This window comes from Hydractinia symbiolongicarpus, chromosome 3 (genome assembly GCF_029227915.1).
Source record: "Hydractinia symbiolongicarpus strain clone_291-10 chromosome 3, HSymV2.1, whole genome shotgun sequence".
Lineage (NCBI taxonomy): Eukaryota > Metazoa > Cnidaria > Hydrozoa > Anthoathecata > Hydractiniidae > Hydractinia > Hydractinia symbiolongicarpus.
In genome coordinates, this window is record NC_079877.1 from 11,591,969 (window position 1) to 11,880,326 (window position 288,358).

Below are 288,358 nucleotides of genomic sequence, written 5' to 3' on the forward strand. Positions count from 1 at the left end.
AACTGTCTCAGTTAAGCTTGTCTTTGCATGTCCTATCTAACCCCACAACAGATCACGCTGAAGTTAAAGTCATTCTCCATAAATTTAGTACACACCAATTCTCATAGGTACAGGCCCCTTTTAGTTATAGTTCAAAATTATCTCATTTTAACAACAGGCGTTATTTAGGCGAATATGTTTTGGGGTCCTATTTTGCCCGGTATTACGCCCATAGTTATACCTGAATTTTAAAAACAAAATTATAGACAAAATTGGGTGGTGTATGTCGGCCGTGAATATGCGACGTTGATAATGTACATTTCGTTTACAATGTTTGATAAAATAAAATAATAGAAGATAACATTAGAAAACCTTGCGCAATGCATGAAAAATCTCAAATTTGATATCAACAACCTAAAAACTTATTAGGCTGTATAAATATTGAAAGTTATTCATCATAATGTAATAGAACGTGTAAAAGAACTTATGCGTCGAACCTAAGAGACAAAACAGCAATATACAGTTTAGCTTTTTGTTGGTGACTCGTATCAGTTTTCAGTTATGTTAGTAAATACAATTTTTTATTTGTACCTGTTTTGTAACAGACCCTCCTATGAATTTAAAATAACCATTCAACAGAATTTATAGAAAGCGCTGTTTAGAAATAATTAGTTATAAGAAAACCGCGAGCTTTCAGTGAAAAAGTCACATTGTGCAAACTACATCCGTCGAAACATTCGTATTATGTGATATATATATATGCCAAACGAAACTGATGACTTTATCACCTATCAAATCGAATATCCACAACAAAAGCGAAAACAAAACAACGAACAATATAAACAAGGTTATATCACGCCAAGTTAAAATCACCCAACTACACAATCATCACTGTACAATCCTTTTCCAAGAAATGTTGGCAATAGAGCAATTAAGTACAACGATCTATCTAATTACCAATCAAATGACGAATATTTCCTGCCAACTTCTCTCGATACAGTCAATTGCTTTGTCATTGAGTTTCTTGAATGCCTACATCTAAGTCGTCTATTTGACCATATTGCATCTGAGGGTTTGTAAACCAAAAAAGAAACAAGAGACGAATGTGCAAAAGTTATTTTTTACTGTAGCAGTATGTTGTTGTTAAACAACACACTATTCTGATTTCAAGAAAAAACATGGAATAGACGTAGTTAGCTGTAAAGAACACAAAAAAGCCTTTAACGGATTATACTGTGCTTAGCATCTAATTAACCTGCATGGGCTAACTATAGACCTTTTTGAATGTTTACATTTTACGCAGTAAGCCCTTTCGGCTTTAACAATTGTGTGGTAGATTAAAAGATGCGGGCGCTAGGTGAAATGAGGTCCTTTTTAGTCATCATATATCAGGTATCATTACGACTTTATATAAATATGTGTCAATCAGAAGTTATCCATCTACACTCGATAATAGTTTAAAGACTCAAAAATGTTTCCGTAGAAAGAAATGGGCTGAAAAGGACGTTTCTTCAGGAAGCGTCTGCATCTTTCTGCCTGCCATGTTGTTGTTAGAGCCAAAAGGGTATACGGCGGGAAAATGTAAATATCAAAAAGGTCTATATATTCTGTTACAGGCTAACAGTTCACCCTGACTGTTCGGTGCAAAGAAAAATCGACAACTTTTCTGCGAAAAATATAAAAAAACCTGTGCGAATATATATATATATATATCTTTTTATCTGATTGAAGCCCCCACAACGTGTCGTTTGGAAGTTATTTTTAGCACCCTTTTTACCATAAGAACAGGATTTGGGTGTCCAGCCATGGAAAAAATACGCAAAGCAGGACAAAGATTCCTTGTTGCTGACTTTTAAGAAAAAAAGGCGCTCTAAATAAAGCACTATTTTGTGTAGCTAAACTATTAAAAGGAGATCCAACTCAGCACTAAAAATTGAGATAGCTAGCTAGCAAGCAAACTTTTCACACTTATATGTAAAATAATTCTTACCTGATAAAATACACGAATTTAAGAAGTAGTGCTTAGCTCCCCAGCTACATCAATAAAGCTAGTACGACCAAACCAGACCACCAAGGGGCGACTAACAAAGGGTAAGCGATTTTAGTCATGGCCATACACGGAATGTTCTGGCTACACGAAGAGTATAAAATCTCTCCTCCGATTGGTCATTAAATTGACAGAGATCAAAATAAAGCATCTTCATTGCCTTTCGAGAAGACGGAAATTTTCCGAAGTTTTAGCCTGGATACAAATTTAGCAGCCTCCGGGCCTGTGCTGACTCTATCTAGATATCTATCTATCTTCCATCAGGCGATTTTAAAGATTCCGTCCCGCGTAGCGTTGACGGAAATAAAAAAATAGCTATCAAAAGTTTCAGGAGTATTGGGTGTCAGATAAGTGAATTGGATTGAGACAGATGCAAAACCTTTATTAGATGTTATACATACAATGTAAAGTGAAATATAAAAGATACATGGGTAATGCTAGTTACGTATATATTTGCCATTTTACTAATAAAAGAATGAATTTTCGTTAACGCTCTAAATTGGCGTACATTGTCAGTTGAAACATCATTTCCCAATTGGTAATGGAATAGGATTAAGACATTTTCTTGGACTACCTTGCACTCCACCTGATACGCAACACAACTTGGGTGGTGTACAATCTTGATTAGAATTGCATTCGTCTGCTGGGCAAGGTATATCCAAACCGCATAATTTCAATGATTTGTCTGGGGGAGGGGCTGGAAAAAGGGGACAGGTCCCGGCGGCTAAAGCAGAAACAAAGAGTCTATGTACCGATCATATCTATGTGAATATATTACAAAAGTAACGTGACTGCATTCATTCAATATACTTACGTTTAGGTTGGCATTGGCACAATTTACAACCATATTTGTCCACGACATTTCCATATAAGCATAGCTTTTCGCAAACGGGAGGACAAACTAAAGTAGAGTTGAAAATAATTAGCATGAGTAATTTCGCGTCTGTGCATCTACGCATCTAATTTTGTTAACAATTCACTATCAATGAGATGAAAGGAAAGTAACATTTCTTTCATCTTATTATAGTGAATTGTTAACAAAATTAGTTTTAAAAGTTCACAAGAAACTTGTTAAATAACTTACTTCGACATTTGCATTGCCTGCAGCCATTCTGATCATAGTATGGAATCGAGCCATGCGCGCATTTAATGAATAAACAGGAGGAGATACCACAGGCTAGGAAGTAGAAAAAATTAAGATTTGAGAAACATTATGCCTAATAATAATGCTTGCGAGCATTCTACCACTACTTTTTATAATTAATTTCAAATGATTTCTAATTGTGGATACTTACGTTTGGGTTTGCATTGGCACAATTTGCAACCATATTTGTCCACGACATTCCCATACAAGCATAGCTTTTTACAGACTGGAGGACAAACTAAAATAAAGTTTTACACGACTTAAAATAATCAAATATTCTTCAGCCTTGAACGCGCCGCAACTGTGCCATAAGTTGGCTAGCATCGAGAATAAACATTGATTTCTTAAAAATAACAAGTGCGTCCAAATGGTTTAAAACGTTATAAAAAATAATTGGAATATCCTACCTCGACAGTTGCATTGCTTACACCCATTTTTGTCTATGTATGGAATCGAACCATGTGTACATTTAATGAATAAACAGGATGATATACCACAGGCTAGATGAAAGAAAGTAATTTTTATTTCCCTATCATCGCGCCAGATTTTATTACCAGTTAAATTAAAACCTTGTCTTTCGACATTCGAGATACTTACGTTTAGGATTGCATTGGCACAATTTGCAACCATACTTGTCCACGACATTTCCATATAAGCACAGCTTTTTACAGACAGGAGGACAAGCTACAATAAATTTAAAGACGATTTAGAATACAACAAATGTCACTGTATTTCAAGATGTACATCCTACAGGCTATAAAAAATAATTAAAATATCTTACCTCGACATTTGCATTGCTTACACCCATTCTTATCAACATATGAAATCGAACCATGTGCACATTTAATGAACAAGCAGGAAGAGATACCGTAGGCTAGATAAAAAAGTAATTTTTGTTCCCTTAAATTAAATTGAAAGTTGAATTCGTGTCTTTCGACATGGTAGACTTTTGCAGACTTTCCCATTATGCAAACATTGTAAAAAGGGCAGCTGGCGCATTTTCGACTTTGGATATTAGGCCTAAGCCCCTGCAAAAGTACAACTGTACTCTTGCAAAAAATATTACGTCCAAAATTCTAGCCATGTTTGTAACTGTAAAATCAAATTAATTATTCTTTTTATCTTGTGATCCAATACGCATGTGAACAATTTAACTGTCATAAGTTTAAATGAGTTTTGAAATCTTTACCTTTACAACGCCATTGCTTACAACCGTTTTTATCAATGTATGAGATTACGCCATATGCACACTTGATTAACGAGCAAGAAGATATGCCACATGCTATAAATAAGGAAAAAGTTGTTCATATTTAAAAACTGGATTTATAAGTCAGTTTTAATATTTTGTTGTTCTACACAACATCATACGTAACTTAGATTCTGTAAAACACCAAACTTTACCAAACATAATAAAGGAGATTCGACAGGGAATTGAGAGAGGGACGTGGCTAAAAAGCCCCTCATTGGCTAACTGGTGATCAGGAGAAAAATATGACAAAAGAATCCCGGTTTGATCATCTGTATTTTGAATAGGACATAGTGTTTATTTCGAGTCATATTGGAAGTAACTTACGAAATGGACAACAAAATGTTTATCAGTTGGCGAATACTCTCTTCAAAAAATAATTTTATCCAACGTTTTTTGGCAAACGAACAAGTTATTAGAAGATTAGCGTTTACCAATACAGCTTGCGTGTACCATTAAGCATGACCTATATGTAAGTTACCTTACCTTTGGGCTTACAGATGCATGTTTGACATCCGTTTGGTCCTATTACATGACCATTTGGACAGGCTGCACATTTGAACAGTGGACAAGCTGTTAAAAAAAGTAAATATTATCAGCCGGGATTATCAGAATGAAATATGAAAAAGTACTGGGGTTGATGTAAGATCACGAAAAATATTCTCATATCAATTATTACAGATGATTTACTGTGTTTATTTATTTTCTCTTCTAACAAAATTTTTTAGAAAAACTAGGTGCAAATCAAACACGTACATTCAAGTTATTTATTACAAAGATAGACAAAAAAGGGCGGGAAGAATAAGAGAACATTATAATCATAAAGAAAACTGAAAAATAAAGAAAGCCTCGTGACACGGTTTCTAGTCAGTTTCATTAAAAGGGCGAACTAAAAAAAACATTAAAGAAAATATACATAACAATAAAAATGCTAATTGCTGTTCGTTGATATTGATTCGGCTCATTAACTCAACGAACAATGAGCATAACGCTACTAATTGCAGGAATTGTCAAACTTTATGTGAATTTAATCAGTGCGCATATAAGTATTAGAACAACTTTTTTTCCGAGTACGCCATTATTAAGCGTGTTAGAATATACAGACTGTACACACTGTCAACAATTATTAAGATTAAAGCAAAATAGAATAAGAATACTATATCCATAATATCCATGTCATATTTTGGAATAAGGCGCGAGCAAACAACCAATTTTAACTTTTGTGCCCTTAAAGGTTATGTTTTTGTTTTTAACTGTAAGATGACTTACCACATACTCCTACAGAAGTATAAACACTGGTTTTACAGTATAGTCCCTTGTCACATATACCATGAACGTTTGATAAACGGCCACAGGCTTCTCCTTTTTGTTTAAGGCAGATATCGCAGCATCCACCAGGTGATGTGGCAGTACCTCCTATATTGGAAATGAAACAATCTTTGTGAAAGTGGCAATAAAAAAGGTATACAGTTTAATATAAAAAAAACATGTTTTACAACGGCTATGTTACAAAATTTTTTAAAATTCTGTTTTGTTACTTATTTGTGTGACAATTGAAATATAAATTCTACCTTTGCAACCAACTGGTCGAGCACATCTCACCAACGAACAATCAATCTTCGCTTCAAGAGCGTGTAAAAACGTTGCTCCAACCACAAGGAAAAAGAGCTTTTTCAGATGTAACATATTTATTGATCTACAAAAACAATCAATATTTGTGTTTATCTCCTCTCACGTCGATGTATATAGCTAAACAGCACTCGTGAGCGACTTCTATATTAGCTATTACAGGAGATAAATCACTCACGCATGTCCGTTGTTAAGCTAATTACCACCTACACCTATCATTACAGATGTGATATTAAGCAGAATATTACAAAAGTACGAGGAAGTAACAATTAGATTTTTCGCATTGTGATACAGAGATGATGCAAGGTGATTTGCTAAAAATATATAACATTAACAAATAGTTGTAAGGGCAAGAGGTGAACAAGCGATGTTTTAGATAAAATAGATTGATCCCATGTTTATAAAATTTTAAAATATTTTAGATTAATTCATTTACTTTTTATTTGAAGTTGCAGGAGCTGTACACATCATAAACATGAAAATCGCTTACGCTCACTTTTTTTTTTATAAAAACACGTGTTACAGATTTTGCCGCTCCCAATGTTTTCATAAAACACCTTCATTTTGGATAAGAACAGAATCATAAATAAGACAAAATGAGAATAAAATGCAAAGCCCATATCTGAAAAAAAAATAACAAATCAGACTAAAAAATAACAGCAGCGGGCCTCAAGTCGAACTTTTTTGGTTTCTATAATATAAAACAAGAGAGTCAGATGAAATTTTATCAACTTGAACCTTTTCAGACTCCCTTGTAGGTTCAAGTAAAGCAGCCGTTACTAAACTTGCAATAATATAATTTCAAAATAATTATAAGTCAATAGGTTTCAAAATTATAACTTCTGAGTAATTACCTTTTTGAAATCGCCAGTACAATATAAGTCTCAGGAAGTTTAAATTCTCATTTCTGCTACAACAATCATGATTTATATAACTTACAACGTGTAATTACGATAGGAAACATTACTTTTGAGTATACCAATATCTCTAGCCACCACTAAACATGAATGCGTTCTTTATATTAATTAAAATTTATTATGTAAAAGTGCATTAAAAAAATAATTTAATGTAATGAACCGATCGCTTTTTTTTGTTCAAAGCGGGTTTCCACTTAACAACCGCGGGTGCTGGTTCTTCCTCCTTCCCCACAAAGCTTTTCCAAATGGAATTAAACTTGGCACACTTATAGCACGTCATGAAACGGAAAAAATGGCAGCAAAAATCTCCCAAAATCCTGATTTTTTAATGATTTTGCGGTAAAATTAAAAAAAATAGGAAATCGGGTTAATCACGCGTACAAACTTCATTGAAGGATTCCTCTTAATGAAATAAAGTTGTGTTGTGAGTTTCAATTGTTAAAGATATTCCTAAACAAAGTTATCCTATTTTCTTGTTTATAAGGATTTCAGTGAAATTTTAGGGGTAGGTACCAGTACTAGCTAATATCTAAAGATCTGAGAGATATGATACCTAAAAATGTCAAATAGATAAAAAATGAAAACTTAGTTAGCATCATATCCATGGAACATATCGCAAAAAGAGTTATTCAAAAAAGCTGACCGCGACGTGCTGTCCACAACACACAACCAACCTTTTGACATCAAGGCCGTGGCGAAAAAAGCCCTGAGACAGGCTGGTGAGTTCTGTAATGCGATTGGTTCACAACCGACATAGATAATTTATTCGCGAGCCATTGACGGAATTTGTTACGAAAACATAAGAGATAAGAGGATTCCTGACCATGAGAAATGTTAAAAAGGATTGACTAAAAACGGGGAGCTAAATAGTAAATATTTTTATGAAAGGTAATATTTTGGTAGATTATCATTGTGGAGATTTTGAATAAGAACAAGAAGATATGCGTCTTTAACATCTGCACTGCCAGAGAAACCAAATGGTCATACGTACGCAGACCGTTTTGCATTTAGGATGCGCAATAATTTATGAACGAACGTAAATGGATCAAACCAGTCTTCTTGCCTAAGCCGAAATGAAATTCTAAATATGACGGCGGGACGCAAGAAGGATAAAGAAAGGCCGCCATAATCATCACCCCAACGGTCTTGTTGGGACGGAACCTGAGCCGCCACCGCTACACGTTCTTTTTTATAAGAAACCAGTCTATAAGAAATCTTAGGCTCAGAAAGTCAAAATTTTGAGAGAGCAGGCTGAGAAAATCTCCAACAATAAGAAAATTATGCATATAACAGAAAAAGGGAGGGCAACAGAATTAATTTTTTTAAAAAAAATTGGATGTTTAAACATGCATCTATTTATAACAAACTAATGTAATGTCAGAAATAAGAAACGAATGAATGAACTTTCATATGATACTGTGCAAACTTAGCATATCATAGCCCATACCATTGTAAATAAAAGATTTTTTTAAGAAACCTTTCAGACTCAAATAAGGAAAACTAGGAAACATTCCAGGCTCAAGAAATTGAAATTTAGGAAATTCCAGGTTCAATCAAATGCTTATGTTTCTTATAAAAAAACCTTGTATAAAAATTGATCAAAGATGTGGAGTGCGTCTGGTCTAGAGGTTGTTTAAAAAACAAATACACTATTCCATAACGCTCCTGCTACCCTATCTTTGTGAACCGCAGAAAGGGACCATGAACGATGTTATACAGTCAATATTATTTCGGCTCAAAAGGAATGCTGTATATAAACTGTACATGTTAACGAAACTTTCACTTTTTAACCAGAGGTAGCTCAAGAGCTAGCTAGTTAACTGAATAAAAACTTTAAAAGAATGGAGATGGCTAGGTATTAGCTAGCCATCTTTAGAAAAATGCTGCCTCGAAATCGAAGTTCCTAGTTAAAATCTTAAAATTGGTTTGTTTTTTATACATAGCTAGATAACGTGATAATATATTTAGCATACTCCTAGCTATAGAGCTATGCGATGAGCAGCTATCATGAGAATGTGTTGACCTTTGCATTCTTTTGCAAGGATTAAAGAATATGAAGGGGTGAACCGTTAAGGTGTAGATAAGTGCCTCAAAGAAAATGAGAAAAGATTGGGAAAAGATTAAGTTAATAAAAGCAATGTAAAACCAGTCCGTCCTCGTGGCCTTGTGTTGTGGTTGCGTATGTGGATACCCCGGCATAAAAATGAACTCCAGGTTGCGTAAACACATGAAACGAATAAGGTTTCTGATTGTCTAAGTCTGGCGCAAAGCAGGCTCACTACTCCGGAACTCTGCTAACTTCAAATGGTAGTTAAAAACTTCATTTTCATAGGTCAAACATATGCGGGCAAACACGCAGATGAATAAACATTCCTTTGGCAAATTTTTATCTGGATGAAAAAAGACATGTAACTAGCCAGCACACGTTTCTTAGTTGGTTGTTTTTTTTAGCACATAGTACCTTTATTTTACCAACACAGTTAGGAAAATGTGAACCAGACCTTGACCCTTCGTAGCATGTTCATCAGCCGCAGTATATGTTGCTTCTAGAATAACCTTTGCCATAATTGGACTGGGAAAGTTGCAAGCTAAGGGGATCGTAGCGTTGATATAATTTTGACTCAATTTTACACCTAGTATTATTAACTGGGTTGCTTTTAAAAAATTATTCAGCCAGCATTTATGAGAGATTAAAAACATATTATACACATAGCTAGCCAAATATCTAAGCTAACTTTGGTTTTCTTTCCTTATTGAATATATATATAACTAGCTAAATGCCACAATCTAAGCTAGCCAGCTAAATTGATCTGTTATCATATGTATCAGAGTATTCCAACTAAATCAGCCGCACGTAACAACCATTTGTGGATATTTAAAGCTTCTTAAAAGATTTCATTACTATAAAATATACTTTCAGGTGAACAAATAAAACTTAATTGAAAAAAAAAACTTTTTAAAGCCAAAAGTTCAAAAACATCAGCTACTAAAAAACATTGTCTTCGCCATGGGAATAACGAGGACTTGATCAAGTTACTTTTACTAGCCGCAGAAACTATAACAGCGAGACAAATCTTTAATTATTTGTAGTAACCATTATACTGGTTATAAAAAGCAGTCTGCGCCATGGTTTTGTAAGCTGCTAAGTAAGCGCTAGCGGCTTTGACATAAGTAACGAACGCGTGGACGAGGATGTACATGTAATATTTCGTCAGCAGTACAAGCCGTGATTAACGCCACTGTGAACAACGCAGCTTCGTCTGATTAGTAGTGCAAAATATGAAGCGTAGCGATGATGCAAGCCGCGATGATAGGAATATAAATCGAAAAATTTAAATAATGTAGCTAACCCGTTCAAAGTTGAAATTATTTTAGAACACTAATTCCTTTTACGTTTCTGTGTAAAAGTGCTTGTAGCTAAATCAAAAAAAATGAAAATAAAAAATAAATAGAAATATACATTTTCTGAGAAAAAAAATGCTACGCCGTTTATGAAATTTGTTGATTATAAAAATTCTGTACAATATGTTTTCGATTTATTTTTAGTTAACTTGTAATTCTGTTGTTTTTTTCTAGTCCCTGATAATGACCTCTGTGTATCTAACCTTCTTTGCTTCCTTTACCAAAAAAGCTGTTTATTGCTTTCGTGGTATGTTTGTGCTTTCACAACTCTGTAGAAGGTTGTGTTTAAGACTTGCTTTCTAAGTCATCTCTTACCTAATACTTTAAAAAATACATATTTCTTTACAATCATAGACAAAAATATAGACATAAAGAAAATTATTTTTCCATTTTCAAATATGGACATTGGTCCATATTGGTTTTTATTAGTCTAGGCTACCCATTGTAACCAACTTAAAATAAAGAATACATACATACATACACATACATAACTTTCACACAGTGAATGCTCCGCATCCAGCAGGCTGCATAGTTGCTGCTTTTGCACGCACGTAGGACAAGAAAACAGTGTTCACAAAAATGACCAACAATTTCAACTTATCGCAAAATGTTTTGTTTGTGGTTTAGCCTTGTTGTGCTGGCGCAGTTCTACCTCTGTCTCAGACCTACCTCTGTGTCAGCAACTGACATATTCATATGACGACAGATAGTTGCCTTGAAGATATTCTGGATATAATATTGATATTCTGGTCTGCTGTGTATTTCGCGCCATGTAGAACTTAAATCTTGGCGATGGTAACGTTAGTGTTAAGATACTTGAAGTGGAACTCTGTTTACATGTTTATACTTGCTGGAAGTCATAGAACTCAATTTTTCGTTTCGGTTACATATTTACTTTATGTTGAAAATTGATGTTGAGAAGTCTTCTGTGCAAACAAACAATATTGTCGATAGCGTATGCGTGCAATTTGACGGGTATGTGCACAAAGCTCGGTTTCTTTGTTTGCAAATAAAATGCTCTTTCCATAACAATCCTCTCCAATTCTCACCATGAAAAATTTGACATTTGTTGCCAAACAATCAGAATGTGCGACAGTACAGTTTGTTTACACGTACAACCAACTTGCACACACGTACATTAAAAAGTTTCCAACCGTCCTGAAAGCACTCTTACCGCACTTAATCAACATGTCGTAATGACCGCTCGCAAAATCTGCAACGTTTAGTGGAGCACCCGCCACAGGCACAACTTACTCCATTACTTCACATGCCAGAATTACTACATGCAAAAATTCGTATGGCTCATGTCAAGTCGCATATATATTTTTTTCCCGGACACTGAGTAAACAAGACTTCGTTTGTTCCTAAAGTTTGGATATGAAAGATCTATTTTACTTCTCATGTGCCAGCTTGATTCTAATATATGGCCAACTTGGAGCAAACATGCTGCTCCAAAAATAGAATGAAATAACGGTCTGTTAAATTCACCTAGTTGTTATAAGCACGTCTAACTATTTTTTAAAAAACACTGTTTGAAAAATACTTATAATAAGTCTTACTATTTTTAAGACAATCACTGACAAAGATTACTACGACTGCAATTATTATCATGAGGCTTGTCTCTTTCCCGCACATCAAATATTTGCGCAGCAAAATTCGAGCAAAATCAGTGTTTTTAAGCCACGTTTCTGTAGAACGTTCATTTTACAAACTCGTATCCATATTTGATATTCAGTTTTGATGTATTCCCGCAAGATGTTGGTGTTATGTAATATGTCGAAGAGAAGCGCTAGAAAAAAATATTGGCTGGTTTAAATTTTTCTTCACAAATCTTAGTTTATTTTCTAGTTTAATGCATGAATCCTCCCCCCTCCCAACAATGAATATTTTAGTAACTCTTTTCTCCTAATCTGCGTCGTTGTAATACTTTACGAGCTTTTATATTTATCTATTAAAAGCCTGAATACCATTTATTAGGACCATAGTTCTCAGATCCTTCCATATTGGCCATTAATCTAAAATCCTGATAATCAGGAAGATATAATAACTTTCGTTAGGATTATCCAACCAATTTTATTTTAGCACGCAATGAAACTGACTTCGTGACTCTTTACACTTTAGACAAATTTTGTCATTTTCACAAGCGAATTATGTAAAAAGCGGGAAAAACAAACAAACAAAAAATAACTTTTATTTGGCTTATAGAAATTTTGAACAGAATTTTAGAATTCCCTAGAGAACCCATTCTAGGTTATTATGCTTAAAGGACAAAAAACAAGTTGTTTCATTTTATTTATGTTAGTCTTTTGTCGCGGAACGAAATGTTAGAAATTACTGCTGCGTAGTACGTTTTTTCATTCAAGAATATTGTTTGCCTCTTAATTTGTGAAATTCTCCCACACTGTCTAAGGGCTGTACGTCTCAATGTATTGCATATCTTTCACAAAATAAGAGTTTTTATGTTATTGAAGTATAATTTTGCATGGATTATTGCCTCCCAAAAAGCTTTATCAATGTTGGAATTAGGTTTATGGACACTAACAATATTTTCATTATTAACAATCTTTAATTTTAAAATACTGTGAAAACATTTTTATTCACTGTTGCGTTTTTTGTCATCTTCGCGTTACTAACGGAATAAAACTAGTTCATAATTTGTCATCAAATGTATTTCCATGTTTGCATCATCAAGATTGGGGAAATGCGAAGAAGAACGGGGAAGCTATTTTCGGCAGAGACATTAAAGTGTAAATTTTCCAACTTGTTGCAACAGATTTCGTCTCAGAAATCTAACGACCCCAAGCAACTGTCCCACATAAGACTTTTAGTGTCCACTTCACCTCAAATAGCGTGGTGAGGCTTGCAAGAAGTAAAAAAAAATTGTAGTGGATTTGTAAACATGATTATGCTTGAAAAATTTTTGTTTTGGTTCAATTTGGTCAACATATTGAACAGAGTCAGTTTTTGAGACTTTAAAGCAGCAAAATTTAAAAAAAAATTAATTTCTCCTCGTGTTACCATTAATGTCCTCTCTTTGTTATTCTGTCTAGTTTCTGCTGTCCCTGCGAGCTTGTTTTGTCCATGCACATAATATTCCCCGTTGGAGCGTAGACATATATGGGTTTAATGAGATTTTGATAATTCTTATGCGTTCCTTAACATAACTGTTTTAAAAGTTCGCCGTTTGTTATAGAACATTTGTGATGCGAAACAAAGACAATAAATTTTAATGGGAAAAGCATGTTCTTGCACTTGTATGAAACTACAGTACACTGGAAAAATTTCAAAAACTTTAAACCTGAAGAAACAAACGCTGTGGCAGCAATGTTACAGAACTAGGTAATTTTAAACTTTTCTGGAAAATAATATTGCAAACAATGTACAAAGATGTATGAGTTATTACTAATATTACAGAGATAAAACAACTGCAGCTAAATAAAGTAAATTCACTTCATTTTTTTTCCTTTCAAAGTACAAAAGCGTCATCCAATAGTACTTTTTAGAAAAAAAAGCAAGTGGATTGGCATTGAGGACTGTTGTGCTTCTTTATGTAGTATTCACAGTCTTTAGCATATGTGCAACTCAATCGACGGTTGGCCCATTTGTCTGGCCTGATATAGCACCATGCACTGCCAGTCTAAATCAAACAAAGCTCTTTAATAATTTTCTATTAGATAGTTCCCAGAAATATACATTAAATAATTCACCTACCCACGATAATCCACAATAGCTCCAACATTGTTTTTTATAACATCCATATACAACTTTATGTCCGCCTAGGTATGTGGTTCTTGTATAGCCAACATCACACAAGCAGAACAAGATCAACACAATTACAACTGATCTCATCTTTATGGAGGCCTAAAAAACAAATACAGATAATTTTTTCAGAATATTAAAGGTAATCACAGACTTTAATGATAAATAAACAACATCTACCTAACAGTTCTTTACTCTTCACAATTTTATTCTCTGTTTTCACAGCCTTTTTACTAAGAAATGACATCTGCTGTTATATTTATACTTTTACTGAGCATCTGTTTATAATCTGATTATGATATCTTGGACAATACTAAGACAAGATACCCTTTGTTAGGGAATGCCTTAACAGGTTTAACATTCTGTCAGATGGTGGCCTGCAATCTGTTAATAAACGGACTGTGAAGAAGGTGGAATGTTTTCTTTTGTTGAAATTAACTTGAAATTAAACTCTCAATTAGTAGGGATAACATGCCCACACTAATTTCAGAGGCCAGTCAAATGTAACCATTTGACAAACATTTGACAAAAAAAATGTCAAAAATAAGACTCAAAATCTAAAATGTTCTAGAACTTCATAGAATTTGTACTGTACTCTACCTTTAAGAACAATTTGTCAAGGAATAAACATATAAGGGTAAAGGAAATTTTTGATGAGTGCGGTAAGTATTTTAGAGCAATTTCAAAAGCAATGTGGATAGCTCACCCACATTTTTGTTTTGTGAATTAAGAAACATATATTCAAAGTTTGATGAAAGATATTTGTTTTGGAAAAATATTACAGTATATCTAAAGGGCGGGGAATCTTTATTAAAAATTGTGAAATTATGACCCGGGTAAGAAAGTGGTATTGATATTTGCAACATTCGTGCAACGTTATTGCCTTACAATATTCTTGGAAGTGAGTTTAAATCTGGTAGCATGAAACATAAACAAAAATTGAAAAAATTTTGCATTTATTCAATAGTGATTTTATTAACATTGTTTCTCGGACATTCGGCATATCAAATAAACTGGAATAAGTTAATTCTTTTTATCACCGCAATGTTTATATCATATCAGCTACTAGTATAGCTTTGAGGCTCTTCTGCCTGCAACAATAAATTATCAAACACTAGCGAATTAAAATCAATCCCTGCTAAAAGAGGAATGTTCTCACTTTCACTATAAATAAAACTTTTGTTGTTAAATTTTGGTAAATGCAATTAGATGAGCTTTACATGTAGCATTTACTCTTAATATTTGGCTATGTTCGAATTTCTTTAGGTATCATATCAATCCTTGCTGGACAGTTTTTGCCTATGATGAGTTTGATATGTTCTATATATACCTACTAAACAGTCAGATTCTCTCTATGGCAACATTGACACTGAAAAATGCCCATTCACCCTATTTAGCTTGAATTATAAAGTAGTGCTAACTTTAGTGTGTAGTAGTTAAGCTCATGAACTGTCAGCGCAATTTCATTTGTATCAGCACAATTCGTAAAATATTTCTTCCTCAACTATCTAGTGGTTTCAGCAATCATACTGTTTCTTAAACTTACCCAAAACATTATTAACCTTAATTACAAGAAACTAAAACCAAGCTGCAAACATACTCTGAATATCTTCCTTCATATTCAAAACATAAACATTATATCTGTTAAAAACTTTTGTATCGTTTAAATATTAATACTTTTTTCGTCCTTTTATGTAACGAGACTACGAATATGTTACATAAAGTAACAAACATTGCAGTCGCCATATTTGCGTTTTTGTAACACAAAACTTGTTTTTAAAATATCGTTAATTTTAACCGCTGCATTTTTTAAATATTTTTGTTTCAATTATCTTCCTCTTTTTGACCACATCCGCTTAACTTCAAAAGCAGTTTTACATTTTTACATTTTTACATTTTTACATCGATGTTACAGTCAACGCACAATGTTTTCAATATTGTGGGTTAGGTTACGCATTACAAGTAAATGGTCAGCAACGAAATTTGCTGCCTATTTCAAAATCTCTTACCTTGTTTCGCAGTATGACTAAAGAAATTTGATACACGGTATTTCAGCCCTAAATTTTAAACTAACATAGCGTCCTTAGATACACAGGAAAGAGTTGCAGTGACGCAAAATCACGAAGAAGATGTATCAGAACATCACACTTAATCAGATTAGCTTTTATTAGGCTCTACTTAAGATTATAACTAACTAATTAATCCGTTAATTATAATTAAGTTATGAAGAAGAAGACACCTTGAGACTGGAATGCAATTTTTTTTATTATATAAATACAACAACCAACGATAAAAGGATTTTGTTTACTGACGATATCTGTGTATTACCAACTTTTAGGCGGTTTCTTATGTACTCAGTGCCAACTATAATCGCATAAACCTGTAATCATTCTATAGCTATACTTTAATTATTCAGTTCTTTGTCGGAGAACTTCTAATCCTATTCAGGAGGGTAAAACAACAAACTACTGTGGAAATCAGGGGATACATTTTAAGTTAGAAAAATATTCATAAATTTCTAAATCTTCACATCTGCTAAAACTGCTACCATTATACCGAATAAATTTCAAAATATTTTTATTTCCAAGGTAGAAATTTAATATCGTAACCTTCGTCAACACTTTTTCGAACTTTAAAGAAATGTCGCAGCCGTCGCCACTTTTTTGTGATGTGATTGGCTATTTTAGGTCATTAGTGCCGTAAGGCTCGATTTTAAGGCGTTAATCACCTAAAATTGCCATGGATAGATCCTGTCATTTGTTCCAAGACGGGCTAAGGTGGCGTTCCTAGAGGGTTGAAAGAACCCAGTAGGATACAAATATAACTGAAATTGACACACGTGATCTTTCGGACGTAGAAAGAGGTTCTATCGACTGTCGGTCTCAAACATATCCTTTTACGTGTTGCAAACTTGAACTTACAAAAAAAGTGAAGCCATTCGGGGGTGTACAAACAACGTCGGGTACCCAATTTTGGATGGCATGGGTTATCCGACGTAAAATTTGAGGAGCAGGTATAAACGTTTCATCACAAGCGACTTCTTTTTTCAGTTCAAACTATACACGTATTATGTTGAGAGGGGAAATGAACTTTCATTACATTTTTTGTTTTACTTTTTTTACTAAAGTGAAAACGTCAATGAACACAATGGTGTATACAAAAAAATTCATCTCTTTGTTTGACGGTGACGATAAACAAAACTAATAAATATATTACAGGCAAATAAATCTTTACAACTAACGTATGAATAATTTGAGAGTGCTGCACGTTTACTAGGATTAAAATCTAAATAAGAAGATTATCAACAGGTTCCTCAAAAGATTTCTTGACATACGTCTGTCGAAGTTCTTATTCTCGAGTAACTGAAATTTGTTTTTCGATTGGATTTCCCTATTCTCCAGTATCGTATGTAAAAAAGGATGTTATGTAGGTAATAAGATGACCTAAGAAACAAGGGCTTCATTAGACACAAAGGCCTTGTTTCTTACACCACTTTCTGCTTGGTTAGTTAAATTGATTCTAGATAGAAATAAATCAACCCACTCTTAAAGCGGTTGCGGTCAATGTTTGCTTACACTGTACCCTTCTTTGCCATCAACAAGAAGATAACTCAGAGCAACAGGCGCTTCACATTTTGAGATGCATCAAAGAATCGAGCTTAACAGGAAAATGCTACGCTCTCCAAGATTACAATGGTTAGAAGCAGGAAAAAAGTCCGAATTTAAGTAACACGTTGGAATATAACAGTGATTCGAATGTATCAAAAACATGGCAACAGAATTCTGACACAGGATATATAATTTTTCATGTAATAGTCTATTTCTTGAAGTGACCTATCATCCGATGTATATGAAGGTTCATACCTTTCATCACCACTCTCTGCGTAGCACCAGCAATTCTTCTTTGTTTTTACCTTAAATGCTAGTGACTTGATGTTTCTTTCTAAGAATTTCTCCTAAAAACGATGCCTTTTGTATTCCAAAAAGGTACTTTAAAATGTCATAAGCAGCTTTAGGATGATGTATGTCGCCATTTAATATAGATTTTAAAGCAACACACGTGCTATGAACTTTGAATATGGGACTGTAGATTTTGCATTTGCACGATGATTTACTTTTGAAACATGCTCTCGTGCAAATGAACATTAGTTTATGGACATCATATTATAATTAAGGATTATCAATATCAGCATTGATCTTCTTAACTATCATCGGATCTGTTCTTGAAAAGTCAATTCATAAAAGTGATAGTTTTCGTACAACTTTTTTTAAACATCTTCGGTCAAGCTATATTATATCTTACCGGTGTCACTTTGACTTTAAGACCATAAATAATAAGAATAATATATTTTCTGGATGTTTTAAAACATCAAAGGCATTATGCTTATTTACGTGATAATAAATTTGAGCAGGATGTCTCCATGTTTAGAAAGAATGGTACTACTTTAATATTACTGGGACTATAAACCGCAGTTTTTTTAATAAGTTTGTGGTATTTTATGCCATTTTTCGAAAGGCTGCGAGATATCTGCTTTGACAATATGTAGGGCGGGTGATGAACGTTAAAAATGCGCTAGTCGAAGTTTCTGTAATGTCTATATTGTAGAACAATAAACGTCACGGTCTGCGAAAATCCAGGAAATAGAGAAAATAAACCATGATGACGTCAGTAGGTATTATCACCGTTTTTTTATGTTCTATGTCCGTTGTGAACATTGACAATTGAGACAAGTTCAAAATGCGTGGATGTAATATGGAAACGCCATAACTTATTGCTTGTGAGTATAATGTTCAAAATTAAGCTTCAATTCCAATATTGATAAAAAATATCTGTTAATTTTTTTACATCAGGGTAGCCAATACTTTTATTTCATTAATAATCTTACATTTAAGCAAATTTTGATACTTATTTGAATCTAGCATAAATACTGACATGTGAAAACTGAAGAATATTTTAAGTGGTATCAATTTGGAAATCTGGTATTTTAAAAGAGGAGTGAAATGTATTGACCGGATAGATTGATAGATTCTAGTATTGGTTAAGTATAAAATTATTAGTGAAATAAAATATAATTATAATATCAAGCAAACGTACAGTTAGTAACATATATATGGCTAAAGAAGGAATTGTGTTAATAGTGTTGTTATTTTTGTTAAATGAAAAAGGAAGAATCATGAACAATGTCATTATAAGCTCTTATTCGTCAGGTAATGTTGATCTCGTTTTCATTTAAGTACATAAAATTTTATGATTATTAAAACACATCTTTCATCACTCGCGAAATTAGATGCTAAAACATAACGCATTTGTTTACCGCAAAAATTCTTTTCCCCATATAATCTGAAGAAAGACGATTCACCCAATATCGTCTGTGATATACGGATCTATGTTTGTCGGCTAAGTGCCCTTTTGTAATATTTATTTACATTAAGTCGGATAACGGCAGATTATGATCTGTCGAGAGAACGAATATGAAGAATGTAAATATGGCTACTGTCACATTATAGCTAAGATCTAGAACCCAATTATAACTTTGGTACAATTGCGTTTAAAAATGTTTAGGGAAGAATGCCTCATTTTAAAGATAATACCAACAATTTTACAAGTAATGATTTACGTCCTTATTAGACTCACGCGCTTTGAACTTTTCAAAGTGCACTAGCCAATGTTTGCACAGAACTTTGATCTTAGCATATTTGGTTTGAGCCGATACCTTAAACTTTGATAATTCCTGCTGACATTAACATGGCCTATTTTCTCGATTTTGCAGACCTTCGCAGTGCATCGCGTTAAGTTTTTCACACGGATAGTCCACAGACATTGCGGCTAGCGTATTTTCACCGCTTTTCATCGGTCCTACACATCTGCCAAGGTAGAACTCTTGCAGTCCTTTAGCTGTAAAGCATTTGACACACGATGCTATTTTGTTATTTCAATAGATGACCAAAAAACTAAAATTTATGCACATTATTGTAGCCTCCAAGAAGGAAAGACGGAAATGTCTATTATTCTACTAAAACATACATTCTTAAAAAAGTTGATGATTGAAGTATTACGGTATTTGGTGAAGAATATTTTTATCCTAAACCATTGCCACCGTATTATAGCTAATGGCTGCGTATTCTAGAAATAAGAGATGTTCAATATATAATATGGTATGAAAGAGACAGGGGAGGTAAGGAATTCGTTTTGTTAAAGCAAGTTAATTACAAACTAAAATACATCTCTCCTTTTTTCTTCAAATCACAGATCGCTATTGTATAAAACTTACTTCAAGAGCAGCTAATAAAACAGACAATACTGATAAACTTTATAATAATTATTTTTTTTGTTATCCTTGGTAAATGACTGCTGTTGTTAATTTCATTCGTAATACCTTTGATTTTTCTCGCCAAACAAGACGAACTCGCTCCAATTGCATTTACTCTATTATTTCCGCATCTCTACTTTTTCTGCCTCTCTAGTAAACACACTTTTTTGCACAAATTGAAAAAATAATCTGACCCCACCAATACGACCAATAATAAGACATAAGAGATTGCTGTAATTGTACAACACTTTGGTATCCTTTGCACAGATTCAACGAGACATTCATATTCAACAAGTAAGCCAATTCTAGAACATGCTGAATTATTATATAACAATACTTTTGTCCTATATACATCTACTTACAATTTTGAATGCATGAAAGTTAAAATTTCAAATAATAGTTGCATTTCTCATGGCGTGAAAAAAAATTGTCCTAAATTTCTTTGTGTTTTATGTGTTTTACGCATCATAATTCTGGCACTATTTTAAAAGTTGCTAAATTGTGGTAATGAGAAAATACCAATCAATTACCAAAAAATATTTTAACATAAGTTTTAAGAAAACAATAACTAAATCAAAACGATGCATACACTATACCGGACTATCCAGCCACTTGATTCATTCACAGTAACCGGTCAAAAACTTCATCGTGGACGACCCGGTGTAAGTAAGTCTTTTGTCTGCATTATGTAACCCAACATTCTTTTCGCATTATGCTTGAAAATAACGTACATGCAGTCTATTCGCAGAATCTCTATTTTGGAACTATTTTCTATATATAATTAAAATAAACACTAATTTATTTATAATTTTTTTTGAAGAAAAACTATTATCATTATTCAAACGTAAAATCTATTCCTTTGCAAGCTTTTAGTCTTTCTTCCTTAAAAATAAAAAAAATATCTCCTTGCTGACACTTTCTCAGGAGAATATATATTATGCGTTCAAAATCATGCATATTCTCCCGGGTATCATAAATAAGGGTTAGAGTTTTTGTTTTTATGCGTAATAGCCAGTTAAATATGTATAATTCCTGATTTCAACACAATCCCTATAACATGGAAAGGAATAAACATGGGAAAGTGATGATACCATTTTTGGCCATTGACAATACCCATGCTATTTTGTTTCTGCAAGCTAACTACACAAATGAGCTGTGTTTTTTACGATTTTTCTAACATTTTGTGCTGTTAAAGAATACATAATGTAAACTAATAAATATTGCATAAAAATTAAATAATACATAGGGTAATATTTACAACTTGTCTACTAGCACGTAGAAACTAAGATGTTGAAGGTGCGAGCAATATCATTGGAATTGCTGTTGATTTTTCAACATCTTACGGTTAGTGGTTACCTATATAATACTGTAAAGTTTCACTACAAGTTCGCTAATATGCTTTAGATTTCATAGAAAGAGAAGAAGATGGTTAAGTTATAATTGATAAGCAATAAAATAAAAGTATTCAAAATTAAACACGACTTCCATAAATGTCTTAACATAATAAATCAACCGCTGCGTGCATATTTTACAATGCAATTTTTTGGAGATACCCAATTGTTTTTTAAAAAAAAAGCATCCAACTCAACTCGCTCAAATGTCAGGCTATTTTAAACTTTTTTTTTTGAAAATTACATCAAAATCATGTCACCCAAATTTCGTACAAGTCGTTTGCCATATAATCTCCTGGCTTGTCAAGACATCCAAAAATTCCATCACCAGCGCTGAATGTTAAATTTCCGCCTGGTCCAAAATTTATAATTTCTCTGTAGTTTCGGGATTCATATGGCACCGTGGTAGATGACAATGTCTTATTAACGACACTTTGACACGAAACTGGGATACTGTCTTTGTATTTAATTGAATGGCAGGATGATGGTAATTCATTTGTTTCACCGATCAAATATTTCAGCATTTCGATTGACGGACTCTTATGGTTCCCCTCAATATCTTTCACATTGCTATTGTTTCTTTGGCAAACCCAACGAAACTTTTTGAAGCCAATTAGTTTGTAGAGCATGTTTAACACCGTCGTTGTAACTCTGAAGTTGGTTGCACGCAGATTTTCCAACTTAGTGACAGTATGATGGTTTGCAGAACCATTTTGTGGCGATGCAATGTTGAGGATTCTCATCCATCCACCTGACAAAAAGACAAATTTCATATATGTGGCAGTGGAAGGTTGAAACTTTTATAAATTAAATTATAACATACCCTGACAGGCAACTTTAAGCTTTCTCATATCCCTCCAAGGGTATATGTCGTAATAGCTGATGTTTTCATCGGAAATTTTAAAATTTTCTTTCAAAGTCTCACAGGAAGCCCTTTTACCTTGCGAAATTTCTAAAAATATAGATCAAATTAAAGAAGAAACAGCTTAAAAATGTATCCGAAACAAGATTTTCTTTTTTGGTTATCTTGTGAGCATCTAAACTTGTTTAGAATGACCTATCAGCAAAAAAGAATAATTCTTCTCTTGATCAAAAGTATTGAAAAATAAAGCATAGTAAGGCAATCATAGTAAAGTTTACCAGTTGGTATTGGCGTCTTGGCCACATCTGCATCTATATGAATGAATAAAAGTTTATTAGAAGTCAAGTAAAATCTGGACTTAACACCATTTATTTATGTTCTAAATATTGTAGAATTGCCTTACTTATTGAAAATGTGTTCAGTGTAAAATCATACGTTTGTAATTGTTACATCTAACCCTTTTTGGACTCATTCTTGAAGGTCATACCATTCAGCAGATAATTTATATGTGTAGTGGTAGCTAGGTATATCTGTTGCTAGGAAATGCTATTAATTATTAATTTCTTTTTTGTTCTAACTAATAAAAAATTATGTTGCGTACATATCGCTTTTAAGATGTGTAGGTGATATGCTTTTGTTGCTACGGAAGAAATACATGTTTTTAATTTCTAGAGAGAATCGATTTTTTATGATATTTCTTTCAATGTTTATGTTTATATCCTTGGTAACTGAAAGGGTATAGCTAAGACATGTATAGAGATATAAAAGTCTATAAAGTATTTAGAGGTCTATTTAAAATGAAGAAATTATAAATTAGTGATGTGTTTTGCTGTCAGTGAAGTAGACAGAATATTATCAATAAAATCCTGAGAATTTGTCAATAATATGGATAAGGTGTTTAAATTATTGTAATCATTACGTTTAAACTTACCAGTGAGGTTGCAGTGAGCGCCATAGTAAGGTGGAAAGCACCAATCACAATAGTAGGTGTTTTTATCAAAGTTTGGAAAGCACACACTTCCATGCTCACAAATAAACGGATTCAATGTACACATATTCTAAATATAAAAGGAACTGTCATTTTAAGACTAAAACACACACATGCTGCCAAGAAAACGTACTCTATAGGGGTGGGGAAAACAATCGAAGAACGTTTTAGTTGCCATTAGTTAATAACCGTGTTCGAACTAATAGTACGTATGCTATTTTTGTTTATGTACGTATGCTAACTTTTATTTAAGAAATTTTTTTTACTTATTAAAATGTTGTTTAAATATCACATGATAACTGTTTTAAAGCTGCTTCTCACTTACCTGCATTTCATAATTGTCGTAGAAATAATTTTTATGTATATAATAATGGTTGGTAGCCAGAGTTCCATCTAAAAGGCCACAATTTACATTTCCGGTCTTCTGTGCGGAGAAACTTTTACATCTCCAATTTTTCATACATTTAGCTGCGCATGCCAAAACACTCTCCACTGTGTATATCCTAATATGGAAATACGAGTGGAAATTTGGAATTTTCTTAAAGTTGGCCGTTCTTGTGATTATTGCACCACTGTTTGGAAGTTGCGTTACACTAACATCCACGTGAGCGTTAATTACGCACTTCACAAAAAGTAAATATCCAATTAATATCGAGAACATTTTAGTGAAACGTCCACTGTCCGTGAATTTCTGAGCGAAATGAGAAAAAAGTAAAATACTCATGAACTTAATAAAGGCTGTGTTGATAAATTTCAATATACAACTGAAATGAAATTAGCCACAATAACCGCTGTATGTATTAGCAAACTTGTCAAACCTGTTTGCATTAATAAAATTCAAAATTGTAAATTCATCATTCAATGTGTTCTTTCACATAATCAATAATATATCGTAAGGTTTTTAATGAATTGTACAAATTGTATTGATGATTTGCTTCGAAGGTTGTTTAGGGTTATGACTTCCTACCTGTGAAAGTATTGGTCAAGTGACCTTTTCGTTATTTTTCTTACATAAATTGTATTAAATTTAAATATTCAGAAAAACTCTCACAGCTGTGCAAGTTAAACCTTATGAAAGCTGATTGTGTCACACGCGAATTTAATTGACTACCTTAACGGAATAAATTTTAGCGGAATTTTTGTGCTTTTCTCCAAATGTCTTAATTACCACTTCTTGCAAATTTTTATCAATTCCGTCATTTGCGAAATTTTCTTTTTAAAAGCTTGCTTAGCAAAGTTTGTGGATAACAAGTCGTTGTTTTCATAAATTTACCAATGTTAACGACGGTCACATTTTTTATATACCTTATTTTTTTCTTTTGCTGACATTGCATCAGCTGTAGAAGTTAGAAATCTATCACCAAGTGACTTCCTGCCCATGCCCGAAAACTCATTGACATTGACAAACAATACTCCTAGAAAGAAAAGCGTGCTGTTAAAGCAGAACGTAAATCACGCGAGCACAGGCCGTTTGTAAAACTAAATTATCACGACCTTTATTTGAGCAGTTATATCCGGATTCAAAGAAAGTATCCGGATTTAAAGAAAATATATGGATTCAAAGAAAGTGTCCGGATTTAAGGAAAGTATCCGGATTCAAAGAAAGTTTCCGGATTCTAAGAAAGTAACCGGATTGAAAGAAAGTATCTGGATTCAAGGAAAGTGTCCGGATTAAAAGAAAGTATCCGGATTAAAAGAAAAAATCCGGATTCAACGAAAGTATCCGGATTCAAACAAAACGTAATAGTTTTAAAGCGAAAAACTCGTATATAAAAACGCATAAGTTTTTATGGTGTTTACACTTGCAGAGTTTTAGCAGGTTGATATTTATTCGACATGTTATACTATGCTGAACAACAATTAATAAAAACTATCCTTAAACATGCGGAAATTTTCCATCCAATCTGAACAGGTACTTTATTGTAAACAAACTGTATCCACCAGTTACTAGCTCTCCCCTCTTTACCCAGCAAGATGGGATTCCGTGTTTTCTTTGCATTGCTATTATTTGGTAATATTTTTCAAGTTGTTCTTTTCGTTGATTCACCAATAGTGTGACCATTAGAAATTGCAGCTGAATAAAGAAGCAAGCAATAACTATCACGGTGTAAATACATCTAAAATTGTCACTCATGCTTGCTTGTAAAATCTTTTTGATCATCTCTCGTGGAAAGTTTTTTGCTTGCCAAATCACCTTTGTATTATATGCTGAAGTTAATCGGATTTGACTTATTGCCAATTTACGCTAGAAAATTTAGACAGATTTATTCAATTATTGCGGATTCACACTAATCCAAAAAAAAATTTTCGGAAACTTTTGCGTTTTTATTTTTTACAGCTTTTATGCTAAATTCGTGAAAATTAAATCCGTATAAATTGCTATTTTTAGTAACTTGACTCATAAATGCGGATAAATTTGCTTAAGTGCAAACGCAGTACTAGAACCGTCCATTTACGAAGTGAAAATTTCCGTTTTGCGAAATCTACTTTGTAAATAGCAATAAAATGATAAAATTAGAGCAGAAATTCAAAAATGAGCTCCTCTAAGAGTCCTTAGCGCCCTTCTAAGTGTAATTAGCTCCTCTAAGCGTCGAAATTCGACGTTGCAAACGTTCTGAAGTAAACAAGAGAAACTGATTGTATGAAACTATTCTCAAAATAAAGATGGACTTGTTTTTTACATTGTGTTTTTTTAATTTCCCTATTCGCGTTATCTGAATGCTTAAATAATGTTTTCAGTGACTTAATATTCATGGGATAGATGCAATACTTTTTTAATGTTTTTGGTGATCTTTTTTCCTGATTTACTTTTTGCAAGGTCAAAACAACAAATTTCATCCTCCTCATCAGGGTCTCTTGGCCCCTGAGACTCTATTACGGCGTGGCCAACAATGACCCTTGGATAGATTGGTCATGGGATACAAAGATGCGCATATATAAAGTGCACTTTTAAATTTTTAGCTGATATGATGCAAATTTGGCTTAAAAGCAAAGTCTAGATATCGCGGACAAAAAAAAGACATAAAGTTGAAGAAACATTTATATTCTTATAGATAAAGCAGAATTGACACAATGTTACTACTTTCACTCTATTCCTGGCTTTGACAAGCTGAAGCTAGCTAACTAGCTGTTATGCACTAACCAACGAGATATCTGAGCCAACTTTACTTCACCACATCCTTACAAACCCCATATTCAATAGCTAATATTTTTTCAGGTGTGATTTTTAAGTACATAGTAGAGGATATTGTAGAATTTGTATGCAAAGATCTTGGTACTATTAAGCCACAAAGCACAAATCCCCATCTTTAAATCGTAACTCACGATAACCTGCATTGTGCCTTATGCACGAAATAACGATTCGGCAATATATACGATGAGTGATGACCCGTGAAATGTTTCACGGACTAAGAACTAGTTTGTTATAAAAATCTTACTTGTGTGTTCTTGTTTAGTCAAGATTTAGAATTTTTTATGACACATTCTTTATACTCCTCATTTATACTCAGTAGGTATAGGCTAGTACAAAATTATTCTATATGTTTGACTGATCTGAAAACACTTCATGATAAATTCTTAGTCAGTAACTCTTTTCTTACTTAGGTATGTATTTTCTTTTGTTTCTCACAAAAGAGGCATGTGGGACAAGGAAACGACTTCCAAGGTCAAAGCAATTGGCTTTTTATATTAGCGTTTTGTTTTGTTACTTAACTAATAACTCATTTCAAAATTAATTAGTTCTGCTGAATGGTCTACGTGCTTGCAAAATTGTATAGAAGAAAATGACGTAATTATTAAAGGGAAACGTTAATAACATCAAAGATGGCGCATTATAAGACGACCTTCATTATGCTACGCTGCACGAGCTTTAACTTTCGATAGTATATAAATTTTAAAACAAAGTATTGTTCATTGGATAATAACAAAATTTGTTGCACTGTTAGGATTCTTATTGGCTTAAAACTCATTTCAGCCTCGTTCTCAAAAAGAAATCTGTCAAACGGATGATTTAGGCTTTAGCCTGGATAAGTTTCGGGCGTCCAGCCTAGCTGCGCTGTCTCTATTTATCTCTCTATTTTTCTATCTATCTCCTCAAGCGATTTTAAAGATTCCGCTTTCGCTGGCGGAAATCAATAAAAAAAACCTATTCTTATAAACAAAAGCGTTAGATTAAGACGATATTCTTTTCTGTTTGCAAACAGACTCAGTAACGTGTTTTGAATTGGAATGGTATATGCGCAAGGACAGTCTTATGTGTAGAAAGGCTTCTTTTGACGTTGACCAGACCGGTTGATAAAGGGGAAACCCCTGTTACATTCATTTAATATTGTTTTTCTTGCTCGTGCGCTAACATTTCTGTAGATATAAAATATAAACAACAGATCATAGTATTCACAGAAATCCATCCAAAAAGGAAATATTCGCTTAAAATTAATGAAAGTTTTTAAGAAAGATTTGAAGAATATACATATTTTAAATAGTTCCAGTTTCTCTTCTTATGCTAACAAAGAAATTTTTAATCTTCACTAATAGCTACTTTTCCCTTTGTGAGACCTGCTTTTTTACCTACACAAAAGTGGGTGCATGCCCATTGTTCTCAAAATGGGCATGCGCATGCTGGTTTTTTGTATCTGTGTAGCGTTTCAAAAGCGTCATTGGGAAAAAAGCAGCAGAATTTATCAGTGAATAGGTGGATTTATTAGGATGTGAAGGCCACAAAATGTAAAAGCTGAACTGAACTGAACTGAGCTGAACTTTTTATATTGCAGTGAGTTCACAAAATATGAATCCCATTTTCAGTTAACTCTTGTTTAAAAAATTCATTCTTTTGTTATGATGCTGTTCCTGAGAGTTAAGGTAAAGAAAAAAACTGTTATAAATTAAGAAGGCAGATTATCATTTTAAGTTAAAAGGTAGTAACAAAACAATGTGTTATGATAAATTATATTCATGATAAAGTTCTTTTATCCAAATGTCGGAACAGTGGTTTTTTACTTGCAGTAACGCAGTGAGAAACTGAATCAAGAGACGCGTTTGACAAAGACGACCTGTAGGAAACGCAAAGGTAAAACTGTGAATTTATTTAGAGCAGCACAATGAAAAGCGATGAAATTTTGTATTTTTGTTGCTGGAACATCTGTGCGGTTTTATTTGATTTCTCTCTACTTATTTTGTTTCTGCAATGTGGCCAGAAAAACCATGACGAGGTGGGTGTTAAAGAATGGAAAGAGCAAGAGAATAGAATGAAAAGACGAAGAGGCATTCATGTTGATTGAAATTTGGGTATGCTACGAGTATAATATGAACTCATCTTTTGCTATTCGTGTGTCTTAAGTTTTACCTGTGTTGAATCACAAGAAGTGTATTATATTAACCCTTTTCCTTTGAAATATATTTTCCGGTTTTACACAGATCACTTAAATAAAGGTCAAAAATTGCCTAAAAATCCGATTTCTCGGTTTCCAGGTAAAATCCGAAAAAAAAGGTAATCAGATTAATCATACGAAAAAAATTCTTAGAAAGATTCCCCTCGATGAAATAAAGTTTTCTTGTAAGTATCAAGTCCTAGGGATAATCCTAACAAACGTTATATATTCCTGATTAAAAGTTTTTCATAAAGATTCTTAAGGGTAGTTTCGAGTAATAGCAATTATCGAAAGCTCTAACAAATATGGGACCTAAAGATTTGGCATACACGTGCCTCTAAGATATATATATCAAAAGTAAGCATCATAACCATCATAACCAAAAGTAAGTATCACAACCATGCAGCATAGCAAAAACGAATTATTAACAACCCATCCCTTGGACCAAATCGGGTTAATATTTCGCTTATACAAATGTCACAAAAAAATTATTTTGTACTTTGGCATGAGTCTGCTGAAATCGCTAAAATATTTAATACCTTTTATCTCCCTAACCGCTCGTCAAAAACACATGGGTACTTGCTGACGTCATCAAAATTGCAATACTTATGATGTGCATAATCTTATATACTAGTTCGATTAGCATTTCAGGCTCTATACAATAAGGCAAAATTTGGGTAAAGAATCTCTTTAATTGGTACTCTGCATAAGTGGATTTTTCCACAAGCTTAAACGAATAGTACTAATTATTACATAACAAACGGGAGCCAATGTTGTGCTAAATTGGGGATTGAATCCTTTTTTAGAAATTGTCAATTGAATAGTTAAAACAAATGAGAAGGGAAAGAGGATAAAAACAGAAATAGTTAGAAAAAAACCTTTATATTTGCTTCATTCACTTAAATGTCATGTCACTGCATTGTAGCATGTCTTCAAAATAGTTTAATACTAATCCAACTAGTTCACAACGAATAAATCCATTAACAATTGTCGGAGAGGAAGAAATGATCATTCGCTCCTTTAGAGAAAGCGATTTGATTTGAAGATGCAAAAGTCAAAATTGTTGATTCACATTTCTATTTTAGCTTTTAATAACAGATATGCATTTCACAAATGGGTTTGTTGTTCTTACCTTCTTTTACTGATGCGGTAACGGGGGAAACGTTTTATTATTTTATAATATATTGATAATATTTTTAAACTAAATCCACGCTATGACTGCATTACATTCTCAAGCTGTTTTTTCAGAGTCTAGTTAAAGCTAATTGAATTAGATTAGATAGTCGATATACCCCACATGATTTTTTTTGCGTCACTAAAACTCTTGCCTGTCTGATTTCTAAAAATGTTACGTTAGTCCGACATGCAGGCTGAAAAAAAGCAAGTTTTACCCATTTATTAGAGTAAATTCATAAAGGCATTATTTATGTAAAAAAATTAGATTTATTCATCGGTTAATAGATGGTCAGAAAATAAACTGGAAATGATTTTACCAAATATTTGTATTAATAATACTAATAATAAGTTTTATTTTATCATTTTTTATGTAATTTTCGAGGAGTCTTATACCAATAAGTTGTTTCTCAAACTTTTGAAAAGGCTCAACCTTTATTGCTTAGTAATCGAAAAAGGTTAAAGGTTTTGCACAAGATTGATGAAAGTAAAGAATAAAACTCATTTAAAAAAGGGAAAAAAAGAAAAAAAATATTTAGAACAAAATTGAGAAATTTACATTCTTTACGGATACACTTGAAGCTAAAGTTATAAGCTATTTCGTGTTAATGTTTTACATTAATACGAAATAGCTAACAAAAATCATCAATTTTCGTTAGGTGGCTTGCTTTGCTACTTAAGCAAGCTATTCTGGTAGCTGTTATGAACATTGAGGCTTTCAGAGAGCTTTAATTAATAATTCAAATTCTAGTTTAAAAACATATTCAAAACATAAACATTATATCTGTAAAAAACTTTTGTATCGTTTAAATATTAATACTTTTTCTTCCTTTTATGTAACGAGACTACGAATATGTTACATAAAGTAACAAACATTGCAGTCGCCATATTTGCGTTTTTGTAACACAAAACTTGTTTTTATAATACCGTTAATTTTAACCGCTGCATTTTTTTAGTAATTTGTGTCTCAATTATCTTCCTCTCTGTGGGCACATCCGCTTAACTTCAAAAGCAGTTTTACATTTTTACATCGATGTTACAGTTAATGCACAATGTTTTTAATATTGTGGGTTAGGTTACGCATTACAAGTAAATGGTCAGCAACGAAATTTGCTGCCTAAATCAAAATCTCATACCTTGTTTCGCAGTATGACTAAATAAATCATAGAAATTTGATACACGGTATTTCAGCCCTAAATTTTAAGCTAACATACGGTCCTTAGATACACAGGAAAGAGTTGCAGTGACGCAAAATCACGAAGAAGACGTATCTGACCATAGCACTTAATCAGATTAGCTTTTATTAGGCTCTACTTAAGATTATAACTAACTAATTAATCCGTTAATTATAATTAAGTTATGAAGAAGAAGACACCTTGAGACTGGAATGCAATTTTTTTTTTATTATATAAATACAACAACCAACGATAAAAGGATTATTTTTACTGACGATATCTGTTTATTACCAACTATTAAGCGGTTTCTTATGTACTCAGTGCCAACTATAATCGCATAAACCTGTAATCATTCTATAGCTATACTTTAATTATTCAGTTCTTTGTCGGAGAACTTCTAATCCTATTAAGGAGGGTAAAACAACAAACTACTGTTTTTAATTGGTACTCTGCATAAGTGGATTTTTCCACAAGCTTAAACGAATAGTACTATTATTACATAACAAACGGGAGCCAATGTTGTGCTAAATTGGGGATTGAATCCTTTTTTAGAAATTGTCAATTGAATAGTTAAAACAAATGAGAAGGGAAAGAGGATAAAAACAGAAATAGTTAGAAAAAAACTTTTATATTTGCTTCATTCACTTAAATGTCATGTCACTGCATTGTAGCATGTCTTCAAAATAGTTTAATACTAATCCAACTTGTTCACAACGAATAAACCCATTACCAACTGTCGGAGAGGAAGAAATGATCATTCGCTCCTGTAGAGAAAGCGATTTGATTTGAAGATGCAAAAGTCAAAATTGTTGATTCACATTTCTATTTTAGCTTTTAATAACAGATATGCATTTCACAAATGGGTTTGTTGTTCTTATCTTCTTTTACTGATGCGGTAACGGGGGAAACGTTTTATTATTTTATAATATATTGATAATATTTGTAAACTAAATCCCGTCACTAAAACTCTTGCCTGTCTGATATCTAAAAATGTTACGTTAATTCGACATGCAGGCTGAAAAAAAAACAAGTTTTACTGATTTATTAGAGTAAATTCATAAAGGCATTATTTATGTAAAAAAACTTAGATTTATTCATCGGTTAATAGATGGTCAGAAAATAAACTGGAAATGATTTTACCAAATATTTGTCTTAATAATTCCAAAGTTTTATTTTATCATTTTTTATGTAATTTTCGAGGAATCTTATACCACTAAGTTGCAGATTTTGTTCGACGATAACGTCATCATGCTTTTCCGGACTTGAAAAGGATCAACCTAAATTGCTTATTAATGGAAAAGGGTTAAAGGTTTTGCACCAGATTGATGAAAGTAAAGAATAAAACTCATTCAAGGAAAATAAAAAAAAAGAAACAAAAATATTTAGAACAAAAGTGAGAAATTTACATTGTTTACGGATACACTTGAAGCTAAAGTTATAAGCTATTTCGTGAAGTTAATGTTTTACAAAAATCATCAATTCTTGTTAGCAGGCTTGCTTGCTTCTTAAGCAAGCTATTATAATAGTTGTTATGAACATTGAGGCTTTCAGTGAGCTTTAATTAATAATTCACATTCTAGTTTAAAGCGAGGTTGACAATTACCTGCAAAGAACCTTTTAGAGTTCAGCATCACTTCAGTTATCTCACAATCCTAAATATACATTTACTAATATTATTATAAGTTACCAGGAAATTTTAAAAACTTATTCAGAGAAATTCACACATTAAAAATTTCTGAGTGAAATTCCAAAAAAATGAAATAACTGGTCTTTCAATAAATATGACGAAAGTAAAGAAAGTTTTTCGAACTAATTTAAAGATTTATTTTACTTTTTTCCGTATCATCATGTCAAATCTTATGACGCAAAATCGAATCACTGAGTTAAATCCAACGTAAGTTTTTTTTCAACAAGGTAGAAAATTTAACAGACCAGAAATTAGAGTTAGCGTGCCATTCAGTATGATATTTTTGAAGTGTGTAAAAAAAACTAAAATTTTTAATCCACGTAATTTCTGTCATGACCTAATCTAACGCCACAAAAACTATAGGATACTTTTTCCCTGCTGCAAATCACTACCGCATACAAATGAGTTTATAGGAAAAATTGAAGTCGTTATAAGCAGGCTGTCGTTATAGAGAGGTGGCTGTTAAAACAGGTTTGGCTGAAAAGTTTGTTTCACTGAGTTAAATCCAACGTAAGTTTTGTTTCAACAAGGTAGAAAATTTAACAGAGCAGAAGTTAGAGTTAGCGTGCCATTCAGTATGATATTTTTGAAGTGTGTAATAAAAACTAAAATTTTTAATCCACGTAATTTCTGTCATGACCTAAAATGAAATCGTGGAATATTTTCCCTTACTTTTTTTTCCTTACTTCTTGTCCAATTATATAGGTACAGCAATGTCAAGTACATTATTTTTATTGCACAACTATAAAGTCCCACAAACTAGTCAAATCTGCATTTCTTTTGATCATGTGTGAGCACGCTAGCACGCTAGCCACTCAATTTGTCTTGATTTTGACACCCATAATGAATGCGTACTTGAAAAGTAAAGTAAATATCAGGACAAATATACCCAAGTTTTGGTAAATGATTCAGTCTATGATATGCAAAATGACCTGCTATTGTTACTGAAAAGCTTGTGCCTAATTTAGCTTGCAGTTTTTATTTATTCTCTAACCAATATGACCTAATTTTTTTTTTAAAAAAGTTTGTTAAGTGCGTCATTTGGCATGCTTATAAGCAAGAACATTTAGTTTTCCTTTAAAGCTATGCGCATGACTTTGTTTGTAGGAAAACATCATGCACACAGTTGTGATTTTTCGAACAACGATAAATTGTTTTGACTTTCGGCATGGATAATTGGTAAAAGCTGTAATTCCTTATTCGTTATTTTAAGCAGGTAGTGCACATCTCGATGTCATATTTTGTTAATATATTTACGGGTATGAAACTATTTGTATATCCTTGTGAATAGTTGCCAAATTTCGGAAAAAAACATCGAAAGAATTCAGTGTAGGCATGGGCTACTGTCAGAAAAAATTTTAATCCTTGCGTAGGTTCTTCTTACAAAATATATTTTTTGGTATCTTAGAGATCATAACAAGATTAAAATCCGATGCTTATTAAAGGTATAAATATAACCGCAAATGGCATTTTTTAATTAGAAGGCTACCAGGGTAGAGAACAGAAGTGTGAAGTGTCAATGCCTGCTAGGTAGATATTGTTTATTTACCATCTACAATTTTGAATTTCTGCAAGATGTATCTGTATTTATTTTCTTAGGTTTTAAAATGATAAGATCAGTGTTATTTGTGATAACTTTGATGTGCATGTGTGATGTTGCCTTCGGGCATACCAGGTACAAATGGATGCGCGGGTATAAAATTGGATATGGTTGTCATTACAAAAAATGTTGGAGTTACTGCGGATTGTCTTGGGTAAGTGAATTGTGTAAGATACTTTTCCAGGAAATGTCTAATGAAAAATTGATAAGGAATTCTGTTTAATTCAGACTAGCTCTTCATGGTGCTATATTAAGCCAAACAAACGAGCAAATCATCGAGTGAGTTGCAGATACAGCAGTGATTGTGGAAAATACATGAAGTACAATAATCCGCAATGCGCTTCAACCTGTTTCTTGTTCTGAAAAATTAAAAAAACAGCTCGTGAAAGTTAGTTTTGATCACTTTGTACTTTCAGAAGAAAATAATTAATTGAATTTGTTTCTTTTTTCTGCCCTTGTTAAATAATTTCTGTGTCAGTTACCCTGTAATGCGAAACGAAATCAAATTATAGATAAAGTGAATTTGGTGACAAGCAACCTAAGATCAAAATAGGACTTATTAACTCTCAAGGATTCCTTTGAATTGCCGATGCTTTAAATAAACTTAAATCTTTGTTTCTCGCAATCACATGGCAACGTAAACTTTGATATTAATGATTCGTATGGAACAAAAATAGTATGTTTTAAAAAGGACTATTAGTATCGTTAGCACCACAACAACTTTAAGATTATCAGTTCAATCGGGCAACGTAAACAGCAGACGTTACTTAACATAAATATAATCTTTATTGGAAATTTTTCATAGAGCTTCTCTCATGACTGTGCAAAACGCGGATTTAAAATCAAAAAGTTTACGTTAAGATTTTATGTTCAAAAAATTGGCGTCGATTGTACCCGTGGTATAATGGATGTCACTAAATACTGTGTCTTGTTAGTAACCACACTTTTTACGAAACTGTATACTTTGTCTTTTATTTAATTCAAAAATTTTTCTCTTGCAAACTTTGCAGGTATTAAAAACAAGTATAGTACCCTATATTAATGTCAGCACATTTCTTAACAATGGCCATTAAAGCTTTTTCTGATCATCCTAGAGGAAATTTTTCTGTTTTTCACACTTATTTTTTTCCACGTTTATTTTTTGAAGCATATATATACCTCGTTTATTGTTGGTGTCAATGTTTTGTGGCTGTCTTTTAAATGATGTTGTTAGGTAGGATAGTGGTGTTTCTTTTGAGATTAAATTGATCTTTATAGTTTTGTAGGAAAATTTATTTTTTAGTTCGGCTTTGTGAGCTTTACAAACCAGTAAGCATTGAAATAACCATTGATATACAAAATAAATATGAATGATGAAAGAAATAAGTAAGGCATAAAGATTGAAATAGTTCACTTCGAGTTAAATGCTTTATTTTTTTACTCAGCAACCCTTGCCCAATTATGTAAAAACTTCGTCAATATATTTTAAAAAAATGTAGATAATTTAAAAGTTTGCCGCAAAAAGTAACGAAAATAACAAAAAGTGTTACCGTAGTAAAAAACGTTGCATGGTTTTGTTGATAATATTGTTGTTCTTTTGATAAAACTTCATCGCTAAAAAAATCCGTCAAAAAATTCAGTCGGTAAAATATTTTATCCTTTCTAAGGTGATGTTTATACGAGTTGAGCTCGTCTGGTTAATTGGCCTGATATTTTGTTTACATTCATGTTAGGCGAGCTGCCATAATTGGTGAGACTCAAAAAAAGTCTCGAAATTTTGTGTACAGCGTTTTCTAAGGCAAATTTAATTTGCAAGAATGCTTAAAAATGGAATCCACAAATACTGCTTATTTGATCAAACGACACTAAGAGCTTCACATTGATGGTAATATCTTTGATCTGGAGTGTTTTATATTTGTTATTATATTTATTGTTCTCCATGCATATGATATACAGTGGATACAGTAGAATATCTCTAAGGTGAGCATCATGAGTGCAAAAAAAATTGTCCGTTTTATAGAGATCACCGTTTTATCGGGATAGTTTAGACAAAATTTAGTTTTAATTTACGAGGATGTGAGCAAAACGACTGTGTATTACCCAGTAAGCACAAGACGTCTTCAAAATGTCATTAAAACGTCTTTTAAAGACCAGATGAGACGTCTCAAAGACGTATCTGACCCGTGTAAAAGCTTAACGCCTAAACACGTCTTTGACAAACATGGAAAAGACGTCTTTTTGCAACTTGTTAAAGGCGTTTTAAAGACGTTTTAGAGACGTTTCCGTGGGTGCTAAAACGTCTTAAAGGTGTCTTTATTTAGTCTCTGTCAAACGTTATACTACCAAAGTAGACCTGCTTCAAATAATTTTAACCTATGCGTATTAGGAATTTAGTAATTTTAATTCTAATGGAGGTGTGACAAACCAAAACAAGAAAAGCGTTAAGAAAAAGATGATGAAGTATTTAATAGAAAATTTATATTTCTATCATTTATATAAATAAACAGTTTAATAAGAATAAAATGATATCACATACAAGCTTTTATATAAGCAACAACAAGGAAAACAAATTCATTACTTTCGGAAACTTTTCTTGTTCTAAAAGATGAATGTTCAATGAGCAAAAGATAATCAACAATAAAAAAAACGTGCGTGCATACGGTGTGATACTACAAAATTAAAATTGTTTACTATGACCAATAAAAGTTAGTATTTTTGAAGGTTATCTTAAAAAACAGCGTCACTTTAATTTTGCCAATCAGTAACATTCCCGTTTGAGCCCTAGTTGTGCATGTTGGATGATGTGTTTTTTCTTAGAAGATATATCCAAACAACCCTTTAATAAAATGCATTTGCGTCATTACATGAATATATAAAGTAGCTAATGCTTTTTTTTCAAGAACCAGCATTATAGTTTTACTATTTTAGAACATGTATCCTAGAATTGAAGGGGAAGGGATAGTGAAGCTAAAAATAAGCAGTTAAAGTATTATTTTCCTAAATATTGATAAAAGCTTCCCTTGATTTAAAACTGGCTCAAAAGAAGTCGTAAGCATAATCTTACGCGTGAAGACCAAAAATCGCAAATCTTTCTGCCCAAGAAAGTACAAAAAATATCTGAGATATTTGCTTTTAATCAGCAAAATATTTTCTTTATTGTCCATTCATATCTCGGTAAACACAGCCTTTTGTGTTACTATTTACTTGTTCTTTTATGGAGCACATTTTTCCTTTCTGTTCAAAAGTAAACGTCAAATGTAAATTTGTTGAAATAGAACAATGTTCATGACAAGTTTATTCTATTTATTCTTTCGAACGCTGTTTTCATTGTGAAATGTATCCTTTTTTAAACAAAATTTTATTCGAATTTTTGCCTATTTGTATAAGAAATTCTGAAATATTAAAAACGTTTCTTTCTACGCCAATTATTGGGCAAACAAATAACTACGTTATTTGTTTGTTTTGAAATTATCTTTAAAACGTAAATAAATGATGACATTCATTTCGCACGAGATTTTACTTGTGTTACAGAGACCAAATAAAGACTTATTTGAGACATTTCTTTCGAACGAGATTTTACTGGTCTTACAGAGACCAAATAAAGACGTCTTTGAGACGTTTATTTGGAACGAGATTTTACTTGTCTTACAGAGACCAAATAAAGACGTCTTTGAGACGTTTATTTGGAACGAGATTTTACTGGTCTTACAGAGACCAAATAAAGACGTCTTTGAGACGAACATTATAAACGATATTTTACTGGTCTCACAGAGACCAAATAGAGACTTCTTTGAGACGTTTATTTGGAACGAGATTTTACTTGTCTTACAGAGACCAAATAAAGACGTCTTTGAGACGTTTATTTGGAACGAGATTTTACTGGTCTTACAGAGACCAAATAAAGACGTCTTTGAGACGAACATTATAAACGATATTTTACTGGTCTCACAGAGACCAAATAGAGACTTCTTTGAGACGTTTTTTAGTCGGAAAACGTCTGGACGAGTTAGTATTCTTAGATTGACGACTATTTTCGATTCTTCAAGTGATAGCATTTTTTATCTTTTCTTATCATTGTTAACAATATATCTTGGTTGTCAAGCGGGTAGGAAAACATAAAAACGTATTTGGTAATGTATATAAAAAGGATATAAAAGATCTAAATTAGAAATTGTAAAAATGTATTGAATAATATTTATCACATTCTTTGTTTTAAGGTTCGCTTTATGAGGAGCGGTTATAGTGAGAAATTTTATTTGGTGCCTAGAAATGATTTCTAATTATCTACTAACTACATACTTTTTGGAATGATTAATACTTAACGGATATTGACCGGTTTTAATTGTGTACTGTCAAATACAAAAGCCGAGGTCAAAAGTGCAGAACGAGCTTGCGAGGTCTGTGCCCATGACCGAGGGAATTGTATTTTACAGTACAACATCAAAACATGTCAGTATCCGTTTTATTACCTGATTGTATCTGGTCTGCAAATAATTATTCCTTTGTGAACAAAACAACAAAGCTTTATTTAAGTTGCTATTGTTAGGTTTCACGGTTTCAACAAACAACACATACAATTTAGAATGAAATCTATAGATTGAAATTCAAACGTAATAAATTATATAAACATACCAGCTTGCCATATCAAAATAAACAGCGTGTAAAAATTTGAACGTGCGATTGAAAAAACTTAAAAGTTGAAAAAAATCTTTTGATAAAAAGTACGGCAATGCCTTGATTTTTTAATTTAAAAGTTGAATAAATTGTTGTTGTTGTTTTTATGTAACCATACCCTTTAAAAGGAATATAAATTACATGAATAATCATTAACAGTGTCAATATAATTAACATATGGCACTCCTGCTGTGCATATAATACTTGTAATTGTATTTAAAGTGAGAAATTGCAAAAAATAGTTAAAATAATTCATTAATCAATATATACAAATGTGTAAATGGTGAAATAAGCATAAGCTTGATAATGGTACATTGTGTGGAGAAGAATGTCCAAAACAATGTATAATTCAAATGACAAAGTGCGAGATTCATATGTTCAATAGGTAGTTTTATGAGAAAATTTTCCATGCAATGGTAATGTTATGTCTGTCAACCTAATGATTTCACAGGGGAAAGTTTAAGGAAGAATAAATAAAGTAATTAACGCAGCAGCCAATCAAATAGCTTCAATGTTTCTTTTTCGCCACGCAACGTATTCTTGCACAAAAAATGTCAGTGCTTATGTAAGAAAAATTTTTATCGGAGGTTGAATTTACAACATGTTGCATTATAACATCATTTACTTCTAAAGGTATCGCTTTATGCGAACTTTCACCAAGGTACACGTCTCTCCATCATGCAAAGTTGTGTTCGGTTTCATGTACTTGTTGAACCAAGTACCTGATTCCATATCGCCATACCACCATCCTGAGCCATGCACACGTGCTTTCTCTTGATTGTTTCCACGATCAAATGTGCTAAATGTCTTTCCACTGTGATACTGAACAAATTTGTCTTCTCCTATAAATAATTTAATATACTTGAAATCTAAAAAATCACAATAAAAGATTAACCCGCAAAACCCATTCATTTAAGGGTAGTTTCCATTGCTACAATATATTATCTCTACACTGATACAAAGGTGCGTCTGATTGTTTTCTGTCTTACAATTTTCTTTGAAAGCGTCTATGATAAGTCTCCCATAACAATATTCCGTATTTTGAGAACGTTTCGTTCACAATTGTATTTGTCTAAAACAAATCATGTGAAAAAAAAAATGATTTCACTAGTTAAGGATTTTATTGCATCCTAATATAAATTTACCGTGGCGAGTGCTATAAATTATCGTGCAGATAAGTCACAGAGAGTTAACGTTGGTATTATTTTTATTTTGTTCAAAAGTTTTAATTCATTGTTCATACATTTTCTTATTGAAATTGAGAACAAATCAATTTTATATGTTTTTCAGTTGATTCCTCCAGGCATTTTCATTTAAAATGTTTTTCAGTCTTCTTAATGAAATTGCTACCAAACATTTTTTTGATAAGAAGCACAATGACTTTTAAAAAGACAATTGGTTGATTATTCCACGGATTTAAATAAGTAGTTATATGTATTCTAGTACAAGAAGTTGTGAGAATGTAACGACAATGAACAAAAATGTTATAATTTCAAAGGTCACAAGCTCTTTTAAATTAAATCAGTTTGATTGAAGAACGCTAGCCAGCTACTACGATAAATTGTACAATGTTGCTGCAATTATTGTAGCAGTGAAAACTGGACGATTTTTTTTCCAAAAAAGTCGTTAATATTGGAAGGGAAACGATAAACGTAATGCTTATTTAACAAAGTGTCTGCAAAATTGATGCGACTTTTTATTGAGATGGTTTGAAATATACCTTTTTACTCTTCTTTATTAACAAAAATAATTTGAGATAATAGACAGTGCGCCAAGCTCACAAAGACCTCATAATACGGGCTAAAAATTGACAAATTTGTAGTGAGTATATGGCCGTAACGCTAGGAAAAATTACCACCCTGGTACACAAATAACCGCTTGTAGCAATAGGGTTGATAGCAGTTGATCCTTAAATCTTTAGAGCCGTAATGCAGAAAATATCTTTCACAAAATATGATATAGTGCTTTTGACTTGGCGAAAAGATTTTTGAAACTTTTACTTCAGAATGACAAAATTTCAGCTGCTCAAGTGTCTGGCTCACTAGCTTATGTTAGTGAGGCTTTAGCGCCGAATTTATTATTTGATTTTTCTCTTTTTTAAAAAAAACAAACTTTGCTATTGAAATTTTTTCTTCCTCTTTAGTTAATGAATGAATTTGTAATCAATCAAGAATTTTCGATTAATCTTTTTTTTAAAGAACTGCTGTGTTATTAAGGGTCGTTTCTTAGATGCCAAAAGAAATAGTTTAAAATCTGTATAGAAACTAATAGAAAGTCTGCCCATGGCAAAAAGGTTATTTAAGCCGGCACAATTACAGGTTCATTAAAATTTTTACCTGCGACGCTCATTCTGTAGAAGTCACTTTCAGATGAAACAGTAAAGTTGTGATAAGTTGTACCCGTGCCGGTGTTGCCAGTTTTGCAATGCACGACAAGTAAAACAGGAGGATTGGTTATTTTTTGCAGCATTTCCAGACCAATCCAGTAGTCCATAGTTCCAGGATTCCCAAAACCATTTTTGTGCTCCTCCCACGTTCTGTTATAAATGGAGTTGTATTTATTCAACAAAACGTAAACAGAACCTAAAAGGTAACGCATTGTATTTATACTTTAAAAGAAAGTTACAGATGCCCGGTAAACATGACAAGCTTTAGTTTTCGTTCAAGGAAACTAAAAATATTAAAATTATTTTACATAAGTTAAAAAAAAACTGTTTAAAAAAAACGTTTTTGCCTCAAACAAACTGTACATTTCTGGTCAAAGAAAATTTCTAGAGAAAAAAGGTATATTTAAAAAGAATTACAGGTTGCAAGAGTTTAATTGTGAAACACAACTTGTTCTGGACAAAAATTTACTTTTTAATTATATACGGCCCTTAGATGTCTTATTTCTTCTTTTGGTATATCTTTTAGTCAGAATTACACTTAAGAAAATATATTCGATTACAAGCGTTTTCCACAGCATAGTTGAACACGCTCCTACCTGTTCTGCCAAGCAACATTAGTAATGTTGTGATTATAATTTGCAGAACAAAAGTGCTTCTGATGAGGTTCAACGTGTTTCTTTTGGTTGCATGTATACAAAGTGACGTTGTCATTAGGCACACAAATTTTTAAAGGGTCTTTACAGATACTATAATTTGTTGTGCAGTTGCTCTAGAAAAAAAGCTATTGTTAAATAAAGATAAGAAAAAAGAAAAGAATAGTACAAGATGCAAAGATTCGACTTACAACAAATTCGTAATGCGATGCAATTTAATTCCAAATAAATTTGCAATTCCTTTCAAACATGGTTGTATCCAACAGATCACAATGATATTGAGAAGCAGATTCTTGTTTTAAATTCAAACTTTTACAAGCAGGAGTTTTCAAACAAACACTTCCACATTTCTCTTTACTGGTAGTGGAGTATGTTGCAATTGGAACTACGTCCAAAACACGATTGGGATATCTTTTCATGTTCAACCAGCTAACTGTCAAACCTGTCTTGATTGTTTTCATTCTCCCCATATTGGATGCGACAACTGCATGTGCAAACATTAAGTTTAAAATCACTTTAAGTTTTAACATTTCATTTAGTTTTTATTGACACTTTTTCAAACTCCTTTCTGTGAGAGTAAGTGAAGTTGCAGTATTTTTGACTTCTTAGCTACATGTAAATAACCCAGTTTTACATTATTAAAAAGAAGGTATTATCAATACACAAAGTAAATTATAACCAAGCAACATTAAAACAGATATTCTTATAATCTGATTTTTATTCAAACTGAGTTGGTCAGTGGACCATGTTAATAATAAATATGCTTTTAACTCAAAATGATAGTAGCTATGAGTAATAAGATAAACCTAAAAATCGCACAAAAAAATTTTACAATGTATACTCTCGTTAAATAGCACTCTGGATAAGTAGGACGCCCGCAAAGTGGTACATTTTTTCTCCGTACCTTGGAGCAAAAACTTTGCTAAGTGGGATATTTCATGGAATGACTTCATATTTTTCTGAGACTAAAGGCACTGAATTGATTCGAAAGAAAGATATTGTTAATCCAAATCTTCTTGTATTCGTGGAGACCCATAAACAATAATTGTAATACATTGTTCTTCGCAAGTAGTTGGGATTAGTGTATCATATGATAGATCTTCCATGCTGTTTTCAAATCGTTTGTGAGAGAGAAAAAGAGAAAGAAAAAAACTTAACATTCTAGTGTCATTCGAATCTTTATTTTAAATGAACGAATGCATTTCAGAGCAGTAGGAAAATAAAAGCTTACAGTCAACCCCTGGTTTGTGTTTTAAGTGAAGGAACGGATGTAACAGATGAAATGACCGAGCCTTAAAAAGAAGCCACGCTCATGACGATTCTGAACAATTATGCAGAAGGCGACATTTACAACGCTGATGAGTTTGGATCGTTCTTCCAAGCTTTGCCAAGAAAAACGTTTTATTTGAAAGATAAACAATGTTCCGTAAATAAGCAGAGCAAAACGGGAATATCTGGCCAATCTACGGCTAACATGAATGGAGAAAAACTCCCAATGTTCGTGATCGGGAAATCGCAGAAGTCAAGATAAATTGCGCGCAAACTATATTTTAATTTCAAGATCAAAAAATCTATCCACTGTAAAATAAAGTTTGTAATGGGCTGACTTGGACTTAGAATAATAACAATTTTCCAACTATATTATGACCGAGAAGGTGTTTTAAATTCTATCTTCGTCTTTTCTTCCAAATTAACCTGATTAGTATTAGATAATTTAAAGGCAACATCTGGATTCACTGGTTCTTAAACTATTTTTTTAAACAGGCATTAAGTTTGTTGCTTGTTTATCCAATATACGCTTTATTTCCGTTATAGGTCTTTGTTTTCTAAATTTGTATCAGATTTCTTCGCTGTGTGTCACTTGTGGTGAAAGGAAATGTAGATCGTGCATTTATTACATTTTTTCCAACCTTAGTTTCGTCCAAAAAAGGTTTTTCTTCAGCTTTTGCATTATTTTGTCTCTTGATTTGCGTAAGAGTTCTAGCAAATATAAACAACACGCTTCCAGTTAAAACTCGTCTATACCATATTGCCCTAAACTAAATGCTTTGTTGATTGAATTTTAAATATGTAGTTTGCTGTTAGCAACAATATATATAATACAGAGACAAAGGAATTTTTTAGGTATATTTATAGACCGTGTTTACCTGTGACGGATAGAAATCAAATTAGGTACAAGACAGGGTGTCTATTAACACGAGACTAAGCCTGTCTTATATGTAATTTAGAATGATTTCGTGCCGACAAAAAAAGTGAAATTGTATCGGTCTTATACTAAAACGACATCGTGAGAACAAATGCTTTAAGTTCCACTTCATGAATCAGGTAACAAACTTTTAAAGGTCAGTTTCTCTGCAATCTCGGACAAAATACTTTTGCAAAAACCCTAGGCTAGTTCGCACAAGACTCAGCCCTCGCCTCCATTTTAGTGTTGCACGTGGTTGCAATGGCATGGGAAGGAAACTCGTACTAATCAAAACTGAAAACGAGCGAAAAGTTAGGAAATTCAAGACATGCGGTTTCCGAAAAATCGAGTCGGATGTATAACATCGGCTAATCTGAGAAAATGTGCAACTCCCTAACTTCATCCTCGTCCCTAGGGTCTTGTGGCCCATGATCCGTTAATACATCAACAAGGCAAAATGCCCTGTGAACTAGGCTTCCCTAACTTCTCAAGCTGCAAATTCTTAAAGCCGAATGCTTACTTAAAAAATGGGCATGACAGTTCATTAAAAAAGAGGATTTTGCAAACATTCTCGTCCCCAAAATTTGTTGCCTGGTGTCAAAAGCGCACGCGCTGACATGATGGCTAACTACTTTTTATAACAAGTATATTGGTTGATATGGATAATTAATGGTTTGTCTCACTATTACAATTTCTGTGGAATTTTTATTTCTAATTTTATTCCGGTGTCTGAGAGTACAGAACAAACAATAAATTTTGTGTTGAGTTGAAAATTTTAAAGACAAATGGTTTTTTAAATAAAAAATAAATAAAAAAAGCTTTATTCAGTAATGGCTTTTTACACCTAGATGTATATATAGCCACAAATTGCCAAAACTCAAAATGGAGTTTTAATTCCATTTAAAATGTCAACAATAAAAAACATTTGTCCAAAAACATTAACTTCCTGTCTCATCATTTGTTTTGTGAAATACATTTGTGATAGTCAGAGATTCTCTTATGTTTTACCTTCTTTCGACAAAATCCGCCATCTGTTTAGCCAACCAGTTTTAAGTGATTTGCATTTGTTTTAGTTGGTGAAAGCTGCTTCTCAACAGAAGCTACAATAAAGGTTGTCAAACATCTCCCTGGCGCAAGAAACTTCACCAACAAGGGTATGTTGTCAATCACTACTTGGAGTCGTTTTTCCAGTTAGAATACACTAAATATAAGGAAACGATTACTAACAAAGCTGAAAATGCGGAAAGTTATCAGTTATCCGCTGATTTAACTACCGAAGAGTTATCGGCTTATCTCGTTGGAGAAGTTAGAGAAAATCCATTCATCTGGCATACTTCTTCAATAAAAAATGGAAAGCATTAAGGAGAATAACAGCAGTTTTAATACAACCTGGTAAGTTTTTAAAATTGTATAGCTACTTATCTAAGCAATGTGTATCTAAGCAACGTGCAGGATCTTTTACCCAATTTAAACTATTGTTCTTAAACAGTTTGTGGCAAGCTAGGCTAACTGGTCAATGTATGTATTTACATTTTGCAGTATTTTTGGTTTTTTTGGTAACAGTGTGTCCATGTGCGTTTTTCAATACTTTACTCGGAGAAACTTTCGCGAGTCCAAAAATTCGCGAAATGTTTTGGATAAATTTTCGCAAATCTACAAATTAAAAATTTTTGGCGAGATAAACTTTTGCGAAATCTGAAATTGGAAAGTTTTGGCGAGATAAACTTTCGCGATTCGTGATTTTATACGTTCTCATAAAAAAAGTGACCTATATTTCTTATGATAGAAAGTGTTTTGTAACGATGTAATTTTTTTTCTAATGGTATGTAAAAACTTCCATTTACAAATTGGGTTCATCGTCAAAATCACAAAACAGATCAAACACATTTCTAGGCTCGTCTTCTTCCGGCTTGCCCAAATCGTCGTCATCGTCTTCTTCGCCAGTAACTCGGTTATAAGCCACACATACATTTGAAACATCATCGCTTTTGTTTATTTCTAAGTTTATTCCAATCTTGTTCCCAGCGCCAGTTGTGCCAAGTGAGGGCGAGTCAAGAAATAACATTTAAAACCAGCAAAATGTTTTTAAATTTTAGTGGATAAACCTTCGCGAATCGACAATTTAGAAAGTTTGTACTGAATAAACTTTCGCGAATGGCCATTTTTGAAAGTTTAACGAGACAAAGTTTCGCGAAAAAGGTTAAGAAACGCAAAATTCGCGAAAGTTTTTCTTGCGAAAGTTTCTCTGAATAAAGTATTGGAGCTGCACAAATTTGTTACCCGATTACGAGAAAATTACAGAAGCTGCACAGTCTAGATCTTGTTCCAAAAAACTTTCAGCCTTTTTGCACGATGTCGTATCTGGAAAGCCAGCAGTAGCTGACATGCCTGTAACATCGCCCATTGCATCCCCCATTTTACTTTTCTTAGATGACCAAGTTGACAGTGATGAAATAACATTGATTATTAAGGATGTAGAAAAAAGAAATATTCCACAACCTGCTTGTATTAAGCCCGGTAAGAAGCATAAAACCTCCAGGATCAAAGATTTTGATAATTTTTTTGCTTTGACATATTATTTAAAAAAGAAGACGAGGAAAGAAAATTGACGAAGCTAACGAATGTAATGAGTCTATTTTGCTATTTTGAAACAGTTTGTCAAGTCAGTTAAAAGGATGTAAATACAGTTCACTTCGGGATTTTTTCACAATAATTGAACATAAGTATATAAATTATTTTAACAAGTACGTAAAAATTTTTAATATTTGTTTTGCGTTTGAAACTGAAAAATTGTCAACAAAGTTTGCGTTAAAAAGAAGGCAAGAGAATCCCGAGGTACTTCTACAGATTCAAAAGATTTTCATAAGATATTCCCAATGACACATCCACTTTTTGTTAACAGTTCATGTAACACCAGATATTGCGTTTTAAATGTTTATTGTTTTTGCAACCTCGACCACCGCTTCGACCTTCTTCTTCTAGCTCAAGTCTTTTTTTATGGCATATGACGTAAAATTTATAGTGCCGCTCGAATTAATGATTTTTATAGCCAAAACAATTAACTTCACAACAAAATCAACATGATATACTCATATAGCTGGCTAAGAAACTAATAAACAAAAACAGTAGTGTCCATGTTTTTTTTTTTTTTTTGCTTTAAATATAAAAGTTTTAATAGAAGCAGGTTGTGAAATTTACTGATCTACAACCTCCTTAAAACGATTACGATGGAAAGACAAGATACTAGTTATAACCTGCAAATTGACACTCACTAAGTCTACAAATGGTGTCTACAAAACGATTTTAACTTAATAAGGGTACCTTTCGAAGACCCTACTAAGGTAAAATCGTAATTTCGTAATAATAAGTTTTCTACAACCCAAAGATGAAGAAAACATCGGTAACATTGGAAGATGGGCCGAACAAGGTCTGCTCATTGAGCAAATTGTTAATTTAGACTTAACGGTAACCGTAGCCTGATTAATGGCCGATAGATATGCGCCCTCTGTGCACTTCCAAACTACGCCTGACCATATGCTTCATGGCAGCGGAAAACCTCCCCAGAGACTGTCGGATACTATCACTCTACTCGGTAAGTTTAAACGGACCGTTTAAACTTACCGAATACTTTACGCAAAAGATTTGGAATAAAAAAATCTGGATTAATCATGAAACATAAGTACTCAAACAATCCTTTAATTTTTTTCCCAATCTTCTGCGCAAACAGAGCTTCATTAGTTTAAATTAAGATATTGACGTTAAAGTAGTGATATTGACGTTGCGCCGTAGCGTCATAAAATCTAACATTTGAGACATACTTTTTTCGGCAACTTCAAATAAAAATATCCACTATGACAGTCACATGCACTGCGTATTATTAAATAAGACTTCCTGAATGTAACGTCCTTGCACATATCATCTAAAGAAAGGGGGCAGGGAGGGATAACAAAAGGTATTATAATGGATGATATCCTTTTTTTGCTTTTAGATAATATATATTTACACTTGAAGTCACAACTCATACAAGTGTCTGTAGGACATTTCCCTTTCCAGTTTAGACACAACGGCAACAGTTTGAACAAACTTGGATTCGTCTGGGATGTTTATTTTCCCCGACGTCATTTTACGGATGTTGCTTGTCTAGTCGTCACAACGGCTGACTTGTAGGGGACCACAGACTACGTCTCAAACCGAAATCAAGTTCAATTCCGACACCAAATGTGTAGGAGTTTCTTCCAAAATTGTGGGAGTTCCAGCCGTGTATCGTAGGCATTGGAATTCCAAACTTTCCAGACAACCATCCTTGTCCGATCGGAAAGTGTTTAGTACTTTTCCAACGAAAAGACGAAATTTTTCCGTGCAGCGTCAGCGCAATATATTTTACCGAAGTAGGAATTTACGAGTTCGGCCCTGGTAACGGGAGGATTGAATTGGTCCTATACGGACTTCAGGTATATATAACCTTCAGCTCCGCGAACGGTAGGAGGAAACACAGTATCGCGCATACCGCGATTATCCCCATGTTCGCTATCAGAAGATGAGTAAACTTCTTCTGACGAGTCTTCTTTCAACACTCCGTCACTATCGCTTGCCACTGTGCTTTTCTTCGCCGTTGGTTGGGCTAAAAGTTTTGGTTTTTTCGATTTTGCCTCTTTTTCTAGCGCTTTTGCTTCAATTGACGTAAACACTTCGTCAGATGTAACTATTTTACAGTGAGGATTGGCCCTCTTCCGCGTTTCAGTGCTGACACCAGTTTTAGATGATGGAGGTGTCAGGGAGTCCAATTTCTTTAAGGACACTGACTGGAAGCAAGCGTTGCTTGTTGTTTGCGTGTTTGGACTTGAATCTGACGAAGCGGGCGTGGTTGGCATACGAATTAAATTGTCTGGTTCAGCGTCTGGAATAAAAAAAGAGAAAGTTCTCCCTTTGCGACCATTATACACGAATGTGTTGCCATCACTGTTCTCAGCATTGGATGGTGTGACTGATTCAAGTGTAGGCGTTTTGGTCGACTCGGCTGAAACTTCTGTGTTGATAGCGTCGAGTTCTGCGGCGGGAAGTTCCACACATCATACTTGAAAATATCGTTTTTACATTTTAGGGTTAATCCACATACATATAAATGGTCCACACTGAAAGTAAGTAAGTAAGTAAACACTATCGATGCTTACCTGTTTTTCAGGTTGGTGTCGAACCTGTATTCGGGATACATTGTTTTATCAAGCGGATAGATACCACATTTCTGGGGCAAGAGAAAAACCAATTGGAGTATTCAGACCAAGAGGTCCGGTCTGACCTCATCAAGGAATATGACGATGAAGACTTCTTTGGCATAGATGTAGCTCCAGTGTTAGCATCTATGGCTAAACTCGTGTGGTCGAAGAAGCTTACCAATGAAAAATTTAAAGGCAGACTGGAAAAGGTCCAAATTCCTACCGTTTTTTGTCTGTTAGGGGCTCAATAAAACTATACAGGCCAATGCAGACAGCAAAAGATCAAGTAATCTGGTATTGCAGAAATTGCAAACTACTATTTCGAAAAGCCAAGTGCATATTTTACAATTGGCAGACTAAATTATTAAGGCAGTCAAACAAGGAAACCTTATTGAAATTAAGCCATCCATTTTTCAAATTTGGCTAAAGATGCGCTCCGTCTAATTGGTAACGCTAACCAGAAGCGAAATCAGTATAGAAGAGTAGTATTAATAGGTGCAATATCTGAGCAGAGTTTAACACGAACCATAAAAACACCATATATTGGATAAGTGCTAGAACAATCCTAAGCTACTCATAAAGTGAGACAGTTCCCGCAATGGTTTGATTCATAGGTATCACTTTGCAAATAAAAGTCGTCTATTATTACAATAGATACATGACCCGCCCCTCTCAGTACTTTAAAGAGCGCTTTAAGAACTTTGGTGAAGATCATATCAGCTGGACCAAACCCAAAGAGTAAAGCTAGAAATTGGTAAAATTGTTCATCCCAATAAAAAAATAAGAACTTTTGGAAAGGAATGCTGTAGTATGCGTCTTTGAAGTCAAAACTTTCCACCTAAACACCTGATTTGACAAGACATAGAACATCTTGCAGTGTTTCCATTGTAAAATGGCGATATCTAACAGATTTATTTAATCATTCTTGAGCTACATCTTTTTTAGGGACAATAAATATACCGGAAAAAAAACAGATATCTGTTGCTTGTATCAGTTTGAATACCTTCTTTTGTAAAAGTTGTTGAATTTCCTTACTTATGGTTATACAATCTTCTTGTGAAAGCTTCACTGGGTGGTAAAATGACACTGGGTCATTTTAACCCCGTATTTAATTATGTTTAGGATATACTGATATGAAGTGATAGTCCTCCAAACTTCCAAAAATTTATATATGTTACAAGCTTGATAGCGCCTAACTGCTAACTCATGGTTACCAAAACAAGGCCTTTATCTACTATTGTTTTTCCCTTTGTACCCTTTGTACTTTAGCGTTTAAGTGGGAGTGGCAATCTTTTAAAAAGGTCTTCTCGTTTTTTGACTGGTTATACTTTGTAGGGGAGGAGTAACTGGAGGATGACAATTTGTACTTTTTTAAAATTATTTTTTAAATATGGTGTAGATCATCGGGAGAGCACATTACTAGTTTTCTTCTCGTCTTGCAATGATTGGATTCTTTTGTCCAAATCCTCCTTAAACAGCCGCAAGTCTTCTTCAGACACATCCTTTGGCAATCATTTTAGGTATTGATATCAGTTAAGATTGGATAACACCACAGCTGTGGCGTACATACTAAAGATGGGGGTCTTCTCTCTATGGCTTGTAATAAATTAGCTGTTGAAATATGGGAACCGCTAGAACACGCGATGTTTGGTTATCAGCTTGTCCTATAATTTTCCACACCTTTACGATTATTATATATATTGTTGCTTTTTCTTAATAATCCTTGAAGTTGTATATATAGAGAGAGAGGACAGAATCGTAATTGTTAAACATGATCATGGCTATAGTATACAGCCGAAAACTAATTAAAGAATAAAATAATGTCAAAAACACACTTTGTAATTGTTAATGGACAAATATAACCTATACTGTCATATAGCTGGTGCATTAAGTACTGTATCTGATTATAAGGCAAGACAATTCCAAGATAACTTTGAATGGTCCTTGGATGACAATTTAATATATTTTCCGACATTTTTTAGAAATTTGATTAGCCTTTTTGCATCCAGACTCTATGCAAAATGTGTGAATTATTTTTCTTCAAGACCTGATCCAGATGGTAAAGCTGTAAATGCCTTTGTCAAACCTGGCCGAATTTACACTTTTATGCCTTCCCACCATTTAGTTTATCCTTATAAGAAAAAACATTATTCTGACGAAAAATAGATACATACATACAAAACAGCTTATCAATGGATGCTTTGAAAAAAACCTGCAACAATTAATTGAATCAACTGAAGCAAGAGCACTTCTAGTTGTACATAAAACACTCTATCCAGAACCACCTTTGAATAATTCAGTAAGGTATATTAACACATCTTTCACATTGGGATGATAGGGATCAATGGAACTCTCAGTGCAATATTGTATCCATTGTCTCATTGGACCCGAGTATTGTTTCTGGGTACATTCTTTTTATGATGCTGCAAAGACATCGACAGCGTCTGCTGGGAGCTCTTTACCTTGTAACGATTCCCTGACACAAGCAGCATAAGCAACGACAAGGTTTGGCAAAGAAGGATATTGTCTTTTTGTTCCTGTAGAAACAACAATCTAGACGAAAGAGGAAACATCGCAGGTGTCCTGCATATTATATTAGTCGCTTAAGGAAACCAAGACTGTGATGCCCAGAAAGGTACTACAAGAATACCTGTGGCTTTACCTATACTTATTTTTGCAGGAACGTTTTCAATCAAACTAAATGGTGGGAAGGCATAAAAGTGTAAATTCGGCGAGGCTTGACAAAGGCATTTACAGCTTTACCATCTGGATCAGGTCTGGAAGAAAAATAATTCACACATTTTGCATTGAGTCTGGATGCAAAAAGGCTAATCAAATTTCTAAAAAATGTCGGAAAATCTATTAAATTGAATTCTTTATAGGTTTGCCTTTTCATAGTTAATTAGCAAACTAAAAACAAAAATCACAACTAAAAACGTCTTTCAACATGCATGTACAAAATGTTAAAAAATTCTCTTGATAAAATAAAATGTATAAAAATCGTTTATTAACAATAAAAGTCGTTAAAAATTATAGTATGTTTTCCCAAATTTCAGATAATCGTCTTATTTCATCTTTTTTGTTCAATAAATCCGATTTGTGTTGTTTAATCGCTAATGCCTCTATACATTTTATTTTATCAAGAGAATTTTTTAACATTTTGTACATGCATGTTGAAAGACGTTTTTAGTTGTGATCTGAAGATGCTCTGACAAAGATCAGGGAGAAAATTTATCAAACTTAATTTGTTATTTATTGCCTTAAACCCAAGAAATATTTGCTAATATATTAAATGGTCATCCAAGGACCATTCAAAGTTATCTTGGAATTGTCTTGCCTTATAATCAGATACAGTACTTAATGCACCAGCTATATGACAGTATAGGTTATATTTGTCCATTAACAATTACAAAGTGTGTTTTTGACATTATTTTATTCTTTAATTAGCTTTCGGCTGTATACTATAGCCATGATCATGTTTAACAATTACGATTCTGTCCTCTCTCTATATATATACAACTTCAAGGATTATTAAGAAAAAGCAACAATATATATAATAATCGTAAAGGTGTGGAAAATTATAGGACAAGCTGATAACCAAACATCGCGTGTTCTAGCGGTTCCCATATTTCAACAGCTAATTTATTACAAGCCATAGAGAGAAGACCCCATCTTTATTATGTACGCCACAGCTGTGGTGTTATCCAATCTTAACTGAACATTTTAAAAATATTACCACTTATCTGTGACAATGCTTGTCGATGACAGCTCTAGCTGTCAAAATAAACTCGTTTGTTCATGACATGATAATATTTATATTATTCAATTAACTGAACATGTCTATATTGTCAAACTTTCAAGAAAGCTTTGCTAACAACTTTAAAGTATTGATATGCTCTGGTAATTTTCCCTTAGACCAATGTTCCCCTATTTGAGAGTTTCCATCAGTGCCACCCCAGACCTGAAGACAAGCATCAGAGAATAAAATTAGATCAAATTTAGGTGAGTGTATAGGTGTGTTATACTGTGTCATGGTGGGCCACCACTGTAATGCCTTAATTAGAAAACTCTAAGTGAAAAACCTTTGAATCAAAATTTCCATGCCCTATAACCCTTGAAACAAACCAAACTGTGGGGTGAGGCATGCACAACAAGTCTTTATATAGACACTTTAATTTTATGATCTTTTACTGAGCTAAGGCTATTGTCATCTGAGCAGAGTTTAACACTAACCCTAAAAACACCATATATTGGGTAGGTACTAGAACAATCCTGAGATGCTCATAAAGTGAGACAGTTGCCGCAATGTTTTTTGGTATGATTTGCAGGTATCACCTTGCAAATAAAAATGGTCTATTATTACAATAGATACATGACACGCCCCTCTCAGTACTTTAAAGAGCGCTTTAATAAATTTGGTGAAGATCCTAACAGCTGGACCAAACCCAAAGAGTAAAGCTAAAAATTGTACATCCGAATAAAAAAATAAGAATTTTTGGAAGTCAATATGGAAAGAGATGCCGTAGTATGCGTCCTTTAAGTCAAAACTTCCCACCTAAACACCTGATTTGACAAGACATCTTGCAGTGTTTCCATTGTAAAATGGCGATATCTAACAGATTTATTTAATCATTCTTAAGCTACATCTTTTTTAGGGACAATAAATATACCGGAAAAAAAACAGATATCTGTTGCTTGTATCAGTTTGAATACCTTCTTTTGTAAAAGTTGTTGAATTTCCTTACTTATGGTTATACAATCTTCTTGTGAAAGCTTGACTGGGTGGTAAGATGACAATGGGTCATTTTAACCTTGTATTTAATTATGTGTAGGATATACTGATGTGAAGTGATAGTCCTCCAAACTTCCAAAAATTTATATATGTTACAAGCTAGATAGCGCCTAACTGCTAACTCATGGTTACCAAAACAAGGCCTTTATCCACCATTGTTTTTTCCCTTTGTACCCTTTGTACTTTAGCGTTTGAGTGGAACTTCTCTGGGAGTGGCAATCTTTTAAAAAGGTCTTCTCGTTTTTTGACTGGTTATACTTTGTGGGGGAGGAGTAACTGGAGGAAGACAGTTTGTACTTTTATTAAATTATTTTTTAAATATGGTGTAGATCATCGGGAGAGCACATTACTAGTTTTCTCCTCGTCTTGCAATGATTGGATTCTTTTGTCCAAATCATCCTCAAACAACAGCAAGTCTTCTTCAGACACATCTTTTGGCAATCATTTTAGGTAAGGTATTGCACCTATTAATACTACTTTTCTATACTGATTTTGCTTCTGGTTAGCGTTACCAATTAGACAGAGGGCATTTTTAGCCAAATTTAATAAAATGGATGGCTTAATTTCAATACGGTTTCCTTGTTTGACTGCCTTAATAATTTAGTCTGCCGATTGTAAAATATGCACTTGGCTTTTCGAAATAGTAGTTTTCAGTTTCTGCAATACCAGATCACTTGATGTTTTGCTGTCTGCATTGGCCTGTGTAGTTTTATTGCAGCCCCTTACAGACAAAGAACGGCAATTGGTAGGAATTTGGACCTTTTCCAGTCTGCCTTATTATTTTTCATTGGTAAGCTTCTTCGACCACATGAGTTTAGCCATAGATGCTAACGGTGGAGCTACGTCTGTGCCAAAGAAGTCTTCATCGTCATATTCCTTGATGAGGTCAGACCAGACCTCTTGGTCTGGATCCTCCAATTGGTTTTTCTCTTGCCCCAAAAATGTGGTATCTGTCCGCTTGATAAAACAATGTATCCCGAATACAGGTTCCACACCAACCTGAAAAACAGGTAAGCATCGATAGTGTTTATTTACTTACTTACTTTCAGTGTGGACCATTTATACGTAAGTGGATTAACCCTAAAATGTAAAAACGATTTTTCAGATATGATGTGTGGATAGCAAATGGAAAGCCGGAACTTTCCGCCACAGAACTCGACGCTATCAACACAGAAGTTTCAGCCGAGTTGACCAAAATGCCTACACTTGAATCAGTCACACCATCCAATGCTGAAAATAGTGATGGCAACACATTCGTGTAAGTGGTCGCAAAGGGAGAATTGTCTCTTATTTTATTCCAGACGATGAACTAGACAACTTAATTCGTATGCCAACCACGCCCGCTTTGTCAGATGTAAGTCAAAACACGCAAACAACAAGCAACGCTTGTATCCAGTCAGTGTTTTTAAAGAAATTGGACTTCCTGCCACCTCCAGGTTATATATACCTTAGGTCTGTGTGGGACCAATTCAATCCTCCTATTACCAGGGCCGAAGTAGTAAATTCCCACTTCGGTATAATATAATTACGCTGACGCTGCACGAAAAAAAAATTCGTCTTTTCGTTGGAAAAGTAATAAACACTTTCCGATTGGACAAGGATGGTTGTCTGGAAAGTTTGGAATTCCAATGCCTACGATACACGGCTGGAACTCCGACAATTTTGGAAGAAACTCATATACACATCTGGTGTCGGAATTAGATGACGTCGGGGAAAATAAATATCCCAGACTACCCCGAAAGTTTGTTCACACTGTTGCTGTTGTGTCTAAACTGGAAAGGGAAAAGGACTACAGACAGTTGTTGGATGTTCATAGCGCTTGCGTTTTTGGAGATATGGAAAGATATGTAATTTTCGTCCCTTTATTCCCCCGTTTGACTATACGCCCAATTCTGAGAAAGAGAAACTAGCTGAACCATTATTTGCTCCCCCAATTTCACAAAAGGTTTGTCTGGCTGAGCAAAATCAATTCATCTCTACAATACACAATAACCAAAATAGATGAAAAAAGATTTTGTAATAAACAAACCTATTCTATTTGTTCTGGTTGCTCACCTAGTTTAAGTTAGTGTAACCTTGGGAAAGCGATTTTTTGCTTAGGTGTTATTTTCTTAGGCTTGAAAAACAGTAGATTTTTTCACAACTTTTTTCTCAAATTTCACCAATTTAAATTTTAAAATTGCTGCACGTTTTTATTTTCATGTGTATAGAAACAATCACTTTTGTTCTGTACTTACTGCATCACGTTTGAAGGGGAACTCCAGTAAAAATTGCTTTTTTCTTTTTTTCAGAAAAGCATAAAAAATCAAAAAAAAACTTACTTCACTTGTTTTACTTATTTAAAATTGTTGTACTAGCCTTCGCATATTCATTTTTTTTCTCATAGACAGGTGCAATATAATATCATTTAGGACTGGATCTGATTATAAATAAGGACATCACACCGTGCAGAAAGTTTAAGCGAGCGCAGACAACGTTCATGTTAAGACATATAGCTCACATTTAAATTTTTACAGAATTCCGTCTGTGAAAAAAAAGAGTTTAGGCAAAAAAGGCTAAACAAAATAGATCGTGCAGGTGATCTACCAAGCGATCAAAGTTTTTTATTTGTTTTTCGCACGTCACAGATAGTTCTTTTAAAAGAGATCTCCAGGAAAATAAACTTCCGTATTAAAATATTGCCACTTCGTAAAAATGCCATTTTAGCTAGTGAACGTGATCAAAGTTTCTCATTTCTTCCCATTTCATTATTTGTACTTATATATATCCACAGAACACAACCAAATAACGTTTTGTACATTTTAATATTAAATAAAAGAACATTATACCAATTTATAATACAAACACTGACAAAAAAAGTTTTCTAGTTACACATGTATGTTTTGTAGCGCTCAAGTTTCTATCCTTTGTTTCTCAAAAAAGAAGCTTTTTTGATGGAAGGACCTGCGAAATAATTTCAGGAGGTAAATGTGCCCATTTTCTTCAATCTTTGTTTAAGGCTGCATGTAATGCTGATAATGCTGTTTCTAAAACAGCTTTGTCAAAACAACCACTTCTAAATCAGTAGCTTCTGCAACGCATTTATAACCTACCACAGCCATAAGAATTATTTTTATTTATACAATATTAATACCCCCCTTTTACCAACTTATCACCACACAAACATTATTCGATCTTTTGATCACGCATTTCAATGGTCCTCCATCACAGAGGAAGTTTCAATATTGCATAAAATTTGTTTGCATTTGTGCGCAAAAAAGCGCGTGTGGGAGAAAGACAGTGCTGAACTGTGAAATAAAAATAAATTGGATTTTAAAGTAAGAAAGATTTTTTACTAAAGCAAATAAAATTTTTTTGACGAAAAAGATGTCAAAAAACCGATTAAATATACTTTTTATTTCTTTAAAAAGAAAATATTTTGCTAACAACGTTGCTTTGAGTCAGTAAAAGACACCTCGTCACTTTGCATCATTATTAATTTCCCTCTTGTGAGACACAAGAAGTTCGAAGTTGTACGGCTGTAGCTTTGCGAAGTCTTTTTCATGAAAAGAATTTTCTGATTCTAAGTTTTCTGAGTTATAATCTTCGTTGACGTCTTATCAATGAACAATGTAAACAGTAAGTAAACAAACTTTTAGAAGGTGTGCTGCTGAGCTCAAGGACTTTCTGCATGATGTGACATGTGCTTATTTATTGCAAATTTATTTGAAATTGAAGATGTTTTGCACCTGATTAAGGTAATAAATAAAGATTTTTAACGATTGTAAAAGGTTTATTTTGACATATGTATTGTCTAATGAAAATAACATTTTTTTCAAATATTTTTTTTACTGGAGTGCCCCTTTAAAATCTCAAATATTTTTATTTTGGGGGGGGGGGGGGAAATGGAAACCCCCTCAAATCTTATTTATATAAAGTACTGTCTTCGTCTCCAAAGAGCTTTAAAATTTTCTTCAGATTTTCTTGATCTCTTCAAATTTTCTCTATCAAAAGTGGAAATACCTAAAATTTAATCTAATTATATATATTGTTTTCTTAGAAATCACTAAAATGATTTCCATTTTTCTTATTGGTTGCATGACCGTTGGTAAGTTGTTAGAATTATTATGGTAAACACTGCTTTGTACAATTGTATTACTATGTTAGGTCTGTTTTACATGGCTATTGCTGGCAAGAATGATAATTATAGGTGCAATTGTTCTTTGGGTTTAATAAACATTATATAATATATATATATACTCAGACTGTGTATTATAAATTATATATATACTTTTTAAGTAAAAACAAAGTAATAAAAATAGCTTCTCTAATAAGCAAAGCAGAAGTTAACTTAATTTGTAAATAAAATATTCTCTGTCATTTAAAGAAAACGCACAATCTTCTCCTTATAAGCAGAAGATTGTACATTTGAATTTACATATAAAATAGCAACAATGTTCCATATTTATTATTTTTAAAAAGTTCCTTAACATCATAAGGTTTTATATTAATCTCATTTATGTTTAGTCACAGCTGTTACCATTACAAAACAACCCGTTACTACAAGTGTAATCATTGGAAGCAGTCTGCATCTGGATTGTGCTACAGATACTCCTGTTAATATAACTTGGTATGCTAAGGGCAAAGAACTAAATTGCATTGAATCTTGTATAGTGTTTAACAACAACACACTTTTTATAAATAAGACTTCTATTGCAGACACTGGCTCTTATTATTGTACTGTGAAGGATGAGGCAGAAGTTATAAAGAGTGATACAGTTAATGTTACTGTGCAGTGTAAGAAGTTTTATTTTTATAATTGTTACTGTCTTGGTTGAAAGATTAGTATTGCCTTGCCACTGTTAACTTGATATCCAAACGTTACAGATTTCAGCCTAATTTTTAATTTTGTGATTTTGTTTTTTTCTTGAGCAGGATTGAACTCACTGGGATATTCCTTTTTTGATTTCTTGTGCTATAATCAGGCCAGGAAATTTGTTAAGTCTAGAAGAACGATTTATCACTACTATGATTTAAAGCTGATAGAAACAATTAAAACGTTTTTCATTTCCATAAAGTATAATCTTTGCAGAAACGATACTGTAAGGAAGATAACAATTAGCTCTGAACCCATAAATACCTCTGTATCTCTGACAACGCCAAGCCCAGCACCTTTTTGAAATATAGAAGACATGTGAAAAACATACCTGTTTGTAATCTTACAAATTAAATGAGAGCGAATATTCTCAAAAACTGGAATATATGTTAAAAATTGTTTATCAACACAACTACCCAGGGTTTTTTCTTATGCACTCATACTATTTTGTACCAGTTATTATGAGATTTTGTGTAGACCAATTCATAATGGCAGACCTATCCACATTTTAAAGAAACGTTCATTGAAAATATTTACCTCGTAATTAGGGCAAATATAGAAATAAGATTATGAGTAAAATCACTATAATTTAAAAAATTGTCCAGAGAAGCAATTTATCATTACCGTCTTTATTGCTTTGCGGAAATGTCGCAAAACGAAACAAAGGTTTTTGTTGAATTTCCAGGCCTGTGTAACCATTATGTAAATCTTTTACAACAACAAACTGTGAAACACAAGGTTTTTTCTGCTTTAAGTCTTATTTAAATTATAATTATTTTAATATTTAAAAATATAGTTCGTATAAAAATAATTCTGTGTAAAGAAAATTTTCTTTAAAGAATAAAAAATGTTATGAATAAAAATGTCCACATAGCTATAAGCAATCAAAACAAAAATTAAATGTGCATAATTTACTATTTTATAAAATCTTTTAAAGGACTTTTATTCGGGGTGCAGGTTGTGAAATTTACTAAATGTTCAACATGCCTTACATATAGAAAAAAGTTGGAAGGCATGAGTGAGGGGTTAAATCACCACATCTTCTCCCCAAAGCATGAATAAGGTAAAGGGTGGTTGCAGCCTTTGTAATTGGAGATAGCATTCAGCATTTGCTGACGTATAAAGCAACGTATTTTAAAAACGTATATACTGTTAATAATTATTTTTCCTGGTATATAAAATCGCAAATAAGAAGTCTGTATAGGACTTATGCGAAAAAAGCAAAAGATATTACACTACAAAAAAAATGCAATTATTTTTGCGGATGTTAGTTCAGTTACCTCGTACCGCAATGCACAGACATTCTTTTGAAATAATTAATTACCATTTCTTTGCACTTTACCTGCATCTTTAAAAACAGTTTGTCACCACTGGTGAATAAATTAAATAATTGTAAAAAATTCTAACATTTGTTTAATATATTGCTGTTTTACTAATGCTCTTTTTCCTCCATTGAACTTTAATATTTACGCATTTAACTATGTTCTTTATAGTTTTTATTTATTATAAATATAATACTTTTTTTGAGTAAAAAAAAGTTTTTTTTATTTAAGGGGTAGCAAAACATTGTGCTTTGTTAAGTTTAAAAAATTACATTAATATACGTGTAGTAATTTAGGTGTGCAGAAAACATAAAAAAAAATTTTTGGACTTTATAATTTTTTCTAAATCGTGGTTTATGTTTAATTAACATGTACACATTTTATACAATGAGTTATAGTGAGCAGTGCTTTATAAATAAGGTTTTACTAACAATTTTATGTAATAAAAACAGTTTTTTAAAACCAAATGTTACAAAGCATTTTCACATAGTGAAATGTGCTAACGAAAAGGATGTATTATTTCTGCAACCAGCTTGAAATAATTAAGCAATATGTGCAAATTTAATGGAAACACAAGAGACGAAAAGAAATAATGATTGCTGCCACCTTACTTCTACCGTCACAAAAAAAAAGAAAAAGAGGTTACATATATATTAAAATATTCGATTTGCATTTTTTTATTTTTATGTACAGTGATTCGCAAAAATGGCATTTCAATTCGCAAATTGGTGAATTGCAACCTGCTAATTTAACCATGGAAGTGTCTTTACCACAGCCTTTCCATGTGAAGTAAATTGGGAGAACACAGGACCGGCATTGATAAACACTGACGTTGCTATTTCCGGTATAAATATTCAGAATTATAATAATAAGAAACAGTTAATAGTCATTGACACCAAAATTTGTTATTTGACTATCATGGTTACAAAAAAAAATGGTCAAGTTGACTTTTGTGAGTGGAAAAATGCTTCTGAAGTTTTAGCAAACATAAAAAGAAAATTGTTTGTCCACAACGTAAATATAATGCAAAAAACATTAACTAGCAAAAACTCTTAGCAAAAGAACAATAAAACAAGGGAACGAGGTTGAAACAAGTGCATATTTAAAGAATGCTCTTTCACTCTGTGTTCATTTTTGTGTGAAGTATAGCCTTTCAGAGTTAATTTTACATAACCAGGTCACTTCTGTGTAGAAGAGTTGGTTAAAAATCAAGCTGAATAATATTTTCAGAATTTTTTTTTCACTCTTAGGTTAATTTAAAACAAGACAAATTTAAACAAAACTACTTAGAACTGAAAAATATGGTAAGACAATTTCAGAATAAGATAACTGGACAATTTAAGAAACCGGAAGAAATTCAGCTAACCTTTGTTACGTAAATAATATTTAATATGTTTACTATTGAATATTATTTATGTAATTGGACAGGTGTTAAAAATTGATATTAATGAAATAAATTATGATAAATATTCTGAACAAATTTATTTTAGGCCATTGTGCTTGTTTGCACTGGAAAATTATTGAAAATTTTTGTCATGACAGTTTGCAAGTGTTGCTATAATTTTACATATATATTAGGCGACTGTGCAATTGATAAAGGACACTTTTTCAAAAAAGATATATAAATATGAAGCCTATGAATATAATAAAATAAAAAAATAAATTCTGAGGAGTATGTATTATATTGTAATTCTTTGTCTTTCTTTGTAAAGTTACCCGTGGTTCGTCGCAGTAGCAGCCATGATCTACTACGTTCTTCCTGCAAGAACAACGTTACAATAAAACACATTTTATTGAAAAGACGTGTTGATTGCTTTACAAACCATTTAGGAAGAAAAATTAAAAGTTAATTTGGTGTTTTCGAAGGGAAGTAATCAGTTTTAGAGATTAAGATATTACTAAAGATATTACTATGTTCCTGAATCAAATTTTTCAACAAAAAATTTGTTGACGTTACAGCCCCTTCAATTAGAAAAACAAACAAATTAATTAATTAGTACATACTTTAAATGTTGTTTAAAATAATCTGGTCGCCAGGAGTTGTGGCACTACAACTATTTTGTGGTTTTTGCCAGATTCTTGCCTTAATTTTCTGTTGACCAATCGTCTAAAGGATTAATGTATCTATCATATGTTTCTATGTACCCCATTAACGCCCTATTACGTGTAATACGTTATAAAAATTTTTATTTAGATAGTTGTAAATATGGATGGAAATGTCCTAATTCCAAAAAGTGCATCAGTTCGTATCAGCATTGTAATAATGAAGACAATTGTGGTGATTTGTCTGATGAAACTGTCAACTGCTGTGAGTATAAAAATAGCTTTTGTTATCTAATTTATATAACTGAATCACTCAAGCAAAGCAGGGTAGGGGTGGAAAAGTAAGTGTCAAATTTTGATTTGAAATTGTATTTTATTTTCCTTTTCATATGTGAAACATGTGAAAGAAACATAAAATGACTCTGGACTAACGAGACAAGTGTTGAGTATTTTCTTTAAAATGCACCCACATAACGGAAAATCACGCTCATTATTGTGACTGAAATTCCTTTTATAGTACATTTAAATTTATCGGAATAATTAGTGCAAGTACTGTGGAGCTTTGTAGTAGTGTTCGATGTTGGTAAACTAAGGATTTTTTTACTTGGAATTTCCAAAAAAAGATAATTGCCATTAATTTGCTGAAAGTATCTAAACAATACCCCTGCAAATTGACAATATAGCTGGCTATAATGCTTAGTTAACTCATTTCCAAAAGTTTTTCTGTGCATAATGGCTAGTTAGTTGTGCACTTTGTAGTAAAGAAACAATCGCTTCATAGCAAATAAGCTAGATAGGTACTATGGCTAGGTAGCTGTGTTTAAGAAGATAAGATATACTTGATTCTATTTTCATGCGCTTATAAAATTATGCAGAAAAAATAACATAATTATTAAAGAGAAACATTAATAACAAATATGGCGCATAGTATAGTATTTTCTAATGATCCTTATAGTACTGCACTGCGCAAGTTTCCACTTTGGATAGCGTTACCTTTTTCTTTATAATTTTTAGATATGTTTGGATAATCATGCGCCCATACTGTGTGCGAAAGTATTTTTACTTTAAAAATTTATCTTTTGACAGCATTTTAAGTAACAGAGGATATTAATAAGAATCTTTCAAAATATACAAAAGCCTATTGTTTGAAAAATACACTTCAATGTCAACGTTCCTTTAAACTAGGTTCATATATACTTGTTTTCTACTTTTTATTTATATTATATCTTAACAATCTTGAAAGTCTTGCAGCATTGTTCAACTTGTTTACTCACAAAAAATAATCTTAATGTAATTCTTCCATAATGTTCATTTGTGAAAATATAATTTTTCTTTTGACTTTTTACATTGTTTACGTTGGTTAAAGTGAAGTTTGACAAGACAAGTATTTTGTTAAAAAAATTAGTAGCAATTTTTTTTATTTAGACAATAATGTCACACCGTTTGAGTAACCATTTTGTGCAAAGGAGCAATTAATATAAACCTCCTCAAAAATTTTTTTTTGACTATGCAAAGTCAGTAAAAATTCCTCTCCCAAAGAAATACTGATATTAGGACGTCATCCGTGTTGTCAACTCCGTGTCAAGTAATTACAAAATTACTTTGTATTAGGTATATTTTTAAATTTTGTATATTTTTTTTAAAAAAGACCTAGAAGATTAAAATGTTGCAAAAATAAGCTAGAACATCCCAAGGAAAGCTGTAAATCACCTGGTAGAGACAATACAATTTAGGGGTTTACAACCAAACTTGCCCCACGATAAGAAAGTCGGATTTGTTTCCTAATTCTGGAATCACAAATGTTTCCATTGTTACTTTTAAATACTGCAAAAACTATAATTTTTTGTCATTTGCCGAAAAAAAATACACCCCATAAGAATGCAATTGTTTTACAAGCATTCTCACTAAGCCTAGTTAACTTTATTTTTACAGATGTTGTTTAAAAAATAAGGTACATTAAGCACAAGATATATGTCAGCAACATCACTAATTTTGATAAACAAGTTGATATTTCATGTCTATATGTGGAATAAGCCAGCCAGGTAGTTACTCATATCGATGCTAGGCATAATATACCTATCTCATTTAAGATCAAGAATAATAAACAAACCATTAGAATGGTCCAGTGTCTGGTAGATACTTACATACAGCCCCATATTTTTGACAAATGTTAATAATTATAGATTTTTAAGGTAATTTTGCAAAAAATGCTAGTAAACAAACCATTTATGCACTACTTCCCTGCAAACTAAAAATTTGCTCATAACTAATCTCGATTTGATTTTATTCCGTATTTTGATATACATACTTTGCTGTACAAAAATGGACATAAAAATAGGTGTATTCACTTTTTGAAAATAAGTGTCAAACCTGTTAGGCCTTTATAAGTTACATATTTATAGAATTTTAAAGGGATTATAATGTTACGCAATGAAACTTCATCACATCATTTTACTTAAAAAAGTAAGATCATTTGCCCAACCAATCTGTAAATAATCTTTTTTATCTTCGAGTAGTTGCACTTGATAGTATGACTACTGAATTCTTTTGTTACAACAGCTACTACACTTTTGGTTGCAATGTATGCAATATTAAATACGGGAATATTCGAATTACAGTCCTCTGCGCTCTATTAAATAACACACTCACAAATGTTTCCCGACATTTACCTGAAGTTATAGAACGACAGAAAGTTTGTTTTTAGTTGTTCACTGATTTACTGAATTTCAGATATTTTAAGTAAGCGCCTATATAAACGATGTAATATTCTGGTGTTCTGTTTGTAAATAGACAATTTATACAATATGGGCACTTATTGAGCTTTGAGAAATTTACACAAGTGCTTATTCGAGAGGGGTGCCTAAAAGTTGTTGGGCATGGTACTCGAAAACTTAAGAAATACACTTTAAAAGGAACTAAAATATAATGGAAGTTTGTTTGAATTTTGAGCGGTCACCCTGTTCAATAATGGGCACAGCTTAGTGATAACTAGAAACAACCTTGACAGGGTTTGAAAACTATTGATGTGGTCTAATCAACTAGATAAAGGCTGTTTAACATAAAACAAATCAGAACAAACGGGTTATTCTAGTTTGTTTTGAATACATAGGCTATCACTATAGCAAAAAACAATGCAAAGCACAGGGGTAACAGAGACAATCTTATGATTCTGGTCATCATTTATAAAATGTTTGATTTTAAATCCCTACCTGTGAAAAAATAGTGATGTATTAGTAATTTGTAGAATAACGTTGTGTTAATAATTTTTGTATGTTTATTCAAATTATTGTTTAATTTTTGTAGCTGCCCCAGGTGAAATCACTTCCTTTAATGGCAGACAAAAAAACTATAATTCAATAAAGGTTTCTTGGCGCCGTGATTCTCGCGCGATACAATACAACCTAGAATTTAAAGATGGTGGAAATGTGACAACATTCGTGGTTAAAAACGCAAGGTCGAAGTTAATTACAAATCTCAGTAATGGGACTACTTACCAGTTTAGGGTATCTGCACAGAACTTTGTCGGTGAAACAAAAAAAACAAAATGGATTAATGTGACAATTCCCCGAGTGGGTAAGTCGTTTTATGTTTCATGTGTATCGTTAAAGAATATTATCTATAATATATCTGTTTGTTTATTGTGTTTTTGTTGTTGTTTTTTCTTCTTTTGTTAAATGTTTAAAAATGTTTTTTCTCCTTTTAGTGCCACCAAGTCCAGTGAGAAACCTCACAGTAGTTCCATTTAGTGTAAGTTATACATATGTAAAAATGGATGTGCAATTTTTAAGACCAATCGAAAGCGGCAGTCTTCATCTAGTGTATTATTTAAGGATTTGTCATTACAATGTGACAACGAAGGCTAGAGTTGGTTGTATTGACAAGAACACATATATTACATCATATTACACCAAGTCAATGAGACCTGAGAGTGTTTATATTGTTTCCGTTTATGCTGAAAATAAAGCAATGCAAAGAGGACCGAAAGTGGAACATGTGTTTACAACACCTGCTTATAAAAAAAGTACGTTCCTAGGCTTTTGTTTTCATTTAACAGTAGTTTCAGCTACTACTAAAATTTTTTTCGAAATGTTAAAACGATAAACTAAATTTTACGAGAGTCATAGTAAGAAACCTGCTTTACAGTTTTTTTTGCAGTAAAAATGTATTTATTTTGCTTCTTTGATTAATTATTGTTCGACCTAGTATACTGCACATTACTCTAGAGTTAAGTCTCCTTATGAGTTTATAACAGCCAAACATTTTGAGAGCAGATGCCTGCTGTATGTATTGTACAGCATATATAGGGTATTTCGCCTGCACAGTACCGATGAAATGATTCAAATGATTCAAATGATTTTTATGATGGTAAAATCAAAAAAAAATTATTGCAATGCATTGTAAAGCAGGCTTTTTACTATGACTCCCGTAAACTCTGTGTTATAAACATTTCGTTTGATTAGATATTAGAGATTTAGAAATAAGTTCGCTATTTTTTTTAAAAGCAAAATTTTTCGGAAGACCATCTATATGAGTAAATGCGGAAAACTGTCTTGAATTTGGCGTATGGACCAACCTGTAATCAATGTAGTATAGCTGCTTTTTTACTTGATATTGGCAAAATGAACTTGTAATATCAGTAAGCATTAACAGAATAAGCTAAATTAACATATTACTATTTTGGAAATGATTTAAAAATTAATGTTAATGAAATGTTCACTTATGGATACCCCTGCATCACAAGCCATCATGATATTACATAAATGTGTTAAAATATCTTCTCGGATATGTCTTCTGTGCGCCGTTTGGGTTTCGATTCTTCTATCATAATTATCATTGCATTTCAGTGCAGGTAGTCATGCCCATCTTTCTTACAAGAAAACCATTTTGCTACCTCAGCCATGATTTTTTGAAATTGACTCAAAAACGAATCTGAAATTTTCATAACTTAGAGACCTAAGGGGGAAATTATCTGCGCTTGCACCGTGGCCCAGCTTAAACGTGTGAGAAAAGTTCATTTTTGCATTGGTTTGCTTATCTGGTGGTACTGTTATTTTTTTCATTATTTTTATGATACTTTAGGTCTGTTTGATTATATACGTTAAACAGGAAACAACCTAATTACGATTTATGGCGCTGATTTGTTGAAACTGAGTTCGGTTACTTGGCCTGTGATTTTTTAAAACATGATCTTTTTAGCTACTTCTTGTGGTATGTTTTTACTCAAAAAAAGTATTTACTCCAATGATAGTTAAATCTAAATTCTTTGCAATGGACTGATAGTGCAAGGTTATGAGTTTCTTATTCAAAATAAAGCTTCATAAGAGAAAACAAAAAACATTTGATATTGTCTTGGTGGTGGCTTTTTTTAAGAAAACACACTGTATTAGTTTTAAATTACTAGATATACTTACTTTTGTCATAATTCATCTATTTATCTATGTTTTCTTTTTTATTTTTGAATTGGCGTTTTAAATGCAAAATTCCTTTTAGGAAAACAAAAAATAACCATAATTTCTGGGCAATAAATCAAGCGTGATTTGCAAAAAATATAAATATATTTGATTTTATTCTATTTGTATTTTCAATTTGCTTGTTGAGCAGAGCGTGTACAACTATTTTTATAGAAATTTCTGCTTAACATGTATGTTCAACAAAAGTAGACCACAAAAATAATCAACATAACTTTTCAGTAGAGAATGTTAAGCTGTGTTTTATTGACTGTTTCACTATTGTCTATGTTTCATAGGGGTGCCTTTTTTAGCGAGATAATTAATGCAGGTTTGCATTTTGTTGATGTCATTATTGAGAATAATATAAACACCCTAAAACCCAAGCAAGTATATTTTAAAGGCTATGATCCCCGGGCAATAATCAAAATTATATTTAACTATTTATTAGTTGGAGATAATTAGAGGATAAATCTAAATTGTACGATGCCAATCATTTTTTTTTAACTTCAATCACGGCAGAAAATAATGTCAACCAGAGGTTTGCTTCTAACATGTCTCGGCAAATGCATACCCCACCCACGGGACAAAAACGAACATTTTAACTAGCTACTTACTCTACTTACGAATTTTCTACTTGATACTAATGTTATGATGTGAGAAGCAATGAAATTTTTCCTTTCTAATTTAAGTATACGAGAATTGAATTGTGGGAACGATGGTCTTGCGTCCCCTAATTCTATACAAATTAATACTTTCCAAACAAATTTTTTTATTACTAGAACTATTGATCATTAAAAATACAAGTTTTCTTTACTCAAAATGTTTCTGCAAACTCCTCTAAATAATAGCATGTAACTATGTGTTCTTAAATCATGTGACATGTTAGTTCATATTGCGACGTCAGGTTATACTTTTCCATGCGAATAGACAAAACAGTTTATATTTTATTAGCCTTGTTTCAAGAACGTTGTTTGTAAAATTTTCAAATTATATAAAGTGATGCTAATGATTAGAATGTTACCTGTCATTTTAGGACCAAAACCCCAATCGAGCCGTTCGGGATTGAGTGATGTTGCTATTGCAGGAATAGTTGTTGCATGTTTGTCAGCATTTACTGCAATAATGGGTTTCCTTTGTAAAGTCTGCTGCTCTGAATCGGATGAGGAAGTGGATGAAAACATAGCTTTGAATGGAAAATGAGGTAATTTTAAAGTCGTAGTGTTACGTGGCGAACACATTAATTTTATATTCTCGTAAACGAATAATAAAAGACTAGAGGTATACCCGGGGTATACAACTGTGTTTCCTAATAACCTATGTAGAATATCAATATATATATATATATATAGTATATGCAGCAAAAAACTTTAACCTGAAAATCTGAAAAGCACTGTTTCGACTTTTTCGAATTAATTTGGTATCGAACCATACCAAAACATTTTTATCCGAAATGTTGAAAGGAGCTGTTTGCAAGGAATAAACCAAAATAAACAAAAATCAGTTCTTTCACCATTTTCCATAATTTCTTTCCCCTGAAACCTTACGCAAAACTTCAAAAAATCTCAGTTTGGCAAACATCAAATTTAAACCATACTGCAGACTTCCTAAAGTTTAATTTGAAATGTCAAACAGAGCATTCTACAAATGTAACTCGGTCATTTGTGATTCCTGCTTCAAAAAAATTTAACATGTAATGATAAAATAAAAGAGAAGATGTTTTAAATCATCATCTTTAAAAATCAAAAATCAGTTCTTCCGGTACATATATTATATACTATTGTCTCATAAAAAAGTTAATTTGGGTCTCCTTCTCCACAAAAGTTTATATCAGATGTAAAACTGAACTGGTAAACAACATAAAAATAAATAAATAATGTATTTTGTTATGATCCATACTGCCCACTTAAACATTTTAATCAGAAATGTGAAAAAGAGTATAGAAATTTTAAATCAATAAAGATCGTTATTTCGGTAATATTGTAGATGGTGCTTTTTCACGAAATTACCAAAACAAAAAGTTTCAGACATGCACTATAGGTAGCTACTCCTGATAAAGGATACTAAAAAGCCTAGCTAAACTATAGTCATATTTAGCTATAATGGCAAGTAGCTAGGTAAAGTATACATTGGAGAATTAGACAGGTAATACAGATACGTCATAGCTATAATCCATATATATAGGTATTTCACTTACAGACATATATGAAATTATAAAGCAAATATGTATGTTTATATATTCACGTACTATATGTCCCGTATTTAAAATACTGCCCAGATTTTGTATTCTGAAAATTGCGTTTTTAATACCGGTATAAATTTGACGTTTTTAACGGCTACCGCCTATTGTGAGGTAAATTAATTGCAAATAAACCCCTTGATATTTTTTTTCGTTTGTCCAAGCTTTTAAAGAAGTAAAACCCGTCTCACCGTACGCACATAAACAAGGGACATTAATATGATAAACTAGTTGTATGCCATGGAAGAATCCAATTTTTTTTCTTTTAATCCATCTTCTTGGGCATTTTAATTTTGGTAATTTTTAAAAGAACCTGCGAAACTGTGAATTTTTCTTACCACTTATATTTCTGACACTAAACTATATTACATACATTTCTTTCAAATAAAAGTTTACACAAAATTTCAAAAAACAAGTGTGCAACACGGACAATTAATGGCCATTTACCATTGTGGTATTTTACATGCAGTACTGCAGCAAAAGTAATGTCCAAAACAAAACGTTTGTGTCGGAACTTCGTGAACAACAAAAATCACTACAATTTTAGCTTCCAGCCTTACCAAACATTAAAAAGACTTCCTTTGTCATGTTGCATGCAGTCCTCTTCCACATAAACTTACACAAAATGTAAAAAAAAATACACTATTTCGAGGCATGAAAGTGTCCTTAAACTATTCTTAAAATATCAGTAAAGTAGCTAGCTATATAGCTATACTTTTTTAAAAGATGCTGTGGCTTGTTATATCTTTCATAATTCATGTTTAAAAGCTTAAGTCAAATAATTTAGAGCCATATTTCTAGCAATACTACGAAGGTTAGTTAGGTACAGAAAGCTAAAGTAATAAAAACAGAATTCACTAGCTAATTAACGGGGAGAACTTTAGTTCAAAGCATTGGCTAGCTGCAACAGCTAAAAGCCAATCAGCTAAGCTGGGTATGAAGTATTTATGGTTAGCTACAATCTTTGCCAAAGGTGTTGAGACACTTTTCAAAATTCCAATTATTTACATACGTTCACATCTGCGCCCCCAGACTATGTTGCGCTTAGCTTAATGAAGACAGAAATTTGCTGCAATGGCTCTCCAACATTGTGTTATGGGTGAGAGGGATAAAAAGAATCGTAATTCTGCATTTATTGTCTTTTCTGCCACTAAAGATCAGTTTTTGCATTTCCTTCAACTACTTTTGGATTGTGGCTCTATAAATTAGAAAGGAAATTCTACTTCCTGGCTGATGGTGGCTGGTTTTAGCTACCTGGAAAATACAACCCAGCTACACCATCAAAACTTCTCTTAATGTATGTATATCATATTTTGTTACTTTACAGATACATAGATTTATATAGTACATAGACATGCTTATAATAGTGGCATCCTGTATACAATTTTTTATTAAATACTGCCCCAATTTTTACCTTAGGAAACAACAATGCTAGCTAGACGGGTGGTAAAGGGGTATTATTTTTACAGGCCCCTGCGGTTATAACATAAGAAAATATACTCCTCCTTTGTTTAGTATTTTTTAGCGTAACACCACGCCTCAGGAGAGCAAAGAGTCATAGTCATGCACACAAGCGTATAAAAATCTTAATAAGAATATTGTTAGTTTGATTTTTTATTGAAAGAATAAAACCAACTTATCTAGTTATGTTTTTTTTTCAACTATTCTCTCCAAGCTAGTAAAACATTACCGACACGCATTTTTTAATAACTTTTCACCAAACGTTGCATTTATCTTTTATTATTACTTCATTAAAAGTCTAAAAAAATGTGGTGCAAATTTTATCTCTTTATACAGTTAGTGTGAAACAACGTTTATCTAATATCATCAACATCATCTATCGCTAAAGTTCTCGCAAAGTATTAAAACGATAATTTGCAAGGATTATTTCTCGACAAACAAAAAAATATCCCTTGATTTTGCCATATTTTTGACTCGCGAAAGTATTCTCTGATTATTTTGTACATAAAATATTTCTTTTAGATAGCCACTCGATGGAAATGTAATAAAGACATTGGATGTGAACGAAAGATATTTTTTGTCTATTTGTTGATGTTAAACATCTAACAAAGTATTTACTTTTTGTATTTACGTTTTGTGTTATTCCTAATTTTTGTTAAAAGTATTTAAAATGCTGCACAAGATTTCTTCTCGACTTCAAATAAACAGATTGTTCAGAGCTTATTTTACTTTAAAAACGCAATTTAACGGGGACTCGATTTTTTTTGTGATTGTTTTTAGTCGGAAACGAACTTTTCGCTCTTTAGCTTATTTTGAACGATTGTTCAAATTTATTGTGAAATCAATTTGTCCACGTGGAAGAAACCAAAATTAATTTTTTTATACTTTTTTAAAAAAACAAAAAACGCGAGTAGGCTCAAAATGCCAAAAACTTAAAAAATATTTAAATATCACTAGAAATTATCAATTAGTTAAACATGTATACGACGTATATTAACATAAATATTGTATACGGAATATTTGTAAATATAAAATCTCAAATATTTATAAAAAAAAAGAAATAATTCTCTCTTCCCTGATCCTTAGAGATAAAAAATCAACATATATAGGTGGAGAGAATTATCAGCGTTAAATCAATACTGTATGCGCAAACTAAACGATGGCTTTGTACATTTAAGTCCGCATTGTTAGAGTTGTTAGAGCGAGCGTAGCTATTTGCGGAATGTTTGTTTGGGCAGATGTAGCCATGTGTGTCGCTCCTTAAGGTGACATCAAACGCAGTGACATTATCAAAAGTGAGATACTAAACCGTTTACACCGAGCTGCAGGTAGCTAAAATAGTTGCATAGCTAGTTAAATCCAGCAGAGTCTAGTATATGTAGAAAATGCAAAAATTAGATTGGCATTCTGCTTAACCTCTGATTTCTAAATCTTGCTAAAAAGTAAAAGATTCAATAACTCTGACCCATTCCAATCAGTCACGTTTCCAAATATATAATGTGCTTAAAAAAGCATAGAAAATAAAAATTGAGAATTAAAGATAAATTTAAAACGAACTTTTTTTAAAACATCACCAGTTATTCTCGCCAAAAAATGTCATTTATCGCGATAACTTTAAGTAGAGAAATTGTATTGAATATTTGGCAAAATTCGTGAATATTGTGAGAGTACGAATTCACACGCTAAATTTTAAAATTTGACCATTCTCTAAAATAAATCCATGCTAAATACAACACAAAATTCCGAATTCCTTCATAAAATAAAAAACGAATATGATCAAGCTTGCGTCAAAATAATCAATGATAAACGAAAATGTTATATATTTCATTATGAAACATTGGGCACAGTGACAATATTGTGTTGGTTTATGCAATTTAGCTTTTAAATTCGAACAATTTTTGCTTTTATGTGAATTGGAAGTATAAATTGTTGTAGATTTAGATCAAGATTTTTAGCTATCACTCTTAGATCCCTTTGAATCTTCGATGCACAACCAAACAATGACTTTCATAGAAGTACCAAGCTATAATAGGGAGTCAGTGTATACACATTTTAAAATTTCCACGGTCAAACCTTTATAAAAACCAACATACACAAAAGCACTTGTGACGTCACAGAGTTCATCACACATGACCCATCCAACAAAATCCGCTGACAATCACCAAAAATTCCCAGCTTGCTCAGCAATCTTCGGACGTTGTTGAAATGTGTATATAAGAAAGGGATTCAAGAATGCAATCAGCAAACTATATAGCACCGTGTCGGCACCAGTGGCAACAACTCGCGACGCTCTCGCTGATCGACTACAAAGTGTGCGGGATACTGTTGCTTTTTACTACAACAAGGAAAGGGAACAAATTTTGAGAGGTACAATGCTTCATGACGAGGTCAAACAGGAAGCACGGGGAGGCTACTACGACACGGAGAATATCCGGGATGAATATCAGGGCCCTGAGGACGATATCCAGATGTTGGAAGATGGAAATAGGGTCAAAACATGGAGAATCAACAAACATTTGAACGAATCATTAAAAGACGCTATTATCCAAAAAATTAAGCCACACGTGGACATGCGTGTTAATGTCGTGTACAGCTTCAGTTGTAATATTTACAAGAACGGAGGTGGCGTGTCTGATTATCACAAAACTAAGAGCTCCAGGTCGCTGTCAAATATAGCGGAAATCTAAGCGTTCATTGAAGAATGCGAGATGAAGCGTCTTGATTTGAAGGATGGTGAGTTTTGGAATAAGGCCTATTTACCACCGGTTAGGACCACCGAGACCCCAGGAGCATAAGAAGGGAAAATCGTCTTCAATTATGTACGGATCAAGGCTAAAAGTACGCGTGAACCTCTTCTTGGATGTGGCCCTCTCCCGGATTGGCTGCAAAATAAGAGGTGCATCTACGGCATGGACGGGAAAACAGAACTAACGGACAACTTATGCCTTTGGAGATGCTTAGCGGTAAAAGGGAGGGCTGGTGTAGAACGCGGAACAGAACGTTTAACAAGACCAGCTCTTGCATTAGCTTGAGAGTACTACGAGGACTCCAAGTTAAAGCGCGAAGATGTGTGCACTACAAAGCTGGTGGATTTCGGGGGCATTGCCAAACACTTCAAGATCAACATCAGGGTCCTTGAGCCCAAGACAATCTCTGAAAAGGCACCATGGAGACTTGTCTATGGGCAAAAGCAGTACAAAAAGGGTTCAGATGACATCAATCTTGGTATGCTGGACGGGCACTGTTTTTACATCAAAAAAATGGATGCTTTAACCCAGCACTGGGAATGCGAGGTATGCGACCAAGTTTTTAACAAAGTCTGCAACTTATCAGGGCATAAGAAGAACGAATGCGAGGGCGTCAAGACGACGAGGTGAAACGTATGCCGAGCAAATCGGAGAAGGTCTTTTACGGTGAAAGCTTCAGCTACGCTGCATCCTCATGGATCGAATACATGTCGAAGCAAACTGGAAGACATATCCATCACGCGCTATGTGGTCATGGTGGTGAACGCGTTATCCGCGATGATAAAGGAAAGGAGTGGAGAGTAGACGGTTACGAGCCTACCACAAAGACCGTTTATGAGTACTGCGGTCCTCCTGTGTCCGCCAGGACGGATCCAATCAGTCAAAACCTAATATGATCAAACGATGAAGAAGGAAAATATAATACGAGAACAGGGTTGCAACCCCGTCACGGCCTGGAATGTGAGAAACCACCCAAAACCAGGAGGTACTTTACATTGTGTTTGATTTCAAAGCCCTCTTACTGCCATTAAATTACCAGCAAACCCCTGATCTGACGTACTTTTCGAGAAATATCCCGTAAGCGTTGGTATTGCCGATAGTCTTAACGGAGATCCAACGTTTATTGAGCACGAGGATTCCAAGGTCTTGGTTAAAACGTTTGTGGAGAAACTGGAAAAGAGGCATGCTCTCATTGTGGAAGAGTTCGAGAGAATGTACCCCAAGCCCGACGATTTCAACATGCTATCTAAAAGGAACCAGGATGCGTGGAACGATTGGGTAAACCAGGTATCTGCGATTGGGTTTAACAGCGGCAAGTAAGACATCAACCTGATTAAGCGGTGTTTTGTCGAAGAAATTGCGCAAGACGATAAGATAAGGGTAGCGAATAAAGAAAACAACTGCATGTTCCTCACAACCTCGAGGTTTAAATTTCTCGACATCAAGAATTTCCTTGCTCCTGGTATGAGCTATGACGGTTGGTGTAAGTCCCTGGAATCTAAGCTCCAAAAGCTCATGTTTCCATACGAGTGGTTGACAAGGCACGGCAAGTTGGACCATGTCTGGCCTGTCGCAAACGAGGACTTCTATAGCCTGCTAAGTGGGAAAAACACGCTATCTCGCGAAGAGTACGAAACATTCCGCGCGGAGTTTTACAAGGGAGACTGCGTCACCATAATGAACTGGTTGCGCGAGTACAATCTAGCCGACGTGGAACCGTTCATTGAAGCTATGGACAAGAGGTACGGAAAGCATGTGAAAAATGTACAAAGAACGAGGCCTACGAGCTCTTGCGGACGGGGATGGTTGATGGCCCTGCGATCGTATTCTGTAGGTACCACGAAAGAGACGTGACGGGTCTCAGATCTCACACATACGAGGAGCCCCACGAGTGCAAGACCATTCTAGGGTACGTCGCAAACATGCAATACTTTCCTTGTGGGAAGGAAGAGCTGATCAGGGTGGCTACGCCTGCATCAGCGCATAACTTAGAGCTACTGACGCGAGGCGTGCGAGATGGACCCCTCTTTGGCTTTGCGCAGGTTAATATTGAGATACCTGAAAATTTGCGTAAAAAATCCAGTGAAATGGCTCCGGTATTTGTCGTTAAAGAGATACCCGACAGTCAAATCCCCGAGCACATGCACGATTACTTGAAAACTGCGGGGCGCAAGCGTGTTCCGGGTACGCGTAAGCTTCTGGGGTTGATAAAAGCTGAAAAAATCCTACTCTATACTCCTGTGCTAAAATGGTACATTGACCATGGGCTGAACGTGACTGCTTTTCACCAGTTCCTCAAGTATACTCGAGGTAAACGATTTGCATGGTTTCCGGAGGAGATCTACTGTGTGCGTGTTCAAAGACGTGTTCTTCCCACCAAAAGGAGGTGGTTCAAAGACAACTACCCAATCGCAGAGGAGATTGTCGTCATCGATAGTCCCAACGGCATTCCCGCCTTTAATAGGTTTGAAGAAGATGGGCATGTTGAGCGTGCTTATCGACCTTACTCGAGACGACTTGTAAGACTTAGGTGTTTCGACACAAGAGAACTAGGGACAGACGCTAATTTTACCACTCCTGTGAGTAGTAAAAAAACCACTTAAGCGTTGAGGTGAAAACCTCTACCTGAGCCCACGTATATTTAAAATGTCTTTGCCATGTTCAATGCCGCACCAACCGGAGCAATTGAAACCTTATTTGACAAGCAAAATCAACCTCGTTTCAAGCGTGCTGACTTGGGGAGGGTTTTAGGGATTGAAGAAATTGCAGAGTCATATCGGGATATTACTACTTTTTCGCGTCATGAGAAAACCAACCCCGATCAGATATGCGAGGAGGTGGGAGAAATCCGCATGACGTCTTCGTCACATTAGATGGCGCCCTGGAGATTGTTGTCAGATCAAAAAAAGCCAAGACTATAGCTTTGACAAAATGGCTAGCTGGGAAGGGGGGTGGAAAAATTACAGGATGAGGTTAGGGAGCAGCGTCAAGCCCTCAAGGAAAGGGATATGGCCCTGGCGCTCCTCGAGGATGATCTAAACGATGGAGACAAGCAACTCGTGGCGCTTGGGGACGAACTTGAGGGTAGGGATCGACAGCTCGTGGCGCTCCAGGACCAAGTAGGAACATTACAACGACGCGCCGTGCCTTGCCTCAAAGATCCCCAAAAAGATAACGGTACGGTTGTTATCCAGAAGAACAATAACGATACCTTTCCATACCTTGCTATCTGTGATCAACAAGGGTATGTGGCGCAAAAGATTTGAAACAAGCTTGTTGACTACCCCAATGGTGAGATTGTGGTACTAGCAGAGACGCCGAATGCCATCATACACTACAACTGGCTTAGAGAAAGCAGATGTATCGAAGTCAACCCAGGGATCAACATCAACTCCTCGGAAACAAAACTACGATCAGGCCCGTCCTTCAAATAGTATAGCACACAACTACCCTCAACAGTGCGATCCAGTCTATACGTTTTCTTGCTCCAAAAAGCATCAGTTGCGCGTCTGGCTTGATAACCATGGTCTTCCTCTGGTTGTAGCAGATAGAGATAGGGACCATCCTCAGGCAATGGCTTTTCCTCAGGATATTGTTCACCCTTCGCGAGCGGCATCTCCTCGAGCTTAATCGCCCTACTAGGTTTCTTCCCAATCATGGCAGTCTTGGTGTTGCTGAGACCTTTCACTACAGTGTACAAGTGTTTGACCCAGGTACTGCTAATCCCCACCAAGGGACCAACTCTTGCGCATCTTGAGGCTTGAAAAGTCTCTCGGAGAGTACCTTGTCGTAGGCTTCGACAAATGCCGTAAATGTATGGTGGTACTTAGTGGTGGCCCTCTTAATCTCAACACCTTTACCCTCTAACAGTTTCGTTATATCTGACTTGAATTCAGAGCCACTGTCACACTGGAAGGTGTTTGGGTATCGTAAAGGCCCCGCTTTATAAGTGTCCCTGATCATGTCCGCGACTTCGCTAACATTTTTCGTACGTAGAGGCCTCGCTAACTTGTACCTCAATGCCACGTCAATGACTGTGAGAATGTATTGTAGATATCAAACTGATGCATCTCGTTGGGTTTTGTGATGGTAAAATGGGAGTAATCGATACGTCTCGAACCCGGATATGTCGGAGCCATAGGAGTTGCCTGGAAAGCCAGTGTACGACTTGCTTTTTTGATAGGCCACTCTGCTTCGCGAGGAGTTTGATGGTTTTTTTGTCCAATCCTGAGATGTTTCAGGGTGTAGTAAATATTGCCTGATTTTTTTGCTTTTTCTTCCATGACGATGTGGTGCTTTTGACATGTTCATTACATGTCAAAAACGGTTTACAAATACTTGTAACAGAGGAAAGAGATACTAAAATCAAAGGTCGACGATCTGTACGAACTCCTTAGTAAGGAGCTGAGGCTGACACCATCTGCGAAATTTTACAACGAGTTTGAACTGAAGGGGATCAACTTGCTGTCGATGGTATAGTGATCACGAACCAGAATGGTGAATTAAAAAGCGTTGGCCAGATACAAAGGCTGCTAGGTAAGGAGCGTCTGATAGCCATAGGATTTGACAATTATGCTACACCCAACAAAGGAAGTAAAGCAATGGCTCAGAAACTCTTGAACGAGATTGTTCATGTCGAGGAGAAGGCTGATGACATCGAAATGATGCCATTGCTCGAGAATGTTCTAGACCAAACCGAAAGCATTATCGAAGATACTTCCTTTCGCAGCAGTGATGAAGTTTTTACTAAGCGCGAGCGAAGAGGACTCAACTTCGAACTTCAAACGCTAAGGGGTAATTTAGAAAACTTGAAAAGCAAGATGATCCTATACGACAGCAAGATTGGCAAGGCAGAGACCAAGGTGAAAGAACTCGAGGCTAAGAATGCCGGCGCAACCGAGGGATAACAAGCTACCCTGGACAGGGATATCGCAAAAGTCAAGGAGGAGATTGAAAATCTGCAGGATCAAAAAGAGGCCACGTGAGAAGCGCACGGCCGATTATCCTGCGGCATCCATAGTCAGCTGAAAGCCATCAAGGACACCCTAATAAAAATCGCCGGAGATGACACGTCTCTGGTTGAGAAGCTTAAGATCTTGTTCAAGCAGCATGGTCTTACTATAGCGAATATCGTCTCGGCTGTTGTTCTGCTGATTTCCACTATCGTACTCGCAGTTACAGGGGGAAGCGCTGGAGGTGCAGGAGGAAGTGCCGCAGGAAAGGGCTTTGTAGAAAAGCAGCTGGGAAGGCTTGGAAAATTCCTAAAATACCTGGCAGGTAAGGCAGGTGCTGCATTACCTGGCATTATTGGCACGGTTGTCTCGTTATTCTTTAAGTTGGCAGCTAAAATAGTAGAATACGCAGCCAAGCACCTGTACATGGCAATCGCTGCTGCTGTCGTGTTTGTTGTGGCCTACGTTGGAAAGAGGAAAGTCTAATGTGTTTCATCAACATATTAGACCTATTTAAGCCAGATGTAGGCAATGATGAGCCTTACCCCCACCGTGATCAGCGCGGCCTTGGTATTCTCATTTTGTTCCCTCTGTGGGGCTTCCCTGTATTCAGGGGGCTTGATAGCGCCAGTCTGCTCCATTTGTTTAGGGGGTGCCGCATGTTTGATAGTATGCCTAGGGGCTGGCTTGATAGCCTGCTTAGGAGGTGCGGCTGCCGCATGTTTGATGGTCTGCTCCGTAGGCTTAGCATGACGCTTTACATTATTAACATCAACTTGGACCAGGCCATTGGAATCAGCACCATATTCGTGACACACCTGCGTGAATCCAGATGTTGAGTAGGGATTTTTGTACTGAGCAAAGCCATCGTCAAATGGCATCGGCACCTTTATTCTTGCCAGAATGTGATGCATGTGGTAGTACACGTGAAATTTGAAGATCGAGTTGACAAGTGGTACGGAGTCCGTCATATGCTTGGCGGAGATACTTAAAGCCGTGGTTGCGCAATGGTTTGCGAAATTAACCTGAATGTTCCAGTAACCCAATTCTTGTCCCTCCCATCCAAGCGTTACGGGATCGTTGAAGTAGGTTGTTGGTTTTTTGATGGGGTATTTGGTAAACCCTGGGAATACCACGGAAATGTGAGATTCAGTAGACACGTATAGGTCGTGATATTACAGGTTCGTGATACCAAGGGGCCATTCTCCCCTGCTTGACTTGTACCTTGCCATCGCATTGCACGAGTAAATGTTCATCCTTCCTTTCTTCTAAGAAGAAAGGATGAAGCAACTCTACATTACCGACATTAAAAAGCCTACGATGTTTGAGAATTACCTAGTACAGGATACGAGAATTGCCCTACAATCGATTAGCATTCGGCCTACCATCCGTGGGGTCCATGCAGGTGGAGGTCCGAACTGAAATTATGAACGGTCTGTATAGGATCGAGGATTTTGAGGCTATCGTGAACAGACAGGCACAGGACAGGATCACGATTTTTTTCCTGAAAAATGGACTCTGCAGGCTCCGTGTCATTGAAGGGTACACGGTGGATATTAACAGACAGCTTCAAGAGCTCATGGGCCTACCCTACGATCCAAGTAAAAAGTACTACACAAAGGGTGACTATGATGCATTCTACAAGACTGACGTTTACATTCGGCTTCGACGTATTTGCCCTCAGTTGGACGAGAATGATGCCCTACTTGATGGTAAAAAGTCAAAAATTCTGGCTTTGCTCCCCACCAAGGAGTTGAATGCCTGGGGAGATATGCTGACCGGAATAGATCGCCTCGAGTTCATGCTGACAGACGAACCCATCATAACAAAAAGGTTTTGTATACTGGAATTACGATGCATTTACTGATAGAATAAATGGAGTTGAGTAAGCTATACCCAACCTCACCAAGTGCACCTGGGCAAAGCGCGGACATGGCGGAGGAAAGTCAGATCTACAGGCTCGAAAAGATCGAAGAAATTGAACAGTATCTGCGAAGGGAGATTAAAGATAAAAGTGAGGTATTGTGATCATGGATTACTGAGCGCTAGTATTATAACGTTGGGCGTCGGAATCGAAGCGTTAGCCTCGGGCCTGGGTGCTCCGCTGTGCATTGCCATGGGTGCTATCACAATAGCAGCTAGTACCGGGCAGGCCGGTCTGCGGAATGCTTCAAAGAGGTTAGGTGTTAAATAAAAAAAACACGAAAGTATCAGGTTACTCGCGGAATTAAAATTGAATTCAGTTGTTGATCTGATTTCAAAAGCGGTAGAAAATGGGGTTATTAGCGATTATGAGTTTAGTCTCATTATCAAAGAAAAATAACGGTATTTCCTATTGAAGGAGCAAATACGACAGCGCGTCAAACGGATCGTTGACTCGATTAACGCGCGAGAGCACGCCCAGCTAGTTGCAAAGGGGAGACAAGAGAGTAAGGATGAAGTTTTAAAAAAACCTCAATCTGTACAGTATGCCAGCGGTACTTAGAGTCTCCACCTGATTACAGGCTTTAATATGTTTTGTAAGCCCCGTGGGCCTTGTAAAACATTGGTTTTTCTATTCATCACTCTGCAGCCATTCGACTTTAAAGTCCTTGTACCTACATTCCACAACTTGCACCTGTGGGTAGTAGTTTTTGCCCTGCATATACACGGAAGCTGTAGCCAGGATGGCACTGACTTGACAGGGTTCATCATAGGGTACCCGAATACCATGGAATTTAGTCGTGATCGCGTCCTTGTGGTATTTGAGTTTTGCGTTGCTGTAACGCCCTTTTTCACAGGCTCTGCAGTCAAGTTTTGAGATATCAATTTTTGGATCCTTGTCCAAATTTGACGATACTTTTCAATCCAATCGGGGTACTCGTCGAAATCAAGACCAATCGTTGGTACAGCGCCGGCATTGTATCGGCTAACTCCATTTTACCATTAGGGCTACTATAAGGTCTCGCGTATGGTACTCTGCTATGTACAGTTAACCCTTACCCCCGTTGGCAGAAATGGGATCTGACAATGTCAGGTAATCTACGTAATGTCATTGATATCTGTGAAATTACACGCAAAACTGTAGAAATCTCTAGGTTTGACAATTTTGTTTTCAAATTTTAGCATCATTTATTGAATTTTCAACGAGGTCCGAGGTTCTTTTATCGTTCCTCGCACATACGCACCTGCCACCTTTATACATGATATACTCTTGATAGCAGTACCAACACAACGATTTAGCCTGTATCACGAGCCTCCGTCCTCAGCTACACCTATCGTACTCGTCAAGCAAGCGTTCATTGCATTGTTCTATTTATCTTATAACCCCGAGGGGCTATGAGATAACCTAGGAGCTCCGCAACTTTTCGAAGTCTGCCTTTTCATCCTCTAAAAAGCACCAGTCTATGACCCTGTCAGGATGCCAGGAATTCCTTTTCAATCAAGTCACCCCCAAATCTGACGAGGCGTCTCCAGTCTGAGGCGGCCCTACCTTTGTAGCGCCTTTTCAACAACCACAGCAACATTTCGTACACGCTGAATATACCCTTCGCTCCTCCACGTAAGCCAAGCAGCACGCATTTTCACAAAAGTATGAGCAGCCATGTTTTCTTTGACATGAAAAAAGCCAGATTCCTTTATAAGTTTTGTACTAGACTGCGGGGGTTGTATCTCATGGGGCACCTGACGCATTTTTTATCGCACAGTTCTACACAGCACCAGTAACAGAGTACCATTTTATTGATTATAGCCAATTGGGTCGCACTGAAGTTTTAATTGGTTAAAAAACTATACTTACCAATCCCTTGATTGTCGCGCCTATTACCTAGGGTCCAAAAACTTTTCGAGGTCTGCCTTTTCAATGACCTTGTTGCGTATATCTTGCGTCTTGAACCGGTCCGGGACATATCTGAGCATATGGGTTATCTCTTCGACAGCTTTGTTATACATATCCTGCGTCTTGAACCGGTCTGGGGGGTACTCGAACTGGTGGGGATCCAATTACACATTTTCTGCGTCTTGATACGATCTGGTACATACTTGAGTAGCCTGGGTTCCTTTTTAACCTCCTCAATCCATATTTGTTGAGTAATAAGACGCTCTAGCACATTTTGAAACCAACTCATCTTCTTTTTGTTATGTACACATCTCAGATTTCTTGTGAAATGGTCTAAAAAATTGAGTATGAGAATTTTCCCTACTCAACTTGCGCATAGTTGGTCACTTGATGCTGCGCATGCGTTGATATTTTGCTGACTGTCGGCGGATTTTGTTGGATGGGTCATGTGTGATGAACTCTGTGACCTCACAAGTAGTTTGGTTATGTTGGTTTTTATAAGGATTTGACCGTGAAAATTTGAAAATGTGTATGTACTGACTCCCTATACTTGTTTACCCTTATTAAAGATGTGGTTGCATCGTAAATAGCAAAGACATTGCTATTGACATAAATCTACATTATGTAGATTTATCTACGTTTATTAATTTAATGCAATGAAAATTTTTCAGAATAAACAGGATTAGGGCTATTATTTTAAATGAGTTTTATAATATCTAATGTCAACTCTTTTAATAAATAGCATTGGTTGATGACAGAAAGTGCCAAACGGATGTCATTTATTAAATGGTGTTGTCTACGTTTTGGTTTTAATAACAAGTAAGAAACCGCAACTTACGCTCTTACACCGATGTTTTTGTTATTTTTAGCACAAAGGAAATGCACAAATGGCGCGAAAATCAAACAAAGTGAAATATAAGAACAATTCAGAGAACTTGATTAATTAAAATCTTTCGTTATACTACCACATTGGATCTAACCTTAAAAGGATTATTTTATAAACTGTGTATAATATCAAATTTTAGTTATTTTTTATTAGTGAGTTTGTTCTACTTATCGAACAAGGTTGGATATATAGATAGAAGTCTGAGTAAAAAATGAATTTAATTATGTATTTCTTTCACACTAGAAACAAAATAAAATATAAATATGTCCTACAATGTGACGGAAAGATATTTTTTGCCCAAAGAAAGTTTTCGTTACAATACATCTTCTATGCAAGCTTTCGTCAATCTGAACAAACGCTTGCTCCTTGCAAGCAAAGCTTCTACGCGCAAACTATTTCACATGAATCTACGCACAATTTATAAGAAGAAGAAATATAACCAAAGTAGGGCTATGGAACGCTTCAAATTGCCAATGTGTACAAAGATTTTAAGTTTTTAGTTGGGAAAAGCAAGATCGCAGAGGTAATTTGATTAATAATAGAACTTCTAGAAGGCACTGGAAATGAGGTCTTTTAACTAATTACGAACGAAATTTTTCGGAGAGAATGACTTTAGGATTTTTTTTGTCCAAAAATTTTTCCGTCCAAAATTTGTGCTTGCGGAAAGTTTTTCATCCAAAAATTTTATGTAGGGTTATGTAGTGAGGGAACTGTTGCTGACGCCATCATTTTTGGTCTTTACGGGCCCTGACATGCATTACTTCATAAAGCAGGCGTTTTGGAAAATGCGACTAGCGTAAGGCTTGTGTGCTGTTTACCAAGCCTGCGTATCAGCACAAATCATTAAAATAATCAATGATAAACAAAAAGGATATAAAATTTGATTTTGCGGCATTAAGTCACAGCGACAATATTGTGTTGATTATGCGATTTAGGTTTTAGAATTCGAAAAATTTTTTGTTTTTCTATGCAAAGTTGAAGTATAAATTGTGGTAGATTCGAATTAAGACGTTTAGGTCTCACTATTAGAGCCTTTGGGGAAGTTAATATTTTGTGCTTACCTTGTAAAATGGCTTGAAAAATGTCTTAATATTTATGTGTTTTGTGTAACATTGTAAAACCGAGCTTGAAATATCGCATCGTATTGAAACCTTAAAGGACGTTTTTTGTCAGGCATTGATAACAACACGAGCAAATTATAGTTTTTGCCAGCAACAAACAATGCCTTCATCAACAATTGTCTAAAATTAATCAGGACTTATATCAAATCTTGTCAACAAATGCAAAATGCCCCGGAAACGAGTTTTCCATCTGACGTCAAAATACTTCGCTGCAGTGGTATTGATGAACAAACTAGACAAGAAGCTATAGTTAGATAGTTTCGTGTATGAAAGTTCTTTGTAAAATCAAATATATAATTTCTCTATGTTATCTCGGATGTATATTAACGTAGATGCGTGACATGATATGAATTGCTACGTGCTTGTTAAATAATAATCTGTCAAAATTCTAAAATGTCCTTGTTTTTAATCAATACATAAATCAATTAGTTGAAATTTGTTCTCTAGAGAAAAATTAGTTTATGCTTCTCGTCGCTACTTGTAAAAACAATAAATTGAGATCTAGTAACGAAGTTAAATTGAGAAACAGATTATTGACTTTTTACAAAATGCACTTCTTAGAACTGATTCTAAGAATTTTGTTGTCAAGTATGACATTTTTACTGTGTGTTGACGTAAAATGTCTGTTGATTTTGTGATATAGCTATGCAAAAAGTAAACAGCCTTCAACAAGTAATTCCTGCTTTAATCTCCTTTTTTAAGGTTGTTTTACACTAAGATAATCTTTAACTTTCAATTTTCTGTGTGTGTTTTGACACGACGTAATCGTGTATGACATGAAATTCTTGCATTACAATCTGTCTAAAATATAAAAGAGTCTGCACCTACGTTTGATTTAATGTACTTATTTTTGCATTAATTCTTGTAAAACACCATGCAGCGAGCTTCTCTTTCCTGTATATTTAAGAAACCGTGTAACTTAACGGATTTACAAGAAAATGAACTGTTTTAAGATTGGTATTATATGTGTTTTCTGTATGTTCTTTCCAAGCCGAAAATAATCCAGAATTATAGGCTTCTGAATATTCAAACTTAATTTTAAATGTTATTGGGACAGAGTACACTCAATTGATCAATCAACATTTCAGTATTTCTGCCAGCTATTAATAAAACTCTGCATATTTTATCTATTTAACTTTTTTCGATTCCCATAATTACAATGGTTCTTCTTCATAAACTTATAATATAAAAAGTATTAAAAAGTATTTATACATATAAAGTTTTTAAAACAAAAGTTAAGTAAAAGAATTAGATTTCAAGTAAGAAAACTTAAGGAAAGTTCAAAGGGCAAAATAAAAGATAGGCACAGACGCTCGAGAAATACGAAACAATGGAAAAATTGTAGACACAGAGATGGTTGGTAAGGCACGGAATGAACGTCAATAGCTACACATAGCAAAAGCTAGAAAAGCAAACACACAAAAATATATTAAACGCAGTGATTAGAAATGGATAAGGTTCTAGCTACCTTAGGGGAAGAAATTATTGCGCAGGAAAATATTGGGGAAGAAAACATTGCGGATTTCAAGATTGCGAATTTTGCCTAAACTCGCAGTCTTTAAATCCGCAATCTTTTTTTTTAATGCCTAGAAAAAAGACGCAATTCACAATCTTTTTATTTTCACAATTCCAAGAAAAACAATGCAATTCGCAATCTAATTTTGTCTATTTCCAAGAAAAAGCGAGTTATTTTTGTCGTTATTTAGTATATTAGTGAAAGTTTACAGAGGAAACCCCTTAATGACTGAAATGTAAAAAAATTATACCGATTTTGTGATATAATTCATGGATCATTGCTTCAATTCGCAATATTAAATTCCGCAATTTCTTAACACAGTATCTGATTTGCAACTTTAATTCCGCTGTTTACGATTTTTTCGCCCATGAATTCGCAGTTTTTAATTCCGCGATGACCTCTTGCGGAATTAAAGACTGCGAATTCTTAAGCTAGAGTTTTATCCCTATAAAACAATCTTGCTGTCCGTTTAAAAATAACATAAAACAGTGTATTATAAACTACTTCGCATTCAGAACGTTCTTAACGTTTTCTCTGTATACGATACAAGTAATGTTTTAATAAGTGCATTTAATACCTGCATTAGCTCTGATGCAATTTAAGCTTATTAACAGCCGGGATTAATTTTTGTCTTTATTAAGTTTGTCTAGAGATCACAGCTTTGATAAATACCACAGTTTTTGATTATTTAAACCAATTTAAAAGTCCTTATACCTACAGCAGTTTCAAGCTGCGTGTCTGTTCTGTTTTGTTTTGAAATGCAATTCCATACCATGTTTCTTCTTGCCCATCCGCGCAGACGTCTAATTAGTATCTTCGTTGATTTAGTTTTTCCGTTATACACATGTGTTAAAAAAGTACAAAAATTGTATATCTTGGTTATAAAAAATATAATTATGCTATAAAAAATATCTACATGCAAATTTACAAAACATTTAAAAATATTGCAAATTTTATTTTTAATATTTTGTCATATTTAATAAAAAACACGATACAAATATATTTTATCAATATAAAATTGCATCTTCCATAGTCGCTGTTGTATGCAAAAAGAATTTGCATACAAGTTAAAATATATATATACATATAAACATATTTAAAAAATTTATAAAACATTGTGAAAATATATAAACCATATATCGCATTATTGATGATATTACAAAAGTCTGTAACAAATTTAAAATGTTATCCTTTTCTTGTTTAAGGCTAGTAAGACCAAACCTATAAAAATTGTGCAAATAAAGATGCACAAATTTGATTTACTTTTTTGTTATGAGCACGAAAGTATATCTCCAACGTGATTGGCTAAATATAACACGAAAAAATATCAAAATTTAAAAAAATATATGCCATATTATACTCTGTACCGTGTGATAACTAATACGTTTCGATTTTGCTGTATTTCAATTATTAAAAAATTGATATATTTGCAAAATTTGCAGTTAAATTCTTAATTTTATTTGAAACTGTGATGGTGGTTATTTCTGACATGTGTCTTGTTCATGATACATCAGTTTTAAATTGTGATTTTTGCTTAAGAATCAATCGGTATTAGTTTGTGTTGAAAACTTCTTTCTGTTTCCGATAAGTAAATGCTGCATTGTAAATTGTGTCATCCAAATGGATCAAAAAATGGTATGCAGGAAGGTTTATTCTAATTTATCAAGTTTGGTTTAATCTGCTTTTAAACTTTAAATCTCAGAAACTTAAAATTCACTGGTTAATACAACCAGGTGTACTCCATTAAGTTGTCAATCACCACATCAATCCCATCTATCCTGTGCAGTAATTTTCAAATATTAAAATTCCTTTAACGAATGATGTCAATTTGCATTTTTTAATAGATACGCACCAAATTGAGCTTTATTGCGAGACATGCTAAAATTGATGCCATCATCTGCAGATGTAATTGATAGGTCATCGTCCTTAGACAATTTGACAACACATGAAATATATCTGGTACAGAAGGTCTCACATGATTTACGTGGAACAGATACAACTGCTAGTTTTGCTTGACGATTTTTCCGGATATAAAAGTGCAAGACATCTTTTTTGAAACTTTTGTTTTCTGAGAAGAACATCTGAAATAAATTTTAGGTTGTGTTGTTAAATTATAGGTACTGTGTTTCCTTAAGTACCCGCAGGAGCATACTAATAATTCTGTTTAAGGATGATTCCCATTATATATTAGAATCTGGGCTAAATAGAGGGTTTTAACTTTATATAAACAACTGCATCGTTCACATTTTGTAAGATATCCTAAGTTAAAAAATAAATAACTGGGTTTAATCTTGTTGAGTTTTGAATTTTTTTTTCTTGGGGGGGGGGGGGGGGGAGATTGGAAGTTCAATTAAAGTATGTGCTGAGATTAATTGGCGCTAGATTTGCATAAGATTGCACTTTTTGTTGCGCATGAAACCAAAAATGTAAATATACCTGCGCATACACGTAGTAATACCCAGGAGTTTGAATGGTGATGTAAGAGTTGTGAAAACTGGATATGTTACCGATGCGCAACGTTGTTTCCCAAGAATAAATAGGACTTCCTAAAAAATTACCAAAAAATATAACATTGGTCAAATGAATAAAGAATGTGGTATTTGAAAAGCAACATTGAAATATTGAATTTATTGGTAACATTTGACCAGGTTTACCTTTCATTGTGGTTTGCTTCTGGTCGTTGGCTCCTATCATATTAATGGCAACAAATGGTTCCTAAAGGACAAAGAATGCAACAATAGAATTTATACTGTCCTGGTAACTTTGATTGAGATTTGTTTTGCTGCAGTTAAATTTCTTTTTTTTTGCAAACTATAATATAAGAAGCATTAACTGGGTATTATTTCATAATTGTCTAATAGCAAATCCTTGTTTTTATTTTAACCTCTAAAGTGTTTTAAGAATGGCTGTTGCTAAGGAAACGTTTGACGTTCGTTCTATAATAATATAATCTATTTATGCATTGTTAAAGCAAATATAACCACAAATTGTACTCACCTTCGATATTATAACATTTTTCTTTGTAGATGGTAAACTTTTAAAGCTCCTTGTGTTTGACTTTTGAACATTATTGTTGTGTTTTGATGCCTTTTGTTTTATGTTCATTAAAACAACCTTCAAAGCATAAACATCTTTTTTGGTTCGTTCCAAATCTTCTTTAACATGCCAATATGCAAAGGCTGTCAAAACGACCACACTAACAAAAAATAGAAACAACAAAATCAAAGTGTTTCTCCATTTTGATTGTCTCATTTTCGCGAGCAATGTCCCAACATGGATGGAATTCACTTCTTCTGATCTGTATAAAGAAGAGCGGTAGGAGAGTGATACGTCATCAGACCTGCTCCGTTTCTTATAGTTGTTGTTATTGTTGATGTTAAAGTCATCTGGCAAAAACTGTAATGTTGATGCTGTACTTTGCCTGGATGGCTTGCTCATCTTTATCATTGACAATTTTACTGCCTCCTTCCTACGTGCCTTTTCAAACTAGCCTGTAATGTTTTGATAACGAGTGTGATATACCCGTTTACGTAAACTGGTTTCTACATGCCACTATAACAGTTCCTTCTTTTGGTTAATATTTGCAATGTATTGCTAAAGTCTGTTTATGTGACTGTTGTTTAATTGTTATAAGATTTTTATGTTTTAATAACAAAAATTTGTGTATAAAGGATAAGCATACAGAAACCAACGTTAACAAAACAATCTGCTGGGATCTTATTACACTAAGGTGCTATCCACATTACGATTTTTTTGTAAAAATTGTGAAGACAATTTTAAAAGCGTTAGTTTTTGCATGGAACACTTCTGCAAGTGCATTTGCGCAATTTTTTTCATTTTTTTCTAAGGTTAAATTTTATTTCATGGTAATTTTTTAACTTTGTTTTAAATGAATTTTGTGCTTGTATCTCACCGTTCCATGTAAACTAAGAGACTTAATTAATCTCGCCCATATTTAAAAAGGATTCTAGGAATTCGAAAATAGGTAGTTACCAGTATAATTTTGACATTCCCCTATTGTCATGCATCTTTTTATTTTTGTCCTTCTTAGTGGGGGACTGGAAAGTTCATAAAATAAAATTGTGTTATCACTGAAACGAGATTCGACAAGAAGATGCAAGAAATCATTTATCTTGGAAACAAAAGTTTAATCAACAAGATTTAAAATATTAAGGAAAAAAATAAAAATACATTTACATATAAATAAGTTTTCGGTCCCGTCGTTTTAGTAGTAATGGGAGTTGTATCCAAAATACTTTAGACTGGCACTGACTGGGGCATTAAACTTGAATAGAAGTGCTATTGATAATTTTTTTAAAAAGCATCAGCATTACTTGGTCATCTCCATCAGTTCTATGAAAAAGCTTAGCTTCACTTTATTTAAACGTAAATTCCCACCATTACATTTCCTTGTGCGTCCGAAAATTATCCTGGCATCGACGACAACAAAAACACCTTGATGAAAACAGAAGTTTTTCCTTCTGTTATCAAATATTTTTTGTAGCATTGTAGGATCATTGGTGTTTGGATGCTTAAGTGGAGAGTTTTCGGTGATACGGAAAATATCGATGTACGCATTGGATTGGAAACGTGAAAAGTATTTTAAGGATATAATTGATCAATAACATCGTGCAAAAATACCTCCTGTTAGCCCTAAAAAATTCTTGAGTAGAACATGGATTTATATAACGGCTTTTCAAAAGTTTTTATGCAGCATGCATGCAAATAAGTTCCGAATGCCACTCTTCACCTGATGGTTCTCTGCAACGTTGATTTACAAATCAAATATTATTTACGTGGGTTCTCACTATGGTAAACAAGTTGACGCTAATAAAGACTACAGGTGTGGGATGTAGTTTGCTCATGCTATCAAACTACAGATACCAAACAATGGATTTTATCCACATCGGTATTAAAAAACGGAGTTCTGTAAAGTAGCATGCCAAAATTATTCCATCATTGTTTTTCCACTACCGAAACATACAACAGAACAACAAATTGCAACGACTAAAAGAACATTATCTATCTTCCTTTAACCCTTATGAATTAAAAAGCTAGCTTCTAGAGGATGTACCTAGCATCCGCAGTCATACTGGGGTTTAGCAACTTTTTAAAATATTCATGAACATAATAGGCAAACGACGCGATCAAATTGGAATTCCTCTTGTTGGCTTAGTAAAAACATTGGCTTAGCATCATAGTAAAAAACAAAAAGGAAAATTTCCCCTGGGTTTATAATTCCTGAAGAGACATTTCCTGTTTTCCTTCCTTAGTGAGCTTCTATTTTTTGCAAGTGGGCACCTAGCTAAGTGTGTTTTTAGTTCATCATTTACGTACCTACAAGAAATGGTTGCACAGAATTAACATCTTATTATCATTTATCAATTTCAAAGAATATCCAGAAAATTGTGATTGTCTTAAGATATTCTCCGTAGTAGATTTCACTAATTTTTGCTAACTAAGAAATAATTCTTCGCGAAAAATATTTTTATTACATTTCCTTTTACTGCATTAACCTGTTATCAAAAATTTATTAATTTGACTACATGTAGTATTTTTGGAATATATATATATACATAAGTTTTCACTTTTTACCAACGAGATAAGTTGATCCATTTGGGTACTTCGAAAATGGAAAATGTTCACTTATCGTTACGGAAATACAGTAATTGAAACCAGAGTTCAATGGGGTATTTATAACGCTTCCCTTATCAGCAGTTAGTATAATTTCCCGCGAAACCTTCCAAACACGTGGCAACGATGTCTCAGCAACACCATTAAAGTAACAGTTATGTTTTAATTGCAAAGATGTCACTAAAACATGTGGTTTCCGCTTTGGTTAATTCAAATCATCCATAATGGTTAAAAAAAACCAATGCGTGGTAAACTCTCGATAATAAACAAATGGTTCATTAAAGCTTCTGGTAATTTTATGATTGTAATTATATTTTTGTTGCACAACTAATTACAAATTAATTGTAGTCGTCCATGGTAATTTCCCAGACGCATATGGAAAACTTAAAACCACGTTTTTGTTTAACTTCTCAGAAATTTATGACAGCGTGTTTGTAGCACTTGAAGTGGCAGATGCAATTCCATCTTGATTTACAAAAAAAAGGAATCCGTTGAAAAAGTATAATCACTTATTAAAAATGTATTCGTGTCCATTTTTGCCTTCGCTATTTTTTATGTTTCTCTAACGCACTTGTTGATCGACCGATCGTATTTTTGGTCTAGTCGTTTATGACAGTTTAGTCTCACGCTCAAACCGTTTTTTTTTTGTCACTTAGTTCAAGCACACAATAACTTTTATAGATTATAAATGTATCTTTGTGAAAATTAATGCATTGTTTAAAGCGTTTATCGGTGTCACAGAATACGATCAATTAGCAAAACTGAATAAAATTGATTTTTTTTCCGTTGAATTTTATCGAACATGCCTAAAAGCGTGTCATCAGCTATCAGGGGATTATAATTGTGTCAATGTTTGTATTTTTCTAATTATAATTAAAAAGACTGACATATTATATTATTAAAACTTTTGATGTTCTGCCAAGAAACATTACACAAATCTGATGCAGTGAAAAAAATTCACGGAAGTTGGATATCACAGTCAATATTTTCTTCTAATAATCATTTTTCTTCCAATTTTTAAATACGCGATATTCTAATTTTTGATGATATATTGAAATATACCCCTCATTTTCTTCAAAATTGTGTTCTTTCTTTAATGTTACTGAAAAAACATAAAAAACATATTGTTAACTCTCAATTTTTACTGAAGTTTTAGGGCTTAAAAAAAGGTACTGGAAAAGAATGCCCACTGAATTGGCAACTGTGGCTACACCGTTTGGAATTATTCTCTTAAATTTCGATATGTTTGCGACCATGAAATAATATTATAGGTCCTAACATAAGGTGATGTTACATTGAATAAGTAAAGCACATAAATTGACTACATGCCTCTTAAGCAGGTGATGTCAAATTCAATTTGTTGGATTAACACTATTCTACACTAAAAATATGGCCAAAAATCTCTTCCCATTTTCCGGAACGTTCATTACTTCCACAACTTTGAATCGGTCATTTTTGATACCAGAATTTTCAGCAAACCAAAATGAGCAAAAATTTAAAATTCACCTTCATAAATACTTGAACCAGCAATAAGAGTTTCTAGAAATAAAACAAGGTTGCGCTGCGTCAAGTGACAATTGTTCTCTCTTTCCACCAGGTATGACTCCATTCCATGAAGTTTTGGTGTATTGAATTATAGTAATATAAAGTATTACTAAATTAATATTGAACAAACTTCCTTTAAATCTGGACTGGGGAGTAGTGGAATGGTTAGAGAATGTATTAAAGTTACTAATTCAAGGACAGATTTTTTAAAAATTTAGGACCAAACAACTCGGAATTGAGAAGAAAGTATTCATACATGATATGAACAAATGATTTTCCATGTTCTACAACTACAGACGGTAAAGCCAGAACAGATATAAATGTAAAAAGTTTAGGGCAGAAAGGGGAAGGATCATTCTTAGAAGTAAGAATCCTTAATTCCATCGTTCCAAGTCATCAACGCCAAAAAATAACATTCTCCAAAAAAAAAGCAAAAAAAAAGCGTGTAACAAATACACCATGGATGTCGCACACGGGATATTTACGCCATTGATTTTCAGCATAAACGGTGGATCAGTCCGGACAACAAGCATATTTGTATCTAGACTAGCCAACATGGTTGCAGAAAATAAAATGACACATCAGAAGAAGTTGTGACGTTGCTTAGGTGCAAAGCTTCGTTTTTTGGGGGGGGGCGATCAGTAATTCTAAAATTTAATCTATCCGTAATATGTTCGACGACTACTAAGTGTTGATTACAAACGAGTTGGCTATTATCCATGAAAGTTGATTGTTAAATCGTTATCCAACAATCTTGGCCAATATATGTTGGTACAACACAGCTAATTTTGAAGTTCGCCTCTGCAAATAATTAGATCCACGCAATTTAAACTTGTCAAAGTTGACTAAATATTACGATTTAGAAACTTAAATAGTGCTAATTGTCGCTGACGTCAGCACGGACTATTTGTGCGATTATTTCGTAGTGCGGGCGTGCTAGAGAATACGACCACAAATTTCAAACGCTGTCTTCCTGACCTGCGTTTGTGCAAAAGTACAGGCTTTGCAGCATTCCGGGTGCGAAGCATTGACCGTTTGACTCTTTTGTTCATACTAGGAAAATGAGGAAAAAACTGCCTGAAAATATTGTCCCAATTTTTTTGTCCAAGGTTACGCTCTGTTGCTATAGTAATGTAAACTTTTCAATGTTTTTTGTCCTTTCACATTAATGCCTATGTTGATTTAGTGTTATACTAACTATAAAAATGCTTATTGTTATATATAGTTGATATAGCTTTAACCAAAGTTAGAAAAAGCTGTAAGGAAAAACTCAGAAACGATTTGGCGACGTCGCTTTTTATCCCTGCACAGGCTAATAAGGTTCGCCTTATGCCAAAATCAGTCAAATTCTCTGATATTTGGTCAATTTAACCAATTCAAGAATGGGGTGTAATGGTGTTATCAAAAACACTCAATATGAACAGAAGCATAACCAAACAATAAGCATTTTTATTCTTTCTCAATAAATATCAATCTTTATTTTCATCATCGTCGGGTCCAAAACAAACAAACAAAATGAACAAGACAGGAAGACTGAACTGGTATCCATCCAGTGAAAAGAAGCATATATAAAACATCTTACACTTAGACATGCATTGCAAGTTTCAGGTGTTAAAATGAGGGCAACCATAAAAAAGCAGTAAACACATAAGACGCAATTTAACTCTTTGCGTATTGCTGCGCGTCGACTGCCGTTTCAGGTGAGTTAGGCTAATTTTGAAACGAATGAAAACTTTACCGAGCCACTCGATCTTTCTGTGGTTACTGGCACAAATGAACGAAAGTATATTCCCGCAAAAATCTCTTAAAACCCTTAGACGCGAAAGTTAATTTCAAGGTTTTGCAGTGATTTGTATACCGTGAAAGTTTCTTCCGGCGAAAGTTCCTTTCTTCAAAGTTGTTGTAATAAATGCATCCTCATCCCAAGGGTTTGTTGCCTAAGTTAACGTCGCCAGCGCTTACTTGACGACTAAACAAGACCCTGATGCAGGCTGCTTTTCAACCAGTATATTAGTTACTACAGAAAATTAATGATTTGTCTCGCTGTTACAATTTCTGCAGCTAGTAAAACCAACTTGATCGACTCCTCGTTCTTCACATACACATGGCGAGCACTTTGTTTATGTTTCGTTTTCCAATGCTTGACTTTAGAAAGTTTTATTTTAAACAAAGTTATTATTTGTTCACCCCGAAACTATATTTTATAGTGATGAAATCTTTTAAGAAGCATTATTTATTAACAGAGTGGTAACGTGTGATTAGATAAAGCTGATTTTGTTGGAATATACTGATACAAGAACACAACTTAGGCTCAATATAGGTGGCTAGCGTTTATATTTTACAAGTTTGGTACCTCTTCGGGAAAATCTTTTTCTTTGGTTAGTACGTTTTTAGGATCTTAGCAAAGTATGTCTTGTGGATAATTTGATTTCAGCGGTAAACCCTTTTTGTGGTGCTTTTAGACCCAAATTTTGCTTCGAAACGTGACATTCTTCTAGCAAACTGTGACTTTTGTGGCTAAGTTTTGCACAAGTGGGATGTGTCTGCTAGCTAGCTATAAATAACAAACTAAAAAAAAATTACACTTGTTAAGTAGTCACATTATCAGTTGTTTAAAATTGGAAGATACATTTAATTGGTCTGACTAACACTACACTTTGGGAAGAGCACTTGGTTTTTTAGGTAGAAAAATAAATAAAAAACAAGATTTATTTTTATTCAGTAATGGCTTATTACGCTTGCCTATGTGCATCCATGTTAGCAAGATAGCTAGCTAGTTCTTTCTCACACCCACTTAAATTGCCAAAAGTCATGTTTTTTACTGAGCTTTAAAAAGAACCTTTATTTTCATTTAAAATGTCAACAATGCGAAATTGAAGCCCAAATAACATCTTTCGTAAAAATATTTACTGTTTCATTTTTCTCATAGTCAGGAATCCTCTTCTGTTTTAATGTTTTTGTAACAAAATTCGCTATCCTTATAGTAAATTGTTGCATATATTATGACGCGTGAATGAATTATCTATGTTGGATGTGCACCAATCGCATTACAGAACTCACTAGCCTGTACTGGGGTAATTTCGCCCCCGCCTCGATGTCAAAAAAGCAAAAACCCCTGGGGATGAGATTGGTAATAAAATCTCTTTACCTGTAATTTTCATCAATAATAACATAAGAATTATTTGTCTGGAAACAATTTTGAGAAAGGTTATTTTGAAATTAGCAGGTATTTGGTCTTCAGGTATAGCTGTACTATAAAGACGCACAGTTTTATCAAAACATATGAATAAATGTGTTTTCTGTGTGTTTATGTCTTTTGGATTATAACCATTTGTGTTGACGTCACAAAATAATCGGATGAAAACTTCACTATTTTTATTTATTCTAAATGTGACATATTATAATTAAGCCAGGATTTTGACAAAAGTTATGACTTCTGTGGATTTCAAGACCTTGAGAATTGAAAAAATAGAAAGAAAAGTCTTAACCCTAAGACTTAACAAAATACTAGATGTGTGAAAAATGAATTTTAGACAACACCGCAAAAACAACGAAGATACTAATTATTGGGACGAAAAGACTGTATAGAAAAAATTTTAAATCAGCGCTTTTTTGTTACGGAACACCTGTGAGGGATTAAAAAAAACGAGAGACATACATGCTGAATGACATATTATTTGGTGATAAAAATTGACACAGTTCCATTTAAGTCATTTTCTTCACTTCTTAATATATCGCAGTTTCTTACTTATGTCATCCGTTGGATTCCTGGTATATTTATTGAATAAACACAAAAAAAAAAAAATAATCTTACTCAAAAAAATTATTTTTAGAAAGTCATTGGTAAGAAAGATGACGTCATAGTTCCATTTTTCCACGAATCTTAAATCTTATGGTTTATACGGGAAATCCGCTACGCTGATTGGCTAAAAATCCTTCACTACGGGCGTTAGCAACAAATATGGTTACTAAAAATGTAAACAAACAACTTCTCCAGAAAATTTGTAACATAACTAGCTGCATACAGACTCAAAAATCAACTTACAGTAACATTTAAAAACTCGCATCACTTCGGAATGTTGATAATTTTAAATCAACTGCGTTTTTAATATCAATATTTATGATGGCAACAATGAGCAACAAGCAAAACGGCGTCGAATTTGGTTGACGAGACAAAGGATTTTATATATAGATATTCGAATGTTTTTTTATTTCTTTTTGTATGTGTATTTGAAAAATTGATACAATGAACTTCGAATCGAATATTTTCTTCCTTTATTAAATTCTGGTTTTACAACCTTTTTACAAGTTTAGAAAACAATCCTGGTTTCTACAAACCCAAACAAAATACCATTATTTTATCTATATATTCGGAGAAATAATAATCTCGGTCAGAGTATCAACCTCGCAAGCTTGATCTATACTTTTTCCTTTGGGTAACATTTTTCGGTCTGAATAGACAAAACAGTTTATATTGTGTTAATATAATGACGTCATTGGAATAATAAATGAAACACCGTCTAACTTCATGATAACTAACAGAATTAAATAATAGTGAAGTTAGTGAACAGTCTATTATCATGTAACCCTTTTATATGAATGTCACCAATTTTTGAATTTCAAACATATATTATTTCTTACAAATTATGCAATAGCACCCCTCAAAGTACAATGTTTTCGTCAAAAGTTCCAATAAAGGTAAGGAAAGGTTAAAAGATTTCAGCACTAAATCTCGTTAAGGTTACGTAGTCGGGTGCGAAAGATGTACATTATTAACATAATGGTGCTTTATAAAAAAGAATATATTCTGAACCAGGGGCGGATCTAGGGTTAGGCAGCCTAGGCAATTGCCTAAGCCTAGTTTTGTGAACTAGAAAAAAAATTCTCTATAGATAGAATAATCTAAAAAAAAACTAAATTATTTTTATCAATTTATTTTTGGCATCCGCCGATTTCGACTATGACGATGCGCGGCGTGCGTGTTTTATTTTACTCAAATAAGCAAACCCGGGGCGATCTTAGGCAAAATGTATATTCGCCTAAAACGTCCGCGGGTTTTAAAGTTCCGAATGAATGAAAATCACAGATGGAAGAAAAAACGCCTAAAACGTCCGCGGGTTTTCAAGTTCCAATGAATGAAATTCTGGAATGTGAAGAAAAAACGCCTAAAACGTCCGTGGGTTTTAAAGTTTAAACGCCTAAAACGACCACGGGTACGGTTACATGGAGTGGATGTTTCTTTTTCAGCATGGTTTACCTGGATCAGGTCCAATTGCAGGGAGCACTTCAAATGTCTAGAATATTAAAGCAATTGTATGCCACCTAAGTTAAATAAAGAAGTTTTGAATTTGGAAACCTTTTCAGATATTGAAAGGATTGGAAATGCTGGAGAGAAGTATTTTGGCCACGTGTGCCGTGTTGTTGTCTCAAACCAAACCTTTATCTTCCTCTGCAAGAGACAATAAATTCAGTAATACTTGAAATATTTTAGTTTTAGCTGCTCCTGAATTTTAGGCACTTTTGTGTCAAGAACTATTCTTAAAAGTGGTAAACCACCAGATGTTCTTACAAAACGTGTAATTTAAATCTTTTTCTTATCAAAACAAAAGGTTTTAACTTGGCCTTGATCAAATGCATTGTTTAAAAACATAAAAGCCCAATGCCAAACGAGATAGCTAACGGAGGCAATTTATGTAAACACTGTCTTGGCGGTCGAAAGATGTTTTGATGTGTATGTTAAATTCGGTATAGAGTATTACTAGCTACCTGTATGTGTATTAGTTGGAATTTTGTTAGTTTTTTTTCTTTAACGTCTTAAGGGTCACTGGCTTCGTGTAGGCTTCGTGTAGCCGTTTATGCAACTGTGTATCTTTGTTTCTGTTTGGGAGAGAATACATTCTTGTAAGATAACTAAGGGACAGCTCTTTCATGAACGCAAAAGTCCAAGCTAAATGTTAATAGATCTGCAGATCCCCTTTCCCTCCCCTAAACATCAAATCAGAAAAGGTAATCTTTGAATGTTGTCAGTCCTTGAAACCATAAGCACTCATCCATGTGTCCCTGCTAAGCAGGTAGACACTAAAAGTTATTAATTCTTTCTGTTCTCTAAGAAATCGATGTATACAGTATGAGATATAATTAAACGTCAAAGGATTCTACCTCGTCCTACCGCCAAATTTATACGCTTAGCATATACTTTTTTATTGTGATTGTCCCTAAGAACTTTGACTTTGTGGGAACTTTTAAACAGTGCATTTTATATGCAACATCCCACTGCTCATTTTAAAACTTTTAAGAACACGAGAAGATCTCTTTGACTTTCCCATGTTACTTTTAATTGTAATAATATTGCTAAAAACAAAAGAATGAAGCAATACCTAATCTAAGAATATTCCAAGTTTGTTTTATAATATTTCTTATTCTCATCTTGCTGAGCAATACATTGATATAATTTTGTTTTAGGATAAGATATTTTGATGTCACCCTGGTACCTAAGATGAATATTCTTCTGACAATGAAAATCACCATCAATTAAAAGAACACAGATTTGTTAATCCTTATAATATTGGAAAACTGTAAACAATGGATATATATCTGGTATAATCCACAAAGTTGTGTTTCATAAGAGGAACTAAGAAGGTGAAAAAAATCAATCAAAATAATTTGTATTTTGATGTCACCCTGGTACCTATGATGAATATTCAAGTAAATAACACAGAAGATTTGTTCTGAATCCTTATAATATTGGAAAACTGTAAACAATGGATATATATCTGGTATAATCCACAAAGTTGGTGAAAAAAATCAATCAAAATAACTTGTGAATATTCAAGTAAATCATAGAAATGATTTTCACGTAAAACATATACAGATCGAAACAAGAATTGCATGTTAAAAAACGTTCTGTTACAGACTGTAAACTAACAAAATGTCATGTCAACTTATGGATATGAGTAGGATTTGTATATATGTTGCTTTTTATATGAGAATCTTCATAATTGGCTTATAGTTACTAAAACTTTCTTAAAGATTTTACAGTATTAAAATATTTTTTAAACATAGTTGACAGGGACATGTAAGGGTAAATAATATGAGACATCTTAAATGTTTTGATGTTATTTTTCTAATTTCTAACTCTTTTCTGGCTTAATAAACTGCCTTTCTCTTGTGAGAATTTCATAGCATTAAAATTAATGCTTAATAGAAATTGGTGCAAAACTACACCAGTAACCCTAATGCTAAACTGTATTAACTTCATGAAGAGGTGATTACTATATACTTTTTGTACACGTTTATTATATGTTGCGATCTTACACTGTAAGTCTAACTGGAAATCTTTCATTCTTTTATATGCTGGTTTTCTTTGTGCATTTGCAGGTTGTTACCACAGACTATAATTTTCCAAACAATATTTCTACGTTGCACTACTGTTGACTATCTATTCCTAAAATTGTCTTGTAATGTAATTTTTTGTTGTATTGTTAGTTATTAGACTTATTGCATGTTTTGAAATGAAGCAAATCCCCAACTTATTACTTGTACTCGTATTATGTGCGCAAAACGAAAAAAGATGCTAAGATACTTAATACCAATATGTGATTCAAAGAAATTATGGAAACGCTAACCCTGTTTCAAATCGAATTTGCTAACCAGACGCATTTTCCATCCGCATGTTTTAACAAGGATAAAGTGGTAAAACTACGGGGGTTACTGTTATTTGTTTGGCTATAAAGAAACTTTCGTTTCTAATCTAGAAGGATTCTAAATAACTAAAAACCTTACTTTTGGGAAAATTTTAGTTCCTTTTACAGCAAAAACACAAAACGGCCGATTTACCTCGTACAACACCACAACCCTTGACATTACTTTGCCAAAAAATCTATGAAATTTTGCCTAACCAGAAAAAAATCCTAGATCCGCCCCTGTGAACCCTTTGTTTTTGATAAAAAAAGGCTAAAGATTCTTCTTGTCAATAAAAAAGTGAAACAAATTATTTAAAAAACTAAACAAAAAATTATAAATATTACTCGTAAATAAATTTTATTACGAAAACAATAAATCGTAATGTTGGCATAAAACAATAAATAATCAATGCTCAAATTCGTATTATTCCACGTTAAAAAAGCGCACCTAAAACGACACCACCAACTATTTGCACAAAATTGATATTGAAGGTACAATATTAGTATCTAGAAATAAAGTCTTTCTTATTTATGGATTTTCTTATAGCAAGTTTAAGTTTCCTGAGATTAGTTTCATAATAAAAGCCAACCTCGTCCGCAGGACCTGTTAGGCTTTTTATAAGTCGTCCAATTATAAAAAGCCTAACAGGTCCTGAAGACGAGGTTGAATAAAAGCAAGCTACAGGTTAAACCTTACAGGGTTTTTCAAAACAATTGGTGTTATGTATTGGACACTTGTAGTACAAGCCTTGTTCGACAACAATGTAGTACTTTGCCCAATTCCTTAATGTTTCTGGGGATATTTTTTTCCCAAGAAGTGCCCATTGTTATTGCTGTGACGCGATATTGTGAACTTTACGATGGAGAAAAAATCTTACGTATTTATTTTGTTTGAAGATAGATATAATAGAAAGGAATTACATGTACTTGCCGTTGGAACGACTTTATTTTGTGAAAATTTCTAAAATTTGCAAAATTATTCTAGCAATATTAACCTCGTTAAAATAAGTGCGAAAGTAAAGAATAAGACAAGTTATAAGTTACACGTCAACGTAAGCCTTCATATCGTAGCAAGCTACATAACTGCCTCTTGTATGGTGCAGCACTACATATCGCCCGGACAGGTAATCAGCGCATTCTACCACCACCTTAACTTTTGGCAAATAAGGGACCAATGAGCAAAATGAATTACCCGTGTTATGATTTGTATTTCCGATGCTGAGCTGAAGATGTTCATCACCGTAGATCGAAACGGTGACAAACCTAATTAACCTTTCTGCTCCAAGGTCCAACGACATAAATGAATTTGAGTCTGCAATTGTCATGGCAAAAGTTGATGGTTTAGAATCGGCTAAATGATAAGCCACATACGGTGCATTTTCTCCTGGGTAAAGGTAAGGGGTTCCATACATGCCTTGAAATTGGTCAGCTGGAAAATAATTTTTTCAACACTTTTAGCTTGATGTTAAACTTTTGCTATCCCATTTAAGAAGAGCGGGAAACAGCAGTTTAAGTAATATGTTTAAAATTATTACATGTACCTCATAACAAACAGAACAAAAAAAAGGAAAAGAAAAACATGCGCAAATGAAATTCCTGACAGGCGACAGTGAATATTGTAATGTATTGATTAGGCCTAACTTCGACAGTTAAATTTTAACATCCAGTGCTTTTAAAGAATTTTAAATATTTATAAAAAAAATCACAAGTTTCCAGATAAATTTTCGTAATAATAAAATGTACATATACTTACTTGACACAATTTCGTTTTAGAAACAATGGGTAACTGTTTTAAAATACTTTCTTTTCATGTTGCATATACTTCTTATTAATTAAATAATTCCCACCAGGATTAACTTCTCAGTCCACAAATTTTAAAAAAAAATTTGTTGCTTAATTTATCCATCGCTTTAAAGGCATTTTTATTACTGATGCAAAAAATTTTTATATTTGTAACATTTAGTACTTACCGAGGCATTGATAGCCAGGATCTTCGCAAATGTCAATACAAGCAGACTTATAGTGACAAGGTGATAAGGAACGACAAACAGGACCTCTCTAAGAACGAATGAGAATCTAGTTATTAGTTGCTTCGCTAATCCAGGTCGACTTATATTTCAAATTGTTTAATTTCCACAAATATTGAAAATGTGTGAAAAAATACTTTCTTTGGGTTTTAATTAAAAAATCTTACATTTTGGGTACCATAGTTTGTTGAATAGAATTTCCAGCCAGACACGCTTTGCTCTGTCCCAGAGTTACTTGCCAACAGCTCGCATGACGTGTTGTCACTTTTGTGGTTGAAACAAACACAGCTATCGCGCGAGAGACATAAGAGAGCGCAATCACGTGCAATGACATCTGCGTGTGTTTCGAGCACCGTCCCAGTGTGTCTTATGTCTGGTTTCATGATAGTGAAGTTTGCATGACGCTTGCAGGGTAATCTGGTAATGTATGCAGCACAAGGTAGCACGGAGGTTAGGATGATGAGGTAAAGCATACTAAGATGAAAGAAATTCTTATGTTGTTATTTAAAGCACAAAAATCTCTTTTTTAAGAAATTAGATATCACTGATATATCCTTTAAAGATTCAAGGCCATATCATGTGTACTGGCAACACTCTCATTAGATTAATATTGTTACAAAAATTGCCAGAAATATATAAAAGTAACAGGAACTTAAAATGCTTAAAAATAAACAATTTAGACTTGTTTAAAGTTACATAAATCGATGCGGAAAAGTACTTGTTTAAAATTCTGAAAAGTGACTTTTCAAAAATTTTAACGAATGTATGAGATGGAACTATGATTTTTATTCTTGTGTCAACGGCCGTAAAGTAATGTCTTATAGTAAGTTTTTGATATGCATCTCTTTTGAAACACGTTGTATAAATAGTGTGTTCTTTGTTTCAACTTCAATAACTTTGGGGCGAAAACCATCGTAATATACTCTTGGCATGTTTAAGATTAAAAGATCTGAGAATGCAAACTGGTGTAAGAATCACCCCTAAGATGCTGTTTTTTTAGGCACTTTACTTCAACTGACAGAAAGACAGCTGGATTTCGTGGGTGACAAATACCTCAGTGATAAAAAACCACTTTTTACTGGCGTTCTTAAAATTCTTTGTCTTCATTAACAAAAAATTTAAATTCAGAATTTACCTGCCTGTGCCAATTTAATCTTCTATCTTTATAAGCTTCCTTATTCATTTTTTTTGGATGTTTATTTGAGAGATGACTTGACAACACATTAATTATTCATTACATCTAACAGAATGTATTTATGATTAATAATATATAAGTATTGCTTTAGAAATATGAATACTATGAATAAAAAAATCTATTACCTCGCAGTGGAGTGTTTTGCAGTATCATGTTTTACTAATGCATTTTACTGGTTATTTTGAAACACTTAAGTAGCCTGAATCAAAAAAAAAAAATGTTTTGATATACTGTATAGAGCAGAAACCACGTGAAAATCATAGAATTTAAACACTCAGTGCTTGTGATGGTAAAAAGCTACAAATCTAATAACTTGTGGTTAATAAGAACGCAAACTTAATTTTTTTTAACTGTGCGCTATGCGATCTTCTTGAAAACGGCCGCTGCTTGCTCTTCTTCCTCCTCCGTGGAAGGGTACATTAATTATTCATTTTATATGGAATCAAGTAGAGAGTGCGTCTATCTATCTATCTATCTATCTATCTATCTATCTATCTATCTATCTATCTATCTATCTATCTATCTATCTATCTATCTATCTATCTATCTATCTATCTATCTATCTATCTATCTATCTATCTATCTATCTATCTATCTATCTATCTATCTATCTATCTATCTATCTATCTATCTATCTATCTATCTATCTATCTATCTATCTATCTATCTATCTATCTATCTATCTATCTATCTATCTATCTATCTATCTATCTATCTATCTATCTATCTATCTATCTATCTATCTATCTATCTATCTATCTATCTATCTATCTATCTATCTATCTATCTATCTATCTATCTATCTATCTGTATAGGTAAATAGGTTACGTTTTCTACCTCAAAGAAAAGTCATATTATAAAACCGCGCGTGATGTTTGAAGGGCTGCCAAAGGTTATTTTATATTTTTTAATAAATTTGCAACAAGAAAACCTAAAAGTTTTGTAAAAGTGTTGCGATTAAAAAAAAATGAGCAAGCTAAAGTTAAGATAGTAGGAATCGTAACCTACGTCGTGGTAAGTAGAATTAGGGCGTGGTATGGGAAAATATTGATTATATGGGTAAAGATCATCCTACCACGCACCAAAATAGGCCCCTAATTAATTACCACCATTCGCCATTATCCAGTTTTTAACGATTTTTTAAAAAAAAAATTCGAGTGCAATCACATACATAACATACCCCTTATCTTTTTAAAAGTAGGTCTTTTTTGCGATTTTGGGGGCTTCATGTTTGCACTGTCACTGTGTAAACGTACTGTGTCAAAAAATCTTGAAATTACACATGAACATTCTGCTAACATACACTCGCATTCGTACCAAAGGATTTGACGTGTAGTCACTTCAATTAGGATTTCTGGACCTGTCTGTTAGAGGTACCCTCGAAAATTTAACACGTAGTTAACGTAACCTTTTCAAGATATGCACAACAACAACAAAACTTTCTTAAATTTTGATTATTCTTCATCAAATCATGTGGTTAAATACTTTTTAAGTTTGAAATTGTGTTTATATAATTGCTTTTTGATATTGCTACTCTGTTTCTAGTCGGATGTATTCTTAATATTCTATCGATGAGTTACGTTATCGACCTGAGTATAAAAATTGCGCATATTAACCCTTTTTGTGTCTATGAAGGTATATGAAAGAGAATCTCTTTATTAGCCCATGTAAAATAAATAAATGTGCTAAGAATTAACGTAGTATTATCTCTTTCATCATGGTGTTGCTGTCTTACGATCTATCACAGCATGGAAGTGGAAAGGTCGCAGACTTTTCCTACGGCGCGGAATCGGAAAAACGATCTTAGTGCACTCTAGTTTTCGTATTGTCTTTGTAAGAAACAAAACGGTGATAGACATAACAAGAGGTTATTATGTGAAAGGTGTTTCTATTAATTTTTTGATTATGTGTCGTCAACCAAAGTTGAGGCTAGTATATTGAGGGAAGGGGGGTGCGGTAGTGCATTACCGCTAGGAGGTGGGTGTTGTTGGGCAAAACATTTTCCTAAACAAAATTTATCGTGTGTTGGCTTATATTTCATAACGTTTGTAGGAATAATTTCTAGATAACACAAGACAAACAAAATTTATGCATTAGACGATGACTGTCAACAATATTTTATGCTGACGTCAGCTTTTTTAATCAATATTCCAGTTTTCAAAGAATTTTTTACATATAATTTCGTTGTCATTTATAACTTTTAGCACTTCTTTTCACATCTTCCTGACAAACACAAAAAACAACTACTTTTTGGTAAACGTTGGTATTTCGCGCTGGCTGAAATCGTTAAAATCCATCGAGAATAATGTACAAGTACGAGTAATACAAGTAAACCGTACTCTGTAATAGCCAAACTAGAGGTTCTTATCGCTTTTTTCGGTTGGGAAAACCTTTGAGATTGCTACGCAATGACGACGTATACAATTTCCAACATAATTTCCTATTTAACAATGTATAGACAGAATAATAAATATTGAACTATTGTTGATTGTTGCGTCATCCTTTATCTCCAAGATTTGTTTTGGGAGAAGAAGAAGAATCTTAATAACGCTACTTAAATTTGTGCTTTGATGTCTGCTTTGTCTTGCTGTCTATATATAAAAGCCAAATCATAATATCGCAAGTATAATTGTTAGTGGTCAAAACTGCTATTGTATTACCCACAGTTTTTATAATAACGTGCTGTTCAAGTTATAATACGGATGCGTTATTTACAGACTCGAACATGTTAAAAATATAGTAGCGTGACCTAACAATAGTGCTGCGCCATTAACCGGGACATTATTTTACCTTCTTGGCACACGCTGCAATAAATGACCATTGTTACTATTCTCGACTTTACCTCACTTTTATGACAGTATGTTGCGTATTTATTTGAAAGGATATTTTTGTTTTTATTCCAATTTGTTTTAAACAGATGAGGACACTCCCGCTCTTTACTGCAGGGTACTTTACAGAATACTGTTTCAAAATTAAATAGACCGTTCCTGGAGTTTAGCTGATACTTTTCGTTATAATTTCGTGATTTCTAACCGACTTATTAAGTACTAAATTTAGCTAGATGTGGCAATTTCCTGTTAGGAACCCCATTTAATATTTGTCCCCTACGGTAGTATAACATTTATACTTCTTTTTTCAAAACGCCTATTTCCCCTTAACGAGCATCAAGGGCGCTTAATCGTGCATTTATTGACTGTTTTTAGTTACTTATTCAAAAAATTCACGAGTTACGTGGCATCACCTAGGCACATGGCAGTTCTCCCTAACGGCGACTCATAACGATAAAGGCAATGTAATAAGGATTCACAAGGTACACGTTTTTTGTTATAAGCAAACGATGTTAGGGTGAATGATGAATAATGTAGCAAATTACGGAAATTTTGTTCATTGTTTTTGCATAACTAAATATATATATAGAAAAATAACATACATAAAAATGTCAAGTGATGCACATAAAACATAACTTGTATACTGCAAAACGATATAACTATTTTTAACAAATGGTACTTATTTTAATCCATACTCTTGTCTCAGCACCGTTAAGAATTAAAACGTGCGCTACAGATCTTTTTTTTAACGAACCATAAGAATTCAAAGAAAATGAAAACATTCTCGATACATACAATGAGGAGCGTTTAATAGTGGGAAAAATAATTAGAAGTGTGCGAAACTACACCAAATTATAGTTAAATGTTTCGTACAGTAAAGGTAGAAATAAAACAGTTTAGAGACACTTTCTTCTGGAACTTTTTCTGTACTACAAGCGCTCATATTTAAGCCTTGTTTGTATTTGCGACATGTCAAAGTTTTGTAGTACACGTTTTCCAACAGAGCTTGATTCGAGTGCACGTTCTACTCTATTGATGGATATTGGTCCAGAACGAATGATCTCGGCACACTTTTCGACAATGATGTTAGCTTCAACATTCGAGAAAATTTTTTCCTTCCCAGAAACTGTATTTTCATAATCATCATCTTCACTTTCTTCGTCAACATCTTCGTTTTCACCATGATGCTTATCTACTATATCAAAAACAAAATTGTGTTTTCGCAACAAGAGCACACCACACACTATTAAGCCTTAACTAAAGAAATATTGGATCGGGCTGCTTTAAGTGCATAAACTTTCGCAACAGAAATATTCGCGAATTGTAAATTTCACAAAAAAATTGCATTTCGCGAGTTTCTGCCTGTGAAAGCTTCAGCGCTTTTTTCAAAATCAATTAAGCTAGCAAGTAGCACAACACAAACATACCTCCTTTTGACACAGATTGTTTGTATTCAGTTGCAATAGAGGAGCATGAGTTGTCAACAGCATCATTACCATCTATTAAAAGATAGGAAATGAATTCTTTTAAATTTAATAAAAAAACAGGCACAATTTTCATGAAAATCTTTATATTTATACTAACGTAAAACAAATAAAAGTCACCAATACAACATATAAGAAGAAAAATGCGATAGTTTTAACCTACCTTTCTCCTCTTCCGTGACTCCATAGCGCCAGTAGCTTCTCAATTTATCTAAAATCTGCCTATCAGACAAATGAATAAGATGGATAAACTTTTCACGTAGATTACGTACATCGCCAATTCTGACAGATTTCGCAGTCAAAAACTGCTTAAATAGAGTCTCCAACTCCCCGACTTCGGCATCAGTCCACGTTTTCTTTTTTTCGTAAATATTTGTTTTGCCACGTTTGTTGAAAGTTTCCTCCAAGGCAGCTGTACCCTTAAGGGCATACTTTTCCTTTTCTATCAAACGGTAGTATTTTTTGAGGTGCTCTCAGAGTGCGTCAACAGGCTAGCAACATATGGAGCTTCACTTGGATTTTTATCTTCAATGATGGTGGATCCAGACTTTTGAAATATATTTGAAGTGATGTTTTTCCTCACTGGCGGATCGTTTTCACCATAAACACCGGACCTTTTCCAAGTGCTATTAATTTGTTTCGATATTGCTCCAGATTCTAACATCTTGCCATTATATGAAACAAAAACATTTTCAAAGTCACTGTGTATCTGACTGCGAATTGAATCGAAAAAAATTAAGAGCTGTTGGTACAAGGTTTCTCTCGTACACAGATTAACAGGACCGTGTTTCCTAAATGTCTTGTGACGTTTTACTTTAATAATATATTTACCATCACGAAATACAGCAGCCTTCACCTCATCGATGTTCATGTTGCTAGGTACGCCAGACCTCTGACAATTAATTATAGTTATTTCCGTTATGAGAAAATCCCGTATACACGCATATTCTTAACGAGACAAGGTGTTTTCTCGGTAAGGGCTACGAAAATTTTTAATTATCGAGATAGCCTCCTTTGCACTGGCAGACTCCTCATACCGTTGGATCTGCTCAGGCGTGATAAGCACTTGTTGCTCCTCCATCTGTCTCTCAAGCTGCTGTATCTCTACCGTTCCATTATTAGATTTGCTCCATCGAGATACACTAACTTTCATCCTTAAAATCATATCTGGTGCTATTCCAGGTAGATGGATCTCCTCAGTAAGGAGAAAGTCATAGAAGTGTGGCAGTGACAAAATATACCGTTTAATGGTTAAAGCTTTGTATTCCTTTGTCTTTTCGGCATACGTTGTCAAAAAGGTGTCGCGAATTTTATATTTTCTGACTAAATCACTGGGATATGAGGAATCCAAAGCTGCCCAAATATCTCTCAATTGCTGCTTTGACTGAATAGCACTCTTTTGGCAACTCTTTCCTCCATCAACTGAAATTTTATCTCTCTAAAATTTCAGCAGAGTCAACCACTTCGTCATCTTCCATGTCACTATCCGAATCTGTTACTTCGGAACAGTGGCGATCATCAGTGGCGACATGCTTGGCAGGGATGGATGTCATATGTGTACTTCGTTGTTTGATGCAACGTCACACACCCTGGCTAATTTCAACATACTATAATAGTAAGGTCCTTTTGATAGTTTGTGGACGTCTTGGAGGTGCAAACTCATTCTTTTGTTTCGACAACCTAAAACCTAACACCTGGTTTCCTCAATCCGTATATGCCAACGCAATATTTTGCCTTACTCTGGGGCCAATAGTGTACTTCTATCATGTGCCGAGATAAATTTGTAACACAACTATCACATGACTGTAATGGACATTTTTTGCGGTTTCTATGAAACAATTCAAACAATTAAATTAACATAGTTTGAGACTGCAAGAAAACGGTGGGAAACAGAAATTTCTTCTTAGTATTTTAATTGCAATATGTCTTGCACGAGTTGAATTTCGCAGGAATATATTACATTTAAACTAAGATTTTCGGCAGAATGAAGCTTTTGCAGAATATTTTTGTTCGAATTTCTGGTTTAGCTAATTTTTTTTCTCTTTTACTTTCAAATAATAATTTGAATACATTAATAATATAATTCGAATAAAGGAGATACGAGAAACAAAAAATCTACATGTTGTAAATAGTATATGGCAGTAAAAATCATACTTTTCGATAGGTAAGCTTGTAGAGTCTGTTGAAAGTTGGTTCTCGAGCTCTGAAATTTTCTTCTTCAACCTGATATTTTCTCTCATCAACATACTAAGGCAAGGATAAAAGAATTTAAGGAATCTAAGATTAGTAACAGTTAAGGCTGCAGACTCTTTCTTATATGCGCAACTTCAATTCTTAATTTAATCTTAAATTAGATGGTTATACAGCAATTTCAGTACATATTAAAAAAGAAATAAACATACCTTTCTAAACTATTTGACGTAGACGATGTTTCAACCTGAAACAAACAATATCAAAACCTGATTATAGACCTGACAATAAAAGAAAGACTTTCATCGTTTTTTCCAATGACTTTTAATTTGCAATGAAGCGCCTCAACATTTTTACTTCGTACCCTGATGTCACTATCAACATCACTATAAAATTTGACAAAAAACCTAGCTGAAAATTTCCTTTTTTTTGTTATAAAAAATTATAATAAGTAACAATGTGTTTCGAAAAATGTGTGCCATACTTACTTTCCAATTGTTACCATTTTTTTCCGAAGATAATAGGATAGGCCATGCCATCAGTCCCATTCCTTGTAATAACTGTTATGGTACCAACCAATACAAATGATTCTTGAAGATTTCGCTATATAAAAATGTATACACATATATTTACCATTGTCAAAAAAAAATTCACACACTTTGTGCCAACTGTATTAAAAAGACATCCACACAGCTACATATAGTTTTAAAAATATGTTAAAAAGGTGAGTTGATACAAAAGAAGTTGAGTTTAGATCTAACACAGTCTAGATCAGATTGGAAGAGGGTCATTAATATACCCCGTCCAACCCATGCTAGCATGGAAAACGGACGTTAAGCCGAGAATGATGATGATGTGAGTATGGATTGTGTGATTCCATAATATGTGGAATATGATATTTCTGTATATAATTCAGTTTATATTAAATATATTAATAATATTAATTATATTAGCCAGTTTATATTAATTATATTAAAAATTACCTTCCGTAAAGAATAATTTTCACAAATTAGTCATTTTAAAAAATTTCAAAAATTTATTTTTGAAATAAATTTTTGAAACTTGCTTTGCAGTGAATTAGTTTGCAATTTTAGTTTAGGTCCTTATAAATTATTTGGGATTTATATAGCTTTCAATTAAAGCTGCTTACAAGATTCAGAAATCTTTTTGTTTTGCTAAAAATTCATGTTGATTAATTTTAACAAATAAACCTTTTTGCAGGAAAGACTTATTTTCACAAATTGACTTTTGCAGAAATTGTACACGTATATATTTTCACTAATTGTCAATACAAAACTTCCTAGAAATAAAAATATACTGCTAAGAACAAGAAAAAGGTATATAATAGTATATATATAATAGGTGTATACACACAAAAGACTGTTGTTTACCTTACTATTACCAAAACTCATGATAAAATATGCTTCCTACTTTTCTTGTGACCTGCTTTGACAATTCCAACTTGAAAAATGATTTTTTTTATTCTGACAATGTAAAATATATATGAAATACTTGAGCAAAGCACAACTGCAGTGTGATATAAAAGAAAGCTTAATTGTGTACTTAACTAAATTATCATAATAAAAACCGGTGATATAAGTTCTTTGAAAGCATGGGTACAACAGACAACACACTTTTTTAACAATAATTTATAACAGCTTTTGTTATGATTTGATATCATTTTGATTAGGAATAATATATCTATAAACAACACTGGTTGTTTAAAACAAGTGTGTGGGGTCTCCAGAAAAACAACTTCAAGCATGGTCATTATTTTTAAAAAACAAGAGAAAAATAAACAAAATGTTTTAAAAACAAATAGGTGTGAGTCTCTCGAAAAACAACTACAAGCATGGATATTGTCTTTAAAGAAACAAGAAAAACATAAGTAAGAATAAATTTAGTGAAAATAAAATGAGCTTTTAAACAAACGCTCAGAGGTCATATCAAAATACCAACATGAGAATAAGGACTATATAAAAACACACTACAGCAATATACTTAACTACACAAAAAGACTACCAAGAAACATAATGCTATTGTTAAATGACCATAGCTATAGCTCTTTAATTCTACTAATGTTATTTCATTGAACAAACCTAAAAAGTTCAGATTGCTATTTGGGGTGTTACTAGCTACAAAACGTTAGCTAGCTATGCACTTTGGTTGCCCACAAAAAATATATTTACATAAGCATTTACAACATTTAAAACTGTTAAATGACAAAATAAAACTTACCAAAGAAAAAAAGCTTTTCTGTTTCTTATATCTGATTGATATGATTAAAAAACAACAACAACAATCCTTAACTGAGAGTATCTTTCACGCCGCAAGCCGCCCTTATGATTTATTTTTAATATTTGCACATGCGCGTTGACGTAGAAAACGTAACCGCCATGTCGTGGGTAACCGACGTAACCTAAGCGTAACCTACTGCTGGGTAGGAAACGTAACCGTCGTACGTAGGAAAGGTAACCGACGTAGAAAACGTAACCTAAAACAGTAGGATTCGGTACTGTTTTCGGTCAGGAGAGTAACTGTGAATATATCTATCTATCTATCTATCTATCTATCTATCTATCTATCTATCTATCTATCTATCTATCTATCTATCTATCTATCTATCTATCTATCTATCTAGAGAACCTATATAACGTTTTTCTGATGCTTAACAAAAGGTAGCTAGCTGTCCTTGAATTTTATTAACTTGAAACAAATTTCTAGTACGAAGAAACAGTTTTTAGCCGCTAGAAATGAAATACAGTGGGATCCCGCTAAAGCAGACACCGTCTTAAGCGAACAGCTCTATAAGACAAAAAGTGGTACTTGGGACGGATACATTTTAGGTTAAACTCTTATGAAAGTATCTATAAAGCGGACAGTCATAAAGCGGACACTCAGTAAGACACTTAATTGAAATTCTTCACTTTAAACGATAGCGGACATTATAAAAAAAACATAGCAACTAATAATATTCAATGTTTTTACATTTTTTTATTTCAGACGTTTTACAAATGTTTTATTTAGATTATTGAATACTTTATTTTTATGTTTTTTTTCGCTTGTTGTCAACAATTGTATGACAGTTTGAAAATCGTCAACTGAAGAAACGAGAAAAAACGTCAATCAAAAATTACTTTGTATAATTTTACAGTCTATTTTTTGTTATGAGTAATGGTTTATGCACAAATAAACAATCTCTTAATTTACAATCTTCATAAATTAAAGCGGGCACCCTAAATGTTAAATTGCTAAAAAACAAACAAAGAAAAGTAGAAATCCTTCAAAACTGATTACTGCGGGCATACTATACGTCTGTGCAAGAAAACTGTTCAGGCAAGTAACTACAAAACAAACAAACAAAGTATTAGCAACGCTCTATTGGTTACAAAAAAACAACATTATAAAAGTCGGATTGGATTCGTTTTTGTTAACGTTCGTCAAAAGTAGAAAAAAAAAAGAAAACTATTTCCCTTTCCATCGCTAAAAATCAAAATGTGATTAAAATGTTTCTTTCATATTCCAACCTTTCTTGAGCTTGTCTTTAATACTATTACACCGCATTACCTGCAGATGAATAATCAGTGCACAAATTGTTTACAAGAGTACAATAAAAATTGCTCATGTGTTCAACTGCAAAACAAACAGCTGGTGGTAAAACTAATCTAATATAGTATACATCTTTAATTCTTCACGTTTGGCCTAGACAAGATATAACATCAACATTACCACTCCATTTTAGCACAAAAAGCTAGGTAAAAAACACCTGCAAATAACATCAACAAAAAGCTACCCATTCTGTTGGAAACCCTTTGCGAGGTGGATAATAACTCCTTAAAACACCAGTTCTTATGAAATTTGTATTAGAATTAATTACTTGATAATCTTAGGGCAATAACAATATCGGAAATGAAGGTGACTAACGCGTTCTGTTTACTTGCAGTTGCTACATTTTTTGTTAAAAAGCACTCATGCGCTGTCAATAATCTATTAGCTTAGGTATTATTTAATAACTTCACATCCCTATGGTCAAACTTTACAATGTTTTCTTTTATCAAATCCATGAAAGAACTATGATATACATTTACAAAAATGTTTGACGCATGCTAGGTTTACTGAAGTAATGTTAAAGGCAGAGCTGCGTAACGGCATTGGGGAGCGGTACGGGTCCTTTAGGTAACAAAGGTCAATTCTCACCGTCAAATTGCTAAAAAAACAATTTGATAGGATTGAAGGCATTAATAAGTGATAAAACTAATGCGTTACATGTTTGCAGTTAAAGGGTATGTAGGTATGACTAGCTAAATAATAAAAAAAAATAATTATGAAAAAAATCAACAAAAATATTTGTTATTCAATGTTAATCGTTTCTCGAACACTGAATATTGTTAGAAAAAGCAAAATAAATCTTCCAACATAATTATACTTTTAATAAACTCATTATCACAAGAAATCTCAGATAAACGCTTAATTCATAATTCCTAGGAGAAAATTCCAAGAATACAACAATATGATTTTTACATATTCAGGAAACTAACATTTATTGACGTATTTTTGATTTTCTTGGAAAAGCTTTCACAATTTTGTAATATATACTTACAGTTGTAGCAATTCCACAGAACTTACGCTGATACTTATTTAAAAACAAATGGATGGAAAGAAGCCAAATTTTGTTTTGCGTCTGTGCAACAAGATTATGTTTGCAAGCTATAGTAATTTGCCTAATGTAGATTTTTTCAATATTTTTTTAACATATATATGTATGTAAAGCACATTACTTGTTGTGTAACTGCAAAAATATAGACATTTTCAAATTTCAAAAAATTTCTTAACAAATTCAATAACCAAAAATAAACTCTAGAAGGAACCATGGTGAAACAAACATATAACAAATGGTTAAACATTGGTTATTATTTAAATGACAAATTGCTACCTTATAATGTTTCATGGTCCCCACAACACATGTTTTCTTTTACGAGATCAAGTTTCTTAATTCAGCACATAAAAATGTTATGAATTTTCCTAAGAAAAAAATGTCTATGCCATAGTACGTATGCTCATATTATGCTCATATTTTTCTTTTCCTCTCATTCGCATTTTTTTCGAACTTTGTGGCTAGCTGTAATAGATATCTTGAATTATTGAAGTAGCTAGCTAGCTATATAATGAGCTAGCTAGTCACATATTTGGAAAACATTTATTTTCACAATCATTTTCTGGTGAAGGAACTTCAATTAAGGACATAATATTTTTGCAAAAGGTAGTGGCTAGAAAATCTTTTTACTACCAAAGTATTTATGCTTTTAACTTTCTCTAAAAGGAAGCACGCATTGAAAGTATTATAAAAAATTTAAATGATGGCCTAAAGTATTTTATTTGTGTTATATATTTTTATGCGTGTTGCCCCTTATAGTCATTTCTTTTAAAAAATGATCAGTTTTTTATAGTTTTTATTAGCAATATATGTACATAAATTAACATAAATTTTAACTTTTATTTATGCCGTTTTAATTCATTTATTTTTTCCATCATTTCAGTGCAGTGCAAATATTCGTTTAATAAAATGAAATAATAAAATATACTTTAGCAGGGGTGTAGGCCGAGTAACCAACGTTGAAAGTGCGCTAGCTGCACTTACTGCAATGTCCACATTATGCAACAACCCGCTCCACGACCCGCAAAGATCCGAAAAATTGTGGAAATCGGACGTGCTGACGTCAGGAAAAATTAGCTTACTATAAGTTTTTGCATTTAACCAAAGCAACTAAGATCCTAAGTTCAAAGTGCGCTGTGAACATTGACAATTTTGTAGCGCGTCGTTCTCAATAGCTGTCATGAAAAGCTTTTCAACATTATGCTCTATGTATTATTTTACTATATTATAGCTTTGTGCTTATAAATATATTCTCATAAAAAACGTAATTGATATGCAAATATAAAAAAATTGGTTTTTAAGGAATGAAAAAAAAGCTGAAATATTGAAAAGGGGGGTAAAACTTGGCTATTATTTATGTGATAAATTGTTATCTTAAAATGTTTGAAAAAATCCAAAGTGTGAGTAAACAATATGTGGTGTGTTTTCCAGTACGTACGGCATATAATAGTTTCTAGGTGGTTACCAAGGTGTTGCTAATGATTTATTGATGCTAGGAATATAAAATAGATCAGACCAATGGGTCAATAACCTTACAGTTAACAGCCGTTTCTCACTGTTCCCTTTCTCTTCAAACTACATGCGTTGTTTTATTCGGCATGTTAAAAGTTTATTTATTTATCTATTTTATTAGATCATCCCGATGCCGAAATTTCCAGTAAAGAACAAAGCGGTTAGTATAACTCCTCATAGAATGTGAAATGATTAATTTTATTTTAAAGTAAGAATCCAAGGTGTCAATCGGTTGCTACACATGTATGGCTCCGAAGGGCGTATGCCTTAAACAAGCCTGTGTATAGCGGAACAAACTTAACCATTTTCCTGCTGTGTCATTTGACGACTCATCAACACTTAACAACCTGGAATCTGGGTTGTAATAGTTTTCAATATTTCATTTGATAAACCGGGTTTTTCTTAAGAATAGTCCGTGATAAGTAAGCGCGAGCCACGGTACAAAAAGAATGTTGTAGCAGAAATTAGTTTGGCTGAATAAGTAGCTGACATTGAGGAAACTAGCTAGCTAGCTAGCTAGTTTTGTGTTTTTTAACAGTATTAAAAAAATTCTCTAAAATTTTAGCTGGTTGCGAAAGTTGCTGTCATGTATGTGTTGATAAATATGTTTAGTAGGATCCTGATTTTTATACTTCATGCTTTGCATAAAACCCACTGACCAACTCCCCTTTCGGACCAACTTTTTTGATGCTCAGAGCCTGAAAAGCTCAAATGACAACACAATTTTATCCTTATCACCACAGCTGGGACATAGCAGACAGGATTTCAAGAACTATTTTAAAACAGCAGTTAGTAATCTGAATATCCGTGTTTAATGGTAGCTGGATAGTTTTTGTAAATTTTTGTTTGCTGATAAACACGCAAATCACAAATCACTTCTTACGACGTGGCTTTACGCTAAAATTTACTAAAAAAGTAAGTAGTAAGCCGCCAAACGAGAAAACAGGGAATCCGTTTGTTATTTATGCTACAGCGCCGTACGCAGTCGTAGTGTCTTAAAAGATTTAATTTTACCCCTGTTTTACCATGCGCACCGTATCTCACGGAAAGAAATTGTTCATCAACTGGAAAAGAGAAACCGAAGCGAAATTGTCTCTTTTTCAAATTTTTTGTACTCATTTCCTTAAAATAAACCTGAAAAAGTTATTTCAAACAAAGTCATTATAAGGCTAGCATAAAGTTTATTTGTTTTTCTATGTTTTTAATTTATAGAATAGCGTCAAATATAGCATCAAATATTTGTGATGTTCCCTTTATAAATGTGTATATTTGTAGAAATAAGTTGTTTAGGTACCCTGGAGGAAGAACTTTTACGAATTTTTTGCAGAACTTAATATTGCTATTTTTGGCCATTTTCCCAAAATTGAGTTCTACGAAGTTGCAATGTTCAGCAAATCGCAAAACTAAATTCACCTTTTTACAGTAGATTCCCCCGGTAAGACGGACAGTGATGCTTGGAACGGATTGCTTTTAGGGTAAACTCTCATAGAAAAATCTCTAAAAAGCGGACAGTCATAAAGCGGACACACGTTGTATATTTTCCCAAAGGAAAATTTTTTGTAACTATTGTAAACATTCTCTTTAAAGCGGACAAGATAAAGCAATTTCATGTCTTTGACGACCAAAATAAAGAATTGTTGTCTACCATCACGAAAAAGATTGAGGACTTTCGAAAACAGTATTCAATTAAAGATTATTTTACAGCTGTTGTGAAAAATCGCAAAATCCCAGCTGAAACTAATTTTTCGGCAAAATATCGATAAATCGGATAATTGTTTTTGTACTGATGGTGTCCACTTTAGATTCAACTGTACTTCGCATGTTCTTAAACCACTTCCAACCAGCCTTGTCTACCAGTTCAAACTCTCAACCGTTGTCGTTTAGCGTTGGCTTGAATTTCTAGTGAACCCATAAGTTTTGCATTGTTCTTCGCCCAAGTTCGCAAAGTGTTTTTTGGTACATTATATTTTGCAGTTACATCTTTATCACTCATCCCTTTTTCAAGATCATTTAGAGCTTGGTATTTCTTCCGTAGACTGTTGTGGTTGTACTTGCGTTTTCTAGTGGTTAAGATCTTTCTTACACACGTTGACAGCAAACAAAAAGTCGAAGAAAAAATGGAATAAAAAAGCGTTTCATCTTTAAACCTTTTCAAAGTCCAACGTTTTCAGAATCGAATGTTTCAGGAACCGAACGTTTTAAAACACTCTGCCAAGCCATGGAATTTGGAGTATCAGAAGAGCTACAAAATTATCGTACTTAAGGAATACAAAATGTTTTCGTATATAAAAGGTTGCCATGCTTATATGGCAATATGGGAGCCAAAAGTCGGAGAGTTTCTGGACAGTTGATTAGAACCAGAAATTGAATTTGACAATGCGGGTTTAGTCATACAGCACAACGTCGTGGTTGGACATTTGGCAAAAGGAAAGACTGGTTGTTTTGCAAAAACAATTTAATTTTACGACAACAGCTGCAAAGTAGAAGTAACTGGGAAATGAGTTAATCTTAATGATGAAGGACTCCAAATACCTTGTAAACTCCAATTTATTTGTTAAATAAATTTATTCATTTTATAAGAAAGAAGAATTTATAAGATATGTTATTTGAGTTGGGTGTCCTTAAGACTGCCCCATTTTTTTGAAAGTCTTTAAAAATCTAAGATACATAAATGTCAATAGTCGGACATGGTTTTTGAAAGCCGGAGAGTCCTTAGTCGATAAATGGGCTTTCCCATCTTGAGAGGTACATACCACAAAATGCTGAAATCAAGCGCAGCGCTTATCAGTGGTGATAGCAAGATTTTGATGCGTTTATCTGAGGGTGCGCTTATCCACGGGTGCGCTTATAAACGAGTATAAATAAAAGCGCAAGGAAAAAAAAACAAAGAAAAATTGAATAACTTTTTTCGATGATGTATATTCTGTTTTGTATATCATTTGGTACATTTTATATTCCTTAATTTTCATCAATTTTTGAATCGTCAAAAGAAATATCTGAACGAACATCACTTTGTACGTACTCAACACCATCTGTGACAGAGGGTTCTGAATCATCATCATAATCGTCACTCATTAAGTGGAATTTGCTTTGTGGTTTTGGCATAATGTACTCTTCAAGACCTCGAATATTAACAAGATGGTCTTCTGATCCGTCGAGACTGTTTGATATTCCACACTTCAAGAAAGACCTAATAATCAAATCTCTTTTTTTTGCTTTACTTTCTGCCAAGTGTTGGGAACCCACTTTGTAGTTATAATACGTCTGTGACCTGCGGCCAATTTGTTTTCAAGGTGTAACTGTAAGTTTTCATTTAAATGTTTTTCAAATTGTTCTCTCACGTACGTTTTAAATGGCTTGTTTATTGTCACATCCAATGGTTGAAATCGACTGGTTGTTCCAGGTGACATATTGGCAAGAGTAGTGCCACACTTTCGCAACAAAATCCTCACTGCTACAGTTTGTTGAGCGGTATATACGTCAGCAAATAGTATCGTTCCATCTGATCAAACTGTTTTGCGTTAACAAGGGTACTTCCCCAATGCTCACTTATCTAGTCTTTCGTAATACCACCCTTTCACATTGCTTTTTCTTGGAATTGTACACTTACTTGTTTGTCCCATTTACGACTTTCCTCTTGGTTAATTTGCATTTCTGTACCACGAAAGATAAGGAGAGGTGGTACATAGGTACTACCATTAACAAATATGGTTAATTGAACGGTACATTGCCTTTTGTCAAGACTGGAAGAACCAGTAGCGCACCAAATTTTATCTGAGCCGTGGGTGACGTATGTTTTATTGTCCTCTAATATAAAAAAGGGGATGTTTCTGGTTCATGATAGCGAGATCTGCTAGTTTGCATATTCCTCTTTCTTACTCGCAGTAACTTTGCATGAAAATTCTTGAAAGCTTTTCTCAAACGAGAGGGTGCTTTTCGATTCGTATGCGTTTTACGTCTAAGCGATATCCCATGCCTTTTACAAAAATGTTGGAAACATCTATCAGAATACTTGAAATCAGGTGTTTTATCTGAATGGGGTTCTTGCATAATTTAAAGGGGCACGACTTGTAAGCCACCAATGATACTTCGCACTTTTCCCTTCTTTTCTCAATTGCAAAAAGTCCTGGTGAAGTTTCGATTCCATAGATGGCAACTTCACCCCTCTTTTTCATCTGGATTTACTGTTTCGTTTCTGTTCTCGGATAAGATTCTCCTCTTTTGAAAAGTGCGATGCTGTTTTGCTAACGTTCCTACCATTCTCAAAAAACCAAGCAACAACATTTTTTCTCTGGTGTAAGATTTCCTTTTAACAGGAGTCATGGTTGCTTGTTTTCAAATGTAAAGACCGCTGTTTAATGATTTCATGAGAAATCATTAAGCAGCGAATTGATACAAACAATATTGCAAACAAAATTGGATCATTGACAAAATGGCGTGTTATTGTGTTGCTCAAATAAAATCGACACAAAAAGGACAGCATGTGTATGACTATAAATACACTGTGAATAAAGAATTGAATTAGCTGCCGGTAACAGGATGAGACCGAGATTACATTGCAGTCATTTCGTGCCCTGATGTAAGTATAATAACTGAGTTAAGTTAGACGCAGACAAATTTGTATGAGAGAAAAAAATTTACCGCCTGCAAAGTTTAATCTGTTTTTATGAAACGTATACTTTTGCCCACATCGGCAATTAATCACGTGACCGAACATAAAAATCATGACTTATTTCCTAACTTACTTGTCCAACAGCATATTGGTTTTTTTGATCTATTGACATCTGACGCGAAAATGTCATATGACGTACCGTAATCAAAAACATCTTTGATAGCCCTATTTGCTAGACTTGGAAGTAGTTATCTTCAACAAATAAGTTTTTTGTTGGAAAAGAAATCTATTGAGTAGACTGGCCTACTATAAAATCCATTAACTGTGTTAAAAATATCTGGTTTGTTCCATCTATCCATTTTTCTCAATGTACAAACCTCAAGAAGGAAGTAATTCATTGAGACAATAATGCTGCTATTTTGTGTATTGTTTTCGGTAAGAGATATTTAAATATTGTATTTTCATTGATGGAGTACGATATTAGAGGGAAGAAACAGAGTCAAGACAAAAAAGCTTCATTGAGATAGGTGTGATTATTCCAAGGATCGAAATAAATTAGTTAATGCATTGTACATCCAAAAGACTTGAACTTTAGACCAAGAAATACATTCGACAGCATTCTTTAGACATGCACGCTGTTGGTCAGCCATTTTGGTTCTAAATATTGCAATCCCAAATACCCAGCTGCTTTTCGTTTTGCGTTTCGGCATTGCAATGTTCGTTGAATACACGAATGAAATCGATTGTACGTTCTTTTGACAAGATAGCGAAGCTTGTTATCCTTTACTTTATCGTAATAATCCATGATGCGATTTGCACGAAAATGACTCAAAAAGTTTGCAAAATGAGTTATTCCCTACAATGTAAAACTATAAAGTTGCAACTACGAACCTAACGTATAATTTTTAACAGTTTGATTTCGAACAGCATATTCTATAAATTGTTTAAATCAAAGTCTCACCAATGTTACTCTTCTATCTGGCAAAAAGTGCGCATAGTTTCCTGCAGCATTTGGAGCTGTGTCGCTGTACAGTTTCACTGGAACCATTGGTGTGAAATTGGGCAACAGTGCATAGTTAACAGAGGTATGGATGATATTATACCACAAGAATCTTGTGATGAATTCCGTCAGTTGACGTCGAGAACAGAAGGTTGCAGGGAATCCAGTGAACTAAAACATATGATATTTTTAATACCATGAAGACAAAGAAGGAAAATATATCCCAATATAGTAAGACTAACTTTTCCATTGCCACCATCTTCGCCAATACCATCAGCAGAAATCTCATTTGCAAAACTTTGCAACTCTCTATCCCTTCTTACATCCCTGTCACATCGATAATACCTAAAAAGCGTGTAGTTAAAACAAGGATAAGTTTGAGGCATAAGTAGACCTGGTATCGATAAAATATGTCCAGGAACTTTTTTTCATGCAAAAAAACTTCCTAGATATTTATGTGTAGGATGTTACTGCTTACATTTTTACCAATTGAGAAGCAAATGATTTTAATTCAGTCCAAATAACTTTTCCATCGTCGCGAAAGGGATTATAACTCAATAAGCTGTCGTCAAGGCCGCGGTTCTGAAAGAAAAATATCAAGAAAGTCATTGATTCAGTGAATAACACATCTTCAGAGCTGAATTGATGATTAAGTTGGTCTAGCAATTCTAACCTTCATTAACTTATCAAAATCAAACATTCCATATTTTCTTTTTATATACGCTTGTGTTGACAGATTAGCCACACCAATATGTGAAGCTGCAAAGTATTGATGACCATATGACTGAGGAAATAAAAGTGCTGGATAAGCAATGGAGATTTGAGGTGTTGTACCCTCGCAGTGAAATTTTAAAACATCATATAACGGATGTAGCGTGCTGAAATGGCGTCTGAAGGCAAGACAGAATATTGTGTAAACGAAATGTACGTCTCCAAGATGAGTTTTTAATTGACAAACATCTAAATGAGCTTGTAAAGCCATTCCTCTTGCAGATAACCATTGCGCTTTTGGTGAACTTGGTGTGAGTACATCTGAAGCTAAACATGAGAAAATTACCTTTATATTTTAAATTAAAACAGTTGTAATATTTAAAAGCATAGAAAATTACATGGTAAGTAATCCCATTGAATAGCAACCACTTTTAATTCACGTCTTCTGTTTCTAATAAACAAAGTGATAGGTGATGTAACATTAATCAGCGTTCTAGTATCATTCGGGTTTTTATCAAGGAGATCTGCAAACGTCGGTAAATCATTATGTTCTTCATTGTACAAAACATACAGACGTTGTTGATCTGCTGCCTAATGAAAAGGAAGGAAGAAAGAGATAGAAAGAAAAATATCTCTAAAGGTGTTGCAACTTTCTTGCAGTCATACTTATGGTTTCATTGCAAGGTTAAACAGCAAATAATTAAGCGACTGCATGCGTATAAACAATGATAAATTGTTTTTACGAGAACAAATGAAGACAAACCCATCCGAGTTGGTACGTTTTTGCAGCAATGTTGCTTAGCATACTTTAACAACGAAACAAGATACATCACATATAATAAAAAACAAAGAATATAAAGTTCGGCGTTTTTATGAGGAGAGAGAGAAATTACCGAAAATGTAGAATAGAAAATCATCTAAAGAAATCAAGAAACCATATCTTGATTTCACAAATTTTCGATATTATAAATTGATAAAAATATATTAGGACAAGTATAGGTATATCTTTGTTTAAACTAAACTAAACAATTGAGTTGAGCAACTTCTGGCCAACAGTTGACAGCCGCAAACTTTAATAAAAACATGTTGCAGAATAAGGACGCAGGGGTTGAGATATTTTCTTTTTTTAAAAATTCTGCATTACTAACAACGGCTTTGGAAGACCTAGCTTAAAACGATTCAGTAGCATAGACACTTACTTCGTACAAGGTTATGTTCTGTCCATATGCATTTGATAGAGCAGCATTGAAATCAAAAGTTGGATTTAACTGTTTTGCTAACTTTGAAAACTTTAGTCCAACATTGCCTAAAAAAAGTAAAAACACATGTTGACTTAGTTAAACTTGCAAAATATTTGTAATGCTCATGTGGCATCAATCAAATCTTGAAAATAGGAAGTGCTTTTCTCTCTTCCATGATCAAATCTGAATACATACCATGTTTGGTCACCTTACGAAGTGTCCAAGGGCATTGCCATGTCAAAACAAATTGACTAAAAGTATCATCATCTTCCCATTTGTTGTTTGAAATTATATCAGTATACGATGGATCTAAATCAGGGCTGTTGAAATATTGAGGAACTCTTAAAGCCTAGAGAAAAAAGGATAATGTTCATGACATTGTATTTTCCTTTGTCTGAAATGTAAATACGGTCGAGTACTTACTTTAATGGCAGCTCTAAAAGAACTGTGCACGATTTCATATTCTTTAATGGTATAAAATGAGGCTGAAGCGAAAACTTTGTTTAATTGCTGCAAAATGTTTTCCATAGTTTTTCTCCATGTGAGATAAAGAACAAAATATTTTGATTCGAATTTATCAATGGAATAGTAGAAGGCGATTGCATTTCTCGTTTGGTTTAAAAATGGGATAAACTTTAAAGGGAAATCGATTGTTGATTTCTTATTTTCATCTGTTATCTTGTACCACCTTCTAGCTTTTTCAGTATCATATGACCGTTGCATCAGACATCGCTTGGATTTTGTATGTTGCGGGAGAGAAATCGTGCATGAACCTGAAAATAAGAAATTATTGTATGTTCTTCTATCTAAATGAGCTTGTTACAGGATATTTATTTGCGCACAATTAATATACCCACGTGGTATATAGCATTTATGGTGATCCATGACAATCTCAGTAAACTCATCTTTTTCGAGATTATTAACATCATTTTCTGAAAGTTCAGCGAGATCGGTAAAATTCAAATCTATAAAAAAAAAAAACTTAATTATACTTGTTGATTTTTAAAAATGCTGAGTGACAGGTTGTAGTCCGTTTTATATTTATTTATTAGAGGGAGAGTTAGAAGTACCAAGAAAATCCCACACACAAAACACTATATTACTGTGAGTTGTCCACTGGACTTTTGATGATGTAAAGTTGTAATAAAACACCGAATCTTTATGTTCCGTTTACCTGCGCTTAAGTAATGTACTTGAGGTTCAACGCTGGGTTACCCGGCTAGTTCATCAGTTATCGTTCGATTCAGCTTAGCGTTCGAGCAAGCTTTGAATAATTATTCTTTTTTTAAGAAACTCGAAAAAGTAAAAATGAGTATCTCGAATGAACATTAATTCAAAGGAAATATGTTCTTCTGCACACGTTTGATTTCCTAAAGCAACACAAGACTTTCACAACTCAAATGTTTAAATGGAGTGAAGATTATTTTAGGTTGCTTTGCATCTAAGAAATTAAGATATATCGAATTCCATTGATTAGCAAAGTCTTTTAACGAACTTATATACCTTTATGATAACACAGTAGACTCTATGATTAAGAGACACGCTAATTAGCCTGTAATTGCAATTAACAAAACATTTATTTTCCCGCGACAGACGCATACACCTGTCCCTGTTAGCGGACAGGCAATTAATGGACATTCCTATTGGCAGACACGTTTTTCTATCCTGGCATTAGCATTGTGCGATATTCCTTTTCCTGACAATGATAAAAATATCGATCAAACATTAATTTTGTAGATTTGTGTAGATCCAATCCAACTAATAGCTTTGCCATGCCAGTTTTAAACTGTATCGGCGCCTCTGTTCAATCTATTCCTGTCATGTTTTGACAGCTCAAATAACAATGCGTGGAAATTTACAATCAATTCAGTCTGAGGAAATACTATTTTCTGGAATTCCCATGTCACGGCTCTCAGGTGAAAGCCAAGCATATGCAACTGAAAAACAAACATTGTAGGACATGTTTTACAAGAACGTCTAAATTTTAGCTAAGGCTAAATGTTATTATTTTCTAAACTTTTTTTAATCGAAGAGATAGATGATGTTGAAGATTTAAACCTCCTTAATTGAAGTTATGCTTTCAGAAAAATCAAAATGAAAATAGTAGAATGTTTAGTAGTAAAAAGGATGAAGTAATTGTTCCAAAATAATTGTTCTCGTAATCTAAGAAAAAATTTAGACTGAGAACGTTCTTTATATGCAATGTTCCTGATTTTTGGCAAAATCTTAACCTTAACGTTTTATAAACTAGGTTCTTATAAAAAAGAAGCGTCTAGATTTTTTTTGTGATGATTTTCGATCCGTTATAGAAGACTTCAAGACTTTAGGAGAATTTATTCAGGTTGTGTCTTTGTCCTCAACCGTTTTTACAAGTACCTCAACATGCTTACAAATCATGCACCAAGTGGTTAGATTAAAAAAATGTTTGGTGGGTAAAACTAGATTACTCATTAAACCAACGCGTTTGTTTCATCCCATATACGCTTATTTTTTGGTTTACCGTTTCGGTTACAGAAATTTATTTTTAGTTTTATACACATAGGGCACAAAATTCCTAGCATATAGAGCATGCTGGTTGTACAACACGTAGACTCGCAAAGCACTTAATTCAGCAACTTCATCTCCAGGGCTCTTTTACACCAATGATGAATTGCTTTACTCATTTTGTTAAAAGGTCTAATATTAATTAATTCCAGGCAAGAATATTAAATTATTTACCCACGAGGGTCCTGTACCATTTGAAATACGAAAGCCGTGCAAGCGCAACAGCTGCTCAACTATACAACCGCCTTAGATATGAATTCTATTTTCATGCTGAACGCCAAGCAAAAAGGATAGATTCACACTTTTCTAATCTCTGCCATAACTAGGCCGGGGTTTAAAGCCAAGGCAGTACGCACTGGAAGCATACGTTATACCATAGTTTTCCTTTTGCAATGTTTTGTTTTTCACTTCAGCGCTACTCACTTATAATAATGTGCTTATAATAATTTATTAATGCTTGATTATTAACTTCTTCTCTTCTCTTAATGACATTATTGACGTTATTATCTGTTTGACCCCTTTCACAAGGCTGTCTTAACAGAAGGAAATTGCTCTGTTGAATAATGCTTGTATTTGATCTTCAGAAGTCATTACGACACATCTTGACTTTCTTTAGATATGCGTGTACATTCTCAGTTAGCAGCTTCGGTAAAGCGACTACTAGTTAATCCCATGTTCTTACTAGTCCAAATTCCTAATTCTCGCAGAAGCTATTTATGAGAACTTTAAATCAAGACATTTGCATATGAAAGCACCAGTGAAAAACTGAAGTTTCAGGGGATAAAATAAAATACAAAAGTTTGTGCAAAGGCTATCGTCTACAAAAATTATGATTTCAAATTTGTGATTTTAATTAGTATGATAAGAGGAAAAGCACAAGTGGAAAATTTCATTTTCCAAAAATTTTAGTACTTACTCACCCTTTTTTAATAAAACGATTTTATAAGAGCAATGAGGAATTGCTAAATTGCCAAATGGCTGGCAAGGTCGAAATTCTACAGATGCATTATTTTTTTATCCCGGAACATGAAAAATAGAAACAGAAATTTTTGCAAAATTAGCTAAGGCGATTTTGCGAAACTTTTACTTCGGTTTTACAAAAAGTTGTAAAAAAAGAACAAAGAAGGACAAAAAATAAGAACAAAGAAGGACAAAAGCACAACTTTAGACTGAACATGGAAAAAAAGAACACCGCAGCTCAAATCCAATTTTTCTGTTCCTTATAAAAACTATACATTGGCCATTAAAGCAAAAATAAATGGAAAGACATCAGTAAAAACAGATATACATACCTTCTAAACCGTTGTGACATAAACACAAATCAACACATAAGTTTACAAATGCAAAAAACCAGACCATGTTTGTCTGCTTCATTGTTTTAACTGTAATTAATTTTTTAAATGAACAATACACCAGCCGTTTTAGAAGAAGTTTATGTGATGGGGTTAGGGACTAGGTGGCAAAGTTCAGAGCTTGTGTTAATGTTTATAATTGGCGTATCGCACCACAAATCATGCGATGAAATAAACAGATTGCATTACCTCAAAATGCTTTGGGTATCCTGCGTTATTGTTAACTTTGCTATGTCAAAGAAGGAAATAATCAACGATTAAGTTTGTCGTTCCGACTATGAAGTAACGGAAAATATATATATACTTTCTTATAAAAAGTGATAGGTCAAGGTCACAGAAAATTAACGCAATTATTGTTGTTTTCTATTTGTCTTCAAAAAACAAAAAACAAACCGATTCATGATGAGAATTACAAACAATTCTAATTGGTTTTTGTAAGTTGATTATTTGACAGGTTGTACAACTAATCTTATATACTAATATGAACTAGTCTGTCTGTTTATCTGTAACATGCAAACGTAATTATATTTTCTTAAAACTATGCAAAAAAATTTAAAAAACCTGATAAAATATATATCTTAAAATTATCCAGATTTAAAAGAAAAAAATCACTAAAAATGGGAAAATAACATGTGTATTTTTAATAGCTTTAAAAGCATCATCAGAAGCAGAAACCCTTTGTTATAAACAATACCAAATTAACAATCGCTCTGAAAATTACCAGAATATGAAAATGGCGTAAACGAAAAATACTTTGAAAAGGAAACCCCGCAAAACGGACTTAAATGTTTGAAATTTCATAATTATCATCTATTTTCTCAAAAGTTTGATGAAAATATGTTCTGCAACATATTTCATCAAACACCATCAAATACAGGAAATTTAACACATACACAAACCAAGAAATTCAGATGTTTTTATTAATGCTATGCATAGTTTCCACTGAAAAAAACTTATTTCGCAGTAGAGAACCAACACGTGAACGACATTTTTAAAAAAGAAATTTCACTGATGTTGTCATTTTTGTTGAGCAGATGGAAATTAGAGTTAATTAAAATTTTGTTACCCCATGGAAACACCCACGGGTGTCCTCGCCCATTTTAGTGTCATCATTATGCTCCTTTTTAGCACGTTCTTTTGTTCATTATGGAAAAATTTATGGGAAAAATTTATTTTTAAATTTTTAAGTCAATGTTGTCCTCGAGATTTTGACGACACCTTCAACATACTTGTTAACTAAGGCGATTTTTTTTTTCGAAAACGAAGCCTTTTTAGATGACAAGAAACAAGATTATTGTCACCATCATGTTTGGCATGCTCTCTTTTGGCCTAAAATAATAAAATAATAGAGTCGACGTTTGATATTTTGAACTCTCAGCGGACCGACGAGAAAGTTCCAGATAAATAATAGATATCGAGCGTCGAAGGCTTTTAAAGTTTGAGATAGCGAAATACCCGTACTTTACGAAATTTTACGTTCTTGATTAGATTGTTTAATTAAAAACGGGAAAACGAAAAAAAAAAAAAACAGAATATTTAGATAATAGTGGGTATTTGTTACTGAAAAAAAGCATATTAAATTTCTGTGGTTTAAAGAGAATTAGTCAAATTAATTTATAAAATCAAATATTTTTGTTTAAAAAATAAGGGAAAGTTCGAGATAACGAGATAAAGTGAGCTAAAGCGATTAGAAAAATAGTTCGACGAAGCAAAAGTTCAACATTACATCATGCGAGATATCGGAAGTAATTCTATGTAAGAAAACAAACAGGTAAGGCCTTAAAGTTTTTTATATTTTAGAAGTATTATTATTTCTTTACCCATTTTCAATTTTCAAATCTCTATAATAATAGCCGTATTCCGTCTGTCTGTCTCTGCGCGGACCCCCAGCTGAGTTAGAAAATCGTGCTACGGAAACACGAATATCAAATGCGATATATTTTTATCCACTTTGTTGCCACGGGTAAATTTAAAGGACGGGCGACCCCGTGGATTTTTCCACGGGCTAACGACTAGTCTATATTATAATGCCCGTATACGTCTGTCCGTCCGTCTGTCTGTCACGCAAAATGGTAGCTTAGCTGCGCAATAGCGAGAAGCACGCAATGCGGTATAAAAAGGACGGGCAAACCCGTGGATTTTCTACGGGCTAACGACTCGTGTTATTAAATTCTTAATTTTTTCTATAAAGGTATTGTTTTACTAGAACTTAGCTTGTCTTCTTCATCGTTCAAAAAATTTAAAGCATTCTGTAAACATAAATAATTGAGTGAATTTTTATCCATCCTTTCGAGCCATCTACGCTGTATGACGTCGCAAAATATGTACGAATCATATATTGGCTTTTGTAGTGGAGGTAATGGTATTGGAGGCGACCGTTAATGTGATTATCGCTTTTGCAGGAAATTTAAACATAAAAAATGAAAAAATATCAATTTTGTTTTCATGATGCATGTAAAAATGTTTTTATTTCAAATACGCGTAGTTTTTATCGTTAGTTCTCCTTTACATTTTGTTGGGGGTACAAAGACTAAATAGATATTTAACTCGGCTTCTGTTGTGTTTTGACGATGACAATAACATCGCCAAACAATAAGGCTTGAAACTCTACCATTATTAAGCACAATAGTTAGCATAACCGCAGCTTGAATTTCTTGAATCTAAGTATCTGAGCTTGAAGTGTGGAAATAAACCTCTTTTATACAAGTTATATGCAAATAAACAATTAACAAGAACATTAAATTAAAAAATATATAAAAAGGTTTCTTTCCTGTTTGTTTCAACATGCACGGTACTATAGAAAATATTTCCTTTTCATGTATTCAATACAACTTTGAAAGAATTTGTTGTTTTGCTGTTAAATTATTTATACTATTAAACTACAAGTCTTTATAAACAATCAAATAATTTCATTACGTCACATTAAAATAAATCATTAAAGACCAAACTGTGAAAAAAGTACTGAGTGAACTTTCTAAAAACATTCTACTTCACTAGTGAGATGGCACCACTATCAAACAAAATAGTCAATGGTATTTTAGCTGTGGCAATTACAGTATTACATATTACCATCATCACAACGGTTTTATCAAAGTCAAAGCTTCGTAAAATCAGATCACATAAGTACATCGTGCATTTATCGTGCGGAATTTTGGTAGCAGGACGAATTTTGATTGGATTTGCAACAGAAACTGATTGGTTCACACCTGTGCCATATTTACATATCAATTTAGGCATCATCACGTTCACATTAGATCGGTTTCTTTCCATACAGTTTCCATTGAGGTACACAAATTGGAGAAAGGAAAATTATGTCTTGTTTTTTCTTTGGTTTGCAACTGTTATAGCGAGCATTGGTTATTATGTAACAAAATCAACAGAAAAATCACTACAACAGAACGAGAATAAAATGACAGTATTTGTAATTGTAACTGGGCTGGTTATATTTATCTCAATCTTGTCCAATGCCATACTGTTCCACATAGCGAGAAAGCAGTTACGGGGAATTCAGAAAATACAGATTCTATCAGAAACGAGAAACAGCGAAATAGGTAGGCTATCTGTTTTAAATTGAAAGCAGGTCTGAGATGGTTTAAGATTAAAATAAGCTACTTTAAACATCGACAACAAATTGCAACACCAAAGGACCAAAATGTAGCATGAATACATTTTTGTACGTTGCAATCTTACAAAAATTAAATGCAATTTTTTAAACATTAAAAATTTACCTTGAATTTGACTTGATTTAGATACAAATCCACTCAACACATCAAGCATGTCCAGACGAACCATGCAAGTGAGAGAAATCAAACAATTTTACATCTGTTTTGGTTTCATCATAACTTACGTATTAGCCTGGTCGCCTCCAGTCGTAACGAAATTCGCAGAGCTAGCATTAAATATCGAATCTTCTTTGATGTGTTTCACCTGGATGGTAACGTTTGCCAACATCAATTCTCTTTCGGATGGATTCATTTTCATTGCTTTAAACAAAACGTTGAGAAAAGCTTGTACATCATTTTTCTGTAAAGTGACAGTTCCCATGAAATAAGCATTGCATTTATACCTACACTGTCAAGCGTTTTCACGAAAACTAATTTTTAGAAAAAAACTTTTAGCCAGGACATTCTCATCCACACACACCTCTACTATTAATATTTGAAATTTTTGCCAACGAGGATTATGTATTTTATTGATAATTTAATTTTGTTATTCTGTTATAAAATTGATGTTGTTTTTACTGTTTTTAAAGATGTTAAATGTTTCCAGTAATAATATTTCGAAAATTAAAAACCAAATTAAAACAAAATATCTGATAGAATATATTGGACGTCAAATCATGTCTTGCTTTTTTTAAGTGTCCTTTTTACCTCATATTTTGTTGAAGTTTATAATGCAGAATTTAAGCATATATAGAGGTCGCATTTTCCAATTAATCAGAAGATTAATAAAAATATGGAACGGTCTACCATAAATGAAAATTAGTTGTCAAATTATTCTTACAAACCAAAAACACTGTAAACAACACAAAAACATTGTAAAGAAGATGTAAATAATTTATATCAGGGAAATACACGCCAACTCAACAAACAAGTGTTATTGTGAACGCTGCTTCCACAGGTGAACAAGTTAAAATTGTTTTTGGATAAATTTTTCATTTGTGAATAATTAATCAATGACCATAAAAATAGAAACTGCAATAATATGGGAGATATTAAATGAACGCCAGACATTTAAGGAAAAAGTATAGAAGAGAAATTGATTCGAATTAGAAAAGGCATTGATGTGGAATTTTTGTTCCAAACAAAAAATAACATTGAAAATAAATTAAACACTGTATGATATATTACCAGAACTTGAACTCTTTGTTATTGACCTACCCCTTAAATACCCTTATTTTTTAAGAATCGTGGAAATAGTGAAAATGAAAATTTAAGAGATACACAAGAAACAAAGAAAAGGTGCTTTCTGTGTTTTAAACTAGCCAATCACCCTGGATTATTTTCTTATTCCATTTTATAGAATTGATGACAACTGGTGCATGTTAAAAATGTGTGTATGCTAACAAGTCTAGTCTAGTCTAACTAGTCAACCTGGTCATAATTAGATTTAAATAAACATAAAAAACTCCCATAATTCGTGATTCAAATATACATTCTCTAAAGAGAACCTATTTTATAACAAAGTAGAGTCCAAGATTGTGGTAAAAAATTACGATAAAGTTAGGAAACACATTAGAAACGTACTCCTTGTTAACGCGAAGGTTTAAACCTCCTTAGCGTGAATTCTTTCATAGATGATAAGATGTCTGCTCAGATTTAAGAATAATAGTGATTATTTCTAAAATTTCCTAACTTTATCGTAATTTTTTACCACAATCTTGGACTCTACTTTGTTATAAAATAGGTTCTCTTTAGAGAATGTATATTTGAATCACGAATTATGGGAGTTTTTTATGTTTATTTAAATCTAATTATGACCAGGTTGACTAGTTAGACTAGACTAGACTTGTTAGCATACACACATTTTTAACATGCACCAGTTGTCATCAATTCTATAAATTGGAATAAGAAAATAATCCAGAGTGATTGGCTAGTTTAAAACACAGAAAGCACCTTTTCTTTGTTTCTTGTTTATCTCTTAAATTTTCATTTTCACTATTTCCACGATTCTTAAAATATAAGGGTATTTAAGGGGTGTATGTCAATAACAAAGAGCTCAAGTTCTGGTAATATTTCATACAGTGTTTAATTTATTTTCAATGTTATTTTATGTGTGAGGCAGAAAAAAGGAAGGACATTCAGCGACAGCTGAAATTATTACAAAACAGAAACATTAATGCAATCGAGATTTTAGCAAATTATGACTAATTAAAAAAGGTAATAATCGAAGAAAAGAAACGAACATTTATTGCTACATAACCTCAGAAACGTAACAAAACATAACCGCAACTGGATTCAGCATTTCATTCTTTATTAAGATAGTGATAATATAATGTCTGTGTTTTTTTAAAACAATGTTCCACATTCGTACCTTCCGACAAATCCATTGTAGTATTATAACATGGTTAAAAACAGTAGTAGGTGTTGAGGAGACAGCTTTGTTGACACACGTCTACACCTTCACTGTCACATGCTTTCTATATCATGGTGTCATCCATATAAAACCATCATTTATCCGAAGAAAAACCAAACTGGTAAGCAAAAATTAATAACTGTATAATATTGTATCAAATTCGCGCCCAGAAGAAAGAAACTAGCCACAAGGGTTTCGTTCGTGTACAAGCCTTAACAAGGAGTTACCACAACACCTATGCCACCACAAGTAAGTAAACTAAAACAGAACAACGGTTACTTCTGAAGTTGAGTGTCAAATCTCTCTAGCGGAATAAAACATTGAAACGAAAACGTGAAAAGTCAACGTTTTTCCTGCTCGCCCAAAATATTCGCCAGTTGCTTTTCTAGACACTCATGGCGACTTTTTAATTCTTCCATCTTTTTCTTTTTCATTTGTAAATTATTTTCCAAAATTTGTAAAATCGGCGAACATATCATCTCGATAATTCGAATTATTGATTTGGAAAATACTAAATGAGAAGAAGAACTAAGTAAGTATTAACAGCGAAAATCGATAACAATAATGAAAAGCCAAAAAAAATCAGACATTCATACTGTAGCTAGAAAGATGCTCAAAGCTCTGCATTAGTTTAAAACTGTTTTGTCTCTGTGGATGCAAGTAAGAAACTAAAGAAGTGTCCATCAATCCATCAATCAATAAAAATAAGATCTCTTAGGCGGTTGTCTAGATAAAAGGTTGATGTGTTTGCACGGCTTCTGTAGCTCAAATGCACTAGTGCCCACTTCAAGTGAACCTACCTGAGTCGTAAATGCACTGGGAATCTCGACACCCCCCCCCCCCCCTCCCCAAAAAAAAATTAGTATTTAGTATTTAAGTATTTAAATTTTTCCAAATTTAAATACTAAATACTCTTTTTATCACGATTAAAAAAATAAAACATAAAAAGCCCGTACCAGAAGCATTTTGAACAGCCGTGAGCAAGTCTTGGTCGTCATGTCTAAAATTTAAGTGACAAAGGACAATGAAACGGAGATATCCGTTTAATTGTCCTCCAGTACCACCATGGAAATGAATCTCCTTATGTCAATTTCAGTTGACATACATAAAAAAATTTAGCTTCTCATCATATACTCTATTTTCACCCCGCTCTTATTTAGTGGAGTTGAAATTCACAAGATAAGAACAAAGCATATCTCAAGCATATACTAAACCTAACAGGCTTAAGTCAAAATCTCAATGGTCTAATTGGGTAGCTGTTCTAAAATTGGAATGGCCCGAATTTCTGCATTTAGCCAACATTTGATAATGATGGTAATTGAATATCGATATTATCATGTCATGAACAAGCGAGTTTATTCTAGGCTATGTTTTGACATTTACAGCATCGACGGCGTGTAGCAGTTAAAACGCAGCCTAGAATAAACTCGCTTGTTCATGACATGATAATATCTATATTATTTAACGACAATGAGTAAATAGATAAGTGGTAACATTTTTAAAATGGTTGTAGTGTTGATCAATTCGTTGACATAAATAAGCAAAGTTCACCAATCAATGCAAATAACTTAAAAACAAAACAAAAAGCTCTGTAAAAAATTCAAGTTGGTTAAAAAACTTTTACGGTTCTAAACCACTTGTTGTTAAACTTCCAAAGGTATTTTGTAGGTTTTGAATAGATAGGTTTCATCTTGCACTAATTAAAAAGTTGTCGAAAGAGATCTTTACAAATTGTACCTAAAAATAATTGAACATGAACCCTGTTTATAGTATGCTTTGCTTTTGTTACGAAGTTTAAAATGTGAAAGCAAGTGCTATCAAATCGTCACTGGAGCGTCTCGCAGAATAACATTTGATATGACAATAGGTTGTTCTTGTAGGATGGCAATAATTAAAACAAAAGCTTTTACACACCTTAGCGATTTGTTGTAAGAATCATATTCCTCCTAAATAAATAGTAATGATATATGATGGTTTATAAAATTTGAAAATAAATAGATGTCAGAAATACCAACACATTACAAAAGAAAAACAGTGTGTCGGACTGGCATTTTTTCCCTTTCGTTGAATCGACCAACGAAACATACATTGCTTTTTTAAGTCTTGTTGTAAATAATGTAAGAAAAAGCAACTATAAAAAATACCTGATAGAGAATTTGTGGTAAACTGGATAAGGATTGCAAGCATGCACCACTGATAGTGTTACAAGGTATAATTTCTTGTGGAATCTCCAGTCTCTCATATCTGAAATAATGAGAAAAAACCATGTAAAGTAAGATTTTCTACCCTCTTAGTTCTTACATAAAAAACAAAGAAACAGTGTCCTCTATTGATTAACAAAGGATAGTTAGAGCAAAAAAAAAAATTACCTGGGTGGATGAGTTGAAGAAACATCAATTGATTGGAAACATGTCACTTGCATCTGACCAAGGTGCTAAAAACCAAGACATCACTGTCATTGACTTTAGGTTATTGCAGTCGGCAAATGTGACGTGAAAAACTTCGCACAACAAAGGGAGGGGGAGCAGAATTATGCTCTAACATATAACAACCAATGGATAATATTTGTCTAGCATATTTATTTGGAAATCTGCAAGTATTTAGATTGCAATTACAGTTTACGGTTTATCTATTTGCTTATTTCATCCATGATTTGTCTAAAGGGATGGTAAGTCCTTTTGACACCGAAGCGAAACCTTTTAAATAACTAACTTTAGTGCGTATAACAATTTGCTATGCTAAAATGCTGAATTAACAGATAGATTATATTTTGTAAAAATATAATCTGTTGGTTTCTATTAGTACTGTTCTGATTCAGATGTAATCCATATACAAACATTTAATTTCTTTTGTCCTGATATCAACCGTTTAGAAGAAGCAGAACATACCGCAGTATTATCATTAAAACAGGAGATGATTAAACCCACAAAATCTTTATCCATCAATTGATACATGGCCTGTGTACGCACATCTAAATGGTGAACAGTATGTAAAAAGTGTGAAAAACACAACACATAAACAGAAACAGAAACACATTTCTTCAATAGTTTCCAACAACCGGTTTGTATCTAATAAGAAACAATATAGATGTCCAACAAATGACTTAACAAACTGGACATAATTCAAATTGTATATATAAGTATTATATTAAAAAGTTTGCAACAACTGATCAAATAAAAATAAAGCAAAGAAATGTCGGCTACAGTCTATTTTTAACAGCTGAACAAATGTTTGTCTGGTACTTTAAAATCAGAAAACTTAAGAATACATTTCTTTGTAAAATAATTTATGAAAAGATAAATTCATGTATTGCAAAACATAATCATACACACGTATATATACAAAAATCTTTTATAAAACACATTTACCAACATGAGAAGGCCATACAGTAATGTGTGGATGTGAATGATACCATCCAATTATTCGTAATGACTTTTGGGCTCGAGTTTTATATCCTATATCGTAGCAAAATTAAGGAAATATATTCTATATATACAATTGGAAACAAAACATCAGGCACACTGGCATTTTTTAAAGCATTTTTCAAAGTATGCAAAAAACACCAACTCACCAATACTCAGGAATGAGGAGAAGGCTGCAAAAACTTGCAGTTTAGAAGCGTTTAGAATGCGTCACGCTTTCTACCATGCTGGAATTGCAGAATAATCCGGTCATGTCCCACGAAATATTAGGAAAAAGAAACATGCTGACGTCAGCAACAATAAGCACAGCTTAGCAGGTTGAATTTAACTAAATAAGCCCTAACCTGCTGTAAACATTGACAAGTCAACTTTCAATGTTTAAATTGTGTATATTTAATATAGAAACAATCGAAATTATTGATTGTGGCAAGGAAAGTTAAAATTTGCTGTCATGTACCAACATTTTTTTCTTACTGATTGTTCATCCCTTAAAATAAATTGTCTGTTTCCATAATACTTCAGAGCATGTGTAAAAATATTACACATTAAAGTGACCAGTTTATCACAGAATAATAAATCACAGAACAAAGTGACCATCGGCATGACAAATGACAGAAAGGATATTTCAGCTTCACTGGATGCACTTGAAAGTTGTTCAGGTGAAATTTCCACCCTATCTTTTCTTTTATCAAGCCTACGTAGCATTATAACAGCATGTATGTGTGAGATATTATCTTCTACCTAAACAATTATATGTATAATGCTCAATGTAATGTATAAAAATAAAATGTCACTCCCAAATACTTATACTTTGCAACGGAAGTCTTTAATCAACAAAAAAGACAGGCAGAAAATTATCTTCATTGACTTCCACTTATTTAACTCGACCGCCCAAGTTTCCATTTCCTCAACTCAATTTAACACTCTTCCAATCTTATTTTAGTGCTTACTGAGTCCAACAAAAAATTCAAAGCGTATCAGATAGCCTTGTAAAATCTATGTGATAAAAAACTTTTTATTGAAACATAAAAATTTCAGTTTCCATTATTACACTTTTTATGGGGAAGTTGTTAATGTCAGTTATAAGTAAGACTTATTTTCATAAAGAAGCATTACAATAAACCAAGCAAGTGAAAGATGGCAATAATGTAAGATTTTTTATATAATTTGCATAACCAAAACAACTCTAAGCCATCAGTGAGTTTTTCTCAAAGCAGTTTCTCCATTAGCTCATTTTCAACATTTGATTCAGAAAAATAACACATCTTTATTAAATGCCAATGAAAGTATAACTAAGACCAGAAATAAAATTAGGTCCCATGTACCTATAGAAAATATAAAAATCAATCAATAATAACCTCTCCAATGAGTAATCCCATTACTTCTTCCTTTTCTGTTGACAATGCATGAACCATACAAACTTCCAGAGCATCTGATTCGATAAGTACTCTTTTAACCATCCTTGATTTTCTTCAGTCTTGTTGTGGTCCACCAACAAATAGGATCTCTTTACTGTAGGTGTAAAACTAGACTTTTTGATAGTAATAAAGATGAAAATAATAGGAACACAATAAATGAAACATTTACTGTAATAATATTTTCTAAATTCAGTATTCGTTCAGAAAATCTTGCAAGCATAGACTAAAAAAGATATGAAAAAAAAGCAAACCAGACAACAACAACAGAAACACAACAAAAACAACAACAACAAAAAACTAATAAAAAAAGAAAATACAAAACCATGTATAATTATGCAAATTTATTAGCGAAATTGTTTACATAGCAAAGTTCAAAAGTTGATGAATCCACTTGATGAATAACATATATAATTTGTATATTACAACCATGTTTTACATTTTTTATTTAGATATAGATGGGATTTCATATTGTGTTGCAAAATACAAAACTCTATGTCAGAATTACAAACAGAAATTGCGAGATTTGCACCTCATGACTAAAGATCCTTGTATTACTGAGACTGTGAGACTTTAATTTCTAATCATTCTTTCTGAATTAAAACGATAAGAGGGTTGTTGCTCGTACCATTGTGATAATGGCAGCGAGAACCGTAAATTTGCTCACACGCCACGCCATTGTAAATTAACCAAAACCAATCAACTTATTTTTACATTAATTAGTTTTTCAAGGTTACAAAAATCAAAACCTAAAATAAGGTAGTCTTTAAAATCCAAAGAATATAGCAATATAACAGGGTGGTCACAGATTTTTCTAGAATTTTAGGAGCACGTGAAGGTACAGATAATGAAGACTTTCTTTGTTATGATGGCAGAGAAGCTGGTATTTTCGAATTGCAGTGATTATATATATTATGGTCCTACTGCAAGATAAGCATATCCCCAGTTTTTTGTCACCAAAAGTCACTAAAGCAGATGTTATCATAAAACAATTTTAGGAAATTTGACCAGGAATCAATATTTTGAGTCCCGATTTTAGGTTATCTAGGAGATTTTGAGGGGGTCTTCAAATTTTAGGTTAATAAAGAGATTTTAGGAGGTGTGGCCACCCTTTTATAAAAAGAGAATATTAAGAAAAATTTTTTATCAAACTACCTATTTTACTTTGAAAAAAGTATCAAACGAATTGCTTGTTGTTATAAACAATAAAAAACCTTCTGATTTCATTGCACGTTTGTTATAAGGTACCGAAAACCGAATACAGGTTATGTAATCACAAAATTATGCACTGCCTTATTTCATTTTAATGCATTCCTTTTTGATAATTTGAAGAAAGCAGTAAATTGCAGTTGATTGTTACTTTAAACACAAAAAAATGACACTTGCAAGCTCAATATTTAATAGCAGTCGAAATCCAGGTGATAAAGCAACAGGTTCGCCAGTCTTTTATATATCAAGTTTTGTGTTTCTGAAGCATTTTTCAGCTTCTTTCTCAAGAACAAGCAGACATAATATGGTTATTATTATAGAGATCTGATAAATGACCACTTCATCCTTATCACACCACATAAGAAACATTTTGTACTATAAGACTAAATTAAACAGCTGCATCAAAAATTATCATAATTAGATATATTGATAAATCGAAAACAGGTTAATTTTCCAATAAAACTAAAAAATAAATTATAAACCTGTATATATAAAATAAGAATGCATCAGCACGAAACAGATCTAGAAAAATTAATCAATGAATCTTTTAATAGTATAAAATTTTACTAGCATCAATGTAAAATTAGGGAAACATAGACATGCATAATAGAAAATGTGTAATTTATTCGAAATAGTCACTTTTAAAATCCAAAAGATAACAATCTGTTAGGTTGATCCTGTGACTTGCAGGTATAATAAAAAATAAAAGTATAGAATGTAAGCTTATTTAAGATTAGCAAAATTTAAGTACACATAATTCTTGAGAATCGTGTAAATTAAAAAAAATGGAAGTTATATTATATAGGTTCCATGTTTAAAATCAAGTATATATATATAATGCAGCATATCTATATTGATGTTACATACAAACTAAAATATTTGTACATGGGAATAATTTCTTCTATACTTTAATCTCTTTTTATTGGTTGAATATTTTCAAAAATACTAGAACGTTTCTCTAAATCTTTCTCAAATTCATTTGATAATAATTGTTGCACTTCTTCTACAAGTGTATCAACATTATCAACATTATCTGTATGTACTGGTGGCAAGCACTTCACACGAATTACACCACCATCAAATTGCTTGTTTTTGTGATCAATGACATTGCGATAATTTCCAATAAGGACTGGTACAATTGGTACCTTCGCCTGAACAGCTAAGTGAAAAGCTCCCTTTTTAAAAGCCATTACCTTATCAAGCTGATACCTGGTTCCCTCAGGAAATATCCACACTGATGTCATCTTTTCCTTCATTTCTCGACCAACTTTCTTCATAATATCAATTGCTGATTTACCTTTCTTACGATTTATAAATATCGTACCACAAAGCCAACAAACCGGTCCAAATATCGGGACATACAACAGTACTTTTTTGGCTAACGGGGCAGTTCCATTTGGTGATGCTTTTAACAAGACAAGTGCATCAATAGCAGTTTGATGATTGGATACCACAACAAAAGGTTTTTTAGCATTCAATAGATTGTCCCAGTCTTCAATTTGTATATCAAGACCAAACAACCATTCAAACTTTATCACTTTCAAAATAAATTGTGCAATAAAGATATTCTTGGAGCTCCCAGGACGAAAAATACAAAACACTCCACAGAGAGAAGTTAAGAAAATGCAATAGAGTAAATATCCAATATACTTAATGTGGTACTTTGCTGTGCTTGACACTTGTGTGAGAATATAAAGTATTACAACAGCGATGACCAAAATCCAGATATACATTGTTATGTTACCTAAAATAAAAACATTTATATAGTTAATTGAAGTGTATCACACAAACAGCTGGTTATTGCGCACTTTTTACAAGGTCACCTACAACAACTTCTTTATTCATAGTAATTTTTTGTACCAAAACTAAAATGTCTGATGTGCTTAGTTTTTTAGATTATTATGTAATGCTAAAGACATTGTGTAAGAAAAAAATTTCTGTTTTATTCTAAATGTTTTTTTATTATAACATTATAACATTTTGAAATATTTTTAAATCTCATTTCAAAAACAAATAAAACACACAGCTTCTTCTTGAAATGAGAAGTGGAAGTGCACTTAGATGTGTTTTATACATCATACAACTATTTCAAATATTTTTTAAATCTTATACAAAAAACATAAAACAAAGCTTTATCTTGAAATGATAAATAATAATGCACATTATTTTTCATTTCATTTCAACCATCTAAACTACAGAAACATGTCTAAACTCATCCTAAACCTTGAAATCTTCAAATCATGAAAATTGAATGCCTTCACAAATGAATGGGTGTTTGCTTTAGTCAGTTTAGCTGCTTTCTGATAAATTGTTTTTAAATAGTTTTGTTTAGGAAAAGTTAGAGGTGTTCTCTTGGATTATGGTTTAGATTATTTCGGATAAGTTTCCTTTTTTAGATGCTTTCACCATTTAAAACTATTGAGCTGTGTACGTTATAGCGTGTTTGAATGCTTTCAGATAAATTTGCTCAGGAAAATTCCACCATCTCAATATACATCTCAATATACTGCAATTGCAGGATACCATTGTTTATCCCAATACACTCAATCATAGTGCTGTGTTTTTCCTGCCCGCACAGAAATGGAGGTAACTTTTCCGCTTAGTTTGTTTACATTTTTAACTCCATTTCTGCATGGGCATCAGGCATTACGTAATCACTTAGATGCGTGCGCAAGTAAATATCAGGACTGTGATTCCATGTATTGTGGTATGGTATCCCATGTTTGCAGGATTTAAAGATTACCAGAATTGAAATATTGTATATCATGGGTACATTGTAATAATGCTAGCAAGGGGCAAGGAAGATGCGTATAAGTTTCCCTTTATTAGCCTGCAGAACAACATCTTTAAATATTCTGTGAATAAGGTTGTGTATTCAAAAAAGTCTACGTTTTTTGATAAAATCTCACTTTTATCTTGCTGTTGTTGATGGTAACAAGAGAACACCATATATAAATTAAACAGACTGGTGACCTTGTGGTAGAGTGTTCGGTTACACCTCGACCGAGTCATGCAAGAGACCATAAAAGTGTGAATCAATCCTTTCTGCTTAACGTTCAGTATGAGAATAGGATTAATACCTTAGGGGTTGTCTAGTTGAATGGTAGTTGTGGTTGCACGCCTTCCTTAGCTGTGGGAATGGGAGCTTTAAATGTACTAGGACCCCCTTTGGAGAACCCTCATTGATAACAGTTCCTATAGAAACTGAAGAGGCTATCCTGGGTAAAAAATAGTGGTAATAATAATCATAATAATAATAATCAGTTCTGGTTATATGTCATGTTTCTTGGCATGCAACACTATGTAAAAATGATGTATATATACCTATTATTGTACAAATCAATGAATAATAAGTACTTAATAATAGCTGTATTTTAAATGTTGTGCTGACGGGAACAGACTTTCTTGCATTTCAGGAAGAGGAGAATTGTCACCTCCTTTCCACATGTAATATGTTACGCAAATTTCCCACTTATTTTTTATGTATAACTAATATTTCCCTAATCACTTACAATCGCGTACAATCAGGACTGTATTTTATTATTGATTTTATTTAGTATTAATTTTTAATTTCCTCAAGCTAACTTTTGGAAATCTTAGCTGTTAAATTAACATCCCTCCCCCTGTTTTTTTAATTTTGAATCCCTTTTTTAATTTGGAAGGGAACATTTGACTTGTGAAAGGAGTAACTATGCTTCATAACCCTTATTAATGAACATTTGATTCAAAACAAGCAATTTTTTGCAGCAGTCAAATCCACACTGTCCCGTACATAAACATGGCACATAATATGTCAATATCTAGCTTGCATACTTTCATATAATGGACAGTGACTATAACACCTTGATTCTTAGTTTATTAACTTGTTCTTATTTAGTTAAAAAAGTACCGTTTCACCCCCTTCCTTTCTTTATTTTTTCAACATTTTGTAACCCCAATTTATTAATATTTTCAAAAAGTTTCCTCACCATTTAGTAAGAGACCCTGTTTATTTGGCACCTAAGAGTATGTAAAGCAGCAGAGTTTGCAAAAAAAAACAACTTCATAGCAATTAAATACTTGAAAATAAAAGCCGTAGATTAGTGGTTATAGCACTCGTACGCTCTATATTTGCAAGGCTAGCCATGTAAAATATGCACATCTATCTATTATGTGTTTCTTGTAACAAACTATTTTATTTTTGCTAGTTATGCAAAAAATTTCCAACAATAATGGTTTGCACTGTTTCAAAGTCTCCAGTTAGCTCACGTCAAAATCATAAGATGTTTCTTATTAACGTTTTGTGAGTAAAATTATCAAATCATGGTTTAATATGCATTACTTGCCCAGAGTTTTATGTATATAAATTTTCTTCACTTTTTTTGAAAATATTGACCTTAACATGCATAAAAATGATTTTGACCTTTCATCAAAATTGCTGAGTTGGCAATTTTTCCAGTTTAGCATGTATAAATATAAGAAAAAAATCAGCCTTACGTACAATAAATTTTGTTTGTGCGATTTTTCATGTGCTTGTTTTAAAATGAACTTAGTTTAATTATGTTAAGAGGGTTTTCATTTATATTTTCTAACAATAGGCTTTTGTTTCTTTGGTCCTCTGCTGGTTTACTGCTGCATCCAACGTTGTTAAAGAAAAATATCCAGAATAAAAGTATTTCTGTACATATTTTTATAGCTGTATGATTTAACAAACATGCCTGAAACAATGTTATCGAAAGTTAAAGGCGCTGGCTTCAACTTTCGATAGCAGTGTTGTTTTTTCTTTAAGAAGTACTTTAAAGATTATCATAAATTTCTAGGTTACACAGCATCTTTGTTTTTATTACCGTTTTTCAATAATTACCATATATAATCATTTTCTGCATAAAAAGCTGTCTATAGCGTTACTTAGCGTTACATCTTTGGTCCTAATTCCACAGGTACTGAAACAACCAGCTTAAAAATCGCTAGGGTAACTCAACAATGCAAAATTTTGTGCACAACACATCTTAATCTTTTCTTATTTTTGTAATATTTTGTGAGACTAAATAGCCTAAGAATATTTTTTATTAAAAATTTTCCTCGCAACATGTGCTATACTTCTACAGATCTTTTTTTGTAATTTTGTCTAAAAGTTTTTTAAGCCATAAAAAACGTTACATGGCAAATTTTGAAATAGCCTATAGGTGTATAGAATAATCATTATGACATTCAAAACTTTATATCTTATACAATTTTTACTGATATATCCAAATATGCCACTCATTTTTTCCAAAAGTTTTTTATGTCCTCTTATATTTAATGATGTTAGAGGGAAAAAACAGTAAACTACTTTTTTTTTGCAGGGAATTTGATACTATTTTTTTTTATATTAGAGCATCCTTGATTTTGAAAAATTGTTTTAAAGGTTGTAAAACTTCAAGCGTGGCTAATTGTTATGTTTTTTTAATTTTGTTTCTCCTGTTATATTTTTCTGTAAAGGGTAAGTATTTCTTGGTCCAACAGTTTTGCATTTTGCATCCTGTTTTGTAGCTTCTTTTTTATATTTCGTTAAAAGACTTTGTTTTTCAAATTGTTTAAATAAAGATGTTTATAGCTATAAAGATGTTTATAGCTACCTAGCTAGCCTTGGTTTTATTACAAGATTAGGTGCTATTTTATACAATTTATAAAGAGACACAAAATGATTGCTTTGTATATTTAATGTATATATATAAGAAATAAGCTATTTATGTACAACTTGAGATATTTTGTTCTAGGATGATAAACTATAGAATGTTGATCGTAATCACGAGCATAATTATGGCAACTGAATACTAAAATTTATGTAAAATGTTCAAAACACGTCATAACATCATGCATAATTAGTGTATTTTCTTAGTCCAAATTCTAAAGAACCAATCAAGAATTTCAAAATAGGTATTAAAATTTCTAGACAACCTTTTAAGCTATTTTGTATGTAATTAACTTTATTTTATGCGGGAAGTCCCCTTTAAAGGAGTGGTCCCACAAATTTTTCAAAAAAAAAAATTATTCGTTCTTTGGATTCTCCACCATTCAGTAAGTATATATAGTGTTTTTGTTTTTTGTCAAAATATTGTTTATTGATTTTTTAATCTTTTTAATAAGAACCTTGCGCTGTGACGCCATATTTAGACAATTTTGGACAGTTTAATATTTCATCTACATCATTATTAATGTCATGGCCTCAGAATCCAAAGTAATGTTTTTCATTCAGTTAATAAACAAACTTTAACCATACATTGAGGCTTTAAAGACCATTTTTCACATATTTTTCACATATGGCCCAAAATAACACTTTGGGTAATTTCGCACAGCAATAAAATTAACTAATTTCCATTCAAGATATTTAACCTAACCTGTGGACCATAAAAAGGTGTTATCTTAACTTTATTTCAGAGATATTGTGTAAGACATTCATCTAGATGAAGAGGGTGTCGATAAGCCGCAAACACCCGCATATATACGGGCAAGTTCGGGCGACTTTTCGAATAAATTTGGCGTTTGCCCCACGAAATTGCCCGCACTTTCCCGAAATCGCCCGGAACATTCCCGAAATGCAATTCCTTGTAACAAACCATGCGGACGATATTTTGGAAGAAGGCGCTTGAAGAGAAAGGAGTTAATATATATAGTTTATATATAAGTTATTTATAAAGTAAACTTTATCAAAAACCATCAAAAACAGTTCTTTTAAGAACTTCACTACCACATAGTAAGTTTATTTTAATTTTTATAGTTTTTTTGAATCACATTAGTGTCTGTTTTTTTTTTCTTTTTCGGGCATTGTTCGGGCCTATGCGGATTTTTTCGGGCGAATCCTTATATTTTTTTCAAAACGCCGAACTCGCCCGAAAACGCCCACACTTTTTACGGCGTATGCGCCTTATCGGCACCCTCGTTCTAGATGATGATTTTTAGACATTTTGACCTAAAATTACCAATTTCGGAAAAGACAGATTTTTTTCTTTTGATAATATGGACAATTTATCTGAGATTATTATTCTTTTTACAAAATATAAAAATCTTAATACGTTCTTTAGATACCCCGTTTTAACTGAGGTGGTAAATAGAATTATTTTTTGGTAACATTTTTTTCCGCTACAAACACCTAGCTAGCTAACACAGATCCAAGAATGTGGAAAATATTGTTGTACTTCAGTCAGCTAATTTAGTTCAGAAATTAAGATTGCAGTCAAATACTTACTGTATTACTTTCTGACTTCTGTATTTACAAAATAAACCTCATGCAGAACAAACCCACAAGGTATATATTTATTTATTTCACACAGCTTGTTCCAAATGTTTATTTCGTTTCGAATTTCATGAACCCTTCACATGGTGGACATGCAATAAAACCAGGACCACGGCACCCTGGTCCGCGTAGATTCGTTCGTGGCTCTGATTATCATCGCATTTTCTTAAAATTTTATTTTATTTTAAAGTTATTAAAAATTATTACAGGGTTACAGACAAATTTTGCAAGATTTCAGCTTAACACTTGCTGATTTCGAATTTTATAAACCCACTTCTTTAGCCGTCTCTGGCGCAAGCTGCTTACCTAATCTTAGCCTCAGCAAGTTGTTTATGCAAAAAGGTTGACACTATTACCGCAAATTTCACTATACAAATTCACACAAACGCTGCTCTCCAACAGTATCCAAAACTTCAACTCCAAGGCTTTTTTTTCGAACGTCCTCGGGTGGAAGGATAAAATCATGTCGGCTCGGCATAATTTTTAAAAATAAATTACAGATTCTTCAATACATAATATCTTATATTGCCTCTGGAACCTAAAGCGAAAATCTTTCTCAGCGGACTACAAGTCTTTTAAAAGAAACACAATGTTTCTGAACTTGATAATGAGATTGTAGGTACTTTTAACCGCTAACTTACGAAATATTTAGAGAATTTGAAGAAGTAAAGATAGATTGACAGGGATTTTGGTAAAAAGAATTTCAAGGATATAAAGAATAGCCTTACTCATTAAATTGTCTGAAAATCTCCTTCAAAGTTAAGAAATATCCAGGTTGAACTCAAAAAGTATGTTCTTATAAAGAAAATAAAAGTATTTTATTGTCTCTGAGAAATTCTTAAACTTTCACAGCGCCCTGAAGCGAACACAAGACTTTTACAAGTCATAGTATTAGATGTAAGAGATACAGTTCAGAAATTTATCTGTTTAATTTTTTGCCCAATTGGAACTGTAGATCAATTTTGCTTCGGCGGTTACCAGGTTAAAATCCTCATCGCAAAGACTCCACGGTGATGTCGATCCTTTTAACCACAAATAATACGTTTTAATAGGTAGATGTTTAACCTCGTTCGAATACAGTTGATTTATTTACGATAATCTCCCTCGTATCTGCAAGTCTTTTAGCCGAACGATAAAATCTGATACTCTCGACCCATAATTTCAAAGCAGTTACAAATGACACTTGATCGACAGATAAAATCCTTCTAGTGTACGACTTTTCTTGCTCGTTTGATTAATCAGATGCTCTAACAATTTATAATAGACAGTTTTAATTGTCCCGGAGAATTCATAAAGAAACTTTCATATAGTGCTCGCTCAAAGAAGACATTCTTTTATTTACAGCGCAACTTTTCTACGGCTATTTATTTATTTACTTCCTCCTGTTGAGAGGAAACTTATTCCCGGTTCTGCGTTAAGATCAACTGAAATTTGTTTTACAAGAGCTGTATGGTTATTTATGTGTTATTCGGGGAATATTTCCTCCGTTAGCTGGAAAATGTTTTAACATAACATTATTTTCACCCTTTGTTCTTATGGCATTGCCGAGAAATCTTCTCCCTGGGTTGTCAGGAAGTTCCATGTGATAACTATCTATAGTCTGTTAAACGTATGTGTAATTAAAAAGATTTGCAACAATATACAACCCATTACCAATAACAGAACTGATCATTGCATTGTCAATGTGTCTGCTAAAAAAGACTTTTCCAGACAAAGGCATGCTAAACATGGCGTTACCCCCTTCGATATGTTCGCAAGATAATCGGAAATGGACTTTCGTTTTGGCTCTGCGAGGGAGGGTGTATGGGGAGCATGCATAGTAGGGTAAGGACGGTGTATAAAAGAAGAATGAAGTATACAGTCTTTCTGGATTTAACTGAGATGTACATCAGCACGGTAAATTTTATCTGGCATAAAAAATTGACTGACTCTTTACCAATAATCTTTCATTTTATTTTCTTTACGTAATTATTGTCCGGAATGGTACACGAGACACGGTAAAGAAAAAGAAAAGTACGACGAAACGAAGACGCAAGACAACAGATTGGTCTAATAAAAATTCTTAGTATATATAATGTCAAGGTTTTTTTAACTGGAAAATAATAGATGCGAAGGCAGCATTCCTCTCGGCCTAAGGAAAACGGCTGTTTTTTTTTAGCCCAGACATTATATATAAATGTGTATAAATTAGGCACATCACACGAGCTAGATATATAGAGGCTAACTGTACCATACTGCTGTGCTTGAGAACAATAAAAAAAAACAATATCTCTGATACTCTAAGTATAGAAGGGGGATATAGTTCTAAGCTGTATGTATTAAATGGAGTATATGCATTTATTTTAGTAAAGAAATTGCCACAAATATACATATAAAAATATAAGTGAAAACATCTGCAATAATCTCTATACTTCATCGAGAAATCTCTCCCATGCTTCACATATATTTGACAGTTCCGCATATCCTCTGTATGCTCTCCTTCACAGACGTTTTTCATCTCACGATTCGGGTTTACTTCTGATTTTTTTAAACATCAACGACGGTTTTTGCTCGTACAGTTTTCTTTTACGTTGTTCTCGCTTAGCCAGATTGTGTTTTTGTTTACGTAAAACATGTTTCTCGGGATTCGACACAGCCTAAACGAGAAATATTTAAGCAAAAATGCTCCCCGTTTTGGAAAGAACAGTGTAATTTAGGAAAAGAATTAAGCATTATGGTTAGAAAAAAAGTATTGTGATAAAAAAATATAACAAAATAATAGTTTCCTCCCCCTTTTGTCATACTGTATGCACATACACAAACAATTTTGTTGGATACCAGTGGGTTTTTTAAAAATTTAGATGCGCTTATTTTTAAAATCTTCTTCCTAAATAAAAATGGTTTGCCTCGCAGAGACACTCAACCTACTCTCCCCCGAAAAAAAACGCTTCCTACAGCATTAGCAGACTACAGATAAAACGAATTTTCCACACCCGTGGGAAAGGTTTTTGGTTCAAACCCCTGTCGAGTCCTGCCAAAAACTATAAAATTGGTAATCCCTCCTTTCTGCGTAACGTTTAGAACGGGAAAAAGGATTAATATCCCCTAAAAGTTTCCATGCAAAGTTTCCATGCAAAGTTTGATAAAAAGCCAGAAAGGAAGTTATTTCTGAAGCCTTGAAAGGAAAAAGGAATTTTATGAGACAAGAATGCGCCACTTACTTCCATTGCAATCTTTCTTTTTCTTGATTCCTTCACTTCTGAAACTTTCTTTTGTAACTTGGCATACACTTCAGCGAAAAGATCTTTACGAACCGTGCCACGAATCAGCTCTATCACTTCTTGTGCTAATTTGAACAAGTCAGAATCTGCAAAGAAAAATAACTTTACTTCATGAAATTAATCATGTCGTATCAAGGACGTCATTGGTCTTATCGAAATAATCACAGCAACAGATCATTTCACATGCCGCTACAGAAAAAAAAAACAACCATAATTGCTCTCACTTTAAACGTTGCTGTTTAATAGAGAAAGGTATGAATAGCATTTAAATAGAAAAACATATTCTTTAAGAGGTAAGAAATAAAGCAAAAACGTCCCTCACCTTCGTTGATAGAGGTGGTAAGTTCACGGTGAACAGGTCTTAATAAATCTGGCAAGTATATCAACAACTGCTCTTCGTGCAAGTCCAAACACAAAGCAGCTATCCAACGAAATACACATGTTCTCTACAAAATTAAAATCAAAAATACAACATTGTATGAAATGTCGCTTGTAAAAAACACTGACCATGAAGTAAGAGGACGTAGCAAATATTTATGTCAGTTTTTATGACAAAAACAAAAAATAATACACAGATAAAAATGCCGAGAAATGCGCTAATCATATTTTAATGTAACAGATGTCATAGATAAATAAAAATGAAGAATAAAATATGAACAAAATTAAATATTTTCCTTGATATTATTATTAGTGAACGAATACAAACATCGAGATGACGAAGTCCACTTTTATAACAACTCACTGACTAAACACAAAATATGATGTTACCTTCACAGTTTGTTTGGGTGAGTGTGAGGATTCATAGCTTGCCAGTTGATTCATTCTCGTTACTAAAGTTTTGACAGTGATAACTTTCCCATCATCATCTTCTTCTTCATCTTCGCCACGATTGTCATTTTGCTGTGTACCATCCAGCAAATACGGGTCAATCAGTTTTACCACTTTGACGAGATAAATCAAATTTTTAGTGGCCTAAAGAAAATAACGGTATTTTTTTTTATCGAGTTACAAATAACGCGAATTTTTAAAATTAGCGAGCCCTCTAATAATTTCACGGGATAACGTATTACCCAGATTAAAAAACTCATCGAGATAACACTCATTTAATCCTTCAAAACAGAAAGTTCAGAAAGATTCCTTACTTGTTCTGCTATTGCTGGAGTTAACTTGATATCTTTCATTTGTGTAAAGAAGTTGGAGCAAAGCTCTTTTACCTGTAAACATATGACAAAACGACAATTTAGATGGTATATACATTATAAAATATACGAGGTGGTTGTTGTCAGAAAGTCAATTTCCTAACTGTACGTTTTCGAAATACAGCATAGAGTAATTTTGGCATTTTAAAACCTAGTAAAACCTCGTGACAGTCAAACAATAAAAAAGCGATTTCACTGTAGCAAGTTGTATATCACTATGGCTACGTACATAAATAAAAGATGCACACTATGGCTAATCAACATTACTTAAACACTGCACTGTTAGCTGACTGACTAGCTGACTGACTAGCTGACTCACTGACTAGCTGATTGAACGGCTAGTAGTCTAGCTGACTGACTGACCAGCTGACTGTCTGGTTGACTTTCTTTTTTTTTATTTAATTATCCTGTAAAAAATATTTAATTATCCAAACCTTTGTTTTTAAATCGACAGCAAGATATTGTTTACTCAATGATTCAGATGAGTCTACCAGTTCATTTGGTGTAGATGAGGCGAAATATAAACTGTACAACTGAGAGGCAGCGAGACGAATCCATACGTGTGAATGTAGTAAGAGGTCTTGAATCAACTCTAAAAAATAAAAAAAGCGTGGTTAGTTGATTATACTATAATTTTAGAGTATTAAAACCACCTTACTTCTGAAATATTTTGAGCTCTGTTGATGAACTTTGCAGAAATACAGTACATCATAAAAAAACAATTAGCAGGGTTACTTCTTCAAGTCAGCAAATTTGCTATGACGTCATTAAATTTGCTATGACGTCATTAAATTTGCTATGACGTCATTAAATTTGCTATGACGTCATTAAATTTGCTATGACGTCATCATTTTTCTGCTTTAGGAGCTGACAATTATGAGTTACTGAGCTTTGTTTGTGAACTTCGTTTGCCAAACAGCTCTTATATAATTTCCCTTCATAATATCGTCACTTGGGACTTGTGAACTTTAAGTAACAGCAATGCTAAACAATGAGGATATTTTTCCGAACCTCATTTAAAACATAATTGTCATAGAAACTCTGAAAATAAGATTTCAATTTCATTTTGAGAAAGCGGTCACTAAGTCTTTGGAGTATTTTTCAACTTGTAGTTAATAAGGTGATTCGGTGATTGAATCCAGGTGGTGGTGTCTCTTTCAAACAGAACAGGGAATGTTTCAAGTAACGTAAGGAGAATCTACAATACAATTGTCTAAAACAGGCCAAACCTTGAGCTAATCATACAAACTTACAACACCTTACCCCAAAGACAGATCAATGACGTAGAATACTCCGAGTTCGTCATCAACAATTCTGGTAACATGAATATCTTCCCCAAACAGGTGAGAGCATTATGAAGCAGTTTATCGGCGGATTTATTGTTACCGACAGCGTCTTGCCCGTCCTCCTCCTCATCATCTTCATCGTTGTTATCATCCTCCACGCCAGTTTGTAGTGCAGATGTGATCACAGGTAAAATCGAATCAATACGACGTTGAAAAGATTGACCTTCTGCTTCAACGAACATGCCAGCTATTTGCAGCGATACCTGCTTGAGTAGGATCTAAGGAAAAAGACGTTCAATAGCGATCAGAAGTTAATAGTTCACACGCTTCTCTGCGCGTAAATAAACTCCATTCTAGTCTCTATGATTGCTATATTTTTGAGAGCGTTTTGAATAGGTGGTGGCTTACTGATAGTAACACGTCGCTAGCTATCATTATTTAATAACAGCTAACTCCATGGATCTTTTATTATGTCACAACTATTCTTTGATCGCCCAAACGTTTTTCTTGATAATCTTAAGACTCACATGTTAACTCGCTCCTAGGTTAAATTAACTACATCGTTCTCTCCAACCATATTTAATGAATTTCACTCAGTTTAATGCAATTGTTTTAAGTCATTGTACGGTCCTACAAGTTTTGTAGGACCCTAAACGACATAATTTTTGGAGCATGTGGCAACGTAGTGCGGTAGCATTCAACGCAGGACTTAAGAAGACTCTAAAACTACTCGATCTTAAGGAACAAAAATTCCAAACGCCAATATCTGATGTTCTTGTATCAATAAAATGGAAAAATGCTATTCTTATTTACTTTTTGTTATTGTGAAATATAATGGAGAATCAAAGATAACTATTGATGGAGGATTGATTGAACTGGCACTTTCCAAAGACTTATCTTCCTTTATTTCTTTTTTGTCGATAAGTAAGAAAAAAATAGTGGATTTCATACAAAGCAACCAAAATAAGGCATACTAATCGGTGGCGTGGTTATCCCGTCCATTATTTACCGTATTTCGTGTGTCTCGCTACTGCAGTTACCATTTTGCGTCACAGACAGACGTATACGGGTATTATAATATAGACTAGCCGTTAACCCGTGGAAAAATCCATTGGTCGCCCGTCCTTTATATATCGCATTTCGTGTTTCCGTAACAGGACGCGTCTTCGCGGACACAAAGACAAAATACGGCTAGTATTAGAGAGATGTACGTCTAGTAAAGGACCAGCGGAAAGTGCAGCTGCTTACCAACACACTTGAAATTTGATTTTACAGAAACCAAAAGAACTGTATAACAAGTTGAACTTAAATATGTATCATATTGAAATCCATAACATCAGCAATGTTAAAAAATATTACCTTTTCTTGTTGGGACCATGTAACAACCATATCAAACAGTTGATCTTTGATCTTCGAATCACTATTCTGTATTAACAATCTCACTACTCCTGCCGCCATCTTACGACAAACTGTCGAGTCATCGTTTACCAACATCATAACAAGAGGGATGAAAAAGTAACCAGCATATTCGAGGATCATACGTTCTGGAAAATTTTTTACAATTGACGAGAGCATTTCCAAGGTTGATAATCTTCCAACTAAGTCCTCGTAACTGAAACACACAAAAACGAAATCAGCTACACATCTTTTTTATGGGTGAAAACATTCCCATTATTTGAGCCTGAATATGCTTTAAGCGTTATGCTCATTAAAAAACATCCATCTAGGGTGACCACTGAAACATTTCGTTGTCAATTTGACAATATGTATCTTTCCCACCTCTTGCCCAATATCAGTTAAGTACCAAATTCATATGAGAGAAAAGCATATACATGTGAAAACAACAAAAACAAACGAACAAAAAAATCAGAATTTTCACCTTAAATGTGTCACATAAAAATTTAAATAGTGGACAATTTTCTTTCCCAGAGGATAATCCAACATATACTGTAGCATAAGCTGTCTACATTGCGTCCTAGTGACATCATCACTGTCTCGAACAGATAATTCAGCTATCTTCGCCATCACCTCATGCATCTCTGGAACGACTAATTTGCGCGAGAGAATAGCTTTTAGCAAAGGTAATGCTGTCGATTGTCGCGACGTATCGTATATGTCCTCCTCTACGAAGGAGAGCAGTAAATGTAGCTGTTTGTTGGTTACATGCATGTCTTCATAGTCACGAATGAGAACCGTCATTGTCTTGAATGATGTCATCACAAGATCAAAATTTTCCCCTTTACCAGCGCCCGCCTTGGCGTATTTCTTCAAAATCTTAAACAACTGTCGAGCTAGTATTGGGGCAGATTCTTTCATCGATGGAAGAGGAAATTTGATCAGGAAGGAGATACATCGCATGGTGAGAATGATAACTTTGATATACTTTGATGTAATGCTTGACAGAAGGATTCTCACAAACGGATCAAGCATTTTTACATGAGTATCATCAGAGCGTGAAAACTTCTGTCGTTTAAGACCAGTATGAAGTAGCTGCAGTCCAAACTCCATGACAACGTGTTCATTGGTTATCTTGCTTACTCCTGGCAGCTTACCTCCTCTTGTGGGTATCTCAGGGACAAGGTAGATATCTTCTCTAACGTATTCACCCTCCTTCCTGTCGCTATGATCACCGTCTTCCTTTTTATTTAGCATCTGTGGGAGAGTGTTCGAGATGATTCCATGGATAAATACTAGCAAGTCTTCTACTTGAACACCTTTGTTATTTTGTAAGCCTAAGGCAACACGGCGCAGAGATTCTTCCACCTTTCGACTTGTTTTGTGATTCTGTGTTGATTCAAGCACCTGAAAAAAAATTGGTTGGGAAGGTTAAACCGAATGTCATACAGTAAGTTTACTAAAAAAATACTTGTAGTTAAACAGAAGGAGAGTAAACATTAACTGAAGTGTATAAAATATGTGTGAAGGAATATATATCTAAAGGATAATGTGAAACCACCTTATAACAACAAGTCTACTAAGGAAAGTAAAAAAAAATTGCAATGGAAGGCAACATAATTAGAACCTCTTTACCATAACAACAAAAGAAAATGCTTGAAGACAAAACAATTCATACCCCTTTTAGTGGTGTGATAACCTTCCCTATGCAGCCACTTGAAACAAATTTAGCAATAATCTCTAGACTTTCATTCGACTTGTGCGATCTCGCTTCCATTAATTTACCAGTGATACCAGCAACATTTTTCTCTTCACTAACCTCACCATAAAGCTCCTCGATTACAACCTGAAAAGTACAGTCAAACACAATACCTTTGAGGAACTAAAATTTAGAAAAAAACACAAAATATAATTACAAAGTTTTTCATTTACCACCATAAAATCTTGAAAGAACGTTGTAAGAAAACAAGTTGCACGAAATTTTCATGTATTTTGCGTAATCAAAGAAAAAAGTAATCAAATCTCGTTGAATTTAGTATAAAAGGAACTCATTCAGAAATGCTACTGATTTGAGCTTGTTTTGGGAAAAATGGCATCATCTTGTCCTTTCCACTATTGTTTTAAAAAAGGATTTTTAAGAAAGGTTAAGCAATCAAATCTTGAAGTACGCAACTATCGAATATTTGATAAAATACAACTTTTAAATCAAGCATCAAAATACTAATGACTCATATTGTCTGAATTCTTTTACAAAGAGCTCTCGATACTATCAAAAAATGATACCTCCATCATGGCTTCCACACAATTATCCAAATCACCAGTCACTAACATGTCATGCATGGATTCCAGCAATGAATGAAGAGTATAGCCGAGTATATGCAACTGATAACCTCGCAAAAGAACACTCCTCATTTCTTTTACCACCATTGGAAAGTATGCAGCGCTCAGTGATTGGCAAATTCTTTTTAATGTGTCTCGTGCCATGTCTCTCACATCTCGCGCATGGCTTCGAAGTGCTTGAGACACTCGTAACAGCAAACTGAAAAAAATATACTCAGAATATTATATTCATTGATTACAGTTTAGTTAAATTTATATCAAGCCAGTGTTGTTAAGCCTGTATGAATATGGTTTATCTATATTATAATACCCGCATACGTCTGTCTGTCTATCACGCAAAATGGTAGCTTAGCTGCGCAAGTAGCGAGACGCACGCAATGCGGTATAAAAAGGACAGGCGAACCCGTGGATTTTTTCACGGGCTTACCACTAGTAATAATAATTTACTCTTATTTCACTATCCTATAATTCACTTAAAACCTTTCATGTAACTGTATCTTTATCATTTTGACATTGAAGTGTCATTTATTTTCTCAGCAAGTTAATGATTAAAAGGTCAAATTGAACAAAAAAAACCTGGAATTAGGCCCATATTTTACAGCACACACGACCAATACTGAGATTAAGATTAAATCACGTTATTTAACAAGAGAAGGTAACAGTCTTTGAAATATAGATAGAATGCATTGCACAAACATCCAGGCTAGAATAGGGAAATAACAATACTTCTTGTCTTGCAAAATTGAAACTTATCTGCCTAAAAACTTACCCTGGTAAATGAACATGCAGTGTTGCTTTCGGTAAATGTTGTAGCAGCTTCACCATTGCAAGCGCCATTGGAACCTTCATAATTTCTTCTTCATCTTCTTCTTTATTGTGACTCATCTTGTGAAAATCAGCAATGCGAGACTATATGTAAAAATTGGTTTATTGAAAATGATTTCAAAACTAACATTAGGAAGGAATAACTCCTGGATGTTTTATTTGTATCGCAATTTTAACAACAAGAGGTGTCACAGATTTAACACTTCATAACTTTGGGAGAGTTTGTGAGAACTTAGGTTTCAGCTCAAATTTTAGGAAAAAACACTATTTAAGGACGGATTGTGCAACGACGAATTTCAGGAGCAACAGTTATAAAAATGTTCCGCTCTGCTGCGCGTACCTTCTTTTTTAAAAAGAATTGAAGTTGCGGGAATATCTTCGACAACAGTGCATTGTGTATACGCTGAGCTGCTTCGACATCAATTGCAGCACTTTGTCTATCTATCCCCTTGTTAATAGTTTCATTTTCCCACTCAACATCAACGTCATCCTCATCCTCATCATTATCATCATCATATTCTCCACTTTCTTCTTCAATTTTTTTCTCAGTGGTCTTTTCTACTGCTGGTTGAAGCATGACTGCTTTCACTTGATCTCCATCAGCTTTAAGACACGACAAATCGAAATTGAAGTTGTTAAGGATGACAACAATAACCCTATAAAAACAAGTTCATACTTTTACTTATTACTGAAATAATTTGAAGCAGGATTTCTACGAGGCGAAATGTCAATGGCGAATTCAGTGGCAAATTACCATTCAAATATTGTTTTTCACAAGAACAAAAATCATTTAACGAATTTAATATACTGAATGTAACACTCTTTTCAGCATTAAAAACAAAATAATTATTGTCAGTTCTTTTTAGTAAAGAGTTTCTAACTATAAACGCTAATGATTAGAAACTGTTTCTTATTTTCAGTATAGCTAATTTTTTGAAGCAAAATCAAGACAAACGAAACTGCGCATGTTTGGATCCATTTCTATGTCGAATTCACCATCTAATTCACATTGTGGGAATACTCATAAAAATCGAGAAATTTTATGTTCTGCAGTATCGCAACACAACACTGACAGATGCCACGTAATGTGCTTCAATAAAAAACTTTTGATTTTGTGATTTCGCGTTTGTCTTGTAACTTTACTATCTTACAAGACAAATTTTCACAAAACTGCAAAATTTAATTTAAATTCAAAATAATATATTTTTATGAATAAAATTTCATTCACAATTTCATTGAAATTTTATGAATTTCAATGAAAGTAAGAATTTTGCTATTTGATATGAACAATATTATTTGTTTCTGGGAAAGTTACTGACATTTAAGCATAATATACATTCCATTGTACCTATCAATATGCATTCTTAAAAAGGGCATGAGTAATAACTAAGAGTGTAAATTGCCTACCATGTTTGCTTTTACAATAATGGAACAACAAACAAACAAGGAGGATGTTTTATAAGCAATCAACAAATACAAAAAGATAACCACCTGATTATAGTTTTTTGATTACGTTTGTCCTTCCTCATCACTTTCAAGTAATTCTTCAATATGTGAGAATATTTTGCCCATGGTAAGCACTTCACAATGGAGCCTATTGTTGTTATTGTCTCACTGAGTAGATTGTGATCTTTAGTTGTTGCTAAACTGTCGAATATAACATGACTGATCATCGGAATGAGAAAACTGAACATGTTTGAAACAGAAAGTTTTTGGTCTTCACAGAGTTTCGATAACTGATGTAAAGCACGTATTCTTCGGTGCACCTACAGATGGACAATAAGAATAAAAATGAACTTCTAAAGCATAAAAAAATTGCAAAAACAAAAAAATATACCTAATTAAGATTAAAAGCAACACGAATGCCTTGGGTTCACAATATTTTAATAATTTGTAAATAAAATTGTAAATGAAACTCTAACAGGTCTTTGGAAGTTCCATTAAAAATTCTTAATACCAACTTACCAATATTAACAACAACTTATATACTTAGAATAAATTTCTAAAAGCAAAATTACATGTACTACCGTTTGATTTTTTATTTAAGCATGCTTTTGCTTTTACAAAATTTATACATTGAGTATATTTTATCAACTTTATAATAACTTAAGAATTTAAGTGAAGTGAGAGCACCTTTCAGGTAGTGCATGTGGCAAGATTTGTAAAGCCTATTTTAAAGTATGCAATTATTACAACAACAACAACAACAACAACAACAACAACTACCACAACAATGAAATTACAACATAAGCATGCACATACCTGAATATGTTTTATATTTTCAAAGAAATCAGTTTCGGGGTCATTGGAAGACAAAAACTTCATGTCGTTGAAACTATCTTTATCAAATGTTTTAACAACCAATGACAAAAGGTTGATGAATTCCAAGCGAGTCGCCTAAATGTATTATGCATCGGCGTTAAAACAATGTTAAAACTTTTAACGTTACGTTTATAATGATGCCAATCCAAAGTACGACCCAAACCGTTCTGAAATAACAAAGCATTCTTTAAAAAAAAACATGACCTAAAATATACCTGCTTTTTGCTTTTCAGTCCTAGCTTGATGGCTGGCAACAGAGTCTTCATAACAACTTCGTTAAACATGTCATCCATATTCTGTACAACCAAATGAAGAAGTTTTTCTATGCAACTTGATGAGGCGTCTCGAAGTGACAAGTCGTCTGTGGTGATCATAAAGTGCAATGTATTAAACATAATTGGTAAGACTTGCTTGCACGACCAGGAATTTGACTCAACACATGCATTGATATTTCGAAAAGCTTGTAGCCTTCTGTCATAGTCAGGTTCGTCCAATCTCTTTGGATCCCATGCATTTAAATCGTTCACCAAAGCAGCAACTTTTGATATTTCTGCATTGTTTTTTGACATACCCACATACACTTGGCATAATACCTCACGCGGAACACGTGCAGAAAACACAGAAAACAAGCAAGGGATTAATTGCAAATATTCCTCAGTCGATTCAACAAAAGGCAGCAGATTCTTGATTGTGGTAACAATATGCAATTGAGTATCTTCTCCATCAATGTACTGCAGCAATGGAAATAATATTTTTATCAAAACATTGCACTGTCCTGTATCAGTGACAAACTCGCTGATGCTAGATAACACAGCTAATTGTATAGGAGGTACAATGCGACCAATTTTTTGCTTCGATCGAAAGTTAAATCTTTTGGTGTTTGTTAACAAAGCATTACTGAGATATTTTAATAATTCTGATACGTAAGGTTTGATGATTTTGATACCCAATCTCTCCTTTTCAGTGAAGCTAAAATAAAACACAATTCACTTCAGTTATTTCTTACTCTTGGTGTCTTCAGAAATGGTATGTGGTATGTGTTTTACCATTCTTGGTAAGCGTATTAATTTACTGAAGCAATATCACCTATGTGTAAAACACAACATTTAGCCAATTACTATTATTATTATCGAAATTATTTACCCAGGATAGCCCTTTCAGTTCCTTTTTGGAATAAGGATCCTGCGAAGGAGGTCCTAGTGCATTTAAAGCTCCCATTTAAGCTATGAAAGCCGTGCAAGCACATCAACTGCTTAACTAGACAACCGCCTAAGATATCAATCCTATTCTCGTGCTGTTAGCTAAACAGAAAGGATGGATTCACGCTTTTATAGTGTTTGGCATGACTCGGCTAGGGTCCGAAACCCAAGACCTCGCGCACTGGAAGCGACGGCTCCCCCACAAGGCTACCAGTTGGTTAAAAATCATTATTTCTAAGCAATATTTGTAGTCTTTTAAGCATAATCTCGAAGGCCAAAGTATTTCTGTTCTGCAAATTAATACTACTGTTTATAAAATTTCTAAATGCGTATTATGAAACAGGACTTGGTCAACCAAGCTTTCCGAACTGAGGAGTGGATAACGGCATCCAAAAACCTTCAAACCACATCTCCTAAACTGTTCATCAAAAGCACATGAACATATACAATATTTTGATCAGTTTTCCAAGCCATACACAATGAAAAAAAACAGCCTGATAAATTTTTAAAAAAATGATTGTGTATTGACAAGTCATAGCTTTCTTCTTTCTAAGTGGATAATAGTTATTTAAAATATTTGCAAAACAGAAGAAAGTAAATTGACACAAAACACACACCTTGATTCAGTTTCAATTTTTGTTCCATTCATTCCAGTTTCATCAAAATTACTGGCCTTAAGTAAGTTGCTGGAAATCAACATAATCTCCTTTTCCATTTCATTGCTTAGCGAAGGTTGTTTTATCATCTCGTACACACAACCAACTAGCGACATTCCTTTATCATTAACTTTGCACAGTAGTGGATGAAAACGATTATTTTTACTCCAAGTTATTACCAAGTGAAAAAGTGGCGTTGCATTTTGTACAGAATCACTAACCATTTGATTCAACTATATAAAACAAAAAAAATTAAAACTTGCAATTCAATCTTATATAGAGGTTGAAAGTATTTTTGTTAGGTCTCGCCCTTGTGAAGTCAAATATAAAATATTTTTGAAGTCAGCTTGAACACCAGATCCAGCAGGAGTTTGTTTATATGGTGCAGTTAATTTCTCTAAAAGAAACTGTTTTGGATATTATTTGAATACAAAAAACATGTTTCTAAATTAGTCAATTTCTAAAGTAATAGGCATATTTCGTTTGTCTGTCTGCAAGAAAGAGTTGTTACATATATGTTTTAACAATCAAATTCCCTTGCATTTCTCTTCATATAATATTATATATAATATAATTTTTTAATTTTGCATAAAAAATAAAGCCTAAAATTTTCAAAATCAGAAAATGTTCATAATCATAAGAAAGTGGAGGCATTGGTAAATTCATTTAACAACAGCATGTGTAAAAGAAAGATAACATTTTTTGCTCACAATTGTTTATATATTGTTTTTGAAAGACACTTTTTACGGAACTTCTAATTTCTCTGCAGTATGTATAAACAGTTTCAGATTTTCAGACCAAACTATGGATTTATACACTGCTAATAGGACATTCCAAGCAATAAAAAATAACCACCTTAGATTTTTTGGTATAAACATTTGAGCTGACACTTGTTAAATTTTTCAATTTAACAAGCGTAAGCTCAATAGTAATCTATAGGAAGTTGTGTCTACTAACCTGGGGCCAGACAGCTGCAGCAAATATTTCTTCAATATAGTGTTGGTAGTCGAACTCTGGCAGAAGATTAAATATTTCAACCAATTTCATTATACCAAGATGCCTTGTATCTTTTAGCCTTCCAATTACTGAGGGCTTTATCTAAAAAGAAATATTAACATTCACAACAAACAGAAAAACTCAGAATGTTATCTTTACACAAATTTTAATCAGACAGGCTTTGGTAAAAACACATGCTATTTAGCCTATTTTTTTCAAAAAAACTTTTTTTTGACTAATTTATAATTTTAGTTTTTTCTAAGCTAAATTCTCTGGGATCAATTCCCCTTTAAGAAAATATTGATTTCCCCTTTGTTGTTTGTTCCCTTTTTTATTGTTTGCTAGAAGTTTTACATTCCTAAAAATACAAATAAAAATACATTCCTAAAAATGTTTTTATTACTATTTCATCAAGCTATTATGCTTGTCCTACACATTTAATAAATTTCAGCTTGATGATTATAAACTTTCAGATCACATTTTTTGATTGATAAACGTTAGACATGCCATAAACATTAGATAAATATTTTAAGAAAGATTGAATTTAGGAGCTACAAACCATGTCTTTTTTGTCTTTTAAGCACATTGAACATTCCCATATTAGCTTCAGTAACGTGCTGAATAAAACATGAAAGTATGGCGAAATAATTTTGGTAAGACGAGAAATAACATTTGAGAGCATGTTAAGAAATCCAGTTTGTTTACGCATTGGAACAATAGAAGATAAATCGATTGAAGCATCTTTATCTGTAATGGTCAATTCTAAAAACATCAACAGACAGTAATTCATACACCAAAAAATTACTTTAAATCAAGGTAAACCAAAGCATAATTAAGCCTGTGTAAAAAGTGTTATTTTGTGTTAGATTGAGAAATAGGAAGTGAAATTAAAAGATCTTGATAAAAAACTGTCTCAGAGACAGAATCACTACGCATACGTAGGATTGGGGATCTTGGTCGAATCAGAATTCTAAGGCACTTTAAGAGTATTGAAAAGAAAAATTGATGCAGGTGAGACTAACCTCTTAAGGAAAGGTCTGCGGTAAACTCAGAAAGACTTGGCAAGAGATGACAGTTTGCTGTATAGAAATTTGGTTTCACCATGCAAGAATTATTAAAAACAAAGCTTTTTTAAACCATACAAGAAATATCAGAATACCCAGATTCTGTTTTTTTGTTGCTTATGACTAAAGGATGAACAAGGGATACATATTTAATTACCCGTAATAGTAATAAAATAATCTCTAAGAATAGTTACCTTGTCTATTTAAGAAAGGTTTCATAATCAAATCGATAAACGTTTTTATTTCTGTATCAGCACAATTTGATAAAAACTGCATAATAATATTTCTTCGAGTTGAGAGGGAAGACTTTCCACTGTTACCAAGTCCAGTTTTTCTTTGTAGTTTACCATACAACAACCTGTACAAAATATTTGCAGACAATTTTTAATATTTGACTGGACAGAGAGAGCTCAGAGTAGTAGGTACACACTTAGTGTGATAAAAACATCAAGTCTAGAATCATCCAAAAACTAAAATATATATTAAACATGACCAGTCTTACTAAATAACTAGGACAAGAGGAAAGAAAATAAGAAAAGCAAAACAATCCTTTTCCAGTCTTTTAACCCCTTAAGCGTTATGACGAGTTAACTCGCCCGGCAAAATTTTTGGAAATACGCTAATGCTGAGTTAATTCATCAAAATGAATATCATCTTTAGGCCTGATAAGTTTAATTTAAAAATTATTCCTGACTTTAAAACCATGCTGAAAAATCTTATTGCCATTCTTATTGGTGATGCAAACTTTGTTGTTTATTTATGCATCAGCAAAACAGTGCTCATAAGAATTCTGCGCCAAGCCAGTAACATATCAACATTAAATGCACACATCATTTATCAAAAGGAACAAGGAAAACTTGCGCTGTCAACTTCTCTTCTAAACTTGTATAGCAAATTGTTGTTAAGCATGGTAATAACATCAGTTGAGCGCAGGGTGGACAACCTCTTTTTAATGAAAATCCTTTGCATTTAACAGAGTGACACTTTTTACATTTGACCCCAGCTGCTCAAAAAAACCCAAACAAATCCAACTAAAACATGCATTATGTCCCACCTCCCCCTCAAAAAAAATTAAAAAAAGGTTGGTACAAGAAAATGCGTTGCGTGGTGTCACATGTTTTGAGGTGTATCGTTATTACTAATCAACTTTTTAAAAGGTTATTTCTTTTTGCTTATGACAATTGGTTTATTTTTAAAAGTGTTTTAAGAAAGTTATTAACATTATGCAAAAAATGACAATTTTCTCTAAAAAAAACAAAAAACATGATGCTATATTGTAACCCAAAAATAAACCCTAACGCTTAAGAGGTTAAATATACATTTGAAGCAAAAACTCAGTAAACATTAGTCTCAAAAATATTAGGAAAACAAAGATATTTTAAAATTTCCAGACATTCACAGATAAATTCTTTACATAAGTCACTTTTGTCATACACAATTTTGTGTTACACTGGATTTTAGAAAACTTTTTGTTGCAAATCTTTTTGACCATGGCCGTGGTATATTCATTACTAACAAATTTATTATTTTAAAACAGTTAAGCAAGCTTACCTAATTAAAATTGGCATCAACTTTTCTCTATGCTCCTGTTGTAACAATTCACTGTTACTCGAAAATAAAGTTAATTCATCCCGAAATGTTGAATCATTCATGAGCTTATCCAAATTTTCCGAGTAGGGCTTCAGGTATGGAAATTTGTATGTATGAAAGCAATTTAAGGCTAAGGTTTGTACCTCGTTGTCTTTATTTGTTAATAAATCTAAATAAATCTGGAAAAGTCTCTTCTCTTTGCTTATTGATTTAGGATCTTTAAACAAGCCAAAAAGCTTTAAATGAGCACATAAAGATTTTAATTTCATTTTGCGAAATCCTTTCAATTTATGAACTTCATTCGTCACCTGGTTTTCTTCTTCAGCAACTTTAAGTAACATGTCCTCTTCCACTCTAATGTCCTGAGTTTCAGACAGAATTTCGTCAGACAGTACATATTCGTTTCTGTGTAAACAATAAGGTGATTTTAAAATAAAAAATCTTGATAAAGTATTGGTTACAGTACAGTACAACGCAAAATAGTTTTGACGTAAGAAATTGATCTCTTCTATTATTTCCAAAAACAAAAAGATACTATTTTTTAAACATACATGGACCAAGTCTATCTCATATCCTAAATTATCTCATTGTTCAAAACGTAAACATATTTTGCAAAGGTGTAACATGATAATATTTCCAACTCCTTACTTTAATTCATTACTTACGTCATGAAGTTAAAAAACAGTGGAACAATATCTCGGGACTTTCTTTCAGCAACACCAGGAAATGAACACATTGCTTTCCACACTAATATTCTGAAGTTTAAAAAATCTGGTCTTTCATTTTTACGACTGGTCCACATCAAATTGAAGTACTTTTCGAATGTTTTATTACTGCAGGGTATGTTCAAAATAAGTTTTGGAGGAAATTCTGAAATATAAGATTAAAAAAGATAAAACAACATAAAATAACAATTTCGTAGCTGACTCAACATCAGGAAAAATAACAGAAAACATACCACACTTCTGAGCTGCATCCTGCAAAATCTCCCTCCAAATATCCCAGAATGCAATATTTCCATCAACTGCATGAGAACTGATCACCTCAATTACATGATCCCAAATTATACTGAAGTTTATAAACAAGTTACCAACTAGATATCTCAAAGCAACTTCGTAGAGGAATTGGTTGCCCTCTGAATTGTTGAACTGAAGTTGTCTCAGGTATATTAAGCGATCCCTGTATGTGTCTAGCCTAACATCTACCAACTCTGCATCGGTGCATATTTGCAACGTTTCAGATATGACCTTAAAATACAAAATACAAAAAATACAAACTACTTGCTGTTTACTTACAAAACATTTGTTACTTATATAGCATCCATATGTTGATTTTAACAATTTATAACTACTTACCTTTTGGCTATGGTAAATTTAAAACGATTTATAATTTAGATGGTGCCTTCTTAAAAGTCTTGGTTCTGTTTAAAACTTGGTTCTGAATAAAAATACCTGATACAGAAATGGTAAGTTTTGTCTTGTGAAAAAGTTTCCCATATATTTTTAGTTATAGGCTTTTGCCCTCATCTACCGACATGTGAATTATACATTAAAAATAGTATGGATTGAGTAACTGATAAAAACACCAAGAAACAAACTTACCCTGCCATAACCTTCAATATTATCAGATATGTGCTTCAAAATCATCAGTGTCAATAACCTCACTAACCGAAATGGAGAGTATAAATTTGTTTTCAAAATGTCATGTATTGTGGATAAGTTGTCTTGAATAAAAGAATTCTTCACTGTACTACAATATAGCTCAGCACATTGCAAGACGTTTTCGTTTTGTGGGTATTTTCTAAAAAAATATAAGTATCATCCACAGTTATTCTTTGCGCAGATAGGGTTTACTTGCAGTAGAATGACTTTGCAAGTGAGAACATTGCTACTGCCCCTGAAAAACTAAATACTTTTTTTTTTTGTTAAATATTTTTTTATTAATAGTTGATGATTTGACAAATGCAAAACTAAACTCTTTACAGAGGCTTAACGAAAGCATAAATTAATTTCTTTTTAGGCAAAGTAAACTTATTTGACCCTAGAAAACAACCACAGTAATAACACTAGTTTATCAGTTAAGAACATAAAAACAAAAAAATAACAAATTTAGCATTAAAGAAGTAAATCACCAGCCAATTCGTATTTGGTGGATTTTAGAAAAGTTTGTGCAGTTCCTTTTAACATTTTAAAATAATTTAGGATCATTGTTAAATATTTTACCAATCTTAGCTGTACAACCACAAAAAAATGTATTGCGTGCTAAAGTACAAGATATTTCTTTAGTCAGCCTTTCTAATTTATTTTATGATGACAAAAATTGCCAACATAAAATGGCAATTTCCTGCTTTATGACGGCAATTTATTTTCTGTTTTGTGATTACAGGCTCTCACATACAAACAACAGGTAAATTAAGTGAAAAAATTACATGCCACATAAACAAAAAAAACAATCTTCGACCCACAACATGAATTAGAAAGGCCACTCTACAACAACTGGCGTTAATAAACAAATCAAACAATTAACAAAAACGATGTTACAGTCTTGCCTCAAAAAGTTGATCATCTTTTTAACAGGAATAGCTCTACATATTTCATTCTTGTCAGAGACAACTTTACACAATACTTTTATTACATATGCCAATGTAAACAACTGTTGATCAGATAAATTACTCTTTGTATCAAATCCACAATTTACAATTTTAACAAGGATAGGATTAAGTCGTCTGACTTCTTTGTGGGATAACCTATAAATGAAAGATTTATATAAGAATTGTGAATTTTCTACAGTTGATCTGATACACAACACATTTTCCTATCCTTTGGAGGAAACAAACAAAATCATACTCAGGCTGTTACCAAATAAAGTTGTAGGAGATTTGAACACAAATGTTGATCTTAAATAAAACAAGTGACAAAAAAAGGACATCCTAATTTAGAATCGTATTGTTCAGGTGGTATTGTGTCGGTCAAATGACTACAACATATTGCATTGTATGCTGCATAATCAATGTAACATAAAAAACCGTTTTCATGCAGGCCATTTTTAAGAAATATTTTGGCATGCATGCAGCAAAAACCACATGCAAAGTGTTTTAGGTGTATTTTCATTGGTCATTGGTGCTTCATTGGTCAAACTATCACAAAATTTTGCATTTTGCATGTACTATTAAGAGCATGCCTTAATCAATCCACATGTTTGTATGGTATGCATGTGCTGTCGTACACCTCTTCTCAAAATGCTGTTCTTTAATAACTTAAATGTCAATCCAACATAAATGTTTATAAACACAATAATGCTTCAAAAACATGCCTAGGTTTGTGATTAGAATTTAAAATATTTCCAGGGGTATCTATTCAAGCAGGGGTGTTAAAAAGAGAGAGGTTGTTCAATAATTTTATTTTCTGTTGTCAAATATATATAATATCTCAATAATAATTAATACTGTCATTGTCAAACATATTAAAAGCTTGTGCAGCATTGATCGTATTTTTTCCATGAACTTGTTATAAAGATCAACATCGGCAAATTAGAATGTGTTTCACACAAAAATTCTTCAAGAGAGGTTTTATTAGATGGTGAAGCATTTTTTTAAAAAATGTTAATTTTAATCAATGAAAAAGGGGTAATCAAGAGAGGTGTTGAATAAACATATGTGTGTCTATTTGAAAATAATATATAGAACATCACAACCATGTAGTGATACAGCACAAGGCTTTGAAGTGATTAACATCGCACATTTAACCAAAGCAACAAATAGATAATATTAAGCAATAATAAACATACCTGGAATGACAAAGACATATAGCAATAACTCCAATCCACTCAACATTTGAGTCCAATGATTCAGTACTGAGCTCATCAATCAATATATCCACTACGGTTTTTTTTGTGTAACAAACTTGATGAAACACAATTAAATCAGTGTTGCTAAACTTAAATGGCTGTGTAAATAAACTTTTGTCTTGGCTGACGAAATCAGCAATAAATTGGATGGCTATTACTTTTTGTTCTGCTAAGGAATGCTCATTTTCATCCTTGGACAGTAGAATCTTGGACACATATTCTAACACAGTGCCTAAAACAATTTCATTAAATTTGACCCATGTAAAAATCGAGTAGCAAAACTGTAATTTGATTGATACACTGATTTGATCTTTAAATACATAAGTATAGCATAATGCTGTTAGGTCTTTGTCTGATATGTCTGAAGTTGAATAATGTATAAACGATGTTAACAACTTTGATATGGATATTTCCGTAATTTCTTCTGAGAAATCACCTGAAGACATTAATGCCAGCATAACCTAAAAAAAAGATTAAAATTATACACTCAAAAGTAATGCAATTAACATTCAATAATTAATACACTTAAATCCATGACAGCATAGTAAAAAAAACTTCCAATGCAGAAGGTTCAAGTTCTTCAAAATCATAACGGCAACTATAGTAATGTGCATCAGTCCTTTCCGACAAGCACTCAGCAAGAAAGAAAAAGTATTACTTTGTATATTTTGTCTTGGGCTGCAATGTATTTGCCATCTTTAAACTTCACACATTCATTTAACACCAACGCATAGTAAGATAGTGCAAGACTATTTTCTTTATTCACTTCGTCATCGATAGCTTTATATATCGAATCAAACACAACTCCGCAGAACTCTTCTGTAGTGTGTTGGAGTGATAAGCGCAGTAAACTTTTTACAGCAGTTAAAGCCTACAATGATATAAACAATTTTCATTAAAGCATAAAAGCACTTTCATTTAAACATACTGCAACTCCTTTATTCCATTTTCTAACGTTCTATTCAAAAATTTTATTATGTATAAATTATATTTTTTATAAAATATTTTGAAATGAAATAAAATTACAAAAATTAATCATGATGTAGGATAAAACCTGAAAAATTTATTATTCACTAGTCTGTGGCCCCTGAAAAAATCCGTGGGTCACTGACATATACAGGTATTATAATACAGGTATTAAAATACTGTCTTTTCTTTCACAACTTGTAAAATTAATGCAGTAGATAATTCTCTTGTAAAGGGGGAAATACATAAAGTTGAATTTTATACATTTAATTTTGCAAAATAAAAACCTGCAAGTAAACTTGTTGCGACTAAGTATAAAAAAAATTTGTGCCAACTTCATCTTTGTCTGAAATGTTTAAGTGTATGTGCTGCAAATCACATGTGTAGTTTGACTTAGACGTGTTATAATGAGCAATTTATTGCGCTGTATTTTTGAGCATTGTTTTTATAAACAATATTTTTAAAGTAAAGTTTAAAATGAAGAAAGAAAAAAATAAAATAAAAAGAACTACTAAAAGCATAAAAAGTAGTGGCTACTAATGTCTTTTGTTTTTACAACTTGGGCCATTCCTGTGGTAAATAAAGTACTTCGCTGGATAAAAGCCTGGACAGGGTTGGTACTACACAATAAAAGCAATGATGAAATAATTTTCTGTTCACCTAAAACCTGCATACACACAGCATAAATAATCACACTATATTGTGTTGGTAACAAGTTTTGAAAAATAAATTTTTTATTCTCCTCAAATAAATATTACACAAGTGTTATATCATGGTAAAGATTACCAAAAGGATTTTAAAAGATCAACTGGTCATTGTTCTATTTAAGAAATAAAATTAATACGGCAAGTTTTCACGAATGTATTTAAAAATGCACATTACAGTCTCTGAAATTTAGGAAAATTCGCATCAGCAGCTAAATTGCCAAAGTAAGAAGATCTACGGCAAAAGCTGTTTTCATGTCGGCAATTTTAAAAAATTCATATTGCACTTATTCTCCTCTTGTTTATTAAAATAACTAACTGTCAAGGTGAAACTTGTTTGAAAATTTATTTAGCAAGAAAATTTCTAGTGCTGTTTTGAAAGTTATGCAGCAAGAATTATACTTGTGCTGTTTGGTTATTTGTGCAGCAAGTTATTTCCTCCCACTTAAAATATAAGAAAAATTATTTCATAAAACTTAGTGTTCTTTTAATGCTTTTCACACCTATGAAATCTAAATCTAAGCGTAAAATTTTTTAAAGGGCCTTTAGTTAGCAATATTTAAAGTCTTGCGCAGCATTAATTTAGTTATAATTATAGTTATGCTACCTTGCTTTCGCAGGTATTTTTCCCACACTGTGGTATATTAAATATCCATATTTTAACTAACATATTTTCATCAACAACAAGGAGAAAAATATGTAATAATTATGACAGAGGAGGGTGTTAAATCAAGTGTATTCTGCCTTGTTCCTAATAAGGCAACCCCAACTTAATTAGTTGTTCTACGGGCGAAGTGGTTAGTGGTAATCTTGTAGTATTACATTTTTACAGTACCGCTATCAGGAAGCCTAACATCACGTGCGATACTCACGACCCACCATCCTATCGTGTCTGTTATGATTATAAAAATATTAGATAGCAGATCGCGAAACTATCGTGATGATCATGTTCATTGTGATATGTCATGAAAACCACAATTCATTTAATGTATGCGAAGTACGAAGTCAGAGAATGGTTTAAGAAGGCTTTGCAGTGCTTAGAGTTAACATAATTCTTTTCTTAGAAGCCTATTTTATTGATTTGTTTTTATTTGTGGCTGCACTAATTATTAAAAATATTGTTAATGGAAAACGGCGATATATTTATTATATCTTGCGTTCAGTAGCTTCTTTGTGAATTTATAATTCAAGCTTTAACAGTATTTTAAGCTTTTTATAGTCGTCTTTTAAAAATCTTACTTAAAAAATAAAAATTAAATAAAAAAACCATTAACAATAACAGAATATTATTTTAAGTAATGATTTTCGTGATCCATCATTAGCGTTGTTATCAGCGGTCGTTCTACCCTTTCGTAATTTAATTTATATAAATTAAATATTTTTAGTTCCACAAGTAGTTACAAAGTTTAATTAATGACTTAAATACTCACGATTTTTCAGACATGGGTTTTAATTCCCGGCCATGAACTTTGTTTAGAACATACCCTTTGTGTGTTTCCCACGCCAAAAAAATAATCCCTTGGTGGTGTACAGAGATAAAAGAATTGTTTTTTTACTTTCCCGTATTGAAATAATTTGAGTTTTTCAGATTTAATACTGCATGCACAGAAATTTTGAATTATCGCCTGCCTAAAATTTTGCCATGACCTTCCTGCCAAAAATTTTCTTTTCAACCTAATAATTTTTGTTTTAATTAAATATAATTTTACAAGTGAATATTTTTTTACAACAGGTGTCAAGCTGCACACTTGCTATCCTGCTCCACTTAAGCATGATACATTTATGTCATTATTCGATAACATTTTGTTAAAAATCATAAAAATAGTTTCTTTAACATAACATTTACAACTTTTCTTTTTTGACACAAACAAACTTTTTTCGTTTTTAAACTTTTAAAGCGCGATATAAAAAAGCATTTCTATCGCCACCCTTCATTCCTAAACTTTTAAAACACAATCTAAAAAGGCATTTCTATCGGTGATCTTCATTCTTAAACTTTTAAAATATGATTTAAAAAAACATTTCTATAGCCGTTCTTTATTCTTAAACTTTTAAAACACGATCTAAAAAAGCATCACTATGGCCGTTTGTTAAAATATAATTAGTTTTATCGCTTAAAAGCTTTATTTGGCAATGTTACGCTTCCTGATAGCGGTACTGTAGCTACCCTATTTTCACCATTACATATAACAATTATAACAAAAAGGGTGTTTCAACAATAATAATCCTGTTTTTCACTTGTACTATAACTATTTTAGCAAAAGTTAATCTTACTAAAAGTAACCACAATTTAGGCAGTTTATTTTTCTTATAAATTACATTGAAAAATTAAAATCAAATTTTGTACAAGAAATATTGGATTTTATAATTATTCACATTGTGACACATGTATTTTACATGCTAAAAAACAAATCATTCAGATGTTGTTATATTTTGATAATGTCGGCAACTTTTGCCGACGTGATTTAAACATTTTTTAAAACATCTGCAATTGCCATAGGGCTGAAAATATAGGAATTAAATCATACTTATTTAGAATTGCACAAGCATTATTATAATTTGTCTATACAATTATGCATGTGCACCTGTTATGTCTCCAGACATTGATTGGAAGTGGTGGGTCGATTCCTCATATTCTTAGCCCCAAACCCCTTAAGTTTTTAGACCCCTTAAAAAAGCCTGACAGCCTGAAAACGGTTAACTTTTGAAACAAGTAATCACTTATCATCATCATCATCATTCTCGGCTTAACGTCCGTTTTCCATGCTAGCATGGGTTGGATGGGGTATATTAATGACCCTCTTCCAATCTGATCTAGACTGTGTTAGATCTAAACTCAACTTCCTCTCCATTAAGTCTGTCCTTATAACCTCCTGCCAAGTCTTTCTCGGTCTGCCTCTGGGCTTTGCCCCAGGAACTATCAAGTCTCTACACTTTCTTACCCAATTATCCTCCTCCATTCTTTCCAAGTGCCCCAGCCAATTCAATCTTCTTATCTGGATAACATCTTTAATTCTACAGAGACTTAGCCTGCTTCTTAGCTCATCTGAACTCTTTCTGTCTCTCAGACTGGCATTACACATCCACCTAACCATTCTCATATCATTCCTTTCTAAACGGTCAAGATCTTCCTGCTTCACTGCCCATGTCTCACTACCGTACAACATAACACTTCTTACACAGGCCTCATACAACCTACCTTTTACCTCAATTGACAGAACTCTGCTAGTCAATAAAGGAAGTAACTCTCTAAACTTTTTCCAAGCAGAACCTATCCTGCAAGTAACACTTCTTCCAACACCCCCTTCACTGCCCAACATATCACCTAAGTAACAGAAGTTCTTAACTATCTCTAACGAGCCACTGTTGTACATCATTAAAGCTGGAAATACTTCATTCTCTATAATCTCACCTTTGCAACGCTTGCATACAAACTGTATGCCAGCTCTTAACCTTCCACGAATACTACTGCACTTCTTATGTACCCAATGCTTGCAAGTCTGACAAAAAATTGAGTTACTACCAACCCCTTTCCTGCAAACTCCACAAGGCCACTTTCCAACTACAAGGTCACACTTGGCTGCAATGCTACTTATCATGACTTTAGACTTTGCTGTGTTTACCTTCAGCCCTTTCTCTTCTAGTCCTTTCTTCCACTTCTCAAACTTTTCAACTAATTCTTCCATGGACTCTACTATGAGAACCAAATCATCTGCATACAATAACTCCCATGGACAACCTGTTCTGAACTCCATCGACAGCGCTTCTAAGACTAGAATAAACAACAAAGGACTAAGTACAGAACCCTGATGTACACCAACATTTACACTAAATTCATCACTAAGTGAATCGTTAATCCTGACACGACTTCTAGCATTGCTGTACATAGACTGAACCATCGTAACTAGCCACTCATCCACACCTAATTTTCTCATAGCCCACCAAATAACTTTACGTGGCACTCTATCAAAAGCTTTCTCTAAATCTACAAAGGCAAAATAGAGATTCTTTCTCTTTCCTAAATACTTTTCCTGAAGCTGTCTGAGTAAAAATATTGCATCTGTAGTGCCACGCCCTGGAACAAAACCAAATTGCATCTTATCTATATCAATTCTTTCTCTAAGTAACTTATCAATCACTCTTTCAATAACTTTCATTACTTGATCAACCAACTTCAAACCTCTATAGTTACCCCTTTCTAATGCATCACCCTTGCCCTTGAAACAATTCACTATTACACTCGACTGCCACTCACTCGGAATAGCACCATCCTTTATAATCTGGTTAGCAAGACTTGTAATAAGCTCAACTCCAATATATCCAGATGCTTTTACCATCTCTGCAACAATACCTGATACTCCTGCAGCCTTGCCAATCTTCATTTTCCTAATAGCCTCCACTACCCATTCTGTCTTGATCTGCATGGCTGGCCCTTCTACGACATCATCATCAGACAAATTATCCTCGTCCCAATCAAACTCAGTGTTAAGCAAGCTCTGATAATGATTCTTCCAAGCTACCCTTTTCTCCTCCTCTGTGCTAGCCAAAACACCTTCATCATTACGTATACACTTCTCACCTACAATATCTTGATTAGTCTTCTTCATTTGCTTTGCTATCTTGAATACCTCATTGCGCTGGTCTTCCCTTCTTAACACATCTGCAAATCTGTTTCTCTCTGCTTCTGATTTTGCCTTATACACTGCTGTACGAGCCCGACGCTTAGCTTCTAAGTAAATATTTTTACTACCACCTGACTTCCACTCTTTCCAAAGTTTCCTCTTTTCCTTTATACACTGGTCAACCTCATTATTCCACCACCAGGTCTGTCAATGTCTAGCTGGTCCTTTCGTCCACCCACAGGTATCATCAGAAGCTTCTAGAAGACAATTCTTCAAAGTAGTCCAAGTACTTTCAACATTGTCACTATCACATTGACTATTGTAGACTAACTGCTGAACTTTTGCACTAAATTGTCTTGCTACAATCTCTTCCTTCAGCTTCCAGACTTTTCGACGGGGCCTGTACTTTCTCTTGGCTTCTCTGACACTCTTCAAGATAATATCACAAACCAGCAACCTATGCTGGGAAACACACTCTTCCCCCGATATAACTTTCACGTCCTTCACCACTTTCTTGTCTGACTTTCTAACCAAAAAGTAATCTATCTGTGTCTTACAACCACCTGACTCATATGTTATCAGCCTACTCTGTCTCTTACTGAATGATGTGTTGCAAACCACCATGTCCGTTGCCATTCCAAACTCAAGCAATCTCTCCCCTTCCTTATTTCTGCTCCCAAATCCATAGCCTCCATGCACACCTCTATAACCTTCAGATGACTTCCCAACATGACCATTAAAGTCGCCGCCCACCATGACAAGTTCAGTGTCTCCAAACTTTGATGTGACTGCTATTAACTCATCATAAAACTTATCTTTATCTTCCTCACTGAGTCCACACTGTGGAGCATAAACTGACAGAAAAGTGACAATCCTATTACCTATCAAAAACTTTATCACTATAATACGACTATTAACACGCATAACATCTATTACTTTTTCTACCCACTTCTCTGCAACGAATATGCCAACTCCTCCATATCCATCACTATTACCAATCCAAAAAAGCTTATACCTTGCCCTTCTACCTTCCACAAATCTCACTGAAGCTCCTCTCCACCTAACTTCCTGAAGACAACACATATCAACAGATCTACGTTCTAACATTTCAACTACTTCACCTGCTCTACCTCTCAGAGTACCAACATTTACACTAGCCATCCTCAACCTAGTGTTATCTACCTTGTGATGTGATAGCTGGGTAACGGTCTGACGATGCTCACATCTGACATCTGTCCTACCGTGCGCGACACCTTCACTCCTTAGAGTTCCAGCCCTGTTTACGCAGTTTGTCTGATTAACTATTCTTACGGCCATTAATAAAGAGTTTTGGCATTGTTTTACAGCTGGATGCCCTTCCTAGCGCCAACCGTTCACAGACCGGACTGGGTGTTTTTTAAAGTGACACCATCACTATGTGGCATTTCATGGGACTTCCACAATCGCCCCTTTAAACTAAGGTATGGTGGAGGACGTTCAACTCCTCTCTTGTCTCTTAAGGAGACCCTTCACCCTTCACTTATATTTAATTTTTTTTATAAAAAGGTTGAAGAAAAAATTTGATGCTAAATTTGATGCTTTGATGATAAAAGCAAGATGTGAAAACAAGATGTGTCAACAATCCTATCACTCAGAATTTCAAAAAAAATTATTTTGGCGCTATATAATTGCTATCGTTTACTTGGAGCATTGTTGTGGTTTATCAGTTGAATACTTGGGTTTGTATTTATATTTAAAAATATTAAGTATAAGGCGAAATAACTCTGGTGTAAGAATTACCCTCCTTCAGTACATTAGTTTAAAAAGGTCAATTTTTTATTTTTGGGACATGACATTTAATATTGAAAAGATAAAGATTGTGTTTTTTTGATGCATTAAATTGCCAGTATAACAGTATAACATCCCAACGCATTCAAAATATGAAACTAAAATTGTAACTTCTTAAATGTATATATATTATGAAATTTAATTTATGAACGTGAATCAAAAATTTAAAAAAATAGGAAGTAATGAAACATACCTGCTTTTTTTTAATGGATTCTTTAGTGAATGACAGCAAGGACAGTGTGAAAATTTCTTTTGCACTTGAACTGAATTGCTGCTTAATACCTTTTGTTGTGTGAAATATAAGAAACCCTATTCCTTCAGCCAGACTTTCATCATCTGACAGTTGTTGAAAAAGAAAATCAAACACCTGTGATTTGTTTCGGGATTTTCGTAGTAGAAAGGCAAATGATTCTGCAGCAAATATTTGAATGTGTTGTTTTTGATCACTTGAAAATAGGCATTTAAAAATTCTAAAAAAAAACACAAAAATGTAGAGTGTTTTCGGAGTAGAAAGTAGTTTACACAATAGAACATAGTACAACACTGCACACATTTTACATAATCATTGTTACTATTATAACACAAACAGAATATGACATACCTGAATACATTTGGAAGATCAGTAATCATGTAACGCCATGTAAATTTAAATATATGTGCCAAACAAGTAAAGGTGTTTTCAATTAAAGCAGTGTCTTGTCCCTTTAGGAAGTTTAACAGTAAGTAAAAAAACTCCTCAAAGTATGGATAAAAGTCTTGCAATAAATCCCTTGATAATTGTGCCAACAAGTCCAAACTCGGCTCAACTGCAAGTGACTCAGGATTAATGAGGTATTTTTTTAACAATTCAATAACAGCTTCTTTATGAAACACCAACTGATTAAAACTTTGTACAAAACCTTTCACTTCACGGTAAAATGCTGTAAAATCTAGGGAACAATTCAGTTCAGACCACTTTTCCAATGTTTCTCGAAAAAATGTGTCTTTGTCATTCTCAGGTACCTCATGAGTTTGCACACCAAGATGTTGGTACACGTCTATTTTAACATCAGATATCCTTTCAGTGAAGTTTTTGAACTTAAACGTGTTATGTTTCTTCTTTCCTTTTTTCATTTTTTTTCTGTGAAATAAGCAAATGATTTAAATATGCTTAGCTAGGTATAACTAAGTACTAGAGGAACAACAAACCATATATATATAGCTAGCTACAAGGGTGTTGATATGCTAGCATTTGTGGCTTATCGACTGCGCTTACTATAACACGAACCTACCAAAACCGAGCAGAACCTACAAGGAACCAAGCAGAACCCACCAGGATCCGAGCAGAACCCACCAAGAACCATGAAGGAACCCACCAAAAACCAAGAAGGAATCAACCAGGAACTGACCAATAAATGATTTAAAGTTGATATTTAGATTTATAAAATTTTTTTTCACATATTTTGATTATTTGTATATTCTCATCATCACATTACAGTTGGCTGTAAGCACGCATCATATCATGAACAATAAAACAATAATTTAATAAATATACAAATTATTTCTGTTGTTATAAGTTGAGATCTATTCTAAACATTTAAACAGTATATTATTATGTGTGTGTAAAAACACTCTGATTAAATCAGAAAAAGGAGTGCTTGAGGATTATTGCGTGAGTTCACTTTATACCAAGGTATGGACCTTTTACGACCTCATGTAACGATCTCATGTCTACATAAAGAACGTTTACATATCTTTTGTTTATACACGAACTTAATTGCTTTTTATTGTTATCGTCGTGCACGAGTCAGAACAATAAAATTTGATGAATCCTTTTGTTGTAACATGTAACATGCATGTTATTGTTTAAAAGTGTTAAAGATCATTGAAATATTATTTTAGAAAAATGAACTAACATAACAAAGTTATGTTAAAAGTTATGTTAAAAGCATTTCATTCTTACATTTTTAAAACACAATCTAACGAAGCATTTTTATTGCTGTTTTTCGTCCTTAAACTTTTAAAACACGATCTAACGAAGCTTTTCTATCGGTGTTTTTCGTTCTTAAATTTTTAAAACACGATCTAACAAAGCTTTTCCATCACTGCTTTATGTTCTTAAACTTTTAAAACACAATCTAACAAAGCTTTTCTATCGCCGTTTTATGTTCCTAAACTTTTAAAATGCGATCCAAAACACCTTTCTATCAGCATTTTTTGTTCTTAAACTTTCAAAATTCAATCTAAAAAGGATTTCTATTGCCATATTTCGTTCTTAAATTTTATAATGCGATCTAACAAAGCATTTCTATCGCCGTTTTTCGTTCTTAAACTTTTAAAACACGATCTAACGAAGCTTTTCTATCGCCGTTTTATGTTCTTAAACTTTTAAAAAATGATCTAATAAAGCATTTCTATCGTCACTTTTCGTTCTTAAACTTTTAAAATGCGATCTAACAAAGCATTTTTATCGCCGTTCTTTGTTCTTAAACTTTTAAAATGCGATCTAAACGAAGCATTTTTATTGCCGTTTTTCATTCCTAAACTTTTAAAACACTATCTAACGAAGCTTTTCTATAGCCGTTTTTTGTTCAAACTTTCAAAATGCAATCTAACGAAGCTTAAATCTTTGTTAAATTTTATTTTCTTTCGTTGATCTCTTGATGACTATAGCAATTAAATACAACAATGGGGCAAACGAAGTTCACATGAGCTAATTAAATTTCGCGAATAAGGCATGAACACTATTGTTGTCCCCAGAATTAACCAAAAATTACATTTCTAATTTTTTTTATAAGAACCAGAAAATTTGGCCTCAGCCTGAAGTGTTCTTATTTTTTTCATTTGTTCAGCCTGAAATTGTTCTTATTTTATTCTTACAGTACTGTGAAAAGGTTTGTTAACATCGTGTCCGTGTAACGAGCGTGGTGCACACGAACCACAATAAAATCGTGGTCTTTATGTATAACAAACATTCAAACATTCTATTGTGGCCACCACGCTAATATTATTATCTCCACAAAGGATTGTGTGTCCCATAATTATTTTCGCGAGCTCCACGGTTTTTATAGCCAGTATAATTTAATTTTTTTCTTTTCAAAAAAATCTTTTATTAAAGTTAATTTGTTTGTTTCAGGTTTTATCAAGTTAAAAAAAGGAAATTCATAGTTTTTGCTTGGTGTATACTTTTTCTTCATGGACGCGATCATATTTTTACGAAATGTCATTTGTCTAGAAAAGTTAAATTTGTCTGCGCCGATAGAAATGCTATTTTAGATTGCATTTTAAAAGTTTAAAAACGAAAACGGTGATAGAAATGTTTTTTAAGATTGCATTTTAAAAGTTTATAAACGACAAGCGGCGATAGAAATGTTTTTTTACATTGCATTTTAATTCACGAACGATTAAAATCTATTATGTAGCGAGCTTTATGACAACGAATTAAAGCAACAAGCGTTCATTTATTTTTTTGCCGTCGGTTTCCATTTTAAAAGTTTAAAAACGACAAGCGGCGATAGAAATGTTTTCTTAGATCGCATTTTAAAAGTCTATAAACGAAAAGCGTTGATAGAAAGGTTTTTTAGATTTCATTTTAAAAGTTTAAAAACAAAAAGCGGCAAAATAAATGCTCTTTTAGATTGCATTGTAAAAGTTTATAAGCGAAAAGCGGCGATAGAAATGTTTTTTTAGATCACACTTTTAAAGTTTAAAAACGAAAAGCAGTGACAGAAATGCTCTTTTAGATCGCATTTTAAAAGTTTATAAGCGAAAAGCGGCGATAGAAATGTTTTTTTAAATCGCATTTTAAAAGTTTAAAAACGAAAAAGGGCCATAGAAATGTTTTTTTACATTGCATTTTGATTCACGAACAATTAAAATCTATTATGTAGCGAGCTTTATGACAATGAATTAAAGCAACATGTGTTCATTTATTTTTTTGCAGACGGTTTTTGGTTTAATTGATAAACTAACGGTCTTTGTTGTTTTACAATAGAAGTTATCTATCGTGGAAGCCACGATGTAATATTTAATTTTCGTTCGTGTAGTCATCGAAACATGATCGTGAGGTCTACGATTGTTAAAAAAATACGCATTGTGGGCTATCGTGGTTCGTGCGTAACATGAAATAAACACAAACCATGATGTTAACGAACCTTTTCACAGTACTGTATATTTGACCATTTTTATTCTTTAGAATTATTTGCAACTTAAAATCTAAGGTTGGTAAAATCATAACAATTGATTCTGTTAAATTTTGTAACTTGAAATATATGAAAAGGATATCTTTTTTGTTATTTTCTTTCAGGATTTTAATTTTTACCAAATTTACCTTTAGTTAGATATTTCTAGTTGTTTCGGCTTTTTTTCATTGTTGACAAAGGTTTCAAAACACTGACACTGAAGCTGGACTTAAAAATATATATGTTTGTCGTCACCTGGGTGAGGGTTTCAGCACTGACCCAGTCAGTTAGTTGATCAGGATTTTATTTTATTTTTATTTTAGTAGTGAGACAGTAAAGCAGGAAGATCTTGCCCCTTTAGAAAGGAATGATATGAGAATGGTTAGGTGGATGTGTAACGCCAGTCTGATACACAGAAAGAGTTCAGATGAGCTAAGAAGCAGGCTAAGTATCCGTAGAATTAAAGATGTTATCCAGATAAGAAGATTGAATCGGCTGGGGCACTTGGAAAGAATGGAGGGGGATAATAGGGTAAGAAAATGTAGAGACTTGATAGTTCCTGGGGCACAGCCCAGAGGCAGACCAAGAAAGACTTGGCAGGAGGTTATAAGGACAGACTTAATACAGAGGAAGTTGAGTTTAGATCTAACACAGTCTAGATCAGATTGGAAGAGGGTCATTAATATAACCTGTCCAACCCATGGTAGCATGGAAAACGGACGTTAAGCCGAGAATGATGATGATTTCAAAGCATGCCTATCTACGATATATTTTTTCTATATTTTAATACAACTTGGAACCATGCCACAAGTCAGTCCGACCTTCATTGTCACAGAGAATAATGCCAGAAGAGTGCTATTTAAATATAACCAGAACATGGGAGAGGTTAGGTGTCCTGTACCTTAATACAGCTTTCGGGCGAATGTTCTCGTAACGTAATATCAAAGAAAAACATGCTGAAAAAAGTTTAAAATATCTTTTCAAAAGGGGAAAGAGAAATCAAAAATGTCTAGAAATATATTTAATGCCAAAAAGATATAGCAAATCTGCCGGCACATCATCACGTTCCATGTTGTTTCAACATTGCACTTGTGGTTACGTTTTACAACACTTTCTTTTTATTGGGTTTCGTTTTAAGGCTGGCTTTCCTGCATCTGCAGAAAAAAAATTTGTAATGGTGACCCAAAAATTTTATGGCAACGACAAACACAAATATTTTTAAGTCAAGCCTGATCAATATATTTTTACTATTTTTGCTATGATTGTCTGTGTTTGGATACCTTGTTCCATGAAATTAACAAGTCATGAAATTGATGCGGTTTTTCAAAATTTGCAGTAATTTAATGACCATTTAAATGCAGTGTTAATTTAAAGACTAATTTCATGACTCTTTAATTAAAATACTTCAAGTGGAACTGAAAGCACTTTTTCTTTAAATTTTTAAATGGAGCTAAATGAACATTTAGCTCATGTTAATTGTGGTGACTGCAGTAATGTCTCGGTTGCCTTGTACTTACTAATGTTCTTAGGATCACATATAAGGAAACTTTACTTGAAACAATATTGGTCAATACAGGATGGGAGACTTGCCTCGCCTACCAGCTTTAAGATGCCTCGCTTATTAGGACAGGCCTATAAATACCTGTATATTACCCATTTCAAGTTTGGCTCTGCAAACAACCAGTTAGAGCTAAAGATTTAGAGCTAAAGATTTAACCAGAGCTAAGGATTACATTGTCCATTTCGGGTTTGGCTTTGTAAAAATAATGGCACCTAAAAATAAACAAGTCATCAGAAAAGGCTCAAAATTATCAAGCTGCAGCAGACCTAGTGCACAGGGATCTTCATCCATGATGTCCCAGCAGTCGTCCGGTAAGGAATTTGTTGATGTACCGTTATTTGACATAGAGCCTCACATGCGCACAGCTGACCAGTGGGCATCCATGGGGAAGGAAGCACTACTTCTCCTAGCAAACTCGCTTAACATACATACAAAAGGGAAAGCCATCTCAGAAATTATACAACTTTTAATGGCCCATTTTGAGTCCTCCACCCCGCCAGTTGAGGACGGTGGTGTCCCAGAAAGTCATGGGGAAACAAACGTGTCATCCGACGACGCCGACGTAAGCAGCAATGCCTCTGGCAATGAAGTACGTCAGTTACACAAAAACGTAGCAAGTAAAGTGACCAAAGCATCCAAAAAGCGCCTATCGTTCAAAAAGGACAATTTTGAAAGTTTAAAAAAGGACTTATTCGACTTTGTGAGAACAGAAATTAACAGCCAAGTAGAGGCAAACCACGTAAATTTTATTCAACAGGGCACGTCGTCTGGGCAGCGCCAACCCGCGCCATCTTTGTTGTCTTCTCGCTCTCGCCTTCGGCCCGCCGGTTCATTGGACCCTGTTTTTACCCATGTTGACATGGATATGGCGGCGCTGGCTGAGGATGCCCCACTGATAGTCACTGAGCGCAATGAGGCTCCTTTTTCTTCTGGTGTTTTGTCTGCGCAATTTCCTTTGCCATCCCTCCCTGCTGTTCCTAAGGCTGTTCTTGATAAAATTAAGCTATCGGAGTACGTCAATCTAGACTTATTCCTGCCCCCTGCCTTAAACTCGGTTTCCCTACCAGAAGTTGAAGGTGAGTATGACTTAAACATAAGGACGGCAGAGGGCATTCCACAAATTTCTTTAAGTAGGAACACCGTAGGTAAGGCTAGGGTTAAGGATTTTTCCTCCTGGTGCTTGGCGTGAGGTAACTACTTACGTTGTCTTCTCTATTTTTTCCCACACCTTGCTTCTGAATTGGTTACCTACCAGGCACTCATTGCTCAATTCGCCAACCAATACATGTTCCCAGCTGTATGTGCTTTTGACCGACTTCATCGGTTGCAACTGGCAAACGATCCTTCTCGTCGATGGGACCAACTAGATGACCTGCTTGTTACACAGCACTTGCGGGGGGCTCCTGCATTACCTAAACAGCCTTCTTACTCTGCTTCCACACGCACCACTTATTCCTGCTTTCCTTGTGGTCAGAGGGGACATTTTTCTTATGATTGCCCTAGGAAGGTCTCCCATGGTATAGACAGTGGTGGATCTGAGTCGTTTCGGAATGCCTCCCACCAGAATGTCTCAGAAGGTTCCTACCAAAGGGTCAGGTTGTCACCTGGCTTTCGCCCCCCCTGCTGGAGGTTTAACAAAGGCTTACTCTGCGGGAACAACTGCCCCTTCACACACAAATGCAAAGCATGTTTCAAAAGCCACCCAGAAACTCGTTGTTCATTCCGGCCCTCTCAACCAAGTGCCAAGTAATTTTTTCCCTGTTAAGTTTTCAGTGCATACTCCTGTAAATGTTACGTTATTAAGCCAATTGCTGGTTTCTCACCCCAATCGGATTTTGGTTAATTTTGTTCTTTCAGGGTTTACTCATGGTTTTAAATTAGGTTTTCACCAAGGTACGCTTGTGTCAGCAACAACCAATAACAAATCCTCCTATGAAAACTCACATAAAGTGGATGAGGCTATTTTAAAAGAATTGAATCGTGGTCATACAGTAGGGCCCTTTGATTACCCCCCCCATTGCTAATTTTCATTGCTCCCCGTTGGGAGCAGCACCTAAAAATGATGGTACTATTCGGGTAGTTTTAGATCTCTCCTCCCCACGTGGTTTTTCTGTTAATGATGGAATTTCTAAGGAAGACTACTCAGTTAGCTACTCTTCCTTCGATGATGCTATTGACATGGTATGTCTTCTTGGACGAAATTGCTTTTTAGCCAAACTGGATATTAAACATGCATTTCGATTATGCCCAGTCCACCAGGACGATTGGCACCTACTAGGGTATAGATGGAAAGGACGATATTTTTTCGACGTTGTACTTCCCTTTGGGGGTAGGTCCTCACCATTTACTTTCAATCATTTTTCAGACTTGCTACACTGGATTCTCCAGTACATAGCATTTATTCAACATCTCCTTCACTACCTTGATGACTTTATCACAGGCAATCAGTCTGATGTAAAATGCAGAGAACTTATCAAGTTGATAAAAAAGGTTTTTCAGGACTTAGGGGTGCCATTGGCCCCAGACAAAATTGTGGGACCATCGCAGGTGATTACATATTTGGGCATAGAAATCGATACCATCCAATTTGAGGCCCGGTTGCCACAGGATAAGTTTCAAGCTCTGTTGTCCCTTTTAAAAGTGTGGAAAGGCAAGAAAAAATGTACGAAAAAGGAACTCCTTTCTCTTATTGGCGGGTTATCATTTGCATGTAAGGTGGTTAAATGTGGTCGGATTTTCTTGCGTCGGTTGATCGACCTCTCCATTACTGTCAGTAGTCTTCACCATCACATCTCCATAACATCTGAATCTCAGAAAGACATTCAGTGGTGGTTAGAATTTTTACCCACTTGGAATGGCAGGGCAATAATTCAAAATCAACATTTCACATCTGAAAGCCTTAATATGTTTACTGATGCTTCACAGCGTGGCCTGGGAGGTTTTTACAATGGAAAATGGTTTTCTATACCTTTCGATAACTCTAATAGTTACAGTATTACATTCCTTGAGTTACTTGCAGTTGTAATTGCCGTGACTACTTGGGGTGCACAATGGGTTGATACCAAAATTACTATCTACACAGACAATGAAGCCATTGTGCACATATGGAAAACGGGCTCTTGTAAGTGTAAGGATATCATGAGGCTTTTGCGGTTGCTGTTCTTCTTCATTGCTAACCATAACATAAATGTTCTAATGCATCATATTTATGGGAAATCAAATACTTACGCTAATTTACTCTCCCGTTTACAGGTCAACCAGTTTAAGAAGCAGTGTACATACGCCGAGCCGCACCCCACCCCTCTTTCGCCGTTGATCCTGGACCTCTTAGAGTAACCATAAATAATTTTCTTGATGCTGCGCTTTCACCAAATACCAGACTTACTTACCGTGCTGGACTAAAATCTTATAGAATGTTTTGCAATCAATTTCGGTTTCCGATGTTCCGGCTAGTTCAATTAAGACTCCAATTGTATGTCACCTTTATGTCCGCTCGTGTTAAATACTCTACAATCAAAGTGTACTTGTGTGGTATACAGTACCAAAGCTTGGTTTCCGGCTTCAGAGAAAATTTCAGACATGGGTAGACTATTTTACGTGTTTTAGAATTGGTGGGGCGTCTTCCGCAATTAAGATTTTAGGAAGATGGTCCAGTGATTGTTACCGTCGATATATACATCTCCCAGACAGAGTTCTTAAGAATTAGTGTTCCAACATGGCTAACCTAAGGGACGTGCCCAAGTTGTGGGATATACGTTTTGTATAAAAATTATAACAATTAACATTGTGTAGTTGTATTGCTCTTTATGCGTATATTGTTGTTGATTATATGGAAACATAGTTTTTCTCACCAAGATACTTAGATTTTCCTGTGTTATGCCTGTGCCAATTTGGGGACAATTTGGGGATGTCGGGCTTCCTAAGTCAGCCAGAAGTTTGGACAGATACACGTGTGTGGCCTGTTGATTATATCATTACTTGATATTATTACTGTATGCTATTATTAATTTATAATATTATTATTATTTATATTGAAGAATAGAAGAGAATAATGAGATGTGAGGAAGTAATGCCGTGGGAGACATTCACAATTGCAGTGCAGCCAAGATGTGCATGTCATTGTGAGTGTGTCATACCATTAAAGTGCATTATGACGAAGAGAATAATGAGATATGCCGTGGTAGACATTCAAGCTTGTCGTACCATTGAAGTGCATATGTAATGCCGTGGGAGACATTCAAGCTTGTCGTTCCATTGAAGTGCATTATGATGAAATGATGATGAAATGCCGTGGTAGACATTCAAGCTTGTCGTACCATTGAAGTGCATTGTGACAGGAGAATAATGAGATATGCCGTGGGAGACATTCAAGCTTGTCGTACCATTGAAGTGCATATGATGAAATTAATGCCGTGGGGGACATTCAAGCTTGTCCTACCATTGAAGTGCATTATGATGAAATGCTGTGGGAGACACTCACAATGGAGTGCAGCCAAGATGTACATGTCATTGTGAGTGTCTCATACTATTTAAGTGCATATGCTGGGGTTAGTGCTGTTTTTGTATCTGCACATGTATCTGTCCTGCCTGTTATTGTTTAATCTTATTGCCTGGCATCCCAATCCATGCCCCAAATATACAATTGCGTTCCAATGCGAAGGATGTTGTATAAATTTATTTCATAATACAATGTTCTCTACTATTATGATGTGTTTTTACTGAGGAACCCGGACAATTAAATGGAGCTAAATGAACATTTAGCTCATGTTAATTGTGGTGACTGCAGTAATGTCTCGGTTGCCTTGTACTTACTAATGTTCTTAGGATCACATATAAGGAAACTTTACTTGAAACAATATTGGTCAATACAGGATGGGAGACTTGCCTCGCCTACCAGATTTAAGATGCCTCGCTTATTAGGACAGGCCTATAAATACCTGTATATTACCCATTTCAAGTTTGGCTCTGCAAACAACCAGTTAGAGCTAAAGATTCCCACCCGCCCTCCCTATACTATTCATAATGTTGTGTAGGGTTTGCCAAACTAACAACATTTTGTTTTGTTTTATGTGATGTCACTCTGGTCAACCAATGCGGAGTATCATTGCCTCATCACCACATAGCGTTCGTCACCACAACCAATGTTAAAGACACAGCCGAGTTCAGTATATGACTGGTTTAAACTGGCTTATCGCTCACGCATCAACAAAGATGGAGACACTTGCTCTAGCTGCACGGTTTCCTTGAACAACTATTTGGCTAGCAGTGTTGTCAAGGTTTTAGTCCAGCATTGGGAGCAAGAGTCCTGGCTAATTACACATTGCGCGTTTTAACTGATAGGGATGTCGGGCTTCCTAAGTCAGCCAGAAGTTTGGACAGATACACGTGTGTGGCCTGTTGATTATATCATTACTTGATATTATTACTGTATGCTATTATTAATTTATAATATTATTATTATTTATATTGAAGAATAGAAGAGAATAATGAGATGTGAGGAAGTAATGCCGTGGGAGACATTCACAATTGCAGTGCAGCCAAGATGTGCATGTCATTGTGAGTGTGTCATACCATTAAAGTGCATTATGACGAAGAGAATAATGAGATATGCCGTGGTAGACATTCAAGCTTGTCGTACCATTGAAGTGCATATGTAATGCCGTGGGAGACATTCAAGCTTGTCGTTCCATTGAAGTGCATTATGATGAAATGATGATGAAATGCCGTGGTAGACATTCAAGCTTGTCGTACCATTGAAGTGCATTGTGACAGGAGAATAATGAGATATGCCGTGGGAGACATTCAAGCTTGTCGTACCATTGAAGTGCATATGATGAAATTAATGCCGTGGGGGACATTCAAGCTTGTCCTACCATTGAAGTGCATTATGATGAAATGCCGTGGGAGACACTCACAATGGAGTGCAGCCAAGATGTACATGTCATTGTGAGTGTCTCATACTATTTAAGTGCATATGCTGGGGTTAGTGCTGTTTTTGTATCTGCACATGTATCTGTCCTGCCTGTTATTGTTTAATCTTATTGCCTGGCATCCCAATCCATGCCCCAAATATACAATTGCGTTCCAATGCGAAGGATGTTGTATAAATTTATTTCATAATACAATGTTCTCTACTATTATGATGTGTTTTTACTGAGGAACCCGGACAATTAACATTGTCTTTCCAAACAACGAAAACTTTTATTTCGATTTCCAAACCGCCTTGTAAAAGAGGAGAACACCCACTACCGTGGATTCAACTGTTGCAGTAATCTTTGCTTCATGTGATATCACACATTCTAAAATTTGCGTTAATTAAATGCATTTTTGAAAACAACCTTGCTCAACTGCGTTGATTAAATGCCTTTTTCAAAATAATTTCATTGAACCCCATTTCATGACTGTTAATTTAATTTGCGTTAATTTCTTCACTCGTTAATTTCATGGAATAAGGTATGTGTCTGGGGTGAAAAATGTTTTAACATTGTTAAGATTTTGTTGGTATTTTTTGTCATGTTTTTACATGTTTTTTAAACTTAACTCATTAACTTTGTGTGAAAGACTTAAGTTCAATTCCCCTTCTTGGTGGCGATTCAATATGGGCGAGTAAATGATATCATAGCTCCAGGTTAACCCAAATCATGTGAGGCAAATTGGGGAGATGGCGCAATGTGTGGGCCGTTGGATGTTGCAGCAGGGAGCTGTCTGGTAGCGCTGACCCTAATACACCTTTACGATAATTCAATTGTACATGCGTTCCTACGGCTCTCCATCGCTTTACAATACCGAAAAAAGGAGGTAAAAATCGTGCTTTTATGAGAGTTTGTTAGATGCAAAAGCGTGTTTTCTCCAGTTTTTTAACTTCTGTCGAATTAATTTCTTTCAAATTTTCAGGAAACGTTGATAATAATAAAATACAACTTATGTGTACTTTCCATTAAAAACAAAACGTGACAAGAAAAGTTATCACAAAAAACGTGTTTTCTCCTTAATAAACTCTTATAAAAGTGTGATGTTTACCTCCTCTGATCGTAAAATAAGCTGCGATGGAGTGTTAGTTTTCCCGAATTATCGTAAAGGTTATTGGGTCTCTGGCGTTAGCCACGGCTGTTTCGCTACGGTCAAACCGCGGACAAAATTAAAATGGCTTCCACAATTTTTTTTGAAATTTTGTATTTTTATCATTTTTTAAGTTTTTGAAACTTTTTTTGTATTGTTTTAATTTTACTGAAATAAAAAGTATTAAAATGACCTACTTTTCTACTTTTTTAATATATAAATATGTTATACATGTGTGTTATGGATTTCGAGTTATTTCGTCGAATAAAACACACAAAATTAAAAAAAACATTATTTTTGGCGAAAGTATACCATCTTTCGAACCTCGTGGCAACGCCGCGCTACTAGCTACGGACTTGACAGTTGGTGTGGGGGGCCTGGAAACAAGGTTCTATCGCCCAGTACCGTGCACCGTTCGTCTCACAAACTATAAACTACTTAAATTTTAAGTTAAAGTCTTCTTCAGGCGCTAAAAAAGAGAAGAAAAAGTTCCCAAAGTGGTGCACGGGAATTTGGTTGGTGTGATCCCTTTTCTGCCTAATTAAATAAGTATCTAAACTTCTAAGAGAGTCATAGCGATGCCATTTAATGTTTTGTTAGGTATGGTTTTTCTCAAAAAAATTACGGCGGCGTGGTGTTTACCTTGGACTTGATTGCTCGACCCGGGAATCCTGGTTCGAAACCGGAATTTCTCGAAAATGTTGGAATAAACGAGACAACGGTGTCTTTGCAATTTTTTAGCTAGCTAAAGTTTGGCAGAGCACGAGGTAAGGGACAAAACAGGAAACTACTTTATTTTGCAGGGATTTTATTATTATTTTTGTGCTATTAGAGCACCCTTAAGTTTAAGAAATTGTTTTACAGCTTGTAAAACTTTAAGCGTGGATAATTGTTATCTTTTTTAATCTTGCTTCTCCTGTTTTATATTTTTCTGTAAAGAGTAGCTATTTTTTGGTCCTACAGTTTTGCATTTTGTAGCTAAGTAACTTAATACTTCTTTTTTTTTATTTAGTTAAGACTTTGGTGGGCTTTCTCAAGATGAAATTGTTGAATTCAAAGATGTTTTTAGCTACCTAGCTAGCTAATCTTGGCTTTAACACAAGATTGGGTGCTATTTTATACAGTTTATAAAGAAACACAAAATGATTGCTTTGTATATATATAATAAATAAAATATTTATGCACAACTTGAGGTATTTTCTTCTAGCATGATAAACTAAAAGTTGAAACCGTCGACTCTGAATGATGTTTTATTTAATATATACAGTGCCGATCGCGAGTAAAGCTACACATCTTTGAGAGTACGAGTGCAAATAAATGCGAGTAAAATAGTTCAGAGTGAGAGTACAATGCGAGTGCGAGTAAAATAAACGAGAGTAATCTTTTTAATAACGCGAGTACGCAATAATTAAACTACCCGCGAGTAAATCTTTAAAAAAATATATCATGTTACTCGCGAGTTATATTAAAGAAAAACATAAGACTTTAATTTTAATTCACCATTTAATTTTTTTTTAATTTAGTTTATAATTAAAAAATAAATTTTTAAGTTCAACTTTTGTGTCTCTTCTTTAAATGCTTTCGCTACTTTCGTTATGTGAAATCACTTCCAGCATGTTCTTTCGCAAACACAGAGTCAGAATGATATCTAATTATAGTTATGGTGATCAATTGCCACATGCAGACTTTGCTTTCTGAATATTTTTCAACAAACATTGCTTTATAACTCAGACAACAATCTGTATAATTTTAAAATATCGCCGTAGAAACAGGACGTCACTAAGCTTGTTATCTTTTTGTTTTTGTTGGGATGTTTAAAGATCGAAGCAACAAAATAACGTGAGGGATTTTTTTTATAAAAAAAAACAGTTTAATGTTTAATGATATATTTTTTTAAAAAAATCTAAAAATAAAAAATATTTACATCTAAAAAAATATTTACAAAAAAGTTATTAACTGAAAGAGTTTTATGACTGCAACATGCATGATTTATAATTTTTCTTTGTTCTGTTGCTACGTCGTATAAATTCATCAATTGCACGTTGACAGTCCCTCCATGCACCCGGTGCAGCCATGTTGGTTGGATAAAACTTCCAACAAAAAGCTTTAACAATATCTTGTTTGTAGCCATCAATCGCAGGTTTTTTAACTCCTCGACAATTTCTTCCTACAAGCTCCTTGTGGTCAAATAATTTAGCCAGCAACAGATAGCTAAAGTTTTTGAAAGATGTCGCCCCTTGTCTCACTTCATTGGCTATCGGCCAGAATTCGGTCGGAATTTCTATAGTAGGAGCTGTGTCCACCTTGTATTTTTTTCTATTTAATCTTTCATTTATTTGAAAATCGTCATCATCAATATTCGTCCTCTGCATCGCCTTTAGTGGAGACAACCCCTGGACTGAAGGTAATGCTTCGTCACTGTCGTCGATAAAGTTTGCGGATAAGGCAATTGCATTCCCTTCCAACGCAGCTAGTCGCTTTTCTAGTCTTTCAATGATTTGTCGCATAGCAGCACAATCGCACGTGCACTGCTTTGTTTGCTCGGGATAATTCGGAAAAAGTGTTGTTCTAACGGCAGGTGTTGATTGCAGAGGTCTGGCTGGTGAAGGCGGAGAAAAAGGTAGGTCGGGAAGAATAGAAGTGGATAGTGTCGAAGTAGGTGGCGAAAATGATGGCAGTGGTTTTCCAGGTGAAACCAATAACTTTAGAAAGGAGAATGTGTTTTCAACTTCATCGTTTTGCGTCTTCGGCGTTTCTTCGGCGGTGTTTTCCACTTTATCCTTTGGCGGTTCTTCGGCGGTGTTTTCTACTTTACCATTTTGTGCCTTCCGCGGTTCTCGTAAAACATCACTAAAATCAACTTGGTAATTTAGTTGTGGGACTTTGTAATTTATTTCTACAGCTGCACTCTAAAAAGAAGTTTATAATACATAAATTAGATAAAGAATAAAATTTCTGTGCTGATTCTTACGACAAATTTTTTATAAACTAACATCCTTTTTGACGAACTTCTTCTGAGGTTTTACTAATGTTTCGCCTGTTGTCCGTTTTTTATTGTTTTTAATGTTTTTTATTTTTTCTTCTTTTTTTTTTTCTCCGACCTCTTCGATGATAAATGTTTTCTCGTTGTTCAACCAATCTCTTTCAAACTGTGTGCAATTTGACCATTCATCTAAAAAGAAAGAAAAAAATCATTATTACTAACAGTAAAAATTTAACTTAGCCTCTGTTTTTCTTTAGGTCGTTTACAAAACTATACTTACTGTTTAGAAATAAAATTGTAGCTTTGTGATTTTGTACATTCTTTCCGCTACCCCATCGCACAAATACATTGTCGTCAACGCTCAGTAACTTTTCTTCCCTATTTACAATATCTTTAGTTTTGACAGAACCAATACATTTATCTTCATCGAAGAAGACGCATGCATATTTGTATGTTTTAACTCTTGTTTGACTGAAAAATGATGATGCCATAGTGAACTCAGATAAATGAAGACACTTAAAATGAATTCCTAAAGAAGCAAACTCTTTTATAGCTAGTTTTCGGCTTTTTTCATTTCTTACTCTCATTGTACTCGGGAGTGCAAAAACAGAGTCATTAAATAAGGAATTTGATTTTCGGCTTTTTTATTTCTCACTCTAACTATACTCGGGAGTACAAAAACAAAGGTTATTAAATGATGAATGAAATGTTCGGCTTTTTTTTATTTCCTACTCTCATTGTACTCGGGAGTGCAAAAACAAGTCATTATAATAGAAATTTAATTACCTGCTTTGTTTTATACTCTTACTATACTCGGGAGTACAAAAACAAAGGTTATTAAATGATGAATGAAATGTTCGGCTTTTTTTTATTTCCTACTCTCATTGTACTCGGGAGTGCAAAAACAGAGTCATTAAATAAGAAATTTAATTACCTGCTTTGTTTTATACTCTTACTATACTCGAGAGTACAAAAACAAAGGTTATTAAATGATAAATAAAATGTTCGGCTTTTTTTTATTTCCTACTCTCATTGTACTCCGGAGCGAAAAAACAGAGTCATTAAATAAGAAATTCGATTTTCGGCTTTTTTATCCCTTACTCTAACTATACTCGGGAGTACAAAAACAAAGGTTATTAAATGATGAATGAAATTTTCGGCTCTTTTATTTCTTACTCTAACTGTACTCGGGAGTGAAAAAACAGAAGTGATTAATAGGGAATTTGTTTTTCGGTTTTTTATTTCTTATCAACAAACCAAAAAGAAGGAGCACTCGAAATGGGGAAACAATTACCTGATCATGTTCGTCAAAGAATTATCAATTTAAAAAATGAAAACCTTGGTGTCACCGAAATTAAGAAAAGACTTAAAAGTGAAGGATATAATGTTGGAAGGTCAGCGATATATCGTCTTTTTCAAAAGTGGGCCAAGCATCATTATATCGCAAATCTTCCAAGGAAACCGAAGTCACCAATAAATGTTACAAACCCCGTTCTCGATTTTATCGACACCTGCATGGAGAAAAACGACGAACTCACTGCTAACAAGCTTAGACAACTTTTGCTTCAGCAATTTAATGTTAGCTTTTCTACAAGTAAAATCAAAAGATTAAGACGTGGTCTCGGTTGGTACTCCACTGGGACAAAGTACTGTCAACTTGTAAGGGAAGTAAATCGTCAAAAAAGGCTTATCTTCGCTAAAAAAGTACAAGAAATGGAAGATGATTTCGGCAATGTTTTATGGACAGACGAGAGTTGCATTCAAATGGACTGGAACGGAAAGGTATCTTTTCATCGCTGGTGGGAGCCAGCAAAATTAAAAGGAAAACCAAAACATCCTTTTAAACTTAACGTTTGGGGATGCATATCAAAACGTGGCGCATCTCCAATTTTAATTTTTCACGGCATAATGGACAAAGAGTTCTACTCTGAAGAAATTTTAAAAAATACGTTGAAACCGTTTATTTCCGATGTATTTCCAGATGGGCATAGGTTTATGCAAGATAACGACCCCAAACACACCAGTTTGAAAGCGTCGCAAGTGATGCAGGAAAATCAAATAAACTGGTGGAAAACCCCGCCTGAATCACCAGACATGAACCCTATAGAAAACTTTTGGCATGAAATGAAGGAAAAAATTCGAAATGATTATAAACCGCACACGAAAGAAGAATTGGTAAATGCAATTTCGGAAATATGGTCGGCTGTGACGCCAGAAAAATGCCGAAAGTATATTTCACACTTACGCAAGGTAATTCCGAAAGTCATTGAAAGAAACGGAAAGGCATCTGGTTTTTAAAAAACTACTTTATGTAATAAAACTGAACATTCAAACTGAACGGTAAAAGTTATTTGTATATATACTTTCATTTTAACAACTAATACATTTTTTACTATACTTTTGTTGTTGTTTGTTTTTTCTCTTTTTATCCTCAATGTTTTTGATGATATTGAAACGTAGTTCTGGGCACAGACTTTTTATTAATAGGCAAAAAAAAAATTAAAAAAAAACATGTAATCTCTTACTCTCAGTTTTTTTATGCCACAATAAATTTGTTTTACTTTCTAAACAACACAGTCTTTTTCACTATTTAAAATTAAAGTTTAATTTTTTTAACTTAATTTTTTTAAAGTTTACAATATAATATCTCTCGCAAGAAAAGTTTAATTTTTTTAACTTAATTTTTTTTAAAGTTTACAATTTAATATCTCTCGCAAAAAAAGTTTAATTTTTTTAACCTAATTTTTTTAAAGTTTACAATTTATTATCTCTCGCAAAAAAAGTTTAATTTTTTTAACTTGATTTTTTTAACGTTTACAATTTAATATCTCTCGCAAAAAAATTAAATGTGTTCACGCGCGTATTACTTTGACTTTAAAAACTGTACTTATGTGAGTACACTTGCGAGTAAAAATATAATTAATCATTGAGAGTATGATTAACAAAAATGCGAGTAATATCATTTTAGTTGTACTCGCGTTGTACTCGGGAGTGAATTACTCGCACTCTCACTGTTTTATTTTTGTACTCTTACTCTCGAAAATGTGTAGCTTTACTCGCGATCGGCACTGTAGATGTCACATATTTGACCCGAAAAACCTTAGGACCAAAAGTGACCCTTTGGACAATTTCGGACAGTTTAATATTTCATCTACATCATCTTTAATGGCCTCAGAATCCAAAGTAATGTTTTTTATTTAGTTAATAAACAAACTTTAAGCATACATTAAGGCTCCATAGGCTGTTTTTCACATATTTCACACATTTGGCCCAAAAATAACCCTTTGGACAATTTCGGACAGACTAATATTTCATCTACATCATCCTTAATGGTCTTAGAATCCAAAGCAATGTTTTTTATTCAGTTAATAAATAAACTTTAAGCATATATTAAGGCTCTTAAGGCCGTTTTTCACATAGTTCTCACATTTGGCCCAAATATAACCCTTTGGACAATTTCGGACAGTAATAAAATTAAGTAATTTTCATTCCAGATATTTAACCTAACCTGTGGACCATAAAAAACATGTTTTTTTAACTTTATTCCAGAAATTTTGTGGAAGACATTTATCTAAATGATAATTTTTAAGTCATTTTTAGACATTTTGGCCTAAATTTACCAATTTCGGACAGGTGTCCAAAAAAAATTTCTTTTAATAATATGGACAATTTATCTAAGATTATTATTCTTTTTACAGAATATAAAAATCTTATTTTGTTCTTGAGATATCCTATTTTAACTGAGAGGGTAAATCGAATTATTTTTTCGTAGCATTTTTGTCCGCTCCGAAACAGCTGTAGCCCAAAATGAGCATTAAACACTCTAGGACTCCCCATCTAAGCCATGACCCCTCCTGGAAATAATAGACAAATATCGTGGGATATAACATCCCACGGTATTTGTCAGGCTAGCCATGTAAAATATGCACATCTCTCTCACTAATAATAATAATGTGTTCAAGTGTAAAAAAATATAAAAAAAATTGGAAAAATGGACAGGCATTTAGAGTTAGATAGTAAGCTAGCAGCTTTACCTGACTGTTTGTTGTCAATCTTGAAACCACTTGTTAGCTAAATACAGGGTATAAAATCTAGCCACATTTAACATTAAACACAAAACAAATAACTTCACACAGTAACATCATTCTTTGGCACAGTTCGGCCATGCTTTGCGGCTTTGGCTTATGACTCTTATTAATGATAAACAAGCATCATATCATAATAGCAACATCAGCAAGGATTTGTGGTAATTTCGTCTCCTTTGCTCTACTGGCCGATAAACAAGCATAAACGTCTCGCTGTTCCATCTGTAAATATCCACAGTCCAGATGTGTTTAGCTAGCTAGCTAGAATTATTTTCCTTCTTTTTTCCTTGTTGTAAGGAAACTTGCAAATAGTTTTATCTAAGAAGTAACCTCTATACTCTTTCTGTTCCTTTTTTTTCGTTCGTGCGAAACATCGTAGTGACATCTTCGGTTGCGGAACACAACTGTATTAAAAACTGTGAAAATATTTCAATAAATATTTCGTGTTCTCTTTTTTGCAAACTAAGTTTATTATGAATCTCTGCTTGCTTGTACTTTATGCCGTATAGCTCTCGTTTTCTGTGCAGGAGACTGGGGTTCGATTCCTCTTGACGGTGATTCAACGTGGTCACATGATTGTTACCATAGCCCTGGGTTAACCCAAGCCATGTGAGGGAAATTGGGGAGATGGCACACTGTGTGGGCCGTTGGATGTTGCCAGGAGTTGTCTAGTAGAGCGCAGGCCCTACCAATTGGGTCTGCCTAGCTTAAAAGGAGCATTAAATACTCTAGGACTCTCCATCTAAGCCATGATGGCCCCTCCTGAAAGTAATAAACAGGGTATATCCCTCAATATTTGTGAGGCTAGCCATGTAAAATATGCACATCTATCTATCTATCTTCAGTCCCCAGCCATTATGAGACTAAATACACTTGATGAAAAGCGTTTTTGAAGGTCTAGAAAATTCATGATATATTACTATACCTACACACCGAAAATTGAAAGTAATGAAAAAATTGCTAAATTCCGTACATTTGTTATATCGTATAAAAAAGACGTCCGGGAAGACATACTCCTCGAACATTTCTCTCCTGTACCAAAATATGTTTGGTTAGTGTCATTTCTAATTGCAAAAGTGAGTCGGTCGGACAGTTGGATAAAAATTTTTCCCAAAAAATTAAAAAAATACTATATTTTCCAGCCACATTTTGTTATTCGTTTTAAACGTACGCTGGCTGCATTTTTAGCCTCTGTTTCAAGTTCCATTTTTGACAATCAATGTCGTTCCCATAGTTTTCGCTTGTATTGCTGTATAAATGCGGAGCAGGAAAATATAGCACTGAGTAGTGCAGCGCAGTCCCCTATCGAAATAACATTCGGACGTAACTACCATAATTCGGAGGACCACTAAAAAGGTAAATGGTGGATTTTGTTGTGTGTCGAAGACTGTTCGTGGATTGTTTGGTTAATTCTTTACAAATTTACTGACTCCCCGACTCGATTTTCGCCTTTCAAAGTGAGTCGGTGAGGTAACGCTAACCAATTATATTTTTAATAATTATTTTTATATAATATAATTATTTTTTTTTAAGTCAGACCTGCCCTCGGCTTTTTGCATGGAGAGGTTCTATCGAAGACTATCATTGAGACTCATGTGCAGTTCTACCTTGTGGAACTGTGTCTGTGACAAGCATTTTTAAAGCACGTCCGTAAACAACTGGCATGCCCTTCAACCAATACGATATAAATGTGCCCTGACCTTCAGTAAATAACAGTTGTACAACTTGGTTCCCAGGTAACTTATTTGAAAGCTTGTGAAAGCAACGTTGACACATCTTCGTTATTTACTTGAAGTACACAACGCAAAGGTGGGTCAATAGGATTACTTCATCTGACATGTATATTATCAGTTGTTGTGGAGGAGAAATGCATATTATAAGGCACTTTAACAAAAATTTTGCTAGTATAAATATTGTGTTGCTGTTGTAAATCAAGGCTACTTTAATTATTTGCTGTTGCGAAAGTTATTAGATTCCCTATGCTGAAAGCTTAAATAAGCAAAAAGAAAGCAATTTCTTAATAAAATATTCACAAAATTACCCTTTTTGAGTCTTTTTAAGGATTTAGGCTTTTGTTTTTCTGTTTTGCTCTAAAATAAGAGTGTGAAAAATTCTATAGACGTCATTGAAGTTATATATCATATAAAACTTGTCAGTGTACTCAACTCTTAAATATCCATCTGGCAATTTTGATAATGTAACGTCGGCCTGGATCTGAGCAAAGAAATTACAAAAAATTACACTAGGCTTAATGTTTTGATATTTTAAAGGCTAATACACAGTGCAACAGACAAAACTGTAAATCTATACCATCAATTCCTTGTAAAGATAATTATTGTGTGATGATTAAAATTCAGCATTTTATTCTAAAAATTTGATTTTTTAAACCTGAGAAAGTTGTTAGGCTCTGGTGGAGAGCTCAAGACAGTACCATATTTTATTGGTTTGGTTATGTTGAGACAATACATATAGTGTTTCAGGTTTTTATTTGTTTTCCTCAGGCTTTATATTATTTTGTTTATTATAGGATTTTGTTTAGTTATTGTTGAAATGTTGAAATGATGGAGATATAAGTAATACAAACATACAACTTTAACATCTACATTCTAAAATGGATTAAAAAGATGGAATTAGTTTGCAAATTTTAACTATGTTCTTTTAATTCTGTTTATTTCTCTAGATGACGATATTTAACTTATATATTTATGATCGGAATGGCACATGTCTGTATTATCAAGATTGGCAAAGAAAAAAATCTTCAAATTTATCCCGGGATGAGGTAGATTTCTATTTTTAAAGAAAGGGAGGAAATTTTATGATTTATTTAAAGTTTAAATTCTAAAGAACATAAGCGAGAGCTCTTAAAAATCTGCTGGTAGCCTTATGAGAGAGAAAATAATGTTGATGATATATGAAATGTGAATAAAAATTAAAAACAAATCATGTATAGTAATTAAAAAATTCAAATCTTTCTTGATATTAAATTATTGTTTATACTTAACTTTATTTTATACTGTCTTTTTAGGAACAAAAGCTGATGTATGGGATGTTGTTTTCATTGAAATCTTTTGTTACACGAATGTCGCCTACAGATACGTATCCTTTTGTAAATTAAGAATGATAATATAAATGTTTCGTTAATTCAATAATTCTGGCCAGTAACAAGTTACCACTCCTTTAATAGTCCTTGCATAACAGTAAAGAAATTAGACATAACAAAATGATGTTAAACTTTTGCTAAGAAATTAAAAAATTATTTAAGAGCTCTTTTCTTAAATTAATTTCCTCAATCCTTACGAAGAAGACTGTTAACGCAAAGTTTTATTTAATCTCTTTCCCAAACCATCTCCAATCCTTGGTAACGAGGTCATTAACACAACGTAATAAATCTCAGAGCCAGTTAGCCAAAGCGACGTTACAATGGTACTACTTTTACACTTAGCCATTCATTGTGCTATTTGTAAGAAGGGAAACATGGAATTTAATATATTTTTATTGGCCATCCTGAACCCTGTGTTGTTCATACGTTTTCTGCCTGCTTGTTGGTTATGGCTGGTTTTTCTGTATTTCATGTATTTTTTAAATGATGGTTAGGCGTGGGTTCTTTTGTTATAACTGTCTTTGTTTCCACTTTTTTTAATAGTGAAACCACTTTTTTCTCAGCTTTGATTTTCTCAAATTATTCCAGAAACTTCATGGTGGGTTTTTTAAATAGCAGTTATAGTTTCACAATATAGATATACTTGTGTTATTACTCACTGTTAAATTCTTTCATTTTACTTTTCTGAAGTTGCCGGTTAAATTGAATTTGCCTTTGAACAAACTATTAATTATTATAGTTATTTCTACATGTCCAACAAAATCAGATCAAAAAAAAGATCAAATCAACATATACTTTACAATAATTGACTCTTCACAAAATTAAATTTCCTGCAGAAAATTTTTTTTTAAAGAAATTAGCCTTGGGCGTTGTAAATTATGTTTAGTGATATTTTCCTCAAAAAATTATTCTTACCAATGAAAGCAGAGCACAAAGAAACAGATCAATATCAACAACATTTCAATAGCGATTCCACGTTGTATATTTTCTTTTAGCAGAAGTTGTAGAATTTGGAATTTCACTATTGTCGATGTTTTATAATTTATACAGTGTCTGCATCGTGTTCAAATATAAGAGACTTGTTTTTAGCTCTAAAAGGTCATTCTCACCTTAGTTTCCATGTAAGCATGTGCTTCTAGCAGAAAATAATTTGCTTGATGTTTATGTTGAACTATACTTTCTTTTTCCTTTCTTTTCCCCTCTAATTGTTTTATTTGTGATATATAAATCCTACTTTAGGGTCATCGCCAAATATTTTAAAAGGACGAGCAGTTATTTTGACATAAATTTTGAAGTTAGTTAGTTTAACTCTATAGCTATACATCGATTAGTTTTATTTTTTCTGACTTTAAAATTTGCTGTTAGTTGAATACAGCATCTAAAAACTTTTAAATGCCAATATCCTTCTATCTTGAAATTAACAAGAGTGTTTTAAAAACCATTAAAAAGAAAACAACCTATTAAGTTTTATAAACATGTTCATAATTTTTACTCTGGACAACTTGTGTACTCATATTTAATTCGATACATTTTAAAATTAGTTAAGGCCATTTTTTGTGATGTCATTACTACCCACCCTCATTTTGTAAAAATAGCATGTCCTGTTTATGTACACGTGTTATACACTTTTAAAAAAACATACTGTTGGGTTTTTGTATTTCTTAAAATGTCTAAAGGTTGACCCCTATATACCCAAATTTTAAATTCCTATTATTTAACAGTTTTTATAGAAACAACCTCATGTAATGTAATAATCTTTCCTTAACAACACGATCAGAAAAGATTGTTTTGTGAACTACAGAACGAGCACATACAAACTCAATTTTTTTGAAACTCCAACAGGCATCAAACTTATTTTGAATACAGATTTAAATGTTGGAAAAATTGATGAATGTCTGCGTACCATATATAAGGTGAGTTTTCACAAGTTTGTTTTCTAGACCACGAAACTTGTCCTCATATTTTTGTACAAGATTTTAGAATGTGTTTAAGTGAAATAGAAAAAGACATTAAAGTACTGTCACTTAGAAGGTCAGGAAGATACATTCATTTGATTGGACATCCTAATAATACTTTGAAGCTATTATGCTTTAAAACGTGACACTGTTGTGAATGCACACACCAGGAAAAAACTGTGCTGGCAACACACCAGTTCTGCATTGTAACGTTCACACATCACTCCATAGTCCACATAAGAACTCGTGAAAATCTGAAATGTTAGAAAACGTTTTATTTTAAACGTAAATAAGTAAAACGAATATTTAAACGAATCAATACAGCTAATGGCACTCAAATGTTAGTATTTATAATAAAACACTTTTTGTTAAGTTTTAATTTAATACCGAATTTTTTTTGTAGAATCGCGAAATTAAATTCTCCAAAAATGCTTGATCAGCCTTTAAACTCCAGCTTTTAATCCTACAAATTCCATTTTTTTTATAATGCTAATGTAACTCCAATGTAAAAAGCGAGAGTACAGAATCCACATTGAATAGACTTTTATGTCTATGGACCTTTTACCATGATAGGAAACTTGGGTTTTACACGAATTCTGAAATTAATTCTGGCAGGTTTCCCTTCGTTTGAACACGAACATTGTGTTCTGTAAAGTCGCAAATATTTGCAATTAACAATATGCGAAAGTTTTTTGCATAGACCAAAACTCGAGTTTAAATAAACTCTGGAGAACTTCGTAAACTCCAACGTATGTAAGAATGTGAGAACACATAGTAATGTCTCCTTGTTTTTTTTTTTTGTTAGATTTATGTCGACTACGTTGTGAAGAATCCTCTAACAGAATTAAACGAGCCAATAGAAAATGAGATGTTTACCTCCAAACTGAACAATTACGTACAGAATCTACCGATCTACTATTAAATAAATTGGTTACCAACAAAATCAGATATAGACTTTACTCAAAATATTTTTTGCCAGGGTTGGTTAACATCATTGCGGATGAAATCCTGCTGAAATGGATTTTTTTCGCCACGACAGAATCTATTTCTCCAGATAAGACAGAGTTTTTTTTAAAAAAACGTTTTCTGCTTGACTACAAGTCTTGTAAATTATTGTAAAAAGTTTTATTACATTCAAAAATAAATTTGTTCTTCAAACAGTAGTTTTAAATGGTCTGCAGTAGTGTTGGATATTTGGACAAGCGGGCGAAAACCTTGAAAACGTAAAAAATGTGTTCTCGCTTGCTTTTTTTTAAACATCATGTTAGTGAAGTCATAAATTTTTGTCAAATATTTAAAGGGGAACTACACGCAAAAATTATTTATTATTGTCTAAAAAGGGTAAGATATTTCAAAAAATAAAAGAGTGTAACTTAATTATGTCTGTTTTTACCTCAATAAGAGCAATTTCTTTGCCAACAATATCCGCGTAAAAACAAGAAGACTGGAAATGGTAACAAAAATGCATACCGTAGCGAGAGGCCTCCAAGAAAACACATTGAAAAGAAGAGAAGACATTACGATTTGTTGCAACTTATTTTTTAATAAACATGAACCAAAATAACTAAGCATATACCAAAAATAAATCTTTCTTATTCGTCAAAAAAAACAACGACAACCAACAATTTTCCTCAACTAAACAAAGTCTTCATGAAAAAAACTTTGACGTTTGCAAACACTCTTGATGCATTGTCCCTCTCCCGTTGATAATTTTAAGTTATAATTTTGAAAAAGGTCAAAAAAATGAAATTGTATCGACAAAGGACAACAGTAGCCCATCCTTTTATTAATTCTTTTATGTGATGAACCTCACCTTGGAAATTTGCGTATGAAATGAGAAACAATTCCGTCCAAGATTGTCAAAAAGAGAAAAAGAGCCCTGGGGACGAGGTTACAACTTCCTCGTCTCGTGGGGTCGAGCTTGGACGGGGACCAAGTAAGGAGTGGAGGGTACAAAAATAATGTGATGTTATTTTTTAATTCTTTTGTGTGATGAAACCTCACCTTGCAAAGTTTGCATATGAAATGAGAAACAATTCAGGGGGTAAAGGGGACAATTTTTTAGCCTCCTAAGTAAATACAAAAATCGTCAGGACAGCACCAGGACAAGAAGACTATTTCCAGAACGTGTTTCACATTTGTTTGATGTTCGAGATGTTGATGACATCGGTTCAGAATCTTTTGCTAAGAACCCTTCTCTTTTAATCGCTTGCAACCATTTTTTACGAAGGTTTTTGTTCGATTTTTCTGAAGGTATCTTATGAAAACTAAGGTCTTTCTTAACCTTGTAGCGACTAGTTTAACCGAAAGCTGAGCAACTTGGTATATTTAGCATAAAATAAGAAGGAATTGCTAGTACCTATATAAGATATATTTTATCAAAACTATAAACGATTTAAGTTTGTTGCTTTAATAAACCAGCAGCTGCATAAATGCGCTTTTTTTACAGATTAGCGTTCGGGATTTCTAGCCGTATTGGGGTGATAAGGTTCGTATTCTTGGCACTTTGAAGTCATATGAAACATTCAAACTAGTTGATTCGTTTTCTTATGCTAGTAGCAACAATATATCAAAAAAAAAAATTTTTCCGTGTAGTTACCCTTCAAGGATCTTTTCGCAATAAATTGTGTTTTTGTAAAGTGTTTTTGTAAACACGGAAAACCTAGACATACCTTAACGAAAAAAATTTTAGGTAAAAGAAAGTAAGCGAGTTTGGCAAAACCCGTCAAATTAAACTTCCGCAAAATTAACTTTGTTAACATACGCCGAATTGATATCGCGCCAAAATTAAAATTTTTTTAAGTGCGCTGAATTTAAAATTTCGCCTTACGCCAAAGGAATTCCCGCCGAATATTGTTTCTAATAGGTAAAAAAATAAGATTTTAGTCTTGATTTTAGTCATTGACGACGACTGACTTTCTTTTTATCTAAGTTTATGGCGGTTGCTGATGCTGTTGTCCGGTTTATAAGGAAAAATTAAATTTCAAGTTTTTGTCATCTTGGAAATATACTATGTATAAAATCAAAATTAGTTTTAAAATTAAGAAAATTAAAGAATAATTTTAAGCTCAAAATTTATGCTTATAAAAAAATAAAATTAAAAAAAAATTAATTTTCTTAAGTACTTTGCAGGATTTATCTATATTTATTTAAATTATTTATATTGTTTTTTTAAGATTTATCACAAATGTCATAATAGGAAATAGTACTTGTTCGATACCAAAAAGACGTTAAAGTCCTATCTTACAACTTCCCCGAGGCTCTTCTACGCCTATGATATTCTGACGGTACAGCTATTTGTCGTCCCGCCAGAATAGCGTTGGTGTAGAAAACTGGTGACGAGGTTGGTGTCTGAACACTTGGTGATAAACAAAAACCGCTATAGGAAATGTCACGGCAACTTACATCCTGATTACGACATGATAGAGAAACATCAAAATGACAAGGGATTATTTTGTCTACGTAATCTTGTGTGTGTTGTTTATGGGCGTTAATAAATTCGTAAGCATTATTAGCGTTAAAGACTACAAAATCGAAAAACTTACTTTACTGTGCCAATAAAAAGTAAGCGGCAAACCTATGCGGTTTCACATGCCTTAAAAAACTGATTTTTTTTCGTCTCTTCCGACCATGTGGAATTTCAATTCCTGGCTACCAACAAGGGTCCTGCGAAGAGCGGTGCTCATTCAAAGATCCCTTTTAAGCTACGAAAGTTGTGCAAGCAGAGCAATGGCTCAACCAGAGAACCGCTTAAGATAACAATCCTATTCTCATGCTGAGGGCTAAGTAGAAAGAATAGATTTACTGGCATGACGTTGCCGGGGTTTGAACCCAATACCTTCCGCTCTCTAAGTGAGTAAGTAAGTAACGCGAAGTTTTAACGTCCTTGAGGATTCCATCCTAAAGGCTAGCTTTTTCTTCCCTCTGACTGTAACTATGTTACATTACTGCTGGAGATACGTATAACATTCCTCTAACTTGGTTGCTTGCCATACAAGCCAATTAGCTACCAGTCGGTTGAGCAGGCGTGGTTTATTGTTAATCTCTGGAAAAGAGGTCGATAGCACTTGAACTGTACTTTTTCGCGTGTCGTGGCAACGCAAGCGCAACCGCGTTTACCACGGCATTTTCATTCGGCAGTAGGTTGCAATGCGTGCATCGTTTGGAAGTCCGACCCAAGCCTCCATTCAATTATTTCTCTACAAATGTGCAATACAGCTACCATTTACCAGATTATTGGAACGATGGGCATGTGGTTCACAGCATGTACGGAGCTGTCGCAGTGGAAATTAATCGTGAGATAAAACGAATAAAGGCAGATATTTTTGACGTTTACATCCCTAGGTCGTGAACCGTTGGCTCTGGTAAACGTATTGCATCCAACAATAAACAAAACCAAGCCTGTTTAGGCTTCACTACCATAGATGTCTGGTGCTATAAATAGATAGTGTGTTCTGATGTAAGAGTAATGATGTTGTTTTCTTTGATATATGTGTCATATTTTGAAAAAAAATCACCCTACTTCTATTTGATTGCTACCCAACCTCGCCGTCCGAGATTGTCAAAAAGAAAAAAAGAGCCCTGAGGACGAGGTTACAACTTCTTCGTCTCGTGGGGTCGAGCTTGGATGGGGACCAAGTAAGGAGCGGAGGGTATGAAAATCATGTGATGTTATTGTTCGTCTCGATTAACTTTCGTTTTCTAAATAGAAACATTTGTGGGTAGTGTCGTAGACTAGACCACACTGCACTAAAACCTTCAACTTTTGGTTTTTATCCAATGTTGACATCGTTAGGTTTCAATAAATATGGTTAGCATTAGCAATAGCTCAGGACATCAGGTATCTCAAATTTGATTTATTATATTTTGGGAAACCGCTTCTAGCTTATATACTCTCTTGTGATGCAGAGTAAGAAAGTGGACAGGAACTTTCTAGTGTTTAACAATTTTTATAAAACATTTTACAATTATATTATAATCTTTTTAACTTTTTGTAATAAATAAACTTATCTTTAAAGGATTGTTCTGCATGTATGTTTTGATAACCCAAGTTTATGCATTGAAGACAAGTTTGATTCCTATCTAGTGACAATGACAATTTCGTAATAGGTACAAATATCATTTATGTCACCGTGAGGAGTTAATACTCACCCTAAAAAATATGATTGGTTAACTTCATACAGCCGAGTTAGGAAATAAGAGTCAAAGCCAAATTATAGATGTAAAAACTAAAGCTAAGTTACTAATAGTGATTGCAATTTTTTATATCTTATGTAAACAATTTTTTAAATTGAAGATGAAGTCGAGAGGTGTTACCACAAGTTTCCATTAAGAAATACTAAGTTATGTTAAATAATGTCAATTTATGCAGAGGCAGGGCAGTTAAATCGTAAGGGTTAATTTCAATTACTGTAAATAAATTGAATTTGTGTCTTTTTTATGATATTGCTGACTCCTTCCATGTGTTCCTTTTTACTTTTATCTTATATTTAGGGTTCCTTCAGCGAGTTTGCTGAACACGATCATCTACATCCTCCAATATTTCCCACAACAACAAATGGGTCGACTGAAAGTTTGCTGCTGCCATCATCAACAACCCACACAATATCTGGACATTCTCAAAAATATTTTGTGAAAAGATTCCCTGGAGTTTGGGTCATTGTTCTGTACATATTCCTGCTGGTAATTTTTTTGCATAACTGTAGAACTTTATATACAAGTTTGTCTAATTTGTCTTTTTTATGTGTGCGAGGGGGCAGAATTTTCGTGTTTCATGAGTTGTCTTGTTTACCAGATTTCGCAGATGAAACTATTATTAGTTTAAGGCTAGTCAATTACACACAGTTAATTTAACATCTGTATAACTTGAGAGAACCTAAAGAAAGCAATGTCTACTCTTTAAAGTAATTTTCATCAAACAGATATATCTGCAACAATGATATATTCTGCCCAATCTTTGGACATAAAATTGTCCAGTCTTAAGACTGGCCAGCCAATCTTTAGAATGAACAAGATTGGGCAAAAAACCATGTTATGCCCATCTTCAGACGCCTTTTAGATTTTAAAGAAGGGATGTGCCACATGAGCTGTGTTGTTTGCAACACCCAACAAACATTCTCAGGCACATTAAAACATCATATTTTGGGTACTGTTGAATTGACCCAGACACATTAGAGTAAAAATTGTAGCTAGCGTAGTAGCTGTACAGCACGTTATACATTTAGCATTTAAATTTTTAGCCTTTTGATTTTCCAAGAAAAGTTTCAATTTAAAATTCCTTGCTTTAAGAGATTGAGTCTAAAATTTTTATTGTTCTGTTTGTCTTCCACAATTGTTCTAAGATTGGGCATGTACGTCCATAGACGGGGCAGTCCAGTCTTAAGACTGGCCACCCATTTGTCACTGTCAGAAGATTGGCCTGGCCAGTGTTAAGACAGGACGCGTTCCAAGATTGGACAGAACAGGTACATATATATTGTGAAACAATATAAAAGAAGAAGCCTTATATACTTTGACTCTGTGAACAAATATTTTTTAAACCTTTGTGTTAACATTGTTGCATAAGATATATTTGTGCATGATCATTCATTACTACTTGTAAAAATGTGTTCAAGTGTCCTAGTAATTTGGGTACTAATTTTTCTGGCCATCCTCACAGTTTTTATTTCTGTGTTTTACAATGCATCAAAAGATACCTAAAGGAGGTTTTACTTCGATTAAATTTATTATTTTATTGATTTTGTTTAATATTTTAGACTGCTTTTGAAGTTCTTTCTTTCGTTCTACATGATGTTCTTCATGTTCATATACTGGGTGGGATAGATGAACCATTCGCATTATTAACTGTACTTCACGTAGGAGTTTGGTTGATTACATTTGTGTATGATCGGTATCTTCATTTCAATCACCATTTGCTGCGAAGGTATGGATACTTGAAATTTTTCACAAAGACAAAAGAAATACGCAGAGTACCGCTGGGAGTGTTCTCTTTGGGTAAGTTTGATTACAGTAGTCATTTTAATAACTCTCACATTATCACAGTGCCTTGGGAGCTTAGTTCCCTGCCCCTTCCCTGAAAAATTTCAAGTTTGGTTGCCTCTGCTCCTACCCCTGTCCCCAGGTTGAAAATAACTACCTCAGCATCTGTGGATCATTGACCCCTTCTATTGATATCACCATGCTCTAATACACTCACCACTCTGGATTTTAGTATTTTCAAACATGATAGCATATTCTAGGAAATAATTAAATGATGGGGAGCGTATTAGTTATGTAGAAAAATAGAAAAAGGGAGAATAGTCCACACACTTAAAAAGGATCAAAAAGAAAATCCCCATCACATCAGGCTTTAGGTCCTTGGGAAACTACACTTTTTAATCAAAACTGCAATTTTATTCCTGATAAATATGCATTTACTTTCTTAAAAAATACTTGTAAACTCGAACCTGCTATCAATTTACTTTTTGTTAACATGTGCTGAATCTCTGTGCGAATAGGTTAAAGGTTGAAAAAATCTATTAATGTGGTACTTTCCTTAATTGACAGAAATTTAATTCTGTGTTAGCTATAAAAGAGCTAAATAGAAAAATTAAAAACGTAAATTCAGTTTTACGATTTTGATATGGGTACGTTCAAAAGGTTTTTTTTAAGATATATGGATACAACGTTTCAATCTTTCAACTTTGTGCTGTATCTCCTAATTGGATTTTGGGAAATAGGTTGTCAAATCTATAAAATTTATTTGACAGAAAAAATTTGTTTGATAAAGATCAAAATATGTTCAAGTTGCCTAGTGGTAAACAGTGTCAAGTCTTAAAATCTACCTTGTAGATTTTTTGTTGCTCGATTCTTTTTTTCCGACTTGTGGTGGGTCAGTTTGTAAGTGCTTAAAGTACACACCATGGTTGTGAAAATATGTTGCCATAGCAGCAAACACACCTAGTAAGTAGAACCTAGTAAGAAGTTGAGTTATTGTTGGATTTTAGTCTTCATTTTCTTGTTTTTAGGAAATGCTGCTTTGCTTCTTGTGGTCGCATTTACTGCAAGTCAACATAAAAACCTCATCTCACTAATTAGAATATTTCAAATTGTAGCATCCATCGAAGTGTTTTTTAGTTTGGTCACCATTATTATTTATTTAGGTTTGTTTGTTTGTTTTCTTTTTATTCTGTTACAACCAATCAGAACAGCCAAATCAGCTGTTTTGACCAATCAAATCAACAGGTGTAATAATAACTTTGGTGTGATGACTCACAAGCTCTTGTAAATCATGACGCTTCAGTCAAAAATATTTTTTTACGCCCCCCAAAAAACGATGTTTCATGGTATGAAGAATTTAAACGTCAAATAATTTAACAACACCCTCCCCCCTTCCTAAGGGCTGACGTTAAGCGTACACATTTCATTTTGTCAACTTGATAGAAGTCAATGCATGGGTGTTACATCTAAACTGCATGACGAAATTGTTTGAAGTACAAATGATTTTATTTTAAATTCTACCACAGCTTACTGACGAATAAGCCTTTTTGTAGCAATGGAATGATACGAAAATGAAAGAATTCAACATTTATTAGGCTATCAAAAAGGGGTATAAAAATCATGTATATTGCCGTTAATAGAGAAATGGCAAATGTGAATTAACTGGCCACCTACCACCTTGGTTAAAATATGTTGAGACAAGCTTGCAAGTTTTAAACTTTCTAATTATTATTTAATAATGTAGGCTATTTCTATGTCACATTCACGCATTGTCAGGGTTCACTTGTCAATGTCAGCAATAGAACAATTTAGTTATATCCATATTCCTGAAATGTGCTGCTTTGGACGTTTTGGAACATGGTTAAGGCAAAAATAGCGATTTTCAAAGCTGTCGGTCATATTTGAAAATGGCAAAAAACTATCTGTAAACTGTATCTATAAAAGTCCTTTGGTGTTTAATGGTTTTGCTTTGAGTGGGTGTTTTGCTTTGAGTGGGTGTTTTGCTTTGAGTGGGTGTTTTGCTTTGAGTGGGTGTTTGAGTGGGTGTTGGTGTTGTCTACACACGAATCTGTTGCTGAGACAGAACTTTCTTTATTTTAGTTTATGTTGTAAAATTTAACAAAGAAAGAAAATCTCCCGATGTTTACCATCAAGACGTTGTGCATGGTTTCAACGAAGATATGTACACATCACCTGAGGTCGGCTTCAAGTAAGAAATTCATTCTGATTTACCAAATTATATAGACCTTGTAGGAAAAATCAATCTTTATGTATGTGTGATGCATGGTTAGCGTTTATACTAAACATCTCTTAAGTGGCTACTTATGTAAATTGTGGATTATAGATGGAATGGAAAGGAAATAGGCAGATCCAGAATAAATTTCTTGTCGGTACAACCTGCCTGTACTGATGTCAGTAAAACATGGAGACATCATCAATTTAAAGCGGTAGTAAGCTTGTTCTAAATTGAATTACAAATAATCTCTTTAAATACGTCTATCTTTAATGGGCGGGCTCACTTGTGGAAATCTACAGTATTTCGGGAAATATTATTAAGAAAATATGCGAATCTGAAATAAAACAATCGCCGCCATTTTAGTGTTGCAACTGCGTGTCATCATATTATATCAACACCACGGTGTTTAGACAAAGTAAACAACGTTGAGGATGCACTAGCTACTCAATGCCGCATTAAAGAACAATTCACGGCCGAAAATGGTCCTAAAAAACGGTGAATAAAGGCGTGTCAATGTTAGAAAAAATTAGCATCTGTTTTCTGTTTTATTTTTTGTTTTTGTTTTTATAACAATTTTTTTCTTTTTTTTTTAGGGATACAGAGTGTCTTGATGAGATCTTAGAAAAACAATCAGAAATGATTCGATATTTACAGCAACATAACACCAACCTAGGGAAGAGAATTGTGGAACTCACACAACTTCTACCGTACGACCAACAACAATCGGTATTACACTCCTCTAATATTCCACCTCATTTGCATGCGCGGTAGTAAAAATGGCGTCACTTGAAGAGAAATGCCAGCTGTATAACCCTTTACTAATTTGTAAAAAACATGGAATTATTTATTGAAAAAGAGAAGAAGAAAACTGGGATTGAAGTTGCTACATGAATTACGGCTGAAGCTGAACCTAGATTAATAAGCCAGACCTCTATTTGGAAATGTTAGGACGAGTGTTTTGAGTTTAATTTGTTTGAGATTATATTTGTTTAAGATTATATATTATCAATTTTTGTATTAACTTATGTACTGTTAGAGTATTGTATATTATTTTTATTACTGATGTCTTTGATATTAATTTGTTCCCAAAAAAAGTTCCCAATTACAGCAATACACCTCTTCACAGTGTCGTTTGGTCATGCGCAAACTCACGTTGCTATAGTATCCAAATTAAATATGGCTACCTATGGTAGGTAAACAAAGCTAGCCACAGTCTAAAGTACTGAATAAGTTGTAGATTTGATGCGATTTTACTTGTAAATACCATGCCAATTAATCGCTGTTTGTTACGCTACTGTTCTACCATTTATGTCAAAGTTTGTTTTTATTATGTGAAATATTCGCGATGCTTATTAGCTCCTTGAGAATTAATTGGTTTTCAGCATTAATTTACCGATTCTCTGTATTGGCTCGTATTGCGGGAGATAACTAGTTCTCAGTGCATATTCCACAAAATAAAATTTCCTGGGAAGTAAGTAGTAGACTTATCGGATCTACCAATTAGATGTTTTCTACTCGAAAGGGGGGCGCGAAAGTGAAAGCAAAACACTCCGCATGGTAACATTTGCCGAACACGTGTTTTTAAAAAAATATGAATGAGGATATTAGCTCTGATCATTTCCGTTTGTGGTCTGTAAACTCTTTAAAAAACTTGTATATACGACCCAACAAAACAGGGGAAAGCTTCGATGACTTAGTAGCTAGGTAATTACGATGCATAATATTGTAAATGTATCTTTTTTTTTACTCAACCTCATAGTGACTTTAATTATTTTTAGAGGCTACGTCGCTTATTCTGAAAAGGCTGAAGTTGACCCATCACTTAAGACTGCTGGACGAGCCTTGTGTAATGATTATAAAAAAATATTGCTTATAAATGACACCGTTATCCCTGACCCATTGCTAATTAAAGAGGGATGGACAAGTGAAAACAACGGGAAGTGGAAATGGCCTTCAATTTATTATCAGGATATCTCTAGATACATGTCCATCATTGGTTCCGTGTTCATTGCAAGACTTGACCGAGAATACAAAGTGGGAAAAGCCTATCACTATTTTAGCAACGATTTGATACGCGAAATATTCATATAATATCAGTCCAAGCTCACCATATTGCATATTAAGATTCAGAGTGATACATTCACAAAGTATGAATTCTATCCTCTACTTTGTGTGGACCATTTTCAGTAAAGACAAGAATGCAGAGCAGCCTGGTGGGGAAATAAAGTCAGGTTATTGCTCTTGTACAGCAGGCATGCCTGGGATGTGCAATCATGTCATTGCCATGTTATTTAGAATTGAAAATGCTGTCGTAACAGGCGCTACAAAACCTTCAAAAACAAGCCAAAAATGTACGTGGACAGTTCCTTCTGGCACAAAAGTAGACTTGACAGCATTGCCAGCCACCCAAATAACAATGGAAAAGAAAAAAGATTTAAAAGTCGAACAAGATGCATATTTATCTTTTTCAGCATCACTACATCAGTCCCACTTGGCACAGTTACACGATAAAGAAAAATTAAGAGAAAAATTGTTTAAGTTTATGAAAAACGAACTTGGCACAAATAGAATTTCCGAGCTCATCACAAACAAACGGTTAAATATGGTTGAAAGCCCAAATTTTGATGTACCTGACTCCATTGTATCAATAAGTGAAACTTTTCAATATGATTAAAATAAGACTCTGGAAGAGAACATTGCAATTTTTAAACATAAAATCACTGTTTCTGATAAACAAATAAAAGACTTAGCTATGGTTCCCTTAAAACAATCTGAAACACCAATTTGGCAACAACAAAGAAAAGGTCGCATAACAGCGTCAAATTTTTATAGAGTTTGTACTAAAATGGAGACTTTGGATAAAAAACAAATGCTAAGACAAAGCCTTTAACAGATTCCCTACTTGGAATTGCGCCTTTTGTAGAGACAAAAGTGTTAAAGCTTGGAAAAGCAATGTAGCCGAAAGCTAAACAAAAATACATAGCTGTAATAAAAAATAAACATAAAAAATTCAAATCATCTGAGACAGGTTTGGTTCTTCTTAAGGATTATTCGTATATTGGTGCATCACCAGGCCTAGTTGTTAATTGTGATTTTTGTGGCCGTGGTTTAGCAGAAATATAATGCCCTTACATCATCATTACAGCCTCAAATTTGTCGGGAATTAGTTGAGGATGCGCCACATTTAAAAGTTACATCACCTTACTTTAAAAAAAATGTACAGTATAAACAAAGATATAACATTTGCAAAATGTTACAGTGGAACCTCTATTAACGGTCAACTCCATACATCGGCCACCTCCTGATAAGCGGCCAGAAAAGAAAATTCATGGTCAAGCTCTTATAAAAAACCCTCAACACATCGGTCACCTCCAATCAACGGCCAAACGGCCACTTTCTATTGTCCCAATGTCTAATTTCACCTCTATTAACAATCAAAAAAAATCTTTATGCAAGCAAATTAAAGGAAAAATAAAAACAATTGTTTTTTTTTTGAAATTTGTACCGAGGTCAGTAGCATGTGAAAGGATCTTTTTCGTAACTTGCTCTAGCCACTTTAACGCTTTCACATGTCCCCTTGCTTTGATCATGAATCATTCTTTGAACCCCTCTCCCGACCAGACTTTTTGACAAAAAAAGGATATTCATACAAAACTTCCATACATCGGTCAACTCTAATGCAACGGCCACTAAGCTGGGTCCCCCAAAGTGGCCGCTATTAGAGGTTCCACTGTACTTATATATTGGGGCCCATGTATTTACCAATGCGGCACAAACATTAACAACGTCATGAACTTTTGGTTTAACGTTTAAGGTTGGATAGGGATTAGCAGATGTTGATTGGCCATTTTCAAAGTGCATAGTGCACATTCGAGACTGCTTTCTGTAAAATATAAAAGATGTAGTACAGTTTAAAATTGTTTAAGTAAGCCTGCTGATAGCTAACTATTTCTTACCAAGGTGACCAAAGCTGATTTGAGTTTTTTAATTCCCTTATATTTACCAGCATTCTCCATTTTAACCTCTATTCCTCCTTTTTCCTTGTTGGGAAAATGAACAATCTAAATAAATGGCAGAGTAAATTTATTTAGATTTAGACTTGAATCCGAAAGTGGGAACTAAATTAGGTGTATTTTCAAATAAATAAAATGTGAGAACATCCCTGGCTAAAACTTTACTTGAAAGTCGGTTCAGATGAACATGAGCTGTGTTGTTGACCAAGATATAACTGACATTCTTCTATTGGAGAATGTAACACAGAAACCGGTCAGACCTATAACGTCGGTGGATGTGGACCTCTTCTATAGACAGGAAATGGCACAGACCCGTCCAACTGTAGGGGGTAAAATCCAAGAATGGCATAAGTGGGTATTACCCCCATCCGAGATGGACCTCTTCGAGAGACAGGAACTGTCAAAAAATCGTTCGGTTGTAAGGGATAGGATGCGTGGATGGTATAATTGGCTGGTAGACGCTGTTCCAAAGCCTATAAAAGAGGGAGTCAAGAGAACATATGCAGCATTCAAGTGTAATGTGATGGATCTCTATAATAGGACAGCTAACGCGAAACAAACGCTTCATGATGAGGTGAAAAAAAGGCTGAGGAAGACTACCTCGAAGGCATCCAAAATCTATATGATCGGCCGGAGCATGACCATACACCTCAGGAACATTAGCATGCGCTCCACAAGACATTTCGAAGTTTTTGCATTCCTGGTATAGGAGGAGCCGATATCGATGGGTATATAGGAATGGTAAGACCTAACGTGAAAAATTTGTTTTAAGAGCAGGTGGTGGAAATGGGGTCGGCGAAGGTACAGCTGTCCCTGTGGATCATGTGGAAGAAGAAAACAAACATGGAGGAGGCTAACGATGAGTACATCGAGGTAAAGAAGATCTTCAATAGTAATATGACAAAGGTGTTCCGGAGTAGCGACGTAGACGACAAGCTTGATAGGATGTTTGCCAATATCAAGACACGCGTGGAACATCCGGCACAACCCCAGAGTGGCTTCACGCTTAGTCGAATTATACACCTGGATGTAGATTTCCATAAGCTACGACTAACAAGAGGTTCATCATATATAGAACCTCCTAAATGGATAGCTTTAAAAAAGGCTATCATCAACCCAAAAAATGAGGACGGGGAGTGTTTCAGGTGGGCTGTTATAGCATCCCTGCACCATACAGAGATTGAAAAAGATGTACAAGGAATTACCAAGCTGAGACCCTACGTAGATCTCTATAGTTTGGAGGGTATAGAGTTCCCGACAAGCATCAAGGACATATCCAAGTTCGAGAAGAACAACACGGACATTGCGATACACATCTTGTACATAATGGGAAAGAAGATCAAAATCCTACGGCGTTCAGAACACAACATTAAATGTAACAAGCAGGTGAATTTGCTGCTTATTACAGATGAAAATAATACCTACTTCCCGGCCATCAAAAGTCTATCGCGACTCGTAGGCAAGGAGCCATAGAAAAATCGGAATGCAATGCATTTTTGCCTGAACTGTCTACAGGCCTTTTCTACGGTTGAATCAAGAGACAAGCATTATGGCTACTGCAGGGACGGTTAAAATCACAATGCCAAAAGAGTCTGAAAAATGGTTATTCTACAGGGATGGTCAACAACAATTCAAGGTACCTTTTGCTATATATGCAGATTTCGAGTGTCTACTCATCGGGTAGAGGATGCTAGGGAGACCAAGACTAAAAGGCTGAGTAAGCAAGTATCATTTGGCTGGTATACCTATAGTACATTTGCATATGGAAGTGTACCGGACCCACTAGCAGTCTACAGAGGTAAGGACTGTGTCACGCGGTTCGTAAACCACCTGGAGGATGAGGTAAAGCGGTTCTATAATACCTACTCGCAGCAACCCATGGCTGAAGTAACATAGGTCTTAAAAAGGGAACACAACGAGGCATCGAAATGTCTTATATGCTTAAATCCGTTTGACGGCTGCGAAAATAACTGCAAAGTTCGAGACCATTGCCATTATACGGGGCGGTATAGAGGTGCGGCACATAACATCTGTAACCTCAAATACAAGATACCAAGTCATGTACTTGACATATTCCACTATCTCTTCGGGTATGATGCCCATCTCTTCATCCAGGAATTGGGTGAAAAATACGACATTGGTTGTATCGCTGAGAATACCGAAAAGTATATCGGCTTCAACGTTAAAATCAAGGTACCACTTGCAATTATGGGCTATGGCGATGGTAAGGTGTATAAGACCATAGAGATTAGGTTTATCGATAGCTGTAGATTAATGCCATCCTCATTAGATAAGTTGGCAAGCAACGTCATTGGGACAAACGCCGCCAGTATGAAATGTCAAAAATGTGTGGATAACTGTCTTGAATTTCAGAGTATAGATGCCGAGTATGTGGCAAAATTTTTGTGTAAAAATTGCAACTCGAATACCACGAAGCAACTTAATCGGGACAAACTAAAAGCAAACGTGCCATCTATGGCCAAATTCATCGACAAGGACGACGTATTCAGGCTAATGTTTCGAAAAGTCGTATACCCTTACGAGTACATGGATGACTGACAACCATTTGGGGAGTCGGAACTACCACCTAAGGAGGCATTCTACAGCAAGCTGAACATGAAAAGCATTAGCGACAAGGACTATATCTATGTTAAAAATGTATGGAATGTCATTACCCCAAAAGGTGATGACGTCACCATGGGCGATTATCACGATGTGTACTTCACCATGGACGTACTGCTATTGGCCGACGTGTTTGAAACGTTCCGGGGTGTGTGCTTGACAAACTACAAGGTTGATCCTGCGCACTTTTACAGTGCACCAGGTCTGGCATGGAAGGCTGCACTGCAAGTATACCGGAATTAAGCTAGAACTCCTCACAGACCCTGACATGCTATTGATGTTCGAAAAAGGTATCCATGGGGGTATAACCCAGACTGTACATGGGTATGCCAAGGCAAACAACAAGCACATGGGGGACCAGTACGATCCAGAGGTTGAATCCTTCTACCTGCAGTACCTCGATGCAAACAACCTCTATGGGTGGGCCATGCGTCAAGACCTACCAACGGATGGATTCAAATGGGTGTCGAACGTCGAGGCATTTACAGAAATGCGAATCGAGAAGCTCGTTGAAAAGAACAAGCTTGGGTACATTTTAGAGGTTGACATCGACTACCCCGATAGGCTACACGATACCCATAACGAGTTGCCGTTCTTACCGGAACGCACGCACTAATTTGAAAAAGAAGTGTGTATATGTGAAGCATATCAGAGCCCTTCAGAAGGTGAAGAAGGTGCACAGGGTCATTTAGTTTAACCACAAACCCTGGCTGAAAGGGTATATAGATCACAACACGAGGTTGAGAACGGCTGCGAGGAACGAGTTTGAGAAGGACTTCTACAAGTTGATGAATTTGTGCGTGTTTGGCAAGACGATGGAGAATATCCGAAACCACTGCAACATTCAGCTGGTTACCGACGAGGACAAGTATATGAAGCTTGTGATGAAGCCAAATTTCAAGGGTGGAAGCTGATTCAGTAAGCACCTCCTAGGTGTAGAGATGGGTAAGACGGAGGTGAAGATGAACAGGCCTTTATATATAGGCCAGGCGATCCTCGATTTATCAAAGCCAATCATGTACGAGTTCCAGTACGACTATATACAGCCCAAATATGGTAGCAAGCTGCAGCTCTGTTAAATGGATACAGACAGCTTCGTGTATCATGTAAGGACAGAGGACTTTTACCGTGACATTGCGCAGGATGTCTCGAAACGTTTTTATACGTCGGCCTATAATCCAGATGATAATAGGCCTCTTCCTATTGGCAAGAACAAAAAAGTGGTTGGTTTGATGAAGGATGAATTAGGTGGAAAAATCATGACAGAGTTCATAACCTGAGAGCAAAACTCTATACCTACAAGAGCCTTACAAAAGAGAGCGGGATCGCAAGGCGAAGGGCGTTAAAAGGTGCGTGACCAAAAAGTCAATCACTTTTGACGACTATAGGCGATGTATGGAGGAGGGCGTTGATATCTACAAAAGTCAGGTATTGATTCAACACAGGAACCATCAAATATATACCCAAAAAGTGAACAAGATAGCACTTAATAGGAAGGATGATAAAAGGCTTGTGCAAACGGACCAGATTACGGCGCTAGCCCGTGGCCATTACCGCCTGGTGTCCGCCTGGGAATAAATGGAAATATGCCTACTAATCGCTATACTTCTACCCCATGCCGTGATTGCTTATGTTTTTTTTCGATATCGTCATACAATAAAGAGAATGTCAGAGCTTGCACGAGTATTCGACGATGCCTCTGCAGAATATGAACAGATAGAGAAACCCATCGATAAACGCCAAGTCTTGAAGGTGGCCCTACGCAGGCAAGGGGCATCTCCTACCTAAGAAATGTACAGAAGGGTTTGTCGACAAGGCCCCTGATGAAGCTATCGATGAAGCTTCAAGAGAAGGGAGAAAAAACCGCAAAAGCGTTGACTACTTACGTGATCAGCCTATACGCGAACCTTATTGGGAATATTGTAGATATTGACTCTGTCGAAAGCTGGCGGCAAAATACCGAGGATGACCCTATTATCCGGGATAGCATGACAGATCTCGGAATCCTTGTCTACTTCACCATTGGGAGGTGTTTAGCGCCTATCTTGGTAGCAGGGCATACAGCCCGACATATAGGCAAGAAAAAAGAGGAGGAGGCGGAGACTAAGGAAAACAAAGATGAGCAGCACGTGTAGTGTTATTATCAATTAGCAACAACCTGTGGAAAAAATTGTTGAATTACACAAAAAGCACCCGGGAAGAGTTGCCCAGAGGCAAAAGCTAGCGGCACTGACGAAGGAGAGGAAGCTTGGAATAGCTCCACCAACACTTCGAGAGAGATTTAAACACCCCCAAAGCTATACTTAAAGGGATAAAAGAGACTATGGAGATCCTTGAGAACCAAGGTCTTACTATCCAGCTTGTAGTACAAAAGAAGTAATTTGTTATAAGTTTTTAGGACTTATAACAAATGAGTGAGGAGTCTAATAACAAAGTCATAACCGAGAAGAACGACGGCCGTATTGCTGCCGGGAAGAGACTTGCGGAATGGAACCGAAAGAACAAGGCCGACTTAAAGAAGAACGTGGGCAAAGGTTCTCCACCAGATGATCAAGAACCTGTCGCAAGTTCCGTAAAGTCGATGGACAATGCGTACTTTTATGGTGTAGGTACGCTTGCTGTGCTCGCCATAGGAGTTGGGGCATGGTGGTACAAGTCCGGAAACAAACCACACAAGCCAGCATCAGAGCCCCTACAGGGCGAGGCCCAGCCAAATATCAAGATTTTCAAAATGCTATATTAAATGAGTACAAGCAACGTAACCCCAAAAGAGAAGGAGATCCTGGATATGCTCTATGAGACAGTTGTAGACCTTAGTTTCACCTTCGCATATGCATGGCATGTAAGAAATTCCTGGGAATTACGTGATTCTCTGCCAAGATGGATGCCAACGATGTTTTGAAGATGGCGGCATACTTCGCAGCAGGTAAGGCGAGTCGTGAAATGGCCGTGAGGAAAGGGTACATTCTAGCAAGCATAGTTCAAAGCCAAAATAGAGCGTCCATTAAAAACTCGTGTTTGTCCCAAGGACAAAAACGAGTCAATATGGAGGAGGCCAAGAGATGTCAAAAATTTAAGCACTATCTTTCTTTGGACAATTTAGGATCAATCGTAATGGTCAAACGACAAAAACATGTATCAAATGCCTGGATAAAAACAAGGCGTCACAAGAACGTAATAGGTGCCTCATCAAAGGCAGAGGTCTAAGTTAAGGACTGTGGGGGTAGAGGTATATGTGAACATGAAAGGATCAGATCCACTTGTAAAGAGTGTAAAGGCAGTCAGATTTGCAAGCATGAGAGAAAGAGGACTCGCTGCAAGGAATGTAAGGGTAGTCAGATTTGTAAGTATGAAAGGCGGAGGGATCAAACGAAGACCGTCATTTTGACTACAAAATAGACCCTGACAAAATTGACAGGGAAATTAGAGGGTTTAGACAGGATGTAGATTTCCTACTTCTCTATACCCTGTTTACATACGATATTATACAATAGATCTTATCTCGAAAGGTCCTTGCTCTGGCGCGACAAATATGTGTTCCTTATATAGCCTAAATATCAATTGTTTGAATGTATCCAAAAATTGTCCTGATTGTTGGCAGGTGAGGAGAGTCTCTTCATATTCGACGACCTAATATCTGACGAGAGCCTCGATAGGCGTCAACAACCCCTACTTGAATTGGCTATTTCAGGTAGACTTAGGAAGCACAGCTTGCGGCTATTAACCCAATCGTATACAGCCCAAGAACATCAGGAGGCAGAAAAAGCAGTTGCTTTTGTGATACCCCCACGAACGTTTAGATATGAAAATGGTAGACGAGGAAATGATTTCGAACTAGGATGATATCAAGGCTGAGCTGAAAAAATCAAAGCATGCATTTTTGTACGTTAGATTGGAGAATCCTATGACCTGGAAGATCCTTGAGTGATGAAATCTCCTGGCTAAGCATTGGTATGATCAATGTCTTCGTAGCTTTCTCTGTTCAATGCAATACCTGCAGGAGCCATCGAGAATTTGCTTGATGAGCAAAATCGGCCTCCGTTCAAACTGGGACGGTTCTTAGAGATTGCTGACATAGTGCGCAATTTTTAATATTTGATTTTTTCAATATTCAAGACAAGAAATTGTAGGACAAAAGGTAGGGGGGTGACACCCCCTACCTTTTAAAGGAAAAAATCCGCATGACGTCTTTGTTACGCTAGGGGGTGCTCTGGAGATTGTTATCAAATCAAAAAAGCCTAGGGCCGTAGTCTTGACAAAATGGTTAACAGGGAAGGGGGTGGAAAAATTACAAGATGAGGTGAGAGAACAGCGTCAAGCCCTCGAAGAAAAAGATATCGAGATTGCCATTCTGGAGAACGATCTTGATTCCAGGGATGAAAAACTTGTGGAGCTGGGATATGAACTCGAAGTACAGACCCAGGAAAATGCTAGGATTTGAGAAAGACATATACCCAATGCTCAGGACCCCGGAAAAGACAACGTCATCATAATCCATCGCAAGCACAGTGCACAGGACGACGACGAATACCGTAATCTTCCCTATTACTGCACGAGTGTTAAGAGGCGCAACATTAGCAAGAAGAGATTGTGGTTTAAGGACAACTACTCGGGAGCGGAGGAGATTGTTGTCATCGACAACCCCATCGGTATACCCGCCTTTAATCGGTTTGAGGAAGACGGGCATGTGGAGCGTTTCAGGAACCACTTCGGGCTTATTGATCTTACTCGTTATGACCTGTATGACCTGGGTGTTCCAGCATTAGAGGACTTGGAAGATGCTAATTTTTACTACTCTTGTAAGTAGTTAAAATTATAGACAAAAGTGACTATTTAAAACCTCTGGAAGTACCTGAACATCCTCGGGGATAAGCATGAGTTCTTCCGAAACGAAGCTACGATCAGGACCGTCTTTCAAATAGTATAAAATACGGCTACCTGCTACTATACGGTCCAACCTATACATTTTCCTACTCCATCGTCAGGTAAGGGTTTTTCTTCCGGGTATTATTGACTTTTCGCAAGGGGCACCTCATCCAATTTAATAGACTTGTTAGGTTTCATGGCAGTCATAGCAGTCTTGGCATTGTTGAGATTTTTCACTATGGTATAAAGGTTTTTCACCCAAATAGTACTAGTCTCCTCGGAAACCAGTTCTTGCGCTTTTTGCGGTTTAAAGAGCCTTTCAGCAAGTACCTTGTTATAGGACTCGACAAAGGCTGTGAACGTATGGTGGTATTTAGTGGTGGCCCTCTTAATATTCACCCGTAGATTAGTGGTTATAGCTCTCGTCCTGTGTGCAGGAGACCGGAGTTTAATTCCTCTTGACGGCGATTCAACATGGGCGAATGAATGATAGTACCATAGCCCCGGGTTAACCCAAGCCATGTGAGGGACATTGGGGAGATGGCACACTGTCTAAGCCGTTGGATGTTGCCGGGAGTTGTCTAGTAGAGCGCGAGCCCTAATTGGGTCTGCGTAGCTCAAAATGACCATTAAATACTCTAGGACTCCAAATCTAAGCCATGGCCCCTCCTGGAAATAATAGACAGGGTATATCCCTCGATATTTGTGAGGCTAGCCATGTAAAATATGCACATCTATCTATCTATCTACCCCCTTACCCTCCAGCAGCTTCGTTACATCTGATTTGAATTCGGAACCATTATCGCATTGGAAGGCTTTAGGGTATCGTAAAGGTCCTGCTTTGTAAATGTCCATGATCATCCCCACAACCTCCCTAGCCTTTTTGGTACATAGAGGTCTCGCTACCTTGTACTTTAAAGTCACGTCAATGCCTGTCAGAATATACTTGTAGGTATTGCCATATACCCTATTGTGGGGCATATGTAACAGATCAAACTGATGCATCTCATTTGGTGTTGTAATGGTGAAGGGGGGTAGTCTATACGCTTCGGATCTTTGACATGTCTCAACCATAGCAGTTGCCTAGACAACCAGTGAGTGACCAGCTTTTTTGATAGGACAGCTTCTGGGGCTAGCGATTTGATGGCTTTGCGTCCAGTCCACAGATGTTCTGGGGTATATTAGATAATGCTTAATTTTGCCGCTTCCTCCTGAGTAACGATATGTGATGTTTCTGACATGTTTTTTTTTATATGTGTCAGAAAACGTTTTACATATACTTGTAGTCCACAAATCCCAGCGGAGATAAGGAGCCAATTATGGAGGTCAATTCACCATCTTCTGGCTGAGGAGAAGGCGAGTAATAATCCGACAATTTCGGGCCTTTTTGTTTGAAGCAATATAGTACTTGTACATATCGTCATCGAATTCCCAAAGGCTCTTACCAGCCATTATTTGCAATTCCAGTTGTTCGGCGAACCAGTCCAATTTAGCCTGGCGGTTCCTCACCCACCTTACCATTTTTCTATGGCCTCGTCGTGTCTTCTCCGCTCGGCCTTGCCATGTCCCGAAAGTTTAGAAAACAAAAAGTTGGTACCGGTGAAGGCCAAAGCGTTGATTGCAGCGCCTGCAACAATAACAGCGATCGTTGTCATTTATTAGTACACAACACTGTGGAATCTACCGTCTAGGATATTTAACTGTGCGTCCATCATCAAGTACACGTAACATCTGAAATCCCCAGTTCCGTCAGCTTTCTTGGTCATGTGCAACGTAGTGTCAACCACTACCATGTAGGGTATGATCGGGAGAGGCTAAAAAATCGATAAATAACGCGTACCTCTCGTTAAAGAATTGGCCAATCGTGACGTTAGAGTTGTGACTACCGAAAATGTTGACGATCTGTTCCAGGTGGTCTTTAGGAAGCATGGCATGGCTATACCTCTTCCACCGTGGCGCTGATCCTCTCAATTCTGGGATTATAAAACACTTCGTTAACACGTGCATAGGCCTTGACTTTTCCAGGGTCTATAAACAATAGCAAGACACCTTTGAGACTTTTTGCGGGGTGTCGATTTGGAGGTTATAGCTGGTATCTGCTTTTTTATGGTGACCACTTTGCTTCTTAGGATTCTTTCATAACGTAGTGCGAGACGAATATACCTTGACATCATGGCACTTGCCAGGCCTTCATGGCTTACCTTGTCAAACTCCAATTTGATGTTGGTGATCTTATAAGCAGCATCGGCCGGCTTGGCTAGAGTAGATCCCGAGGCTGCCGTGTCTGCATCTTTGATGACGTCAGCATGAGGTGCGAAATGAAATATGAATTGCAACCTGTCATGTAGGCCCGCCGGATAGAACGGCAAGTCTCCGGTGAATTCACAGATCTTGCCTAATGGTATACAGAAGGTGTTGCCATATGCTGCAACAACGGCCTTCTCTTCATCAGTTCCAACATGGTCAGTAGCCTTCACTTGAAGGGCCCGGGTGGTCCCGTCGTTTGGATTGATACCTTCCAAGATGAGGTTGTAGTCCCTTTCAAATTTGAGTAGCCACAAATCCTTATACACTGCGAATATGTGGTAGTCGCTAATGTTCTGCGCCTCGTTGCCGTTTAGGATGATACGTAGGTTTCGAACCAGGGTTTTGCCGATATTCGACACGATGGTACGTTCGTATTGGTCCCCGTCAGCGTCAGGTCAAATAAGAGTTTGAAAATGCCAGCAAAGATGACATCATTCTGCCCAATGTTGGGAATATCCACGTACAGGTCTTCGTTCTGGTTGATTGTTGAAGGTATGTGGCTTATTTGGACATGTTGCTTCCTCCCTTTAATACCAAAAAAGCTGCCTCGTTTCTGCGTATCCGTACAATGTAGTTCCGAATACGTTACTCATTTTATTATATAAGGATTTTATAAATAAAGATGCCTATGAATCCAGTATTTACGCATGAGGATGATTTAGAGGATAAAGGTGATGGGAGGGATGACAAACCTGATGATACTACGCAAAAACTCCCTGGAACGCCGGGGACTTCAACATCGGGACACAGCAGTCGGGTACACGTAGGCGATTGGAGTTGGGTAGGAAGTCGACCGAGACCATACTTTTTGAATCAAAGGTTGATGGTCTCTACACGAATCTTAGGAATGGGGTTGGGTTGATCCCTAATGCGATACACTACGACAGGTTTAGAGTGGAGAAAGAAAATCAACTTATCGTTAAAAGAATTGTGACAGGAAAAAGAACTTTGCCGGAAATAGTGCTTACATTGCAAGATGGTAACTTTCCAACTATTGGAGAGCTCAAGAAGAGGTTAGGTAGTACGCGTATGAACGCCATAGGTTTTAATTAATATCAAACACGCAATAGGGGTAGTAAAGCAATTGCCCAGAACCTCGCGAATGAGGTTGATGTCCTTTTGTTGAATAGGGTAGGGATAGGATTATTGCTGATCTTGAGAAAAAAATTGAAAGATTGAAAAAGGATAGGAAGGTTGTACTGGATAGACACTGTATAATTTCCTCCGAGATTTTTAAGCATCTGAAGAACACCAAGGAAATGTTGATGAAGATTGCCGGAGATGACATGGCTTTGCTAAATAAGCTTAAAATCTTCTTCAGGGAGCGGGGTATAACTATAGCTAGTATCATCCCAGCTATTGGATTGCTAGTTTTCACCATTGTATTATCCGTTACAGGAGGTTCTGCCGCAGTAGGTGCTGCAGGAGGAAGTGCAGCAGGAGGTGGTGGAAAAGGGTTTGTAGAAAAGCAGCTTGAAATGCTTGGAAACTTCCTTAAATACCAGACAGGTAAGGCAGGTGCCGCATTATCTGGCATCATCGGTACGGTTGTATACTTCTTTCTCAGAGAAGCGGCGAAAATCATCGAATACGCGGCCGAGCATCTGTACATGGCGATCGCGGCTGCTGCTGGGTTTGTCGTACTATATGTTGGAAAGACGAAATAAGTTACACTTACTTAAGCCATATGTAAGCAATAATGAGGCCTACCCCCGTCGTGATCAATGCGGCCTTGTTATCCTCGTGCTTGTTTTGTGTTGGTTGATCAGGCGATGTAGTAAACCTAGGAGGTATAGTATGATCAGGAGGTGTAGGTGGTATATCCTGTATAGGAGGTGTAGGTGGTATGGTATTTTTTGTAGTATGCTTGGGAAGTGGTTTGATAGTATGCTTGAATGGTGATTTGATAGCTGCCACATGTCTGGTGCCACATGTTTGATGACACTCTCTGTATGCTTCACGCTATTCACGTCAACCAGAACCCCACATTTACATTGGCAGGTGCAATTAAGATGTTTTTGTTATATCCTTAAATTTTGCCTATACGCATGTTCATGTGTGAGGGTGGCATGTACACGCTGGACATGATGGCAAAATTCACCGGTATTCTTGCATATTGAAGCACCTTCTGTAATTCCGTAATATCATGCCCTACATTCTCCTGACGTTGTACCATGGCCTCAAATTTTTGCAATGGGATTTGCCTGGCTGTGTAGGTGTCTGCACCGGAGCCGATTAAAGATCCCTTGGCACCTGCTTGTGATACCAGCAACAGGACCACGTAGACGCGAATGCTCTCGCTTAGCTTGGTCAGACCTTCCGATGTCAAACCTTGGCTTGTGGGGATGATGAACTTTGCCCAGTAACCGTCGACTTGGAGCCACCATCTACCATTTGTCAATGACGACATGACAGCCTTGAACTTGTATAGACTATTAGGATATGAACCGTATTCACGACACACTTGCATATCCGGATGTTGAGTAGGGAGTTTTATACTGAGAAAATCTATCGTCATACGGCATGTGTACCTTCATTCTTGCCAGAATACGACGCATGTTGTAATAGACGTAAAATTTAAAGATGGAGTTAACAAGGGGTACAAAGCCCGTCATGTACTTGTCAGATATTCCCAAGGCCGTCGCTGCCCAATGGGTAGCGAAATTTACCTGGATATTCCAGTAGCTCAACGCTTGTCCTGTCCAACCCACTCTAACTGGGTGATTTAGCAGGTTGTTAGGGATTTTTATGGCATATTTTGTAAACTCAGGGAATGCCACGGAGATATGAGACTCCGTCGATACATATAGGTCCTGATGCTCAAGGTTTGTAACACCAAGTACCCATTCTCCCCTGTTTGTTTTGTACTTTGTCTTGGGGTTGTCCGAATACATGTTTATCCTTTCTTAGAAGAAAGGATGAAGCAACTCTACATCACTGATACAGAAAAGCCCACAATATTTCAAGACTACCTGGGGGAAAACACTCGTATAGCTCTGAAATCGATAAGTATTCGACCTGTGTGGCTGAACCTTTATAGTGACAATCAGAGATTGACTGGAATTAAGATCATGAACGGTCTCTACAAGATCGAGGATTTGGCGGCTATTGTGAACAGTCAGGCAGAGGACAAGATCAAACTGTTTGATCCTGCAACAAAGTACTATATGAAGGGTGATTATGATGCAGTATACTTTGCTTGTCCCCAGTTGGATGAAGACGATTGCTTACTGGATGATAAAAAGTCTAAAATTCTGGCCTTGCTTCCCACTAAGGAGCTAAACGCTTGGAGGATGTGCTGACCTGGAGTTTTGGCACTCCAATCTACCTACCACTAAGAGGTTCTACGGACCGTCTCGAATTTATGTTGACAGACGAATATCATCATGAGAAGAACGTTTCGTTCACTGGATTAACGATGCATTTGCTGATAGAATAAAGATGAGCGATATAGCCAACCTGTACCCGAATTTACCAAGTGCACCTGCGGATGACAATACTATTCACGAAAGCCAGGTCTACAGATTCAAAAAGATTGAGGAAACGGGACAGTATCTGCGAAATAAGATTAAGGAGCGTGACAGGCTTGCCAAGAAGTTTAAAATGCATGGCACGTGGGTAAGCTTCTGCGACCATGGGCTGCTGAGTATTAGCATCATTACCTCGAGCGTTGGGATCGGGGCGTTACCCACAGGTTTGGGGACTTTTTTCTGTATTGCCATGAGCGGTATCACAATAGCCGTAAGTATAGGGCAAGCCGGTCTCAGAAACGCGGGAAAAAGGCTCGGTGTCAAATTCAAGAAACATGAAGGTATACGGCTTTTGGCCGAATCGAAATTGAACTCTATTGTTGATCTCATCTCAAAAGCAGTAGAAAATGGGGTGATTAGTGACTATGAGTACAGCCTGATTAGCCGGGAGAAGCAAAAGTATATGTTGTTAAAGGAACAGATGCGACAGCGTTTTAACCGTATTGTGAACGCCATCAATGAACAGGAGCGGGCTCAGCTAATTGCGAAAGGTCAGGAGGAAGGGAGGCAAGGTTTTTTAAACAGAGTTAAATCTGCTCAGTATGTAAGCGCTACGCAGAGCCTCCTCCTGTTTACAGCCCTTAATTTGGTATATTTTATAGGTTTTGTAGGCCTATAAAATGTATGGTTTTTCAATCCACACTTAGCAACCATTCTTTTTTAAAGTCCTTATATCGACATTTCGCAACATGTACCTGAGGGTAGTAATTTTTACCTTGCACATACACCGATGATAGTGCCAGGATTTCACTGACTTGACAGCGCTCATCATAGGGTACTGGCATACCATGGAATTTGGTCGTGATCGCGTCCTTGTAGTATTTAAACTTGGCGTTCACATAGCGGTCTTTTTCACAGTCTCTGCCGTCAATTGCTCAGATATCAGATCTTCTATTTTTTCCAGATTTGGCAGTACTTAGCAACCCAGTCGGGGTACTCTTCAAAATTAGGACTCATCGCTGGTACAGCACTGGAATTGTAACTGGTGGCTTCATCTGGATTTCATCTTGCTCTCACATACAGCTACCCCCGTTACACGTGATATATTTCTGGTAGCAGTACCAGCGTAACATTTTTCCATTTACAACAAACCTACATCCACAGGTACATCTATCATACGCATCGAGTACCTTACATTGTTCCATTTATTTGCAGTTATTAACATCATCCTTTAGGTCTTAAATCCTTCGCTCATTCTTCTTCTCCTTCTCTGATTCTTGTACTAATGCTAAGGCCATAAGAGGCAGGGAGAGACCATAAAGGTCATAAGGCTATAAAGGTCATGACTACTGCACTTCCAAATATATCAAATTCTCTTTGACAGTTGATGCACATTTATTGATAGTATCTTACAACAAGATTGTAAGATAACCTTAGATTTAAACCAACCCCCCCAACTTTTCAAGATCTGCCTTTTCATCCTCTGAAAAGCACCAATCTATGACCCTGTCAGGATGCCAGGCTGGAAGAAGATCCTTCCTAATCCTAGCCTAGTGTTCATGCTACTAGACATGTCCAGGGTGACAAACCAGTCCGGCACATACCTGAGCATCTCGAAATCCTCCTCAATAACTTTGTTATACATGTTCTGCGCCTTGAATTTATCCGGCACATACTCGAACATCTCGAAATCCTCCTCAACAACTTTGTTACACATGTCCTGCGTCTTGAACCTGTAGAGGATATACTTGAATAGATAGAGATTTTGTTCAGCAACTTTGTGGCACATGTCTTGCGTCTTGAACTGTCCTGGTACATATTTGAACACAAGGGGATCCTCTTCAACCATTTTTTTTCCATCTTTCTTGCCTCCTGAACCAACTCATTTTCTCTCTGCGTACACAATCAAACCTTGAAGGGTGGACGTTTGGTTGAGAAATACTGCGCATGCGTTGATTGTTGATGACGTCATCACTATGCAGGGGAATTCCCCCTTTCGGTGCGCTAGAATTTTTTGACTCATTTGATGTATGATAGGGACTTTACCTTCGTTGTGAATGACTAAACACTGCCTATTAGGGAGTTACTCCTTGAACTACATGGCTAATCACTGCATAATAGAGATTTGTTGTGGTTTGATCGTGGCGCATGCGCCTAGGAACTTGATGTGCGTGCGCGAGATATGCGTTGCGCCAGAAGGAACATTTCTCTATCTCTTGTTGTAGAAGTCTCCGAGGACAAGGCTGTTATCATAAAATTTCCCTACTGTGTCTGTTCAATTATGACTGCAGAAGAGATTGGCAACCCTTCAACGCGATCATTGGGTGCATAGCGTCTGTTCATTGGGACGAATTTCGAAATTTATGCAATCTTTTCAGTCTTCGGATTATAAGTTAATTCGTTTACACTAATAATATTGTTTATCTTTAGCAGGACATATGAACAGGAGAAGGACATCTTTCTGCAGGGGTATCGATCTGTACAGTGTCCTCTCAAAAGGCAGTGCAAGACAGATATACCACAACACTATCGCCCCTTCGCGTAGAGCTTTTTCAAATTCCAATAAATTGTTTGTATTTATAGACTACGTCAGCAGGGTGGAAAGTAAGTGTACTGAGTATTTGGTTACATTGGCATACGGTACAAAATGGATTGTGAACGATCGTGCAGTCATGCTTGATAGAACGGTAAGTAAGCCAATCGTCTCTCCCAGAAAGTTACACAAGGTGTTTCCGTTAGCCGCAGCTATCATCCTTGCCATCTGTACCCACATTACTCGGCACCCTTGAATAATTCTATCGTTTAGGTTTATTGGACGATACTATTACAGAGAGTTTAACAAAAAGCTACAAGTCCATCACAGAATCCTGAGGCTACTTAGAAAAATGACTTTTACGACAGCAAGATTAATACTGCCGAAGCATTAGTGAAGGGACTAAAAAGGAAGAAAGCACAGTCTCGAGCATCACAGGAACAGAAAAATATATATGTAACAGGAAAATCGATATAGCTCCACACTTTGGCTGAGTTGGAAGTGCATGGCGAAGAGCATTTGAAACAAGCTTTGTATGCTGCCCTCCCATGAATGCCCCTATGAATAAGTCAGTAGATATCGTGCAACAATTCTTGTGCAACATCTCTTGCTTGGTGTGTGATACAATATGTTACCAATAAAGTCGTAACGGTGGCTGTTGCACAACTGTCGCTCAATACTCTTAATGTTCATGGGAGCTGTCCTAAAGGCTATAACATATTGAAGGAGCAATAAAGACAACGTATAAAGAGCATCGTAAACAATAACTATGAAAAAGAATCCCAGGAGCTTGTTGCAAAAGGGCAAAAGAAGGATAAGGAAGAGATTCTAAAAAAAATTATTCTGTGTAGTATGCACTAACAAATTAATTCATACATCTTACAAAACTTATGCGTAGCCTACAGTTTCAACAGTATCTCCACTGATTGATAAGTCCCAGCCAAAGACTATATGGCTTATTTTCGCTGCAGGCTGATCCGTGCCTACCTCTATATTTTTACGCCGTTCAGCTTCATTGCAAGATCGTAAGAAAACCCATCATTTGCCTTGAACCATCCTTGAACTTTGCTTTTTATATTTTTGATTTTCTCTTACATAACTGCTCTCTTCTCTGTTTGTTGATTTCATTATATAGTTGCCTCCCATAATTTTGAAATCTCTTCTTCTACAGATACAGGCTTTGTGTTATGCCAGCATGTGAAAGACACATCTCGTATGATGTAGGATTATGACAATGTTTGTTCCAACATTGACTGTTTGCATGAGGATGTTGTAGCACTTAAAGCTATTTATGATGATTAACCACTAAGCAGTCAGGACTTGCTCAACAACATATGCATCACATTCATGTTCATCTTTGTTAAAAACAGTTGCGTTGTTGTCACAAAGGAAAAGGAAGCATTTGCTATGCATTGGATATTCCAAATACATCTGTAAGAAACAATTTTTAACTTGTACATACACATCGCTAATTGTTAGGACCGCGCTACCGTCGCAAGGTGGTAATTTCTTCTTGTAAAAGCTAGTGGCTATGTTGTCTGTCTGTCCATTGCTGTTTGGCTGTTTGGAAATATATCGGTCCTTCTTGCAACTGCTCAAGAGATGATATTGAATGTGAGTTTCTCCACTGTTTTATCAAATTTGATCAAACGACATTGCTGGCGCAAAATTCTCCCTATATGCTGAAGTAGCATCAAAATGAACATTTTTAGGCGTCATTATCACTAATGGGGATGTAACCAACCAAGTTCTTTGTTCTTATTTCCAAGGATAAAGTCACTGTGTACCAAGCTTTCTATGTTTTCGATATTGTACACGGTTCAATCCCTTTTGTTTTCTTTCACAATCTTTTTTTTTCAAGTTTTAACATAGAAATCCTTTTTTACTTTATTTAACAATTCCTGGTTTAAAGTAATATCGAGTAATGGACAAGCTTTTTTAGTGTGTAAGCATGTTCCATTATAACATGTGATGTAATTCTGGTAGCAGAACCAGCATTTCCACTGTACCGGGAGCCTACGCCCACATTTGCATTCCACTCCGCATCGATAAATCTTTTACAAGCATTGTTTCATACCCTTTTCTTTTTTAGATTTGCTGGCCAAAAAAATGCACACGTCTTTGCAACTTTTCAAGGTCTGTTTTTCAAATTCTGTAAAGCTTCAATCTAGGATTTTGTCTAGATGCCAACTAACGACTTAATCCAGAAACGGAGTTTTTCCTCTGTACTTAAATACTTATACTATCCTCTCTTCTTCTTGAAAATGTTATTCTCCACACGCAATGGCTGCATGTTGTAAGTGCAGTTATATTTGTCTTGTATTTTTTACTTGAATATTTTTTGTTGTCCCTAGCAAAGGACTTTGTGTTCGAATTTCCATTATTTAAGTTTACTTAATGTATTCCATCTGTTAAAGTTACAATGCCACGCCCAATCTAATCTAGGGAGGCTATTTCTATGTCATTATCTGGCGCATTTTAAATACTTACCAAAATACTTAACAGTTTCTTAAACGTGAAAATACATCTTTGATGAATGAGATTTGCTTTTTCCTTTTTCATCAGCCATACTGGTTCCTGATGGACAGAACACTTGAGCAAATTTCTGATTTTGTGTAAATATCAATCATATTGTCGCATAATTTTGGATAGATGAAGTATTTTCGAGAAGTTTATTTTTACGCAACTTTTTATGCGCATTTGATTTTCGCGTACCTAGGTTTAATGCCCTCCAATGGACTACACATCCTTTAAAATTAGGAGGTTGTAAAATTTTAACTTTTGTTGCATTAACACACAGATCGTTTTGCATGGCTGGTCGGCTTCAAAAAATTCAGCAATCACGAAATTTTAAAGTTCTGCGCAAACTGATTTTCGCCCTCCTTCAGATAGATGCGCGAAAGATGATGTGGATACAATAGTTTGCAAGCTATTGTTTCCACATCATCTTTCGCGCACAATTTATATTTGTGGGAAGAAAATTTTATTCAAATATAAATAAATGTAAATTAGAAAGCTTAGGCACTTTTTTAAAAAATGGTGAAAAAAATAAGACTAAAATAAATTTTACTGATTTATAATGTTTTATAACAAAAAAATAAAAATAGCTTAAAATGTAAGAACCAGTTAAGAAAACCAAAACTAAATTTTCTAAAAAAATTTTTAGATCAAGTTTTTCTTCGTACTACTAAAGCATGTTTCTACAGTAACATAACTTCGAAATTACATATTTCTTCCAACCTTAAATTATTCAACATCGTCCCTCAATCTAACCCTATATTTCTTTTTTTTTAAAGGAATACAAATAAGAACATTTGTGGCAGAAAAAAAATGAAATTTGTAAACATACTTTCTGTATATAATAAAAAGGCAACACACTAAAAGATCGCACAAGGTCGAGGACTCCCGCGCATTGGGTCTAGTTTTTTATCGAAAACACATGCGGTTTTTCATGGTCAGTGTTTTTAATGCAGATCTCCATCGGAGACGCTATTTCCTCAGCCCTTACGATATAGAAAACTAGGGAAGTGGGAGGAACAAAGATGGCGTCATGGAAAAGCTATTTTTTTCAGAAACCGAAAGTGCGAAAACAAACGTCAGCGTAGAAAATAGAGGATATTAAAGCATTGCTTTCCAAAACATTTATTTTTTACCAAGGAGATCCTTATTTGGTATTTAATAAACGTATCTTATTCCAGGGAAAATCTGTAGAAAAAGTATTAAAAATATTCACACTTAGCTCATAGCTAGCACTAATACGGGAACGAAATTAATAAAACTTTTTCCTCTTTTTCAAAAAGCATATGGTGAGACAAAACTTTTTCAATAGAATTAATTCAGTGTTGTAAAGATAAACAAAAACGAATTCAATTGATAAGCTCAATAGTACTGTGAGTAATCCACTACACATCTGTCAACGTCAGAATTCATGATGTCGGAGCTGACGTCATCCTAAGACGACGATAACACCACTATGTTTTGTGTAGAGGTCGCATGATAAGTTTGGGGTATTTTAAATGAACTTCACGCGCGATACATGAATAAAAATAGATAATTAATAACTCTTAACGAGACCGCAATTAACGTCATGTTCTTTCTACTAGCATTGGTTAATTCCATCCACTGTTTAAAAATTAAAGGATTTCTAATTCGCATTATTTTCGACTTTCGTTTCAAGCAGTCTTTTTTTACTTTTTAAAAATCATTTAAATAATAAAGCCACTACACGTTTTTCAGATTAAATTCAACCTCGATCATGGCATCTTGCGTTCTTTTGTTATGAGGATGAAACACTTTATCTTCGTCATAACGGCCCAGGGTCTGTTAGCCCCTGAGCCGTTATTAAAGGGGCCAACAATGTTGTCATTGTCAAAAAAAATCAAAAAAAGGCAAAATGGGAACGGGTTTAGGTCCATAAGTTTTAAATGTCAAAAATCCCGAATTAGTACAAGTATAAAAACGCAATATATTTAACGTTGCTTAGTTGAAGAGATCCACCAAGTTCGAAGCAAACATACAAACATACTGCGCCGAATATTTGGCGGCTTGCTTTGGCCCGAGCATCCCCATCTTACTTATTGTTTGAACTGGCAGCTAGGAACGAGTTTGGTTTTCGGTGCTGTGTTAGAACACAATGACTTCCACTTTCGTCCATGAGTGTGCGGTGAAATTTGTAATTTGTCATAAAAGATGACATGAGATTCTTATAAGGTTTTAATGTTTCAATATTGAAACATTGATTGATCATACGAACTTTCCAACCAGCAACGACAAATAATTTTTCCGCGTCGACTAACAACAAATTGACTCGATTACGGACTTGAAAAAAAGATGTATTTTCATTCAGTGTTAAAAGATTTATTTCAAAACAAAGGCTTCTTTGGTACAATTTACAGTACTAATTATAAAAATTAAAATGAAGAAAGAAAAATAGTTCGTAATAACAAATCTACAAGTTTTGTTGGCAACTAAAGATATTCTAACCAATTTTTCATAAAAATATAGAAAAATAAAATATTTCTTGCACACAGGTATAAAAAATTAAAAGAAAGAATACATTTCACACGATATAAAAACAAAAATGACAAATAATATATATATATATATATATAATAAATACGTCTCCAAAAAAGATCTCCACAAAAATTATAGAAACCAATCAAGACAAAAATCGGTTCATTTTTTTTTTGACGTCAAATTCCAGGTATTTTTACTCACAATGCAACGAGTCAAAAGATACAAAGAACTAGCACTTAATAAATAGAGCCTATAAGAACGACCACCCAAAACATTAAAACGTAACAAAAAATGTTACTAGTCTTTTCTGAAAGTTTTATTCCCGTGCATTAGTCCCCATGTTGTCAAACCTGTCACAAAAATATGCTTTTGAAAAAACAATACAACATGCGTTCTGACCACCCGTTCAGGGTAAACAAAAAACCTTTCCCATTAAGAATCTACAATTCCAATTCTAATATCCTCTTGTGTCTCAATACAATGTTTTTTTCTCATTACTCGGCAGAATGTCTCGGGATACCTCTGGCAGGTTTCTCCGGTTTAGGGGAGTCAGGGACGCCACTAGTCGGACCTGTAGCCGGGTACCCGTCAGCACCGACTTTCATTTGGGCGTAATCTGTTTTCAGGTTGTCGGGTCTTGGGCCATCGCGCCCACCTCCGCCACTTCGATTCACTTCAGCGTACACTTGTTTCGGCTGGTCTTGAGACATAGCTGCTGAAGGTTGTGCATACTGAGGCTAAAACGAATGATTGAATGGATGAATAAACGAATGAATAAAACAGGCGATAGAATACGATATCCGTAAATCCTAGGAGAATTGAGGTTACTTAATTACCCACGAGACTGCACAAACAGACTAATTTGACGCTAAAAATTAGAAGTGAGGAAAATTTAGGTCCAATTTGAAAGGTATCTAAAAAAAGTAACTGCGTTGGGGTGCACAACTAAACAATATACTTTCTCACACTTATTTCCCAGAAATACAGAAAGCGCTGTACGTAAACAATTTGTAACATTAGACTATCAGAAATATGTTTTGAGGCGAAACAGAAGAATGAGGATTTGTAAGGTGTAGGTGAGTTAAGGAGTTTTAAGGATGGTGGAATTTGTACTTCAGAAAAAAAACACAAAGGGTAAATGTTTACCATTTCATCACGTGGTTGTGTTGTCTGTACACTTGTCAACTGCTGACTAAAGAAGAGAATGGACTAAATTTGTTAGGAAAGGGATATTGCTAAATGAACCGGCAGACCTTGTAAAGTTTGTAATCAGTCCTTGTTTTCAAAACACAATCTTATTAGGCATTTGTCATTTTTTAAGGTAACAAACATTGATACTTTTTCCAATAAGCAAATTCAATTTTTGATTGTTTATACAAGAGATCTCGGCTAAAAGCTTGTTTTATCTTCCATACAACGACGCCGAGACGATGCTAAGACGGTGGAAAGCTTGACGGTGGTAAGCTGCTTGCTATACCACAAGATCTAAAATTCCTTATTTTGTTTTTTAGTCCGAGAGACAGAAATTTAAAGTTGGTTATTAACACAAAAGGCGATCGACACACTATCATTTGTTTTGTTTTTTACTATAAAAAATATAGATATTGGGCCGGGACACATTTCACTCTTTCCATGAGTTTCTCCCTGTCGAATTAAAACTTTCCTGACCAATTGGAAGCACACTCTTCCCTTATTTCGACAAAAACCTACTTGCAATATAAAAAAACTATAAATTTAAAAAATAAATAAGTTATCAGCTGAAATATATTTAAAATGGCCAAGCTGTAGAAGAGGAAGTTGGTGTTTATTTATAATTAGTTTAATTAAAAAAAATTAATTACTCTCTTTACTATGTCTTACGTTGGTGTTGTCTGGAATGTTGCTTTAATACGTAAGGAAACTGCATTTTTACTTAGAATAGAACTTTCACTTGTGGTTAAGTTGTATATTGCAAAGGCTAAAGGTCAAGTACATCAACTAATAACAAGTGTTTTAATTGTGTTTCTAAAAACGTCATTTTGTGACAACATTGATACATTTGACTGGGCCATCAAGATCTACATTCTTAGTTTACATTCACGCATTTTCTTAATATAACTCAACACCAAACCTACATGATAAAGTAATACTTTATAATACATTTCCTATCAGTCCCCATAAAACTTGATGACTTTACAGTTTTTTATTTTAGCTTCTCTGAAACATTACAGGTTTTCCATACTGCACAAACCCTAACATTCTGTAAAACGTTTTATCCGATAAAAAGTTTACTTGGAATCCTCACAACATACAAAAAAAAATCAAAATACAGCTCAGTATTGGTTTTGTAGATGTTATTTTCAACACTGCTTCGCAGTCTGTATCAACACACTATTTCCTTATGTTTGCGATACTGTACATGATAAAACTTTGATTTTTCTTGAGCAAATTTTTGTTAAATTTTTCCTAATTCCTCCCCTTAAAAAAAGGACTATTTCCTAGAATAGCTGAAATGCAGATGTTGTAACCAATATTTTAAAACAACAACAGCAGAAGAATGTGATTTCAACATACATACCCCTCGCCGGACTTGTTTAATTGTTCACCTACAAAAAATTAGAAGTAAAACATTTCATTGATGTTAAAGTGTATTATATCAAGCAATAAAAAATCAGACAATCTATCCAACACCAAGGGCACTCTCTGGATTAGTAGATACTACGTTTGTATTTCTGTTTCTTATTAATTTTTAAGACTGTTTGATATGCACATTAGTTAGCCTGAGAGATAGAAAAATCTGTTATTGCTTTCTGCCATTTAATCACAGTTCAATTCTCTATTCAACAATTTGTTTTTGACTTTTTTAAGAAGTGATTTGAAGCTGGATTCTAATATTGTGACCAAAAATTACACAAAAACTTGTACAGTAGTGCCAACGCATGTTTTCTGTCAAACTTCATGAGTAAATGCAGTCAGAAGTTTTACAGGATCAATACATGTTATAAATAATATCTAGAATTGTAAAAATCCCTGACATGTAAGGCCTTAAGGAACCCTATTTTCTACTTGTTCAATACACCGTCATATCGTAATACAAAACAAAGAACTTAGTTACAGGTATCAAAAATTTCTTAACAAATCAAATCAAACAATAAATAAAATCAGAAAAAGAAGAAAAGATGTATTTATAATTTACAACACAGGTAGGTAATATACTCTCAAATGCACCATTTTAGTTAAGCAAATTATAAGTGCCTTACGTCTTCGTCGAAGAATGAGTACAACAACAATAACAATTGCGATGATTATCAGAAGAGTAACGACAACACCAACAATAACTCCTGTATTGTCTTTCTTTTTATCACTAGGTGGTGGATGGACACTTGGATCTATATAACAAAGACAAAATTAATTACAGAAAAAATGAAGCAAAATTTGAATTCTAGTTCTACCAAGATAAAAAAAATATTTACCTACCAAGGTTTTCATGAAAATGAAAATTGAAATTCGAAACAAACAATGTATTTACTGACACAACCATTTTATTAAATTTTAGAAGAGGTCAGGGATCCAGGGGTAGGGGTGGGAGGGGTGTTTGTACAAAGAGGTACTGGAAAGTGAAATGTAAGGCAAAAAAAAGGAAAAACTAATATCGCATTGTTTTTTCAAAATATAATATCTGAACTATTTTTACAATAAGTGCAGCAAATGCATGAACAACTTGAAAACTAAAAAGTACTCCTAAATCGAGAGCTGTAAATGCAAAGTTTAAAATGTGTACAATACTATAGAAACTTCAAGTCTTCTTTTACACAGCCAGTATAACAACAGCTTCTAAAAGCAGCAAAGTGAACAAAATTAAAACAGAACACATTGTTCAATATAATAATACATATTAATGTTCGTTTACCTTGATTGAAATGCATTGAAAAACAGTCATCTCATAATCTAACTGATTCATCTTGCTTCAACTGTACGATACACATTTGCATACAATATATGTTAGATTCTGACACATTCCGTTAGGTATTTTAACAAAAAGCCTTTATAAACTCCAGACCTTGCAAATCTGAAATGGTGTTTATCACTGGGGTTCCTATACATTTTCGATGAAAAAATTAAAGAAAAGAGAAAAAAAAATTTTCTTTAATTTTCACATTCTTAAAAAACACAAGAGAAAGAACACAAAGAACTTTAAAAAAACAAATACACATTTCCAAGATAAAACTAAAACTACAAGTCAATACCACTTTCACACGGCTAGAATTAAACACAATAATAGAGGCTGGAACATAAACAATAAAAGCAGGATAAAATAATAGTTTAATGGTGTTTATTGTCACTTCTATGCAAATATAAGATATCAGAAACTTTTTCATGGTAAAGTTTAGCTCAAATTAGATTTGTTTGCTCAAATTAGATTCGTGAAGAATAACATTTAAGATCGTGTTTATTGTTATACACAAGAAAAATTATTTACAACGTAAAAAAGGGTTTTAAAGTTTTTGTATATTCCCATCACCATTAATGTTATTATAATTTTGCATAGTAAAATTCTTTATCTGGAATTAAATATTATTAGAGCTTTTAAATTCTTTAAAAAAATCACATCGATTACGCTACTCGCATCATCAGCTACTGTTATCTCAGAAGATGATAAAAAATGCCATCCATGTACACATGGTTCCAAAAACTGATGTGATTGCCATCTTACTTGTAGAGATCGCTCCATTGGTTGGTGTAACAGCTGGAAAACAAATGTAAAAATTTACAGAATTTAAAGTATTACATTAAGGAAGGTTATATTTTAAACATTACATTTTAGATACATTGAACAGGCTTATATATTGCATTTTGGTTTATGACTGTTTTCTCATGCACAAAAGACAGAAGAAATACAGCAATTATTAAAGTGACTAGAAAAAGTATTTTTAATTTTCTTAACTAATGGAAGAGCACATTATCTGCTTTAAAAATACGCTTTTATTTTTAATTAGCCCTGCTTTTAGTTTGTTACATCTTTATGATGGAATTAGTAAGGGGAGTACAAATTAAAAAGGTCGCTTGCACATAAAAGTATATGTTGATCCTAAAAACTGTTCTTTTACATATAAATATAAATAAAAAAATTGAGCATTTGAGATCCCCAATAATCTAAAAATCAAAAAAATTGGCTACTTATTTTTCAGGTTTACACATGTGGTATATGTGGTATCATTTTTAGAATTCAATTTCGGAACGATACGATATAGTGACATAAGAGATATATGATATTTTCTTGTTGCTACAGCTACATCCTCTTTTTAATTTTAAATTTTAATTTTTTAGACTTCAAAAATTAGTAACCAAAAAACAAATTAACACCATCATCTGTACAAAAGTATAAAATATTTATTAGAGCACCTAAGAAATTATAATAAAAAACTAAATATTATTTCCAAAATATTACAACACTATTTCTAAATATTGAATGTTATTAAATGATAACACAAAACCTTCGAAGCTGAATTTATTGTTTTTGATTGACAAGCTAAATATTCCCATCTTGATTTTCCCTGTTTATTCCCAAGCAACAAAATCTAAATTGAGAGGATGATAATTTAAAATGTTAATTTAATAGGGAAATGTTAAGTTGTCGTATATACAGGAACACATAATTATATATACAAGATAAACATATATATTCATTAACATTGGATTCCACTAAACAACTACACCCTCGTAGTGGTCAGCATCGCTATCACTGTCAGAATGGGAATTTGGACCCACAGCAGAGTATACACCTTTTTCTCGACTTAGATTATTGCCATCAACTGGATAGCCTCTTGAATCAACTTTCATTTCTGAGTATATAGCTGGAGCAACTACAGGTTTTGGACCAGTTCTGCCACCACCCATTCCAACATCTGAATAAATGACTTGATCAGGATTGTTTTTCCTATCTTCACTAGAGCTTGGTTGAGCATATGTTTTCGGCATATTTAAATCCATAACATAATCATTCTACAACAAACAAAATATTTATGAAATGCTAGATTTCATTTTAGTCAAAATGAAAAAAAAAATGGATACAAGTTTCAAAGTATTTAAAATTATTAATGCCCCTTTACCTCCTCTGGTTCTTCATAACGCAATGGATAATTACTAAAAACAAATGAAACGTGATATAACACAAGAATGCTACAAATAAAGCATGATTTTGTAAACAATCGATAAAACCAGGAAAAAGACATTGCATAAATGTCTTACCTCTCGTCATTTTCTAAAATAAAAAAAAATATTGTATAAAAATAATGTAAAAACAAACACAGAACAAAACAAACAAACAAACAAACAAACAAACAAACATAATTTCACTTACTTCTACGCTTTAAAACACACACTATCACTATAATAATAATGATTATGATGATGACAGACACAACAACTCCGATTATTAACCCTTTGTTATTTCCATCATCTAAAAAAAAAAACAGAACAGCATCAGCAAGTGTTAATGATATTAAGTGCTGCTCATATGGAAAGTTTTTCTCTGTTTAGCAGGAAAATGTTTCAGCATAATTATTCAAACAATGTGTTAAAATCTAAAAGTATCTAGACCTTTCTTTGGTGGATTGGGTGGTCGGGTTGATGAGAAAACATCCTCGCTTTTATCTCCACGTTGACCATTGTATATCCCTCTGATGTTGACAGATGTGGTTCTTAGTATTTCTTGGGAACAGTTTTTAAAAGTATTGCCAGTCACTTCAAAATTTTTTCCGGTATTAAAAGTAAGTTGATATGTCACTTTACAATTTCCGGTATCCTCTGTCTTCCAATTCACATGGACACAATTATCTTGATGGTAATATGCTATGGCAGTTGCAACTGCTGGTGTAACTAAAAAAATATACATTATCTAACAGGCAATGCTGCTTCAAAACTTTATTATATCATGCACAAAATCTTTTAACATGTTTGCTACACTACAAAAAATCTTTATTTATACATATATACATATACATATATATATATATATATATATATATATGCAGTATAATGAACAAAATAGTGACTTACAATTGATGTTTATTATCGTTTGTTCAGTTATATAAGGTTTGTGACCAGAGGCACGAAATTCAATTATGTGACCGCAATTTGCCCTAGTTAATGCTTTTGTTGTATATGTGTATTGGTAAGTTCTTGTGATATTTTCTTTCAAAACAGAACTTTCGGATGGCATATATGCACTGTCGCTTGACATTTTCCACTGAACATCTGGTTTAGGATTGCCACAAACATCTTGTTTTAAAGTCAGCGCTGTTTCTTCGATCACGATGTAGCTTTTAGATATATTTGCACCACAAAAAAGAGGACCACCTACAACAAGTATGTAGCAGGTTACACCATGCGCATACTTATTATAACCAAATAACTTTTTATGGACTTTAAATAAATACAAGAGTTTGAAAGATTTAAGAACTACATGTTATATGTGCTAGGTTTATATCCATAAATGACTACTGCATATAAAGTAGTCAAAATTTATCTAACAAAATTATCATTGATAGCGCAGCGTACTATCAATTCTCTAATTTCTAGTGACAACTGCTGATGTTTATGATGTGGAGAAGAAATGGCTTATCATAGCAAAAAACTTGGTAGTAAAAACAGTTTTTCATAAAAGGATGAATTTTTATCACAATGGGAAATTTTATGGTCAAATGTAATCATAAATTTACATTGATAATAAGCTTTAGGAGGAGCAACGCTCATAAAAAGCTACTTGATCTTAACAAGGCTTCTCCACATACCAAACATAAATTTTCCTTAGAACCCTTTTACTGTGATCATTTGATGGAGTTTAGAGCCCTTATTAAAATATTGCATAAGATCATCCGTGTCTAACAAAAATATATTGAAAATTAGAGATTTTTGTCTGTGGTGCCTACAGGCATTGAAGTAAATGCAATACTTAAGCATCAAGATGATCCTTTGTACTTTTGCGATGGAAACAAGTCCCACGTGGTTCATTCTTATTTCTCTAGTTTTTAACAAAATGTGACGATATCAGATCTTTTATTAAAAAAATGCAGTCTGAGCAAGGCCAATAATTCTGCTAATGCATGAAACCCCAAAAAATTACAAAGAAAAAAATTTGGAATGTTGGAAAAAAAATAAATTATTGCAGTTAATTTTAATGCTTAAAAGAATACTGCAATACAGAAGTTAAGACTGATAATATATTTTGCGTAGCATGTAGTCCCTAATTTCAAGAATTCATTATTACAATGTATTGACCAAGATGGCAGTTTTGTTTGATTTAATGTATAACAGTTCCACACTTCTGAAAAAAGTTTAGCTTAACACTGCTTCTTCTCTTTTTCTCTTTAGAGATCGAGATGATGAAGTTGCAGTTGACGCCGGTCGTCCATGACAGACGTGAAGGGTTACATCTTCAAAAGCTATCAATAAGTAAGTACATTTTTGTTGAACAAAAACAGAAATAAATTAAACCTGGAATATAGACCTTAAAAATTTGCTGTCATTGTAAACTTTTTGGTTAAAACCTGCAACTAGGAATTAGAGTCATGAATCACACTTTTTAAAAATTAAAAATACTGTTAACTCACCTATAACGTCTTTTATAACCACTGTTGCATTTTTTGAATGTAAAACTGGTGAGTCGAATATAACTCTCAAATCAAAATGCTTCTTTTCATTAAATTTAATTTTCTTGATAGATAGTGTATATATGCCTTCTTCCAAGCTTGCAGATAATCGATTACCAAACATTGCTTCACCAGCAGCTGTTGGGATTGATACTAATTTAATTATTTGAACATTGGGTGATCCAAGAACAAACACATTTGCTGTAGACATTCTTTCTCCTGCATCAATGGCAACTCTCCATTGCAAATTAGCAGTTTGGTTTACTGGAACTTCGAAATTGGTTTTGATAGCTTCAACTGTTCCAGATATCGCTAAAAAAGATTATATATTGAGTCATCAATAATGACCAATTTTTGTGCAAAAACATGCAACAATATCATTAAATTTTAATTGCATTTTAAATTCACATTCCTGGGAATTACCCCAGTACTATTATATACAGACAAAACTTAAGTTTTGACTTAAAAGTGGAGCGACAAACTACAAACAACTATTATGCTTGCAGGCATTAAAATACAAGTTTCTGCTATTCTTCATTGTAAGCCATTTTTGTGAAATTTATGCAAATATGGGGGTGGTCTGGAGGGGATGTCTTTAACTTTTTGCTATAGAAATAATAACCACTAATAATCATCTGGTGGGTTTTTACATGCGTAGTTAAGATATATAGTATTGTGATATCTTGTATTGTTCATACCAAAGTAAATGGCGGTCTTCCTGGCCTTATACCTAGCCATCAGTTAAATATTTGCAACTTTAGTTCAGTTATTTGCTTTGCTCTTAGGGTGACTTTGCTAGGCTGAAATAGCATTTCAAAAGCGAGTCTCAATGACTGCAAATACAGACATGCATCTCTTTACTAATAATCTTAATACAGAGAGTGTGTCTGACTTTACAGGCAAAGTGGATGTTTTTATTTTCCTTTGATAACACCAAAAAAAGCATGTCTCAAATGCTAATTGACAAACTCAACTTCCAACATCAATAACACTATTTTACGTCAAGCCATTACAATGCAGTTATAACTTTGAGGCCAAATAACTTGGAAACCAGGTGGTCACATTTCACCGTGTGGGTAACTAGGGACAACCTGAGACAACATTGGGTAAGCTTTCCAAACTGGGCCCCCAAATCCATTTGGGAATGAACAGGTTGATGATATCTCTGCAACTGTTTATCAAAAGTACATGATCCTATACATTTTCTTGATCAGAGTTTCAAGATCTATACAATAAAGTAAGCAGGCATACAAATTTCTAAAAAAACTTATTTTGGCAGGTCTTTGCTGATGTCAGCAAAATCTTTAAATCCTTATACTTCCTTATACGTTCGACAAAAGCACATGATCCTATACATTTTTCTCAGCTCAGCTTTTTCAAGCTCTACACATTACAGGCAATGGATAAACTGTGCTAATGCCAAACATCTAAAAACAATCTACTTTTCCATGGCACATGACTGTGAAGTTTTATAAAACAAAATTTCTATTTCTTTTCTGTGAAAATTAACTGTTACAATTTTTTGGCTAACAAAACGTAGATACTATAAGTAGGTACCAGCAGTCCCCAGTAACATTGCGAGGTAACCATCAGAGAACCATCAGTTTTATGAAGTAACGACCAGAGAACAAGAGGGTTTTTAAAGTGATCCCATGGTATAAAATGATGTTGGACTTATATTATAAGAGCTTAAAAAGGTGGTTAACAAGTCTTTTTAAATATTTTAAAAAACTTTTCGTTCTCAAGGTATTCACATTTAAAGTATTTCAGATTTAATTATGCTGCATAAATAATGATGCCATAGTCAAGTACTAGCAAATTTTGATATTTTCTGTTGTCAGTAACATTAGACCTGTTAAAGGAATGTGCATTCAAATTTTATCAATGCATAGATATTATAAAGGTGGATTGATTAACATAATTTTTTTGCCAAAATGACACTTGTTTGCTTGTCCCAGGCCTTTTATTTTTTTTGCTGACAACTCCATAACAAAAATAATAGAATGGTAAATTTCCAGCTAACTTGACCTAAAATTGACTTGAATACACAGAAGTTATAGTTATATCACAGTATAAAATACTTCTTATATATTAAACAGAACTACATGTTTAACATGTGAGTTTAATAAAATGCCACAAATAATAAATTGAGATTACAAGGACAAAACAGCACTTTACTTCTTCTCGACAAAATTTAAATGAGAACAATGAGGTAGGGCCGAGTTGCATTTTGGGCAGTTTTGTACAGGGTCAGGGTTTTCCAGGCAGTTTCAGAGGAAAACCTTAAAAAAAACCCACAAACATCCGCGGCCGCCCCTTACATTTCACTTTCAGTCAGTAAGTACCCCCGTTAGCTAACAAGCTAGCTTCAGAACTGAATATTTTTTGATTGAACATTATCTGAGGAAATAGGAGGCAATAAAATGTACCCTCAGACTTAGCCTAATTAACTAAGCTTTATTCGAATTTAATAAAACGAGTTTCTTTATACGAAAGCTTAGATGCAAACTATAGTCAATGTGACAAAGCAAAAGCTTAAAAGCTAGCTAGCTATATGGCTAGCTAGCTAAACTAGCTAGCTCACCAGCTGGAAACAACAGAAAAAAAGATATTTTAAATCAACCCCTTATATTTTCATACCTTGGTGTACACTGCATAACCAAATTGTTAATAAAATAGGGATCTGTATAAGATTCATAATCTGTGGTTCGATTAAAACGATGGCTTCCTCTCCGTTTTTAAACTTTCCGTTCAACTAACTTAGTAGTATAACTTCACGTCTGCGTTAAATTTTTATTTTATTGTACACTCCCTCGCCGGAGCTCCTTTTTATTCTTAAAAAGAAGACCTCAGTCCTTACACCTTTGTTTTACAATCATCACAAAAAGGCCGGGTAAATATTACGATGACGGTACAAATTTTTGAGCAAGGAAAATTCTCCGAGTGCGGACATTCATTTAGTCTGCGGATGCGAGGATTTACGATAAATAAACTTTGACATTTTGGCTAGCTACGGGAATCGACCACACACAGAGAAAACATCAATTATAACACATTTATTCAAATGTAAAGAACATTGAATATACTGTTGAGAAAATTTGAAATACCCAAATAAAATCATTAAAAAAGGTTCCTACTTTCCGATAAGTAAAGCTAGCTAATTCTCAGCTCTAGCCATGAAATACCTGAACCCTGCCGGTTTTACCAGGCAAAAGTATAATTGAAATAGTTAAAGCTAACCATCAACAACCATTCCTGAAAGTTTCTGCTAATGGCCACTTTTTTACATAAAGTTACAGGCATTTTTGTAACACTACTCAATTTTATCTTTTTGCAACAAATCAAATTTTTACAACAAATTCCTGCCGAAATGTGTACAAATCCCATCGGAATACCATGAAAAGAAAAGAGAGATAAACACAAGGATAAAAAAATAGGTTTTTTAACAATTATAGTAAATATATATAAATCAATCCTAAAAGGTGGAACACCAGACTAGGTAAATGTAGAGATAGGAAAATGTTCGTTCTGGGACAGTCGACGACGACGACGACGACAAGGGAAATTCCCGAAATCCGAAATTACCCCGAATCCCACAAATCCGATAAATTTCTGGAAAAACCGATAAAATCCAACGCATGCGCAATAGCGACTAACAGGAATAATGCTGACATCAACAAAAAATAGAGATTAAGTAGGGGAATTCCCTTACTTGATAACCGCACCAGAATAATGATGGTTGAATTCGACTTATAATAAAAAAACAATATGAGTTGGTTCAGACATATACCAGATCATATCAAGACAGGAAATGTGTAACATGACGGTTCAAGAACATCCCAGAGCACTTTGGCGAGTACCGGATCATTTCAAGACCCAGGAAATGTGTGCCGGGGCAGTTGAACGGGAGCCATGGCTATTTGGGTATGTTCCAGGTCATATCAAGACGCGAGGCATGTGCACTATGGCGGTTGGGGAGTATCCCGGGCTACTCACATGGACCATGGACTGGTGTTTTTCGGAGGATGAAAAGGCAGACCTTGAGCTTTTGTGAAGTAAATAAATGATGAAGGAACAATGTGATGAGTGTGAACGGCACCTATGACAGATGCTCTTGTGGACGGAGGTTCTTCATAAAAGGTAAGCTGCTATGCTGGTACTGCTGGTATGAGTATATTACGTATAACGGCGGCGACTGTCCATGTACCCGACCCTAGTTGAGCCCCAGAACGAGAATGTTAATTCAAGAGACTTTTATACCAAAGTGAGATGTAAATATTGAAAATATCGTGCTAAGCGATGCTATTCCAGCAAACAAGGGTAAAGATGAACGTTTCGTTATTGGCTTTAAAAGTAGTGACAACAAGCTATCACTTCTATTGATCAAAACACCTAAAAAGCTCTATTCCAATGGTGCCTCGCGTTATGATGAGGGCTGCTCTCTTACCATGTCATTCGATATCTATAACTATCCCGAATGGCTAGAGAAGTATGAGAGTATCCTGACCAAGGTAGAGTCCTTGGAGGGTCATTGCTTCACCACCTCACCTGTCAAAAAAGGTAAATACTTCACCACCAAGGTGGAGAAGTGGGAGGGTAAAGTCAGAACTGATTCTCATTTCAAAAAAGTACCACTAAAAGAAAGCTACGAGTGCAATGCCATCATCAAGCTATCTGTCATCTACAAGCAAGGTTAAAATTACTACATGCAAACCTACTTGGAGGAGTGCAAGTATAAGGTTGTCGAGTTTTATGGCACCCGTCATCTTAGTGTTTCTGATGACGAATCCTTCGTCGTAGTAGACTAAGTGTGAGAGGTTTTGGTATGTTGTTGATCAAGCATACCAAAACAAACATGTTCATTACCGAATTAAAAAAGGAAGCCAAGGCGTTAGGTATCCGTAACATTTCAACCATAAATAAGGCCACCCTTATCGAGGCGATTCGTAAGGTTAAATACAAGGATGCCTCCACTCAAACCGATGGACCCTACTGCGAACCATTTTCAATGATAGCATTGGATAGGCGTCTTGAACAATGCTCGAGAGACCCTAAGGAGAAGCGTAGACGAGTGATATATGATGGAGACTTGCTGATAGACTCAGATACTGGAGAATTGCTCAATTCACGCAACAATCAATTGAATAAGCGGGTGGATCCTCTAAATACCGCTGACATGTTGCGTAGATAGTTTTTTTTATAATTTCCTGCTTGCCTTCTTCACGCCCCTTCTCGACTAGTTGCTGTCTCTCACGTTCATTAAGGGAATCCACGATCTTTCTGGTTCTCGGACGTATTTGCTCCTTGAGCAGCATATAGCGTTGCTTTTCCTGCATAATTAAGCTAAATTCATAATCACTAATAACCCCATTTTCCACGGCTCTACTGACAAGGTCGATAACGGAGTTGAGTTTGGTCTCCGCCAGCAACCTTATACCTTCGTGCTTCTTGCTTTTGACATCTGACCTCTTACCAGCATTTTTCAAACCTGCTTGCCCTAGTCCTACGGTTTTAGTGATGCCTCCCATGGCTACGGCCAATGGTACACCAATTCCGGATAACATACTTCCAATCCCAACACCCGATGTAATGACACTTACGGCCAGCAGACCATGATCGGTGTATTGAACCCACGTACCGTGCATTTTGAACTTTTCGGCGAGTTTGTTCCGCTCTTTAATCTCATTACGTAGATATTGTTCCACCTCCTCTATTTTTTGAGTTTGTACACCTGACTTTCATCAGCCTTCCCCTCATGAGGAGCACTAGGCAGTCTCGGATAAAGCTTAGCAATGTCTGTCATTTATTCTATCAGCAAATGCATGGTAATTCCCACGAAAGGGTTGTTATTGTCTTGATACTCGTTGATGAGCGTGAACTCTAGCCTGTTTGTAAAACCTTTAAGGGGGAGGTATACAGGAGTGTCGAAACTCCATGTAACCATATCTCCCCAAGCGTTTAACTCTTTGATGGGGAGCACGGCTAGTATATTGGATTTCTCACCATTTAAAAGAGAATAATCCGGATCCAGCTGGGGGCATACGAGTCTCAGCCGCTGGTGAACATCAGTCTTGTAGATGCTATCGTGGTTGCCTTTGGTAAACTTTACCTTGCTATCGAGGGCCCGTCCCATAAGGTCCTGCAGTGCTTGATCAATTATGACATCGTATCCATCGTTGACACGGAGTCTACATACCCCGTTCCTGAGCACGAAGAGCTTGATCCTCCCTTCTGCTTGGTCGTTGATTAATGTCGCGAGATCCTCAATTCTATACAAACCCAGCGCAATTGAGATGGAGACTTCCAAATCCCCGACTTCAGTCCTCATGGATGTTGATCTCGCTCTTAGTGAAGAGGTTCACCCACCTAGGCCTGACACTGATGGATTTTAGAGCAATCCTCGTGTCCTGCCCTAGGTAGTCCTCAAATATTGTAGGTTTCTCTATATCTGTGATTTACAGCTGTCTCATGTTTCTTTAAAGAAACATGAGCATTTACTCGTATAACCCAAAGGCAAAGTACAAGTCCAACAGAGGTGAGTGGCCTCTCGGTGTAACTAACTTGGCGCATCAGAACCTCTACGTGTATACGACTCAGCACATTTCCGCGGCCTTCCCACAGTTCACCAAGTACCCCATCAAAGTTCCCACTAACCTGTTGAACGATCCTGTGAGTGAAAATTGGGAGGGGCAAGCCTTGGGCTATTGGAACATGCAGGTGATTTTCGCTTGCCATTGCGCGGAAAACGGCGTTGGGGATTTCTGCCAAGCATATGAGTGGCTCCTTACCCCTCGTTCAATCCATTTTCAAATTTCACGTGTACTACCACATGACACGCATTCTCGCGAGAATGAAGGTACCTATACCCTACAAAGGAGGCTTTTCCCAGTACGAAAGCCCCTACTTCACCTCGGCGTATGCGCAAATATGTCGTGAGTACGGTGCGAACCCCAACGCTTTGTACAAGTTCAAACCCTTGGTGTCATCGTTGACAAATGGTAGATGGTGTCCGCAGGTTGATGGGGATTGGGCCAAGTTTATCATCCCCACTAACCAGGGTCTGACATCGGAAGGTCTGATGAAGCTTAGCGAGAGTATTTGCGTTTACGTGATCTTGCTACTAGGATCCCAACCGAGTGCCAAGGCCTCAATCCTAGGCTCCAATGCCGATAACTCCACGGCTAGACAGATCATCCTGCAGAAATTCGAGGCCATGGTTTAACGTGAGGAAAACATAGGTCAAGACATCAACGAGTTTCAAAAGGTGCTCCAGTATGCACGGACGCCAGTAAACTTCGCCGTGATATCCAGCGTGTACATGCTCCCCTCCAACATGACCTCCGCATTAGAAAGATTGTAGGGTATAACAACAACGTTTTAATAGCGCCCTCTAACATAATTGTAGATGTAGAGCTAAATCTGAACACCAAAGCCAAGGGCCATGCTGTCAAACATGAGGCATCCTTCACTACACCTCCGAGGCAGACTATCGAATCGTTGAAACATCAAGCACTTAGTCCTGAAATGGGTGGAATTACTAAGACCACCCTTGGCAAAGCTCAAAAACATGATGATACCAAGGCTACCATTATCACGGTGGGGATAGGATTGATTATCGCATATATTTGGTGGAAGTAATTCTAATCTGTTGATCAACAAATTAGACGTGAATTTACGACATTTTCCCCCTCTTAGCCCCAACGTAAGCCACAAAAATTCGCACAACAGCAGCCATGACCATGTATAAATACTTTGCTGCGAACTCGACGACTCTCGCTGCAACTCTAAAGAAGAACGAGACCACGCTGCCAATAATCCATGGAAGGGCTGCACCTCCTTTGCCTGCTAGGTACCTCAGGAATATTCCGAGTTTTTCAAGCTGTTTGCGTACAAAACTTTTCCCACCTGTACTTCCTCCAGCACTACCTCCTCCAGCAGCACCTCCGCCACGTCCTGTAACGGCGAGTACGATGGTGGATATGAGCAGACCGATAGCCGAGACGATACTCACTATCGTCAAGCCTTGTTCCTTAAAGAGAATCTTGAGCTTTTCCACGAGTGACGTGTCATCCACAACGATCTTCATCAATGTCTCTTTGATGTGTAACAGCTGGCTCTGAGTGTCGGATGATAGTAAACCGTGCACTTTTACAGTAGCCTCCTTTTGTTCCTGTAGTTGTTCCAGGTCTTCCTTGGTCTTGGCTATATCCCTGTCCCAGATAGCTAGCTGTTCATCGGATGCTCCAGGTGTGGCTTTCTTGCTCTCGAGCCTTTTTACCTTGGCTTCTACTTTATCGATCTCACTGTCATAGAAGACCATCTTGCCTTTCAAGTGCTTGAGGTTACCACGTAACGTTTGAAGCTCGAGGTTGAGCCCTCTTCTTTCACGCTCTGTGGTATCCCTGCCAAAAGAAGTATCTTCGATAAGACTCTCCGTCTCATCTAGAACATCTCCGAGCAGTGGCAGCATCTCGATGTCATCAACCCTTTCCTCAATATGATTTAATTCGTTAATAAGTTTCTGGGCTGCTGCCTTACTACCCTTGTGTGGTGTGGTATAGTCGGTAAACCAATGGATCGCAAACGATTCAACCCCAACCTCCGTTGTATCTCGGCTATACGCCTCAATTCACCATTCATTTTCGTGAGCTCCACACCATCGTATAAAAGCCGGTTTCCATCGACCTTAAAATCGTCATAGTGTCTCGCACTCGGCTGGCCCAGCTCCGCAAGATGTTTGTACAGGCTATCAACCTTCGAACTCAGAAGTTTTCCCCTTGCTGTGAGAGTCGTAGTGTCAGTGAGGCCACCTTGTGAAGGTTTTGCAGATGTGGTGGTAGACACGGGAATATCCTCGGGTCGAAGGATCGCACTCTCGCTACTAAACTCCTCAGGCTTGTCTGGCATGAATTCCTCTGGCGTAAAGTCATCTCCTTCATATATTGGAATAATCGGCATTTATTCCACTCTCATAACACTATAAATAAACATGTACGGAACTATCTTAAATCCGCATAAGGAATTAAAGACAATGCTTGCTATGAAAGGCAAGAAACAGCGTGGTAAAGTCTCCCATGTCCCCTCAACAATCAACCAGAACGAAGACTTGTACGTTGATGTGCCAAACATGGGTCAGAATGATGTAATTTTCCCAGGTTCTCTTAAACTCCTCTTTTACTTGAAGCTTACTGGTACCAATACCAAACGCACCATCGTTAGCAATATTAGCAAAGACCTGGTTCAAAACTTTAGCATAAGCCTGAACGGTAATGAAGTGCTGAACATCAGCGATTTTAATATCCTCGCTGTGTATCGGGATCTACGGATCCCAAAGTTCGAGCGCGAGAATCAACTGATTTCGCAGGGTCTTAATCCCAATGATGGAACCATCAGAGATCTACAGGTAAAAGCTAGCAAACATGTAGGGAATGACGAGGAAAAGGCAATCGTGGCAGCTTACAGCAACACATTTTGCATCCCTATCGGTAAAATGTCCGAACTCACGAGGGATCTGCCATTCTATCAAGCAGGCTTACACGACAGGCTGCAGTTCATAATACATTTTGCACCTCACGACCAAGTCATCAAAGATGCTGGTACGGCTGCTTCTGGAAGCACGGCAGCAAAGCCAGCTGATGCTGGTTATAAAATTACCAATATCGCGCTCGAGTTTGATAAGGTTACCAATGAAGGTTTAGCAAGCGCTATGATGTCTCGATACAGCCGTCTCGCCCTACCCTATGAGCGTGTACTCCGCAGCAAGGTTATAAGGATGAAAAAGGCTGATACCAGGTTTATTCTCCAGATCGACACTCCTGCCAAGAGTTTGAAGGTCGTCTTACTACTATTCGTAGACCCCGGTAAAGTGAAGGCCTATTCGGGGAACAACGAGGTCTTCTACAACCCCAAGATCGAGAAAATCGCAATCACGGTAGAAGGTGAGCCGAATAAATTATATAGCCACGCCATGTTGCCGAAAGATCATCTCGAGGAAATTGTTGAACTTTTCGGATCCCACGATAGCGAAGTGACCATTGGACAGTTGTGTACGAAGCGGTATGCGTTGTTCATTGATTTCAAAGCGACACCCGATCACAGTCTTCATGGATCTGGCAGACCCTTGCAAAGGCTTAGCGATGGCATCACCTTGCATATGACCAAGAAGGTATATGGAACTGGGGATATACGCTGATACGTATACTTACTCCAAGATGTGCAGTTGAAAATTTTGGATAGTAGATTTCACAGTGTGGAATACTAAGATGTGGCCAAGGGTTGTGTCTGCTGAATGTAGACACAACGACAACAAAAAAATGGAAATGGAAAATATGGGAGGTATGTGCTACTGGTGGTCAAAAGTTATAAATCATGGAGTTGAAATACGTTGCCCCCTTAGGTATAATCCGCCACAAAAATTTAGACTATACGACCCCCCAGGGCAGATTTTTCTGATAGTGATGGGTGCGCTAAAAAAGTGATTGCAAAATCGGTGTACTCCATCAACGAAAACATGTGCCGTGATATACAACATAGCCCACATGATCCCAAGCTTGGTTATTACGACACATATGGCTGGTTCTGTTCCAATAGGTGTTGCTGTGCGTTCATTCTAAAAGGGGGCATGATGGTAGACTTGAATTATCGTTTTTGTTAATGAGAGAATATTACGAAGGCCCCGCAGCTCCGTATTGGGATAGATTAAGAGCATTTGGAGGACCATTGAAAAGGAAAGAGTGGGAGAGTAAATCCATTTCCGAGGACGAGGCTATTCTTACGCGTATCTTTATATATCATCTACCCCACATGAAGCGGCTTGCGGCTGATCATTGTGTTCAGGTTCAGTAGCATAGCCATACAGCACCACGCTATTGTGATGAAGTAGCGAGACGGTTACACTACACCAATACTCAACTATGTCGTTCTTGCCGTCAGTTCTCAGCCTCGTGTTATGGTCGATATAAACTCGCAACCAGGGCTCTTGATTAAACTGGATAACCCTGTGCATTTTTTTGAGCTCGAGCCCGTGTTTCAGGGCTTGATGAAGAGCCCCAATATGTACCACGTATTCCCGCTTATGTTCGAGATTTGGTATCAGTTTCTCAACCCTGTGAATCACCTTGCGCTCCGGCAGGAAAGGAAGCTCGTTGTGCTTGTCATGTAGGCTCTTTGGGTAATCGATGTCAACCTCCAACAAATATCCATGCTTGTTGTCAGCGACAAGTTTCTCGATTCCCTTCTCTGTAAAGGTTTCAACGTTCGACAGCCATTTGAACCCATGAGTTGGTAGGTCTTGACGCATGGCCCAGCCATACAAATTGTTAGCATCGAGATACTGCAAGTATGACGACTCAACCTCTGGATCATATCGGTCCCCCATATACTTGTTGTTCGCCTTGGCATATCTGTGCACAGCTTGAGTTATACCACCTCTGATGCCTCTTTCAAACATCAGAAGCGTATTGGGGTCTGTTAACAGCTCCAGCTTGATTTCTGTGTATTTGAGTGCTGCCTTCCAGGCGAGACCAGGTGCGCTTTAGAAGTGATCAGGGTGAAGTTTGTATTGATCCAAGCACACGTTTCGAAAGCTCTCGAAAACGTCAGCTAGTAGCAAGACGTCTGTGGTGAGGTACATATCGTGGTAGTCACCCATGGTAGTCTCGGAGCCCTTCGGAGTGATGAAATTCCATACTTCGTTTGCATGCTCTTAGTCATTGTCGCTAATCCCTTTCATATTTAGCTTGCTATAGAAGACTTCCTTGGGAGGTAGCTCCGTCTCCTTAAATCGTCGCCAGCCATCCATATACTCATAGGGATAGACACCTTTTGGAAGCATCAGTTTGAAGAAATCATCACCATCGATGAACCTTGTCATGGCTGGTACGTTTGTCTTTACCTGCTCCTTGTCTAACTCCTTCGTGGTACTAGAGTCGCAATTTTTGCACCAAAAGCTTGCTACATACTCATCATCAATGTTCTTAAATTTCAAGCATGCATCTGCGCACTGTTGACATTTCATACCCGCAGCGTTTGTACCGATGAGATTGCTTGCCAATTTCTCCAAGCTTGATGCTATGAATCGACAGCTGTCTATGAATTTGATCTCGATCTTCTTGTACGTTTCACCATCGCCGTACCCCAAGCCTGCAATGGGTACCTTGATTTTTACATTGAAGGAGATATACTTTTCAGTGTTTTCAGCGATGCAACCAATATCCTGGGTATCATACTTCTCCCCCAATTCTCGAATGAGCAAGTGTGCATCGTACCCTTAAGATTGTGGAAGATCACGGGTATGTGGCTGGGTATCTTGTAGTTGAAATTGCAGGTGTTGTGCGCGGCACCTCTGTATAGACCCGTGTAGTGACAGTGGTCTCGAACTTTGTGGTTCTTCGGGTCATCGTCGAAGGGTTTCATGCAAATGTGACATGTATTTACCGCTTTACACTCTCTTTCTAACACCTTCGTTAGGGGCAGCATATCATGCTGTGGGAAGGTAGCGTAGAGCCGCTTAAATGAATATTTTCACACAGTCCTTACCGCGGTATCTCTGCAAGGGATATGATATATCACCATAGGCAAAGGTACTATATGTACATCAGCCACATGGTACGTGCTTGTTCAGCTTTTTCGTCTTGATCTCCCTCTTATTTTCAGTCATGGGAACGAGCAGGGATTCGAAATCCGCATAGATGGCGAAGGGTTCTTTGAATTGCTGCTGACCATCCTTGTAGTATAGCCACTTTTCCTTTTCGGTTGGCATCGTGATCTTGACCGCTTCATTATCCATGTAGTATGCATAGTGCCTATCACGTGACTCGATTGTTGGAAAGGCCTGCAGACAGCTCATACAAAAGTGCATCTTTGCATGATTCTTCGATGTCTCGCTGCCCAGGAGCCGTGCGAGATTTTTGATGGCTATATAGTGAGTCCTTTTGTCATCCGTAAGGAGTAACAGATTAACCTGTTTCTTGCGTCCATTGTATGTAGATCGACGCAGGATATTGAAAGTCTTCCCCGTCACGTACAAGACGTTCACTGCGATGTCTGGGTTGTTCTTTTCAATTTTAGTGATATCCTTGATGCTTGTGGGAAACTCGATACCCTGCCAGTTATACTCATCCACAAATGGTCGAAGCTTGGCCACGCGTTCCGGATGATCACCGATAACCTCATGATATAGCGCTGCTATGATACTCCACTTGAAACACTCTTCATCGTTATTCCGTGGATTAATGATAGCCTTCTTAGTGGATATCCACTTTGGTGCTTCAATGTAAGAGGAGCCTCTCGTCAATTTGAGCTTTTGGAAGTCTACGTCAAGGTGCATGATTTTGATAATAGTGAAGCCGCTCTTGGGGAGCGCTGGGTTCTCCACGTGCGTTTTGATCTGGGCAAACATCGTATCTAGCACCTCGTCCACGACGGTACCCTGAAAGACCGGTTTCATGTTGCTGTGAAAAACCTTATCCACCTCGACAAACTTGCTGGTACCATCCACTGGCTTCTTCCATAGGATCCAGAGGGATAATTGTGTCATCTCAACCAGGGTTTTCACGTGTGATCGCACCATCCCCAAGTACCCCTCATTCCGGGATGCGGAAACTTCGGAAAGTTCTATGATGGGCATGTTTATGTTCTTGGGGTGTGAAATCTTGCTCCGGTTGCTGCTTATCTTCAGCATGATCTTCCTTTGCCTCTTCCTCAACTTCACCAATTACGGTCTTCTTAGCTCCATCATAAAAAGCAAGGATGCTATTTTTTGCCGACTTTCTAATACCCTCAGGTACATAGTTCACAAGCCAGTCAGATCACTCTCGCAGTTTACTTTTGATTACTGGACGTGTCTTTGTCATCTCTTGGCGCTCAAAGACATTCACGGCTTCGGGTGTGGGGGGGCGAGGTGCAATCTTGCCCTTAATTGGACGGGTTTTTGCCATCTCTTGACGCTCGAATATATCCAAGGCATCTGGTGTAAATGCTCCTGGAGCAGTAGAGGGTTGTGGTGGTGCCTCCGGGGTGGAACAAGGGTGGCTTTGCGTAGCTTGGAGTAACCCGTAAGTTCACTAGTTCTCGCAATAGCGTGTAACTCTTTCACGGTGTGTGTATTCATTTATTATATATAGACCTCAACTAAAAAAGATTCTGGGACATTGGGAATTCTTCTACTCATTGCGCAATCTCTATTTTTTTTTTGATCTCAGCATTATCCCCGTTAGTCGCTATTGCGCATGCGTTGGATTTTATCGGTATTTCCAGGAATTTATCGGATTTGTGGGATTCGGGGTAATTTCGGATTTCGGGAATTTAGGGAATTTCCCTTGCCGTCGTCGTCGTCGTCGACTGTCCCAGAACGAACATTTTCCTATCTCTAATATTTGGTATGTGTCTGAAAATCTCCCTATTTTTACTTTGAAGTTGATACTATACAGCTTATATGCTATATTATACAGCTTTTGCAACTGAAACTATTAATGGCTTAAGTCTAGTCCAACAACGTACGAAGAAAATCAATTACAAAAACGTTAACTAATACAATCGACCTGATTAAGCAGCTAAATTTTCTGTCATTTAGACTGCTGACAAGTTTTTATAAGAACAAACCATATAAGAACATATGGCTTTGGAGGTAGAAAACATTAGAACATGCTAAAAAACATTAAAGGCTTTGTAAATACCAAGAATTTCCTTTAAACTTCAAAAATGGCGAAATGAAAGGAAAAGTAAGAACAATTTAAAAACATTTTAAGGCTTTAACTTAGAAAGTTAAGAACTTTCTTCAAGTTGAGTCTTCTTTATAAAAACAATGTGAATCAGGATGGTGCACTTTAACAAAATCGAAAATTTTTCCTGAGTGACTGTAATGAAATAGAAAAATATTTATATTTTGAAATCAAAATCTATAGCTTTTTTGTATTCTTGCAGTGCCAATATTGTGTTGTATATGTTACTCTTTTCGCCCTAGAACTGAGTGATAATTTTTTGTTGCAAAATCTGCATCGCAAAACAAAAGCACATTTCTAAACAACAGAAAAAATGTTGCACAAATATGACTTGACATAAATGCTTATGTCAACAAGGACCAATATATTTACCTTTTTTTAAATCTGTGCTTGTATTGGGACGGGATGCTAAGGCACTAAAAAATTAACTGGTCGTATACAGTAGTAAAATTTTGATTTCAATATGATCTATGCAACAACAACAACATTATTTTATAGATGACTTGTCAATGTTTACAAAAGTTAAAAAGTTTGCGGTTGTTTTGCATATTTTTGTAGGCAGGAAATATAAACAACAGACAACAGTAATCAAAGAAATCCATCCAAATGAGAAATATTCGCTCAAAATTAGTGAAATTTTTTAAGAAGAATTAATACAATATAGTTAAAATTCAAGTTCCTCTTGAATCTTATGCTACCCAAAATATTTTTAATCTTCATTAATAACCATATAGCCATGTGCGGGTCCTGCTTTTTTACCTACACAAAAGTACGCGCATGCCCATTGTTCTCAAAATGAAATCAAAACAACTACGCCACACGGAAAGTGGTTATAGAACTGAAAAACTGCAGGTATGAATTTTTTACATATTATGCTTCAAAAGTCTACTTAAGGGGATTCCTGCCTCCAAAATGATTTTTTTTTATATGATGTGGAGAATAAAAAGTTGTTTATCAAGCCCTTTGGAGTTTTTTTAAAATCTTTTTTCGTTCTCAAATTATTCAAGATTTTAAATATTTAAAATCCGGAATCTTATGATGTCACAAGTAAGTCTTAAAAATGCTGACATCACATTTCTACAAAAAAGATGAGGTCATTCCTAAACTACAAAACTTTGCACATGGCAATAGACCATCAAGAGCAGTTTTGATATTAAGTAAATTTGCAAGATATGTTGAATAATAGTTTACGCTTACTACCTTATTTCATCATCAATAATGATATCCTAAGGTAGTAAGGAAATCTTTGAAGCTTAATATCTTGAGAATGAAAGAAGATTTTCTAAGAATTCCAAAAACACTTGATAAACAACTTTTTATTGTCCACAACATATAAAAAATCATTTTTGAGGCAGGAATCCCTTTAATATATACATTGTTTGAACCAAAGTAAACTGTAAGCTGCATTACATAATTTAGCACTGAACGTTTATGCTCGTCAAGTATCAAGTTAAGTCCATCAAAAGTAAAAAGGAAAACATCGACACCAATTATGATAACACTTTTCTGTATGTTCGCTCGTGTATTTTCATCATCCTTCTTGTGTATTTCACTGTAAATAAAAAAGCAAAAACTATACACCAGATGTGAATTTTTTTGCTGAAAGTATATTTAAACATTTGCTATGCAACAAAAATAAGACGATCTGGGACATTATTCTGCATGTTGGTCCAGCAACTTGAAAAATCGCTTCACCAGAGCCATGTTTATCCAACATCAATAAAATTGGTGCAAGGTTGGTGAAATGATCTTTAAAGACATTTAAATTACAGAAAGGGCAGCCTAGGCAAACATCAACTTTCTGCCATCCTGCATTAAAAACAATTCTTAATTTGGTTACAAATGAAAATATGTCGTGTTTATGTCCTGAAGTCCTCACAAGAGTGAGTCGGACCGTCAGCTGGATTTTCTCTATAGTTTGCAGCTGGAAGCACCAACAGTGGTCTGTGGGAGAAGAGATTGAGTTATTAATAGGCTGCTACACCTATGCACACTTAAATAATATATGCAAAAGAAATTTACAGTTACAAACAGTCAACTGGTTCAGATAATCTTCTATCAGCTTTCTTGAAGGACTGTGCATCTGCGATTGCTAAATCACTGTGTTTTTTAATCAACTTATCATTAGAAAACTCAGAAGTAACATCAGATTGGAAACACGCACTGATCACTCCCATCTTTAAACCAGGATCACCATTTGAACCAAATAACTACCGACCAGTATCTATATTGTCAAGCCTATCAAAAATACTTGAGAAAGCAGTTCATAGTCAACTTATCAGCTGTCTAGAAGACAATAACTTATTATATCGTTCTCACTTTGGTTACCGCAGACGTAGATTCACGGACATAGCTGCAACGTTATTTACTGATAACATCAGAAAAGAGCTTGATAAAGGAAATTTAGTTGGTGCAATCTTTATTGATTTGTCAAAAGCTTTTGACACTGCTTCACATAGCATCTTGCTTGAAAAGCTTCGCGCATGTGGTATTTGTGGCAGGAGTTAGAATGGTTTACCCATTACCTATTCAACCGTACACAACAGGCGGTTATTGATAACATCAGATCGAACACTGAGAATGTAAAAAGCGGAGTCCCTCAGGGATCTTCTTTAGGAGCGCTTTTATGTTTGATTTTCTTTAACGATTTTGAGACCTCGCTTATTAGAGCACGTACTATCCAATTTGCTGACGACACAGTGGTTTATATTGCTGGAAGTAATGTGAATTTTATCGAAGATATTTTGAACTCAGAATTAAAAAATATCGAACAGTACGTAATCGATAATGATCTTGTGATTAACCTAAAAAGAGGAAAAAAGGAAGCGATGTTATTCGGAACTGGTAAAAAGTTGAATTCAGTATCCCACAAGCTCAAACTATTTTACAATTTTGTGGAAGTCAACACGACAAGCCAGTATAAATATTTGGATTCAAAACAATTTATGCAGGTGACTTTTGACACAGCCTACGAGAAAGCTTTAACAAGGCTTCGTCTCCTTTTAGCATTAAGATCGCAAATTGATGACAATACTGCTACTATTATTTACAACATGATGAGACTACCTCTTATCACGTTTAACAGTATCATCAACCTTAAATTTACAAATACGCAACAGAAAAGGCTTGTGTCTCTGGACAACAGAGCGAGAAATGTCACGAAACAATCAAAAGTATAATAATAAGAAATGTGTGTTGCGTAGTTCCTAGATGTATTGACAGAGAGAGTTGTAGCAGCTTTAACAGTTACTTCGAGTTGATGAATCACGAAAAGGTTACACGAAACAAACAGTTCTTATTACGCTTGGCAAAAGTTAAACTAGAAGTTGCGAAAAGTCGTTTTAATTACATAGCACCCATGTAATAAAAGCGACAAGTTCCATTAGATATTAGAAAAGAAAAATGTTATGTAAAATTTAAAAAGAAATTGAAGCAATATTATAGTTAGGTGTATGTTATGAAATTTTGTTTCTTTGTTTTCTAGATGTGTCCTATTTGAGGACCGTCTTTACTCAAAGTTTGTGTCCACACTTAATCATTTTCTCTGCCTTTTGTTTCACATTTTCTTCTATTTTTTCCCATATCGTTTTTATTTAGATTTTAATTAAATATTAACTAAATTTTAGCTATATTTTTTTTAAACAGGACACATTTGTAAAGCAGATATTAAAACTGCTATATTTCTCAATATTCCAGACTGGAGCCATGTAACCAAGCCAGACCTCATTCATCTTATCATTTGCAGAATTCAAAACCTTTTACCAGAAGATTGCGCTCTCTGCAAACAGAGATACCGAACGTCATTTGACAAAGTCCCTACCCTCAAATGTGCCGTTTGTGATCAGGGTGTTCATAAGCAATGTTGACTTCAATTAATGAATTCTAGCCGTGATGATCTTTTGAAGGATATAGATGAAATGTCGCTCAAACAGCCCTTTTAATCCTTTTTCACTACCTGGTATTCATTATATTTGTGACCTCTGCATCAAATCAACCATTCCTCAAAATGTTGTCAAACAAACTAAAACTCAAGTGAAACGTAACAAAAAATCTAGAACCACAAATGAATGCGCAGAAAATTTATTTGACCCTGAAATCTCCACAAGTGATCCTGAACCAAACACTAAGACTAAACTTACTATTACAAGGTAAACTCCCACCACAACAAAGTAACTCATCTCAAGATACACAAATGGAGAACCCAAAATGACAAAATTTGCTCCTTCTTTAAAAAAGGAAAATATAAACATGGCATGAAAGGTTCATCATGTAAATTCCTTCATCCTAGACTTTGCAATAAGTTAATGCAACATGGGACTAGAAACCCAAAAGGATGTACTCTTGGTCGCAGTTGTCAACATTTTCATTCGAACATGTGCATGCAATCTCTGAGGAAAAGCGAATGTTTTAACGAATCCTGACCCTTTTATCATGTGAAAGGTACAATACGGTACATTCTAAAAATACAAAGCACAATCAAAACACTAAATCGCCGATAAATCAATTACAAACCAATCACCATTAAAATACTAAAATGGACAGTGTAAACAAAACATCGTCAGATTTTTTAGATGCAATCACATCACAATCAACCCCAACAACCAATGCAACAAATCACAGAAAGGCGGAATTGTACATCGAAGGTTATACTCTTTGCAGAATGGACTCAGCTCGAAAAAAGGCCGTCAATCTGGTGGTGTAGCAATCTATGTTCGAGATGATCTAGCTGACTCGTGTGAGGAGCTTTTTACCTATTCCTCAGAAGCAATCCAATTGTTATGTCTATTTTCGAAAGAAGAAAATCTTGCCCTTGCTGCTTTATACCACCAACCTAATGACAAAACCCACGGCCTTCCATTCACTCCGTCTGATTTTAAAGCTGCATTAAATGGACTGGCAACTAGCATTCTTGGTATTCAGAATGCGACTCTCCCCAACATAATTTTTGGCGGGGATTTCAATCTACGCCATACTGCCTGACCCAGTGGAACTCCATCAACAGGGGCCAATACCGTGGAGAAAATCATGATAAAATATCTCAACGAATTTCGTTGTGACTTGATGTTGAATCAAATTATCAAATTATTAACAACAGTTTTCACAAATTTGATTGACATAACGAATTTCAAAAAAAAAGATGTGAATGAAATACTATTTATATTTTATGCTATATGTTACGATATGTCATCAGCAACAGTCCCAAGCAAATCTGCAAAAACAACTGTCAGATCAAACAAACATTTCAGATACTGCCGAAATCTCACAAGAAAAAGAAAACGAATCCACAAAATATTGAACAATACCTCTTCACCTGCGAAAAAGGAAAAACTAGTCAAGAAACTCCTTGAAATTAAATTTTTTTTACAAAAATCGTATTTAAATGTAAATCTACAGAAAGAAAAAACAGCTTTAGAAGCTATCAAAAAATCCTAAATGCTTTTATTCATATGCAAAAAAAGTTTTCTAAAATAAAAACAAAAATTGGACCGCTTATGGATCACAGCAACAAATTAACACATCAGAGCAGAAGTATGACTGAAATCTTTTCCTGCCAATATCAAAGAGTATTCAGTGAGCCAAAACATGTAGAAGACATAGCAATCAACCTACCCCAGCATATATGAGAAATTCCAGAACCCCTCTTCTCTCAAAAAGACATCATCAATGCAATTGATGAACCTACCCCAACATATATCAGAAATTCCAGAACCCCTCTTCTCTCAAAAAGACATCATCAATGCAATTGATGAACTCTCCGGCAACTCTGCACCAGGCCCAAATGGGTTCCCAACAATTTTTCTGAAGAAGTGTAAAACATTGCTATGTGTACCACTTCTTCTGTTATGGCAAATATGTATGGACTGTGGTGAAATTCCCCAAACTTTAAAGCACTCACTGATCACCCCTCATTTCAATGGGGAAAGAAATCTGATGCATCCAATTACCGCCCAGTAACCTTGTCATTTCATATTATCAAAATTTTCAAAAAAGGCGTCCGAAATCATATCACCTGCTACCTTGAAGAAAACAAGCTACTAAACAAAAATCACCATGGTTTTCGTTCTGGTCGGTCATGTCTTAGCCAACTCTTAGACCACTTTGATAATGTGATACACTTTTTTGATGGAAAACTAAATTGTGACATTGTATACCGTGACTTTACGAAATCCTTCGACAAAGTGGATTTTATCATTGTCTTAAAAAAAACTTGAAAACTTGGAATCAAAGAAAAATTATTTTGAACTTTTTTGAAGCTTTCCTGACAAACCACACCCAATCAGTCATTGTCAATATAATGGAATCACATCCTGTTGCTGTTATTTCAAACGTACTCCAAGTTAGTGTGCTTGGACCACTTATATTCATCATCCTCCTTGGAGATATAGAGTCAAATGTCAGTGACGACAGTATTGTGTGGTCATTTGCTGATAATATAAGGTTTACCAAGAGCATCGACTCTCGCAGGGACATGGGGAAGTTGCAAAGTGATCTACAGAAAGTTTATGAATGAGCAGAAGATGCAAACATGGAATTTAATGATGTAAAGTTTGAGGTCATGCTTTATGGCACGAACGACACCTCTCCCCCTCTGGATCCATCATCACAGGAACTGAAAGATCTTGGTGTCATATTATCCACCAACTGCTCCTTTCATTCCCCCAAATTGAAAGTAGTAAATGATATTAAAAACATGATGTCTTGGATTTTAAAAACTTTTTACACCAGAACGAAGGATCACCTTAAGACCATGTGGATATCTCTTGTTCTTCCTCTATTAGAGTATTGTTCAGTCCTATGGAGTCCACATAAAGTTGGTGAGATACAGATGATAGAAGCATTACAATGGTCCTATCAGAAAAATCAGAAACTTGACCATAACTATTGGAAGTCATTGAAGGAACTGAAACTGTATTCATTGGAGCGAAAAGGTATCGAATAATTTATATTTGGTAAATCATGGAACAGTTGGTACTATATGTCAATCTGAAAATCCAAAGCTATCATCATGCTCGGCATGGGCGGAAAGCAAAACCATGTGCTCCATGTGCTCCATACAGTAGGGTGACAGAGTACACTTTACCTATCCATGGAATAAAGCTCTTTAACATCCTCCCCAAATCCATCCGTAATATGTCTGGTTGCACACTGGACCTTTTTAAAAACAGCCTTGATTAATATCTATTCCAGATACCAGATGAACCACAACTTGTAGGATACACCACGTTAAGACAGGCTTATTCAAATTCTATTATACATCACACATTGGTGTAAACTGGATGTTCAATCCAATGGAGGACTGGCACACAACTGCTAATCCTAAAGACTTTCTTCGAAAGCCTACAACAAGGTACAACAAGATAAGGTACAAAAATGTTTGAAGAAAGTGTCCCGCGTTGTGAATTAAACATACACTTAAAGGGGCTACGAACCGGTTAAAATGCTCACATTCCATTTTTTCCGCGCAAATGCGTTTTGCGCAATGACAGACCAGCGCACTTTGCTCGCTGGTTCAATATTTTTTTCCAAAAAGTATATTACAAAGAAATATTTCAGCAAGACTCATTCTGGATGAAAACATAATCAAGGCTTGGGAAGATAAAAAATTCTAGATACATCTATATGTTTGAGTCTTTAAATTACATAGATGCCGGAAAAATAGCAATTTTTGTTTTCCACCGCCATCATCTCGACTTTTGTGTAAGTCATTAAAGTCGAAAACCAACAGCCGTTCCGTAGCCCCTTTAACATTCACTTTTCAGACCATGTATAAATGACATAATGTATCGGTATGAGCGCATGTGATTAGTTGCCTTTACTTGTCTTATAATGGCCGCTCTGGTTGCATACTGTTGCTTCCAAGGCTCTAGCTGTCTAGCATTTTTGACGAAAATTTTGGTAATATAGCAAGAAAAATGTGCCAGGTATTATTCTTAACCCTATTCGGTCCGGGGGGGCGGATTCCGCCCCCCCTGACGGTTTTTTTTTAATAACTCCTGATTGCTTTCTTATATGGCTATGATACTTACTGAGTTTTAACATTTATCTATTACACACCGGTATGCTAAATTTTTAGGTCCTATACTTTTCAGAGGCTTTGATATTGGCCATTACTCGAAACTACCCCTAAAATCTCTATGAAATCCTTATAATAGGGAAAATATAATAACTCCTGTTATGATTATCCTTAGAACTTGAAACTTGCAACACAACTTTGTTTCATCAAGAAGAATCATTTTGAATAATTTTGACACGTGAATAATCCAATTTACCCGATTTTGTCGAATTTTACCCGAAAATCGGAAAAAAACGGATTTTCGGGCAATTTTTGGCAATTTTTTATCCGATCCATGTAAAAACGGGAAGATATGTTAAACACATTTTATTTAGCTTTCAGGAACTTTAAACAGAATGTAAAAATTCGCTCTAGAACAAAAGTAATTATATTTTAAGCAGATAGTGGCATTTTTAACAATTTTCAAGCTTCTGGTGACGTCACAGAAAATGTGCTGACGCAAGCAAAAATTTATTGCCGCCATTTTGTTCCTTTTATGACGTACTATAAGTGTGCCAAGTTTGATTCAATTTGAACAATCCTATGAAAAGTTATTGAGGGGGGGGGGGGCGGAATCCGCCCCCCGCCCGGTCATAGTATGTTCGAAAAACCCCGGACCGAATAGGGTTAAGGATTCTTCTCCATCATTGCTAAGTTTAACTCCCCCTGCAGTACTTACTAAAAGCTGTGTGCAAATGATTTTTTATCATGCACAGAAGCCAGCCAGGGTATTTCCTCCAAACATAAACACTCCTTAAATTCCTTCATCCTATTTAATGTTTTGATTTTCTCTTGACTTGATAACAATAGATAGGTAAACTTTAGAATATATAGCTATGAAAAATATATACATATTCTTAGAATGGCATTGCGGGATATGTGGTAGCTAACTAGCTACCTATAATAGCTAGATACCGTATCTGTACGTAAAAATTAACATTTTTTGAAGTATGTATTTGCCTATCTGTGTTGCAGCATTTATAGATGTATTCCCACATGATGTTATTTGTTACTTTTAGTGTTTAGCTCATTTGACTCTGACATCTGCCTTGCAGGGAAAAAATGCTAAAGGTTGGACCAGACAGAGATCTTTTGTATGGATTTCTTCTCACGGAAACATCATTGGAGCAGCTTAATGCCTTGTGATTTATTTGAATCCATTTATAGTATTACCAATGCCTTTGTATGGATAAATGGACTGAAGATGGCCTCGTTTCACGTATCGTCTCCATCTTTTTTCCTGCTACATAAACGACAGAGCGAAAACACCATAATGTTGGAAATGTAGTCAGAGGAAACCGTCTGTAAGATGCTCAAAAATTCTTGTTCTTTAAGCAAGTGTTCTTGCCAGTTGGATCAATCCTACAAATCAGGGATTCCGTGATAAAGGCATTCCTTTTTTCTGACAATTTTAAATACCACCATAAAGGAATGCGGTGCTCTATTATAGTATACCAGTTCAAATAAGGCTGGGCTGTCTCAAATATGTTCTAGTTTCCATTTTTTGAATGCATGACCAGTTTTGCTAAAACATTAATTTGAAAAAACTCCCAGAAAAGTCAAAGTCAATGGCAATTGCGGGCAATCTTACCATAAAAAAAGCTATCATGCATATTATGATTTGAGATATTACTATACAAACTCTAGAACTGCTTTCAATAGACATGTCCAGACAATGTGTTTAAACAATGTATAAATTTCTTAAGTCATTTTATATACCTCATTTGGTTCTGTTTGTTTTAGGTATTAGAAAGCATGCTCATGTATACAAAAAGCTTTTTGTAAACATTGGCAAATCATCTAAAGGTATAGCTGGCCAAAAATTAAAAAAATAATTTGATTTCTACCTATCTGTAACAATACTATTTTAGTTAATGTTTTGCGAAATTAATAACTTTAAATGTTAGCTTTTTAGCATGGCAGCTACAGTTCTTCCACCCCCATCCTCAATGAATGCCAGTTTGACTTTTAATGTGTCGATATGTTTGATAGGCACTTAAATTCGATATTCCAGTTAAGTATGCATTTCAATAAAAAAAAATAGAAAAGGAGACAAAGAATATTTTGGACTTAGGTGAAATGATCTAAAGAAAGGAGAAAGAAGTTAAAGCTTTTGAAAATGAGTGATAAATATAGGAAAGAAAAAATGGCTTAAGCCCCATTGTGTGTAGTCAAGAAAGTATAAGTCAATAAACTAGCATGTTGTTGCTGCTAACAAAGGGAAAGCTAAGTGCTTTGCTGCGATAAGTAAGTTTATTTTGACGTTTTTTTTTGACGGAAATATTATGATTTTGTGTTAAAGTATATACACATGTTAAAGTATCTACGCATGTGCACACATAAACAGGGACAGAAAAGTTAAATAACAGGCTCTAACAAATAAGTTATACTCAAATTGCTAGGACTTGTATATACTTGAAATGTTATAAAATTAACGAAGAAAATTCAGTGCCTGTTTGAAAATACACACTGTAACCCAACCTTGTTCCCAGGGCATTTTGCCTTGTTGATAAGTTGATAGCGGCGAAAAGGCCCTGGAACAGGCTGGTCACATGATCGCTTATAATTTAAGATAATTATACCAAAAAATAATTTATGAACAGTTCTTGCCCTGCAAAAATTTATTTCTGCCCCGCGCGGGAGTTTTATGTAAACAAGAGTACAACAAATATGGTGGTCGATTTATTTTGTGGAGTAGATAAAAATACTAGCTAAGGTTTAGCATTGACTTTAGAGAGGCTAGTTTTTGAGAAATATATTAAAAAAGATACCATTTTTAGTTCAACATGATATAAAGCAAATTTATCTCGATAATTAAATTGATATATATGCGGTGTTTGTCTTTTCCTGCAGAACTACTGGTTAGCTAGCTAGCTAGAGCGTGTACCGTCTAAATTACGTGAACATTTAACTGATAATTAGTAGCCACATATATCGATGTTGTTAAAGTCATTACCCTACTTGGGTACAAAACTGAATGTTGTTAGTCAATGTTTGAGTTTTTTTTATAAATATTGTGATGACAAGCCGGCCGTGTTCTCCTTAAATCTTATGTGGGCAAATTAGCTAAATTATCTGTTACATTTCTGAGAAACATTTGGTTGGCTAAAAATTTTGCAGCTGACTTTCATCGTGACGTGTGTTGTTTATAATTCCTAAACCTCTTCCGCAAATCGGCGGCAGACAAAAAATGCAGACGGTAAGCTGTGTGCCAGTCTATTTCAAACTTTTTTTTCAGGTAGAGACATATTTTGAAAATGAAATTAAAGTATACATATAACTTGCATATAGTTTAGATTTAGAACACAAACAGCACAAAAGTTTTTAACCATAATTTGACTTTCTTCACCTAAGGTCTGAATTTTTTTGCCCCTGCCGATTTTCTGATTTTTTGGCCATGCACAAGAATCTTTAAAAAATGTAAACATTGGAACTCATGTATATAAGTAGGTAAATATGATGAGCTTATTTGATATATTAACCAGGCCCATGGAAGGTACACTAAGTGAGGCACATAAATGTAACCAGTATTGTGCTTTTTTTGGCACTGCCTTTTAAACGAAGAAAGCTCTTACAAATTCGTCATATCACAAGTTTTATTCCTATTCACCTATATACTTGAGGATACATATAAAGAATGATTTTGTATTAGCTATACTTTCTAGGTTTTAGAATTTGAGCAATTTATATGAGGCTGATAAGGCTTTTGTAACAAAACGTCTAAATCTTGACCAAATATGAACAAACAAGTAAGGTTTTTGAACAAATAATTCTTCTAAGGCCAATAAATGTCCTACTTTTATTTTTGGCCAGTGATTGATTATGCTCCACCAGCATATTTTTACATATCGTGGCCAAGTACAAATGGCATTTTTGGAATTAACACCCTGCACGTATATAATAAACCAGCTTTAACTTAACCAATTGTTTATATCGTTTAATGATATCAAATATTGTCCCTTTTACAAAATATAATTAAGAACAACATGACAAATAATTACATTTTAGAACTAGTAGAAATAGAGTTTTTATTCTCGGGTCTTTGTTATGACCATTTTAAAAGATAAAAAAAAACGTTCATGAATGAATTAATTTTATAAGAGTTTGACTGTAATATTCAACTGTAGTGTACCATTTTCACTGCAGTTGATTTGTGTAGTCATTTCATCATAAAACATTAAATGTTTTGTTACTAATAGGGGCAGTTTACTTAGAGTATAAATTCTAAAATTGCATGATTCCATAAATTTTGATGCTGAATTTAAATATTGGTCATTTTGGTTGAAAATGATTAGAAAGTGTCAAGCATGTTAACCCGGATCCAAGAATAATCCATAAATTTAGCACTACAACCTGTCATTCAACTAGAGTGCCCAGACCTTCTCCTACAATTTCTAACGTGTTCTTAACAAAATCACATACTTGGAAAATAATAGCCATTTAATATGTTCTTTATAAATGTGGTTGAGTAAAGCTGTCTCAGGATGTCACGTTAGCTAGCTAAGGCAGCTACATATACTACACAGCCCAGCTAGCTAGCTAGAGCTTATGAATTTTTATAGAAACAAACTTCCAAAACATTTTCTAATTAAAAGCCTTTCGCCAATATTGAACAATCAAGCTAAGCCAGATTAATAGAATTTACGTCAGTAATATTCTGACAATTTTGCTTTTATCGACAAAATAGTTTCTTTAACGCTGTGTCTTCTTTCGCCCGCCATCTCTAAATCTTGCTTGTAGGCGAGCGCCAAATTTGCATCTCACATTATCTTTGGAATTTCAAAAATGCCCAGTATATCTGGGCATTTTTGTGTCACATGACCAGCCTGTTCCAGGGTCATTGTTGGCCACTCCGTAATAACGGCTCAGGGGCCACAAGACGCTGGGGACGAGGTTGACTGTAACCACAATATTCATTATGACAGAACATTTGTGAATAAATAGAAAAAATAGAATAAATATAATTATAGAATAAACAGTGAATCTGGTGTTCTTCCTTCTGGATGGCTCTGTGAGAATAATGGCATAAAGTTTTGGCCATGCATACTGTATGCTGATATAGTTAATTACCTAATGTTTAACCCCAGTGAGCTTGGTAGTTCAGATTTGAACAATTACAAAAGTTCAAAAGCTTATAGCTATATTAGTAATGGTTGGTTGGCCCAATATTGTACCATGAAGTTGAATTAACCTCTATTTATTGTTTTTTAAAGGCTGATTGTCGACCATCACAGCGTATAAATGACCCTCCACATAACCTTTGGATTTGTGTGACAAAAAGTGACAAAAAGTAATGGACTCAGTATGGTTTTTTGGTAGAGAAAGTTCAGTTTGATCCTGAGTTTTGGAGCGATCTTAAAAAAAATTGTCTTCCTTCTATGTGCATTATCTGAAACACACGTTCTCACAATAAATGGTATATATGGAATAAAACAATAAAAAGGCTATTTTTATAGCCACACTCTTATAAAAAATATTATTTGTTGAGACTGTTCCGGTAAGAAGGTAAGTAAACAGGTTTTGTTATGCATAAGTTGAGGAAAGTAAAAAACTTAAAAACAAAATTAAAAAAATTTAAATCACAAAACATTGTGTGTTTGCCAATAATGTTTTTTATAGATATGTGGCTTTAAAAAAAGCCGTTTTTTTCTTCACCAAGATTATTTTGCTTGTATGAGGCGTGGCTTTAAATTGCACAGTGCAGCACAGGTTCGAACAATATGATCAGCATGTTGAAGCATGGTGATTGGTAACACATACTTGAGAATGCGAAACGTTTTCGTGCGATTAATTGCTCGTTCAATATGAATTCGCAAATTTGCAACATCTTTAGTACGTTTACATTCTTCAGTGGTCATTTGCGCTTTTATTCTAGCACCTGGTGGAATACTTAAACTACAAAATCTTAAAAGTAGACCTTCTTTCATTTGGAACCCTCTGTCTGCCATTCTTTCATTATCTCTATCGAGCGCATCAAAAAACCCACTATCCTCAAAAATGTACTTGTCAGACGTTCGACCACCATAACAATCTAGAAGAGTGATGAAACTAGCAGGAGAAATTCCAATAAAAAATTTAATTGCATTATGGTTTTTGTAAACTGACCAGGTTTGTGCTTGAAGCTCTAAAGATTTTGGTCTTTCGATAAAAACTTCTGTGCAGGCAATAATGCAGCGCAGCTTGTAATGTCCCATTTTCTTGTAAATATTTGGCAAATGATCCCTAATAGCCTCTCGAGGAAGCCAGTTTACTAAGCAATTGACAAGGGCAGTGCTAAGGATACGTACACAAGTGGTGAAAATATTTGAACATGTTGCTGGAGAGATGCTAAATCGGTCAGCAAGATCTTTGTTAAGAAGGCCTAAGCAAAATCTCATCAAATTCAAAAGAAATTCGTCTTTAAAAGACAATTTTTTTCTTTGACATTTAACAAATTTTTGCTGCACCTTTGTGCTAAGTTCTTTGCTCAAGGAATTAATTACTTCCTGCTTGTCAATACAAGAAAGACATGGCTCTGTATTCTCTTGTCTGCAATACTGGTGGTCTCCCTGACTTAACTGATCAGATGTGCCAGGTGACAAAGTACGCTTTTTGGCCTTTTTAGGACGTTTCTGATGCTGTCGAATGAGTTCTGTTCGAGGAACAGGCTCTCTAAAATCATACCAAAGTTTTAATGATGGATACGGATTACTACAGGTTGGTTCTGCATCCACAAAGTGCTCACTACAAACCCTGTAATTCGAACGTGGACTCCACGAAGATTTATTATCTTTTTCTCTCTTAACTCTCCGTACCAATTCCAAACGATTAGCTAAGTAACGATTGGTACTGGGAAAACAAAACAGGCGATATGGTGGTGGTTGACAGGAGGCACAAGTTCCTTTAGTTTGAGGCTGACTAATATGCTCTCTGCAAATAATTTTCCACCACTTTTCCAATTTCCTTGTGTTATTCATACACCCAACAACAGCACCCATATCAATAAGACTAGAAAACCAAACAACTTCTGTCACTACTTTACTCACAACACAAGGTGACTGCCAGAGCGGTTTTGTTTACCCCAAACTCGTCCCAGTCTTTTTATTAACGCGGTCTCGCGCTATGTTGAATTGGTGTATAGCGAGAAGCACGCAATGCGGTATAAAAAGGACGGGCGAACCCGTGGATTTTCCACAGGCTAACGACTAGTTCTTATCAATTATTGTGTGCAAAATTTGAGAGAATTGTTCTATTAGTTTGTAATTTTTATTTCTAGTGAAATTTCATATTAGAAAGTGCAATAGAATGAATATGCATTATGCACAATAATTTAGTTAGTGATTCTGATCTAAAATAAAAGTTTATCAAAAGTTTATTTGGAAACGGTTTTGAGCGACATACCTAATGTGATTATAAATTACATCAGCTTTATTGACATTAAATCGCAAAACTGCAAAAGATACATGAATCCAACTGTAATACCACAGACGTGGTTGTGCAAGATATTTCCTTGTCTAATATTGTTCTGACTGATATTTACTTAGTCATTGTATTTTTAAAATAGAGTATGAATTATATAATTATGCTTTAGATAAATTATTAAAACTAATTACATATGGTTTATTTCTTTGCTTACAGCCTACCTTTGCCTTATACTAACCTCACATGGGCATGTTCCATTCATGTCAGGTACAAAATCGATGTCTTCGTTTTCCTCACTTCAATTACCTCTTAGTTTTAGATTATCTTGCAATCTTGTAGAAAAGGGGTCGCCATCTACGACACACTTGCTGGGACATTTAAGATTAAATTGCCACAAACCAGTTTCCTCATTGAATACATCTTTCTACTATAATGCAGAGTTATGATTATATGACATTATATGATATTAAATAATCATATTTAATAGTCAAGCTTACCTTATTGTCTTAGAAATGGTAAGCGACGCTCTAACCACCGAGCTGTCTTTATTTCAGAAGAGCTGAATTTGAACCAGCGACCTGTGCTTTGGAAATACAATGTGTAACTTACGTAACAGTCGTGTAGTCTAACTTTATTGTCAGGTTCTGTATGGTGGTTAATAATAACTGTAGCGTGGTTTTATGCCGTTAACAAATAAAAGAAAATAAGTCCACTGATAATACACTTAAATAGATTGGGAATATATAGCTAAAATATATAAAAAAATATAAAAAAAATATATAAAAAAAAAAAAAAAATAGATAATAGAAAATACACACCTTATTATCAGGAAGAATATTAGCATTATTACTATCTTCATCATTGATATCATTAACGTCATCAGATTCATTATTGGTCAAATAGAAGTCTCGAAATGACAAAAATGAGGACATAAGTTAAAAGCACTGGTTACGTTTTTGATTGACCTTTTTGATCCTTTGTCAATAACACATAACAAATTTTTGCATTGAACAACTTTTCTATTAGTTCCAGACACTTTAAAAAGAGGTACAATTGCAGCAGAATCTTCATGCGTGATCGAGAATTTGCGAACATTTAATTTAGCAGGAAGTTCCTCAACAACTGTTTCTGAGCACTTTTAGCCATAATTAATAACTGACATATTCACAAGGCTGACATCACCACTCACAGGCTCTAGAATATGATCAGAAGATGGGAGAAGTGAAAAAACAGTGGCAAGCAATCGCACATGTAAACAAGAAACACCCAGCCACCTAACATCAAATCTTTTTGGAGATTCAGCACAGGTTTGAGATACAAAAAATATTTTGCAATTGCAAAAATAGGTTGGTACTTGTGGTAGTTGAAAATACATGGACATATTCAAAATGCTACAAAATATAAATAGGATGAAGTTACAAAACATGCCTAGGTTGTTAAACAGCTATAGAACCAATAAACTAAAAAATAAAAGTCAAAAAATATATACAAACCATAAATTCAACAGTGTTACAATCGTAATCATTCATGATAACAACATATTTTGTAGCTGATTTAACTCTCCATTTGAAGATGCCATAGTTGAACAACTGTCCGCAAAAATACTGATACAACGATTCACTGGAGGAAGCTACATTTTGAAGTTTTCTACTCTCCGTAATATCAACCACTATACTACAATCAGAGGCATCTGCTTCATCACCATTACTCACTCTCTTCTGTATTTTTCTTGTTGTTTCTCCTTGAAATCAGGTGGAATTTCCTTTTTCTTGTTGTGTTTGGCACTTTTCTATTTTTATAAAAGGTATTTCTACAATGTTAACAAGAATGCAATTCAAAAGAGAAATCACTACTTCGCTAGCTTCTTCAGAACCGCTGAAATTACATGCCTATAAATATGAAAATTAAAATAAAATTGTTTAAAAAATCCCAGTTATTCAAACTTGGAGCACCATGTATATGCTGCTAACCTGAAGAGTTCTGTTTCTCGGAGATGCTGGATATCTTCTACAGCTTGTTGAGAACTTTTGAAGATACTTTACCTCTACTTGCTTTATGTCATCACTACACCATACCCATTTATGAAAGTTTGGTATTGAAGACATATAAAAAATCTGAGACTCCAAGGATAGCTCATGGTGAATCAATGGTAGTTCAAATCACACAAGTTCAGTTGATTGAACTTTGTTGGCACGGTAGGTCAATAATAGGTTTTCCCACAAAGACGGTTCTTGATCACAAACCATGTACCTGTTATACATAACATTTAAAATAGAGATTGCATTGTATCTGTTTGTACCGTTTACAAATAATTGTAAAAATAGCATATTGTGAAAAGAAGTAATTAATCTACAAAATGTACACTATATATATTATAAATATACTACTTTTTTATTCCACACATTTACTTTCTTTCAAATTCGCTATCCAAAGAAGTTGTTGGCTTTTGAAGGCGATGCATAACATAGCATATGAAGAAGAGACATTTAAAATTGCTTTTTTCAACAGATGGTTTCCCATTATTGACAATATTTTTGATGCTATTTGGATTGTCAATCAAAACTCTTCTGTATGACCTATCCTTCGCATACTGAGGTGTATGTTTACCTGAATGAAGGAATGAAATGTAAAATTGATATGTAGCTAAACACAGTTTAGCTCATGTTAATTGCAGTTCCCAATACTTGATAGTTGCTATGCAGATACACCATTAAGGGTACACAAGGCTGTCTTGCTCACCCAAGGCATCTTTAAAAGAGTTGCAGGGCCGGCGAATCCAGGGGGCCGGGGTCGCACTTTTTTCCTAAGAAATTTTTTTTGAGGTTTTAATTATTGTATTCCTTTGCCACAAATTTATTTGTACGATTCTGTTAACACTTTTCATCTTCATAAAATTTACTTTATGATTTTAAATGGTTAAATTTTTTTAAAAAACAAAGTACCTAAAACAGAAATTAAGTATAAGTTTTGCATGAATTAAGGGTTTTTTTATTAGTATCCGACAAAAATTTTTGAAAATTGGGGCACATTTAAGGCTATTTCAGAGGCATAAATTCAAAAAACATTTCGGCCCGTCGGCCCAACCATGGTCGGGCCTCCTTAGATACTACATATATTTGACCCTCCCACTTTCAATTCCAATTCGCCGCCTTGGTTTACTGTATGCAATAGACTGAATATCTGATTTGGGTATGACGTGTTACAAACTGCACTGTGTGGAAATGTTTTTTTTTTATAACTTGGCAAAATATGTTGGATTTTATAAATGTCCGATATACTTTTGTTCCTGGTGTACTTCTGACATGGCAAAGCAAGTAGAAATTTTAGCAGATTTCGCTTTCTAAGTAACAGTTGTTACACGCCTTTGATTTTGTTGGACATTTTGCATATTGCTTTTTTATTTTTTTGGTTGCACCTGCCTATATTTTTAAGTAATGCAGACTGTGAGCAACCTCGATCCCAGGGCTTTTTATCTCTTTTTTCTGTCCTGTTATAAAAAGAGACAAAGGGCCGAGGTAAATTTGATGTTGCGATGAGGTAGAATCCTTTTGACTTTTAAGTATACCTCATACTGTAAACATCGATTTCTGAGAACAGAAAGTGTTTTGTACTTGTTGTTGTCTACCTGCTTAACAGGAGCACATATCCGAGTGCGTATGATTTTAGGGAGTGACAACGTTTAAATATTACCTATCTGTAGATCCCCAGGGAAAGGGGATCTATAGACTTATTTACATTTAGCTAGCTCTTTTGCATTTATGAAAGAGCTGTCCTTTAGTTATCTTACAAGATTTATCTCTCTTCCACACAGACACAAAGATATACAGTTGCATAAACGGCTACACGAAGCGTGTGACCTTAAAAAAATAAACAAAAAAAATAACAATATTTCAACTAATATACATGCAGTTAGCTGGAAAAACTCTATATACCAAACTTAACATACACCTCCTAACATTTTCTGACCGCCAAGACAGTGTTTACATAAATCGCCTCAGTTATCTCGTTTAGCATTGGGCTTTAATAAACAAACAATCCATTTAATGGAGATCAAGTTAAAACCTTTTGTTTTGATAAAAAAAAAAGATTTAAATTACACGTTTTGTAAGCTCGTCTGGTGGTTTACCACTTTTAAGAATAGTTCTTGAAACAAAAGTGCCTTAAATCCAGCAGCAGTAAAAACTAAAATATATGCAGTAATTACTTACTTTAAAGCAATGAATTTATTTTCTCTTACAGAAAGGCAAGATGAAGGATTGGTTTGAGACAACAACATGGCACGCGTGCCGAAAATACTTCCCTCCAGCATTTCCAATCCTTTTAATATCTGAAAGGATTTCCAAATTCAAAAGTTCTTCATTTAACTTAGCTAGCATACAATTGCTTTAATTTATGCTAGCCACTTAAGGTGCTTCCTGCTTCCTGCTTCCTTGACCTGACCCAGCTAAACCATGTTGAAAAAAAAGCATCTCCACTTGTCGTTCATGTAACCATACCCGTGATCGTTTTAGGCATTTAAATTTAAAAACTCACGGACGTCTTAGGCGTTTTTTCTTCCCATTTCAGAATTTCATTCATTCGGAAATTTAAAACCCGCGGACGTTTTAGGCGAATCGAAATTTTGCCTAGGATCACCCCGGGTTTGCTTTTGAGTAAAATATCAATAAAAAATAGATAAAAACGCCGCATCGTCATGAAGTCCAAATCGGCGGATCCCAAAACCAATTTACAAATTCTTTTTATAGATTATTCTATCCATATAATTTTTTTTCTAGACCACAAAATTAGGCTAGGCTGCCTAACCGTACATCCGCCCCTGCTTATTTTGAAGTGGACTTAAAATTGAGACTTATCAGATCTGTTTAAATTTGAAGACACTCGTTTGAATTTATGGAATACGTTGTACAGAACGTTCGTAATTTATGTTGGCAAGACAAAACTTCGCCTTCAAATTCAAAGAACGTTCAAGTATCGAAAAATCATTCGCTATAAGAAGTTCAAACGAGATCTCAACATTAACGTTGCATCAAATCCTCTTGACACGTTCTAATTAGCTATTTTTTTTTAACATTATAATAACAAGTACTGTGTATACTGTAAAAGTTTGTATTGACTGTTATTCTAGTGATCATGATGTGAGAAATACACAAAAAACCTTAGTGGTGCGCATTTAATTTCCTACTTTTAAATAAATTAACCGCCTGACCGACCATTAATTTGGAAACCTTCGCCGGTGCTTAATCTCTGACAGGGTAACAAGTCTGTATACCTGGAATAACCTATTATAACTATAACTATTAAAGTGTTTGTTTGAATTTTTTTTAAAAAAAGGAAATGTAGTGGAGCGTTTTAGGTGTTTTTATTTTTTCACATGCTAATCTATGACTTGATGATTTTTTGAGTATATTAGATATTTTTGCGCCCCAAAATCGTTCGCCACATGGCTAAATATAAAATGAGCTAAAACGTGCCTTGTGGAAATAAGTAATTTTGTTTTTGTTTTCAGCAATTTCCAGTCTGGTTGCTTTTATATAAAACAGAAATTGTGATAGATGACGAGGAACGTATAAAATAACTCTGGACAAGTTTTAAGGCTGACATAACAAAACACTAAGTAGGACTACGATGGTTCAAAATTGTGATTTATTTTAAGTAAAATTCTTACAGGCACTTTAATTTAATATTCTTTTCTCTTTCCAACGAAAATTTTACATTTGGTCTTGCAGCGTTGCAGAATAGAAGACTATCTCTAATATTTTGAATATGGAAAACTTTCACAGTAGAAGTCCCAATTTACCCTTTTTGTCGGGACGTTTTAATCCTAGCTGTATCTGTGGCACAAAAATGATATTGTTGCGAATTTATGCGATTGCAAATACGCTTTTTATTTTTTTTACCTCAGGAAATTTGTGCCTTTGAATTTGCGTGTCCATTTCTTTCCATTTTTGCAAAAGTTATAGCAAGGTGGGTCTAAACATTGTTATATAAAATTCCACAACCAGAGTGTTTTCCTCACATACTCTAATTTCACTTTGGGAAGTTTTTCGTTTTGGCAAATTGAAAAAGCCACTGCCCTGATAGTTCCGTGTAAGTATAATTGTACCCTTCACATGTCATTGATGTTTGTAACTATGTTTTAGCTATGCATGTATTAGAAAAAATGATGGTTAGATTAAACAATTTCTTAAAAAAGGACAAATAAAAACGTGTTTTTGAATTTCTAAAAGCTTGTCTACAAAGTCTTTATTTTCGAAAAAATTGTTCTTTCTCTTTTTAATGATGTCAATGAAACATCAGATACACAGGGGGCAAACTTAAGAGCTGCTATAAGTTGAAATAAGTTGAAAACAAACAAACAAACAGATACAACAAAAAAAAATAATTATAAGTATGAGCAGATGTAATTCAATTTTCAAATGTAAAGTTTTTCTTTTCCTCTTTCACAAATACTTTAGCTATCCTTAGAATCCATTGAATTGTAGAACAAATTATTTAATATAAAAACTGTAAGTTATATAATAAATGCGATCAAAACATAACAAAAGCAAATTTCATGATAACATTCTTATAAAATTATTTTTTTTAAGTTCAAAGATAAAAGATGTTTTTTTTATACACAATATGGTTGTTGCCGATATTTTTACATTGTACTGGATTCATACTGTTACTGAAGCGGAGCACAAAGCCTGGTGGTAGTCAAAAAGTGTTTTTACTGCACCTTAGTGTATTTGAGATATACGCATCTCTCTTATTTTTGTTAGTAGATTATCTGTCCACATCAACCGAAAATAGATTTATACAAAATCCTTTGAATATTACAGAACAAACTTTAAATACAACCATTAAAGGAATTCAAAAATCTCCATCAGCAACTCAGTCACCAAATATTTTTCGTGATATTGTAAACGTTTTATTAGGCATGTCACCTTTGGGATTATTTTTTATCATGAGTTGTTTAACACTGGATAGATTTTTTGAAGTATATTTGAATATAAAATATCCATTGTATTGGTGTGCCAAACGTTCAAGATATCTCATGAATTCAGTTTGGGGGGTAATAATTGTAATTTCCAGCATATCTTTTGTTTACCATATAAAAAACAATTCCTTTTCCCGTATATTTGTCTGGTACGTGTTAATTATAAAAAATCTAGCATACTTTATCGTTGCTGGAGTTACCTATAGCTACATTGTTGTGAAAATTTTACGTGGGGGAATAAACACACAAATTCGAAACAAAAAGAAGAAAAATGTTATATCGGGGGCAAATACTTTGAGAAGGCATCGTCACATTCGAAACACAATTACTATGCCAACTTTAATTATAGCCACCTATATTATATTCACTTCAGTTCCAGATGGCATAATGATATTTAGCGATGAGAAAGGTACCCTATCAATAATTAGCCATTCAGTGTTATGCATTGGATTTTCTTTGGATGCATTGATCTACACCTTCCTCGCTACAACAGTGGGTCGGAGATGTTTAATTTTTGTTTGCTCTTGTAAAGGAAAAAGAAGACAAAAAAGCAAAGTTGAAGATAAAACCGTCAGTGTAATCTCAATCAACGATATAAGACCGTCTTAATTACATAAACCGTAAACTTGAAAAAAGAATAAATTGCAAAAAGAAAAAATACAAAAAACATTACGCCGCAACCATGATTAACAGAATAGACTCCTACGCTCCTTTTCTTGAGAATAAAGTAGATTAAATCTGTTGTGTCTGCGAGGACAAGGCATGGTTTTGTCCAAGAGAGAGATTTGGAATGTTAGATTACATGTAGATTGCCAGAAAACTCATTGAAGTGTAACAAAATTATTTTAAATTTTTGTTTTTAATTTGTTATATCAGACATTTTATATTATCTCAATTAAAAAAAAACGAATATAAATTTTTATGGGTACGCGCATCTCAGGGAATATTTTTTCCTGCATGTCAGTTGTTCTAAGCATCCAAGAAAATTTATTTTCTTTCATTAATATTTCCTACAAAATGTTCCCAATGTAAATCATATTCAAATAATTTGTTTTTGTTCTTGTTTCTATTGTTTGTTATGTAGTAAAAAACAGAAAATGCGATGTAAGTAATTGTTTTTTTTTATAAAAAGAAACAATATTTTTATTTTATATTTTTATTTACTAAACCAATTATTCCAAAAAAACAATTTTGGGGGGTGGGTGAGCTCTCCGTTTGCCCCACTTCATCCTCTTCCGGTTCCTGCGACATTGCTCTAGATGTTTCCTCTCTTTTCAACACGAGAACCTTCTTTCTACGCTGACCTCCGAAGTATAATTGACCGGTAAAAATTTATGCAGAAATAAAAAACGAAAATTAATTTTCTTCTATTTTTGAGTCACGACCCTAACCGGCCACGGAAATGCAAAAGAGGTAGACTCATGAAATTGGATTAAGTCGTGTTAGAATTGATAGTTTTGACGTATGATGGTACGCAATTTTGCTTATAATTGGCCAAAAGAGAATTGATTGATTATTTTTGTATATAATTTCGCATTTTTTTCTGCTTTATTGAAAAGAAACTTTTGTTTGTTCTCTTGACAACGCGTTTTCTACATTACGTGTGGCCTGTCAATTTGGCTAGTTAAAACTGCAGCACAGTAATTAGAACATTACTTTTGTTATTGCAAGTTGGGGCTAGTGTTACTACAAATTGGGCCAGGTATTACAAATTGGGGCAAGGATTACAAATTAGGGGCAGGTATTACAAATTAGGGGCAGGTATTACAAATTGGGACAAGGTGTTACAAATTGGGGCAGGTAGTACAAATTGGGGCAGGTATTACAAATTAGGGCAGATATTACGAATTGGGGCAGGTATTACAAATTGAGACAAGGTAATACTAATTGGGACAAGGTGTTACAAATTGGGGTAAGGTGTTATTGCAAAGTGAGGCAGGTATTACAAAGTAGGGCAGGTATTAAAAATTGGTGCGGATATTACAAAGTCGGGTAAGGTGTTATCACAAATTTGGGGCAGATATTACAAATTGGGATAAGGTGTTATTACAAATTGGGGCAGGTAGTACAAATTGGTGCAAATTTCATTACAAATTGAGGCAACAAAAAATTTGTACACCACTAATTTGTTGTCCACTTATGATATTACAGTTAAAATCTCCTCAAGTATTATATAATAATATCCCCAATCATTTTTTCACAAAAACACCGTCATTTTCTCTATAGACTAAATACCGTACCTCTTAAAGAAACTTATTAAAAGTGACCAAATTTAGATCACAGACTTTTAATCAGTTTAGTTTTCCTGAAAAAATACCTGATTTCCATTAAGTCAGCCTTGGCTATTACCTTGAATTCCCAAATGTTTTAACGCGTTTGGATATCTATACATGACACGTACGTTGTTTTTTTTAACATATTCATTACGGTTTTTACAGTATCTCGGTTACTTGTGTTGAAAATTTTTTTCAGGGATATATAAGTTACTCCAATTTGGTTTACATGTGTTCAGACTATACGAAATTATTACAATATCTACAGTTTTCCATCAAGCGATTTTTCCTTAATTTTATCTGCAAATGTTCTTTTAAAAAATGTTGAACAAGTTAGAGTAGAGATGAAATTTAACCACATTGTTTAAATAAGACGGACAAACTCTTATAAAAATTTATCATACACAATTTCACTTGTGACGTCACAACTTTTCGTCACGCCTCATTACACAAAAACTATTAATATGCATAAAAAATCCCTAATAAGCGGTGTTGGGTCATGCATATCAACGTTAAGTCCCTATCATACAAAAATGAGTAGAAAGGGGGAATTCTTTAAAAATCAACGCATGCGCTGTAAAAAGGAGAATAACTGTGTAATCCTCTGAATTTGTTGAAAAGTGTATATATAAATGCGTTTCAAGACGCAAGACATGTGCAACAGGGCTGTTGAAAGGGAGCCCTGGCTGCTGAGGTATGTGCCGGACTGATTCAAGACGCAAGACATGTGTAACAAAGTTGTTGAAAAGTTTCCCCTTGCGCTCAGGCTTATACCGGATAGGTTCAAAACGCAGGACATGTGCATTAAAGCTGTTGAAAAGTATCCCCCGGTGCTCAAATATAATAAATGTGCATCAGCTGCCAGAAAAAAATTATTATATTTGGAAGTGCAGTAGCCATGAATTTAATGACCGGTATCTCTCTGGCACTAATAGCGTTGGCCCTGGCATTACAAGAATCGGAGGAGAGGGTGAATGAATGGATGAGACATTCGAGGCTTTTAAGGGAACGTCTAGATGACCTAGAAGATGATCGCCCTTGTAATTGCAAATAAAATGGAACAATGAAACGACTGTGAAAGGGTACTCGATGCATATGAAAGGTGTACCTGCGGACACAGGTTTGTGGTAAATGGAAAAATTTTGTGCTGGTACTGCTATCACGAATATATCACATATAACGGAGGTGTCATACAATGACATGCATCTCTGAAGTCGTTCATATACAATAAACAGAATGCTACAATTTGAGAACGAGCTTGTCAATGCAAAACTATTCTACTCATTTGCCGCTACCTTCACAGACATTGACGATATCAATGTAGACTGCCTGACTGTATCAGATCCCATTCCTGCTAACGAGGGCAAGGATCAACGGTACATTATAGGCTACCATACACAAGATCTCGATGTTGCCCTGAGGGTGAAAACAAAATCTGGTCCCCGCATGGGGTGACCCGGTACAACGCTAATGCTGTACCGGCAATGAGTCTCGATTTTGAAGAGTACCCTGATTGAGTTGAGAAGTATAGGAAAAACTGAAATAGAATTGAAGGGCTAATTTCTGAGCAATTGACGACAGGTCCCGTAAAAAACGGACCGTTATGTGAACGCCAAATTCAAATACCACAAAGATGCAATTACAACCAATTTCTACGGTATGCCAGTACTCTATGATGAACCCTGCCAGGCCGGTGCCATCCTGGCACTATCATCGGTCTATGTAAAAGGCTAAAACTACTACCTTCAGGCACACATCACAGAATGCCGGTATTAAGACTTTAAAAAGGAATGGCTGCTGGGTGAAAAAAAAATGTATACAAATTAGGGTCTATATTCGGGGACTCTAAGTACCGCTTACATATTGTGCAGGTCGAAGGTTTTTTTAAATTTTATCTTGCATCTCTTTTCTACCCTCGTCACGGCCTTTGGCAACTAGCTAGGCACGCTCCTGTGCGTTGATGCCGTTCACAACACGTTGAAACGTTGTGGCATCTTTTCCTTTAGTAGCATATACAAGCTGTACTCGTAGTCATTAATCACACCATTTTCCATTGCCTTGGATATGAGATCAATGATGGAGTTTAATTTTGTTTCGGCCAATAGTCTTATACCCTCATGCTTCTTACTTTTAACCCCAAGCCCTTTTGAGGCATTTCTAAGGCCTACTTGACTTAACCCTACTTGACTGCAATTGTGAGTCCCCCTATGGCAATAGCCATGTATCAGGGTTTATATCTACGAACTCCAGGTATTGCAATTTGGCCAAATTCCTGTAAATTGTACGGTTATGCATGGCGTGTACATGCTACCCTCCGATATGAGCCTGCGTATAGGAAAAATCGTGGGGTACAACAACAATTTTTTGATCGCACCCGCAAATGCAATAATAGGCATCCGGCTTGACTTACCACCTACCATACCAGAACAACCCCCACCAAAATCAACACAAGGATACCAAAGCCGCATTAATAACGACAGGGGTGGGCCTCATCCTTGCATTGATATGACTTAGAAAATAGTCTTATCTCATATAGAGCACGACAAATGGCCATGTACAGATGTTTTGCCCCATATTTAACGATGGTTGACGCTACTCTCAGAAAAAACGAGACTACCGTACTAATGATCCCAGGTAACGCAACACCTGCCTTGCCTTCTAAATATTTCAAAACGTTTCCAAGCCTTTCAAGTTGCTTCTCCACAAAACCT

General features: G+C 34.6%; 17 protein-coding genes across 26 annotated transcripts; 5 read left to right on the top strand and 12 right to left on the bottom strand.

Moving 5' to 3' along the window:
• Positions 1-2,387: 2,387 nt before the first annotated feature.
• On the bottom strand, positions 2,388-7,110 carry LOC130635414 (cysteine-rich motor neuron 1 protein-like). 2 transcript variants are annotated; one of them, XM_057444745.1, is made up of 12 exons: positions 6,900-7,110; positions 5,988-6,112; positions 5,686-5,832; positions 4,903-4,989; positions 4,360-4,452; positions 3,952-4,044; positions 3,768-3,854; positions 3,578-3,670; positions 3,322-3,408; positions 3,111-3,203; positions 2,841-2,927; positions 2,388-2,750 (listed from the first exon to the last, which is right to left on the bottom strand). In XM_057444745.1, exons 2-12 carry the CDS (start codon positions 6,100-6,102, stop codon positions 2,551-2,553), a joined length of 1,182 nt encoding a protein of 393 aa, XP_057300728.1. In that variant the 5' UTR covers positions 6,103-6,112; positions 6,900-7,110; the 3' UTR covers positions 2,388-2,550. The 2 variants fall into 2 exon arrangements, with proteins under 2 accessions (XP_057300728.1, XP_057300730.1); XM_057444747.1 differs by having other exon boundaries at positions 5,988-6,257.
• Positions 7,111-21,587: 14,477 nt separating this feature from the next.
• On the bottom strand, positions 21,588-25,859 carry LOC130635722 (uncharacterized). Of its 2 annotated transcripts, XM_057445167.1 has the most exons (6): positions 24,980-25,859; positions 24,000-24,177; positions 23,618-23,744; positions 22,965-22,997; positions 22,648-22,776; positions 21,588-22,575 (listed from the first exon to the last, which is right to left on the bottom strand). In XM_057445167.1, exons 1-6 carry the CDS (start codon positions 25,006-25,008, stop codon positions 22,076-22,078), a joined length of 996 nt encoding a protein of 331 aa, XP_057301150.1. In that variant the 5' UTR covers positions 25,009-25,859; the 3' UTR covers positions 21,588-22,075. The 2 variants fall into 2 exon arrangements, with proteins under 2 accessions (XP_057301150.1, XP_057301149.1); XM_057445166.1 differs by lacking the exon at positions 24,980-25,859 and having other exon boundaries at positions 24,000-24,960.
• Positions 25,860-28,611: 2,752 nt separating this feature from the next.
• Positions 28,612-35,110, top strand: LOC130635723 (uncharacterized). 3 transcript variants are annotated; one of them, XM_057445171.1, is made up of 3 exons: positions 28,612-28,739; positions 34,675-34,829; positions 34,904-35,110. In XM_057445171.1, exons 2-3 carry the CDS (start codon positions 34,683-34,685, stop codon positions 35,036-35,038), a joined length of 282 nt encoding a protein of 93 aa, XP_057301154.1. In that variant the 5' UTR covers positions 28,612-28,739; positions 34,675-34,682; the 3' UTR covers positions 35,039-35,110. The 3 variants fall into 3 exon arrangements, with proteins under 3 accessions (XP_057301154.1, XP_057301152.1, XP_057301151.1); XM_057445169.1 differs by lacking the exon at positions 28,612-28,739 and adding an exon at positions 34,484-34,605; XM_057445168.1 differs by lacking the exon at positions 28,612-28,739 and adding an exon at positions 34,486-34,520.
• A 21,418-nt stretch (positions 35,111-56,528) lies between these two features.
• LOC130635725 (uncharacterized) lies at positions 56,529-72,752 on the top strand. Of its 4 annotated transcripts, XM_057445174.1 has the most exons (9): positions 56,530-57,874; positions 58,196-58,294; positions 58,597-58,644; positions 59,064-59,333; positions 62,929-63,042; positions 66,081-66,350; positions 66,481-66,798; positions 69,261-69,428; positions 72,447-72,750. In XM_057445174.1, the coding sequence occupies exons 3-8, from the start codon at positions 58,608-58,610 to the stop codon at positions 69,425-69,427; spliced, it is 1,176 nt and encodes a 391-aa protein (XP_057301157.1). In that variant the 5' UTR covers positions 56,530-57,874; positions 58,196-58,294; positions 58,597-58,607; the 3' UTR covers position 69,428; positions 72,447-72,750. The 4 variants fall into 4 exon arrangements, with proteins under 4 accessions (XP_057301155.1, XP_057301157.1, XP_057301159.1 ...); XM_057445172.1 differs by lacking the exon at positions 58,196-58,294 and having other exon boundaries at positions 56,529-58,175; positions 72,447-72,752; XM_057445176.1 differs by lacking the exon at positions 58,196-58,294 and having other exon boundaries at positions 72,447-72,751.
• Positions 72,753-86,535: 13,783 nt separating this feature from the next.
• LOC130635729 (uncharacterized) lies at positions 86,536-90,641 on the bottom strand. Its single transcript, XM_057445180.1, has 4 exons — positions 89,961-90,641; positions 89,618-89,678; positions 89,400-89,509; positions 86,536-89,044 (listed from the first exon to the last, which is right to left on the bottom strand). Exons 1-4 carry the CDS (start codon positions 90,408-90,410, stop codon positions 88,787-88,789), a joined length of 879 nt encoding a protein of 292 aa, XP_057301163.1. The 5' UTR covers positions 90,411-90,641; the 3' UTR covers positions 86,536-88,786.
• A 7,753-nt stretch (positions 90,642-98,394) lies between these two features.
• LOC130635733 (uncharacterized) lies at positions 98,395-105,056 on the bottom strand. Its single transcript, XM_057445185.1, has 4 exons — positions 104,987-105,056; positions 104,019-104,325; positions 103,795-103,882; positions 98,395-103,253 (listed from the first exon to the last, which is right to left on the bottom strand). Exons 2-4 carry the CDS (start codon positions 104,322-104,324, stop codon positions 102,865-102,867), a joined length of 783 nt encoding a protein of 260 aa, XP_057301168.1. The 5' UTR covers position 104,325; positions 104,987-105,056; the 3' UTR covers positions 98,395-102,864.
• Positions 105,057-108,415: 3,359 nt separating this feature from the next.
• Positions 108,416-110,229, bottom strand: LOC130636835 (uncharacterized). Its single transcript, XM_057446684.1, has 4 exons — positions 109,872-110,229; positions 109,522-109,830; positions 109,302-109,373; positions 108,416-109,069 (listed from the first exon to the last, which is right to left on the bottom strand). Exons 1-4 carry the CDS (start codon positions 110,227-110,229, stop codon positions 108,804-108,806), a joined length of 1,005 nt encoding a protein of 334 aa, XP_057302667.1. The 3' UTR covers positions 108,416-108,803.
• On the bottom strand, positions 109,811-114,156 carry LOC130635734 (uncharacterized). Of its 2 annotated transcripts, none has more exons than XM_057445187.1 (5): positions 112,940-114,156; positions 112,037-112,151; positions 111,761-111,795; positions 111,513-111,605; positions 109,811-111,186 (listed from the first exon to the last, which is right to left on the bottom strand). In XM_057445187.1, exons 2-5 carry the CDS (start codon positions 112,094-112,096, stop codon positions 111,039-111,041), a joined length of 336 nt encoding a protein of 111 aa, XP_057301170.1. In that variant the 5' UTR covers positions 112,097-112,151; positions 112,940-114,156; the 3' UTR covers positions 109,811-111,038. The 2 variants fall into 2 exon arrangements, with proteins under 2 accessions (XP_057301170.1, XP_057301169.1); XM_057445186.1 differs by having other exon boundaries at positions 113,787-114,155.
• An 8,684-nt stretch (positions 114,157-122,840) lies between these two features.
• Positions 122,841-133,034, bottom strand: LOC130635727 (polyunsaturated fatty acid lipoxygenase ALOX15B-like). Its single transcript, XM_057445178.1, has 11 exons — positions 132,903-133,034; positions 126,136-126,243; positions 125,702-126,051; positions 125,474-125,627; positions 125,237-125,343; positions 124,436-124,628; positions 124,000-124,364; positions 123,805-123,908; positions 123,569-123,671; positions 123,288-123,497; positions 122,841-123,182 (listed from the first exon to the last, which is right to left on the bottom strand). The coding sequence occupies exons 1-11, from the start codon at positions 132,964-132,966 to the stop codon at positions 122,949-122,951; spliced, it is 1,992 nt and encodes a 663-aa protein (XP_057301161.1). The 5' UTR covers positions 132,967-133,034; the 3' UTR covers positions 122,841-122,948.
• On the top strand, positions 132,115-133,508 carry LOC130635730 (uncharacterized). The gene is made up of 2 exons (XM_057445181.1): positions 132,115-132,725; positions 132,924-133,508. The coding sequence occupies exons 1-2, from the start codon at positions 132,176-132,178 to the stop codon at positions 133,223-133,225; spliced, it is 852 nt and encodes a 283-aa protein (XP_057301164.1). The 5' UTR covers positions 132,115-132,175; the 3' UTR covers positions 133,226-133,508.
• Positions 133,509-135,060: 1,552 nt separating this feature from the next.
• LOC130635732 (lys-63-specific deubiquitinase BRCC36-like) lies at positions 135,061-140,169 on the bottom strand. Its single transcript, XM_057445184.1, has 9 exons — positions 140,030-140,169; positions 139,296-139,412; positions 138,618-138,711; positions 138,138-138,220; positions 137,619-137,683; positions 137,394-137,493; positions 137,164-137,195; positions 136,206-136,249; positions 135,061-135,760 (listed from the first exon to the last, which is right to left on the bottom strand). The coding sequence occupies exons 1-9, from the start codon at positions 140,129-140,131 to the stop codon at positions 135,591-135,593; spliced, it is 807 nt and encodes a 268-aa protein (XP_057301167.1). The 5' UTR covers positions 140,132-140,169; the 3' UTR covers positions 135,061-135,590.
• LOC130635731 (1-acyl-sn-glycerol-3-phosphate acyltransferase alpha-like) lies at positions 140,061-149,498 on the bottom strand. Its single transcript, XM_057445182.1, has 2 exons — positions 148,503-149,498; positions 140,061-143,039 (listed from the first exon to the last, which is right to left on the bottom strand). Exon 2 carries the CDS (start codon positions 143,026-143,028, stop codon positions 142,204-142,206), a length of 825 nt encoding a protein of 274 aa, XP_057301165.1. The 5' UTR covers positions 143,029-143,039; positions 148,503-149,498; the 3' UTR covers positions 140,061-142,203.
• Positions 149,499-150,864: 1,366 nt separating this feature from the next.
• On the bottom strand, positions 150,865-180,031 carry LOC130635726 (small subunit processome component 20 homolog). The gene is made up of 30 exons (XM_057445177.1): positions 179,939-180,031; positions 179,249-179,767; positions 178,841-179,117; positions 171,187-171,399; positions 170,469-170,989; positions 169,231-169,428; positions 168,284-168,482; positions 167,641-167,929; positions 167,348-167,552; positions 166,644-167,087; positions 165,287-165,450; positions 164,588-164,790; positions 163,990-164,130; positions 162,994-163,265; positions 161,393-162,146; positions 161,118-161,252; positions 160,347-160,621; positions 159,196-159,511; positions 158,800-158,939; positions 157,974-158,229; positions 157,369-157,536; positions 156,175-157,097; positions 155,655-155,907; positions 154,273-154,573; positions 153,444-153,601; positions 152,953-153,024; positions 152,579-152,782; positions 152,133-152,256; positions 151,751-151,896; positions 150,865-151,186 (listed from the first exon to the last, which is right to left on the bottom strand). Exons 2-30 carry the CDS (start codon positions 179,758-179,760, stop codon positions 151,049-151,051), a joined length of 8,001 nt encoding a protein of 2,666 aa, XP_057301160.1. The 5' UTR covers positions 179,761-179,767; positions 179,939-180,031; the 3' UTR covers positions 150,865-151,048.
• Positions 180,032-193,296: 13,265 nt separating this feature from the next.
• LOC130635728 (uncharacterized) lies at positions 193,297-195,432 on the bottom strand. Its single transcript, XM_057445179.1, has 3 exons — positions 194,691-195,432; positions 194,421-194,599; positions 193,297-194,336 (listed from the first exon to the last, which is right to left on the bottom strand). Exons 1-3 carry the CDS (start codon positions 194,995-194,997, stop codon positions 193,395-193,397), a joined length of 1,428 nt encoding a protein of 475 aa, XP_057301162.1. The 5' UTR covers positions 194,998-195,432; the 3' UTR covers positions 193,297-193,394.
• Positions 195,433-201,118: 5,686 nt separating this feature from the next.
• On the top strand, positions 201,119-204,708 carry LOC130635735 (trafficking protein particle complex subunit 1-like). Its single transcript, XM_057445188.1, has 4 exons — positions 201,119-201,274; positions 201,521-201,591; positions 203,373-203,508; positions 204,356-204,708. Exons 1-4 carry the CDS (start codon positions 201,176-201,178, stop codon positions 204,470-204,472), a joined length of 423 nt encoding a protein of 140 aa, XP_057301171.1. The 5' UTR covers positions 201,119-201,175; the 3' UTR covers positions 204,473-204,708.
• Positions 204,709-208,062: 3,354 nt separating this feature from the next.
• LOC130635736 (transmembrane protein 192-like) lies at positions 208,063-213,827 on the top strand. The gene is made up of 6 exons (XM_057445189.1): positions 208,063-208,390; positions 209,044-209,232; positions 210,306-210,543; positions 211,557-211,691; positions 212,629-212,737; positions 213,358-213,827. The coding sequence occupies exons 1-6, from the start codon at positions 208,358-208,360 to the stop codon at positions 213,533-213,535; spliced, it is 882 nt and encodes a 293-aa protein (XP_057301172.1). The 5' UTR covers positions 208,063-208,357; the 3' UTR covers positions 213,536-213,827.
• Positions 213,828-242,337: 28,510 nt separating this feature from the next.
• On the bottom strand, positions 242,338-249,023 carry LOC130635737 (uncharacterized). 2 transcript variants are annotated; one of them, XM_057445190.1, is made up of 8 exons: positions 248,862-249,023; positions 246,183-246,533; positions 244,630-244,929; positions 244,171-244,449; positions 243,932-244,030; positions 243,820-243,832; positions 243,681-243,714; positions 242,338-243,573 (listed from the first exon to the last, which is right to left on the bottom strand). In XM_057445190.1, the coding sequence occupies exons 1-8, from the start codon at positions 248,917-248,919 to the stop codon at positions 243,274-243,276; spliced, it is 1,434 nt and encodes a 477-aa protein (XP_057301173.1). In that variant the 5' UTR covers positions 248,920-249,023; the 3' UTR covers positions 242,338-243,273. The 2 variants fall into 2 exon arrangements, with proteins under 2 accessions (XP_057301173.1, XP_057301174.1); XM_057445191.1 differs by lacking the exon at positions 244,630-244,929.
• Between the last annotated feature and the right edge of the window lie 39,335 nt (positions 249,024-288,358).

Bases quoted from the DNA above. Each gene is read 5' to 3' on its own strand.
- LOC130635414 (XM_057444745.1), bottom strand. From the start codon at position 6,102: ATGTTACATCTGAAAAAGCTCTTTTTCCTTGTGGTTGGAGCAACGTTT. The intron at 5,833-5,987 runs GTAGAATTTATA...TTTCCAATATAG, and splicing joins TCGACCAGTTGGTTGCAAAG to GAGGTACTGCCACATCACCT. The intron at 3,204-3,321 runs GTAAGTATCCAC...TCTACTTCCTAG, and splicing joins GTGCCAATGCAAACCCAAAC to CCTGTGGTATCTCCTCCTGT.
- LOC130635722 (XM_057445166.1), bottom strand. From the start codon at position 24,398: ATGAGTATTTTACTTTTTTCTCATTTCGCTCAGAAATTCACGGACAGT. The intron at 23,745-23,999 runs GTAAGTGAGAAG...TTTTATATTTAG, and splicing joins ACGACAATTATGAAATGCAG to AATATGTGTACATTGAATCC. The intron at 22,998-23,617 runs GTAAGTTTAAAC...TCATTCATATAG, and splicing joins CGCTCACTGCAACCTCACTG to ATGCAGATGTGGCCAAGACG.
- LOC130635723 (XM_057445168.1), top strand. The intron at 34,830-34,903 runs GTAAGTGAATTG...TGTTTAATTCAG, and splicing joins GTTACTGCGGATTGTCTTGG to ACTAGCTCTTCATGGTGCTA.
- LOC130635725 (XM_057445172.1), top strand. The intron at 66,351-66,480 runs GTAAGTCGTTTT...TTCTCCTTTTAG, and splicing joins TGTGACAATTCCCCGAGTGG to TGCCACCAAGTCCAGTGAGA. The intron at 66,799-69,260 runs GTACGTTCCTAG...CTGTCATTTTAG, and splicing joins AACACCTGCTTATAAAAAAA to GACCAAAACCCCAATCGAGC.
- LOC130635729 (XM_057445180.1), bottom strand. From the start codon at position 90,410: ATGATAAAGATGAGCAAGCCATCCAGGCAAAGTACAGCATCAACATTA. The intron at 89,679-89,960 runs GTGAGTACAATT...TTTGTCCTTTAG, and splicing joins AAAATGTTATAATATCGAAG to GAACCATTTGTTGCCATTAA. The intron at 89,045-89,399 runs GTATATTTACAT...AATTTATTTCAG, and splicing joins ATTACTACGTGTATGCGCAG to ATGTTCTTCTCAGAAAACAA.
- LOC130635733 (XM_057445185.1), bottom strand. From the start codon at position 104,324: ATGCTTTACCTCATCATCCTAACCTCCGTGCTACCTTGTGCTGCATAC. The intron at 103,883-104,018 runs GTAAGATTTTTT...ATTCGTTCTTAG, and splicing joins CAAACTATGGTACCCAAAAT to AGAGGTCCTGTTTGTCGTTC. The intron at 103,254-103,794 runs GTAAGTACTAAA...ATTATTTTCCAG, and splicing joins TCCTGGCTATCAATGCCTCG to CTGACCAATTTCAAGGCATG.
- LOC130636835 (XM_057446684.1), bottom strand. From the start codon at position 110,229: ATGAACATCGATGAGGTGAAGGCTGCTGTATTTCGTGATGGTAAATAT. The intron at 109,831-109,871 runs GTGAAGCTCCAT...ACGCACTCTGAG, and splicing joins CATTGAAGATAAAAATCCAA to AGCACCTCAAAAAATACTAC. The intron at 109,374-109,521 runs GTAGGTTAAAAC...ATCTTTTAATAG, and splicing joins AGTCACGGAAGAGGAGAAAG to ATGGTAATGATGCTGTTGAC.
- LOC130635734 (XM_057445187.1), bottom strand. From the start codon at position 112,096: ATGGGACTGATGGCATGGCCTATCCTATTATCTTCGGAAAAAAATGGT. The intron at 111,796-112,036 runs GTAAGTATGGCA...TGTTTGTTTCAG, and splicing joins AAAATGGTAACAATTGGAAA to GTTGAAACATCGTCTACGTC. The intron at 111,187-111,512 runs GTATGATTTTTA...ATTGTTTCATAG, and splicing joins ACAAGCTTACCTATCGAAAA to AAACCGCAAAAAATGTCCAT.
- LOC130635730 (XM_057445181.1), top strand. From the start codon at position 132,176: ATGGCACCACTATCAAACAAAATAGTCAATGGTATTTTAGCTGTGGCA. The intron at 132,726-132,923 runs GTAGGCTATCTG...GACTTGATTTAG, and splicing joins AACGAGAAACAGCGAAATAG to ATACAAATCCACTCAACACA.
- LOC130635727 (XM_057445178.1), bottom strand. From the start codon at position 132,966: ATGGTTCGTCTGGACATGCTTGATGTGTTGAGTGGATTTGTATCTAAA. The intron at 126,244-132,902 runs GTAAATTTTTAA...TTTTTTTTATAG, and splicing joins TAAATCAAGTCAAATTCAAG to ATTTGAATTTTACCGATCTC. The intron at 123,183-123,287 runs GTGAGACTTTGA...TTTACATTGTAG, and splicing joins CAGATAGAAGAGTAACATTG to GGAATAACTCATTTTGCAAA.
- LOC130635732 (XM_057445184.1), bottom strand. From the start codon at position 140,131: ATGGTTAAAAGAGTACTTATCGAATCAGATGCTCTGGAAGTTTGTATG. The intron at 139,413-140,029 runs GTTATTATTGAT...ATAATTGTTTAG, and splicing joins TGGGATTACTCATTGGAGAG to GTAGAAGATAATATCTCACA. The intron at 136,250-137,163 runs GTGTGTAAAAGC...CTTAAATTTTAG, and splicing joins TCTTACAACAAATCGCTAAG to ACATGACGACCAAGACTTGC.
- LOC130635731 (XM_057445182.1), bottom strand. From the start codon at position 143,028: ATGTATATCTGGATTTTGGTCATCGCTGTTGTAATACTTTATATTCTC.
- LOC130635726 (XM_057445177.1), bottom strand. From the start codon at position 179,760: ATGAAAAAAGGAAAGAAGAAACATAACACGTTTAAGTTCAAAAACTTC. The intron at 179,118-179,248 runs GTATGTCATATT...GTTTTTTTTTAG, and splicing joins GATCTTCCAAATGTATTCAG to AATTTTTAAATGCCTATTTT. The intron at 168,483-169,230 runs GCAAGACTGTAA...ATATTTTTTTAG, and splicing joins AAGATGATCAACTTTTTGAG to AAAATACCCACAAAACGAAA.
- LOC130635728 (XM_057445179.1), bottom strand. From the start codon at position 194,997: ATGAGAGTAAGAAATGAAAAAAGCCGAAAACTAGCTATAAAAGAGTTT. The intron at 194,600-194,690 runs GTAAGTATAGTT...CTTTCTTTTTAG, and splicing joins TACAATTTTATTTCTAAACA to ATGAATGGTCAAATTGCACA. The intron at 194,337-194,420 runs GTTAGTTTATAA...ACTTCTTTTTAG, and splicing joins AGAAGTTCGTCAAAAAGGAT to AGTGCAGCTGTAGAAATAAA.
- LOC130635735 (XM_057445188.1), top strand. From the start codon at position 201,176: ATGACGATATTTAACTTATATATTTATGATCGGAATGGCACATGTCTG. The intron at 201,592-203,372 runs GTATCCTTTTGT...CAACACGATCAG, and splicing joins CGAATGTCGCCTACAGATAC to AAAAGATTGTTTTGTGAACT. The intron at 203,509-204,355 runs GTGAGTTTTCAC...TTTTTTTGTTAG, and splicing joins GTCTGCGTACCATATATAAG to ATTTATGTCGACTACGTTGT.
- LOC130635736 (XM_057445189.1), top strand. From the start codon at position 208,358: ATGGTTAGCATTAGCAATAGCTCAGGACATCAG. The intron at 209,233-210,305 runs GTAATTTTTTTG...TTAATATTTTAG, and splicing joins TTCTGTACATATTCCTGCTG to ACTGCTTTTGAAGTTCTTTC. The intron at 210,544-211,556 runs GTAAGTTTGATT...TCTTGTTTTTAG, and splicing joins GCTGGGAGTGTTCTCTTTGG to GAAATGCTGCTTTGCTTCTT.
- LOC130635737 (XM_057445190.1), bottom strand. From the start codon at position 248,919: ATGAATCTTATACAGATCCCTATTTTATTAACAATTTGGTTATGCAGT. The intron at 246,534-248,861 runs GTATGAAAATAT...AATCTTTTTTAG, and splicing joins GTTATGCAGTGTACACCAAG to CGATATCTGGAACAGTTGAA. The intron at 244,930-246,182 runs GTGAGTTAACAG...TACTTGTTGTAG, and splicing joins GGTTATAAAAGACGTTATAG to GTGGTCCTCTTTTTTGTGGT.